The 248,954-nt window shown below is 32.0% G+C and overlaps 22 protein-coding genes across 25 annotated transcripts; 10 read left to right on the forward strand and 12 right to left on the reverse strand.

Annotated features, from left to right (window-relative positions):
* Positions 1–12,257: 12,257 nt before the first annotated feature.
* On the reverse strand, positions 12,258–13,528 carry LOC146528276 (cecropin-like). The gene is made up of 2 exons (XM_085203119.1): positions 13,341–13,528; positions 12,258–12,380 (listed from the first exon to the last, which is right to left on the reverse strand). Exons 1-2 carry the CDS (start codon positions 13,437–13,439, stop codon positions 12,294–12,296), a joined length of 186 nt encoding a protein of 61 aa, XP_085059245.1. The 5' UTR covers positions 13,440–13,528; the 3' UTR covers positions 12,258–12,293.
* A 4,877-nt stretch (positions 13,529–18,405) lies between these two features.
* LOC146528277 (cecropin-like) lies at positions 18,406–20,677 on the forward strand. The gene is made up of 2 exons (XM_085203116.1): positions 18,406–19,767; positions 20,108–20,677. Exons 1-2 carry the CDS (start codon positions 19,666–19,668, stop codon positions 20,198–20,200), a joined length of 195 nt encoding a protein of 64 aa, XP_085059242.1. The 5' UTR covers positions 18,406–19,665; the 3' UTR covers positions 20,201–20,677.
* Positions 20,678–24,427: 3,750 nt separating this feature from the next.
* LOC146528278 (cecropin-like) lies at positions 24,428–25,717 on the forward strand. The gene is made up of 2 exons (XM_085203118.1): positions 24,428–24,586; positions 25,542–25,717. Exons 1-2 carry the CDS (start codon positions 24,491–24,493, stop codon positions 25,632–25,634), a joined length of 189 nt encoding a protein of 62 aa, XP_085059244.1. The 5' UTR covers positions 24,428–24,490; the 3' UTR covers positions 25,635–25,717.
* Positions 25,718–27,793: 2,076 nt separating this feature from the next.
* On the reverse strand, positions 27,794–28,286 carry LOC146528279 (bactericidin B-3-like). The gene is made up of 2 exons (XM_085203117.1): positions 28,127–28,286; positions 27,794–27,960 (listed from the first exon to the last, which is right to left on the reverse strand). Exons 1-2 carry the CDS (start codon positions 28,217–28,219, stop codon positions 27,862–27,864), a joined length of 192 nt encoding a protein of 63 aa, XP_085059243.1. The 5' UTR covers positions 28,220–28,286; the 3' UTR covers positions 27,794–27,861.
* A 1,172-nt stretch (positions 28,287–29,458) lies between these two features.
* Positions 29,459–30,283, forward strand: LOC146528280 (bactericidin B-4-like). The gene is made up of 2 exons (XM_085202970.1): positions 29,459–29,618; positions 30,088–30,283. Exons 1-2 carry the CDS (start codon positions 29,526–29,528, stop codon positions 30,184–30,186), a joined length of 192 nt encoding a protein of 63 aa, XP_085059096.1. The 5' UTR covers positions 29,459–29,525; the 3' UTR covers positions 30,187–30,283.
* Positions 30,284–32,564: 2,281 nt separating this feature from the next.
* On the reverse strand, positions 32,565–33,239 carry LOC146528281 (bactericidin B-4-like). The gene is made up of 2 exons (XM_085203237.1): positions 33,061–33,239; positions 32,565–32,728 (listed from the first exon to the last, which is right to left on the reverse strand). The coding sequence occupies exons 1-2, from the start codon at positions 33,151–33,153 to the stop codon at positions 32,630–32,632; spliced, it is 192 nt and encodes a 63-aa protein (XP_085059363.1). The 5' UTR covers positions 33,154–33,239; the 3' UTR covers positions 32,565–32,629.
* Positions 33,240–34,562: 1,323 nt separating this feature from the next.
* LOC146528282 (bactericidin B-4-like) lies at positions 34,563–35,211 on the forward strand. The gene is made up of 2 exons (XM_085202969.1): positions 34,563–34,726; positions 35,013–35,211. Exons 1-2 carry the CDS (start codon positions 34,634–34,636, stop codon positions 35,109–35,111), a joined length of 192 nt encoding a protein of 63 aa, XP_085059095.1. The 5' UTR covers positions 34,563–34,633; the 3' UTR covers positions 35,112–35,211.
* A 1,551-nt stretch (positions 35,212–36,762) lies between these two features.
* LOC146528283 (uncharacterized) lies at positions 36,763–38,656 on the forward strand (the record flags this gene model as incomplete). The annotated part of the gene is made up of 3 exons (XM_085202601.1): positions 36,763–36,926; positions 38,299–38,393; positions 38,625–38,656. Coding segments are annotated over 3 exons (291 nt in total), but the record flags the coding sequence as incomplete, so codon positions are not given.
* Positions 38,657–40,249: 1,593 nt separating this feature from the next.
* On the reverse strand, positions 40,250–41,953 carry LOC146528284 (uncharacterized). Its single transcript, XM_085202798.1, has 3 exons — positions 41,911–41,953; positions 41,539–41,680; positions 40,250–40,399 (listed from the first exon to the last, which is right to left on the reverse strand). Exons 1-3 carry the CDS (start codon positions 41,951–41,953, stop codon positions 40,276–40,278), a joined length of 309 nt encoding a protein of 102 aa, XP_085058924.1. The 3' UTR covers positions 40,250–40,275.
* A 263-nt stretch (positions 41,954–42,216) lies between these two features.
* NPFR (Neuropeptide F receptor) lies at positions 42,217–84,145 on the reverse strand. The gene is made up of 4 exons (XM_085203290.1): positions 83,809–84,145; positions 49,774–49,980; positions 49,252–49,485; positions 42,217–43,213 (listed from the first exon to the last, which is right to left on the reverse strand). Exons 1-4 carry the CDS (start codon positions 83,827–83,829, stop codon positions 42,530–42,532), a joined length of 1,146 nt encoding a protein of 381 aa, XP_085059416.1. The 5' UTR covers positions 83,830–84,145; the 3' UTR covers positions 42,217–42,529.
* Positions 84,146–94,822: 10,677 nt separating this feature from the next.
* Positions 94,823–98,662, reverse strand: LOC146528286 (uncharacterized). The gene is made up of 4 exons (XM_085202799.1): positions 98,596–98,662; positions 98,081–98,237; positions 97,127–97,221; positions 94,823–94,854 (listed from the first exon to the last, which is right to left on the reverse strand). The coding sequence occupies exons 1-4, from the start codon at positions 98,660–98,662 to the stop codon at positions 94,823–94,825; spliced, it is 351 nt and encodes a 116-aa protein (XP_085058925.1).
* Positions 98,663–105,860: 7,198 nt separating this feature from the next.
* Osi1 (Osiris 1) lies at positions 105,861–116,916 on the forward strand. The gene is made up of 4 exons (XM_085203254.1): positions 105,861–105,966; positions 108,338–108,772; positions 113,072–113,247; positions 116,313–116,916. Exons 2-4 carry the CDS (start codon positions 108,349–108,351, stop codon positions 116,508–116,510), a joined length of 798 nt encoding a protein of 265 aa, XP_085059380.1. The 5' UTR covers positions 105,861–105,966; positions 108,338–108,348; the 3' UTR covers positions 116,511–116,916.
* A 14,310-nt stretch (positions 116,917–131,226) lies between these two features.
* On the forward strand, positions 131,227–147,578 carry Osi3 (Osiris 3). Of its 3 annotated transcripts, none has more exons than XM_085203595.1 (5): positions 131,227–131,392; positions 135,876–136,036; positions 138,621–138,820; positions 141,220–141,434; positions 147,450–147,578. In XM_085203595.1, exons 1-5 carry the CDS (start codon positions 131,327–131,329, stop codon positions 147,558–147,560), a joined length of 753 nt encoding a protein of 250 aa, XP_085059721.1. In that variant the 5' UTR covers positions 131,227–131,326; the 3' UTR covers positions 147,561–147,578. The 3 variants fall into 3 exon arrangements, with proteins under 3 accessions (XP_085059721.1, XP_085059722.1, XP_085059723.1); XM_085203596.1 differs by lacking the exon at positions 147,450–147,578 and adding an exon at positions 142,400–142,791 and having other exon boundaries at positions 131,228–131,392; XM_085203597.1 differs by lacking the exon at positions 147,450–147,578 and adding an exon at positions 142,415–142,791 and having other exon boundaries at positions 131,228–131,392.
* Positions 147,579–148,481: 903 nt separating this feature from the next.
* On the reverse strand, positions 148,482–161,039 carry Osi4 (Osiris 4). Of its 2 annotated transcripts, XM_085203475.1 has the most exons (5): positions 160,534–161,039; positions 154,550–154,642; positions 151,505–151,700; positions 150,386–150,630; positions 148,482–149,060 (listed from the first exon to the last, which is right to left on the reverse strand). In XM_085203475.1, the coding sequence occupies exons 1-5, from the start codon at positions 160,874–160,876 to the stop codon at positions 148,981–148,983; spliced, it is 957 nt and encodes a 318-aa protein (XP_085059601.1). In that variant the 5' UTR covers positions 160,877–161,039; the 3' UTR covers positions 148,482–148,980. The 2 variants fall into 2 exon arrangements, with proteins under 2 accessions (XP_085059601.1, XP_085059602.1); XM_085203476.1 differs by lacking the exon at positions 150,386–150,630 and having other exon boundaries at positions 160,534–161,030.
* Positions 161,040–168,612: 7,573 nt separating this feature from the next.
* Osi5 (Osiris 5) lies at positions 168,613–173,189 on the forward strand. The gene is made up of 3 exons (XM_085203435.1): positions 168,613–168,913; positions 170,598–170,713; positions 172,939–173,189. Exons 1-3 carry the CDS (start codon positions 168,628–168,630, stop codon positions 173,116–173,118), a joined length of 582 nt encoding a protein of 193 aa, XP_085059561.1. The 5' UTR covers positions 168,613–168,627; the 3' UTR covers positions 173,119–173,189.
* A 12,513-nt stretch (positions 173,190–185,702) lies between these two features.
* Osi7 (Osiris 7) lies at positions 185,703–186,903 on the forward strand. The gene has a single exon (XM_085203214.1). It carries the CDS (start codon positions 185,710–185,712, stop codon positions 186,505–186,507), a length of 798 nt encoding a protein of 265 aa, XP_085059340.1. The 5' UTR covers positions 185,703–185,709; the 3' UTR covers positions 186,508–186,903.
* Positions 186,904–191,577: 4,674 nt separating this feature from the next.
* Positions 191,578–195,618, reverse strand: LOC146528292 (uncharacterized). The gene is made up of 3 exons (XM_085203534.1): positions 195,476–195,618; positions 194,898–195,153; positions 191,578–192,506 (listed from the first exon to the last, which is right to left on the reverse strand). Exons 1-3 carry the CDS (start codon positions 195,602–195,604, stop codon positions 192,184–192,186), a joined length of 708 nt encoding a protein of 235 aa, XP_085059660.1. The 5' UTR covers positions 195,605–195,618; the 3' UTR covers positions 191,578–192,183.
* Positions 195,619–207,536: 11,918 nt separating this feature from the next.
* LOC146528293 (uncharacterized) lies at positions 207,537–208,971 on the forward strand. The gene is made up of 3 exons (XM_085203273.1): positions 207,537–207,772; positions 208,026–208,281; positions 208,489–208,971. Exons 1-3 carry the CDS (start codon positions 207,644–207,646, stop codon positions 208,851–208,853), a joined length of 750 nt encoding a protein of 249 aa, XP_085059399.1. The 5' UTR covers positions 207,537–207,643; the 3' UTR covers positions 208,854–208,971.
* Positions 208,972–213,338: 4,367 nt separating this feature from the next.
* Positions 213,339–215,750, reverse strand: LOC146528294 (uncharacterized). Its single transcript, XM_085203665.1, has 3 exons — positions 215,577–215,750; positions 214,900–215,158; positions 213,339–213,992 (listed from the first exon to the last, which is right to left on the reverse strand). Exons 1-3 carry the CDS (start codon positions 215,712–215,714, stop codon positions 213,649–213,651), a joined length of 741 nt encoding a protein of 246 aa, XP_085059791.1. The 5' UTR covers positions 215,715–215,750; the 3' UTR covers positions 213,339–213,648.
* Positions 215,751–216,224: 474 nt separating this feature from the next.
* Positions 216,225–218,019, reverse strand: LOC146528295 (uncharacterized). The gene is made up of 3 exons (XM_085203666.1): positions 217,696–218,019; positions 217,001–217,256; positions 216,225–216,682 (listed from the first exon to the last, which is right to left on the reverse strand). The coding sequence occupies exons 1-3, from the start codon at positions 217,825–217,827 to the stop codon at positions 216,345–216,347; spliced, it is 726 nt and encodes a 241-aa protein (XP_085059792.1). The 5' UTR covers positions 217,828–218,019; the 3' UTR covers positions 216,225–216,344.
* Positions 218,020–227,051: 9,032 nt separating this feature from the next.
* Positions 227,052–228,922, reverse strand: LOC146528296 (uncharacterized). Its single transcript, XM_085203761.1, has 3 exons — positions 228,762–228,922; positions 228,103–228,355; positions 227,052–227,933 (listed from the first exon to the last, which is right to left on the reverse strand). The coding sequence occupies exons 1-3, from the start codon at positions 228,888–228,890 to the stop codon at positions 227,614–227,616; spliced, it is 702 nt and encodes a 233-aa protein (XP_085059887.1). The 5' UTR covers positions 228,891–228,922; the 3' UTR covers positions 227,052–227,613.
* A 9,452-nt stretch (positions 228,923–238,374) lies between these two features.
* LOC146528297 (uncharacterized) lies at positions 238,375–242,896 on the reverse strand. The gene is made up of 3 exons (XM_085203368.1): positions 242,710–242,896; positions 242,376–242,631; positions 238,375–239,492 (listed from the first exon to the last, which is right to left on the reverse strand). Exons 1-3 carry the CDS (start codon positions 242,854–242,856, stop codon positions 239,170–239,172), a joined length of 726 nt encoding a protein of 241 aa, XP_085059494.1. The 5' UTR covers positions 242,857–242,896; the 3' UTR covers positions 238,375–239,169.
* Positions 242,897–248,954: the final 6,058 nt, after the last annotated feature.

The following is a 248,954-nucleotide window of genomic DNA, read 5'->3' on the forward strand; positions in this document are numbered from 1 at the left end:
TGTCACACTGCGATACGAAGGCCCCAATTTTTTAATAATTTCAAAACTTATATAGCATTCAAGCATTTCTTAAATTTATTAACTAAAAACAACTTTGTTATAACATGTCAATGTACTATCTGGTCTTTATTTTCCACTTATTTAGAACGAACCCAAGAAATGTATGTATATTATGTACACTACTTCCTATCCTTCCTATTTTGGGGGTTTTAAGCCCAAAACTATAAAGTTTTATCAGGCACGTTCTATTTCCGCTTCTATGAAGAATATGCATACAACAATTTCATACAAACCTTTGATAATATAATATAGCGGCCCGCCCGCGGCTTCGCCTGCGTGAACTACGTTATTGTAGGAATTTACATTTCGGCGAAAAGTGGAGAACGGAAACGGAAGTATCTCAATGAGAATAGAGTTTCTTAAACATTAGGTTTCCAGGTTCCCCTATTACCCTGATATGCGAGAGAGTGAAAAACATTTTCACTTTCCACGACAAACAAGTTTTCCTTTGTTTTCAGATTTTAGTATAACAGTTTTCAGATTTCTAAAATAATTTAAAATGATGCCAGAAACATCTATAAAACATAGATACATGTCTTTTATTACACATCAAAGTCACTTTACTGAAGCACCTATCGTAACATACTTGACTAATGAACGTATTGACACCACAATACCCACTTACTACCTAACCTATAGTAAAACAGTTAAAATCGCCTTACGTACGAAACTACTTTCACGTGGATACCGTATTTTGTGAACTTAACAGCCAAAACTTTCACCAGATGTTTTGGTGCGGGTTAAGGTCATTTAAGATAATTCATTATTTTAAAAATGCTAATTTTCTTAGAATATTGATGAGAGTGTGAGCTACCGTTAGAGATTATAATCTTTGTATTATATATAAGTATATTAAAGAGCTAGTTTTTTTTGGCATCCCGAATACAGCGGTTCTGTATATAGTAGGGAGGCAGAGGCAGAGGCAGAGGCAGAGGCAGAGGCAGAGGCAGAGGCAGAGGCAGAGGGAACCTAAACCTATTGCTAAGATTAAGATATTCCGTTTCTATTACGACAGGGGTTACAGCGTGAAAAAAAAATCCTTTCTTTAAATACATTAGAAAATAAAATGTTAACATATTAATAGTATAAAGCGCGACGTTAATTTCCGCCACTCAACTCGCAGTTCCGAAAATTGGACAGTGTGTGGCTAACAGAGAGTTTTAACACTATAAGTATTCATCGTGCCTACCGTCCGAGCTGCGGCAAGAAAATTAAAAACCTGCAATTCTTAGTAGAATTTGTATAAAAATGTATAAAATAAATCATCTCAATTATAAGTACTACAAAAATAAACTATTATTAGTGCATTGTTTTTAATTAACACTCCATATAGGTAATTACTAGTAAATAACATGTACGACAGGTATAATTTTTCAAATTATCTAATAATAAATATCGAAAACAATGTCAGTCTTATTCCATGGAAATAAGAGCTAATATCCTTTATTTTCCCACAGTTAATTCGCTTTTGGTAGTGGAAAGTAGAATCGTATTAAAGTAATTATTATGAAACAAATCACGCACAGAAAATAAAATTTAATGTTCACTTTCATAATACAATCTGTTAGGAGTGGGTTGTCCTTTATAAAGTTAGTTGTGTACGTGTTTGTTTTAGACTTTGAGGACAATCTATATATATAAAAGGACTTGTCCTCACTGACTGAGAAACGTGAAATTTGGACAGATGTTTACTATCGTAATCTGGACATCCACTAAGAAGGGATTTTGAAAAATTTTAACCCTAAAGGGGTGAAATAGGGGTTGAAAGTTTGTATGGAAAAAAATTTAAATCGGCACCGATTTTTATAAAATTTGAAATTTAGATTTTTAAAAGTATTTAATTGAATACGTGTTTCATCGTTTTCTTGAATTCTTCCCCTAAGGGTGCAAATAAAGGGTTAAAAGTTTGTATAGAAAAATCTTTAAAACGCCACCGATTATTATAAAAAATTAAATTTAGACTCTTAAAAATATTAATTTGAACATGTGTTTCATGGTTTTCTAGAATTCACCCCCTCAGGGTGCAAATAAGGGGTTGAAAGTTTGTATGGAAAAATCATTAAATCGCCACCGATTTTTATAAAATTTGAAATTTAGACTCTTAAAAATATTTTATTGAACACATGTTTCGTCGTTTTTTGGAATTCACCCCTAAATACGCAAGCGAAGCTGCGCGCGTCCGCTAGTTTAGTAATATCCCGCTTTTAGTAAGGTAGGCAGAGGGAACCTAGTGATAAGACATTACATCCTCTAAGCACTGTCCAATATTCAAGATAAAAAATCGCATTTAGTTGCGGAACTTAACGCCACTCTCTGTCATATATAAGCGATTAAATATTCATACTCCTGAGTGAGTGTTGATCGAAACCCACAACTTTCGAATATTGATTTGACTTTTTTTTTATTTTTTATAGTCGAGTTTTTGATTTTTTATTAATATTTCTTTTATTTAAAAACGTATAACTTCAATCAGTACTCGTATGTATAGGTCTTTAGCGTATCTTTTGTTATTCTCGTCACGGGACATACGAAGTGAGCTCCAGTGGAGTTCTTTACTTCTGAATAACTTTACGGCCTTTTGTTACGGTTTGCAGGAAATATATTTTTTATGTATTCATTCAGAACTATTCGCGAATTTTTTTATTGTTTATGGGAAAAAAAGGATTGGAAAACTAATATTTGAAAGCTGAAGAATTTATTTGTTACTGTTGTCGGTGTTTTCGAATAAAACAAAGATTTTAGTGATTAATACCACTAGTCAAACACGACGAAAAGTAAAATATTGTACACACAATGCTTTAAAAAATCCGGCGGAAGTTGGGAACAGAGTGTGTTAACACTATGTTCCTACACTCCTGGGATACAGCATGAATAAAAAATAAATATATGCCTATTTTAGTATGCATAGATAGTTCATGACTATAAAGTCTAGACCGTGATCCAGGCATTTAAATTGAATTGTAACAAGATTTTCTTCAATAACCAAAACAAAAGCATATATTAGGGGCTAAAATTTCTTTACGATATATCTCAGGTCAAAATTATAACCTTCAACTATCTCAAGTCGATTCAAACTGTTATTTATTCAAATAGACATTTAAATTAGTTTAAAATATTTAGAGAAGAACTTTGTTATTTGGTAAAGTTTATACATTTTAAACTCCTAATTTAAATATTTAAGTGGAGAGTTTATTAAAAAAGGGCACGGTCATTGATTTACATCTGGAGATACATTTTTTAAAACTTTTATAAGGTTTTTAATAATTTTCTAAGAGGGAATAAAGTGGCGTATTTCTTTTAATCTTCTCTGCCTTCTCTGCAATTTTCGTCCATTGGTTGTTAGATGCCACACTAACTACGTAACCTAATCATGTAATATATATTTTTTCCCACTAACTTATTTCTTTTAAATAGCAAATACGGATAGTGAATTTTGATTCAATTAATTTCAGTATTTCCATATTTATTTCAAAAGGATACCAATATAAATATAAACTGGATACGTGAAAACCTAAAAATGGAAATTTAAAAAAAAATTAAAATCTCCACTTTTCCCCCCCACCATTCCAGACAATGGTTATTGAGTGACGAATCTCAAAACCTTGCTTTGTCTTGTTACCAAAGCGACCGAGGATCGAGGGAATGATATCTTCAAGAAAAGAAAGAAGGATATCATTCCCTCGATCAGGAATCGAACCCACAATCGTCGCGTTTACAGCAGGTGTGTACCTGTAGCCACTACCACACAATAATGTCAACAACATAATTATTAAACTTTACTTATAACACACGTTCACAAGTATGTTGGCGTACATTACACAGCCAACGCGCGAAGATTCAAAGTTCAAACAAAGTTTGTTTGTTGCAATTCAGAGTGAATTTTCCTCCACACTAGGTTTTGAATAGTTAAGTTGAAGTAATTTTAAAATAATATTATAAGTATATTATAAGTTTCCTCCTTTTTGTTGAAAAAATTGCTTGCAATTTATAAAGTTAATTAAAAAAAACATCCAGTTTCAATTAGGCGTTATAACTTTAAATATGTACAAGTTGAAGAATATCCTATTCATTTAGTATTGTATTCTCGCAATACCACTACGCCACGACGGCTTTGAACGTAGGTTCAATAGATCAGTATTAAAATAAAAACGCTACTAAAAATTGATAGTGCTCTAACGAAATGACTATGTGAAAGTTTAATAATATTTAAGTTAAAACATCTTTAGTCTAATTGTTGTCTAGAGCATATTATATTAAGTTTTTAAAGAAAATAACAGTTTAATACTTTTCTACATAAACATGTTCTTATCACCCTACTGCGTAAGCAGAGACGTAATGTTTTTTTTTAAATTTTATGTATGTTTATCCGTTTCTATGAACGCTCTAATCACAGGAACTATTGGTTTCACATAAAAAAATACATATTTCAGCCAGTCTCTTAATCGATAAAATCTAAATGCTATTATACATGGTGTTAATTGTTTCAATATAGCCTACTGTACCCGCAGTTGAAGTTACATTGGGCACTTAGAATATGTCTTATGACGTATTTATTTTTATTTCCTTATTTATTTCCATTTTTCCACACAGACATAGTGGCAGTAAAATCTAGTATAATATTAAAACTATGAAATTCTTGCAAGAAGGTTATACTTCTGACAAGTTCAAGCGAAAACTATACAACGTGACATTAAAGCGATAGCTTTTCGTGTACAGCTTAAAACTTAAGGCAAACTTGTATTACTTTTGAACTTTAAAATTGCCTTAGCGTTGGATACAAATAAAGCATATTATTTTAACTCGTGTTTTAAGTAAGTTCTTTAATGCGATGCAAGAAAATGAAAATATTTCAATTAAATATTTCATTTCCCAAATTGGGAATCGAACTCACAAACGTCGCGTTTACACGCTTGTGCCTTTGCGCCATAACGGCCTCGACTTAAGCGATTCATATTGTCATACCAGTGCTGGGATAGCTAATAAGTTGAATTAATTCGTGACGTTAGTATAGAACTATAAACAATTTCAGTATATTTACATAGAATAAATATTACATTAATAAGTACATACTCGTACATACCAGAAAGATTGATGAATATCACATTTTTCAACTAAAATATTTTAAAATATATCACCATAAATAGAAAGCACCCGATACGTTTTCGTTCTAACACTAACAAAATATTGTATATCGATATGCTTCGGCGAATCTCTACGAAATTGCGGTAGCTGTCACACTAATCATTCGTTAGGAGTAGAAATAGGGCTGTGTGTTGAATCGATAAAATGCTATTATTGGAATTGTTAGAAGTCCAGATTTTTAATTCTAATTTCACACTGTAGACTTAGGTCTACAGTGTGAAATTAGAGATTCTGTCTGTCTATTCACTATCCGGTTATTGTTTTTTATCACTCCGTTTTCTACTCTACACTCAAATTTTAGAGACATTTTCAGAATAAACAACAGAAATTAAAAGTGCTCTTTTCAATATAAAATTTAGATTTATTTAACATCGCTTTTAAATGATTTTGAACTCACTATCTGCAACAGTTTAATAAAAAATTAAAATTAAAATTAATATGGTGTCAAATTAAACGTTTGATAACTACACAATTGTCTTACTGATTATTTGTTACGAATTTTCGCAAAGTTTATTAAGAAGCAAACATTGTTACGGAGTTCCCGTTTTCTTATTTAAACCTAATTAATATATCTATTAGCAACTTAATGAATTGATTTACTTTCTTCGTCAGGTTTAAGCTTAAGTTTTAAACACATATTAAAAAAAATATGTTTCTATCTAAATCTTTTTGCTTAAATTACTTTTGTTTACTGTTATACACTGCACCACCAACTGCAGTTTACAGTCATATTATTTTCAATTGAATTTCACGATATTAGAAGTACATGCAGATATACATAAAAAATATTTAATATTTTAAACACTCATATTAACATTACTCTTTTTACATCAGGAAAACTGGTTAAAACACGAAATCCCACTATAAACATCATTAATATGTATTAGTAAGGCACAGTAAACTTATTTCACAAACAAAAAACGCATTAGTATAAATCAAATATGCATATTAGCATATGGCACGAAAGTGGAACAGACGAACATACTTTCACATTTCATACTATCGATATCGACAAGGCACATCACTAGCTTGTTGATGACATTTCATTTAATAGTATATGTATGAAAACGACTTCCACATTCCTTTTGAAAGCACATCATGGCCGTCGAATGAAGCAAAATAATGATGAATTTACTTTTCCGCACCACTTTACTTGACATTATCGTTAGTGAATTTAGTAGTGCTTGACATTTTATCGCGATATAAATGAATAGTGATAGAGGCCGTTGTGGCGCAGAGGCAGAAACGTGCGACTGTATGCGACGGTTGTGGCTTCGATTTCCAGTCAAGAGAATTTTAATTTTTTCGCTCTGGTGTCGTTGAGTGGGAACGGAGTGTCTTGACACTATGTTACCAGGTTTCTCTCAGGGTACTCTGCTATGTACAGGATATAACCTGAAGCTACATAAACAAAAATAGAATTGTCACTATTATCTTAATTCAAAAAACAAAAAAATGTAACAACAACATATTTGTTGAAATTTACCATTCCTTTTAAAAGAAACTAATAGTTTTTATTTTTATCCGACTTCTGTAAGAAAAGGAGGTTATCAATTCGACTGTATTTTTTTTTTTTTTTTTATTTTTTTTTTTATGTTTGTTACCTCATAACTTTTAACTGGGTGGACTGATTTTGATAATTTTTTTTTTATTTGAAAGGTATAGCTTCCCGAATGGTCCCATTTTTTTTTGGCCCATGTCTGACAATGGTATCCATGAGAAAATCACATAAGTCTTAAATTTGCATTATGCATGTGCGCGACTAATAGCCGAATAACTCAATATCGCGCCAACCGATTTTGATGATTCTTTTTTTATTTGAAAGGATACACTTCAAGGATAAGTTGGTGAAAGTTTGGTTAGGTTTCGATTATGGAATCCGGAGAAAATTGAGAAAGTTTGTTTTTTTTGGTCAAAATTTAATTATACTGTAATAGTTACAAGCAAAAACTTTTTAAATTGATGTCAGAAGTGAGATTCCTGATCGTTGCATTTCTTTTCAACCAATCTCAAAAAAGAGGATGTTCATATTTTCAACCAACTTCAAAAAAAGGAGATTCCGAATTCACCCGATATCTTTTTATGTTTGTTCTTGTCAATATACCAAAATGTAACTTTGCACAAAAATAATAGCTAATTAAATGAAGTTTTACATAGAACAATCACAACCACTCGTTGACAACCACTACCACCACCATCACCACTCGTTCAAGAAGCATCATTTTAAGATCTACCCATCACTAAAAATCGTAAAATAAATTAATTTTTAACAAAAACAAAAACCGACTTCTAACAACGAACTAAAAAGTGAAAAATAATTATATAAAGATTTTATAATTTTGAAGTCGGTGTCAAGCTAATGCTACAACACCTTTACTACAATATCTAATTACTAAGCCTGTTTGTTTTACTTGGCACCGACTTCAAAATTATAAAATCTTTGTAAAATTATTTTTCACTTTTTAGTTCGTTGTTAGAAGTCGGTTTTTGTTTTTGTTAAAAATTAATTTATTTGATATAATATTTTAATAATTCTTATAAATTACAGATTAATAACGAGGCTTACGAAGGCTAAGTCGAAGTCGCACGATATTATATAACAAAGGAAATTAATACTGTATTACAATTGATTTACATTTTAAAGTCACGATACATAATCATAATTAAGAAATATATATTTTTCTTTTAAAGTCACTCGTCGTATTCATATTAATTATTATTTTATATAGCAAGCTGGCATGCAAAGTTTTTTTACAATTTTTACTTTATTAATTAAATAAACTTAAACGTTAACGTTTTTTATTGTTAGGTTTTACCTTCATCCATCAGCCTTTTAAGGTCTACTGCTGGACATCCTCCCCCAATGCTCGCCACTCCGTCGGGTCCTGCGCCCTTTGAATCCAGCGGGTTCCCGCTGTTTTCTTAGGTTTTACCTTAGGCTTCGCAAATATATGAGGGGCCTCCCATCCAACAAGTATGATCTTTTTCGTTTGTTTCGTTAAATAACACGGAACCCTTCTTGCGCAATCCCACTCTCACTTGGCTATTATCGAAATTTGAAACGAAAAACGTCTTTTAGGTTAGGCTTATATTAGTATCCATTTTATATTCTGTCCCTGTTATTATTTTAAGGCTGAGCCACCTGTGCCTTAGATAAGGGGACGTGATTATAATTTTAAATTTTATGTTCAATAATGCAATATTATATACATATAACATGAGGCAAGAAAGAAAGTTTCTGTATTCTATTTTTATGTAACACTAAAGTGTAGGTAGGCATAGGTGTAGGTGTGTGCCATACCCAGTGCTATGGCACATGACACTCTGCTCTCCACTTTCTATCCATGATTTATTGTTTTGGATTTTTTCCAAAATTTTCTGCCAAAGTGAAGAAATTACTATCATTCTCCGATTGGTTGAAAAGCTCGGAAAATGCCGATTATGACACTTCCCTCATTTTTCGCCAAATTCTGTAGCCTTTGCAAGCTGAGTGATGTAACTCTACGCCGCGTTTAGCGTCGTTACCAGAGCGATTAAATAAAAAATATTAAATATTTAATTTCCCCGAGTGATAATAAAAAAAGTACTTCCAAATTTTTTTACAGTAAATCCTTTGCGTGTCGCTAAAGCCTTTACGCCCTAACCAATTATATGTGAATTTTCATATTTCACTTCCCTTGTTAGTTTGATTACGCTTACTTAAATAACACACATAACCGTAACCTTCGCTGTAGGACAGATTGTGTCACGAAATATTTTCATATAAAATAATAATATTAAGCCTTTTATGTCGCCGAAATTTACTTAGATTGAATTTGAAATTATATTATTAGTAATTGTCCGCAACTTTGTTTGTGGAAAATATTTTTTATGTTTCCTTATCTCAAATGGAAAAGACCAAAGGCCCTCGTGGCCACGTGGAAATTAAATATTTAATATTTTAATTACTTCCCTCTAGTAACAAGACAAAGCGCGTCGTTGAGTACCACCAATCAACACGCAGTTCTCGAGCGGGCATCGAGCCCACACGTCTCGTTTACAGCCAGATCCTTAACCACTGCGCCAAGAAGGCCTGAGAGGCATACGTTCTTATTTAAATAACTATATGAAATGTGTATTATTTATTGTCTTACAGTGACCAAGTTTCAAGGTACAGTAGCCACGATTCCGTCATTATAGCCGATAGTCTATGTATACTACTTTCTAATATGAAACGTATATTGTCGTATAGTACTTGTTATGCTGCACTAGATAGTGAATAGTCACTACTGCTTTGAATATTACTTTTTTATTGGCTACCAGTGACTATGGTTTACTGCAAGTTGTTCGAAACGTCAGGTTTCCTTAAATGTAGAAAAAAATTGCAAAACATAAATGTATTATTAATTTTATTTCAGTCGGGTAAAGTCAGGTGATTCATTTAAACCAAAAAAAAACCTTAAGAAATATTTTTATATACTTACCAGATAGTGAGAAATAAAATATTAATAAAAAAGTCATTTAAAAAAGCTTATAAAATGTTTTTTTTTTTCATTATATTTTACAAATTAACCCCTTTTCATTTGATACCCATATTAGGTGGGTTGTTGTTGTTGCGGTGGCTATTTCAGATTAACAACAATATTGTTTGTATGTAATTTCAGTGTATTCAGAACTAAGGTCGTAATTCAAATTTCAGCTTAATCACAAACTGGGAAGTTAGCCAAATAGAGCTTGCAAGATTTCACATTCACTACCGCACTAACAAAGCTAGTAATAAAGAAATATAGAATATTACCACTAGTATAGTATAGTATAGAATACCTTTAAGCGCGACAGTTGTGAGTTCGATTCCCACTTGAGGTAATGAATTATTTTTCATTTTCTTGTTCTGGCTAACAATACAAAACCCGGCGTTGAGTTCCGCTAGTCGACACGCGAAAATTACTCCTAATGGGATTTGTACCAACCATTTGCAATGAATTTGCGTATAAACAAACAGCAGCGTCGTAAATAAAGTCGATTTATGTAAAATAACACATGGAGGCCATTATTTTCTCATATCAACTAAATCGATACGACGCTTTATACAACATAAATAAATGCATGTCTATATTATAGCTTAGAAGTGGTTTATTTATAGTATGGAGCAAAAAAAAACAAAAAACTAAATATTTGTCATGTCTGTCTGCCTATGGGGTGAAAAATAATAGCTTTTGATTAGGTTAAAAGTACGATGGTGTTTCATTATTGTCATTTCCAAATCCTTCATGGCTGAGTCGAATTGGTTTACTTATTCAAATTAGACCTTTAAGTACCGGAAGCCATTTTCGAATTTCATTTTGTAGAAATGAAAAAGCCATAGACAGAAATTAACTAGTTTAAACAAAACAATGCTTAGGTTTGTTTAACGTTAATTTAAATCAGATTTGTTTTTCTAATTCTGTCTTTTCTAAGTCATATCAATTTCATATATTTTGAATGTTTTTAAAAGCCTCTAATCAACCGCACGAATGATACTTTACCACATTTCTAGAAACACCTATTAATTATTTAAATTTAAGACTAAAAATCTAACCTTGTATTCAAAGATAACAATCGCTTACATAAAGTCATATCTCACGCAATCATTTGAGTAAGAAAAATTATACCTTTGCTGTATTTTACAAAAGAAATTATAGTTGACACGCAAGCAGGTTCATAAATCTTAAAGTGTTCATATTTTTCAATTTCCCTCTTTATCCTGCATATAGTGGAGGTAGGAAACGGAGAAAAAAACTTTTTTATTTTATGTCTATTTACATGATACTTTTTATCGAGAATTTATCTTAAACGTTTGGAATTATTAGTAAACTTTATCTATTTAGGTATAGCTAACGATACTACTAAGGAACGTCTTCATTTCAAGCACACCGATCGCGTACCGCTGGGAACACCGCGCCCTGCGGTCCTCGTAATATTTAATGTAATTTATCTGATGAAGGCGAACTTAGTATATATCTTATATTCGTATATATCTTATATTTAGAACTTAGTATATATCTTATATTCTTATTTATTAATATTCTTTTAAGGAAACCGTCGCGGCGCAGGTAAACAGCGTCTGGCTGAGGCTGATTGAAATCTGGTGGTTGTGGGTTTGAATGCCGGTTGGGAAATTATTGTTTTTATTTTTTGTTTTTTTGTGTTTCCATTTGAAAACGGATTGGAAAAAATGGAACATAAATATCATTTTTTTATTAACGCCTGAATGAAAAAATCCCGCCCACAGAAATAAAATTACAGTCGACGACGAGCTAAATGTGAAACCTTTAAAACAATATTCAAATCTGATGAAAACCCAAACTTCTACTAAATAAAGCTTCATATTTCCATATCTGTCAACCTTACAGTTTACTCAGTCCTATTAAAATCACATTTATTAATTTACAATCTCACGTCAGATTTGAATAAGAAAAGCAAATAAACATTATAAATACATTAAAATAATAGCTTGTATTATGATGGAGGAGCTGCTCCGTTACGATAAGGGTTTAGCATATTGCGGCGAGGATGATGTATCAAATGTATGTAGTATTAATTAAAGTATTAAATAATTAAGTTACAGTGTTTGATTATAACGCGACGGTAATGGGTTCGATTACCACCTGTGAAATTGAAATGGTACTTGCATGCATGAAGCTAAAGAAAAATTTACAAAGCAGCTTCACGCTTTTTCCCTTATAGGTTATTTTTCACTAACTTCGTTGAGTAACATAACTGGAATAATTTATTCTGTCCAATTATTAATTATGAAATTACAAATATTACTAGTATATTAATCATAAATAACTATATTGACTCTACAAGTAACTCGCAATGTAGAAAATTATTTTTTTTTTGTAATATGATCTAACGGATACTCAAAAAGAATAAATATAAACTTAAAAAAAATATATTCGAAGCAGCGTCTCTTATCAACCATCCAAAAGGTGGTTCAAGTCCCACTACGTCAAATTCTTTATACGATTTTTCTAAAAAAAAATTACAATTTTTAGTGGAATAACGCCTTAAAAAAGTAAAAAATAAAAGAAATATATGAAGAAAATAATTTATTGTACATTTATAATCTTTTATCCTAAATTCATAGCAGATCCCACCACGGCCACCGCTGGTCCTGCTTTAATTATACCATCACGTATGTTTTGACCGGCATGCTCCTGTAAAAAACACATTTAAATATTAAAATTTTAATTGTAATTATAATATTTAATGGGCATTAAATTCATGCAAATGTGGATTTGGTGATTTCCATGTAAGGGTTTAATTACAGTTAAGTGGTAAATGATGTCTTTTGTAGTATTATAATTAAACCTAGTAATGTTATCTATACGCTCTTCTTCTTCTATTCTAGATAGATTTTTTGAACAGTTATGAAATATTATTATTTGTAATAAGGACCATTATAAACGCGACAGCTTGTGGGTTCGATTCCCACTCGAGAAAGTGAAATATTTAATATTTTCATTTATGCGCTCTGATAACGAGACAGGACGGCATTGAGTTTTGCCACTCAATATACAATGCTTCCAATTCAGTGGTAACTGGGGAACGGAATGTCTTAATGGGAACAGAGTGTCTTAACACTAGTTTCCCAGGTTACGCTGCCTAACCGATGCAGCATAGAGCTTAAAAATATATATTATACAGATATTTCACAGTCGAAACGAATTTATCATATAAAACGCCTATTAAAATTCACTGAGCACCATGTGGAGATACGTTTGTGCTAACGACAGTTTCAAGGGGATATCAATCAAGAGTTGGTATTTCTATCTATTATCATTAAATTGAAATATAGAAAATGCTTATTTTCATTTTGATATAAAAGATTTAATAATACGCCTGTCTTACTATTAAAAGGTCTGTAATTTAAAGTAATTAGGTAACGTTTTTTACCCGTACTTGGGGTAAAATGGGACTCTGTTACTAAGACTCCTATATATGAACTTTGCCGGTTTTGTAGTTTTTTTTTTGCTCCACGCATAGCAGGCTAGATGTGAGAATTAGAGCCGAAGCCGACTTCAGATTCAATCCCCTGAAAGGTAGGTTCCTACTGAACTAATGGTGCCATCTAAATATATTTATTGCTTCACATATCTATTATTAAAATGACTTACAACTTTCTTCCAAAACTTCCATCTTGGAGCAGGCGCGGCTGACGTCATTGATACAATAAGCAACAGAGCCAACATGTAAAAAATCCCTTTAAAATTCATTTTGAATAATTGTTTTTTGATACCACTTCAGTATCTAACGATATTAGAAATACTGATTGAAATGTGAATATGATTGCCTTTTTATATTTCATTCTTTAAGTAGCCACTTAATAGAAGATTCAATACATAAAATAATAAAGATATGTATAATTTGTTGTATTCTTATATTTTTTTATTTTTATTTACACACTCTGGTAGACGAAGTGAGGCTTTGAAAATAACTAATTATATATGACACTTTTTTCCTAACTAACTTAACTTAAACAGATAATAAGATAAAACAATATGCATAAATTACTTCAAAAAGATAGCTCACGTACGGATTACGTGTGGATTATACCTATGTTAATATTATAGAGCTGAGATTTTGTTAAGTTCGACGAGTTAATCTCAGTAACTTTTTTAACAAGTTAAAAAAATATTTTGTGTAAGATGTGTTTTTATTAAGAAACAACAACAACAACAACAAGTGTTGTGTTATACATGAAAAATATTTTATATAAATATAAAATTAGCGAGGAAAAGTTACAACAAAAACATAAAGAAAATACGACACAAGTAATTCATATTATTATTTTTAAAAGCAACAATGGAATTTTTGCTATAAATATTAAATGTTATCGCACAAAAGTTATTCATTCCAATTTCTCTCTGAGTGCCAATATATGGAGGTATTCCTTTGAACATTTGTCATACAGTCCAAAAGCCACTTAAATGCCATTCTTCACATACCGTTTGCTATGTAAGTAAAGGTTCTACGTTATCATATAAAATACTTGTTTTAATAATTAGTACAAATTATTCCAATATGTATGTAAAATCTTATATTCGAATATTATTATGACAAATTTTCGTGCGCATTCGTCCTCCTCAATGAAGATGTTTATTTATTTTCTCTGCTTACCTTATGTAAAGAAAAATAAAAATTAAATAGTAGTATTTAATTTAGTTAAAAACAGTGTGTTAAATGCCACAATAAATTAAAAAGTTATAGCAATTAAAAATCTTTTTCAAAAATAAGTAAATAAAAATAATATATAAGTCTTATGAGCGGTATTTAGTTTTTTATTTATTACGTGTTAGACGTATATGTCTATGAAGACTGTGTGACGTCACAGATGAGGTCGGTGACCGTAGAATGTATAGACTTAAATCCAATATTTTCAATTCGTACGGATTTCTATGTATTTTTTTAATGGAAACCTATATTTTCATTATATCAAGTTAAAATTTATAATATCAATATATGATATTGATATAATTCTTATGATATGATATATAATTCTTATGATATGATATTGATTTAAATAATTGATAAAATTCCACGTTATTCGAAATCTCTAAAAGATGTGAAGAAAGTGAAGAACGGAGAGCCTTAACCTTTAACTATGGACGTGATTTTTTTATAACACAAATATGGACGTCGGGTCTGTCAGACCAGTGTATTTATTGGTCATATTCCGTCTGTTTTTTAAAGTAAGAAGATAATTTTATGTTTTAGTTTACATGAATAGCCTCAAATCAAGCAAAATCAATATAAATAAAATCGCTTTTTATTAAAGTTTACGCATCACAACGATTTAAGTAACTTAAAGTCACAATTTCAGTCTTTGGCCACATGGGACGACTCTTAAGAAAATAATACTATAAAAAAAGACAGATAATAAAATAAATATTTTTTTAACAAAATATAAAGTCTAACAAATAAAAAAAATTAAAAAATTACATCTTATGTTATAAAATAAAAATTTTGACAACACCTCAAGATAAGGTATTATTGAACATCGATACACAATGGCTTTCAACATTGTTGGCTAACAGGACGATTGCAGTCAACATAAGTATGTGTTGTCTTTTTATATATCTTATGGGGGCAAAGTATACATGTTTTCCCAAAACTATTTTTTTAGCTTCATGTTCAATAAATGATAGATCAGATCGCGAAACGCGAGTCAAAGTCATTCTCAATTCTTAGAGTAGTTTAGTATACGAAACGCGTCTTTTTATTTGATAAAGTGTTATTTTCTTTATAAAATGTCGTCGTCCAATTCTTTTGATTGATGTTGATTATAAAGTACCGATATATTTGTCCCTGACGTGCTTGGTCGATCATTTTTTTCCATTTTATCATAAAAACTAAAAAAATTGAATCTTTTTTTAGGTAAATAATATTTATATTACTAAAATATATGACAAACAATGCAAAATAATATATGATATATAACAATAAAAACATTTGAATACAAATAATACAATTAAAATATTAAAGTATATTTTGTAATATTATAAAAATATATGGTGTTTTCAAATCATTATGTATGGGAAACATGGACGTCGGGTCTGACAGACCCAGGCCCCGTTTAGAAAGTTAAATACTCACGTGTTTTGAACCCAGAGACACCACCACTGCTATCTACATTCATTTTGTCATTAATACGAAAGGTACTGAGCGACTCAGTGGCGGAGGTCACCGAGAAGTGGCCGATTTGTAGAATTCGTAGACCTAGATGGGTCTGTGAGACCCGACGTCCATACTTAAAGGTTAATACTTTTTTTCTCTGTTAAAAGCAGGAAATGATTAAAGGCATATTTTAATACGAAATATTTTTAAACGAATTAGCAGGCAACTACTAGTTATAAAATAATATCGATAATAAAAAGTATGAAATTAGGTTAAAATCAAGGAAAATACTCTACTTACTTGTACATACTATCGATTAAGTATTTGTTTTGTGTGGACTTTATTTACATATTTTGTAACAATAATGTTATTTTATACGATTTATTTACATTTTCTCGCTCTAGTAAGAAGACAAACCGCAGCGTTGAGCTCCACCACTCGACACGCAATATCTCTACAAATTAGACGGTACGTAAAGAACGGAGAGTCTTAACAGTAATACAGCAAAAAAACACAAAGGTCTATCTATATTTCTGTTTTTCATTTAAATAAAAAGAATAATTATGAACGATTACCATTTCAAACCAAAATTAGTCCGAAAATATCTGTTGGTTATTTATCCTCAATTAAGCTGTGATCCTCAATTAGGTGTGTCATGACTGTATACTTGTCATCTATAAATAATCCAATGTTTGAAAGTTTATAAGATTTGGTCGATATTTTTTTTTATGTTTCAATTTACTAATGGGAATTTTGAAAAGCATTTTCATTTCATTTTTGTTTCCTTTCAATTTATAGAAAGTGGAGAATCGACTATTTTGACTAGAGTCAAAAGTCAAGTCAAGAGAACCTAGAGGATCTCTCTGGAGGCCATGGAGAGAGATTCAGAGAGATTCAAATAAAGTTAAAATTATAACGTGATGTTGTAATGTTTGGAAGGATTTCAACCTTATTGCTTTTACTTCGTTTAAGCATGTTATTTTTTATCTTCACACTGTTCCCGCCGTTCCGCTGACAGGGAACGTAGAGTTAAGAAACTTCGTTTCTATCGAGACACATCCGTTCCCACTTTCCGAAGAAAAATCACTTTAAGAATTTTTAATTTTAATATTATGTAGTTTTACAAATAAATAAATACAGTCACGAGGTCTAATAATAAGAGCAATCTCTCCAAAAAGCTAAAACTAAAAATTTAATAATAATAATATATAAAAAAAGACGAAAAATTTACTTATTTCACATCGCTAAGCGACGCCTACTAAATCCAGCAAACATAATCACAAACGTTGCTACAAATAAGCTCCTCTTATTACTTGTTACATCTCACGAAGACAATATAATAAGAACGTGTTTCACAAAATCTCCCAAGATTGGCGTGAAAAGATTTTTCCATATAAGCCTTTTGGTAAATTGCTTTCTAAATAAAGCTTTTACTTACTTATTTCTGTTGGAATTTTTAAATAAATAAACTATAATATTATGGTTATGTCTGTATGTTTGTGAGTATATTTGAATGCCTATTTATGTATGTCTAATTGTTTATTTGTCTGTCTTTCTGGCTATTTGTTCGTATATCACAACCACTAACTATTTCGAAAGTACTAGGTAGCTGGATATATTTTGTTAATCGTTGTATGATTATTATATGATAGAAAAAAATGAATTGTATTGAAAGAAAATTTAAGTCTAAATTAACAACCACTGGTAGATTCTGGCTTCAAAATTCTAAATGGGAAACGGAAATACTAGGTTCTTACTACCTACTTACGTATGCAGAAAACATATAAAGTCAAAGAGTAAGTTTTATGTATTTTCTTTCAAAAAAAAGAAGTAATATCATATAATGTAATTTTGCTTAGTTTGTATGTCGTCATGATTCCTCGGTGAAGTACCGCTTATCGTGTATTTACATTTGCGGTAGTGACATCTGTTATATATAGGCTGTTTGTTGTATGACGCATAGGCTTGTTGTTTTTCTTTTCTTTTGTGTGCAAAATACGATCTGATTATACTAAAATAGTCTCTATGTTTTGAAAATTGGGCGGAAAGTGAAAAACGGAGTGTAAAGTGTGAAATGTTGAATGGCGGAACTCAACGCCGGGTTTTTGACCTGGTGCCAAGATAATGAAATAAAAATATTAAGATATATTAATTCATACTCTAATCTCTAGTGAGGATCAAATCCACAACCGTCGCATTACAGTCACACATGTATATATCAGTTCAGTTCTTAATTTATGGCGTTTATGTATATCTACTACTAATATTAGACAGACGGAAAATATATTAGAGTTTTTATATATTTTTCTAAAGAAATGAATTTGTCGTGTAAAAATTGCGGTAGGTTTAAAATAAATAATATTAAACAAAAAAATATTTTTAATTGAATTTCCTATTTTAGAACACACTGTAACTATTTCAACTAATCGTTGCATTTTTATGCAATCCTATATCGATATCAGTTTTTGTAAAGTTGTGAATAGAATACGACTCGTATTATTTCTACTGCGTAAGTTATTCTAATAACACTAGAAGTGTACATAAAAATAAATCACACTTTCATATATTAAACAGTAAATTACAAAGAAAATTTATTTCATAGCAAAATATATTATTTAACTGTACAATGTTCTTTTAAAAGGTTTCATATTCATATGTTATTCTAAATATTGAATTATAAAAGCTATTGTAGTAGAAATATAACTGTTTATTTTTTCACCTTCACGCTATATTCTTCTTCAGCCTGCATTTAGCAGTGTTAACAGAGAGAACTTAGTGTTAAGACACTCCGCTCCTCTCTTTCCGCCGAATGTGTGAGATATTGTTCAATGCTGCGTATTACCATGTTACTGAAGTGAAGAAATGAAAATATTAATAAATAATTATTATGGGAATCGAATTCACAAACATCGCGTTTTCAATCACACGCTTGTGTCACTACTCCGCAACGGCCTCGATTATAGGTTAATTGAATTAATTATAGTGTTAAAAATATTAGACACCATCGACACAATGTTTGACTGTAAGCACGACAGTAGCGAGTTCGATTTTCACTTGGAGAAATTAACTATTTTCATTACCACGCTCTGGTAACAAGACTTATTATTGACTTTATTCTATTTATATTATCACTGTACTCTAATGTCTTGAAAAATGGGCGAAATCTGGGGAAGGGATTGCCTTAATACAACGAAGCTTTGACTTCGATTCCTACTAGGTGGAATAAATTATTATCGTTTTCCAGCTTTGGTAAAATAACTTCGGCGTTGAGTTATGCTGTAGAACACGTAACGAATTCGTGTAGAACTGGGTGCCTTGACAATAGGATCTCTTTGCTTTTCCAGTTATTCGGGATAAAGCGTGAATTTGCAAAATAAAAGTAATTGATCACTAAGTCGTTCCCTGCCTTTAGTACAAAATGCATCGTGTCATATCAAAAAACATTTTCCATAATAATTTTCCTTAACATTTAAGCTATTAACTAAAATTCTTTAGAAAAGAAAAAAAAATAGTATCGATTAAAAAAAGGTCCCGCAGATAGAACGGTTTAAAGGAATCCCCGTATCTTGTAAACTCACCCCGAGTCTAACCGGAGATGACCTTACTATTATCAAATTGTTATGCGGTCAAAATAACTAAGAGAAACGAAAATGATTTTTATTTTCATAGCAATAAAGTTCAAATTTATATTATCAAGTTTCGTAATTGAACAAGTAAATTTGGCAACTTTAGTAACAGACTATATAAAGTAGTATAACTGAACGAATATCATAAGACAAGCATCATTCGCATTTTGTCGATTGTTTCGTAAACATAAAATTAAAAATGAATTTCTCAAAGATTATATTCTTTTTCTTCGCTTGTTTTTTGGCGTTAAGCGCCGTCACTGGAGCGCCCAGTCCAAAGTGGAAGATATTTAAGAGAATTGTAAGTATTATTTGTCAGTGCTTTACTAGATGGTAGTTGTAAGTTCGATTCGAAATCTTAGGACAGTAGGATAACGTACGACTGGAAATACGACATTTGTGGGTTCGATTTCCACTGCGGGGAATGAATTGTATTTTCATTTTCTCACTCTGTTAAGAAAATGACCACGCCATGTCTCACAAATTAGACAGTGCTAAATAAAAGCGTAAACCTAAAAAAAATATATGTAAATTGTACTTTAATCTTAATACTTCTTAATTATTCCTTTCTTTGAATTTTCTTTGATAAATTAGTTTAATTAAATTAAAAAAAATATATAATTTTCTTATTTCCCTTGCAGGAGAAAATCGGCAGGAACGTACGAGACGGCATTATAAAGGTCGGTCCAGCTGTGCAAGTTGTGGGCCAAGCAGCCACCATAGCTAGGGGATAAATACTAATTATTTATTATATAAGAATATTAACTTATGTTTATTTGAAGCATATCTACTCTATGTGAATAGCATTTATTAATATTATTAAATATATATAGATATAGTAACAAGACAACGCGCGGCGTTGAGTTCCGCCGCTCAAAACGTAATGTCTTGAAAATTGTGTGGAAAATAATGAAAAAATGTTAGTGTTTCTGTGAAGTGTTGTAAAATTTTCCTACGCAGGTGCATTTGGGTACAAGTTTTTGTACAGAATTTCAATATGTTTTTAAGTCATTAATATTTACTATATGAAAAATTAATTAACAATAACCAATCTCTTAGTACCTATCTAAGACAGAAAGCGGAGAGCGGAGTGTCTGCACACTAAATGTTCTCCTACCTATAAAGTTTGAATATAAAATAAATAAAAAAATATCAATTGTACTAGTCTTAATCTTAAGAAATAATATAATTATAAGGAAATAAACATTCAAAACCAATCTTTCTTGTTTATTCTTAACCTCAAAAACATTTAAATTATCCTCTGGTGTAATTAAAAATAAGAGAAATGTTTTTCTTTGTAAAATATTAATATTTTTAAAATAATACCGACTACAAGCAAAGGTTTTCCCACGGGAAAATTTAATTAATTTTTGTTTGGTTATTTTATGACAAAAATAAAAATTATGTGATTTAAAAACATAAAAATGTTTAATTGTTAAATGGCAGAAGTAAAGGGCGGACGTTTGCCTTGGTGGCAGTGCCAGGACGAAGAAATTAAAATATTAATAAATAGTAATTTTTTCCCTCATGAGGATCGAACCCGTAACCGGCGCGGCCCGGCTCCACGACGGCCTCAATGTATTACTAAAGAATTTGAACTAATATATTGTTAAGGAATTTCAATTAAAACACTATCTATTCGTTTACAAGTAAATGTGTATAAAACAATTTAATTTGATTTAAATACTTTCATATCTATATATATAAAATCGAAAGGTCACTCACTCATCACGAAATCTCAGAAACTACAAGTGCTAGAAATCTCAAATTTTGCATAGGAGTTACTTATAGGACGTAGATGCTCGCTAAGACGGGAATTTGCAATATTCGACTTCTAAGGGGTTGTTTTTGGGGTCGAAAGTTTGTATGAAACTTCGTTACTATAAATGCTAGGAGTCTCAAATTTTGCATAGACGTCACTAGGACGTAGTCATTGAGACAGAAATTAATAATAACATAGTTCACGCGGGTAAAACCGCGAGCGGGCCGCTAGTCTAACTATAAAGAAGAATGTCTGGAACTCGGTTGATGTATTTTCTAAAGACATTTCGATTAAAAATATTATTGAAATTTACAAGATTATAATTAATTTTGATTGATTTTTTTTCGTGTTTTTAATTGGTCATACAGTATATACCTACTACTATTTATGCCAAGAGAGCCTTTCACATATTAAATGTTGAACAACGGTAGTTAACACCGCGCTTTGTCTTGTTACCAGAGCAACGAAATGTAAGTAGTTCAATTACCGCAGTGGTAATCGAACCCACTGCGTGACGGCGGCCCCGAAATGTAATGCCTCAAAACCGGAAACCGCCCAAAAAGGAGGAAGAAGCGCAGGTTCAAATCCCGCTACGTTAAAATTTTTATACGTTTTCTTCTTTCCTAAGTGTGGAATAAATAAATATTTCCATATTTCGTGCCTAATCTCTTATGACGTAAAATTGGCATCTGACCTACATGTCATAATAAAGCGGATCGATAGCCCCTCAGGTTAATTGCCTGTATTCAAGATGATACGAGATTTATTTGTATCGATATTACATACTGTATATAATAGTAATTACTTTCGGTAAATTACCTTTAACTACCTTCTATTGAATAGAAGAGAATTAGGCGTTTTTAACTAGGGTCAGTACGAAAACCGATAATTTTAAGTTTGTAATATACGAGAATAATATACACTTTTAGATAGCATCTGCAATTACAGAGAAAATTGAATGACCAGTTACTCCGTTCTCCATAGGATCGAAATTCGACATACCACGTGTTGAGTGGTGTAACTCTACGCAGTAGTTTACTTAGCAGTGAGGAAATTAATTTTCGTTTACCATTTCCCATGAACTATTTAGTTCATTTCACCGAATGGGGATTGAATCAACAACCATTGCTGTTTAAAGTTAGAATTTGTCTTATTGGGCCACGGTGGTCGATGTTTATTAATAATACTAAGTAATTTTGTTATTTTCATTTATTATTTCTTTTTTAGTTGACTATAGGCGTTTAAAGCCGCGTGTAAAATCTAGTGATATAATATACCTACATACCGTATACAGTTAGACGCCATTGTAGCACACTTTAAATTTAATTGTTCGAACGTGATAGTCGTGGGTTGGTGGGTTTCATTTAAAAATTAAAAGGCAGTATTTATAGGTAAAAAAAAATCAAATTAAAACAAATCTTTATTTTTCTATTTTTTTCTTAGTGATGGTGAAATAAAGCTAGTAAAATTTTAATAAAGAATTTTAATAAAGGAATTTTATTTATTATTTTCTTAAAATAAATTTATTATTATTTATTTAAAAAAAAAAATAATAGTTAATTAATTCATTTCTTTTTTCGATATTGTGTACGTGAAAATTTTTTATAATTAATAAAAAGTAAGTCGTTCCATTTTTTCATGCAGATTGAAATGTGAAGTGTTTTATAAATATTCTTATTAAATTTAATTAAATTAAATCAACTTCACGCTGTATCCCGCACACAGCAGGGTAGGCAGAGGCAACCTCGTGTTAAGTCACTTCGACACTGCGCCAAATGTATTAATATTATTCACAAATATTAATATACTGACATAGTGATTGGTCACTTAACTTTCTACATAATAAGTGATCGTCTATGATTTTGCATTATAACATAATATAAATTTCATATCAATCTTATTCAATTTGAAAATAAATTCACTATAAAATATGTTTAAGTTAATATTAGAGTTCGTTGTTGTGTGTATGAATAATGGTGTATCGCGAGGGAGCGCAGCGGGGTATTTAATATAGTACCTACATATATATTTATACCTTGTATCATATTTGCAGTTTAAGCGATATTAAGGTAGGATATTGATGTATTTAATTTTTATATTAAATTCTGCAAATATATACAGGCTTTCGTGGCGTCCTGGCTGTGGTTGCGGTTGTGAGTTCGATTCCCATTCTGGGGATTAAAAGTTGTCAACATTTTCATTTCCTTGTAATAGTGTAGAGCGCGACGAATAGTTACGCCACTCAACACGCAATGCCTCAGAAAAGTTTAATGATAATAAATAAAATATACATTATATAATAATTGAAATAAATCTTAAGAATATGTTAATTGTCTTCCCTTTAATGAAATTATCTGGAATATAAACTTTATTTATTTAAAAAAACTTTTTACTACAGTATTAAGTTAGAGAAATTGACATTGATAAGAGCAACTGTTGAGTTTCTTGCCGGCTCTTCTTAGCAGAACTGCCTTCCGATGAAAAAATGTTTTTTATTTTTTTATTTTTTGTTAACGTTTTTATTTGAATGAAGAATATTTTGAATTTAAATTCAAATATATATTTGGGACATTGAAATGTTCAAAACTAATGTAGTAGTGTTAGTGTGAGCCGATTTCAACGATCGTTTACAATTAACAGTAAAAAACAACTTTTAATTTGTAGATCTATCTTTATATAGAATAATAATAGATATATATTTAAAACCGATTAAGCTTTTTGTATTATTGACGCAATAATGGTATCTCTATAATTAAACTTCTTATTTGTAAATTCTTGTTATAATAGTACCTACTTGTTAAAACAAATATATAATACATACAACATATTTAAAGATATTGTTCAATTTAGCTATAATATAACTATAAGCTTAATTAAGCGGGCGAAGCCGCGTGTGTGCCGCTAGTAAATCTAACGCGTTATTAATCTAACATACATTTATGATATCAATGCTTAACAAACACACTGGTCATAAATGCGGATCTTAATTATAATATAATTATTGAGAGAGGGATTCACTAGTATCTCGGATGCTGGGAGTTCCTCACGACCTCTTATCAAAACACATTACGCGTCACTCAATAACAACATTAGTATGAAATATGACCCTTATTTCTAATAACATACGGTCTATATAATTAATTGGGTGCTTAAACGATCAAAAGAGTAAAATTGTTGAAGTCATTTAATAATTTGTATATAAAGTTAGTATCGGAATTATTTAATTGTATTCTAAAGCGAATCTTCCTACATTTCAGTCAAAATGAACTTTGGCAAAATTTTCTTGTTTGTCTTCGCGTGTATAGTAGCGTTCAGTTCCGTGAACGCCGCGCCTAGATGGAAGTTTTTAAAGAAAATTGTAAGTAGCTACTTAAATTTTTTATATGTATATTATCTATGTTTTATTTTTTTTTATCTATTTCTAATTCTAATTCTTGAATCTTTGCGGATTGAGTGGTGAAACTCAACGCCGCGCTCTGTCTTTTTATGAGAGCCACAAAATGATAATAATATAATTCCCAGATTAGAATTGATCCCAAAGCCGTTAGATCAGATCACGCTATATCCCCCACACAGCAGAGTAGGCAGAGGGAATCTAGTGTAAAGACACTCCGTTCCCTACTTTCCGCCGAACTCTGGGGGCATTGTGTGTTGAGTCCCGGAACTCAACGCCGCGCGCTTCGCCTTGACACCCGAGTGAAGAAATGAAAATATAAATTTATATAAATATTTCTTTTCTTCGACTATGGATCGAACCCACAAACAGTCGATTTTGCAGCACATTTTGTGCTCCTGCGCCACGTCTGGCCTCAAAAATTAATTTCCTAATTAATTTTCTTAAGAATTTTAACTATCACAAATAAAAAGCTTATTATTACATTAACTTTATTTCCTTTGTATAAAACAGTATATTTTGATTTCTTTAACAGAAAATGTCAGTCTCAAAAACAAAAATGTGAAAGCTTCTTTGATCTCAGTACACTGGCGTACAGAGAACGGACATACCTTTCGTTATAGTAGTTTGAATGGCAGTTTACTAAAATAGTTTTAGGCGGCGCGGCGTGTTCGCCTACTTTTTTACTCAAATATTGGTTTAATATAATTTTCAAAGAATTACTAGGCTTTGTATAAATAAAAAAAAACTATCTACATTAATAAATATAAATTACGTATTCAGTAGTTACAAGAGCGAAGAAAATGAAAATAATTAATTTTCTTCGAATAGTAATCGAATCTACAACGGTTGCGGTACGGCTGCGCTCCGAAGGCCTTTTTTATCTCGATTATTTATATCATATATTATTACTTTCTAGGAAAAAGTGGGAAGAAACGTCCGAGATGGCCTCATCAAGGCTGGTCCAGCAGTACTTGTAGTGGGGCAAGCGGCAGCGATCGTTGGAAAATGAATCCTTATTTAATGATATTTGTATCCTGATAGTGTCATACCGTGTTTATAAAAGTATTATTTATTAAATTATTTTTAAGTAAATATGTAGTATTTTTAAGCCCATAAGACCCGAAAGTGTGGACATTTTTCTTTCAAATTTACGTTTGTTTTATTTCAATCGGTTTAAATATAAAAAAAATATTATAGTCCTAACATAAATTAATGTAGTCCTAAGTTCCATGTTTTCACGTGGAATGCTAAATACCAGTGTAAGCAGAGGGAACCTTGGAACCTACTGTTAAAATACTTATCTCCCATTAAGATATTGCTATACCTCCCTCTCCACCGAATTCTGGAAGCATTGCCTGTTGAGTTGAAAATATTAAATATTTCATTTTCTCACGTGGATATCGAAGCCACAATCTGTCGCATTTACAGGCACACGCTTGAGCCCCTACGCCACGACTGGCCCCAGCTAACTTAGGTGATAAATAGGTTTAATGCCTACCTCAATAAAATGAAATGTAAATAAATCGAAAAAACAATGCGGAAAATAAAAAATAAACTAATATTCCAAACCATTAAAATCAATTTATTCCAATAAATTTTTAAAATGTATAAAAATCTATAATATAAAATTATTACATTATAAAGTGACAGACAGACAACGCATTACCGCTATTACGAGCCGCAAGACGCTGAAATACATAATGTTACAGAAAAAAGCTGCTAAGGTGGTCCTTAAAGCAGCATCAGCTGCAGCAAAAGAAATGAACAGAAACTAAGATATTTTTTATTTTATGACATAACTATGTTTATTTATCTTTTATATAATAAAGTAATAATTAATTGTATGTATATATTATTTAGGCTTCTCTGAGGACTTTTGTGCTGGTTGGAACACAAAGAAAAAATTATTATCAAATATAGTAGGGTAAAGAAAACTTATAATATAGGTCATTGCAGTTCAGTCCGCAGTTGCTGCATTTCCTTCTTCTGTAAGACCGCCACTCAACACGCAACTTCTCAAAAATCTGGTGGTACGTGAGGAACAGTGTTATCACACCAGGATCACTCTGCTTGCTATGTGGAAAAAACTTATATTTCTATTTTATAAAATAAATACACTAACAGGTACAGGAATTGATAATAAAGTCTTCATATATAAAGCTATTTAACAAACATTTTAATTTCAAATGTCTAATTTGTTCGTTCAGCGAAATTTTGCTATAAATGCAAATTTAACAACTAGTATACACCTATTGAAACTCTGGTCAATTACGGCAGTTAGACCACCTTTGTGAACATTTACTGCTGTTGACAAAGGTGGTATGTACATTGATTGTAGCAGGTCAAAGTAGTCGTGCGATGGCTGACCGCGTGTTCATGGATAACTTCATACTATACCTACCTACTTTTAACGATGCTGTTTTGTATTCTAAGTTTGTAGGTAATGACAGGTTCTGGTAAACGTCCAAGCTACATTGTAGATGGTAAAACTATGAATAATATAAATAATATGTATATCATGGGAATTTAAACATTTTCGATATTGTAATATTATATAATCTGTAAAATTAGCTGACAGCCTACTCTTGTCTATGATATTTTTATCTATGTGTCACAGCGTCTGTCTGTCAAAAAGAGTAATGTAAAAAAGTACGGCGTGTAATGTAATTTGTGAGAGGGATGGATAAATCCATTTATAAAAAGGAATGTGGTTTATTATTAAAACGAAACATGTCTTTCACCTAAGAGCGCACCTCTCATCTAAAGGTTAACCCTCATATAGCAGTGTAGGTGGAGGGAACCCAGTGCTAATACACTCCGTTCCCCACTTCTTATTTTCGAGCCATTGCGTGTTAAGTGGTGAAACTCAACACCGCGCTTTGCCTCGTCACTAGAATGAGGGAATGAAAATCTTAAATATATAATTTCCGGGAGTGGTAATCCAACCCTCAACAGCCTTACGTAAAGGCGGTTGACGGTTCGATTCTGCCGCTCAACACATTGTGTCCCAAGAATTCGGTGAAAAGTGTGGAACGGAAGTGTTTTAATGCAGAATGGTTTTCCTTAACACTAAGTTTCCAAGTCCCCGCTGCCTGCCATGATAGTCTGGATAGATTGTGAAGCTAAAAGGAAAAAGATAGAAGAAAAGAAAATAAAATATATTTTATATTTCCTTAAAGACATTTATTTAAATCAATAACATTAATAATAATAATACACTCTTCCAATCAACTAAATTAATTTCCACCCTTAATAATAGAAGTTGCTTGACCAACTACTTGAACTGCTGGACCAGCTGAAATAATGGCGTCACGAACGCGTTGTCCTGCTTTCTCCTGCAAAGAAAGAATTGAACGGCGAGTGAGATACAGAGTGATTTAATACTAGGTTCTCAGAGGGAATTGTAATACTAAATCGATAAAATAAATATATAATTAAATGATTATTCCAAAAGATTATGTCAATAACAAATATAATACACAATAGGAAATAACAAGTTACCAATTCCTTGAACGGGTTCCACGGGGCGGCCGCGACGGTGCTCAGCGCCGTGAAGCAGGCGAACACGAAGAACAATATTTTGCTGAATTTCATTTTGAAAAATAATATATGTTGGGAAAATTAAGAAGTTGTCTCTGTGAAGTTCACTTCTGAATGAAGGTGCTAACCAACGTTCCTTTATATTGCAATAAGTAAACGACATGAGTAAGTTACTTTCAAATTATTAGTTAAGTAAATTTATCCTTTATTCTCATACATATAAAATAAATATTGCTTTTGAAAAATTTATACAGTCTACATATTTTTAATACGTACTGGTTTAGGGACTCCATGCTAAGAAGTGATTCCCCGTTTACTTTTTTTTTTTTTATGAGTTCTACTGACCACAGACTTAATTCGTCAGTGCCTTTTATTGTTCATTTATATTTTGTCGTAATTGTTTTTATCGTATTGTAATTACAATTAATGAAGTTTAGTCGATTACAGGAGATTATCAGCATTTCTAATAAAAAATTAGTCAATTATGTGACAACCAAAAAGTGCCTTATCTATAAAAATGAGCAAAAATCACGTTTGTTGTATGATAGCCTCCTTAAATGTTTGTTTTATTCGGTTTTGTAGCATTTATTACTATATCGGCAATAGAAATACATCATCTATAAAAGTTTCAACTGTCTAACTATTAAGGTTCATAAGCTACAGCCTGAAATCGGAGGGACAGACAAACGGGCAGACAGTGGTCATGAGGTCTTAGTAATAGGGTCCCGTTTTACCATTTGAGTATGGAATCTATGGTGTGGTTGTATTTACGAAGGTTGGAAGCCAGAACAAGAATTGATTTTTAAATTTATTCAAAATGGAAAAAGTTATAAAATTTATATTAGATATAATAAAAATGAAAAGTAAAGAAAAACTTTATTTTATGCCGAGGAAGTTAGTATATATTTAAACAAAAAAAAAATATAAATATACGCTATTATTCCGTCAATTGGAAAACACAACTAAACCATGTTATTTTTTAGCTTCTAGGTAGATCCTAGGATAGATAGACAAAGAAAACTTCTTTGTTCCCAAATTTTCAAGACATTGCATGTTGAATGGCGGAACAAAACGATGCTCATCAAACACCTTACTTTTACCACGGTAAGGGGAGTCACTTTTAGCGGGAGTTCCCTTTCCAAGTTGGACTTGACTAAGAATATTTAATGTGTTTAAAAATGTTATTTTATGTTTTAAATACATAAGAATAAAGATTATTTTTGCTTAACTCACAATTTTCAAGCTTCTTTCTTGACTCATTATTTACTGCAATATAAGCGATCGACTGTTAGCATCTTCATTCAGAAGTAAACTTCGCAGAGACAGCTTTGGAAGTTTAGCAACATATTGAATATTCAAAATGAAATTCACCAAAGTGTTGTTCTTCGTGTTCGCCTGCTTCATGGCGCTGAGCACCGTCGCGGCCGCCCCGTGGAACCCGTTCAAGGAATTGGTAATATACTCAGTTATTTTAGCTTAGAAATATCTTAGTGTTAAACCATTTATTTGTCCTTGTAGAATATTAGAATAGCGTTTGAATGTAATCACTATCGTTGGGGAATAAATGAGTTTCATTTCACCGCTCGTTAGCATTAAGTCCGGCGTTAAGATACGCCACACAATATGCAGTCTTAAATTCATACGAAAAACGGGGAACGTAATCTATCATAGTATTTTGACAGATTCTACCTACCTATGAGAGGAAAATGTAAAATGGAAGAGCAAATTTCTACCTTTGCTATTAAACATTTGCTATGGTCTACAATTTATTTCTTTATGTTATTCAAAATATTTATATATATTTTGGGTTCCAGTGTTGAGTTGCGCCACTTAACACATAATTGGGGAACGTCTACTTACACGAGGCTCCCTCTGCTAACCCTGGTGATATGCGTGAAACCAATTAATTATTTTTTTTGCAGGAAAAAGCGGGACAACGTGTACGTGATGCGATCATTTCCGCTAAGCCAGCTGTTGACGTAGTTGGTCAAGCAACTGCCATAATAAAGGGAGGAAACTAGTTAATTGAAGACAATGTATTTAAAAGCTTTTATTTTTACTTATTTTAAGTGTATATAAAGATGTATTAATTTATGAATAAATATTACTATAGCTTTATTATATTCGTTTAATTTAAATTTATGAGGCCCGTATGGTACCGTGGTGTAAGGTGTGACTGTAATCGTGGCGGTTGTGGGTTCGATTTCCACTTGAAAATTAAATAATTATTTAACATTTACTTTGCTTCGCTTTGGTAACGAGGCAAAGCACGGCGTTGAATTCCGCCATTCGACAAGCAAAGCTTTAGAATTTATAAAGTTTTTTAGTCTTAACGCTGTATTCCCAGGTTCCCTCTGTCTACCTTGCTATGCTGGAACTGCGGCATAGCTAAAAAATATTCTTTTATATAAATAAAAAAACCTTTATTGCAAAAATTAAAGATTTATAAACATGTTTTAGTAAATAATTAAATATTCTTATAATAAGAATCATCAAAATGTAGACCTACCATAGAGTACATTTGAAATGTGACTGTAACCCGCATATAGCAGGTTAGGTAAAGGGAATCTAATTTTAAGCCCCTCTGTTCCCCACGCACCGCTCCATTTTCGAGACATTGTGAGTTAAGCAGCGGAATTTAACACCGCGCTGAAGAAAGGAAATATAAATTAATTTTTAACAAAAAGAAAAACCGACTTCTAACAACGAACTAAAAAGTGAACTTTTTAGTTTGTTGTTAGAAGTTGGTTTTTCTTTTTGTTAAAAATTCATTTATTTTACGATTTTTAGTGATGGGATGCTTCTTGACCGAGTGGTGATGGTGGTGGTAGTGGTTGTGATTGTTATATGTAAAATTTCATTTAATTAGCTATTATTTTTGTGCAAAGTTACATTTTGGTATATTGACAAGAACATAGATAAAAAATATTCGGGTGAATTCGGAATCTCCCTTTTTTGAAGTTGTGTGAAAATGAGAACATCCTCTTTTTTGAGATTGATTGAAAAGAAATGCAACGATCAGAAATCTCACTTCTGACATCAATTTAAAAAGTTTTTGCTTGTAACTATTACAGTATAATTAATTTTTTACCAAAAAAAACAAACTTTCTAAATTTTCACCGGAGCCCATAATCGGAACCTAACCAAACTTTCACCAAATTATCCTTGAAGTGTATCCTTTCAAATAAAAAAAGAATCATCAAAATCGGTCAGCGCGACATTGAGTTATTCGTCTATTTGTCGCGCACATACCTAATGCAAATTTAAGACTTATGTGATTTTCTCATAGATACCATTGTCAGACATGGACCAAAAAAAAATGGGACCATTCGGGAAGCTTCACCTTTCAAACAAAAAAAAATTCAAAATCGGTTCACCCAGTCAAAAGTTATGAGGTAACAAACATAAAAAAAAATAATAATAATAAAAAAAAAAAATACAGTCGAATTGATAACCTCCTTTTCTTACAGAAGTCGGTTAAAAATAGTGCTTTCACCTGATTGACGATCGAACATACTACTATCGCGTGAACAGTCAGATGCTGAACCGCCGCACTGCGTCATGATGACATATTGTCAGAAGAGCAGATACCTAATTATAATTTAATTATTTTATAAAATAAATTTATGAATACTGGTAACATTAGAAGGAAATTGTAAAAGCCAAAAAATACAAAATCTACAATATATTTAAATCTTCTGTTTCTCATATTCCTGTTAATTATATTCTACCAATATTAAAATATGAAAGTTTTTGAGGATGGGTGCTTATTCCACTTTCACGCAAGAATTACTGAACGGATTTAGATGAAGCTCTACAATAATATAACTTATACGTAAGAATAATACTTACGTTACAATTTATGTAAAGATTTTGCATGATTTGGTTATAATATGACAATATTAATATTAATTCAGATCAGTCGTGGTGCAACGGCACAAATATGCGGCTGTAAACAAAACTGGTAGTGGTTTGGATTGCCACAAAAAAAAATATTTATTAAAAATTAAATTTTCGTTTATTAAGTTGGCGTTGAGTTCTGCCACTCAACACGCAATGCCTCCGGAATTCGGAGGAGCACTATAGTAAGATAATGAAAATAGTTAATTGCCTTGAGTGAGAATCGAATTCACACCCCGTCGAGTATACAGATGTACACTTCTGACCCGCGACTGGCGTCAAATGTATTTATTTAATAATATTTTGTCTCTCTTCTAACTAATAAAACTCCACTCTGACCACAAAGAATTTTTCCTCTTTTATTTCACTTTGCTTGAATAGACGCGTCGTCCACGAAAACATTGCATTCGTCCATATTTCTTATATTTTTTTTATAAAACTAAAAATGAAACAAATATTTTGGCATCGAAAACTTTGGTAATATTTATTTAAGAACAAATTAATTATAATAATACATGTTTTTATACAATTTAATATACATATTATAAGTATATTTATTTAAATCTAACGTCCGCCTCGTACTATGGCAGTCGCTTCCCCAACCACGTCAACAGCTGGTTTAGCTGAAATGATCGCATCACGTACGCGTTGTCCTGCTCTTTCCTGTAAACGAAAATGAAATATATTCCTTGTTGAGAGATTAATAAAATAATTTCTTTTGAGTAAAAAATAAATAAGAACTAAGTAATAAGTATTTTTCTTTTCTAAGTGTAAAAAAAAAACTTTAAATGTTAAAATAAACAAATTTTCCCCCATAGTAGGCAAGGCGAATTTAGTGTGAAGGCACTCGAGTAGAGTAGGTGGAACATAACGCCTCGCTTTACCACGTTACCAGAGCGACAAAATGAATATATTAAATATTTCATTAAGTCGAGTAAGAATCGAACCCACAACTGGCCTAATCTAAAACTATTTGGACAATAACAATATATTACCAATTCCTTGAACGGGTTCCACGGGGCGGCCGCGACGGTGCTCAGCGCCATGAAGCAGGCGAACACGAAGAACAACACTTTGGTGAATTTCATTTTGAATATTCAATATTAATTATTATATATATTTATTGGAAACCGTCTAAAGCTGTCTATGCGAAGCTTACTTCTGAATGAAGATGCTTAACAGACTATATTTATATTGCAATCAGCAAACAACATCGAAAAGTAACTGACTAACTAATATTTAAGCTAAAATATATCTTATTGCTATATTAATAAGCACTATATAAACTTTTGTTGAACGTATAAAGTGCAGATGGCCTCAGGTCAAACTTGTAAGGGACCTCACAGTTAAAGTGATTCCCCTTACATTGTGTCATATGTATATGTAAATATAAATAATAACTTTTACGATAATTGTAACATATTTATTATTATATAATTAATTAATTAATAATTTATAGCTTGAAAGTACTTAGTTATCTTTAACGAGAGCATTTAATAATTGTGACTTCAATTTCGTATAATTAACATGTTTATATTTCATAATGAAGGTGATTCCCCGGATTTCCGAATTAACCTCGTGTTCTTAATACTAGGTTCCCAGGTTCCCTTTGACTAACATATTGTGCGGGATATAGTGTGAAAATAAAAATATAGAAAGAGCATAGAGCTATAGTTTCTGTAGTAAACATGTGGTATCCTTCGCCAATATGTATTAAGATGATGATATTAAATTGATCTGTCTAAGGCCGTAGTGGCGCGGGGGCACAAGCGTAGGTTCGATTCCCAATCAAGTGAATGAAATATTAATATTTTCATTTCCTCGCTTTAATAACGAGGCAAAGCCCTAAGCCTAAAAATGTAAAGCCCGTTGTAGCGACACAGTGTCGGACTATAAACATAGCGGGTTATACATGGTTCGATTCTCATTCGCAGCAATGAATGCCGCCCCTCAACCCGCAATATTTCGAAAATTGGACGGAAAGGGAAGGAACGGAGAGCCTTAACACTAAGTTCCCTCTATATTTCCTACCATAAAATGCAAGTTACAATATAATCATTAAATATGTAACCGTAGCGTTTGATGCTACGTTATCTCTGACTATCCTGCTAAGGATAATTTGTGAAGCTAAAAAAATATGTTTTTTTTTAATATAAATAATATTTAATAATAAAGATTGTTTTTTTTTGAATTTATACAATCATATTGCTTAAGGAGATGCATCCTAGTGTTCTACAACTCTCCATGTCCAATTTTGCCAAATTGTCGAGACATGTTGAGTGGTGGAACTGAACGCCATGCGTCAAAAGTGTAGTCTTTCTCATGTCTAGGGAATCACTTTTAACGGGACGTCCCTTAACAAGATAGACTTAAGAATATTTAATATATTTTGTAAACGGCGTTTACTCTATATGTAAGGATATAAGAATCATATTTGCTTAGCTCATAAGATCTTTCTTATCTTCTTGTTTGCTGCAATATAAACGAACGTTAGTTAGCATCTTCATTCAGAAGTGAACTGCACTGGCATTGCTTTAGAAGTTTCCCAATTTATAAACAAGAGGCAAAATGAAATTCACCAAAGTACTGTTCTTCGTGTTCGCCTGCTTTATGGCGCTGAGCACCGTCGCGGCCGCCCCATGGAACCCATTCAAGGAATTGGTAATATATTGTTATTGTCCAAATAGTTTTAGATCAAAAATATCTTAATATTTTATGATAATGTTAACTTTTAGGATTTTATTTTAGGAATTTATAACTTATTTGGAAGGTCATTTACTTGTTGTGATAGTGGGCTAGTGTTTGACTGGTGGTTGTGGGTACTATTAACACTTTTCTGTTTTCTCTTTGGTATGGAAAAAAAAAGAAAAAGAAAGCTATTCATCTTTTTCTACCAAAAAAAAAGAATAGTTTGTTACCGAGAAATACATTTTTTTATTTTTTACAGGAAAGAGCAGGACAACGTGTACGTGATGCGATCATTTCAGCTAAACCAGCTGTTGACGTGGTTGGGGAAGCGACTGCCATAGTGCGAGGCGGACGTTAGATTTATATAAATATACTTATAATATATATTTTAAGTGTAAAAAAACATGTATTATTATAATTAATTTGCTTTTCAATAAATATTACCAAAGTTTTCGAAGCCAAAATATTAGTTTCATTTTTATTTATTTTCAATTATAAGAAGCATTTACGTCTGCAACATGTCCAATCGAGCCAAATAAATGAAAAGACTAAGAAAAACACCCTAAAACTCTTCTGGCGATCACATCATCAACCATCACTTTTACCATCAAACACTGTCCAATCTTCGAGGCAAGGCGTGTTGAGTGGTAAGACTTAACATTGTCTTCTTATCGGAGGAAAATAAAAATGATTAATTGCTACCAATGTGTCACGCATTCAGGACTCGTTCACAAAGAGAAAATAAAATCATGGGAGCCCCCTAAAATACTTATTTTTATTTTATTTTAGTCTGAGTTTTAATATTATTATATTTTTTATGCATACCTAGTCTGTAAAATTGTTTAACTATCTCAGTTAATGAAATACGATCTGATGACAGACAGACAGACAGTTGGACGGACTAGGGCTCTGTACAAAAGAGGCTATCCGCCCTCTTTTGAACAATGCCCTATTAAAAAATATAAAAACATTAAAAAATTAAAATGGTGTCGTGGGACACCAGATAGGAACGAAGGCTAATTTAGAATCGACACTCAACAAGGTCGTGCTCAATTTTATGTAGGTTTTCTTGATTTTTCTCTTAAATTTTGCTGATTAGTTTATATTTAAGTACAAGAAAGTATTTAGAAAATTCAGTATTTTAGGAAATAATAAATTACTTAAAATAAAAAACATCGTAATTCAAATTATCAACTAAAATAACAAAATATGTCTCTTTATTTTTGTTTGACAACATAAAATTACATAGAAATAGAATAGAAAAATAGAAATAAAAATAATTTTAACTCTCATCCCTCTCTTTCTATTACCCACTACCTCACTACCTCACTCCACCCCAAAAGAAAGAGGGAGAAAGAGAAAGGTATTATACACTACTCGTCTGTGTATGCGACTGTCGCGCCTGCGCACGTCTCATATAACGGTTTTATTCCACGCATTTTTCTTATGGTTTTACTATCACATTTTTTTCAGTTCGGTCACGCAGCGAAATCCCTATCCCTTCCAAGCCTGCCGTAAGGAACTTCATTCCAAAACATTAAAAAAATAATAATTTTCGAGTGCTTTATAGATTTTGATTTCAAGTTTTCATAAATAAAGCCAAAACGAAAATCCCATATTCTTTTTACCCTTTTCATAAATAATATAAAACAATAAAACGTGAAAATTTATGGTTTCGTTGTTTATTGATATTAAAAACAGTAGAGGAAATATAATGTCGCGTTATTCTATAGCGTTCGTTCTTTTAAGTAAGTTTTTGTTTGGCTGTTATATTATTCGCTGAAATATTGATTCTGTAGGAATAAATTTGCAGGAAATTATAGATATTAATATATATATATTTTAATATTATTAATTTTAATAATTAAATGTTGTTGTTGTGTTCTTGAGAAACAGTGTTTTGACAGACGGACAAACAGATAGAGAGAAATAAATAAGTGAAGTATACTTGTACTCTAAGCGTATAAAGAAGATGAACCTTTAAAAACAAAACTTTTTTATGTTATCTTTATATTTTTTTAGTTGCTACACAAATTAGAGCAAATTACGTAAATATAAACTCAACGAGACCTGGTCGAGTGCGATTTTATCCAAAAAATTCGGTATTTCGAAAATCTGATTTGATAGACAGGGGGTGTATTGTTTTCATTAAAGATTGCCCAGCTGCTTATAAGTAAGTTATTTTACATAAATACATTTATATTTAAATGAATAAATTATGGAATAGAACTGTAATTGTAGAGGCCGTTGTGCCACTAGTGTTGTATGTTCGATTCCGGCTCGTGTAAATAAAATATTTAATATTTTCATTTCTTCCCCATGGTGCTGAGATAAAGCGCGGCGTTGAATTCCGCCACTCAACACTCAATGCCTCCAAAATTCGGTGGAAAGCTGGGAATGGAATTGTCTTAATGGGGAACGGGGTCTTAACACTAGATGTCCAGGCCTTCTAATAAAGCTAAAAACAAATATTAAAGTTTACTTTACATATATAATTCAAAATTGTGTATATATCTACTCAGAATTTTACCTCATAATAATGTTTAACCAAACGTGAGGTTTTCGAGTTCACACATTAGTCTTGGACATATTTATTGATGTTTATAGTATACGTGTTTCCCCGTACTGGTTAAACAAAACTATTATTTTTAAATATGTTAATCGAATCAGGATAATAAGTTTTTAGTGATAATAGAAGTACAAAAAATTGTTGAAATTACAATGAAAAACCTTAATACATCAAAATATCGAGCTAAGTATATACATAAGTCTGGTAGTAAAGCCATAAAGTTATTATACATAGAGTAGGGGGGGGGGGGGGGCATAGGCAGGCCTGAGGGGGAGTTTCCTACAAATAATAATTAATAAATAGGATAATAATTGTAAGCGTGATGGTTAAATACATAATTTTTAAATAACATTTTCAGATATATAATTTAGGTTTTTTTTTCTTAATTTTTATCCTTTATCGCACATATAGCGGGATAGGCAAAAATAATAGTCACCGTTATTCTCTCTCCGTTGAGTAGGACTAACTAATAACTCATTGCTATATGATATAATTCCAATATTAATTTATCATTCCCCGTAAGACGAGTAACCTAAATTCTCTTGTAGTTAAAATTTATGATTGATCACTGATCGCGATCCATTACGAAATTTGAGATAACATCACATTTTGTTTCTAATAAATATTGTATAAATTTTCCTTAATATTTAAAACCCCATTAAAAAAAAACTAATTCAGCTTCACGCTGTATCCCGCACACCGCAGAGTAGATAGAGGGAATCTAGTGTTAAGACACTCCATTTCCCACTTTCCGCCGGATTCTGGAGGCATTGCATGTTAAATGGCGGAACTCAGGAGAATGATAGTCTTTTAATTACTTACATTTCCAAGTTATGGGCGACGAATAGCGATGTTAAATTCTGTCATTATATCTCAAAATCGGCGGAAAGTGGAGAAAGAAAAAGAGAAATCCGCTTCCTTTGAATTTTTACACGTTTCCAAAAAAAAACTATAAGATTATGAAAATGTTTTTAAGGCGCAATATCGTATGTGCGAGACACTATGATGGATACTACAGGACTTTCAACAATTACTGTGAAATGGAGTACGAAAATTGTAATAGTTGGCGACGTAAGTAAGACTTCTCTCATTTATCTCTTTTAGAAACTTTAAGCTTTGCATTTGTTTTCTTTAGTGTGAAAGATGAGATGGAAAATTTGGTGGGGAATTAGCGACCTTACCGCGATATTACAATTTTGTCTGTTAGTACCTACTTAAATTAATTTTTAAGGTGTTTTTTTGGGTATTTCCCGTTCTTTCATTTCTCACCTTCCTCAAATGTATCGAACTTTTTCGTTTCAGAATGGAGCATGATAAAACGCGAAAGGTGCTGATTGCTGTTTTTTATTTACAGGCGTTTTATATACATTCATATATATCGTATATTAGTGCCTATATGTTAAATAATACATACAATTTTAATTATATTTTATAACAATAAAAAGTAAAATATTTTCTATTTTTTGATATTACTATAATTACAATTGCGTTTGTGTTATTTTTGTTTGACTTTTTATCTAGAGATACAATCTTGCATCTCAAAAATTTTGCGTTTCATGGGTGATAACTGTGGGTACGATACGATCAATAGTATGAAATATTTTCATTTCCATGCTCTGGTAACTCTCAAAATTAAAGCACGGCAAAGCGCGGCAACGGAGTGTCATAACACTGTGTTGTCATAATACTCAGGTTAAAAGGGAAATACGTTATAAATATAAAAAAAAATTGTATTCAATAATTATAGATGCGATTACCACTATAGATAATAATTAAATAAAACATTTTATATACATTTTTCACTTCCACGCTCTGAGAAAACAAAGGTACCTCTCAGGTACCTCTCAACACGGAATCTTGAAATTGGAATGAAAATGCAAAAAGAAGTGTATTCTGATAATAAAATGATGTAGGTAATATGTAATATATCAATATATTTAGGTCAGGTTACTGTTTTGTTCTTATGTTCTTTCACAGCACCACAATTGTCATCGTGTAAATAATGCCATTTTTCTGAAACAATTAAATATATTTATTTAAATAATCTACAAAAAATATTTCAATTCTTAATATACTACTCGTATATATCTTTAAGTTGAAAAGGACGTCTACGAGTATACTATGAAAGTCTAACGTTTCTTAGTTATTTTAACTTAAATAACAAAGAAAAAGAACATTATTTCATTGTTTATTGAAATAGTTGTGATTTCTTGAAATCAAAGAGTTCATTGAAATACAACGATTTCTTATGTTACAAATGGAATGCTTTAAAAGGTTTCTCTGGGTACATTACAAAGGAAATTCCCAAATACAGATAGGACCTAGTATGAAAACATTAGATTTTGTTTTAGGTTAGATTTTTAAAAATTAAATCTGCTTCACACTATATCAGAGGAGGACCACTACAGGAGAGTAGGCAGAGGGAGCCAGTGTTAGGACACTCTGTTACCAGAGCGAGAAAACGTAAATATTAAATACCTTGTTTCCTCGAGTGGGAATCAAACCCACAATCTATCAACTTTACGACACACGCTAGTGCCTCTGCGTCACGACTGATATCATACAAACGTGGTTATTTGACCGCAAAATTTCGAGCTAATTTGTGGCATTTAACAGATATCAATATAAATTTCATTATAGTAAAATAGGTAAATATTAATATAAAATTATTTACTTACCACAATAAAACATATAAATATCAGAGCAGGATAGGAGAAATTACTGATCAAATCTATTATTTTATGAGCAGCTCATATTGTGAGTTGAGTGACGGAACTTAACGCCGCCTTCTTTCTTACGAGAACGAGGAAATGAAAATAATTTATTCTGCCACAGTGGTGACAATCATAGCGCTTATTTTCCACTGACGAAGGCCTCAACTATTTAAAATGAAAATTGTATGTATATTTATCCATTATACTTCCGAAGTAAGTTAAGGGAACCCAATAAAATGTTAATTACGGACCTTCACACAATACGCACCTTCTATATTACGACAATTTTCATATTCCATTTCACACAAATTGTAGAATTGTCTATGCTTCCCATTCTCATTTACGGCACAAAGGGTTTTCTTCCTGAAATTTCAATTACCCAAGCTCATGCAAAATTTCAACTCCGGAGAGGCTTTCAACTGGCAAATTTGAAAAGGTAGTGTGGAAAATTTAATATTCTCATTTTGCTAATTTTGAGGCCCTCGTGGAGTAAAGGCACAATGACGTGATTGTAACACGACGATGATGTGTTTGATTTCCACTTGGGGGAAAATGGGGGAAAACTAGGGACCTAGATTTTTTTTTTAATATAAAACATGAAAATGCATTCGTCACTTCATACCAGAAATACTAATATTTTTCATAAAGTCCACTACCATTTCGTTTCAGTCATTTTTTACGCGCCATTAAATATGAGAGCAATTGCTAACAACTGGTAAGTCGGGAATTTGGAGGCTTTTGTGGAAATGAAACATTTCTGTACTAGTAAAATGCGGGACCGCAATAAACTTATATCTATGTTGAAATATTACTGGAGAATTTTTACAACTTCCATCCTAGGGTTTTTTATTAAGGTTATTATAATCTATTCTAGTTTTACCGAATGCTTTTAGGTAATGCATGATGATGAATATAATTTAACAAATGAGTCTTAAAACCATATAATTTCTAACTTATAATATATTTTCATATTCCATTTGCATGATGAACAGAAACCAGTGTTAAACACTTGCCAACAAAATGGAGACATTACGTGTTGATTGAGAACTCTTTACTGTACTTTGGCAAATTTTTTTAGTTACACGCTGTATCTCGCATACCAGAGCACGGAAATGTTGTAATATTTTTTTTCCTTGAATGGGAATCGAACCCTCAATCTGTCGGGCTTATGGACAAGACTTTGCCTAAGTAGAGCAGACTTATGGCAAGACGGAGCAAGTGTATGATATGTTGCTAGCTTGTTGTAAACTTATATAAATATTTAAAACGGTTGGGCCAACTTAAAGGCGGTTTTCCAGAAAGTGCATGTAGCCTATTGGTGATTGCTTGCAGAGGTGTTATGAACCAAGAAAAGCTCTAAAAAACATATTTTTTGTTAAAAAAATTCCCCATTTTTCCCATTTCTTACGTAACTCTACATTTATTTTATCTTTCAAATCATCAACATCAAATAAAGTGTATGTAATCAAGTACGTATTCTACCTGCCCCAAAGGTAACTCACCGATCTACAATTATACATTCAATATATTCCTCCATACAATCTTCCATAGCCTGTTCACGTTCAGTTTTATTTTCAGTGAAACCAAAATCTGGTACTGTAGGAAAATCTTGCAATTCTTCACCAATACATGCTACAAATATTGCTGAAAATGTTATTATAAAAAAAATTGTGGAAGTTAGTTTATAATCACTTTTAGCCCACCAATAGAAGTGGATGAGCGCCAAACAGAGAAATAAGAACACAATGCAATTGTAAAAGCGAAAAACGTGCCGTGCACTCCTTGCACGCTCGCTTACGGTATGTATTCTGGTGAAAGTTAGGTTTAGTAGTTATATAACTGTGATAACACGTGTAATTTTGTTTTCAACTTACCAAATGAAATGAGAGGCTTAAATTTGTTTGAAAAAGTAAACATTTTCCATATTTTTAGAACTAAAGTGGAATTCAGTTAATTGATAACAGTTTATAATCATTTTATAGGCCATAATCGTAAAGATTAAACAGTGTTTAGTACTCAAATTTTGATAACAGGTTTGTTGTTTTCATATTTACAAGAAATGAAAAGAAAGTAAAGAATCTAGTGTTTTTTGTTTAATTTGAACTTTTACATTTAATACAATAAAAACAAAATTAAATTTTATTTTTATATCTGTACAATGAATGTATAAATAAAAATCATTCCATTAAAGTTAATTTATTTAGAAAAAACAAAATTACAATTAAGTCACTTAAATCACATATTCGTATCCGGCCATTCACGTTTTGGGCTCAAAAAAACGTGAATCGCCATTATATTAAGAAGATCTATAATATTTACACTACACACGCACTATACAAAATATAAACAAGAGACGAAACTATAGATACAGGAACTTTTTACACCGTTAACTGTACATTAGATTATATAACTAAACCCTAATAGTATTCGAATTGATAAAGTTCAAATGTTTTGCGTTTCATGGGCCTCCTGCTATTTGAAGCACGTCTTTAGTCAGAAAATCTGGGAACATTGAGAGGTTTTTGTGTTAGCTGTCACTGTGTGCTCGAGTTGCGCAAGCGCAGTCAGTTCCGTGTCCATTTTTCTATTCTTAATCCTCATGTTTTTGTTAATTTGGTTTTTTAGTCTACAACAGCATAAAATTTCTTCAAATTCCTTCCTGAAATTGTCATTCAGCCACCCGTACAGCAAGGGGTTGGAGACAGCGCTGGACATTCCAAACATATGGCATATAGCATATGTTATGGTCATGGAGTTTTCATCTAATAAGTCTTCTGTGCTAAAATCTGCGACCAAATTGAACACGTTCAACGGAAGCCAGCTTATCACGTAAGTGACAGCAATGGCTATCAATATTGCTGGAGTTTTCCTTGTGGTCCGTCTCCTTCCTCGCAATCTTTTATGGATTTGAACGTGTGCTATCACCACCACAAGTACCGGAACGAGGTATTGGAAGATCAAACTAAATACAGAATATATCGCCCTGCCGTTGTCTATTGGCCAGTCTTCTATACAGAAACTTATGGTTTCCATTCCTAGTAAACCAACTGTATGGGTTTTTAAATTTCTGAATACGTAGAGTGGAGATGCTAGGGCGAATGCTGTGACCCATATAAAGAACATTGTAATGAGGGCCCCCATTGTTTGCAATCCAGGCCGTGTCGGGTACACGATCAACTGTAAGGAAAAATATAATTTACTGCTTTTATAATAAAGTTGCTTTTGCTTATGCTAATTTTATTATAATTTGTCTAGGAAAAATAAAAATGACTATAAAAACGTACGACAATAATTTTATTAAGAAAGTCATTTTCATACTAAATCGGCTTTTATAAGATTTTAAGGAATTTATGTTAATAGTTTTTAATATATTTTTTTAATTATACGTCTTAAAAAAATATATTTATAGAATATTTTTTTATGTATATTTTTGTGAAATCGTTACATGATGATGAATATTTGTTTATAACATTATTTATTTTTATTTTTTGGTTTATAAGGTTAAAAAAGTTTCAAGCATGTCTCTTTGGTCTTACAAAGTATTAATGAAAATAAAGTTTCATTGCCTATATTATCCTATAGGGTATGTAAAATACTCGTCCATACAAGACAAGTTTACTCTAAACTTTGGTAGTTTAAACTTAGTGGTTTTCACTTAGGAAGATCAGATGTTAACAAATGTTGAGTGTCCTCAATAAGACACTTCCGTTCCCTTCATTCCTCTGAATTATAATATTAAAATAATACATTTTAACTACTATTTTATTAAAGCTGCACTTTTGCATATCAATATTTATATAAAACATATTGATTTTGTATGAACTCCATTATTTATCAGTTTATCATTCGAGAGTTACATGTAATGAACCGAATACCCAAACACTAGACACGAGATAACACCACTTAATAAAGCCGATAGCGCTACCTATATCAAATATAAACAAAATGATACAAAAATATTTATTTTAAATAATTTAAACTAATAAAGCCGTGGTGGTACGGGGGCACACGCTTGCGACCGTAACGGTTGTGGGTTCGATTTCCATTTACTATTTTGTTTTGCCACTAAAATTGGGCGGAAATTCCCTTAATGTCAAGTTTCCTCTGCCTACCCTCTAAATATAGGATACAACGTAAAGCTACAAGAAACATGCCAAGAAATACACATATAATATAGCGCCTTTATTGGAAAACACTTGAATAAATTACATAATAACACATGTATTATACAGTAATTAACTACTAACTAATAAATTAATTCGATATTATCTAAGCACTTACGTGCTTGAGAAACTATAGGCGCCATAGAACTACAATTTCCATGAAGTACATTGTCGTCTAATATGATGTATATCTTATATTATGTTATAAGGTTAGTAATAGGTTTTTGTTTTGTAGCTTGACACTGTATCCCGCACAGGAAGGCCCCTGAGAACTACTTTTAAGGCACTCCGTTCCCGTTAAGATACTTCCGTTCCCCACTTCCCGCCGAATGCTTTGAGGTTTGAGTTGAACTTATATATTTCATGTTGAGTAGCGTAACACAATGCCGCGATTTGTCTCTCTTGCAAAAGGGAAATACAATAATTTCATAAAAAGCCATCGAACCTACAACTACCGGACATTATTCCAATGGACCACAAAGGTTTCAATGTTGTTTATTTTATATAATACATTCACCTAAAGGTCACAAAGCCCTCCAGTAATATATGGACGATAAAAATTTGTGGCGTGGAAATTATGAGCAACAAGTGTGGAATAACATGGTAATGTATTAAAGGTGCTTAGAAGTCGAGAATAGTTGTTTTTTTTATGTATTTCTTGTTTTTTTTTTACATAAACGTATATAAGAATGAAAGAAAGAGTCCTACTTTGGTAACAAAATAAAGCGCAGCGTACAGTTCCGCCATTCAACGTGCAATATTTGAAAAATTGGGCTAAAGGTACAGGACGGTCTTGACACTAGAGCTAACTTAAGTTTTATTTTTATTTAGTTTCAGGATTTTGTCACATTTTGCGGAATAGGTTAATAAGAAAAGAATTACTTTGACATTTCGCAGCAATATATGGATATTCCATAAATTTCTCTCTGCAAGGAAAACTTGGTAACGGCTCAGATGAATTTCCAACCAACTTATAATATTTTCTGTCATTTTCATGTCGGAAGTTATTAGAAGTAAATCTGGCACAGTTTTTTTCGGTTAATGTAATAGGGTAATGGCACCAGTAACTGAAAAGCACCGATGTTTGAAACTTTTTTTTTAACTTCCGAAAATAAGGATATAAATATACATTTCTTTACGTCGAGCACAAGGTAATTTTCGTCCGTGAATTAAAATATAGATTTAAATTGTAATTGAATTCCATCAGTCAACATGCAATACCTAGACATTTCAACGCGAAACGGGGAAGGGTAGTCTTAATGGGAACAGAATGTCTTATCACTACAATTTAAATTATATTCATTTTCCCGCTCTCGTAAAATAAGCAGCGGAGAGTTCTGCCACTCAATACAATATATCAATGTCTGAGTGCCGTAATACTAAGCTTCCTTTGCGTGCTTTGCAAAAAACTGTACAGAAAAAGGATTTATAACAAAAGTCAAAATGTTTCATTATAACGATAAATAATACATGAGCCTTAGATTATGTTATCAGTCTTATATAATAAGCGATAAATTTGATAATTCGGAAGCAGCAATAGAATAACAATAGAACGATTGTATTTACTGATAATAATAATAGATTACACATGTTATTTTAGTAATAACATATGTACTCGTATATGTCAACAAAATTATCTAGAAGTTGTAACGCGACGGTTCTGGGTTCAATCCCCATTCGAGGGAATGAATTATTGTTTATTTATGTTTGCATTTTTTCTAGCAACAAGGCAAAACCCAAATTGAGTTCAGTAATTCAATTCGGCGGAAAGTGGGGAACGGAGTATCTTACCACAAGGTTCCCTCTGCCTACCCTGCTGTTTGCAGGATACAGCGTACAACTGATTTAATTTGTTTTAATTAATATTCACCAAAGAATATTTAATTAAAAGATAAATATTCAAAGTTCTATACCAAGATGCGTTTCAATTAAGTAAATATTCATTTACATCAAAGTCGCGCTAAATAAGATTCAGTGTAGACGATCTCGATCTATTTATTAGATTCACTGAATAAACTTCTCATGCATATAAATGAAGTTGCTTGTTGAATTTTGTTAGAGAAATTCAATTTTTGTAAACTTTTTTAAGGTAATAAAAGAAAAATATTTAGAAAATGTATAAAATTGGATATTAGCGAGACTCGAACTCGACTCGACTAGAATATTTGGACAATCTCCAAGAGCCGCAGTTTCTAATCCTGTTCAAATAGGATACGTTTTCTTAATAACGTTAAGTTCGTTCGTTGGTTCTTGTAGTTTCAGAAATAAGGCAAAGGGCAGCGTTTAGTTCCGCCGCTAAATTCGTAATGTCCCTGTCATGTCATTACACTATACGAAATATCTCCATATTATTTAAATATTTCGATGTTCCAGATACACAGAAACACGTACAATAACGATTTATAGGGCCTTAAGTCTTAGGCCACGCGGAATTAATGAGGAGGTAAACTTTTCATCAAAAGAAGTAATAAATTCTAATATAGGCAACAGTCTCTATCTGTAATATAAAAAATATTAGATCAGCTGATAGAAAGTCGAGGTTCAAATTCGTTGTGGCTCTCGCTCTGGAAAAGAAGTAAAACGCGGCGTTGAGTTTCGCTACTGGACTCGCGGAGAGTGGGGAAGGGACATGTCTTAAACGGAGTGTCCTAATACTAAGTTATCAGATACCCTCTATATAATGTACAATGACACAACGTGAAGCTAAAAAATATACTTACACATATTTACTTAAATTGATTTGGAAATTTAGATGGAATGCAATGAAAGAAAAGACTAAACAAAAGTTTTGACAACTTCTGTTTGTCTTACCGCTTGAGAAAGCATGAGAGAGAGAACAAAGGGACTGTACTGTAAGGGACAACTTTTCATTGCACATCTAACGTTGAGTTAGAACGATGTTTACTTAAAAGAAATGCTCCCCATTTTTTTTTCTTTTCAAAATAATTTAATCAAAGAAGTTTCAAATGAGGTCCGAACTGGAGCAGGGGCACAAGTGTGGGACTGTAAACGTGACTGTTTGTGGGTTTGATTCCCAATGCAGGAAATGAAATGCTTATTTAAATTTATATTTACATATATTCGTTCTGATGTCGGAGCAAATCGCGGCGTTGAGTTCCGCCACTCAAGATGCAATGCCTCCAGAATTTGGCGAAAAATTAGGAACGGAGTGTCTTAACACTAGGTTCCCTCTGTCTACCTTGCCATGTGCGGTATACATCGTGAAGATTTTTTTTAATTTAAATTATTTTCAAAATGGCTTAAGCAAATAAACCTATGTAGAGCGATTCAAGTTTAATGACATTCTGTTTTACACATAAGTCCATAATTTAGACCATACTCAATGTCGTAGAAAATAATATTATATTTCTATACTTATAATATTAGAAAAATACATTTTTATCGTTTGAATTTATTTCACAAAACAAATAATTCGAAGCTGTAATTCAAATCATATTCAAAGAAAATTCTTAGAAAGTTCAATATACTGTTTCTTTATATGAACTAACTAGCGGACGCGCGCAGCTTCGCTTGCGTATTTAAGAGTGAATTCTAATAACCCATGAAACATGTGTTCAATGAAATATTTTTAAGAGTCTAAATATCAAATTTTATAAAAATCGGTGGCGATTTAAGAATTTTCCCATACAAACTTTCAACCCCTTATTTGCACCCTTAGGGGGTGAATTCTAGAAAACCATGAAACATGTGTTTAATTATATACGTTTAAGAGTCTGAATTTCAAATTTTATAAAAATTGGTGACGATTTAAAAAAAACCTATACAAACTTTCAACCACTTATTTGCACCCTTAGGGAGAGAATTCTAGAAAACGATGAAACACGTGTTCAATTAAATACTTTTAAAAATCTAAATTTCAAATTTTATAAAAATCGGTGCCGATTTAATTTTTTTCCATACAAACTTTGAACCCCTATTTCACCCCTTTAGGGTTAAAATTTTTCAAAATCCCTTCTTAGTGGATGTCCAGTTTACGAAAGTAAACTTTTGTCCAAATTTAACGTTTCTACCATCAGCGGTTACGGCTGTGCGTGCGTCTTACCTCAGTCAGTGAGGACAAGTCCTTTTATATATATAGATAAGATCTATGCAAGGAGCTTTTGCTGCTTCGCGAGTTATTTAACTAAATAAGGTATAATATTCCAGTTTAGTAAACATCGTTGATGGTATGAAATATAAATAGATGAGATTGGAGTATTAAACATATGATAGAGCGATAAAGGAAACCTAAAAACCTAGTGTTCAAACACTCTGTTAACATTAAGAAACCCTCCGCCTACCACCCAATTTTAGAATCATTGCGTGTTGAAGACACACTGGTTGCAGTTAACACCGCTTTTCATCTTGTTATAAAAGCGGAAAAACAATTAGTTACCCTATCCGGGAATTGAATCCGCAATCACCACCTGTACAGTCCACTATAAATATCCTGTGCTACTACGAAATTACGGCTTCAGCCTTACTTACTTTTTCTTTCAAAAAACGAACGAAAGAAGTTAATAAACTGATTTTAATAAAATTACAACTAAACAAAAATTAAATATTATGCAGGAAAATAAATTGAATTTTATAGGAAATTCCTATTGAATTTTCCATATAAATTCGTGGAACATTTATATGTTACGTAGAAGCTGTACGGATTTAAAACAAGATTCCACACTCATTACTTAAATTATTCTAGAAACGATGAGCATGACGCATCGTATAATTAAGATCACTCAAGTTGTTTATAAATAAGGCTAATAAGATAAGACTTCATCTTACTTCTAATAAATACAAAGCATAGGTAAAGAGAAAACCTGGAGACATGCAATCACTCCTCCCCAATATCTGCATTTTCCATCTATCCAAAGAACTGCTTAATCTACAGATATCTATCTAACATACATATTAAACCTGGTACGTATCTCTCCCTCCTTCCATTCCCTCCCATTCTCTCAGTTAGATTTGAACTGAGACCTTTACGTCAGTACAATTGTATTAAGCAACATACGATAGCTAATATTACCTATTACACAAAATCAACCTTGCCTGATATCTGTCCAAAGCGATTGCCGTGATGGATATAGTGGATACAAATATTGATATAGCTTGTATAGCACCACAAGCTTTGCATAAGCTCGGCCAGTCTGGTAAAGGCCAATGTTTGGTGAGTAGTTCCATCAGTGTAAGCGGTGTCCCGACGCAGCAGACCAACGCGTCTGATACAGCCAGGTTGACTATGAACATGTTGCGGGCTGTTCTCATTACTGGTTTTCTTACTACCTGTAAAAGAAATTAAATTAAACTGTTTTCGTTGTGATAAGATAGTGTAATAGGATTAATTTTATATAATACTAGCGGCCTGCCAGCGGCTTCGCCCGCTTGAACTACATGATTATTCATTTAATGATAGAAATTTCAAATCAGGATTTTAAGCCGAAAATATAAAGATCCAACAATACTAACAAGGCACTAAAAATCAGACAGACAGAAAGATAACAAAACGTTATATATTTTCATTATTTTATCAAAGAATTGCAATAAAGATATAAAATATTCTAAGTTCCTTACCGAGATAACGACCAGTGCATTTCCAACAGCGCCTATGATGACTAGAATGCCATAGAAAGTGAGTACAAGGGCCCGAGTGGGATCGTCTACTTTTCTATTTAGAGAATATTTTTCTAATAGCGTGTTTGGATTTTGGACTCCCCGCGATGCCTCAATTACCCATTTTGCTGAAGCGTTCAGGGTAAGATTCATACTGGGGTCCTCCCTCTGGAACAAGGAAAATGATGATTTATTTTTACTTTATACTAATTAATATGATATATTTAATATTATACTTTTTATATTATCTTATCAGTTATTGTAAGATAAAATTATATTTTAATTTAGGACTAGGTGTGTCGACATCTTTGTATGTATAGTAAAGTACTATTTTATATATTTTATATATGAAACAGGTTGAAGTAAAGGAAACACTAATTATTATGAAACTTGCCACAATATAAAAGTGTAAACAGCATTAAAATCGTTCAAACCGCTTCTGATATTAGCGTGCGCAAACGCACACATATATAAACACGCACACAGTACAGATTAATTAATGCACAGATAAACAGAAAAAGAATAAAAAATACATTTTGATGGGGTCTATTGCATAAATTCCACTGCGCCACGAGGACCTCAGATTCCTAGTAATTTAGAAGTATGAAAAGTTTTAAAGTAAATTCTTAACTAAATAAAGCAAAAAAGAGTAAAACGTAGGAAAATGGTAGAAACTTAGTAATGTATTCAGTGAAATTGGGCTCACGATGTAACAGTTTCCAGTGAGCATAATGATAGCAAATATTGAGTTAGTAAAATGCTTTTCCTTTTCATTTTCTTCGAGCTCTGCTACTTTTCAGTCAGATCTTCGTGTTCCTCAAAATTTACTTTATAAATAAAACTTTTATATTTTCGTACTAACTTGTACTATACTGGAAGAAATGAATAATGGAATAAATGTAATATATTTTTTTGATATTACAAGCTATCTTTATACTTTATACTTAGAACAGTATGTTTAGCCGAGCTTTTTAATAATTCCTTCCTTTATTATATTTGAATAAATGCAAATCAGACCGTCGTTATGCAGTTGGACAGTGTGTGACTGTAAGTGTAATAGTTTTGGGTTCGATTCCCACTCAAGGGACTAAAATATTTTCGTTTCCTCTCTCAAATAACAAGGTAACGGCGCATTGTCGCGAAAACTGAGCTCTGGGTAGGTTACGGAGTGTCTATGCACTAGACACTGCGGGATACAGTGAGCATAACAATTTCCAACACTATTATCGAACCTACACCTATTACATTCAATTTTGTTTAAATATCCACAAAGGGACCATACACTAAAAGCAACAACATTTCCTGTTTTCACAAATTGACGAAATCTTTGAAGGCATAAACGTCAGTTAATTTGTATCGTAATTTAAAACCTACGCACATCGCTGACTGACTATTCAAAACATTAAGAAATCGAAGCACGTTGAGGAAAAATACTGATTCATTTAAAACTTTAACTGGAAATGAAATAAATCTGTTTGAGACTGAAATTATTTTTACTGATATACTACTTATAAGTAGAGGCCAGCTGTGACGCAGGGGAACAGGGTGTTACTGTCAGTGTGACAGGTCGTGGCTTCGATTCTCACTCGAAAAAGTGAAATATTTATTTACGTTTATATTTCCATTTCTTCGCTCTGGTGTCGAGGCAAAGCGCGGCGTTGAGTTATGCCACTCAACACGCAATGTCGCCAGAAACTGGGGAACCTGCTGTGCGCGGGATACAGGCGTGAAGCTGACATATAATCCAGTCTAATCTTTTTGTTAAACCAAAGGCCAAATTTCAGCCATATTTCAGCGTTCTACGCCGCGTTGTTTTGACTGACAATAACTAACATAATATTGACTTGAAAGTAACGTAAGAGTTTTGTATATTATATCAAGTATTATATAGATTTCAAATATGAGAACAACCGGAAATAGGCCCGCGTAAATATTTACTACGCAATCTCCGTTACGCATAAATGTTTCAGCACCTTTGTGCGTTTCATGTTTATCATGAAATTGACATTTTTAGCGTTCCCATTAAAAATGCGTATGAAACTACAGCTGGAATATTATTGAGAGAAAATATACAAACTAATATGATGCGTATCGTATGATTTTTAAAGCCTAAGTTCCCTTAAATTACAATATTAAAAGTGTTTACAGAATAACAGGATACTAAGCCCACCTGCTGTAAAATTTTAATAATAAATTTCTAAATATAACGAATTTTACCGACTGTAAGCGCGAAAGTTGTATGTTCAATCGCCACTCAGGAGAATGTATATCACAGCAAATATATATATATGGGTCATAATCAGAAAAGTGGACATTTTCGAATTCGTAACGTAACTGATAAGTAACAACACTGATAATCTTTGTTACGAAACTGATGTCATAAGGCATTATACACAACAAAGTAAGGATATTATACGAATAAAACTACTGTTGTTTTTATTTAATGAGACACAAATTAAAATTTTAAAGATTCAATCGTTGAATTAACAGATTATAAATGTAAGAAAACATAACAAAGTGACAATATTAACAATATAATAATGCTAGTTCGTAACGTAATAAACTTCTATTTCTAGTTAGAGATCACAAAGTTAATGATAAAATTAAATCCACTTTAAAATATATCAAAATTTGAGTCGTTATCACGGGAATTAAGTTTAATTCTTTGTAAGTGTTTATTCCGCATATCTTCATATTTAATAGGATTGGTCTTTTTAAGACGTTCTCTATATCTTTTATGTATTTCAGCATTTGACATAGGAGCCATGACGCTTACTGAAAATAAAAAAATATTTATCAATAGATATTTAATAATATTTTATGTTTATTGTTTAGATCTTTAACAACGCTAGTACAGAACGTATTTGTTTTTAAATAAAAGCTTCACCTACTTGAACTACATATTTATTAATTCACTATCTCCAGAGAAAAAAATAGTAATTACAAAATCACAACTAATTTCAGGAAGAATAAAAAAATGTTTTTAACTAAATCGGTTAAGCCGTTTCTGAGATAAGCGTGCACAAACACATTAGACAAACAAGCAAGCAGGCAAAAAACTTAAAAATCATTATTTTTGGTTACTTTACGTTATCAAAAGTCACCAATTATTTTTTTCATATGCCAGCAATTTTTTTTATATACATATCTTCCGATGGTAACGTAATTATGAACTAGGCTTCATATTTTCTCAGTTTCGTTACGTAACGAAATATAACACAATTGAGAATAAAGTCTGAGAAATTCTAACCTTTTTAAATATTTGCTCATAAGCCACGTGTTGCATGTGTAAGCACTGAAGTTCTTTTTTGAGATTTTGTAAAAAGAAGCAAATAACATAAACAAGAAAACGAAATTATAGAATACTTACCAAAATAAAAGCCGTTTATAACCCTGAGATGTAATTTTACATATTCCCTCTAAAACATTTGAACCCCTCTACTGCTGCGAGAACACTACTGGTTGTAGCTACGACAGCATTGACTTTTAGAATTATGGTGCCACAATAAAAACTAATATTAAACACCATCCAAAATAATTGCATTCATAATTTAATTGTACGTTACTAGCCCTGAGTAACAAAAAGACAATATTTTGGGACAAATTTACTTAATTCATATATATTATTTATTAAATAATATATCAATAAAAGTACTTTTGTTTAATATTTTGCATAAAGTAAAGTAATATAAACATATCTGAAATCAAATAAAACCATAAACATTCGTAACAAATCAATTTTTAAAAAGTAAAGTAGTGAATGGGACACGAAAAATTGTATGGAAGCATTTTGAAAAGTTTTTTGCAACTAACAAAAAATACTATTAATAGCTATAATACATTTAAAATATTACAAAAATCTTTAAGTTAATAAGTAAATTTATCGTAAATGGCAAAATATTTAAATTATCTTTAAAATTGTATTTTTAAAACGTATTCAAAGTAGCGGGACAAGAAAAGACACAAAATGTACACTTTTTCTGATTATGACCCATATATATTCCCACTCCATAGATATTTTTTTTGCACTAGTAACAATGTAAAGCGAGGCGTTAATTTCTGCCTCCAAGCAAGCAATATCTCGAAAAGAGAGTGGTACTTGGAGAATACAGTATTTTAACTCTTCTCTTCTCTTCTATATGCGGGATAGAGCGAGAAAACTATTAACTCTATTAAAATGTATGCTACCTGCAAGCGTGTAAAAAGTATTTAGATTCTATGAATAACATAGAGTAATTGCTTTTATATTAGTATACTTGTAGAAGAAATAAATTTTATATGAAGGTTAGTACCTTTTCCAATTTTCCGTTTTTCAAGAGATTTGCTGTAATATACATAAGAAATAATTTTAACTAAGCTCTTTAAAGGCTCATATGAATGAATTATTACTTATAATTGGTTATTTTCTAAAAGGAAATGAGTAAAATACATAAATAGAAGTATATTTCCAGGCTTCAATGTACTTTACAAGTACATTTAAGCCTGGAAATAGTATTATGTAAGAAATAGAAAAGGGTTATTTTTTTTTTCTTGAACTATCAAGACTCTGTGTGGCGTAGAGTTCCGCCACTAACACGTCTTTAATTCGTGGGGAATGGTTTCACACTAGTTTCTCTCTATCTACTCTATAATATTATATTTTTTACGTTTTATGCAATTTCTTGAAGTAGTATTAACCTGGTAAATCATTTATAACTTACTTCGCTTTTTTAACTATTGACATGGAAAAGAGTCATAAATTACTACCAGGTTTGTACAACTTCTATTGATTTATATTCGAGAAAGTACATAATAAATCTTTTAAACTTTTCTTTATGAACTGCTTTCAAAGAATTTTGGATGAGTTGCCTCTGAGAAGAAATCTATAAGTAGTATGTTTATGAAGTTCGTATTTTATCGTATATTGTAGCTACGGCTTCGCCTGCATGTTTAAATGGAAATAGGTAATAGTTGTATATGACACTTTCCAAGCGATAATCGAAATTGATATAATATTATATTCGTGCGACATAAACGCGGCGTTTAGTTCCGCCACTCAACAAGCAATGCTTCGAGAATACGGCGCAAATTGGGGAACAGATTATGAACACTATGTTCCCTATGTGCAGGATACAGCATGAAGCTATTTGTTTGTTTATAATCTTTAGTCCTTCTCAATAAATGGCTAAAACACAAAAAAAGAAACTCGAACCACTACCTCTGCAAATTAGCGCGTTCAACCGACCAAGTAGCAATAAAAATAATTATAATTATGCATTTTTTTTCTGCTTTGAGATAAATATATGCCTATATAAAAAGGTTAAGTCATTTGTCTTTGCCTCCCTCATATAAAAGAAGCATTTTAAATAAAATTCAATCAATAATGACAATAACATCACTATCAATCTTTTTACGTTCGACAATGAGATTTCTTATAGGATTTTTTATTTCTTTTTACTCGCGACAATCTGCAACTCTACGCTTAGTATCGATCATATTGAAAAACTGCCTTCGCTATATTGAAATTGTGACCTAATTGGAACGTAATCAATTATTGTATTTTATGTTTTCAATAGCAGTCCCCGTAAGGCTTCGCCCGCTTGAACTGTATGAATATGTATATAATATTATTTAAGTGTAGGTATTTTGGGAAAATGATTAATTATTTTTATTTATTAAATAGTATTTTACAAACAGAAATTCAGACAGATAGACCAAACTCTAAAATTGTTCATTTGTGTTTTGATATCTATAACTATAAAGCACTTGGAAAATAATTATTGGAGAGCGGAGTATTATAATACTAAATTAACCTAACAATACAAAAAAAATATGGAATTAAAAAGAAGTTTAATTTTTTTACTTATTAAATAACTTAACGAATTACCAAATTTAGGGGAACCGTTATATTAAAAGTGTAGAACAGAGTGTTCTAACACTAGGTTCTCTCTACATAATGCTATGTTTAAATGATGAAAATGATAATAAAATAAAATAATAAAAAAAAATTAAAGCAGTTACCTTCAGTCTTACTTATTAAATAACTCATTACATATATATAGGTAGTACCGTTGTAATTTATGCATGTTGTAATAACTGCGGCGTGCAATATATGCGATTAGAATTTATATGGTCAATATATAATGGCTATTGACGTCACCTAATGATAAAACTGAATAGGAGGGTTCTGCGAAACTTTCAGTTTTTTCCATATACGCAAATAGCAGAGTAGAAAGAGGGAACCTAGGAACCTAATGTTAAGACACTCCGTTCTCATTAAGACATTTCTGTTTCCACTTTCAGTCGAATTTGCAGAGATTGCGTATTTAGTGGTGTGGCCGCGCTTCGTTACCAGAGCGAAATATTAAATACTTCATTTCCTCGAGTGGGAAATGAACTTACAGCCTCCCTCCTTCATTCATTAAAAAACTAATTTAGTACAGCCTACCAACATATTCCAATCTCCCCAGGCATTAAAATGTATATGTATATTAGCTTAGAGGGTCGTCAGAGGTATTGGTGCCCTCAAAAGTTTTGTTTGTTCTACAGCCAATATGGAGAGGCTTTCGCAATTTCATTTACCATGTTGTTTAATGACATCGTTTTCGTATAATGAGGCTTTCTAAAGCTCCTTGAAATGTTTTAGAGAAAATATTGGTAATTTGATTTTAAGGTTGTTTTAATTATGGACTTGTATATGTTTTAGGTCGTTTAGCCACACAGCGTATATCCTATGAACTATAAATGTGTTTTTAATAGAAAAATACACATATCCACTTTAATTAAACCTTAGTTTGTTAAATAAACTCTAAAGTTGAATACTATAACAAAAATTAATTAAAACTTAACGTCTATATTGACATGAAATATCAATTTATAATAATAATATTAATTAAGTAACACAAGCATTGATTCCTTCAGAAACACAAATAATTTCTTAAAATAATTCCTGAAAAGTAAAAGTAAACTTTGACTGAGGTGAGATGACGCGGTCGTGGAGAAGCGGCACCTTATCTAACTTTAAACGCAACGGGTGTGGGTTCGATTCCTACTTGGAAGAATTATTTTACTGGTAAAAAGACAGAGCTAGAGTTGTGTGATGCCACTCAATACGCAATGTTTTGAAAATAAGACGGAAAGTAGGGAACGGAGTGTCTTATCACTTGGGCCCCACTAATGGAAACAACCTTTTATAAACTGGTTGGTAAAATTTAGTAGTTGTTTCTAGAAAGTACTTTGGGAGCAGCGCTAGAAGATCATTCTGAATTTGCTGAAATGTAAACTCGAGTTTTTGCATAACATTTTTTGAAGGGGAACTACACGTATGTAAGTCCCAGCCAACATTGGTATGGTAGTATAATGAGAATAAGAATAAGAAATATCTCTTCTTTAGCAGATTTTGGGCCCGTTATTTTTTAAACCCAGCTTTTTTTTAAAAAAAAGCACGGTAGATTAACTAACCTTATATTAACATACTCAATTCAAAGCCGTGTTTTATCTTTTAACGAGAGCGAGAAGATGAAAATACAATATATACAATATATATGTAACATATTCCAATGGAAATGGAATCCACAATCCCAAAATGAAAATAATATGAATATAATCATTCTCTCGAGTGTGCAGCCCGCCAACAACATCAAGATATATTTTGAAATATGTTTAAGCACATTTCACTATCGCTTCAAATAAAAAAAAATAACTAAAAAACCTATCGTATTACGAAACAACGTGCTATATTCCACTTAAATTCAAAAGTAGGTCGATCTTATTTAGGTATAACTGAGTTTCGTTCTTCATCTGTCATTGGTTGTGTTTCATTGTATAATATGGCGGATGAAAAAATACAAGTTTTTTAAAATATTTAGTGTCAATGTTTTGTGGGAGGTGTGAGGCGCCGGACCGTAAACGCGATGTCTGTGGGTTCATTACCTATTGGGGGAATTAATTATTTTCATTTCTTATTTCTGTGCAGCGGTAAGTTGCATTACTCATCCGGGTATTCCCTCCAATTTGGGTAGAAAGTGATGAATGGATTGTCTCGAAGCTATTGAAAGAGACTTCTCCTCACTGGGTAGATCAATTATAAACCTTCACTCTTTAAATCGCTTTATTATGAACACTTTCTACTTAGCACTGACACTTAAACACTTAGCACTTAAACTATCACTTAATTACGTTTGCTTAGAGCTTGCTGGCAGTATTACAACGTCGGGAAGACTGTGCTCATTTCTGTTTTTGGGGTGTTTTTATAGGTTACAATTTCCCTCCAAAACTAAGCTTACCGGATGTATCTCATATTCATAATTCACAATAAAGATAGTTTCAGTGCTGCCATCATTTATAACATATCATAGTAACTTCCTATAGTTTTAACAATATAATGTACAATCACTATCACAAAATATTTAATTGAAGTCATATTACTAAATCATATTGACAATATTTATTTTAAAATTATATATTAATAAAAGTGCTTCATTTATATTTTTATCTTCAGTCATAATAACATCATAACAACTTCTCTTTATTTAAATACACAACTTACACATTTCGTTTCATTCTAATTAATCATATTCACATTTTTACTATAAACTCATAATGAATTCTACCGCTAACATTATTATATATTAATAAAAGTACTTCATTTATATTTTTATCTGCAGTCATAATAATATCATAACAACTTCTCTTTATTTAAATACACAACTTACACATTTCGTTTCATTCTAATTAATCATATTCACATTTTTACTATAAACTCATAATGAATTCTACCGCTAACATTATTATATATTAATAAAAGTACTTCATTTATATTTTTATCTGCAGTCATAATAATATCATAACAACTTCTCTTTATTTAAATACACAACTTACACATTTCGTTTCATTCTAATTAATCATATTCACATTTTTACTATAAACTCATAATGAATACTACCGCTAACACTATCTTTCTCTAGTTGGGTGCTAAATATTTTCTTTAGCAAAAAAAACTTGGAGTTAAGAAACCTGGATCTTGGTTTTACACCAGAATTCGATATTGCTGTGGAACTGAACGCCACGTGTTGTCTTGCTAGAGTTTCAGAAGCTATCCTTTAACATCGGTCATCAGAATAATAAATTGTATGTTTAAGAACGTCATTGAGTTGTGTCACTCAATTCGCAATGTCTCCAAAATTCAACGGGAAGTGGGGAAGTCTTTTAATGGGAACGGAGTATCTTAAAACTAGGTTCCTTTTACCCATCCGACTATGTGCGAAAAGTTAAAAAAATATATTTAATAGCTTAAAACACAATAGCTGCTCGTTTATTAGTTTTTATTCCGAGATTTTCCTCACAAGAGCGACGTGATCCGCCCGGAGCCAATCTATTGATAGGAATTGAATATAGATGGAATATTCTTTAGAGAAATATTGCCTTATAACAAACCTATTCTTGATTTAATTTCTGATTTTATCTTAAAAATGGTTGACAATTAAAAGCCATTAGAACTACAGACAAAAGACTTCCCAACTACACAACAATACCATTGTTTGGTATTATTGTGTAATTGGGAAGTCTCTGAGTCTGAACGAGACGATCATAGGTTCAATTTCTTGGCGAAGAAAAGTCCGTAACAATCTTAATAATTGCAGGTCAACGAAAAGTACAATTTATAAAACGATAAAATTAAGTTTGTTTGTTTAAATTAATTAATTAATTTCTCATTTCTCGCCAAATTTCATACAAAATTTCAAAATAAAAATACGAAATTTATCATTTCCCAAATGGAATGAACCCACAATCATCACATTTACGTTCAATTTTGAAAATGAACTATTAATAAGAATGTATATATATAACAAGTTTTCCTCGCTTCTATCTATTTAATGGCACAATCGTAGCAAATTTCCGAAACAACGTTAGTTAAGCACAATAATACTAGTACAAGCGCTACAAGCGTGTAGAAACCATATTAAATCATAATTCTCATACAAATTCCACCATACAATGTCGGATTCGTGGAATGAACAAGGAATTACATTTTGCAACTGATGTGAATGTGAATATGAAATAGATATAATTTGTTTTGTTTACTGGAAATAAGTAATAAAAAATTGTAAAAAACAGAAAACCCGACTGCGGCAAAAGTAAAAAGTAAAAAAGTAATAAACATATTAGCCTCCTTTGAGTCGCGCAGTTGGTTAAAAAGAAAAAAATCGTCGCTTTGTAGATGAGAGAGTCAACCCACACAGTACGAGTTCAGAAACTGAATAGTAAAGTGGAACGGTTGAGCAAAAACAAAAATGTCGTCGTCGAGGCGTATGGCATAGCATCGGACTGTACAAGCGGCAGTTATGGGTTCAATTCACACACGGAGGAACAAATTATATATTTCACTCGCTTTTGTAATTAAAGAATTGAAGTAATGTAAATAATTAATTTTGCCTGCGAGATTCGAAGCCACAACTGTCATGTTTATAGCCGATTCTGTGCCGTTGCACCTCGACGGCACAAACTTTGAAACTAATATCTCAGTGAGTACCTAGTACGTAACTTCACTCAAGTAAATGTTTATATGAGAAATACGCCTACATTTGTATATAAATATAGATATGTTATAGTTAGGTTGGTAGCACTCTACCAGACGGCGGGCTTCACGCACGTGAGTATCTAAAATGGACGGAAATTGGAAACAGTTATGAATTACTTACTAACTTCCCTTTAACTCCCTCCAGAATGTTAGTGATGGTAGGTACGTAAAGGGTAAAATTATATTCTCATTATTATTTTTAAAACATCGTTTCAGCTGCACGCTTTGTCAAAAAAACCATTTTTTCTAAGAGACTAAATGTTCTAATGACATGAATAGACTACTGAAACTTAACCCCCAATGTCCGGAAAACGAAGTGTCTGGTCACTAGGTTCACTGCTATTTTTTTTTCTTGTTGTATCTTGCACATAATAGGGCAAGCAGAGAAAACCTGGCAACCGAGCGTTAAGACACTCCGGTCCTATTCTTTCAAGACACTTCTGTTTCCCACTTTCCGCCGACTTCTTTAGTGGGAATCAAACCCACGCCACGACTGCTCTCAAACGGTGCCATATTTGAAATTTACTACTGTATTTGGGATTAAATTGTAATATTTACTTTATATAAAAATATATATAACACTTAATCTATTAGGCAAAGTTGAGTCCTACCACTAGTCAATAAAAAGATAGGCCAATATAAATCCTTTTACAATTCAAACTAAAACAATCCACGAGTGTGTCCTAGCTGATAAAAATTGAATATTTGAAATTATTTTTTGTTAACGTAACGTCGAACAATAAGGATTTTTGCCGGATTATTTATTTGTTTAGTTTCTATACTTTTTAATAATTACGTTTTTGTTAGCTCACATAGTTTTATCGTGGTAAGAAGTAACGAACATTATCCAAATAATGTTTTCATTTTTTCTTTCCAGAGTAGGTATCAAACCCACAACCTCCGAGTTTACTGTCTCATTCCATGATGGCCTTACGTTCTTTTTTTATTAATTACTGTCTTACATTTAGAATTACATTCTAGTTGAAGCGGTAGAGTTCAGTCACTTAATACGAAATACCTCAAGAATTCAGCGGAAAATGGGGAACGGAGTGTCTTATCACTAGGGTCCCTGTGCCTACTCTGCAGTGTGCGGGATACATTTGTTTATATTGCTTCTCCATGCCTTTTAATAATCACAAATAAAATTCAATTGAATACAAAATAAATATTCGCGTTGTTAGAAAAGTGATTGTTGACGGCGTCGGGTCCAAGAGCGTTTGACCTAGTTCATACTTAATAGCTTTGAATGTAGACTTGAGCTTGAAAATACTGGTCTTAGAAAAAATATTTTCATATGTTATTGGAATGTAAATATTTTACTTTAAAATTTAATTGATTTATAATGTAAGTTAAGACTAAAATAGAGTAGGCAGAGAAAAACTAATACTAAGACATTGCATTTTCCGCTTTCTGTTCGACATTACGTGTTAAGTGGCGGAATTCAACGCTGCAAAAAAAAATTCTACATTATCTTATATTTGACGATCATCGCGGCATAGTTTGATTATACTAAAAAAGCTAATAATACTCATATCATATAAAAGTACACCAAGAGGACCATGTATATTCATAAATCAGTTATTTGAAATTGGCAAAATTTTGGTTCCATTTTCTAACGTAAAGAGTAATTTGCGAATTAAAGGAGTGGAGAACTAAATACATATGTTGACCCAAAATTTTCTCTAGCTTTTTTTAGCTTCACGCCGCTCGCGCATAGCAGAGTACGCAGGGGGAACCTGGGGAACCTAGTATTAAGATACGATTCGTTACTTCTCTTCCTTTGCGTATCCTACTATAAGAAAATGGGTTGCATAAATATTTGGCTATAAGAATAAAACAACCAAATATTAATCTGAAACTAAAACATCTGTCCATGACTTGGGTGATTAATCGCCTTCGTCCATACACATGTTGCTGTTTCATGCAAAAAAACGGAATTTCAGACTAGTTCATACAATAAATAAGCTATTGTGAACAATAAGGAAGTACATAATTTTGGGTCATGGAAGTTTTGAGTTTGAAATCCCTTCAAACAAAAACTTGCGGGTTAAAAACCCAAGGAATTTGTAAAATTATGATTGCCAAAAACAAAATTTATTTACATAGTTAGATATAGTGGCATACAATTTGATTGTAAACGCCATGGTTGTGGATTCGATTTCTAATCGGGGGATAGGATTAATTTAACTTCCTCCCCCAGCTCTGGTCAAAAAACAAAACGCGGGGAGTTCCGCCTCAACACGCTATATTTTGGAAATAGAATGGGAAGTGGGAAAAAGAGTGGCTTGACACTTAATTTCCTCTACTTATCCTGCTATTCAAAAGGCGTGAAGCTGCTACACATTCTTTAATTTCATTTCAAATTCTGCAAAGGGTTCAAAATTGAGTTATCTCTTATTAAGCCAAATAGAGATATGTATTATATATACAAGCTTCTCTTATCGGGCCCATACGGCATCCGGTTACATACTAACTAAATTTGTTATCTGTGAGGATACTCGGTACTTAACGCGGCCTAACTTTATGCCTACATTTAACATCCGCTTTTATTCGCACCATTTGGAAGCTTTTGAGCTCTGTTGACACTTTTAAACTGTAATTTACAGTTTCTACAGTTAAAGTTTATTTTATTTATATTGCCTCCTAAAAGCTACAATATATATACTTTTTCTAATGTTATATAGTTAATACTAAAATTTCGTATACTAATATGAACTTTGAGGCCAGTCGTGGCGCAGGCATGTGACTGTAAACGCGACAGGTTGTGGGTTCGATTCTCACTCAAAGAAATGAACTATTTAAAAATTTTCATTTATTTGCTCTGGTGTCGAGGCAAAACGTGGCGAGTTCTGCTACTCAGCACGTAATGCCTCCGGAATTATAGGGAATAGAGTGTCTTAAGACTAGGTTCCCTCTGTCTATCCTGTTGTGTGCGGGGTACAGCGTGAAGCTAAAAAAAAATTGAACGTATCAGTAATTAGTATTTGCATATACAATAGAAATATATCTTGAATGCACTATAATAATATATCGTAACTTCTCATAGCTTCATGTTTAATCCCTAGCGGGATAACCAAAGACATCAGAGTACCTAAAACTGCGGTCTCTGCATACCTCTTCCGCCTCGTCCACTGCCATCAACCTATCCATGCATATCCTACGGCATTCCTCCAGTTTTAATGTTCTCGTAGTTCATCTGATTATAGTTGAACTTTAAATTTATTTAAATGATTATCTAGATAGGTATATGAAGACACGATAATGTGTTTTCCAACGTAATTCTATCAACATGGCGTAAATGGGTAGCGTGCACTAGAAATAACTTTATTACTAGATCTTTGTTTGTTTAACAAACGATCGTCTGATCTTAATGACAGTTGAGATGTTTGCGTCTACAGATTGTGTAGACATCAGTGGTTCTGGATAGAAATATAGTCAAATAATTGGTTGGTTGAACGCGCTAATCTCAGGAACTATTGGGTTGAGTACGGAAAAATATTTGAGGAAAGAAAAATACTTTTTAGAAAACAAGTTGTAACAAGCATATAAGAATTTCGACGTAGCCCCATAAGAACATATGGCTTAGTTGGTCAGAGTGCTTGGACGGTTTCGAAGAGGCGCAGGTTCAAATTCCGCTACTTTAAAATTTTTATCTGATTTCTAAAAAGTATTTTTCTTTCCTAAGTCTTCAAAAATGTTAAAAATAATTCTTATTTCTAAAAATTGTTCTAACAATAAAAAAAATAACACCAACAATATAGAATTTTAATATTTTGTTAACATTTGGTTACTGTTATTCCATACTTGGGAAAGAACAATATTTTTTTAGAGAACGTATAAAAATTTAAACGTAGCAGCAATTGTACCTGAGCCTTTCGGAAACCATGGACGGTTTCCATGATTGTTATTAGTATAATTATTTTCAAAATAAAAAAAACAATTTAATATTAAACTTAAAATTGATGTATAGGGACGTCTTTCAAACAACCATCCATTCCTCTCTATAGCATGTTTTAATAATATAACAAAATAAATGAGAAACAATGAAAATTACCAGATTCTGGCTTTCGTCAGCGATTACCGAGCTCTTAGCGTAATCGAGATTCTCTTATGTATACTTTTTTGTGTGGTATTAATAAATTAATGTGCTATGGTGTGTTGTATAAGAATAGACTGCGAGACTATTAGTTATTGTAAAATTGATTGTTTTTAAAATTTACATAATGTAACTATAACTTTTTAAAAAATATATGTTTTACGTTGAGGCCAGTCGTGGCGCGGGTGCACAAACTGTTATAGTAAACGCGACTGTTTGTGGTTTCGATTGCCACTCGAGGAAATGAAATATTTTAAATGAAAATCTGGTGTTGAGATAAATCGTGGCGTTGGGTTCCGTCACTCAACATGCCTTCAGAATGCGGTGGTAAATTGGGAACGGGGTCTCTTAATAGTTATCTACTAGGTTCTGTCTACCCTGTTGTGTACAGCGTGAAGTTGAATAAGTTAATAATAAGTGGGTATACATATGTTATTAATATTAACTATTATTCAATACCTTTCTCAGTAATAAGTTCTTTTACAATGCTTGTTACTTTTATATCCTGAAGCCATATTCTGTTATATTATGTCCTATTATCACATCGCCTAAGGCGTAGAAGGAATGTCTTTTATTAGAAGGTATCCTTATTTTGTTAAAAGATACCGTTTATTTTATTTTTGAAATAAAACAAATATTAGTTATATATATTGTTTTTTTAAAATAAAATTGAGTAGATAAGGTTAACACCACATTTACCATATAAGATACTATATTGCAGTCAGTTAGATACAATTGTTAGGTCCTGAGATTGGATAATTAATTTCTGTTTGGAAACAAACATACATACACTTATGAAATTTAGCACACGTGCTTGGGAACCCAAATAGATCATCATACTGAAAATTATAATATCTTATTCTAACAATATCATGGCTCAAATTGATAACCCCTTTTTTAACAATAAGTTAATAAGAATTGAGTATGTAAATTACTTGTATCTTCACCAACCCACGAGAATACAAATCGATATAAAAAAATGTACATTAATTAACATACAAAAAGGCTTATTACGCCTGCTTACCCTGCAACATGCGGAATATGCTTAAAAATAAAAAATAAATAAAAAGAAAATTAACATAATGTAAATTTATCAGTCTTTGTAAACCAAATGGTGGGTTTTTATTGAAGTTCACTAAAATATTTTTTAACTAGATTCTTTTTTAGCTTTACGTTGTATGCCGTACATACAGCAGGGTAGGCTTAGAGAACCCGGGAACCTATTGTAAGATATTCTGTTCTGTTTAAACCACTTCCGTTAGCCACTTTCCGCCGAATTCAAGGCATTGCGGTTTGAGTGTTGGAAGTCGACACCGCGCTTGGACTCTACACCAGAGCGAAGAAATGAAAATATTGAATATTTTATTTACCCGAGTGAGAATCGAACCCACTACCTCTCCCGTTTACAGTCACACTTTGTGCTCCTGAGCTACGACTGGCTGTATACGTATTTATAAGAACATACATATTTATACATATTTACTTCGGTGGAAAGTGAAGAATGGAAAAGCCTTAATGGGGACGGAAAATCTCAATACGTAGTTCCCTCTGCTTCCGCTATTATATATGGAACACAGCGTGAATCTAAAAAATATAAAAATTTCGTATATCAACCAAGTTTATTCCACATATACGACCCGAATTCTTTGATATCAGAACTTAGAGATTAGGATAGGATCAAGATATATCTTACATTTACGAAAATGTAAAATCTACAAAATGGCTGCCTTTATAAATGTGTATGCAAAATATATTCACAAATATCTTCGTTCGTTTTTTCTTGAATAAATTATAATAAAGAATTATCATAAAATAATATGAGGCCAGTCCTGACACAGGGGCACAGGTGTGTGACTGTAAGCGCGACTAGTTGTGGATTCGTTCTCCTCTCAAGGAAATGAAATAATTATTTATATTTATATTATCATTTATTTGCTCCGGAGTTGAGGCAATAAGCGACGTGAAATTTCGCCACTCGACACGCAATGCACCTAGAATTCGGCAGAAAATAGAGAACGGGATATCTTAACACTAGGTTCCCTCTGCCTATCCTGCTGTGTGCTGGTGAAGCTAATTTTATTAACTAATATTGCAAAACATTTTTATTTTAACATTCTGGTTTTTCAAGTCAGATTCTCTGAGCACTGGTAAGCCAATTAATAATTTGTTACATTGCATGTTTCAATTTTTTAATTAACGATATAAAGATAGGCAGGTATAAAGTTACAGAAGTATAAGTTGTTAGCAATTTACTTTTTTTAATTCCATTAAACCAAAAAAATTGGCCGTCTTGGCGCAGGGGCGACACGATAATGCATCGGTTGTGGGTTAGATTCCCACTCGAGGGAATTAATTATTATTCCTCAATATTCTTCGGCACCAAGGAAAAAGCCTGGCGTTGAGTTGTTCCACTAAAAACGCAAAGCCTCGAATAATTCGGCGGAAAGTGGAGAAAGGAGTGTCTTAACGTTAGGTTCCCTCTGCCTGGCCTGCTATATGCGGTATAGAGCGTGAAACTGATTTATTTTTAATTTTTATTTAAAAGATAAAAGTTTCTAATATATAAAGAAATACTGCAGTAATCACTGTATAATTTCACGTGAATTTGAGAATTTTTTATAAGAAGTGGCGGAGCTCAACGCTTTTGTATTATAGACCCATGAAAATAAAAATATTGGATTAAAACAAAAACTACTGTATTTTACAGCTACGAAACTATAAATTATATAAAGAAATATATCTAAATATTATGTAAAGAAATAAAGAAAGCAAAAGAAGCCAAAGTTAAATATAGTAGGTATGTTCTGAAAAAACTCGTCAAAAAGTTTAAGCTGTTTATCATTGCTAAACAGGAGAACTTTTTGAGATTAAAAGTTTCTCTTATGCAGTATATGGAGTTCTGAAGAAAGATTTATACTTAAGAAATAAAATGCAAAATGTTTATTCTATTGAATTTCATACAAAGTAAGGTTAGCATCAATTTTAGTTAAATACCCATTCATGGAAAAAAAAAATCATGGAAATATGCTTCACGCTGTATAACGCATACAGCAGAATAGGCAGAGGGAACATAGTGTACACGTCGTTCATCACATCATCACTTTCCGCCGAATTTTTCAAGGCATTGTGTGTTGAGTGGCGAAATTCAACGCCGGGTTTGGTCGAGTGAAGAAACCAAAATATTCGACGAACTCGAGTGGGGCTCGAGCCCACAACCATCGCGTTACAGTCACACCCTTGTGCCCTTGTGCCCTGCGCTACGACGGCTATACAAAGTAGAAAAAAACATATTCAGTATTCTAATTTTCCTCGTCGTTCCACAAATGTAGGTTTTATCTCATTCGCTCTTATCAGGGAAGTGAAATTCGGCATTCATTGACTCCGTGTAATCCATTAGTTGGGAACTCTTATCTGGTGTGATTACCATTGAGAATTGAGAATAAAAAGCTTATATTTTCAATAGATGTGCCGTAGCGACACAGCGGCACAACGTCTGACTTTATAAGCAATGTTTGTGGGTTTGATTTCCATTTGGGAAAATTATTTTTTTCCATTTCCTTGCTTCAGCAATAAAACCAATCACGGCAGTTAGTTCTGCTACTTGACAGATTATTTTTTAATGATTGTACTGTGCGTGTATAGCAGGGTAGAGAGAATGTCTGCCTTTACTTTTATTTTTAAAGAACTGATTTGAATTGCGCATTGTTTTATGAAAACCAACACCGAGTTTATAATTAATGTTTATTTAAGTTTTTTACCTTCACACTGTACCCGCTCATAACCAAGTTAAGGAAAAAAAATAGAACCTGTATTATGGTGAACGTGTATTTTCTTTAGTCATTACGAATGAAAATTTAAAAAAGGGAGTTCTAAACAGCCTTCATTACTGAATCTTCACAATAGATTCATTTAAAACTAGAATTAGTTAGAAAATTTACTTCTACGCGTTTCTATTCTACGCTGTTACTAAACAGACTTGGTATATTTTTTTTGCTAGATGAAGATATTCAATAAATAAGTTTCTATTATTTTTGTTATTTTTTTTATTATGATTATTAACATTTTTAAAGAGTTATTCCATACTGAAGGAGAAAAAAAAACACTTAAGTTTTATCTTTTTGTTATAAAATAAGCAATACGGAAAGTTTTTAATCCCGCGCCTCTTAAACAGTTTCCTAGAGACATATAATATAATGTCATTATTTTTATAATCATTTTTAAATAAAGGGATATGTATACAATATTTTATTTTGTCAAAGACCTAGATGCAAATTTATTAACGTTTACTTAATATATAGATAATACGTCAGCATTTTACAAATAAGCCTGGTGCTCCATACAAAGTAATATAATGCAAAATTAAGCATAGTTGGAAAAGAACTGCTGTTACCTTGAGATAATGTGATGTTAAAAAGAAATAAATGATAAAAAAATAATGTTTGAATTTTTTAAAAACTGTATTTACAACTGTAAACGCAAATGATTGTAGGTTTGATTCCCACTATCCCTGGTAACGAGGCAAAGCGCGCCGTTGAATTCCGCTATGCAACACACAAGGTTTCCAGAATTCGGCGGAAAATGAGGAATAGTGTCTTAACGTGCGGGAAACAGCACGAAACTGATTTTAAATTTTGATTGATTTGTTTTTTATTACATCTATAATAGTTCAAATCATGAAGTCAGTTTATGGATCGTTTATTTTACTATTACCTAACTCGTGTAAATTTGATTAGTTATTAATATTGAATATTCAGGATCTTCATTTTCATTAAGCTCATTTGAATATGGGTAGAATTGGTTCAATATTCATACTGCATAACTACTTTATATTTTATCTAATATTTTGTGATCTTTAAGAAAAACATTAGAAAAATAGTTTCGTAGAAAAATAGAAAAACAGTTACGAGTAGTTCAAATAGGCAGAGGAAGAAAATATTCCGATTTCCACTTTCAGTCCAATTTTCATGATATTATCTATTGAGCAGAACAGAGTATATAAGAGTATAACGTTGCAATTTATTTGATTTCTAAAGTAAATAATTTAATATAATTAATTACTCCGAGTGGTAATCGAACTTACAACTGATGCTTCTACAATCAAACACTGTACTTCTAAGCCACGACGGTATCTAAATATATATAAAAAAAGAAAATCGACCCTCGTCCATTTCGTATATGGGAGATAAAACATGTGTTATAATTAACCATTAGCTGGCTTATTTATGAGTATGTGTTTACATTTCACGTACATGTATTTTATGAATTCCACCTGAGACTTGAAACACCATAATAAATTAAAAATGATTTAATGTAAGGCCATTATATTAAATTATTTTAATTTATATAAATAAAAAATATTTATTTTGAGGAAATTGTGGAATTCGTGGACCAGTGGCTCAAGGGTGTGACTCTAAATGAGCCGAAGTTGTAGATTCGATTCCCATTCGGGAGGATGATATATTAATTATTTTCATTTCTTCTGGCAACAGGTCAAAGAGCGGCATTAAATTCTGCCTCCCGATGAGACGGAAAGTGGGAAGTGGTGGGTTCTTCTGCCTATCTTGCTGTATGTGGGGTTCAGCGTGATGATGAAAAAAAAAACATGTATTTCTAATATAGCTATTGTCACGTGGCAGACTGAATAGGTGCAATTAGGCTGCCAAAGCAATATACTATACGTACATTGTACATATAAAGATCCATTAAACACAACAAATTGCTTTGCGGCTGCACAAAACAAATAATTATCAGCAAATACTGGTTTGTCACGATCAGAATTAGTATTTACTGTTTTCTATTTAAAGTATAAGAAATGCCTAATGACTGATCACTTCGTGGAATTATTGTCATCTGCTAGTAGCTATAATCCCTCCCTCTGCCTACTCAGCTATACAGCAGTAGTCAGGGGTATCCATCTCAGCTTTTGGACCAAAAGTTGCGGTGTGGTACACGGGTACGCGACCCCGGCTTCCCGAGCTTCTACTGTCTTTTCTTCTCAAACTTCCAGGCAGTAGTATCCTATTCCCCTTTACATCCCTTCCCACTCTTACCACATTCCTTTCCACCCCATCCCTACTTCCCTTCTCTAGGTCCAAGAAAAGCAGTTCCCTCCTGCTAAACACAAGAGTCTGTTTCGGCGTGGATGGCAGCCCAACGCAGATAATGCAAAAGGGCCTGGCGGAGATGGCGATCCAGCAAGGCAAAGTGGATGGCCCAGGGCGACGGTAGAGGGCGCGTGCAGTTACCGTCGGCCAGACACTGCATCCAATCGTTCCTCTGATTGTAGCGGTACTCCGTTCCATTGGAACAAGGAGCGGGCGGACGAGTGAGTGCGTCTGTGTTTGCGCACACACTTACGTACTATAACATATTCCCGCGCAGATGACACCTGGCAATAATTCGGACAGTGAGCAAAGTCCTACGGCGATGGAGACTGGTGGTGGGGTACTGATCTGGTGAGTTTGGTCCCTAGCTGGATCTCTGCACGTAGGCGGTTGAGCGGTGATGGTCGTTTCATGACTTGACTGAGACGGAAGTCTGGTTCGGCAGCTCGCCCATCGACAAAGCAGCCCTATTTAGGGATCGCACTGCTTTCCCCAATCCGGGGAGGGGCCTAGAAAAGGTGGCCTAAACAAAGTTCGTCTCACTTTTACCCGGTCGGCAAACCGCGGTCGCCCGGTCACCATCTTAATGCGGTCGAAAGAAACACAATTATAGGAAACCTTTTACTATAGCTGCTTGGAATGTAAGAACTTTGCTAGACAACGAGAACAACTTGTGTCCCGAGCGAAAAACAGCGCTCATTGCGCGTGAACTGTCCCGCTATAACATCGATATCGCTGCAATTAGTGAAACGCATCTAGCAGACAGTGGCGAGCTCTGTGAGAGACTGGGTGGGTTTACATACTACTGGATAGGTAAACCAGCAACGGAGCGATCCGCTAGTGGTGTAGGTTTTGCCATAAAAAATGAGATAGCTAGATCTCTAATTGAACCTCCAAAAGGCATCAGTGATAGAATCATGACTCTGAGACTCTATGTAAGACCTGGTAAATACCTGCATTTCATTAGCATTTACGCTCCTACCTTGACCTCATCAGATGAAGATAAATTCAAATTTTATGGAGACCTTCGTACAGTCCTATTCAACCTACCGCAGCAGGATAAGATTGTTCTTCTCGGAGATTTCAACTCGCGTGTTGGGACAGATCACATAGCTTGGAGAAACGTACTGGGCAAGCACGGTATCGGAAAGTGCAACACTAATGGTACTGCATTGTTAACTCTATGTGCGGAATTTGAGCTTAGTATCACAAATACGTTCTTCAGGCTACCTGATAAATACAAAACATCTTGGATGGATCCGCGCTCTGGCCATTGGCATCTTCTTGACTACATCATAGTTCGAAGGCGTGACCTGAAGGATGTACTTATCACAAGAGCGATGCGTGGTGCCCAGGGTTGGACAGATCACCGTCTCATTCGATGCAAAATGAGGCTTAACTACAAGCCCCCACGCAGAGCAGAACATAAAACTCCAGCGAAACTAGCTTTTACAAAGTTAATAAACGACGAGGACACTCGGCTCCTCCTTGACGCAGAATTTGATCACGCCATGTCCAGTGCTGATGGTGACTCAACCATTGATGGCAAATGGCGTTTGTACGCGGAGACCCTACATGAAGTATCACAAAGAGTTATTGGTAAATTGCAAAAGAAACACCAAGATTGGTTCGATAATTCTAATGAAGAGATACTAAAGCTTGTTGAGAACTTCAGAACTACTTTGAGAAGCACTGTTGACTCTGGACAACGAAAATCTATGCAGCAGGAACTTAAAATAAAAGTGCGCCAATTAAAAGATAACTGGTGGATCAGAAAATCCGAAGAATTACAGTGGCTGGCAGATACCAACCATACTGCTAAATTCTTCGAGGGACTTAAGTGCGTTTTTGGACCTCGGACTAGGAAGACAGCCCCAGTATACTGGCGAGATAAGACCAAGAGGCTGACTGATCCCGCAGAAGTTCTCCTTCGTTGGGCTGAGCATTTTGATGAAGTGCTCAATCCCGGTAGTCAAGGAGTGGATCTACAATATATCGATGCCCTTGAGAACTTGCCTGTCGCGTCTGAGTTGGATGAGCCACCGTCACTTGCAGAATTTGTTTCCGCGATAGATGGTTTGAAAGACAGCAAGTCACCAGGTGCAGATAGTCTTCCTTCAGAAGTTTTTAAATACGGAGGACCAAACATTAAATCCAGACTGTTTGCCCTAATTCAACAAATTTGGGTCAATGAGCTTGTTCCACAAAACTGGAAAGACGCTACTATTGTTAAGCTTTACAAAGGCAAAGGGGACCTCTCAGATTGCAGCTCATTTAGAGGAATTGCTTTGCTTTCAGTGGCTGGCAAGATCCTGGCGCATATCATCAACAAGCGCCTGTGTACGCTAGCTGAATACTTCCTTCCCGACACCCAGTGTGGTTTCAGGCCAAATCGAGGGACGGTTGATGCCATCTTTGTTGTCAAACAATTACAAGAAAAAAGCCTTGAGCAACACCGTGACCTCTACATGTGTTTTGTGGACCTGGAAAAGGCCTTTGATCGCGTACCAAGATCTGCCCTCTGGATAGTACTCGAGAAATATGGCTGTCCTGCGAAGTTCGTAAATTTAGTGCGTCAATTTCATGAAGGCATGATGGCCCGCGTACGCCACGGAAACGACTTTACAGAACAGTTTAATGTAACAAGCGGAGTGAAACAGGGCTGTGTAATGGCTCCAACCTTATTTGTTATATACTTTGCTGCGGTTATGAAGGATGCCCTTAGGAACTGCAATGATGGTGTTTCGCTAAATGTTCGTATGGACAAAAATGTACTTGACCTTACCCGTTTTAGAGCAAAACATAAAATCCAGCGGACATCTGTACTGGAAATTCTTTATGCAGACGATGTTTGCCTTATGGCTGACAGTATGGAGAATCTGCAAAGATACGTCGACAATCTAGACGACTCCTGTCGAAAATTCGGCCTTGTAATCAGCGCGTCAAAAACTCAGATTCTGAAACAGCCTGTAAGGGGAAAATCTGCTAGTGAAACTGCTGTCTACTTAGGTGGAAAAAAACTAGTCGAAGTCAATACCTTCCGGTATTTAGGGAGTCTAGTTCGTAACGACAATCGTCTCGAGTCTGATATATCTGCGCGAATCGCCAAAGCCGCTGCTGCTTTTGGTAAACTGAACCAAAGAGTATGGAAGTCTCACGACCTAAAGCTTCACACAAAACTTGCCGTCTATAGAGCAATCATAATACCCCTGCTTCTGTATGCCTCGGAGACCTGGTGTCTGTACAAGGGTGACATCAGACGTCTTGACGTCTTTCACATGAAGTGTCTCCGTACCATCCTTCGTTTGAAATGGCAGGATCGTGTCTCTAACTCTGAAGTTCTTCGTCGGACGAAAATTGCCGGTATGGAGAGTCTGCTAGCGAAGTGTCAACTACGCTGGTCTGGACACCTTGTGCGTATGGACTCCTCAAGGTTGCCAAAGTCAGTCTTTTATTCAGAGCTTAGCTCAGGAAAGCGCAAACCCGGAGGACAATTTCTACGCTACAAGGATGTTCTGAAACGCCACCTAACATCCTGTGGAATATCTTGCGATTCTTGGGAGGAGCTTGCTACTCAGAGACCGGAGTGGCGTAATGCTGTCAAAACGGGTATTATTAATTTTGAGCGCGCTCGCATCGAACATCTTGACGCCAAACGCCAGCTTCTGAAAACTCGACCCAAGCCGTCCTATAACTACACTTATAATGATAATGGGCAGCTTCACTGCGCTATCTGTGACCGAATATTTAAAAATAAATTTGGTTTTGCAAGTCACATTCGCGCTCACGAACGTCGAAATATAAATTAATCGAAATATAACAGTGTGTCGCCGTCGACGGATACGTCTGGGAGGACATCATATACAGCAGGATACAGCATTATTCTAAATAATTTTTAAAATTTTATTTATAAGAGATAGATATGGTGTCGCGGATTTTATTTACGAACTAATGAAATTGAATGTTTTTGTACTACAATGTATTTACATATACTTTACTATTTTTGCAGCGCACGCGGTTAAGGTAATATGATGGCGTTTATAATTACTTTTATTTCGTTACTTAAGACTAGCTAAGTACAGTACTTTCAGAGATCTTAGCACTTAACCATACAAACAAACTCTTCGTCCTTATTATATTAGTATAGATCTACCGCAGTCTCACATTGTTCTTTGAGTAAATATTTGATATTGTATTAAACCTCCCACTGCAGTAATTTATGGAGGGCCAAATCAAAAATTCAATAAGGAAGAACGTTGACAGCTTTTAAGGGACTTCGAAAAGTGATTTCTTAAACGATTTCCCTATAATAAAGTACCTACTTGTACCTTGCATAATTATTCTGGTATCAATTTGAATATTTTTTATTTATTTTATGCATTTAAAAGGTCAATATATAATATATAAATGTATATAAGGATAATATTTCATGTACAAATTATTCAACTTCTAAAGAACAGTTCAATTATAACCAGTAGTTCCTGAGTTTAGTGCGTTTAACCAAACAAATTATTTAGTTTTATCATATAAGTATAGACGTATAGATAGAAAATTTCATAAGCTGACGAGATACATTAATATCTATATATATAAAAGGACTTGTCCTCACTGACTGAGGTAAGACGCACGCACAGCCGTAACCGCTGATAGTAGAAACGTGAAATTTGGACAGATGTTTACTTTCATAATCTGGACTAGTGGATGTCCGAGAAGGGATTTTCTAAAATTGTAACCCTAAAGGGATGAGATAGGGGTTGAAAGTTTGTATGGAAAAAAAATTAAATCGGCACCTATTCTTATAAAACTTGAAATTTAGAATTTTAAAAGTATTTAATTGAATACGTGTTTCATAGTTTTCTAGAATTATCCCGCTAAGGGTGCAAATAACGGGTTGAAAGTTTGTATAGATTTTTTTTAATCGGCACCAATTTTTATAAAATTTGAAATTCAGACTCTTAAAAGTATTTAATTGAACGCATGTTTCATGGTTTTCTAGAATTCACCTCCTAAGGATGCAAATAAGGGGTTGAAAGTTTATATGGAAAAATCTTTAAATCGCCACCGATTTTTATAAAATTTGAAATTTAGACTCTTAAAAATATTTCATTGAACACATGTTTCGTGGTTTATTAGTATTCACCCGTAATTACGCAAGCGAAGCTGCGCGCGTCCGCTAGTATAATATATACAGTACCATTTTACTATTACCAAGATAAAACAAGATTTTTCTGGCAAAATATGAAAAAAATATAATAAATAATTTCAAGAGTGGGCGTTAACGACAAGTGTCGCTCATATCTCTTCAGTTATCAGACCACACAGTGAACGAATTAAATTATGTTTTTTTCACAGATTTAATTTGTCGCCCACGTCGCGTCGTCTACCAAAATAAGCTGTCAAAGCATATGCTGATAACCTTATGTATATATGAAATATTTTAATTTTAATTATGTTTATATTAATTATTTGGAGGATTGATTAAATTTATCTTGTGTCGAATGGTTCATATGGTTATAGTTAATGTAAATATTCAAAACATTCATTATGAAGATAATTTTAATACTCTTATATAGAAAGAAATAAATATAGTGATTTAGGACTCTGTTGTTTTTTTTTAATCGGTATTATTATAATCAACATTGAAACAGCAAATTTAATGACGTAATGCAAGATATGGACTTGAAATTTGGACTTACCCTGAACCACAAAGATATATGATTAATCCGCACGTTGTCACAAAGGAGAGAAACAGAATTATTAAATGCAGGATTGAAGAAGACTCTAGATTGGTTCTTTCAGCACTTGAAGTCTCTCATCTCTAGATGATGCTGAAGAGTTCAATAAATAATGAGCGTGAAGAGACTTCTAGCCTTCACTAATGCAACTAATATAAAATTCCAACTTTTCATCCAATGCAATGTCTCACGAATTCTAAGGTAAGTGAGAAACGGAAGTGTCTCAATAAGGATTAAAATGTCTTAACACTCCATTGCTATGTACGAAAAAAGAAAAAAAAAGACACCGTCTATTTCTTTGGTGTATCAAAAATTAAGATTTTATGAAAAATGTTTATATAGCTTTACGTATAACAAAAATATAAAGAAAAAAATACAACCTTTTAACACTAAGAAGCTAGGTCAAATTATTATCAATGAAACATAACAATAAGAATTCTGTGACCAATCCGTCAAATCTACAGCTAACACGATTATGTCTTTATATCTTATCTAGAATGCGAAATGTGTTGACGTGAACGTCTAACGTCGTATGTTATGTATTTGATATAATTTATCGCCTATAGTACCCCTCAGTAATAGCACGTATCAAATTGGGTTCCACCACTCAGCTTATAATGTTTTAAATTTAGACAAAACAGACGAGAATAGAGTCTTGACACTACAACTAGTTTCACAACGCCTGGCTGTAACCGAGGCTGTAGATTCGATTCCCACGCGCCAGTATGAGTTAATTTTCATTTCCTCGCTCTAGAACTGCACTAAGATAAACATTCTCAGTGTCTTACTTACATATTAATAAATACATATAAAAGTTTGAGTCCATCATAGCGCAGTGGCACTTACGAGATCGAATCGAATGAGGTGTTGAATTCCGTTCTCTACACGTAATTTTGCGAATTCGGGTGGAAAATGGCCGAAAATAGACCGTAATTAACTTAATGTAAACAGAACATAATGAAATTAAATGAGTTCTTGATTACTTTAAAATTTTCTTAATTAATAATGATAGATAATGATAGAACAAAATAAACATTTAACTATGTTAATCAACTAAGCGATTTTCATTGTACTGATTTACCGTAAAAACCTGCGCACAGTTGAAAATTGATTTAAATCTTTAATTAAATATATTTATTAGATATTTTAGTGGTAAACGAAAACATTGTCGTCTAATCAAAATTGTATAAGATCGTCAAGTCTTTCGACGTGAAACAAAGGATAGCCAATTATGTAAGTTAATTAAATTATGAAATATTTAGAGGCGACATATTTTAATTTCGATATAAATTTTGTGCTTTTAAGTTTAGTAATTACCCTTTTAAGCCCCTTTGATATTTAATTACTTCGTTAATAGAAATTCGAATAGACTTCAGTTCAGTGTTTATTTTTGGCGTATCGAGCGTGTCAGAGACGCTGGACGGAGCACCAAACCTCTTGCGCCTCATCCACTGTCATCCATATCATGAAGATGTGGATGATAGGCACGTGGCAGCGGACAGGCAGTGGAGCATGCCCTCCGTAGGGTTCTCATGCTTTTTACGTGTCCCTTTTCCAGTATCATCGATCTAGGTCTCCTCCTACCTTTCTTACCGCTCACTTTTCCATCATAAATTTTGCTATATATCTTTGCCACGTTGTATGGAAAATGCACGAAGGTCATATAAAAGTCGTGTTCCACGAAACTTTAAAATAACATTGTTGACTTAACTTTAACTTATTTAGTAAAAAGGGTAGCTATGTTTTTTTAAGAATATTTCATGGAGGTTGTTTTGGCGCACCAAGATAGTGGATGACAGTAAACGCGATGATTGAGGGCTCGATTTCCACTCGGGAAAATAAATTATGGACATTTCTCCTTTCTAGTAACAAAAGAACGCAGGCGTTGAAATCCACCAATATTCTTTAACACACGGGGTAAGCAGTCGGAGTTTTCCCCCGCTGGACTTGAACCCACAACCATCATTTATAGTCCGACGCTGTACTGCTACGCTACTATGGTCCCAATTTAATTATTCACAATGAGCTTATATAGACAAATGTAAGTATTTGCCAGGCTTTCACTTAACCCTTTATACCTTGAACAGCCTTATGACAAAATATCTTTAACACCGCCCACGGGAAAACTAAAATATGCTTTTGAAGTTTAGTATAAATAGAAATAATGATATTAATTATTTAACTTTGATTAAAATTTTGAGGCCGTCAAGACGCAGGGGCACACGGGGATGACTATAACGCGACGGTTGAGGATCGGTCCCCACTCAAAGGAATGTATTATTATTAATTCATATTTTAATTTCTTCAATCTGGCACCAAATGCGCGATGTTGAGTTCACTCAACAGTTAATGGCCTCGAAAATTCTGTGGAAAGTGAGAAAAGAAGAGAAGAGGAAGAGCAAAAAAAATTAAATATTTCATTCCCACCAATGGGAACTGCACCCACTAAGTCAGGTTTATATTCACACACTTTGGGTCCCTACGCCACGATGACCTCAAACAACAAACAAACAAACCTTTTCTAAGTTGTTTATCTAAATATGTGTTGTAAATTGCTCATTGTTTTTTATAGATGTTTGCGAAACATAAAAACGTGTGGCTTAGACCCTAAGCTATATTTTAACCCGATCTTTATAATAATTCTCGTGGCATAAGTGTCGATATTAGATTCCATGCTGACATCATCTTGGCGCTTGTGGTGTATCAGATTGTAAAGGAAATGATTACAGGTTCGATTCCAGTGTGAATAAATGTAGATACATATATATTTAAATCATCTTTTAGCAGCGGCTCGTGCAGTGAATTATCTTAAGAATATAAGAAACGAAATATTATATGAGAAATATATGCAGAAGATAGTTTACATCAGAATTGAAATATCAAAAACACAATTTTCATTTATAAAAGTTCATTAAAATATTTTAAGTACCTAATTAGTACTAGAAATTTAGTCCTAGTGCAAAGTGGAGTAGGTTGAGTAGGAAGGCAAACCCTCGCAATAGCCGGGATTAATGCCAGGAGGAAGAAGAAGAATTAGTACTAGAAATTTAGTCCTAGTCAAATTTGTGAATTTATAATTTTTCAGTTGTTTTATTTTATTACTTACAAAAGCCGAAGTGGCGCAGGGGTACAATCGTGTAACTGCACGCACAACGCGACGGTTGTGGGATCCATTTTTACTCGGGGAAATCTATGACAGTATATGAGAAAACAAAACCAAATATACATATTATTATATTTTGTGTATTAACCATATATAAATTTAATCATAATAATTATTGTTACGCGACGAAAAAATTAGACTGTAGTCACTGATATAAAATATATTATATTAGCTCTAAGCCTAGTGATGGGAATCCCATCAGACTTCCAAATAAGGTTTCCCCCGGGATTTATCCATATACGGACATATTCAATTTATCTTTCAGCAACCCTTCGCAAGGTTCCGTCGTTTTCATTATTTATTCCTTTTTATCTGAATAAAAAAGTTTGTGTCGCTAACTTTTTGGACATATCGCTTGTGTAGAGAACAAATTATTATTCTTATATACCATTTTTTTTAACTTAATGTCTAATCGTACATAGGGTTTATTTCATTTATTTTCAGTGGGAATCGAACCCACAACCGTCGCGTTTACAGTCAGACCCGGTTCTGTGCCACGACGTTATTTTTCAATATTTTTTAATAAATATAAATTTTAATGCATTTTAAATTTTTATTGATAGACGTACTGAAACGTCAACGTCACCTTATCGAGACATCAATCAATTCTACAAATTCTAATCGATTTACTACGATTTGAATTCAAATTGAGGCCGTATTCATCATTTATCTTTTTTTAGCCTTTTTTATCCTACGTTCCCAATTTTCGAGACATCGCGTGCTGAGTGGTGGAACTGAACACCGCGGTTTTGTCTTGTTATTAGAGCGAGGAAAAGAAAAATCATAATTAATACTACTCGTTAAACATGCATAGTTCTCTTAACGAATTCTAACCAGGAACTACTAAACGTACCTACTATAGCTGAGAGAAGGTCAGCGGGCCACCCATTAATATTTAAATGGGCCCAGCGCTGTTTAACTCAATTGATTAATGTCAAATCAACTAACGAACCTAATATGATATTGGTCATACATTATGCATACTAAACCATTATATTATTTTCCAGGTATATTATGAAAAAGATTTTATTTTATTATTTCTTTAGTTCACGCTGTATCCCGCACATAGCAGGGCAGGTAGAGGGAACCTGGAATCCTAGTGTTAAGACACTCCGTTCACATTAAGACATTTTCAGTTAATCACACTCCACCGAAATATACCTATTTATAAGAAAAATAAACGTAGAGCTAAAAAAAACAAAAAGCAAAAATAAGTTTTTCTTTACAGAAATACAAAGAAGTTGCTAGCAATATGGTATCAATATATAAAATGGTTTATTTCACACGCAGGTATAGTACGGGACCGACTACGAAGTACAATGGCGTCGTCGATATCAATTTTATTGTATACGTTATCGTTAGTGCCGCTATAAACAATCGACTGTTATATTAAAGGTCGCTGTACTATGATGTAATAATGCTTGGTATAGATATACCTACAATCTATATAACAAATATTTTTATTTTTGAAAATTTTTAACGTAGCGAGATTCGAACCCGCGCTTCTTGGTTTTGTACAACGTGCACTAAACATTTTTTAACATACCTGCAGGAAATTCAAAAAATCCTCTATTAGTACTTCCCTATGTAGGAAAGGAACCTCTACATGTGCACCAAATTTCAGTATTCTACCTCACGTAAATTCCGCTGTGAGCGGCTGTAAATAGTTGTTTATTTGAGACCAAAATCAATGGTAGTTACGTGGTTTTGCTATTCTCATAAGCTACTGTGTCAAATTTCAAAAAATGTTTAGATAAATGAAAATGATTTCTCGTGAATCGTCTGTAGACATTATGCTACGACTTATACGTGTTAATAGAATTCGAAACGAGAAATGAAAACTATTCGTAAAATGGAATAACAGCTTGTAGGCCTAGCTTCTTTGCATATTTTGCTTATTTTACGCGTTGATTATTTTTTCTTATTTTCGACTCATTCTATATATAATCTTAGGCTTATAACCTAGGCTTCCCGTGTCTACGCTTCACTATGCAGGTCACGATCTATGGAAAACATGTAGATTTTCTCAACGATCTAAAGAATTAAGGTTACATAAATATATTTACATATTTCAGATAGAATTTAGATTTTTGCTACAATCTAAGCATCAAAGACGCTCTATCGTTGCAAAGGCACGTACGCTGTCTCCAGTTTGCACTTTTATAATACGAGATCGGAATGAACAATCATATTGAGATCAAAAAACAAGAAAAAATATAAATGTTTAGTTTATCTTTCTGATGTTTTTTTTAGATTTTTACTTGTTATTCGTTACTTGTCGCACTTTTAGGAGATAAACCCAAAAAAGTGTGTATTTTACCTTCATGCTATATTTCCACAGATACCAGGATAGGTAGAGCAAACCTAGTAACGTAGTGTTAAAACACTCCGTTCCCATTAAAACACTTTTGTTCTCCACTTTCTATCGAATTCAGCGGCATTGTGTGCTTAGAGGATATGATATTATCAAATATTTAATTTCTTCGAATAGCAATCGAACCCACAACCTGTCGTAGTTAAATACGGCGTAGGGACGCCACGACTGGTCTCAATATATTTAATAGCTTTTTATTATTTTTCTTAATTAGTGCAGAATAAATCAATGTATCAACTTCATAATTGGACTATTTCTGTAATGTTTTCTAATTAACGAAATGAATCCCAACTAAAATACTACAAAAAATAAACGTTGATTTATTTTCTTTTAAAGAAAGAAAATACAAATATTTGTGAATGTCATCTTCTAAGATGTTAGAGAATAGCTTAGTGTTTATCTTTAACTAAGCCTTTAAGGATACTATGGACATATCTAATCGTAGATGTCGTTCGCTAGGATGTAACATAAATACTAAATATAATATATTGACTTGTTTGAAATTTTATATGCGAAATGATACTTCAAAGTAATATTTAACTTAATATACCCGCAGTTTCAAAAAATAAAGGTCATTTAATGCATTTTAAACTCAAATTTAAGAAATACCACATAAAATTTACCATATTAAAAAGTTTTTTAAATTATTTAAAAAAATAATTTTTAACAAAAACAAAAACCGACTTCTAACAATGAACTAAAAAGTGAAAAATAATAGTGAAGTGAAATATAAAGATTTTATAATTTTGAAGTCGGTGCCAAGTAAAACAAACAGGCTTAGTAATTAGATATTGTAGTAAAGGTGTTGTAGCATTAGCTTGACACCGACTTCAAAATTATAAAATCTTTATATAATTATTTTTCACTTTTTAGTTCGTTGTTAGAAGTCGGTTTTTGTTTTTGTTAAAAATTAATTTATTTTACGATTTTTAGTGATGGGTAGATCTTAAAATGATGCTTCTTGAACGAGTGGTGATGGTGGTGGTAGTGGTTGCCAACGAGTGGTTGTGATTGTTCTATGTAAAATTTCATTTAATTAGCTATTATTTTTGTGCAAAGTTACATTTTGGTATATTGACAAGAACAAACATAAAAAGTATTCGGGTGAATTCGGAATCTCCCTTTTTTGAAGTTGGTTGAAAATGAGAACATCCTCTTTTTTGAGATTGGTTGAAAAGAAATGCAACGATCAGGAATCTCACTTCTGACATCAATTTAACAAGTTTTTGCTTGTAACTATTACAGTATAATTAATTTTTGACCAAAAAAAACAAACTTTCTCAATTTTCTCCGGATTCCATAATCGAAACCTAACCAAACTTTCACTAAATTATCCTTGAAGTGTATCCTTTCAAATAAAAAAAGAATCATCAAATTCGGTTGGCGCGACATTGAGTTATTCAGCTATTAGTCGCGCACATGCATAATGCAAATTTAAGACTTATGTGATTTTCTCATGGATACCATTGTCAGACATGGACCAAAAAAAAATGGGACCATTCGGGAAGCTATACCTTTCAAATAAAAAAAAAATATCAAAATCGGTCCACCCAGTTAAAAGTTATGAGGTAACAAACATAAAAAAAAATAAAAATAAAAATAAAAAAAAAAAAAAAACAGTCGAATTGATAACCTCCTTTTCTTACAGAAGTCGGTTAAAAATAAAGAAGTGTATCAAATTAGTACATAAATAAAAAATATATATATTTATTAAATGAATGATTGACAACTAAATTTTGTATTTTTATTTAATCTTTTTTTATCTCCATGTAAGTGGAATAAAATCTGTCTGTAATCTGTACCAATATGTTCTATTGTATTTTTCATAACTTTTGTTACATTTCTTTTAAAGTGGCGAACGGAGTGTCTTAACACTAGGTTCCCTCTGCCTACCTTACTGTGTGCGGGATACAGCGTGAAGCAGATTTATTTCAACTATTCTTATGAGAAAGTTAAAAAACCTTACCATATCATCATAAAAAGGCATCAGTATGTTCAATATCCTCTTGACGTGAAAGTAACATAACGTCCAGTTTACTCTAACACCACTACAACTATTCCATTTTCCATGATTTTCATGAAAATTGTTCGCCAACTTGCCTGATTTGACATGCACTTAGAAAATAGCACGTATTCACAAATATTATTTATATACTATATTTATTACAAATAAAAATAAATAAAAGCAATAAAAATATATATTTTATATATAAATAATTTAAATATTTTATTTATATCGCGAAGTTTTACAGTATGCGGAGAAAAGAGACGTGCGCTCTACAGTACGTCTGAAGTACAACTGAGTTGCTGAATTTCATGAACGATTCATAGCCATTTTTTTTATAATGACCTTATAGTTTTCAATGTTAATTGTTTTATTTACTTAATTGAGTATAAGATAATGTTATTTTGTGTGAAATTTAGTTTTTTTTATATGTAACGTTATATAGCTAGTATATTGCAAGTTCGATCGGCGTTCAGGTATTTGATTATATTTAATATATTTTCATTTTCTCTTGCTGCTACACGGAGCGCAGCGTAAAGCCTTCTCAACATACAACATTTCTAAAATTGGGCGAAAAGTGAGGAACGGAGTGTTTTAACTCTAGGTTATTTCTGTCTACCGCTGAATGGATTTACGTAATTGAGGTATCGTTAGCTAACAAAAGTATTATGTATATTTAAAAAAAAACATATTTTTACCGACCTCTGTAAAAGCAACTGCAATTGCGTTCGCAATTCGCTCCACTTTTCTACTCAATTCGTAATGTCTCGAACTTTGGTGGAAATTGAATTACGGAGTGCCCTAACACTAAGCCTCTAGTACTAAACCAATATGAATTTAGAATACTTTCTACTCACTGAACATAAAGGCAAAAGTTCTAATATACGAAATGAACCAAGGCATCTATTTTTGTAGGATAAATCTATTATTGCAGTATTATATTGAGTTACCAGAAATGTGTGCGAGGTTAGACTCATAATTCTAACCTAACGATCAATTAGGGAGGGATCTATGGATATTGCAAAAGGAACTTTATTACAAGGAGATACGGTGTATAAGATTTTGTATGTTAATAATGTATGTACCTACTCGTATGTGAAAATAAACAAATTTGCAGTTTTGGTAGAAAAATAGGCAGATTTTTGGTTATTATATAACAAGGCTGAGGTATATCTGAGGCTTATAGCTTGCATTGGAAGGTTATAAGGTTATCACATATGGGCTCTTATGTGTTTGTTTTTCTTTTTTTCAGCTTCACGCCATATCTCCAGCATTGCAGGCAAAGGGAATCTGGGAACCTGGAATCGTTCTCGACTTTTCGTCGAATTAGAGGCATTGCGAGTTATGTGGCGTAACTCAACGCCGCGCTTTGCCTCGTTACCTGGAAATATTAAACATTTAATTTCTTCGCTAAGCTTTATGCTGTATCATGTCTATAGAAAGTTAGGCAGAGACAACTTAGAGGCAAGACACTCGTTTTTGGCTTTCCGTCTGTAATTACGAGAGCGAAAAAAAGAAAATGAGTAATTCCCTTATTTGGGTATCGAACCCATAGACAAACAAGATTATAATAAAACGCCTTTCAACTGCGCTATAATATTCTCTTAATACAATACAGACGACGAGTCAAGAAAACCATAAAAATAACTGTATGTTTTTTCCGTCCCTAGTGAATAATACACAAAACTTAAAAAAAACTAAATTTAAAGTGTTTATGTTATGTAATATAATAATTCATTTATACATAAAAGGAAAGCAAAACAAAAGTGACTTGCCACATTACAAATTTTCATTATCTTATTTGAATATACGTAAGAGCCATGACGATACAAACACTTATCTAAATCTTAGTCAATTTAAGTCTACGTCATTATCGACCAATCACCTTCCCGGCCATTCTTCTTTATTGGTCCTTAAAAAGTTACATCCTGTCCGATTTAACAATTTATATTTTGTTTATTATACGACTTATGATTTGAAAGTTTCTCTTTAAAAAAAGAAAAAAAATGGAGAACGAATTGAGAAAAGTCTTTTCTGTCATTTAAAAATTTTGATGATTTGTTTAATACGCATTTTTCCTCTAAAATGTGGCGTTAAGTTCCGTTGCTTGACAATAATAAATCAATTATTAATAATGCTATATCACTCTACTATTTTATTAATAATTTACTTCGAATTTCCGGCAACTTTTTTCAACTTAATACTCGTTAGGGATGCCGTTATGATTTCATCGTCAATATCGAAGGTTGTTTGGAGGGTTTGTTTGAACTATTTTAATATCAGTTAATGAAAAATCTTGAAAAGGGTCAGTATAAAGATGTATTCGCTTTTTTAGGGTTCCGTACATAAAAAGCTAAATGATGTAACGGTATCTAAATAAAAATTAATATTAAAAAAAATAAGTATATAGTTTGTTAACGCACAGAAAAAATATCAACCCTTTAAGTCAAAAGGCCCTTAGTGTTGGTACAAGGACGCCTTCAAATATAGTTTTATTTTATAGCATATGAAAGATAACCACGAACCAAATAGTTTAATTTTCAATATTTACGGGAACAGACTAGTATTAATATTCAAAACTCTCTATAGCAACGAACAGCAGATAAATAACATTTTAAAGGCACGCTGCCGGCCTTTATGCTTTGGCTATCTTAGTAATTTTTCGCTTTAATTGTCTTCTGTATTCACTCTATTGTACTTCATAATCGACAAATAAGTAATAATATTGAGGTAAATTCAATAGTAAATAAACATAAACATTTAGTTTATTTAAACTAGACGCTTTCAGTATTTACGTAATTTAAGAACGAGACATCCAACTTGCATAATGTGATGCGAATTGCGCTTATCTAAGAGAACAAGAAAGAAAAATAAGCTTATCTAAAATAAAATATATTTAATGTTGTTAAAATGTATAAAAAAATACATGAATTATCTACAGTGTTATATAAGAGATACATTCGTATATAATATACCAACTAGTAATATAAATATTTTAAAAATGTCGGATTGTCTTTGATATCTTTGTAAATTGATAATCAATGAATATTTGAAGATTTTTACTTATTTGGAAGAACGACTAAATAATTAAATGATTTCAATTTCCTTATTTGAGCAAGACTAAGCGCGCTGTTAAATACTGTAGGCAACAAGCAATGCCTCGAAATCGGGCGGAAAGTAGAGAAGGAATAACTTGCTACTAGCATCTCTACCTTGTCTCATAAGCTGGAATAAAAAAAATGAATAAAACAACGATTTACTTTATCTTAATCGTGGCGCAGTTGAAAAATATCTTAGTATTGTAATCGTGGATTCGATTCCCACTCAAAGCGAACAATATATTTCAACCGTTTTGACATTCTCGATCAGTACTGTTCTTTATATTAGAAAAAAATAATATTTTAATATTCCACACAGTAATACATATTAATTAAATTAGTAACATTCATCACTCCCATCGTCCATTTTGTTTTATTTTAAAATTATATTTTATAGCATTTTTTCTAAACTACTTTAATTTAAGCATGTTCCTACGTAGTTATAAAGATAATAAAATTATTAAACACTAGACATGGTGCGGCAGTATGGTTTTTGACACGACGGTTGTGAATTTGATTCCCTCTCGAGGGATTGAATTAATTTGCTTATCTGAGAGTCACTCTTCATACAATATCTTAAAATAAAGCGGAAAGAGAGTGTTTTAACACTAGGTTCCCTCTGCCTACCTCGCTATATGCAGGATAGACCATGCAGCTATTAACAAATACTTTTAACAACGTCATTTTAGTGCATATAGGAATAGTATTTGTAATAAAAATAGCATATTTCCCGAACAAGGAACAAGGGAATCCCCCAGCCGTCGCGTTCACAGCCCCAAAAGTTGTCAGTTAAAATTACAAACGGACAAACATAATAATTATATTTTTGCTTACATTAATACAATAGTTAACGTTTGTGGTGAATAAGCGTTTTAATTGCAATAGCCTCAGGAATTCAACATTCAGTGGTCTTTTGTGTGCCAACAAATTCTTCTAGATACGTTTCAAGCTATGTGAATTACTTATTTAATTTCCAACCGTCCAGTCTGAGTTATATTTTTTAAAATTAAGCATTTTATTAAAATTCCGGCTCGTTGCGTATGAAGATGGAAAATAAGATGATAAATATTCTATTTTTTAGTTTTATAGTTTAGTAGTTGGGAACCTAGTGTTAAAACACTCCGTTCCTATTAAGACATTTCCGTTCCATTTAACATTAAGTGTTTGTTTTATTTATATTGTTACATAAAAAAGTAATATCAATAAAAGTGTTTGGTTAATAGTAAAGTAAGAAAATTGCTACAAAACATTTTTAGCTGAGACTTTAGTTTTCGATATACAAATCTTGTCTTTAAAATAAAACGAAAGTAATTTAGATTAGTCAATAAATAATTATTAATCTCTAGCGGAAGAAGCCGCGAGCGGATCACTAGTACATAATATATTCATTCTCCCGATGGTTAATCGAACTCACAACTGTTGCATTTAAAATCAGTCAATAAACCACTGCGCTATGACGACCTTGGAATATCAATTGTTATTGAAACATATTTTACACTTATTTATTAAGAAATATTTAAGTTGAAAGACAGTCCCTAAGCAAAATAAGATTAGCCAAAGACGGTAGTTTATAAACTTTTATATTTCACTACCGTACGAGTTTTCCTTAGAAAGTTTAATATCTGTTTGAAGAGCACTCGCGAGGACCATTTTTGTGAGGATCGTTATTATGAAAATGCACCTTAAGTTTTGTGGCCGAGGTTTTTTAAATATGAATGCATTTTCAGAATTTTACATAGAAGGTAGGTAACAGTCTCTTTGTTTTATGTGCCAGCATGTAGCAGGGTGGGTGGGTAAATGGAACCTGCTGAAAGGGACAGTTAAACTAAACGAAATAAATAATTCCCCCGAATGGGCACCAAACTCACACTTGTCCTTTACACTCATATTTCATTTTGCCACTATCTCATATAATAACACTATATTTTAAAAAAATATATAAGCTACTAAGAAAAGCTCATTTAAATTAATCTTCGTCTGTGTACTCGTGTATACCTTATTATCATATAACTGTCTCGTCCAGTTCAATATTCATTTATTACAAAGAAGAAGAGGCTTCTTGAAATAGCTTTATAGGGTGAAATATAGCGTTGATATTTTTTATATTTTTGGAAAACATAAAAGAATTCACTTTAAAATATTAAAAAATATTTTAATCGACTTAAACTAAGAAGTGCCGACTTATATTTGCATTATATGGTAATTTTATGGGATTTCAAGCACGTGCGTTACTTATTTCTGGAAGATACGTGGTTAATTATTATACACATTTTTTTATTTATTTTTGAGTTAGACATTACAAATAAATAAGAACAGTCTTACTCACAACATTGCTCTAAAGTTACGCCGGCGCCATGTTTGCAGTATTATTATTTCCTTTTTTTTTCAGCTTCACGATGTATCCCGCTAGTAGCAGAAAGCTTAGTATTAAGATACTTCGCTCCTCACTTTCCCCCGAATTCTAAAGGCATTACGTGTTGAGTGGCGGCACTCAACGCCGCCCTCGGAAAATTGAAATATTAAATATTTCATTTCCCAGAGTTGGAATCGAACCCACAATCAGTCACGTTTTTAATCATTTGCTTGTGCCTCTGCACCATGACTGGCCTCTAATACTTCGCTAAATATTTATTTAAAATGGCAAACAGAGATAATTTAATGACTAACTACGTATGTGTGCAATAATGGAACTTAACGCTGCATTTTGCATAACAGCGGATTCAGCGGCGTGTGGGGAATGGAAATATCTTATTGGGAACGGAGAGTTTTAAAACTAGGTTCCTAGGTTCCCTCTGCAATGCGCATGATACAGCGTGAAAATAAAAAATAACTATAGGTTCTCTTGATCTCGTTTTTTCTCGTTCCTGATGTAAATTGGAGAGTTCATCTTTGAGCCCTTTCTTAATCCTCCTAAGGAACCTAAATTTCAGCGTTCTACACCGCGTTGTGCCGGCTGTAGAATTATATATCTATAAATATAAAGATATAACAGTAAATGCCCCTTAACTAATCTGCAAATGACGTTAAGACGTCCATGTTATCTCATTTTCGTTAATATGTTTCGGAGTTTGGATGTTGCTTGTAAATTCTATTATCTTATCAATCCAATAAACAAAAACTTTGAAAGATAAACTCTGATAGTAACTGTAATATGAAACGTAAATTATTTGGAAACTCATAATTAGCTATACTAAATACTAAAAGACCACTGTGGCCTAGTATCACAAGCGTGAGACTGTAAGCGCAAGTTTTGGGTTCAATTCCATCTCGTGGAAATAAAATATTTAATATTTTCACAACTTCGCTCTGATAACGAGGTGAAGTGCGGCGTTGAGTTCCGCCACCCACAGAATTGTGGAGAACGGGGGGATTGTTTTTACCTACTCTGGTAAGTGCATGTACATCGTGAAGTGAAAAAAATATATACAACAGTGGCACAGCGACTGACCTTACAACGGTAGTAAGTTCGACTCCTACTCGGGGGAATAAACCATTTTCAATAGGTACTCCATTAGGTATTTAACAAGACATCCTAACCTCGGCAACTAGGTTAGATTATGTAAAATAGGGAACGGAGTGTTGTGGCACTAGAAAGCTTACGTTAATATATATTTTCCATATACATATATTATAACATAACTAAATGAGATGGTGTGCTAATTACTATTAATCCTAAGCAATTAATGTTTATGTGGCGGGATTTAGCTAAATTGTTCGTGTGATTTGAGACCTGTCTAGATATTATAGTATGTAATATTTTGCATCTTGCACTTAGCTATTTAGTAACTGATTTTAATTTATATTTTTTTGTATCTATGAAATTTTAACTTTACTAAATTTCTGATATTAATCAACAGTCTGACTATAATGAGGGTTGTAAGTTAATTATCCTCATTTCTCCGCTCTCGCAAGCAAAGCGCGTACGTTGAGTTCCGTCACTTTGACGTGACACAAAGTCCGGAAAGTGGAGAAAAGATGGAAAGTGGAGAACGATGCATTTCCCTGGCTACCCCGCTAGTTATACAGTGTGAAAAAAATATTAAATTATATTAAATAAATATTTTTTTTTATTTTATTAATAAAATATTTTAATTTTATTAATAAAATATTTTAATTAAAAATAGGGAACGGTATGCGTTAACACTAGATCCTCTGCCTTCACTGTTCCCTTTGCGGGATACAGCGTGAAGCTGATTTATTTGTTTATTTTAAGTAAGAATCGAATCCACATCTTAAGTCGTTGCAACAGGGCTGAGCAACAAAGTAAATTGAGTTCTACACAGTATACCTACTAGCATTTTTATGACATTCGTTGCATTTAGATTTTGAACTTTGAGCCAATATTCTCTCGAGTACCTTTCAGATATCGCATTTACTATAAAGCGGAGGAAATGGCATATGTGTCTTTGAATTTAAAGCTGACTATATTTTTATTTCTTTTGAAAACTTAAATTTTAACTGAACCTAGATGCTCTAAAGTATCTTATATAATACTTATATTGAAGACTTGGCTTTATGAGTTATATAAGATTTTATATTAATATTTGTATAGAAATACATTTGGTAGATATTGCGTGAAGTGGTGACCATGATAGTGATGATTGTGAGTTCGATTCCCACTCGGAATTAACGAATTAACTATATTCACTTATTACTCGTTCGGTGGAATTTGAGACTCCACCATCTAATACCTAATGTCTCAAAAATAAAAAAAAAATGTTTATGTTTAACTGTTCAAAAATTGTATACAAAATTTAAAAAAATCTTTTCCAGTTGATACATTAGACATCATCATTTGACACCAACACATCTCATTCCAGACATTAACACAAACAAACATACACACATACATGTGAGCTAATCTCGGATTGTAATTTACAATCAATACAGACGGGTTTTGAACTTTTAGTTTGAAATGAATATAAACGTCTAGAAGCAATCAAAATCAAGTACACATTTTTGTTTAGTAAACAAGGAACAGATGGCGGCATAAATTTTAAATTTCTCTCGACTCTGGGAAGCACATGCTATTGATCCTCAATTTAAATTATAAACTAAGTTAATAATTATTTTTTAACTTCGCTTTTCGCTAGAATTTGAGACATTGTGTGTTAAGTGACGGTACTCAACGCCTTGTTTTGTCTTGCAAAGTGTAAGGAATAAAAAAAATATGTGCTTCTATATTTAGTAAAAATGAAACGTCAGGCACCAAGTTTCCTTTACAAGCTAAATGTTTATTTATTATTTATCTTTATGCTGTACCCCCACATAGCCAGAGTAAATCTGGAAACCTAGTATTAAGACTCTATATTCCCATAGAGACCCTTCCATTTTCTACTTTCCGCCGAATTCTGGAGACATATTGAGTGGCAGAACTCAACGCTGCACTTGGGCCCTTTTGGCTCTTCGGCCCACTAGAGAGAGGAAATGAAAATACTAAATTTTAAATGTCCTCGAGTAGGAATCAAATCCACAACCATCAGTTACAGTACAGCTGCCCCAGCATCAAGACCGCCTCAGGGTCTCTCTCTATACGAGTATTACAGGAATATTTAATAACAAATTGATTGGCACATCAATTAGTAGCCATCCTCGGAGCGACAGTTTAGACTAGACCTGACAGCCTGAGCCCCTTGTTTTACATTGAATAAATAAAGAGATGAAGTTTCAACGGATTCAATAAAACTATGTAAATTTAAGAAAAGTTTGTGTTTTGAGAAATAATAGGGAGATATGCTTGTGTAGATGCTTGTCTGTCTAACTGCAAATGTAACGATTGTAGGTTCGATTCCAATATGAGGGGATTTACTATTTTCATGTTTATTTTGCTTACCCTGTGCGTGAAACAAAAAACGTAAACTGTATCTGTTTCTTTTTGTTTACTTTCATTATTAAATATGTATTCCCGCGATTAGCGTGATGGATAAGACCAATCTCTACTTTTTCCCCTTTTTGGAGTCTTTAGTGGTAGTGGCAAAAAGATATGTTTTGATTTACTATATAAATTAAAATATTTACCCAGTGAAAATCAAACCCGCAACAGCGTGAACACGGCATTGTAAGTCTTAAGATATTTTAATTATAATATAATATATATATATATTTTTTTACATCTGTATAAATATAGCTTGTCCAAGAATCTGTTTTAACTAAATAGGCTAGAAAAAAAAATTAATTAAACTTTCATGAATCCCAGAAGCAAGAAATAATTTTCGTGTTTTTGCTCAATTTCAAAGAATAAAACTTTGGATATTTTTAAATACCATCGTTCCTAGAACGGTACTTAGAGGTGAAGAAAAGGTTGTGTTATCTATTTTATAATTAAAGAATCTAAGTTAATAAGCAATGTCATATTGAACTAACTTTTATATATCAAAGTGTTATTTTTTTCATTTTAAATAACACTAATTGAAATATCTATTAGCTATGAAATTAAAGTTATTAAAACGAAAGGTTCCCAACATTATAAAATAAATAAAATTAAATATTCTCTAGAATATTTTGATGTTTTATACTTTTTACCTTAAATATTATTTATCAATTTTACTCACTTAGTTTTCCATTAAAAATTAATTATCGAGCCTCATGCCATACTTCAAATTTCAGCTGACACAGCATTAAAGTCGATGAAGATTACCTAGTAGCCACCTACTACGTAGTAAAGAGTTATGGTAACTGCAGGTTATGGGTTTGGACCGTACACGTGGAACTTAAACCTAGTTTAAATTTAACAAGCAGCTTTACAAAACACAGAATTCCTCTTGAAAAACATGTTTTTTATTGAAATAGTTCTAGTATATATGATATAAAAAACTTGATTTCTTTCCTTTATTTGCATTATTATTATTTGCGTTTTAACTTACCTTCTTCTTTAAAAATTTTCGTATTAAAATAGTGATAAAACATTAAAAATTATAGAAAAAAAATTAATATAATACCTAACATGTGTGCAAATTGAGGCCGTCGTGCTGCACCTGTATCCATAAGATATGGAATATTTTCATTTCAGGGCAATACAATGTTTTTCGCTCACTCTCGTAATAAAATAAAACCCGGTGTTGAATTCAAAAATTGTCAGGATGTGTGGAACAAAGTGTCTTAACACTAGGTTCCCTCTGTTTACTCTGCTATACACGGGATACAGGGTAAAACTGAAAAAATAAGGAAATTTATTCGAAAATCAATTCCCCACTGAAAGAAAAATCACATAATGCCTAATCTCGTAAGTATATGTAAAAAGCCGTATTTGAAAATTTCGTTTCAATAAAACGTAGGTACTTGTATTTCTATCGTTCAATTGCTGTCACAATGTTTTTCTCAGATTTCTTCAAGTCGCGAAAGGCTTTGATATATATGGCTTTAGCTGTCATTCAAGTCGAGAATTTATTCCAGAATGTTTACATAAAATTTACTTAATAGGGAAAATTTCATATTATGTACCTAAGTAGAAAAGAAATAAATATTTAGACGCTATTGTGAAATTTTATAAAAAATGCAGTTAGAGAAGTAATTTTTATAGGCAATGCATTTCTCCATTATAAAACACGCTGAATACAAAGTAAGGCCGAAACGGAGAAGAGAGTTGTAAGGCTCTAATCAACTATTTTTTTATTTTATTAATTTTCCTTGAAAATAAGCAAAAAACTAAAATGTTTAATCATATACATAAAAAAACTACATTTAAATATCAACAGCAACAGTTGCAGTTACGGAGTAATTGTGGCTTTTCAAGAGTTCGAGTGAACAATGAATTTCTTCGTACGAAAGTTAAAAAATAATGTTACATGTGAAAATAATCTCTTTTTAATTTATTTAATGAAAAATCTTAACATTTAAGAATACAGAAAACTTATAATTCTCTTACTATTTGTTGTTATTTAACATTTTTCCCGCTTAAACACTCGCCAATCTGTGAAATGAAAATAAAATGAGTTCATTATTTATATTTTCTAATTTGCTATCCTAGAAATATGGTATGTCGAAACTTGCATAAGTTATGCACTTATAAATATATGAAATTAATTTCACTTCCTCGCTCTGGTAACAAATTAAAGTACGGCGTTAAGTTCCACTCTTTAACACGCAATGTTTTCAAAATTAAGTAGTACATGTACTGAGTGTATGAACACTACATTTTCTATGCCTACACTGCTACATGAAAGATATAGCGTAAAGCTAAAAAAATATATCTAAATGTAAATGATATAAAAAGCTGAAATTCCAAGTTCATTTTGAATTTAAATGAAACATGGAGACTCAGTTACAAAACATAATAAGAGCCTCTCAACAGTTATTTATAACACCCTCGAGCTTAGATGGAAGAAATCTCTAAACCTCTTGTGATTTTATTTATTTTCATACAAATGAAGGCGACTTACTTAGCATTTTAGTTTGCCGTTTTTTCGTTATTTATATATTATGTAGGTATATATGGATACTGAGAACCTAGTGTTGACACAATCCCTCAAATTTATTATATTATACAATTTAATTCTTAGCAATAAATAAAACAAAGTAATCCTATAGGGATTCCGTTTTTACCTTTTGATATACGGAACGCTTAAAACAAAACAAATATTCTAAGTAATAATTTCTTCCTGTTAGAAGTTTATTAGTTGCTTACCTTACATTGTATTTAATATCCCTAAGATAGCGAAGGTTCCTTATAGGGTCCATTATAATAATTATGGGCAACAATGAGGACAGCGTTTAATCAAAATGCCTACATTGAGTAAAAGGGTTATCTTATATTAATCCTTCTAATAAATATTCAAGGGTCATTCACTATACTGTAATTACGGATAATTGATATATTTGTGTATTTAATTTTGATATTTATTTTTTCTATAGAGCACCTACTTAGTAAATAATAAAAAATATGTATGTGTTTTACAGTTTTGTTATCTAATTGCTAATTCGAATTACCATACCAATGAGAGAAGCAAAGTTGAGAAAGAGAATATGAAAAATTCTTGTGGCTTGCGCGATCCATAATTATAATAATTAATACTTATAATTAATTAGTACTCTATTTTTATAAATATATCATATAATTCGCATATTTGATCTAATAACAACAAAAAAAAACAATGACATAATTGCCCTTTTTTTAAAAAAGTAGTTAAATGTAATAAATAAACTATTTGTAAAAAACGATTTTACCTTTTGCAATATTTTTAGAAGTATAAATTCGTTATCTTCCTCTACCGTTTAACTAATAAAAAGAAAAGCTCTATGTGAAAATTTCTAGAAATTTCTGTTAAATTTTCGTTCTATATATCTATATATATAAAAGGACTTGTCCTCACTGACTGAGGTAAGACGCACGCACAGCCATAACCGCTGTGCGTAGGAACGTGGAATTTGGACAGGTGTTTACTTTCGTAATCTGGACATCCACTAAGAAAGGATTTTGAAAAATTTTTGCCCTAAAGGGGTGAAATAGGGGTTCAAAGTTTGTATGGAAAAAAAAATAAATTGGCACCGATTTTTATAAAATTTAAAATTTAGATTTTTAAAAGTATTTAATTGAAACGTGTTTCATCGTTTTCTAGAATTCTCCCCCTAAGGGTGCAAATAAGGGGTTGAAAGTTTGTATGGGAAAATTCTTAATTCGCCACCGATTTTTATAAAATTTGAAATTTAGACTCTTAAAAATATTTAATTGAACACATGTTTCATGGGTTATTAGAATTCACCCCTAAATACGCAAGCAAAGCTGCGCGCGTCCGCTAGTCTACATATAAAAGAAATTGTTTAAATTTATGAGTATTGGAAGAAAAACTTTCAAATAACCATAAATAGAAGTAACAGTTTCGTTCTGTCAGACGACGACGTTACAAACTATGTTTTATGACTGTGGAGAACCGAAATATTGTATACGTTGTTTTCCAACGTATGAAGATAGAGTATATATTTTTATATTTTAAAAGACTTTTGTTAAATTGTATTTGATTTTACATTCTAATATAGGTTATCGTTTCAGATGAAAAAAAAACTCTGGTTTTTCTAAATTCCCAAGTAAATGATTTCAATATAAATCTTTTGTGAAAATAGAAACGTAGAGTTCCGTAACTCAACAGAGCAACAAAGTGTCAGAACACTAGATTGCTTATCCATATTACTTATCTGTTTTCCTCGCTACGTATAATCAATGTAAAAGCTTCAATCTTATCACTTACTTCGCCACGTATTACAATTTTCATATTGCATTTCACAATAATTGGGAAAGTTTTTATAGTCGCCGTTGTAATTTCTTGCGCAAATACGTTGGATTCTGAAAATTTTGTAATATTTAGTATTAGAAATAAAAACATATCGAGACAGTAGTGACGTAGCGGCACTGTGTTTAATTGTAAGCGTGACGGTCGTGGGTTCGATTTCCATTCGTAAAAATTAATTTCTTTCCATTTTCTCACTCTGGTAACAACACAACATAAAGTGCAGCGTTAAGTTTTGCTACTCACCAACATCAAACAACATATCAAAATTTGGGATTGTGCATGAGAAATGAACTGTCTTAACAATGCGAGGGTATGCAGAGTTCTACCCTCAAATATACTCTACTATATCTACTAGTAACTTTTTTAGCTTTATGAGTTCATCATAAAATCCCGTTATGTCCGTTCCCGTGCGAATTACGGGATATCACCTCTTTAGTTCCCCCTAAGACCCCCCCCCCATAAACCATGTGTAAATCACTATAATATTAGCTTTGTAGGCGCTCAGTTATAACTTTTGTGACTAATAAGGTAGATATCGAACGGTTTATTTTGGAAGTGATTTTTATATATTTGTATCATTTACTTTTATATATTTTTTAATATATGTAACAATATCTAATGACAATTAATTTAAACATGCGACAGCGTTTTCAGCCAAGTTAAAATAAAGAAAAATTTTTTTGTAAATCATTAAAAAGTACATACGTTTACGTTTACACATTTTAATACACAAAAGTAGTTTAATTGATTATAGTTTGAAATATGTAAACTGTACGTCGGAAGGAATAAAAGACGCAAATATTTCATTTTTATGCACGGTGTGCAGAATTACTATGTAAATATGTAACAGATATAAGAGATTCAGATAGCTAAGTTAGTAATAACAAATGTACAAAGATTCTTTTTACTTACTTATATGTGGTAGGACATTTTTGCAAGAAATTTCTACATCCTTTCACAAAAAAATCTGTTGCCCAAAAATTTGTGTCCTTAGGATATCTTATAATTGGTTTCCTATAGTTAGAGCATTTTGAACGTATAATTGAAAACACGAAGAATGTTATGATAACTGAAATATTAAAAAAAATAACTAATTAAGTATATTTATTATACTTTATATTTCTCTTTTATTAATAATTATTTCAAACTAAACGCCACACTTAAATAAATGGTCGATCCCCACACGAGGAGTAAATTGCTTTCATTTCCTCGATATGGTAGTACAGAACGCGGTGTTAAGTTCCGAAATGTTTCTCTCAGAATACTGAATTTAGACAGTAAGTATAGAATCGAGGCATATGACAGTAGGTTCTATTAATATAGGCTCATATACAGTCAACGGAATTTAAGCTTTCGTTTGTATCTGGAAAAAAAGACACACAAACAAAGCCGCATGTTTAAAGAAATCGAACGATCCATAACTGTACATCCTCTACAACCAAAATACGTCTGGAAGGCATCCCATTTTCCTTTTCTCAATATAAATTGATACATTATTGATAAAACAATAACAAGGGTATTTTGCTTTCTTGGCACAATTTCAAAGTACTCATCAGGAGGTTATATTATTTATTGCAATAAATACTTGATAGAATTTTTTGAGCCTTTTTTAGTTACACGCTGTATCTCGCACATAGCAGGATAAGTAGAGGGAACGTAGGCTACGTAAAGGGAACCTACCCTGCCATGTGCATGATAGAGCGTGAAGCTAAAAATATATAATTTTAAACAATAGAATATTTACTTTAATGAATGCACTTTAGAAAATTTTAATTTCTCAACTCAGCGTGGAAATAAAGTGATTTTCCAGTACCTACTATAAAGAAGTGATTAAATAAACACCTCACCTAGACTCCTACGCATAGCGCCAATCTGAATCGATATAAAAGTTTATTTCGAGACATGTTCTTGGAAACAGTTGTGGGAAACCATTTTGTTGCGTGTACCTTTTGTTGTTCAAGAAATATAATATTTGTAGTCTTATATAATAATTTGTTGTAGTTTTTATTTATTTAGTTTTTTTCATTTTCTTCTAATAAGGAATATAGAAACAATCCAGTTAAACTTAGATAAGGATCGTCATCCTATCTAGTCAGAGTCACTTCAACGGATTTTATTACACTTTTTAAATGAAACTCTTCAACCACTTTTAAATGTTTATAAAATTAAACGTGGTGGGATTCAAATCCACTTCTCTTGGAAACTGTCCAAGCGCTCCTACAATTAAGCCAATATTTAACATAAATAAGTTGTTACAAGCGTATAAAAAATCGAAGAAGCTTGATGAGTATTTCTCAGCGATCACAGCGATTGGTCGACTTCCAAGAGGTGCGGGTTCTCGTCGAAGTACGTCAAATTTTATATATGTTTTCTAAAAAAGTATTTTTTACTCTACAGTGACGAATAGCTTTAACTTTAAAAATGAGAGAGAATCGAATCTACAACCATCACATTTACTGTTAAATCGTTGCTAAAAATCATAGAAAGTTAATCTTATTACCAAGGTGTAGAGTTTTTAAAAGAGGGAAAAATATTATAAGATATTTATACCTAAATGGGTCACGTATCCAATTAATAGCTAATTAATGCTAGTTGGCTGGAAGGAAAGGGTCTCGCCAATGTAACTATTGATGTAATTTTACAACTAAAGAGGCATACGTGACGATAATATTAAGCATTTTAGATGTTGTGTGTGTTTGTTTTGAGGCTATTCATGGCGCAGGGATTGGTTATGGGTTCGATTTCCACTCGGGAAAATTAATTATTTAATATATTCATTTTCTCACCCTGGTAACGAAGAAAAGAGTGTTGTTAAATTCCGTTTCAATTGCCTCAACACGCATGTCTCCAGAATTCAGCGAAAAGTACGAAAAGTACGTAACGTAAATTCAGCGAGAAGTGTAAACGGAATATCTTAACACCAGGTATCCAGGTTCCCTTTGCGTGCAATGTGTAGCTATATAAAATATATTTAAAAGTACGTTTAGTTCTTACAGGATTGAATCCTGGATAGAATTGAGATAGAAATATAAAATTGATTGACGCTGATGGATTGATCTATAATGTAATAAATCTCAGCCCTTAATGATTCCTCGAGAAGCAGCGGAGTTTGTAAAATTAATGATATAATTTGCTTAAGTGTACATTAATATATTTTGTTGTTCTCTCACTCCCTGGGCTCTATATTTTTGGCACAAAATTTTAATTATTAGTGGAAACTTGTGAAAGTTAATATATTAACTAATATTTCAAAAACATACGATTATTAAAGTTAAATTGTATACTCAAAAATAGAATTTTCGCTTTACTATATATTTATATATTTGGAATTTTATTATTTCTTAATATTTTTTTTTCATCTGTCTGACATTGTTGTCCAGGAGAAAATCACATGAATATTAAATTTGCATCTTAATGCAAATTTAATATTCATATTTATATTATGTGCGCGACAAATGGACGAATTATTCAATATCACGCCAACCGATTTCGATAATACAATTCAAGGGTAGTTTGATGAGAGTTTAGTAAGGTTATAATTACGGGATCCGGTGGAATCGGTCTTTTTAGTTAAAAGTTGTAATTATTTAAATATATAATTCAAAACAAAATTATAATGAAAGTTAAAATCAACACTTTACAAAACATGACCTACCTATCTATTGGCCGCGACGCCAAATATTACGAAGTCCCACAGTATGCCAAACCTCGTTTATTTTTTGGCAAACACCAACTACTCGACTATTTTTCCTCATAAATACCAAAAAGCGCTTTCTATTACATAATTATATTTATCTTTTATGGGGGTGGAGCCGTCATATCAAAAGATTTATGGAGCAGTTACTTCGCTATCGAATACTTATAGTTTTGATAGCTGCTTCATGGACAGTTTTGGGTAAATAATATGTATGTTTTTTAATAAATCTTTGTAGCTTTAGTTTGGAGTTTTTGATTTATATAATAAAGAAAAAGATATTATTTAAATCAACATTTAATTTTATAAAGTAAGAGACTTTGTATAGATAAAATAATTGTAATATAAAAAAAATCCAAATGTTTTCTACCGCTGTCATGGATCAATAAATTTTTTGCGAAAACTTATTAGTTTTTACAATGCCGAATGTAATATTATTGTTATATTTTACAAGTTGACGCACTTTTCTTTATGACTGTACTAAAAATAAATATTCTTCTATGTTTCGTATGATATGGTATTCTGTTAAGATTTATTTATATATTTAAAATTACTTATCATGTAATTGCCAATGGGATTTGAAAATTTAAAAAAAATCACGTTTTTTTGGTTTTTTATTTGAAAAACAGAAATAATAATGAGACCGGTTAGTGTCTATACTCTCACTCACTCACTTCTTGTCAATTTTCATTATTATCCAGCCCAGGTCCCCGGCAAACACCATATACGCGATTTTGATTACGCGGCGAGAAGTGTAAATGCTCTTGACTCTTGACTCTTGACTTCTTTTGAGGTACGGAAGCCTAAAAATGTCTTGTTTATATATTATTATGATTGTATAAATACAGTATAGATTCAACATTATAACCCAATGTTTAAAATATAAAAATATATATAGTGTACATAAAAGACCATGTCATATTTTTCGTCTTACACTTATATCATTTGTCGAAAGTTTAGAAAATGAAATGAAAAAGCATATCTATGCAAATACGAAAATAGCAGTTTTCTCTGATTAGCTCGCTGGATGTTGGAAAATTACAGTTCGACGGTACACGTGCGTAATATTAGGTATATAATTTAGATCTTGGCTTGGAGAAAGAAATAATTATAGCAGTAATGTAAAAAAAATATATTAAAATAATTTTCAATTTCTATTTCTTTTACAACTGCTTTCTATTTGATTGTACACACGATGGTTGTGGGTTCAATTACCACTCGGGAAAATTAATTATTTTCAGTTTTTTTCTCACTCGCTAGTAAGAAGACAAAGCGCGGCGTTGAGTTCCATTTCTTCAACTTTTTCTATGTTTTCTTAAAAGAATTTTATAATGAAATATGCAAAAAAAATACGAAATAAACTAAAATATATTGTGAACCAATAATAATTGCCTAATAAGTTTCTAATATCAGTAGCTTGTTAGATTAATTTACGATAGCCTTTACCAGAACAAAATCGTTCAACGTATATAATAAATTTGGAGAACCCTTTGATGTGTCCATAAACATAACTAAAATAGAGTATTCGTGTTCAAAGGAAATTATCGAAATTTTCAATTAATGGGGGGTGTGCGAAGTAAATTTTGGGGAACTGATATTAAATCCACGATATTTGTAGATTCAAATCCTGAAAAGACCGAAATGCACTGACAATAAGTATACATTTTTCTGCTCAAAATTCGCGAACGCCTTAGAATAGAGAAAATTGATAATTTTAAAACACTCTATTCTCCTGTTGAGGCACTCGAGTATCTACTCTCTATCGTTTTCTACCCATTTTAAGAGACTTTTTTTAACTCAAACATGACGAATAAAACTGATATAAATAATCATTGCGCAGGGGAATGTGAAAAGTTGTGGGTTCGATTCCCATTTGAGAACATGAAATATTTAATATTTACATTTGATCGCTCTGGCAACAAAGTAAATTGCGGCGTTGAGTTTCACAAGTCAACACGCATTGCCTCCAGAATACGGCGGAAAATGGGGGACCGAAGTGTCTTAACAGTATGAAACCAAGTTCCCTCTGTCTAAAAATAATAATAAAAAATATATATACTTATATATTTTTATATTTTTACTTACTTTATATTTTGTATAACTCATCTTCTTTCAGTGAGATTTTCTAATGGAAACAGCAGTTTACATTCAATAAGATAATAAAAAAATGAAGTGCATTTCTTTAAGTACTTCTTTCAAAATTTACAAGATATTAAAGAAATATTATTTTTAAAAAGAATGAGTCATTGGAAATGTTTTTAGTTGTTTTATCAAACATTTTGCTATTCGCAAAAAGCAATATTTAAAATATTGCTTTTGGATTTAAGAGACTTAAGGCTAAAGAGGATTTTATTTATTTTGATTATTATTAACAAGCGTAAGGATTCCCTGAAAGATTTTCTTTTGTCTTTTAATCTTAAGGAAATTAATAACATTATGAGTTTTGACTATACTTATACGTATATTATATTTTTTTATTTTAGAAATAAAATAAAAATAATCACAATTTGCCAATGATATCCTGGATTTTTTATGAAGCTGGCCTCAATAAAATTCAGAGCATGTAGAATTGGTTTTGAAGATCCAGTGTTAGGACACGGATACACAAGTACCACTCAATTTTCAAGACATTTTGTGTTGAGTAGTGAAACTCAACGCTGGTCCTTGACTTTTTACCAAATCCACAACCATCGCATTTTTAATAAGAAGCTTCACCGATGCGCTACGACGGCCTAAAAGTCTTTATATAGTTTAAATTTTTATATTTACCACTAATTTGTTTATTAAGACTTATAAAATCCATATTGACACCTCATTAATAAAGGACATTTACCTTTTCCATACAACTGATATGAAACAGAGAGCGAAAGTGCTATAGGAATAGAAACTTAGGATAATATTACTACAGCGAGGGAAACTTCTACTGGTCAATATATCGTTTTGTCTGTATGTTACCTTGACTAATATAATTTTATAAATTAATCTTTCTTTAATATAAATAAATTTAGAGTGATTCTTATTAGTTAAATGCATGTGAAATTACTTAACACTAACGACCTAAACATGGTTTTGGCTGTATTAAAATTATTCTTATAGTATAGTCAAATTATATAAAATCTTTATAATCATTGTAGTTTATATTATTGCAAATTAACATCTTTGTCTATTGCTGTAGGTTTAGTACGATGAGGAAGCATTGTTCCTTCAAGGTATTCAGGTTGAGAGAGAGAGAGAGAGAGAAGATCAAAGTGTCATAGTACTACTATAAAATATCCATACCTATATTATAAATTCGAAAGTAACTCTGTCTGTCTGTCTGTCTGTCTGTCCTTTACGCAATCAGGGCCAAACCGCTAATTTAATTGTGATAAAATACTCATATAGAGATACTTGAGGGTCCCGGGATGAACATAGGATACTTTTTTTTTCTCATATTTGTAATATTTTCGTTATATAACAATATATTAAAATAATTAATTTGACAAGGAATTTATTCCGCCATGTTAATAACAATCGTCGCTACGCGTTGCTCAGCAACGGCTTGCAAAGTTTGTTGTTTTAAGAAAACGTAACCCAAAGTGAGTTTGCTTAATGCATACATGGCGCGCGCCGATATAGATTTGTATACATTAACAAAAATTAGATGATTTCTATAATTTGATATTCATCCTTATGAAAATAAATATAATAGTCACTTTTAGCATTTCATCTTGATGGAAATTATAGTGTAATGTGTAACATTCTAATAAATAATTAAGATGTCACTGATTCCAAATGACCTAGCCTACGAGTGGTATAGTATGATCTTGACTTTGATGATTTTGTAAATTTTTATATATTTTCGAATTACTATTATTTTTTATGTAATTATTTGCTGCTTATAATTAATTTATCTCAGTTCGGTTGTCTATACCGATGTTATACACTTAAAATATCGTAATTTTAATCATTTGGGATTTTATTTAATATTGTTCGCAAAAATTATTAATTATTTAATATAGAAAAATGTTTAGTACGCGCGCACGGCAAACTTTAGGTACTTTTTCTAATATTAAGAATTTCCTTTAGTTACTTTTACTTCTTTTGTTTGTTCATTTCGGTTACTCAGATATTTTTTTTAATAAATCTCCACTTATTATTATTTATTAACTTATTTTAATTATTTAGGCTTATAATTTCGCGGGCGTAGCCGCGTCCGGGCCCACTAGTAAATATATAAATAACAGTCTTTATCCTATGATTTAATTTATTCTTGCTTTTATATGTTCCCATTTAAATTTTAAACGAATTATTAATTGTAGTCAACAAGAATCATAAATATGAATCACTAGCAAAATACATGAATAAATTACTTTTTCATAGCGAGCCCTATACAAATTATTCAAAATTGTCTTAGTCGTTTTTATTTTATGTATAGAACCGTTACAAGGCATGCCTGATTGTTAATGTATTTAGTGCCGTGGATCACAGGTTCAAATCCGAAACATTTTTGTTAACTGTTGGCTTCTTTGTAACAGACAAATTGATAAAATGTAAAGTCAAAGAAAAATGAATTATTTTAAATATATACATACTATATATTTCTCAGCTTCAGTCTATGTTCCAAATAACAGGGTTGGAAGAGAGATCCTGGTACCAAGACACTCCATTCTCTACTTTTCTCGCGAATTCGAGACGATACGTATTAAGTAGCGGAACTCAACGCCGCGGTTGGTCTTGCTAGAGCAGGAAAATAAAAATAATCGGTTCCCCCAATTGGTGATCGAACCTACAGTCGTAGTATTTATAGCCACAATTTTATAATCAGACGTCCCACTGTGCCACAATGGCCTCGTCATCACTTTTACTCAGTTCATATTGAAATTATATATAATTATCAATAAAAGTAGACAACGCCGCGGTATATCGTATAGTTAGTTTTGAAACCAAGACCGTGTTATGTTCCAATGATTACGGATCATTTAAATAGCGTTTCAATTTCGATCTTGTCATTGAGTGGTGGACTCTTGACGGGTTAACTGTAGTTTTTTTTTATTTACTTATACTATTATTATTAGTTATTATATGAAAATTCAAAGTGTTTAGTGTATATTGTTTGAAAAATGTAAGTTTTAATTATATAAATTTAGTAAAATTTTAAGTAATGAAAGAAAATGCAGTGAAATTTCAATTTTGATACATCGCTTACTTGGAGCAACAATGACACATTTGCATGCAATTCTTTCAAAAGGTGCAAGAGACACATTTAAAGTGTGTAAATAGTTTTTTCCGCATATATTGATGTACTTAATTTGTTTTAAAATAAAGTGCAATTACGTCCATGGGTAGGCAGAGGGAACGAGAGAACCTTGTGTTAAGACACTCCGTTCCCTATTCGGGGAATTATTTATTTATAATTATTTGTTTTCTTGGCCTGGTAACATAACTAGCGCGGGATTGAGTTCCTGCATTAAACACGGAACGCCTTCAAAATTCGGCGGATAATGGAAAGCGGGCTGTCTTAGCACTAGGCACTCTCTGCCTGTCCGTATGTAGCAGGGCACTGTTACATACGGAATATAGAGTAAAATCTAAAATTAATTACTTACCTAAAATGGTCAATTTACTTTTCCAGTGTAACAATTTAATTTAATTTAGAGCATAATTGTTATATTAAATTGTTAAGATAAACCAAAATATTTGTGTTGGCCATTTAAAATGATTTTAATTGAAAATTAACTTGTTACAAAGTTTTATTTGTTCATGAAGAATGTTTATATCGAAGTTTTGGAGGCGCCATCTTCGCGAACAATGCCTTCAAAATACAAATTAATTTATTTTTCACTAAGTACTTTATGTTAAAGTTGTTATTGAGGTTTAATAGAGATAATCTAAGATCTAGTGCTAAGCCATTTTGCATTCCTCACTAATTTCAAAACATTGCATGTTGAGAGGCAAAACTCAACGCCGCGGTTAATCTTATTACCAGAGCGAAGAAAAAAATAATTAATTCCCCCAAAGAGAATCGAATCCACAACCGTCGTTTTTGTAGTCAAATTTATAGTTAATAATTTTTCTTTCCCCGATCTATCTTAAATAGCATTGATCGTATTCTATCTATATGTTTTCAGAAGTTTATTCTTCTTTATTAGAAATTTTAAATAAAGCTACAGTATAAGCATAAATTGAACTTAACTTACTTTTTTATTTCTAAAATTTTTATGGAATTTACCGTCCAATTTATAAAATACTGCGAGTTGAGTAGTGGAACTCAACGTCCTTTGTTTTATTACCAGAGCGCGAATATACCAATGATTTAATCCTCCGAGTGTGAACGAACCCCCGACCATCTCGCTTAAAGTCACACACTGTGCCACTGTATCACGACGGCCTGGTATATTTTAATATGAATTTGGACCTTCTTCTAATTTGAATTTAGAATTTTTGAATTTGAATTTTACAAAACCACTGAACTGAACTCAATTGAATACTTAATTCATACAAATAATAACCATTTGAAATTCACACTCCCGGAATTTCGTTTCACAGTATATTTAATTAGCAAAGTCCTTACCTGCCTCCTCTCTATGAAATTTATCCACAAATACAACTGTGTTACAGTCGATATTGAACTTTAGTTTGTAGATAGTAGAGTTTAGTTTAGCAAAAATAATATTTATCTTTCGATACTTCAAAAAGCAGTACATTGTTTTATTTCACCTTTACTGAAGATATTTGATTTGGCTTGTAAATAAAGCATTATACGTTATAATTTATATTTGAGTTTGTGTATTAGAGCGTTTTTTCTTTTATGTTTCATTTATTATGAAAAAAATATTATTTGATATCTATTTTCGTTAAGTAAGTTTTCTCATTGTTATAAGAATATAACAATGCTACAAATATCCATACCCTCAGAAGAGAATGGATATTTGTAGCATTATTTTAGACGCAAAAGAAAAATAACTAAAATATTTTTAAACATTATTTGCTATTTACAATGATTTGTATAATATTTACAATGATTTGTATATGTCATGACGCAGTGATACTGCGTGTGAATGAAAACTCGACGTGTGGGTTTGATTTTCACTCTGGCAAATAAATAATTTTCATTTTCTCACTCTGGTAACAACGCAGATCAGCTCGTAATGTCTCCAAAATTGTGTGCTGCATAGGAAACGGAGGATCTTCACACTAACTCTCTCTGCCTTTCTTCCTATATGCGGGACATAGCTTGGAACCATAAAAATGGGTAATGTTAAATGGGTAATGGGTAATGGGTAATTAATGGGTAATGTCGGATAAACACTTCAAATTTGAGAAATTTTTCATTTGCCTCTGATCTGGTTAAGTAGGATACGGCACAGATCTTGGCTATAAACGGGATAGTTGCGGCTTCGATGCCCATTCAGGGGTAATGAATTATTCCCATTATCCCATTTTAGCAATCAAATAAAATATCTTATTATTTCAAATTCATGTGATTCTTTCAGAAAACAGCAAAATGCATGTTCAAACTGCCATACTCATCGTAATCGTGCTATCTGTAAATTCAACATTTAGTACAGAAGATAGATATATACGGCAAGTAAAAGATGGCTGTTTCTTGAAAGGCGAAGCTTTCTCCTGTATTAAGTACAAAGCCTTAAAAATAGCAAAAAAGACTTTCTTTGGTGATGTAAATAATGAGACGCTATCAGCGAATTCAATGATAAGTCTAGTGCCTCTTGATGATGATACTATCAAGAATTTAACAGTACAAGACGAGCTGGACTTGTTACCAAATGAGCATAGGAGTTTTATATCAGAATGGACTGAAATCGCAAAATATTTTGTGCATTTAGTCAAAGAGTTTTTCGCTATGAAAGGACTGAAAATCAATTTGCCTGAAGGTGCGAGAACTATTGAGGATCAAGAAGCAGATGATGGTGAGTAGTGATCATTATATATACAAATCTTAGTGTAAATATGTGCTGTAGATATTAAAATATAAAACAAGTTCTAAAAGAGTGAATTGACAAGTTTAATTATTTTGATTAAAAAATATACTCGTCTTTGATCTTATTGTCGAATGAATTTGTCATTTAAACCAATTGCCTTTAATTAAAAAATATATATATACTAAGCTGTGTAAGCAAACCACTTTGAAGAATATAACACGAATTTGACCGAGAAAGATTTGAACAGGATTTCAACCAGAGGAAAGGAGGAGGAGTTCTTGGAAACTAAATATCAGGTTCTTACCAAGACTACTACTTCGACATTTTTGATGCTTGTGAAAAGTTAATAATATTGTACATTTATTTTCTAAGTGTGGAGTAACACTTTAAAAACATTAAAAATGAATAATAAAATTTAATGTTCAGACAAATCCATTTGACCACTGAAAAATTGCATTATACTAAAAAATAAAAGAAATATAATATAACATAAGGCATGCTCGGCCTCTACACAATAGAGATGGTTTCAATCCTCACTCTGGGGAATGATTAAACATTTTAATTTCCCCGTTCTGGTAGACAAGGCATGGCTATGAGTTTAGCCATCTTATAAAGTTGGACGGAGTGTCCTATCTTAACTCTCGATTATCTCTGCCTATCCTGCTTTATGCGGGATATAACGAGAACCTAAAAAATACCTAAAGCCTAAAACGTTCACGTTAAATCCCGCCGTTTATTCTGGATGAAAGTTATTAGCGCCATTTATAAATCTCCTGAAACGATAAACCCTTTTCATTTATAAGCCTCTTGATGTTTACTCGAGATGGTATTACCTTCAGATTTGTTACGACAAATTTCTACGAATTTCTTTTAAAATTCACTGTATATCCCCATTTTTCATAAAATCTTCTAGGAATTATCTCTTAAATGTTTATTACTTAAGTACTTAATATATTTTTTATGACAACTTAATAACAAGATTAACTTGTTTATCTTCTAATGGAAAGTTTTTTATTTCTTTAAGAGTTAGTAGTAAATAATTAAAATATAATAATGAGACACTAAGAAATTAAAAAAAAAAGTATATAATTTATGTTTTATGTGGTCGAATGTTTATTTTAATACGTAGTAGTGGTACAATTGTTTTGGTTTCTTCTTTATAGGTGTATAAAAATGCTTTCTAGGTTTAAGAAAAAACTTCCTTTACTGAGTGACTCGAACCTAATCGAACCCACAACCTATCACGTTTACAGTCACATGCTTGTGCACCTGCGCCGCTGCTGATAAGCACTAAGAGAGCACTAAGAGATGAATTAACGAAATTCCGGCGAAAAACGGAAAAAACGGGATTTTTTCGACGCAAGCAAAGTGTGGGCAACACCTAGTCATTTATATATGAAGCCCTATTACGTTTAAGTCTTAATTAGTTTGCTTACTTTAATTAATTCGATCATAGATTGAAGTTTAGAAATGGAACTTAATATTAGACTTACCTATCACAACGCTGGAAAGTTTTGCTGCGGTTAATTAAATAATACTTGAGAGTTATTAACCACGCAATAAGTTCTAACATAGGCTTTTGATTTAAAGTTTTTTTAATTTATATAAAATTATGTTAAATGATATAAAACTGGAAACGCTGTCATGGCAGAGAAAACCTATAGTCTATTCATTTGGACTTGAGACAACAATAATAATAAGAATTAAATGAAAATATCTAAAAATAGTTCTCTCGTATCAACAAGTTGATCGATGGTAAAACTCGCGGATATAAGCCAAACGATGACAAAACGTCACATTTTATTGTCAAATGCTTGCAGTATCTGTGCTTTTTAATTTATCCGTATTGAAATCTGGTTTATTTACCTTTTATCTCACAGCTGCCTGAATAGGGTAAAGTGTTAAAACAACCACGTGTCCCACCATCCAGTTAATATTCGGAATATTAAGTGTTGAGTGACGGAATTTAACGCCGCGTTTTCACAACGAGGAAATGAAAATAAATCATTCCTCAAATGGGAATCGAACTCACAACCATCGCTTTTATAATTAGTTGCTATGCCGATAAGCCATGATGGCATCAATTTTTATGTACTGTACGCAGTATTTTTTGTTATCACCTCACTCTATTATTCGTAGCACGTATGGAAAAAGGTCAATTGTATGATATCGGTCATTCAGGGGATGTCCTCTTTGATTGAATGATACCTATATACAAGATTGTTTTACGACTATTTTTTGCAAATTTTTCTTTGGAAATTATTCTTTATGTCTTCGTTCTTCTTTCGATTTAAAGTACAGTGACTTAATTAATGTATAAATAAAATTCACATTTTAGCCTAACCGCTATATCTTGAAAGTAAAATATCTTATAAATACAAAAACTCTTTCTCTAATAAAAATCCCTGCCAAAGTTTCTACCTTTATCTAACATTAGGGTAGGCGAAGTGATTCCAGTGTTATGACACTCCGTTCCCCACAAACTGTTAACTTTTCGAGACATGACGTTTCGAATGGCGGAAAGCAAGACGTCGTTTTGTTTAACAGAGAGGGTAAATGATAATAATTAAAATAACCATTTCCTTGAGTGGGTAGCAAATCTATAATAATCATGTCAATAATCTGAAGCTACTTCTCCACGACGGCGTCTATTGACGGTAAAAAAAACATAATAAATATAAATATACTAAGAAGAAATTAACATTGTAAATAACCATTTTACTTTCATTACATCACCAAAGTAATAAAGTTGAATCCATTTTAGAGTGTCATTCTCTGATTTATTACCTTAGACGCGAGGAATTATTCAAATGACATTAAATTTTCGGATAAGCGTTGTTTCTCTATCGTTTTACACTGAGATAAATTACTATTTACATAGTATAAATAGAAAAAAAAATGTATATAGCATAAAACGATACATAGAATATTAAATTGCATATACCTTGTGGCGCCATTTAATACTCGATCCCTCCAGAATTCGGCGGAAAGGATAGGACTACTAGGATTCGGAGGAAGGAAGGAAAGGACAGGATCTCATTCTCATAATTCTCTCAATAAACTCTCATTCTCTAAATAAACTATAAATATGCCAAAATTTATTCTCCTGTACAATTATCGTAAAATACATACAAAATGTTTCTTTCAACTATTAATATATAGACATGGACTGGGCACCGAACCCACACCCATCGCTGACAGTCCTAACTGACCACCAATAGCTACCATCATCAGACCACAGGCACTCACAGCACTCTCTATGTAAACACCATTAAATCGACCGCAAAATTTTTGATTAAAAAAAAACACGGTCACAAACAATCTAGTAAATTTATAATGCTGTGACCAAAATAATTGGATCGTAACGTGGGACTAGACCGCAGGAGAGACGTGTCAAATGTAAATTATGGAACTAATGCCCATAATTCTGTTTTTACCATTGTTTTTGGGTTAACTTTGTTTAGGAATGCTCTCGATGTTTTTATTTTGAGGTCGTTGGTTAGACTCAATGGTTTTGAGTTCCTGTATTTATTTAATCGTGTTTTTGTTTACTCTGAAATATATTCAAAAATCAAAATATATAATAGGCAAAGGAACCCTTACAGAGGTTTACAGGCACACACTTGTGCCCCTGGGTCAAGACTGGCCACTAAATATATTAAATTCATATAATCTATATATATAAAAGGACTTGTCCTCACTGACTGAGGTAAGACGCACGCACAGCCGTAACCGCTGTGCGTAGAAACGTGAAATTTGGACAGATGTTTACTTTTGTAATCTGGACATCCACTAAGAAGGGATTTTGAAAAATTTTAACCCTAAAGGGGTGAAATAGGGGTTCAAAGTTTATATGGAAAAAAATTTAAATCGGCACTGATTTTTATAAAATTTGAAATTTAGATTTTTAAAAGTATTTAATTGAACACGTGTTTCATCGTTTTCTAGAATTCTCCCCCTAAGAGTGCAAATAAGGAGTTGAAAGTTTGTATAGGTTTTTTTTAAATCGTCACCAATTTTTATAAAATTTGAAATTCAGACTCTTAAACGTATATAATTAAACACATGTTTCATGGTTTTCTAGAATTCACCCCCTAAGGGTGCAAATAAGGGGTTGAAAGTTTGTATGGAAGAATCTTTAAATCGCCACCGATTTTTGTAAAATTTGAAATTTAGACTCTTAAAAATATTTCATTGAACACATGTTTCATGAGTTATTAGAATTCACCCTTAAATACGCAAGCGAAGCTGCGCGCGTCCGCTAGTAATTAATATTTTCAATTACAGGACGTGGAAAAAAGAAGAAGCTGGCTATAATGATACCACTCCTGAACCTCTTAGCTACGATGAAGACCAAGATGCTCCTCATTCCAATTCTATTAGCAGTAATGTTGATCAAAAAACTTCTTTTGATTGCCGCTTTGCTTGTACCAAGTTTACTTAGCACTTTGAAGGCTTGTAAGGTAAAAAAATATTTTAATATTTTTTTAATATAAATGTTGAATTAAAGCTATTGTTTGCGATGGTTGTAGGTTCGATTAACACTCGGGGATAAAGCGCAACCGTAATCTACGCCACTCAATGTCTTCAATTCGGACGAAAACTGGACAATAGAATGTCTTAATGTCTTGATATTTACATTCCCATAACTGAACCTATAACTATTGAGTTTGCTCTTGATAAGCTCACGCCTTGATGAAGTATAAGAATTTTGTAAAGAAAAAAATTCCATAAAATCTATAAATAAATTAAAATTGAAAATTAATAACTTTTCAAAATTCATATTGCATGTGAAAGATATACAAAAATGTATTCATTTATTTATTTATTTATTTAAATATAAATTATATTTTATTAAAATTCATACCTTTCATAATATCTTTATAAAGTGTAGACAAAAACTATAATTTTCCACGAGATAAGAATGTTGTAAATGCACGAAAGAACAACTTGATTGCAACTACAAGGAATTTAATTAAAGTAAATATTCTAAGATGGCGGATAGCGAACAACGGTCAAGCGTTAATCGTTTAATTTTCTTGCTAATTGACTCGGTTCTGTAAATTAAATTGAAAATAGTAGTCTGGCTGTAACTTTTTCTTTTATGTCTTGGGAATTAAAATGTAGTGACTCATGAATTATATAAAAAACTCATAAAAAAACGTTCACGTTGTGTTTTTTACATATGCTACCATGCAGAGGGAACGTAGTGTGTTAACACTCTGTTCTCTTTGTCCATTGGCCATTTCTCAAATCATACTTAATGTACATTTATTCTGACAGAAAATAAAATTACTTATATCGACACATCATCTAATACAATACAATACAAGACAAGGATATTCACAATTATAGTAAACACGTCGTCCCCAACGCAATTAGCTTTTTGCTCGACATACAAATGAACGAACATCTTTCGGTCCCTTTCCTTGGGATCTTAAGGGACCACGTGGCAAGTTAATTAATCTTGTTTGTACTATTTAGAATTATTGGTTAAGTTATGTATTAAGGATGGTTGTGGGTTCGAATATCATTAGTGGAGTGAAGGAAGGTACAGTCAATATATTACTTTGTTCCCCAGTTTCCACCTGTATCCCACCACTCAATACACAATAGCTTGAATTAGGTCGTTAAGCTGAGAACAGAGTGTCATGACGCATTCTTTTTGTCTATCCTGCTATATGCGGGATAAAGCGTGAAAGTAAAAAAAATACGTCATTAATAAATAAGTGTTAATTGTATCAGCATCGATTACGTTCAGTCAAATACTTACGAATTGAGTTTGTATCGCAGATGTTATTTAAGACAAATATTATGAAATAGCTGCCGCTTATATTTCAAAACTTTCAATGAGATAACTTAAGAAAAACCAAACTCTTTCAAAGACTTAAAACTCACAAAATTGAGTTAAAGTTTTAAAGTAACTTTGAAAGGATTAAGAAAGAAATTTAACTTTAAACATAAAATTAAATGAAACGAGCGTTAATAAAAATTTATATGCAAGAAAAGTTACTTAAATTATTTTTATCTATCTTTCTATCTATCCGGATTTTTTTCTGAAACAGCTGAGCCGATTTTTATGGGATTTTCACTAAAATATACAGGAGATAATAAAATAATCAACCAATTTTCCCTATATTTTTGTTCAGCTTCATGATTTGATTCATTCAACCTAGTGTTAAAACACTCCATTCCGTACCTTCCGCCAAACTGCATATTGAGTGGTGGAACTTAACGCCACGCTTATGCCTTGTTAACAGAACGAAAAACCGAAAATATTAATAAATAATATTTCATTCACTCGAGTGGGGATCGAACCTACAACCGTCGTTCTACAGTACACATACATAAATTTCAAAATTAGTATGGCCAATGATTTCAACGTAAAGCTACCTTACAAAACTTGAACTTGCCACGACCCGTTACACTCATTACCCTCCAGTTAGTTACTTTTAATACAATAGGAAATTTCAGATCGGTAATCTAATTCTCATTGTTACAAGGAAGTAAACTTTAGCCTTAATCAGCCAGCACAGATAATGGATTAGACTTAGAAGGGATGAACGAAAGTTTAGATTGAAAAGCTTTTCTGAATATTGTCGACGTTCGTTAGTTAGGAAGGGAGCTTTGGAAACCACATTTCATTTTATTCTCTCATGTTGAAAATTTAATTTTAAAATTGTTTAAATATAACTTTTGATTGAAGTTTTACTTAGTGTGACATTAAATAGAATCGTATTTTCTTTAGTAAATTTAGTGATACAGAGTGAAACTGAAAAACAGTACCTAATTTAATATATTATCAAACTCGGGAATTGAACTTACTACAGTCGCGTTTAAAGTCACACCCTTGTCCTCCGCTACGACCACCTACAGTTAACATATTTTTGCTTACATTAAAAAATCTAATATATTCCTTGTTTTTTATATTTACAATCTGAACAATTTTTCATATAAATAACTAAGCACACTTGAAAGGCTATTCTACTTGTTATACCAACACTATATAAATCAATATAATAATCCTAAAGTCTTATCGAGCCACTCGAAAGAGCACGGCTTTTACTGATAATGATAATGTTTCTAGTAGCGTTTGACATTAAAATACTCTATAAGTGGTATTGGTAATGAAAGTTATTGACACTAGAATCAACCTGTATATATTTATGAAAAGTTACCTTGTTAGATTTTTTCAATTGGAAATATTTTCCAATATTTGTTTTTTTAAGCTTCACGCACTATCCCGCTCATAGCTCAGAGTAGGTAGAGGGACGCTGGGAAACTAGTGCTATCATATTCTGTTCCTATTAAGCCATATCGTTCCCTATTTTCCGCCAAATACTGGAGGCATTGCGTGTTGAGTGGCAGAACTAAACGGCGTTCTTTTACTATGGTACCAAAGCAAAGAAATGAAAATATTTTTTTTTTTCTTCCGGGAGGGAATCGAACCTACAACCATACACCACCACAGCCACAGACCTGATAATTATAGTTTTAACTAATAAATAAATATTTTATTACATTTCAGCATCACCACCCTATGACCCATTACTCTTACTTCGGCAGCGATTCATCTGATTTTAACTCCGACTATGGAAGCAATTATGCTTATTCCTCTGGAGGAGGATATGGAAAAGACTGGCCCTCTAACCGGGCGTACACTCTACCTAAGAATAGGGGTACCGCTTCACCAGTTTACATTACAGCTCCTGGGACCGCCAAATAGTAATTTGATTTCTCTAGAAATAATAAATAATAGGTATTAAAAATGTATTTATTATTTTTAAAAAATATTATACTAAATATTATCCATGACTCTTGGAAGCTGCGAAACCGGGGCACGGGTTCAAATGCCGCTAAGCAACATTTCATACGTTTTCATAATTTAAGTATTTTTTATTTATTTTTAATATAAATTGTAATAGTTTTAAAGTACATATATAAAAAAGTTATGTCTATTATAATATTATATGCTCTACAATAATTATTAGGATTGTTAACATTAATAAAAACTTAAAACTTATATATATTTGATATAAAAATATATACTTTTTAATATGTGTTAAAGCTATAATATGGTTTATGCACATAATGATGCGCATATCAAAAATGTAAATCTTTTTATTCTTTTAAATCGTTACAAGTCTTTTATAATATAATATTTTATTATTATGTATTATGTAAAATTTAATAAAAAGTACAATTTATTTTTTTTACTAATGACTTTTATATATTTATTACTTTAAAATAGTTGCTTAGATTAGAATTATTTAATTCATATAATAATAATCTAGACTGATATTTATTTAATCATAAATTAAGTTTTAAGTTATTTATTTGAACTATTTATTTTAGTTTAAGAACCTAAAATAATAAATAAATAATAAATAAATTACTATTATATTGCAGTTTTATTATCAAAAATATTTAAATTCGGGGCGCAGTTTTCTGGTTATTCTTGTCATAATTAGGAATGATTATATTTATGTTAATTTCATCACTCTGGTAAACGTAACGCGACGTTGAGTTTCACCACTCAAACTTTTTTTAAAAGATGAGCGAAAAATTTGGAACGGAGTGCTTTGCTATGCGGAGAAAGGTCTTGAGAATGAAGAGAAAACAAAAGATTTTAAATAATAAATTTTCAAGTCAAATGTTTAGTTTTTTTCGGCCATTGTTCACACAGACAGGTAAAATATTGTAAAACCATAATATAGTAAATTCTTTATATATTTTAAATTATCACAAATTTTGTACACTATTTAGAATTAACACTGATGTCATTAACTGAAGTAGGTGTCTAGTTAATCTAGAGAAGGCAAGCTAAGAAACTTAGCTATAGTGAACACAATAACGTTGTTTCATTCAGTGTGGCTCCAAAGGTATGATCACATTACTAGTTCTGTAAAGGAATGTGTGTGTGGTTGGATTAAGAGAGTCTGCTTATTTCTCATAAACTAATATAAATTTCTTTCTGAATGTATTGGGTGGTAAAAATTAATTCAAAAGCAAAGAAAGTCGAATCTAAACAATTAAGTTCTTCCGATTAGAAATCGAACCCACAAATATCGCGTTGTACAGTAAAATCCTGTTCTTTGTACCACGATGAGCAGTTGGGCACAACTAACAAAATGGAAACTGCAAATACTATTGCACTAAATATGTTTACACTCCTAACTTTGTAACACAATTCCATTGAAACCGTCGTGAAAAGCAATTTACAGTTTTTAAATGTAATAAATTTCAGGAAAAGCAAACAACTTTAGAAAACAACTTATGTGATATATCAAAAAATTCGGTCACTTCCAGCATAAAACAGTGGGAAGCTTCCATATTTAATCCTTTTATAAAGTTTATGACTGCTGAAAGAATTCACAAAGTTACTTGGAGCTTAAAATTTGTGATTTCCCCGAGTATTAAAACTTTTCCCTAGAGTCAAATATGTTTCCAAGTTGTGGCTATTTTTGTATAGATTTCTTGTTTAAGCTAACAAGACGGACGTCTATTTTAGTTGTAGGACAAATAAAGAGAATCTAGTGACTTAATATTCCATTTTTTAATATTCCTCTTTATCTGTAAACACTTTGTAGTGGATGTTACTGGCAGATGCTCAGAATCATTGACTATTAGCAAAATATGTATAGGTTAGGTATAGGTTTAAGATACTTATAGGTATATATAAAAATCCCATTTTTTGTATAAAAAACCGAGGTTTCTCCTTGACGTGCCCTTACCACCAGAGCAAAATCGTCTACCTTCACACAATGACGAGCCATTTATCTCTTCATTACGGATTCGGTCAACTGAACTGACTCTGCATATCCTACGAATATATAGCATCTCCATAGCATCCATCATTCTTTCATTCTTCCTTATAATTTTGTTAGCCTCAACGATTACAAGGTAACCTCTAACTGAAAATATTGAGTTAATTTAGTTAGTAAGTTTATTTAGTTCACTAAGGTCAATAAAATGAAGACATTACACTTAGTGAAATCAAAATCACGTCATATTGTTTTTATATAAAAACTAAAAATAGCTTTGAGTCACTATATAGTGACCAGGTAGGTTCTTTAAAAGCGGAAATGAACCACTTTCGCCATAAAAATGTATCTATTGTACTATACTGGAGTGTGTAAGATAATTGCAAGGTCACGTCCATTATTCCGGGCAGTTGAGTTCATATGAGAGTGTTTCAATACAATTACGAGTAGTTTTAACTCGAAAGAATAGAAGTATAAATTGTTTGTTGTTTTCTTCAAAAAAATAGAAGTTAGGTAAATTGTTGTGGGAGTACTGAGTGACGATAATACTCGTACAATCCGTATCCCGCATTTAGCAAAGTATGCGAAGTGAATTTAGTGTTAAGATGGGAACGAAGTGCGTTCCCAATTTTCTGCCTATTTTTCGAGACATTGCATATTGACTAGCGGAATTCAACGTCACATCTTGTTTCTTTAAGACAGTGAAGCCATGAAAATAATTTATTCCCCCATAGTGGGATTAAACCCATAACCGTTGCGTTACAATCACGTTGTGCCACTGTGCCGTAACGGCTTAAATTATAAATTGTTTGTATTAATCGTTTATACGTATATAGCAAGTTAAGCACTATGGACTATGAAATTAGAGCTATTTTCCCATTTTTCACACTACTTTATCTAACCAAAACGAAGATATGAATAGAGAATATTAATTGTAACCGTACATTGTTAAGGTATTGTATAGAATACTGAATTATACAGATTTCTGGTAATATATAAATAAAATAGATGTTTAGTCAGTCTGTAAAACAACGTGGATAGCTAGACTTCTTTTACAAAGTTTCTCAGAGTCATCGTATCAATTATTAAATTATTAATATTAATAAAACCGGAAGCCAATCCAATATATCACTAATTATGTCGAAGTGCCGTCATGTATATTATTTGTTGAATTTACATATCAAGTTAGGTAGTAAGGTTTCATAACTTTTAATGAATGCCGTAATTCAAGAGTTTCATAATTAAGGTAATTATTATGATATTACTTATGTCGATCATTATAATATAAATCATATTTTATCATAAAAAATATTATAATTATAAGTATAAATGTTTTATATTTAACACAATATATTGTACCCAAAGCAATCAATGAAAATAAGTAATTGCTATTTTTTAACATCAGGCGTCATTATCTTTATGTCATTCCGCCTTAGATCAATTATTGATCGAAGCATTCCGCTCTTTAGATCCAACATAAAACAATTAACTCTACAAAAATGGTATAAAGGTATAAAGAACCCGAGAGTTATTTATAGACATATAAACATACAAATCAAAGAAATTTGAATTTGGAATCCACTTAAAAATATATAATATACTATTGGACCCGAACGCGGCTACGCCCGCTTGAACTATACGAATATTTATTAAATATATTTATGAAAATTAGCGGTTTGAGCCTGATTGCGTAAAAGACAGACAGACAGACAGATTTACTTTCAAATTTATAATATAGGTATGGATAATATATTAAAAAAATTAAAAATCACTTTATTTTCTCTTATTTTACTTGAAAGTCATTAAAGTAATAGATTCTATTGTGCAATAACGTTTTACTGCTATCGTAAAGACTAACGAACCACTCGAGTAATCGATTAAAAGAAAATTTCACATTCGTTCTAACAAAGTGTTATCTTCGATTATTTGAATAATGCTTTAAGTAAAATGTATTTTATTTATACATATAAATAAAATAGAAGGGTACGTCTGTGATTTCAAAAGAATTGTATGCTTTTAAGCGCATATAATTATTTACTCAGTATTAAAACACAAAGAATATATTTAAGTAACCATTTCTGCTTAAAATTATTATAATATTATTATTTTTTATAACAATTGCCTACAATTTCCACTAAATAACTTGTTATGTATAAGTAACTAAGTAAAACGTGATGTTATCATAATTATTCAAACACAAGAATATTGGTACTTAAGCCAAGCTTCCTTGTCTACGAATCAAATAGAGTAAATAGTCTTTATTAGCCACACTGTTTGTGTTTCAGAGGCAAAATACACCCAATCTAATATTTGCTATATAATTTATAGGAGGCGCTTAATTTAGAAATTTCTGTTTTTCTAGTAGACGTTTAAAATAGGAATATCGTTTCTTCTGTTTTTAGTTTTCTTTAGTTTTTCATGAACTTCAGTTTATTTTTCCAACCTTCAGATGAAATTTTCCCTATTAAATACTTACAATATTTTTAAAGCTCAATTTCAAATTTTTATTAATTTTAACTTCACTCTTATACAATCCCACTTATAGCAAAAGAGGCTTAGGGAACCTAGAGGCAAGGCATTCTTTGAGCTTTCTTTGAGCTCCTTATTGTATTATACTCCAGCTTCTGGCTTTATATTTTATGTACATTTTTAATATTATAAGTATAAATATAAGCTTAGCAAATATTCTAATCTATATTACCAGAGCGAGGAACGAACACAATTTATTCCCTGGAGTGGGAATTGGACCTGCAAACGTTTACAGTTAGACATTACGTCGCTGCGATACGATGGCCTCATTTTTTTTAACTTCATGTCGTACCCAGGGGGACATACCTAGCAGGGTAGGCAGTGGAAACCTAGTGCTAAGACACTCTGTTCACATTAATCCATTACGTTCCTAACTTCCTGCCCAATTTTAGAGGCTTTGCGTGTTGACTGGAACTTAGCCCCGCCTTTTTAACCGTTACCAGAGGGAAGAAATAAAAATATTATATGTTTCATTTCACCAAGTAGGAATCGATCCCACAACCCTCACGTTTACAGTCGCACGCACAACGATAACTTCATATTTTATATATAATGATATTATTATTAATAATAATATTGTTACAAAATAAATCTAAATAAGTATAAAGTACAATTAGTGAAAAAGTTGTAATTAAAAATGTCTACAGTTAACAATTACAGCGAATCAGTCACGCTAAAGCTTTGTACTTTGTCCCGGTGCTCATTGTGCAGGCATCGTGTTGAAGACTCGTTAGGTTGGTAATAAAGTATGTCTTCCCGATTGCAATGAAAGAATATCAAAAGTAATTTATTCGTATGCTTTGTTTTTTTATATTTTTTATTATGTTGGGCATAGAGGCGCGGAGGAGTTACAAAAGAAACATTTTTTTTGTTAAATAATAATAAAATATTTAAGTGCGTAAATGTATGGTCTTATATGTGAATGTGTCATCATAATATGTATTAATATTGTGAATATTTATATTTAAATATTTTCCGAAAAATACTTTCATAATTACTTTCAATTCGTTCTTTAATAGATTTTTTCTAAACAAATTTTCTAACACCCTTGTTGGTGCGTTCTCGAACCAATATCTCGAAACTTAGACAGTGCAGGGTAGACAAACGATTCTTAAAACTAGACTACAGCTACAAAAAAACAATGCTAAAAAAAGAAAGACAATAATATAGTTCTAACATTTATTACAATAAACAAAGAATAGTCAACTCGCAAATGCCTCCAGAATTCGGCAGTTATATTTCTACGAATTAGTTAAAAAAATGCATTCATTCAACTCTTACAGATATCCACTAGCTTCTGTATACATAATATATAGATAATTACCAGCATGATCGCGTGTCCTCGCGTCTTACTTTCCACTTATAGTTTATAAGCAGAGTGGCTCGAAAGTAATTTTTTATTCGTCATTTTCACTCATGTTATGCTTTGAATTATGTATGATTGTATTGAATACAGTTTTAGTTTTTAATTGTTTTATAATGTTTTGTTTAGTCTCTTTGTTGGCTTTGATCCAAGAGAAAGATCCCTTTGTCTATCCTGCTACATGCGGGATAGAGCGTGTAGCTAATAAAAAAGAAATGATTGTAAAGAATTATATCAATTGTTATTTGGAGGAATTAATTGTTTTTATTTACTTGCTCAGGTAACTACGACAAAGCGCGTTGTTGAGCTCCACCACGAAATATCGAATGTCTCCTAAATTGGGCAACATGGGGGGAACAACAGTGCCTACCCTACCCAAGCAGAAAAAGTATAGCTGTATTTCATAAATACATAATATTATATTTTTTCATAGTACCTAGTAAGTTTTAGGGCATTTCTTTTAAGACAGTTATTAAAATTTCATAACAGCAAGACAGTGTATTACGTTAATAAAATGGTTTCTTGTGCTCTAAGTTATAAATGAAATGTTTTAATGCCACATCAAAGACATTATTCAGAGTTACACAGTTAAATGTTATAGTACATAAAGAATGCGATAACAAAGTAATTTATGTATTCTTATATTCCCTATTAAGTCCAGGGTGCAGGTTCCCTGCTAAAGAGAAGAGAGAAGCTAAAACCATATTGGAAAAATTGAGTTCGTCGTGGCAGCACAGCGTCTGACTGGAAGCGCAATGATTGTGGGTTTGACTCCCACTCGAGAAAATGGTGTATTTTCATTTCCTAATAATATAAGCAATAGCGCGGCGTTGAGATCCACATCCAAAAGTGTTGATATGGAGTGTTTTAACATTAGTTTCACTCTGCAATACTACACGAGTATGCGAGATATACATCGTAAGGCTAAGAAAAACTAAAAAACTATATTATTACTCAAAGATTTGTTAATAAGCTTCTTAATATGATTATAAATTCTATCAAAGTACCAATTCTCATCTCCATTTGTTATCTTATTAGTTGTTTTCTTTATCGTTAAAAATCTAAATTATTAAGTGTTGACCGACCAAAACCGCGAAATCTGTATTTTATCAAAAAATTTGGTTTGTATCTATTAAAAGTCGGTACTTATAAAATTATTTTGTAAAAAAGTTCAAAGCTAGACCAGGTGTCGTTGCATTTAGTACTTTGCGCTCAGATATAAAATGTCAAATAAAAGTGAATTTAAATGCTATTTTCACAATTGCACCTGCTGTAAAAGACGGTAATAGAGATACGATATCCGAATAGAAAACAAGAACTGATAAAAATTACGTGCTTAAAAGTTCAATTTTTTTCTTTAAATTGGTGTAAATTTGTTAATCATATTGATTTATTATTTTTATCTCCTTAGCTCAACATTGTCTACCAGAGTAATAATATAGAAGTAATTCATTCCCCGAATGGGAATCAAACTCACAACCTCGTGCTGTTCCACTTCGACATAATAGCTTCATGTATATTTAAATTTTCATGTCTAAAATAGTATTTTATGTATATACATAGTTATCATACTAAAAGAGTCTATAACGATAATAAAAACAATATTTGCAACTATCCCGCCTGAAGCTACGTGTAAGTAAAGCGAGCCATCGCCCCCGGCCTCAGAATAAAAGGTAAGGCAAATGTTTACTAGAAAATTTTAGCAAACTAAAAAGTAAAAGAACAATATTTTAATAAGTTACTGATGCATAACGCAAGTTAAAACAAATAAATTACTATACTCCTAAATATATTTTTTTTAGAAGTAACTGACGACTCTTTGATGCTACTTTGATAAAGTTTGAATTATTCCACATAGTAAAATACTAAATATATTCATATAATTTACATTGTATTAAAGTAATTTATATTTAACTCTTACCTGTTTAGCAAAGTAAAGAGAAGAGGATGATCCCACGTCCAATAGTGAACGAGAGAGGTTAATGATGAAAACTCTAATACCAAATAATAACATTCTAATAATCTTCTACTAAGTCAAATCAATTAGTACAAATTAAGAACACTAGCTACACTAGAGAAAAATCACTGGTAAATGTTAATTTGTTACTTACAATTTCATTTCACAATTTGTATTGAGATTCAAGAAGATATTATATAAATTAACTACGATATAAATTCAGTACAAATTCTATTAGCTTAATTGCGAAGACGAACACCAGGTGATTGTCACTGACAATATTATGTCATTTTCTTAAATTATGAGATAGACGATACGGAGGCACATGTGTGTGACGGTTGTGGGTTCGATCCCAACTCGGTGGAATTAATTATTATTTACTAATGTTTTCATTTCATTCGTTTCATTCGTTTCATTCGTTTCATTCGCTCTGGCGCTAAGGCAAAATCCCTCATGCTTTGAAAAAACCGGCGAACGCACGCGTGGGGAACGCAGTGTAATAATTAACACTAGGTTATCTCTGCCTACCCTGCTGCATATGCGGTATACAGCGTGAAGTTGTTTTTTAATTTAAATTTGAATTTGATGTTGAATTTGCGGTTCTAGAACAGTTTCCAAGTTAAAACCCGCTACGTTTAGATTCTTAGATAATTTGTAAAAATGTTTATTTCATTATTCACCTGGTAAGTAATAAAAACGACGACCTTAAAAAGACAGCGGGAATCCGCTGGATTCAAAGGGCGCAGGACCAGACGGAGTGGCGAGAATTATGGGAGGCCTATGTCCAACAGTGGACGTTGAAAGGCTGATGGATGGATGGATGGATGTAATAAAAATATGTTTTTAAGATATCACATTACATTTATTGAATTATTAGGTTAAATGAGATTTATGAACATAAAATAGATATTACGTTCATTTATTCGTATAATAACCGTTAATCTAATTAATGACACCATTCAATAATAATTAATAATACAATATAATAATACAAATTGATAAATAGAGATAATCCTATACAAATTAATAGCGTTTTAATTGAATTGATTCATCTGCCTCGTAATATATATTAGCATCGTCCACTAAAGTATTAAATCAAGCGAAACGTCAGAATGTTTGGAGGAAAGCAATAAAGTTCTCTACAAATATTAGCTTGGGCTACTCCTTAATTTTCTTTTTATTAATAGTCTGGACTTTCTGGAGTTTTGGAAAGTATAATACGTTAAGGCAATAGCCGCAGTTGGATAAAGCCTTTGTGACGGCGTTCAGTTCCGCGAGTAAAATATATTAACACTAATAAACAATTACGGATTTATCAGCATGCTAAGTAGGCCTCGATTTTAGAGAGCGATTTTTTTTTGCAAATGTCTGTCTACTGCTATATATGTACTTATGTAAGACAAAAGTAGGTGAGAGAAGTGTAATTTCTCTTTAGTTTGCTTAAAGATCCCAGCGTATCTAAATCTATTATAATATATTACATATAATTTCACAATGGCACTGTTCTTACAGAAAGAATTTCAATAAATCTTAATAAAGTTAGTTAACCATATCTGAAGAATCAGTACTATAACACGATAAACAAATTTCAGTAATAAATTTATAAACAAACACAACACAATTTCCATTTCCAAGCGAAAAGCGATTTACCTACTTTCCTAACTTGATCTAATAATGGGATTGCCTCAATTGTGACGTAAAATTTTATTTTCTTCTTCCTAATAAACATAAAGCAGGATATTCAATAACCTTTGAGTTGTAAATCTATACAACTATAATTTTTTTCGATATTATTATTATGGAAAAATATTATATACAGCCTCTCGCTTTTTACAAGGCTTTTTTAACTTGCTGTTTTAGTTGATATGTGTCAAATCTTACAAGGGGAATTTGACCCATGTCTCAGTTTCCGATTAAGCTGAAATGTCGATTATGATTTCAACCCTGATAATAATACAATTATATATAATCAATATTATTGTTTATCTGAAATGGCCGCCTTCAAAAAATGGTAGATTGTAATTTTTTAAGCGAGGATATGAACTTACTTCATTCCCTCAAGTAAAAATCGAACCCACAACTGTGACGCTTTCAGCCAAACGCTGCACCACTGCGCCATAGCGGCATCTATTCTAAATCGATCAATAATACTATAAAGGATGTTATTATACATTTGTTCCTTAAGTTATATGAAATTTTATTATTCATGAGTCATGAATTTAAATCACTTGTATCACGTAAACAAATAAACTCACATTCTGGTGGAGTTATCGATGTCATTCCCTTGATTGAGTTTTGGGACCATTTTTGTGCTTATTTTTTAGATATGAAATTGGTTGTAGAGAATATTTGAATGGAGCAAAAGATTCCCTCTACTTATGTACAAAAAATAAATCTTAAATCGTATAGTAATCGTAGGGTAGACAGAGGAATTATAGCGTAAAATTAGAACAATTGAACGTTTAAATGCTGACATTTTTGTGACTCGCTCACTCACAGATTAAAAATCTAACCTACTTCTAGATGATCTAGAAACTTGATATTTAACAAATATCTCAATATATAATATAATAAATAATGGTAAATATATCAAATGCCAGTTTTTACACTTGAATATATTAATCAATAACCGTTTTAGTTAAATTGTTGAAATTTTATATGTATCATTAGCTAGAGAAGTTTTAACAAATACGCTAATTTCATGCATTTAGACACTTGCAAACAAGCTAACGAATTCTTAAGAGCTCAAAAGTGGCTTTTTAACTTGACTGGACCCGCTGGTGCGTGTCTCGATAGACGCTTAAAATTGTTTATTTTATAGCACACTTAAAATTTTCTCTTAATTAATACCTTAGTAAAGGGCTTAAATAGTAATTTCGTTTGCAAACTCTGTTATAATTTAGTTCACTGTGGAAAGTAATCAAATCCGTTTGACCCCTTTATTGGACTTTCATCTCAGGTAATATAAGATGTTGTAGAAGTATGTATTAAGTTTCCTCGATTTTCCTTTTATTTCTTGAATGTTATCTATGTTCAGTGGTTAGCAAGTGCAATTAAAGTTACTTTGTCGAGTAGGCTGCGGCTTCAAATTTTGGCATCAGTACCTAATAGATTAATGAAATGTCATATTTATTCATCCCGCTTTTAGGCAAAACCCCGTCCGTATATAAGAAAAACAAGTGTATTGTTTTAAAAAGCATATTTTTACATATTATTAATAAATAACATTACCCCCTAAGTGAGGATGGAACCCATGATCGTCACGTTTACAGTATACGCTTTTACTCCTACGCCACGGCTGCCTCTTCAAAAAAGAAAATTTACCCCACCATTTTCTAATTTAAGCCTTAATTTTAGCTCAAGGACGTAAATTCAAACTATCGTAATCACATTCGAGGACAAAGTACCGACTTTATTGAACCATTGGATCTTCGGTTTTAATTAGAGCTTTGAGATGTAGATATCGTGAGATCCTATAACGTCGACTATAAAGGGTAATATCTTACATAAGTGACGTTGTATATTAGAGGAATAAATAGTTTATTTATTTATGTTAATCTGGAGGATTCCGTTAGTAGAGTATGTTTTTATATTTAGAAACCATTTAAACTGGAAAAAAGAATGCGCCAAGCATGTATCTTATCACCTTTCCTTCTTAACATCTATGGGGAGTATATGATGAAAAAAATACAGGAAGAGTGGAATGATGGCATCTCAATTGGTGGCAGAAAAGTTAGCAATGTTAGATATGCAGATATGACATTGTTCGAAGCGATAAGGAAATTCGATGATTCCAATGCAGATGGCCAAAGGTGCAATGCAACTCCCAAAGATATGACAGAGTCGAAACGTCTCCAATGCTACCAAAATGAGATTCATACTAACCCTATTCTTCTCGGTTTTCTTGTACGCATCAGAGTCTTGGTCGATCCGTGCCGTAAATGGGAGAAACATTGATGTCTTTGAGATGTAGTGTTAGGGGAGGATGCTGTAAATTTCAAGGACAGCCAAAAGGACCAATGGGTCAATCCTCAGGCAGCTTAAAATCCAAATCAGATTCTCGACTAGCTATTACCTACGAATACCTATAATAACTTTGCCGGTATAGCTTGAAGACAGACGGTAGAAGACCTAGAGGCCGAACACCTTGTCTGACGCCGTCGAAGAGTTTACTGGACTACCTATAATTAATACGCCACTGTGGCGCAGCGACATACCGTTTGACTGCAACCGCGACGTTTGTGAGTTCAATTCCCGTTCGGGGAATAAGCTCATTCTTTTCACTCTGGGAAGTACTTTTGAACCTAAAAAACGTAGTATTCTATTTTATTATAATATCTCGTAAAATGCTTTTCTAATAAATGAACTGGGATAGCGTCACCTTCTTACAATATAAAATAAAAAAAGTGAAAATCTTAGTATTATCCGCGTGAGGAATCATTCGTTTTTATACACATTTGAAATGCCTTGATAAGTGACTGCTTTATTAATGTTAGAATTATCGCACACTACACTTTACTTTAAAATTATATTTATAATTTAAAAAATAAGGCTTGGAAACGGGGCAGTCGTTGGTTGAACATCTACCATGCAAGCATTATACACCTCACGCAAGACATACTGCGATGTTGAGGTCCGTAACTACCCGCAAAGTGTCGATTTGAGGAGGAAAATGGAAAAAAGAGTTTCACATTAGTAGGTTCTATCTTATTCTTGCTATACCTAACGTCTCTTCTTCTTCGTTCAATAAATTGATGTTATTAGCCAAATTGTAGAAATAAATATTACTTATATATCTTTTCCTTTCTTTTTTAGTTCTTGCAAACAAAATTGCATTTACCTCTAATTTTTTTATATTTGCCTTAAGTAGACAGTGTAAGTTATCTCTAACGCGTCACGTCGACCACATTCATGAACGAACCAATTATTGCGACTTGCATAATTGTTATAATTAATGATTATTACTGTATTTTATAATTTTATTTTTAGGGTTCCGTAACCAAAGAGTAAAATGGGACCCTGTTACTAGGCTCTGCTGTCGTTCTCTCTTTGTCTGTCTGTCTGTCACCAAGCTGTGTCTCACTGTCGCTGTGTTTGACATTTGAAATTTTCACAGATACAATTACATTTATTTCTATTGCTGAATACATTTATTTATATTGCTGCTGTAACAACTCATAGAAAATAAAAATATAATTGATCTTTTGCTTGATATTAATAATGAGGACGGGTAGCTGCTTAATATATTCACAAAAATTTTAGTTACATATTTATTTTGAAAATATTTTACTGAATTAAAATAAAACATTTATTTTTATTTCTATGTGAGCCCCTCGCTCACATACAAAGAACGTGAATGTTTTTGCGGTTTTAATAATCAATAGTACGGAACCCGTGTCCGTCAGTCTGACTCGCACTTGGCCGGTGTTTTATATTTGAATATAAGTATCTGTAGACCAGGCACCAACACATAAATAGTGGTGATTTAACTTTATTTCTTTGTTGTTTTTTATTTCTGAATCGGCTGAAAAAATATTTTTATATACTACAACTAACTGCCGCGGAATTGTAGGATAATAAATAGAGTTGCGTCACTTAACTAGCATCGAACTAAGACTAAACTAGACGAACAAAGTTTTCTTACATAATGCTCTCGGCCTGCCCTGCTATGCGGGATGAAGCATAAACTCAAAAATAGAAAATTAATTGAATCCAAATAGTTTGCGAATTCACGACTATCATACATATTATAGTCATAGAGAGGTAAGTATCGAGTACGCCACGATAGCTTCACGCTGTATCCCGATAATGCAAAGCCGAGTAGGCAGAGGGAACCTAGTGTCAAGAGATTCCGCTTCTCATGCACCATTCGATTTTCAGGACATTATATATTGCGTGGCGAAACTCAACGCCGTGTTCTGCCTTGTCTCCAGATTGAAATAATAATTCCCCCAAGTGGAAATTGAACATATAACCATCACGTTTATAGACAGCACTGTGTCCCTCTGCTACGACCTCATCTCGATAACGTTTAACTGAAATAAAATATATGAAAAATAAGAACTTAAACTGAAGTTTATGAAAATAAGCTAACCATTTCTATGTTAAGTAAATTGTATAGTTCGTGCAGGACAGCTTGAACGAAAATAATTTTAAGTTTTAATACATGAAATCTTTTCTACTTCAATATTTTCTGGAACTTTATTTTCCGCATTTCTAAAGTGTCTTAAATAATAAAAAATGTAAAATATTTAAATAATGAGATTGACGTTTAAAAAATGCACGATGGGAAAATTACTAAACGTGCTTTTGAAGAATACATATTTATGTAGTCTTTGTAAATATAATGTGAATAAAGCTCGATAAACTGTTTGACAATAATAAAATGCAATAATAAAATGTATGGGTGTATTTGTACCTCGTCTTATAAGCTTCAAGATATTTCCCTCCTAATGTTAAGGCCGTCGTGGTGCACAAGTTCTGGTAACCTGGGAAACGCAGCGTTCAGTTCCACCTCTTAACAGGCAATCCCTTAAAAAAATCGGTGAAAACTTGGGTATGCAAGTGTCTTAATGGGGAAAAATAAATGAATAAGCAACACTATCAAAATAGTTTCAGAGTTCCTGAGATTATCGCGTTTATCTTCTTCAATAATATTAGTTTAGATATGAATAACATAAAATTTCAAATATACCAAATCCAAATGACATTACAGTCAAGAACTAATATTATGGCATTTAGTAGTCTTTCAACTAGAAATTATCTTGTTATAATATCGTACCCCACTTAACTACTCCATACATGCGTGCATCTATAAAACAGTTTTCCTTCACGCATTTCTGCATTTGCCGTCGAAGCAACGGCCGTTAATATAATAAATAGAGTATCTAATACAGTGTCAAGTGAAGTGTATTGATATAACATTTAAAATGAAAAGTTTCCTTTTGTTAGTACTGTTTGTCGGGATAGCGAGGTCTGATGAAATTGACGATGTGGTGAGCTTTTTAAGATTTTCTGAAGTTGTTAATGCAGATGGTGACTGAAATAAACAGAAGGCTCTGATTATATAAGGGAACGCGGAACTTAACACCGTTAGGCTATATATTAAAGCTTAAACTATATTACCTGTACCTACCTGTCTGTGTTATACAGAACCCTTAGTTGTCCCCCAAATTTTTCTATTTTCCCAGTTTTTGAGAATCGAATATAATATAATAAATTATAATAAAATCTTAAAATTCATATTTTACTTCATAAAAGCCACTGAGAATGTGGCTGAAATGAAAATATGGAATGACAATTTTAGTGCCTATAGGCACTAAAATTTTCTAAAAATACATTCTCTTCTTTTCATGGAGAAGGCACAGCACTTAATCTCTCCCTTCAATATTCTTATAATATTCTTTATTCACGAATTATATTGCATAGTTTAAGTAGATTATAAAGTCTTGCGGCCAGTAGTGGCGCAGCGTGCGACTATAAACGCGATCGATTGTGGGTTCGATTCCCACTCTTGAAAATTAAATATTTAATATTTTTACTTTCTCCCTCTAGTAACAAAGCAAAGCGCGGGGTTGAGCTCCGCCTCCCAATACCCAATGCCTCCAGAAATCATAATGAGAACGAAGTATGTTAACACTAAGTTCCCAGACTTTCTCTGCCTACAGCGTAAAGCTAAACAAATTATATACCAAATAGAATAGTAGTATAATTTTATACATTTAAAATGGTATAATAAATATATAAAATTATACTTAAAAGGGTCTTTCGATAAATCGAACTATTTTTTAAAATTATACTATAATAAGAAATAAGAAGATCTGTGTGCAAATACAATTTAGCGTGTTGGTAGCCACTTAAAGGTCTAACTTTTGACGATATTATTTATTATCTAAAGGAGATAAGCCTTAAGAAAAAGAACTGGGAAAAAGAAAAAAAATATTTTTAGGGTTTATCGAATATAAATGGGAGAAATATATTTTTAAAGTAAATTCAAGAACTTTTCCATCACAGTATGTGTAACTGTTGAATAATCTTTTAATGGATGGATTTATTGGAATGGATTTTCATTTCCCCTCCCCGATGCCTACATAAAATGTGAAACTAAAAATAATAAAAAAAAATACAATAATTACGTATGACTTTTTTTGTTTTAAAACCAGGCAGTAGATAAAAGAGTGTAAGCGACATTTTCTCATTTACCCTCCTAATTAAAGCTTTTCTACCACAGAGAAAACATATTAAAAAGACAATATAATTATGAAATATTGTCTGTTGAGCCGCGGACGCGCGCTTAACGCTGCGCACCAAAACAGGAATAAAAATAGCTATCACAATTTCGTCAATCAACATAATCTCAATAGACATCGATTATGCAATACCGCATGTACGTTCAGAAACTGACCCTCAACGCCACCATGCATAATGAGCACACTGGATTAATACATAATTAATATAATAAATTAAAGATATAAATATTTATTACCAGAATTAAAAATCTAATTTACTCTTCTTCTTCTTCCTCCTGACATTAATCCTGTATGTTGCCAGAGTCTGTCTTCCTGCTTAACCTGTCCTGTGTGGTAAGACCACTGGCTCTCATGTCCTGCATCACGACATCCAACCAGCGCTTCCTTGGGCGTCCGGGAGGGCTAACTCCAGAGACACACATAGCAAGGCACTTGCATCCGACATAATTCCTAGGCTAATAAAATAAATAAATTAATTAATTAAATATCCAATTTACTATTAATAAGTAACCTATTATAGATTATCATTATCATAGATTATTAATAAAACACTGACAGCATATAAAATTTGGATTAAAATAAAAAAAAACATTATTAAGCAAAAACGCAATATTGAATTTATTTATGCGTAGAGTAAAAACAATGAGTGATTTACAACGCATGCTTGAACACGAGTTATCTTTCTCAGATTTCTATTCGACTAGATATCGATGAACTAATAAATAGATAGTTTTGTTTTTTACTATTTCCTTATTTCATTTTGTTGTAATTCTTTAAACAAATTATAGTTTATTTTGGTCATGTAAATTTAAATATATATAGAAAAATATTTCATTACGAAGTGACCTGTGAAGAAGAGGAATTTCTTATTACTGACAGAAAATTACAATACGTAGAACGATGAAATTTGATATGTTAGTCCGTGGGAGGAACTTAAGAGAAGATTTTCCGAAATTTGAATGGAAATGGGGAAAAATATTTTTTAAATAGGAAAAAAAAAATTTCAAGTTATTTTTCTAGTCACTCAGTAACGAAGAATTTTAAAGACATTTGAATAGAAGGCAGAATGAAGGCAGAGCAAAAGGAAAACGTACTTACCATTTCATAGACTCACCGTGCTGACACCTTCGCGTTGCACGCAGAAGCAAAAGCTCAGAGCAGTTCCTAAGATTTGCGATTCAAGTCTAAGTATAAGGGCCTTAAGCTCATTAAAACTCGCCTCCACTATCCGAACTTCGCTCTATACTAGATTGGAAATAATAATGAAACATCTTATTTATATGGAAATATGAAAAAAATGACAATTTGAAATCACAGTCATTATTTGTAGTCCTACATAAATATGCCAACATTGTTTTACAAGTGAGGAAACGAGAGGGAATGGAGCCCACAACGCGACAGATTGAGGGTTCGATTCCCTCTCGAGAAAATGAAATACGTAATCTAATTAATCTACGTAATCTAATCTAATACGTTCTGTAGTTCAGTTTTAAACAGTTATTAATGCAAAGTTTACTTTGAGCAATAGTGACTTTAGAATTTAAATTAAGCAAGTTAAATTTAAAGCTTTATACAATTTACACCTCTCTGTAAAATATACGGATCTAAATGATACGAAAAATGTAATTAGTGAGGCCGTTGTATCGCAGTGCCACAGACTGTAAACGGGACGGTCATTGATTCGATTCCTACTCAGGGAAATGAATCATTTCCATTTCCTCACTAAGATAGACTAGAGTTCAGTCACTCATCACACAATGAGAGTAGTGTTTTAACAATAACTTCTGTTTGCTTTCCTTAACCTTTGCTATCTACAGGATACAGCGTGAAATAAAAAAAATCAGTCTACTAAAACCGAATACAATACTAGTCATAATAAAAGAACATACATTTACACGATTACTTCTTTATGAATGTCATCAAACGACATTAAATAATTAGAGAAAATGGCTGAGGACACTAGGCTTTTATGAAATTATTACTTTTGTGTATAATAAAGTTCATTGAAGGTAGTATATAAAGTAATATACTTAAATGATTTATTTAATGTGTAATAGCTATAAAAGCTAAATTGTAATTGGTATAAAAGTTATAGTTGTTAACAAAAGTTGATTAAATCTCGTAAGCAATTATTGCTCCTTCTATAATTAATCTTAGACAGAGGGAACCTGATGTAAAGACGCTCCATTCTCCATTTTCGGTTGAATTGTTTAGGCATTGAGTGTCGAGTGGCGGAGCTGAACGCCGCACTTTGCGTCGACACCGGTGAGCGAGTTCTTGAAATTTGAACCTCTTGGAAACCTACGAAATCCGTTACGATCTTTTTTTTAGTTTTCTAATAAAGTATTAATATTAAATGTTATTTTTATATTTATTTTGCTTTCCTTAAAATAATTAGTAAAAACTGTATATACTTATATATTTTTTACCCGTTTCTTGTCTAACACCAATATAATCAATTTTCTCTCTAAATAAGACCTTAAGCGTTGCACTAGATACGGTTGAAAGGCGATACACACGCTTTTACCGACCCAATTTGTATTAATCACTTGTTACTTTTAATTAGAATGTATGCCCGAGTGGTGATTATAGAGCTTAAATGCAAAGAAGAAGTAGTCAAGAAAACCAGAGAACCTAGTGATAAGGCACTCCGTACCCATTAACACACTTTCGTTATATACATTCTGCCGAATTCTGGAGACATTGCTTGTTGTGAGGTTAAACTGCGGCCAGCTGCACTTTGCTTCGCAACCAGAGCGAGGAGATGAAAATATTGAATATTTCATTCCACCGGTGGGAATCAAACCCACACCGCGTTTATATATACTGTGGTAATGATTCGAATCACTATTACAATACAATAATAATCTCATTCACACTATTCCATGTACTTACAAGAATTTTCTTGTATTCCTCCAAAGAAAGTTCACAATTCCTACAAAGAATGTAATGTTCATACTTTCTTCAGAAAATAATCGAGAGTTGTATTGTCATAGAGAAACACATTTTTTATAAGCGGATAAATAGTTAATTAATTAAGTGAATTATTCTTATATTTAGAAATTACAGCTAAATTTTGGAGAAAAAGCCTTTTTCTTTATAAAACTTGGAGTGAGGATCGAACCCACAACCGTTGCGTTTACAGTCGCTTGCTTATGGCCTTGTGCCACGAGGGCAAATAAAAAATTATAGATTAAAATATAAATATTCCTTAATATTTGAATTTCAGATGTCAACATCAGAAGAAACCCTAAAACGCGGCCTTACAAAGAAATGTATATCACGAGAAACTTCATCCTGCATCGCCGTCGAGCTGGTGGGCTATGTGGACAGGATGCTTAGGACCGCTGCTGTTCAGCTTTCAGATGATCTTATGATTGTTGATGAGAGGTCAGTGTTTTGTAGTAATTTAGTTATTATTTAGCTGTATAATATTAAGAACGTAATGGTTATAGGTTCGATTCTCAATAGTAGAGTGTCACGCGTAGTAGGGTAAGCAGAGTGACCTTTCCGCCCAAAAGTCCAAACACTTGATAAATGAACAATTCTGTAGTTAAAGTGAGTAAAGCCACGAGCGGGTCGCTCGTTAATATTAACATATTACGACAATAAATATAAATAAAACATATAAAATCGCTCTGAAATTTCAATTCAACTCTTCCACATTCACTGAATAAACTAAACTAAAATAACTACTTAGAAAAACTGGCTTCTAAGTTCACTTCAGCAGTTCTCTCAATAAGACCTACTTTTTTGTTAGAATCTAGTTTATATTTGGACTGAATAAAATAAATCTTTGATTTTTGCCTTTCAGTAGAATTAAAGAATTATATAGGTTTATTCCATTACGTAAATTTTCGTAGCAAATGCCTCCAATTTTTCACGACGTAAACGTGAATTGACTTAAGTGCTACTTTATATTTTCTGTTATATAAAATGAATTATTAAATCTATACTAATATAATAAAGCGGAAGAGTTTGTTTGTTTGTTTGTTTGTTTGTTTGTTTGAACGCTAAGATCTCTGGATCTACTGGTCCGATTTTCATTGTTTTTGTTTTGTATGAAAGCTGCATTCTTCAGAAGTGCTATAGGCTATATAACATTACATTACACATATATACTAATATATTTTAAAGTAAATTCTAATTTGATATGCAATTTATTCTGCCATGTTAATAACAACCGTCGTTGCTACGCGACCGCTACCGCGACGTTTTGATATTCATCCTTATGAAAATAAATATAATAGTCACTTTTAGAATTTTATCTAGATTGAAATTATAGTTTACTGTATAACATACTAATAAATAATTAAGGAGATGTCACTGATTCCAAATGACCTAGCCACCTAGCGGGCGTCACAGTATGACCGACGCGAACGGGGAGATGACGTTGACGGTTTTATAAATTTTCATACATTTTCGAACTTTATTTGTTGTTTATAATTAATTTAAAATACACTTTGATTCTCTTCTTATTTTATTTGATATTGCCCGCTAAAATTATCCTACTTAATAGAGAGAAATGTTTAGTTATTTCGTAGAGTCGATATCTATGTACGCACGTACGGAAAACTTTAGGTACTTTTTCTAATATAAAGAATACCTATCCTTTAGTTACTTTTAATCCTTTTGTTAGTTCATTTCAATAACTCAGATAATTTTTTCTAACAATGTGTATCTACTTTTTATTATTTTTGATTATTTGGGCTTATATTTTCTTACTAATTCTATTGAGAATTGAAAATAATTTCATGAATATATTTAATAAATATTCTTATAGTTGAAGCAGGCGTAGCCGCGTCCGGGTCCACTAGTAATAAATAACACTGTATCAGTTGTAGGAAAAAAACAAGGTAATTTTAGGTTGAAAATCGTATATAAAGAATATTGTCTGAAAGATAATCAAGAGATTTGTACATACGAGTATGTCTTAGATGACAAAATCTTTGTGGTGTATTGGAACTGAATCTGACTGTCAATACTGTGGTTGTGAGTTCAATCCTCGCTTGAAGGATTATATTTATTTTTTATTTTCTGAATGTTGTAAGACAAGACATGAGGATAGGTTTCAGTGCTAAATATTTCAGTGGGTTAGGACAACTGATATCATCTACTTATCCTGCTATGCGGGATAAAGCATGAGAAGAAAACTGTTCGAAAGCCAGAAATTTAATTAAACTTTTTTGTTTTATATTTATAACACGCAACTTCATTTGCGTTGATTACAAAATGTAAAATCCCATTTTGTTCCGTTCCCGAAGAATTTTTTATATACAGATTGCTCATATATTATTTCTAGTCTGTAACGTTTGCCTACCTAATTTTTTTTTTCATACTTAAATTTTATTCTATTAAAATAATAAAATTGAAAAATTTGTATATTTATTTAACTTACTGAGAATAACGAATCGTGCCATTGGATCGTTAAAACAGTAGAATTCGTAAAGAACCAGTAAGTTAATTCAATTATAGCGTCATGTCAATCTGTCGAAAGACTCGCTAATTCTGATATTCGAATAAAGTTTTAGTTGAATTGGCAGTGAAATGCTAATTATAAATCAATGTTGCTTAAATAATTCTATCAAAATATTAATAAGCAGTTACCTTGGGGCACTAGAACAATTTTAATAAACAAGATAGGGGTGGGTTCGACCCCTAATCGACGAAATAAATGTTTTCCGTTTCCCCTCTCTGGCACACATACAACATATTTGCTCCTATTGTTTTAAAGTGGGGAAACTTAATGTCTCTGTTTCCCTATTTCTACTAAATTTTCGAGACATTGCTTGTAGAGTAGCGGAGGTTTGTCTTGTTATTAGTGAAAGTGAAAATAATTCATTACTGCAATTGATAATCGAACCCTGAAAATTGGTGTTCACATTCAGACGTTTAATTCATTTTTATTCCTCGGATATGCCTTATATAGTAACAGTTAAAAGAAAATAACAATATACCTTTTTATACATTCTAGCAATGGAGCTGCAGCAGAAATACCAATCAGATCAGAGTCCTTAGCTAGATCTGCCACTTCCTTGGAGGACCAAGCACAAAATCTAATCTTCGAGAAACTATGGAACTTCGCCACCACGCGGTCTATTAGGTACAGATTGTTAGACACCGCAGATGTAGTCATCGCGGGCAAGAAGGAGAAGGATGGAAGCTTAGGAGTGGGTAAGTGAATATATTTGACTTAATTATTTATCATTTTGGATTCATTTGGTCAATATAGGTATAAATTAAATTATTTTTATGTATTACTAATATATAATTATGTATATGTTATGACGATAAAGATATTGTCACAAGCGAAACTAATATTAAGTTTAACATTCCGTTCTCCTCTCTCCGCCGGAATTCGAGACTGCTAGACTGCGCGAGACTACGCGCTTAGTCTTTGACAGGAAGAGGATATTAAAATAATGTTTCATTACCTCAAATGGGAATCGAACTCACAAACATTGCGTTTACTTAGTTATCCATTCCTCCGCGATATAATCTCTATTTGTAAGTTCTATATTAACGCTTCATTGCATTAATATGTCCTTACAAGTAAACTACAAGTTACGATAACAGGAAACGAGCAAAGACTTTGAGACCGAGCCTTGTGAGTTGAGAAGTGTAATCCGCATTATCACCTTATAATTATTATAGCTTAAGAGTTGAACAGTTGTCCTTACACTATTAAGCCTTTATATAACTTCATACAAAATATAAGTAATTATACGTATATTTTATAGTGATAGATATTATAGTGTTAAGACACTACATAATATAAGATATTATAAAGTGCCTTAGCACTAGGTTCCCTCTGCCTACCCTGCTATGTGCGGGATACCGTGTAAAGCTTCAGTTTACTTTCAATTTTTTTTACGTTTCCTAAAAATATTTTTTTTTTCCTACGTATGGAATACCATTAAAAATGTTTTTCACATTTTCTGAGATAGCCATATAGAAAGAATATAGTGATATGAAACTATCACCTCTTTGCACTCATAAAATTTTCCCCACCTTCACTGAAACAATTCTCAAAGCTATACTTTATTTAATTGGGCCTACTTTACAAATATAAACGCATCCCTCGAGTGTAATTTGATTCCAAAGTATTAGTCTTAAGTAGACAAATCCCCCGGGATTCATATTGGCGTAAATTGACAGAAAATATAGTAAAATTGCTCTATATTTAAATAAAAAAATCGGTATTTTAAGTATTAACACATATATTTTGATGCCATAGTTTGCCAGATAAACGCTATGGTTATGGGTTCAATGCCTTCTAAGGGGAGCGTGGCGTTGAGTTCTCTCCCGTAACATTTCGAATCAAGCCTGGAAATAGAGATTTTCTCCCTGCCTACTAAAAATAAAAATAGCAGATATACATAATTATATAATAACTATTCTGTTTCCATCGTAATGGCCATAATATGTGAAATATTCGCAAGCATTTTTCCATATTTTTTTGATTGAAATTCATTGTCCCTTGAATTAAAGAAATTTATCAGAATTGCAATTTTTCCTCAATTCTTACTTTACCTGTCTTTTAAGGAAAATTATATTGAAAATTATGCCCAATAAAAAATTACGACGGTGACCAATAGATCATATTTTTAAATAATATGGAAATTTTCATCGAGAAACGTGTACATTTCGAACTTAATAAATCACATTTTTGAAGAAAAAGTGGGCGAGGGTGTCGTTTATCATTATAATGATAAGGCGTCGATGAAATAATTTAATAATTTATATTTACCTGCATTTTTATTTTCCTTCCTTTGGAAATTTGTTATTAAAAAGTATTCTCGTTAATGGTCGTAATATTATTCATATACTTTTTTAATTATAAGTAATTTACTGATGACTTTTCAATATTTTTTCATTCAATATACGTTAATTATAAAATATACTACACAACATAAACGAATTATTAATAACGAGGTCCAAGAGTGTGACTGTATACATGACTGCTGTGGGTTCGATTCCCACTATTTTTATTACCTTGCCCTGGTAAAAAATCAAAGCACGGCGTTCAGTTTCGCCACTCATCAGGCAATACCTCGAAAATAAGGCGGATGTAATTCGGCGGCAGGCAATAAACCTTTTCCGCGTAACTTAAATAATTAACCATCTTGAGCTATATAAAAATAATTGAATGAAAAATATTACTTAATTTAGTTTTAACGTTCACGAATTATATTTAAGGATTAGCAGAGTTTAGACAGAAACAAATGGGCTTACTAATTAGAATAGACATTATCGTCTCGACAGTTGTTAATTTAGGACAACAAATTGGTCTGCAACGAGATACTTGTTTGGAAAAACATTTAATTCAAGGAATTGCCCTTTAAGCTAAATAGTTATGGGTTTGATCTGGATATAAAAGAAAAAAAGAGTCTTAACCAAGTAACCTTTAAGTATGGAGAAATGTTAAGCTTCCTTCAATTTTGACGTAAATACTAAATACTGTCTTCAGTAAAATATACGTTCCACATATGGCGAAATGATCAGAGCTTTCCAAAATATTTTTCAATCTTTCATGTGAATGAATACTTTAATTTGTATTTTTCTTCTAACAGGTGTTTCAATGAAAGCCCACAAGGATATAGAGAGCGGTAGAGCGAGAAACAAGAACATGGGGCCATTCCTAGCTGCCGCAGCCATGAAGTTGGGACTTCTAGGAGCTCTGACCTTCAAAGGTCTATACCTGATGGTCGGAAAGGCCCTCCTGATATCCAAAATCGCGCTCTTACTAGCCACAATCATCGGACTTAAGAAGTTATTCTCTCCTCAGGTGACCGATTAAATGTGCATGTTTTAGGCATGACTTGCATCTGCATGTTGTTACATATTAAGAAACTTGGCCATAGATAATCATATATTGAATCTTTATATCTGTCTTTTAGGTATTTAATTTTCTTTTATTTTAAGACTTAATTAAGTGCAATGAATTTCTTGTTTCTATTGTTTTATTTTCATTATTTTTTCTTTAATTCTAGTTATTATCTAATTATGAATGGAAGCGACTGATTATTTAATTTCTTCCCTCACTTAATCGCTATCCTTTTCTTATTATATTAATAAGAAAGAGATGGTTGTTCAGTTATATAGTTTGTAGATATTGCATGTTTTACTAACAACAAGTTAGTATTTACATGATAATTATTCTAGTGTTGTAGATAGAGGTATACCTTCATATCTAAATATATCAGTCGATTCCATGAATCTTATTTATTATTGCATGGAAGCATGAATAAATACAATACAATATACAAATCACTGTCTTTCATTTTCTTTTTCATTTTATTTCGAAGCTATGGCGTTAGTAGATTCGAATTTAATTTTAAAAGTAATATTATAATTTAAACAATTTCAGCACCTTAATGTAGTAAAATATACTTACTAAAATTGTAAGTCATGAGCCTTCTTCGTTTTTATATAAAAACACACACACAGATGTGTATGTGTATGTAAGCTATCCAAGTATAATTATAATTGGAGATTCTGAATAATATATCTAAAATAATAATTTATTTGGAAAACTAATGAATGAACTAACCAAATATTGTATATTATTTACCAATTATATAACAACAATTGCTACTGCTCATTATTATCTACTAATAAACACAACAATAAATCTACATTTTTAAAATTAAAAAAAATAAATCAAGAAAACTAATGTAACCTTATTAATATCCTTATATAGTGTTATGTTTAACTCGTTATAATAAGAACTAATATACGAATACTTTTCAGGCGATCATCAAAAAGGACTAAATCATATTGGTGAATGGGACTTGACGGAGATTTTGAGCTGTAAAGTTCAACATAACAAAATAAACAGCATAAAATGACTAAGTTAATTATAACATAGCAAAAAATCCATTGCAAGAAATTCATTATTTGCAATAAATTTAGCAAGAATTTCATTATTTACAATAATTTTAGCATGAAGTTCATTATTTTACATTCAGAAATATCCATTAGCATCTAACTTAGAAGCTTAATATCAGTTAACCGCTAATTGACGTCTATGGGTGAAAATCCAAGTAATATTTAAAAAAATACCTATGTTATTATTAACTCAGTCTTAGTACACGTTTTGGTATCGATCGTATTGTAAATATTAATATATACATACATATTTATTTGATCTATTTCCTTACTAACTTGTACAGCTGTTGTCGCATTTATAAGCGTTTGCTTGATTATTAATATTATTAATTTATTTTAGTACTAATAATTATTTATTTGTGGATTAAACGAAATGTTCACTAACATTTATTTTATTATTTTATATTTTTTTAACTCTTCTATTCGCTTATATGAAGCTTAGTATTCCATATATGTATACTGTATATATAATACTAAATTTCATGCAAATGAAAAACTTAACCTAACAGCTTATGTTAAATATATTATTGTTTCATTTACCGAGGAACAACAGGCTATTAATTTTGAAGTAACTTAGTAATATCCAATGGACCATGTGGGCAAAAGGTATAAAGTAACTACGTAGAATTAGATTCATAATTGGACTCAGAAGGTATCCAATTATAACCTAAGCCTAAGCTTTATTATTAACAATAATCTATATATATAAAAGGACTTGTCCTCACTGACTGAGGTAAGACGAGCGCACAGTCGTAACCGCTGATGGTAGAAATGTGGAATTTGGACAGATGTTTACTTTCGTAATCTGGACATCCACTAAGAAGGGATTTTGAAAAATTTTAATTCTAAAGGGGTGAAATAGGGGTTGAAAGTTTGTATGAAAAAAAAATTAAATCGGCACCGATTCTTATAAAATTTGAAATTCAGACTCTTAAAAGTATTTAATTGAACACATGTTTCAAGGTTTTCTAGAATTCTTCCCCTAAGGGTGCAAATAAGGGGTTGAAAATGTGTATGGAAAAATTCTTAAATGGCCATCGATTTTTATAAAATTTTAAATTTAGACTCTTAAAAATATTTAATTGAACATGTGTTTCATGGTTTTCTAGAATTCACCCCCTAAGAGTGCAAATAAGGGGTTGAAAGTTTGTATGGAAAAATCTATAAATCGCCACCAATTTTTATAAAATTGTAAATTCGGACTCTTATAAATATTTAATTGAGCACGTGTTTCACGGTTTTTTAGAATGTACCCCCTAAGGGTGCCAATAAAGGGTTGAAAGTTTGTATGGAAAAATCTTTAAATCGCCATCGATTTTTATAAAATTTGAAACTTAGACTCTTAAAAATATTTCATTGAATACATGTTTCGTGGTTCATTTTAATTCATCCCCTAGGGGTGCAAATAAGGGGTTGAAAGTTTTTATGGAAAATCTTTGAATCGCCACCGATTTTTATAAAATTCGAAACTTACACTTTTAAAAATATTTCATTGAACACATGTTTCGTGATTTATTTTAATTCATCCCCTAGGGGTGCAAATAAGGGGTTGAAAGTTCGTATAGAAAAGTGTCTAAATCGCCACTGATTTTTATAAGATTTTAAATTAAGACTCTTAAAAATATTTCATTGAACACGTGTTTCATAGTTTATTAGAATTTACCCCTAAGAGTATTATTACCCTGTTACCCGCAGGCGAAGCTGCGCGCGTCCGCTAGTCTATATATATAAAAGGACTTGTCCTCACTGACTGAGGTAAGACGCACGCACAGCCTTAACCGCTGATGGTAGAAACGTTAAATTTAGACAAAAGTTTACTTTCGTAATCTAGACATCCACTAAGAAGGGATTTTGAAAAATTTTAACCCTAAAGGGGTGAAATAGGGGTTTAAAGTTTGTATGGAAAAAAATTGAAATCGGCACCTATTCTTATAAATTTTGAAATTCAGACTCTTAAAAGTATTTAATTGAACACATATTTCATGATTTTCTGAAATTCTTCCCCTAAAGGTGCAAATAAGGGGTTGAAAGTTTGTATAGGTTTTTTTTAAATCGTCACCAATTTTTATAAAATTTGAAATTCAGACTCTTAAACGTATACAATTAAACACATGTTTCATGGTTTTCTAGAATTCACCCCCTAAGGGTGCAAATAAGGGGTTAAAAGTTTGTATGGGAAAATTCTTGAATCGCCACCGATTTTTATAAAATTTGATATTTAGACTCTTAAAAATATTTAATTGAACATATGTTTCATGGTTTTTTAGAATTCACCCCCTAAGGGTGCAAATAAGGGGTTGAAAGTTTGTATGGAAAAATCTTTAAATCGCCACCGATTTTTATAAAATTTGAAATTTAGACTCTTAAAAATATTTCATTGAACATATGTTTCATGGTTTATTAGAATTCACCCCTAAATAAGCGAAAGCGAAGCTGCGCGCATCCGCTAGTATGTTATATAAATTATCGACAATTGAAGGCAGCTATGAGATTTATTTCTCATTATTTTTAAAAATATACAGAGTAATTAGAAGTAAGTATGTTTGTAATAATAAAATGTTAACATAGTAAATAACCTGCTTGGGTATTTAATGGTATGACCTACGTAGGTAAGATTCACATCTGCCGTGCCGCTGGGATGCTGAATCTGTCTGTAAATAGCGATGGCCGTGGGTTTGATTCCTACTTGGGGGAATGAATTATTTCCACGCTCTAATACTACCTTACTACCTTACCTACTTATGATTATAAAGTAATATTTAAAATAATTTTAAATTTTCCATCTTTTGTTAAATTAAATATGGATGATGGATGGCTGATTGCAAGCGTGATGGTTGATGGTGGGTTCGATTCCGACTCAGCGGAATTATTTAAATGATTTTAATTTTCCCGTTCTCATGAACAAAACCTTGTGCTTAGTTGCGCCAGGCCATGGATTCGTTTAACAAATATAAATGGTTCATTCAGAAAAATAATATTCTTATATATTTTAAATTTTGATTTAGAAACATATAAAATGTTTAATGTAGTGGATGCAGTTGAAAGTATTCCATGAGGCGTAGGTTCGAGTTCCATTTAAATTTTCATACGTGCAAATTTTAATAACGCATGAAATATAGTGAAACGAAGAAAATAAATATCTATATTACTAAAACAATTTATATAATAAGTAATACCACAAAAAAAGCTTGTATAAAGAATAAATAGAATATAAAAAACCTGTCATATTCATATGAAATATTCGTCTTTATTAAACAACAATGAAAAAGTTCTTAGAACTCTTAACGATATCGCAATAATAGACTTGAAACGACTCTATACGATTCAACCGAACAATCGGAATATTCAATTGTTCTTCTACGAAATAAAATTGAAAAGGAAATTATATGATAACTTCTAGACATGTTTTTATTAGCTTAAATATTTATGAAGAGGTATATCGTGGCTGACTGACTGAAAAAATCTGTTAACGCAACAGCTGTGGATTCGATTCCCTCTCTTGTCACAACAAAGTGCAGCGTGGAGTATGTAGCACATAGCAGGGCAGGCAGGATAGGCAGAGAACCTTGGGGTCCTAACATTAAGACATTATGTTTTCCATAAAGGAACTTCTGGTCCCCACTTTCTACCGAATTCTTGAGGCATTGCGTGTTAAGAGCAGAACTCAGCGCTGCGTTTTGCCTAAATACCGAAGCTAAGATAGTATATATTTAATTCCCCCGATAGTAAATCGAACCTGCGCCTCGATGGCCTCAGCAATATCTCAAATTCCAGCGGAAAGAGGATTGTCTTGACACTCAGATCTCTCTGCCAACCCTATATGCGGTAAAGTGTGAAGCTAAAAATATATATACATACTGCCATATAATCTCATATATTATGTGAAATATTTATTACTAATATCACCAGAATATTCTGTGAATTGCATATTACGTTTTCCCGCAACCCGCCCACAATTCTATGAATTGCATATTAAATAGCGGAGCTTAATGCCGCTCTTCATCACAAGGTAGCACGAAAAAAATTTAAAAAATCTGTTCCCTGAGTGGGAATTGAACCCACGACCATCACATTAACACTAAAATTTTTCGATCTCAATAACTTCTAAGTAAAACTAAAAAGAACATATTCTGATAATAGTAAAAATATTGTAATGTACTAAAGTTTACGACTTAAAAAGTAGTTCAAAGTTACTTTAGAAGTATCAAGGGACGTTTAAAGTTTCCTTAGAATATACAAAAAATGGCTTCTCAGTCGTAAAATAGGATATTTCTCGTAAAGCCTAGATAACAGTTGTTATAATAGCAATTCACAATTGTACTAAAATGTAATGGACTTCTTTGTGTATAGAGTGAAACCTTTTTATTTTATTCATATTATTTATTTTTCTAGTTGCCATAATATAAAAGTCGTTGCTAAATTAAATTAAATAAATTATTTGAAAAAAATGTAAAGATTTTAACGTAGGGGGACTCAAACGTTATATGTTTCTTAATACAATTTTAAATTTTTATGAATGAACCTATTATATTTTTTTTAAGTGAGTCACTAGGTGGAACTAAACTCAGCATTTTTGTATAAGAGTGGGAATTTAAAATAATATAAAATATATTTATTCCTTATGTTCCACTGCGCAACAACGCCTGTTTGTACATAGAAGATTTAATATGAGAAAATATATTATTGGATCTATAAATATATTAGGACTCTTAATAATAATTTTTTACATTTTTGTTACACGCTATTCTCAGAACTCCCCCAAAAAATGTTGATTTATTTCAATCGTTTCATAAATAAAAAAGTTCAAAAAATAAAAAGTATTTTAAACCACATTAGTTCAAGCAGGCGAAGCCTCGAGAGTAACACTAGTTAATAATATTAGTAATAATAATATGAATATTTTAATGAACAGCAAAAAAATGTTAAGTACGAGGTGTTCACGGATCCACACCATAACGATTGGACGACATGGGACGATCGCGATAGCGACATCGAGAAGATAAATGATAATTACTACACTTAATAAATATGATAGAATTGCTTTTTAGTTTTATTTCTCCCCTTTTGAGCTTCACACAGTATCCCACAAATAGCAGGATAAGCAGACAGAACCTGGGAACCTAGAGTTAGACGCTTGTGCCCCTACGCCACGACGTCTTCTAACGATATTGATTTTAAATCTGTTATTATAGAGAACATGGTGTTTCGACACTAGGCACTAAACACGCTCTCTGCTTGCCCTGCTATGAAAACTGAATAATAAAAAAGGATAACCAAAAATAAACCTTTTTCACTTTTATGCTGACGAAAAAGCAAGGTTCCTTAAGCTCTTACAAAATCTTGCCAAATGGTATAATATACAAAGCCATATTTCTAAGCCTAGTCTCTTCAACGCGTTTTCAGAATAATATAATACTCCGCCTTTTCATTTTCTTTGTGTAATCGGTTCGGGAAATTGGTGTTGTTTCTAGAGAAAAATTTTATAGAGTTGTTGACTATTATGTATTCATATTTTATAGAGATTCTGTTCTATATATATTTGTTTTAATATGACATGACATTGAATATTATTTTGTGGATTCACATTGTCACGCATAAGAGGGTAAGCAGAAAAAAATTCCACACTTTCCGCACAATTTTCAAGACATTGCTTATTGAATCGCGGAAAACACATCATCACGTTTTGTCTACCAGAGCAGAAAAATGAAAATAAATAAAAAACAATCACATTGAATGGACGGCCTCCATTGAATAATTTTCATAATTTATTTTAACGCTCAAGTACTTTATTTAAGTTATTATTAAATTGAAAAATAAAAATATTTAATACAATATTTGAAAGGTACCTTTTGTAAATATAAACAACGTAAAATTATAGATATTAGATATTATATTTTTTTCAATTTTTTTTTATTTTCAACATAAACAAAAATAAAACAACAAATATCTTTTACCTTTTAATTCTTTTTCCACATAGTGCTGAATAAATAAAACTTAAACTAAAATAAATTATCGTAACTAATAGTCGACGGGCTCGCGTAACCTCAGAATCAGTCAGTCTTGAAGCGAAATCATAATGCCTTAAACCTCGAAGACAAGGGGCAAGCTTAAGGCATTACGATATGCTAAATGTCAGATCACCACCAAAGGCATTTCGTAAATTACGTAAGTTCAATATTTAAAATCGTAATTTTGATCCAAATTTAATTAAAAATTGGAGTTTTTTTTCATAAATCTTACGTAAAAAACGAACGTGCCGTAAAGGATCAAGAACTTCGCGTGGTGATCTGACATTTAGCTATTAGAAATTTGATCCTTAATTATTAAATCCTTGTTTTAATTCGTCGGCATTGTTGGGGCGAACATTTGGTTTTGCATTGTTGGGGCAAACATTTGATTTTGCATTTGAGGTAAAGTATACATAGGCATTGCCATTGATTCACTTAATGCGGGTTCCGGAAGGCCGAATAGTATTCTGAAGTAGCGCGCGAGGTTCCATAAAAGATTGGACGTCGCCGGTACCCTGCGTAACAATAAATAGTTTAAACGATGCAAATATCAATACAAATGGTCGAAGGTCACTCAATAACTTTCCTGGTAGATTCGCTTAATAAGATTTAAATTGTTAAACCAATGTTAAAAAAATTTACTTAAGTGATGGATCTTTAAAATTAAGCAAAGTTATTGAGTCACTTATAAAACAAAATACAAAAAAATACATTTTAATTGATATTTACAAAACGCAAATCAATTAAATGTTTACATATTATACAATAACTAAAATATTTTATGACCCTTCACCTTTATATATTTTAGACTCTAAAATCATAAGGTATTTAAATCATATATATCTATAAAATTTTGCCTTAGACGTAACATTCCTCGCTAATATCTTATGAGGCTTTTTTTTCTTATTTTTTTTCCTTGATTTCTTTATTTGCTTTACATCATCATTAAAGTAATTATAAATTACTTCGTGGACTTCAAAGATACCATCTATCATATCTAAACAGGACATTAACAGATTGTATGTGATTGTATAATATGCTGGTTTTTTTGTGGGGGCGAAATATTCTACAACTTTTTGATATATGAAATCGTCTGTCTTGTTCATAGTAAGCGACGAGATACTTAGTTCATCATGATGTTTACGAGAATTTGTATTTGTTTTACTCCCTTTTAAATAAGCATCTTTAGTGTCGCTTAAAACAACACTCCTCCTAACTCTCTTCCTTCTTTTTTTGCTAAGTTTCTTCCTACGTTTTTTGTCCTTTTTATTAATGCGTTTAGGTGATTCAGTTTTGTTAACCATAATAATTGGCTTCCAATCACTAGGTTCTAAAGAAATTACGTTACTAGGAGTCGTTACAGTTAAATTATTATGAATCGGAATTATGTTCCGCCATAAAATTGGCTTTGGGTACGGTAACAATCTATTATTGTTTGGTATTGGAGCAAATGTATTAGGATTTATAAAATATTTTATACGAGGATAATAATAAGTTTGCGGATAATTATGTTTATATTTCTTAGTTTTTATATAATCTAAAAAATCCTTATTATATTTCAACTTGTCTAAATCAACTTTGAATTCTACAAATTTCTTTGGCCTATGTCTCGGTGATTTCCTATATGTCATCTTCCTTTGGGCAATATTTCTGGGTTGTGGTATTAATATTTCCCGCGGTCGTTTAGGTTTCTCAATTTCTGTTTCTACAACGGCCGTAGATACGTCAGAATTGAGGCCTCTGAACGTGGGCATGGTGTAAAAAACATTGGCGATCGGATCGACGACGCTTCTTATTTTGTCAACAACTGGTTCAAGATATTTGAGCAGTTTCGACTTACCATCCCACCTTTCTGCTGCTTGCGTTGTATTTACAACTGAAGGCGCCGGTTGCGACTGCTGAGCACTCGCGTCGTTTGCTATCAAATCATTTGAGTGTGCATTAGCGCTTATTGCTGTAGGACTGTACATCTCTGGTGATGCGAACTGCTGGCTCGCTCCGCTAACGGAGTATGCGTGCGACGACGCGCTCGGAAAATCGATGGGATACTGCGAGTAAAGGTATGGATGGTTTTGCAATCCAACGCTGGAATGAACAAATTTAGTGTAAGTAATGAAGTTGAGCTACCGATGTATTCCAATCCTGTCAAAGGTTTCCTTTCAGTCAAAAGTCCAGTCCTTATTGGTTCTTCAGTGATCCTGGCATTTTAGTCCTCGTAGTCATTAGTCAAAGAAGATAAGTTTAGTTGTAATTGAAAGTTTAAACTGATATTGCTATATCAGAGTATTAGTTTTTTTTTGCTATTAATACCTACCAAGAAAAATCTACTCTAATGGTTGTAGTGATTTTTTTATAAAAAACCGTCACGTCAACAAGTCCGGTGAAAACTCATAAATTAAATATGAACGTGGCTACAGTGCGTGTCAGTAAATAGTCCGTATAGTAAAAACATCGGTACAGTCATGCGAGTAAATTATTAACATTCTTAGAAGACATCGATGCAAATTTTTTTTTTCACCGCTTTCTCGGTTTCCGATTCATTTCGGATGATTATTGGTAATTTCCAATTAGTTTTCCAATATACACGCAAGTTTTAAGTAAGTAAGGAATATTTACAGTGTTGCGTGCTAAGAACATGTCCACAATTTAATAGTGTAAATTAGCATCGTTGTCTTTTTAATGTTATCAATTAGTTTCATACATATTATGAATTATATATAGAATATGTTATAAAATATATAAATATGAATAGTGCTGATATAAAATTAAAATTAATTTTGATCTTCATTTTCTAGGTTTTCTAATTTTCTAGGTCTAGGCAACAACTAATCTTCCATACACATATTTTTCAGCCAATATTTGTTTTTCTAACATTTTAAGTGTTTTATCTACAAATATCTACAGCACATGCATAATTCAACTATAACAATTCTGAATACAATTTCAAAGCCAAACTTACCCGCTACCATAGCTTTCGTACAGCCTCTTCATCGCCATGCCTATCGTGACCAGGAGTGCCATCTTGCTGGCCAGGAACGCCTTGATCGTTATAACTGACACCATGAACATGGCGAATATGACAACTCCAGCGGACTTCATGCCGAAAATGAGAGGGATTACTGCTTGCATCATCTTGTGCCTAGTCCGTCTTCGCTCTGAAAAAAAGGTAGATTTTTTATATATATAGGATCCCACATGGTAGAGTAGGCAGAGGGAACCTGGGAACCTAGTGTTAAGACACTGCATTTCCCACTTTCCACCGAAGTTTTGTGTTGAGTGACGGTCAACATCGCCCATATTCTTGTTACCAGAGCGAACAAGTTGTAAAATAGAAAGTAAGAAAATTTGATAATGGTTGTGGCTTTGAATCGTTTTTCTTTTTTCCGCCTATGGTTAGACAAAGAGTGACATTGGTAATTTGTCGCTCAACACGTAAAAAATATTTTTTCTTTTGTTAAAAATTAAAGATATATATATACGGAGGAGAGCGTACTATAAATTAAATCTATTCAAAGCAAACTTTTTAATTTTCTTTTATTCCATAAAAATAATTGTAGGTTGGAAAATTAGATGTATATAAAATTATAATACATTTTTTTGCGCTTTATCTTTCAGAAAAGAAAATCTGTTCCTTATTTTTCGGCGTCTTAAGACGTGTACATGTGACGTGCTACCAGAGCGAAGAAAATTAATTCCTTCTATTGGGAATCGAATCCAGAACCGTCACGTTTACTAATAACGCCGCTGAGCCACTACGGCCCCAATAAAATTTAAAGTGGTCGTACACGTCATACATTATTACACAAACTAACGGACACTAATGACAGTGGTTAGCGCTAATTACTGTTTACTAAACATATGTTTACATAATAAACAACAGTTTGAATGTGTTGATATGTTTATTAATATTGTTAAATATTCGTATTTAATATTATATAACACAAGGCTTTATTTTTTTCAGTTTTATGCCTTTTCCCGCAAAACGTGTTGAGAGACAATACGTGTTGAGTGGTAAAACTTACTACGTAGCTTTGTCTACAAGAACAAAATAAAAGGAATTCATTCGACATTTCGAGTAATGAAATCACCATACAGAATTCTGTGATGATATCTTTATAATAAGAGAAAAATTTATAACTATAGCAACTAAACTTTTCGTAAAAAAACAAAATGTAATAAATATTATTTGTTTTTCCCACTTCAAGGCAAAAATTAAATAGTAAAAAAAATATTAAATGGAAAATAAGAGTGTTTACGAGAATAATTTATAGGCTACTAAAGTCCCTACCTACATTTGAATTGTTGCTTTATAGCGATCGTATAATGATTTACGGTAATTATTTTATTATAGAAAAAGCGAAATGGTTGAAAACTTACGTGCTAAGAAACTTATTTACTATTATCTTATTTAAGCTTAGCTTTTACAAGCAATGAAAACCTAGTAGTTACTTTAGGTCTTGATTGAACCTCAGAAATAAAATTAATTAAATAAAAAGTCAAACGAGGTGAAACCCATAACCGCTAAAAGAAAATAATATTAGGAGTATATGTTAAAATAATAATACGTTAATATAGAAAGAATAATAAAAAAATAAGAAACTAGCCTATCAGACAATATAAAGAAAAATCTCTAAAAGGAAAAGAGTCACTTTCAATTCAAATGTAATATTTCTTATTTATAAAATAAAATAAAATATGATAAATAACCATACTGCAACTCTTAGGCAATGAATTCTCATATGAAACTTACATATTTAAACAATTTTTCAAAATAATATCGCTCTCGGGTGCATTTATATCAAATAAATTTGAACTTTATCAGTATAAAATAAGGTATATTTTATATTATCATTGTTTATTTGTATGAGAATTTGCTACACTTCAAGTAACATGGAAACTCACTCAGTCACTATAGGGTTTATGAAAATCAAATTGTTTATAAACATTCTATAAGTGATTGTATGCATGTAAAAGCCATTATGCTATGAGAAACTCGTTAATTGTTCTTTAAAAGAATATTACTACCTATATGATTAATAGATGCCAGTCGTGGCGAAGGTTGTGAGTTCCAAGTCGAGGAAATGAAATATTTATATTGTCATTTCTTCCCTCTGGTGTTGAGGCGAAGCGCGGCATTAAGACCCACTATTTAACACGCAATCCCTTAATTTTAACCCCTTATCTCCACTTTGACCTTTATGATAATTTAACATCAACTTAACGTTTATTTTTTTATTAACTTAGAAGATAAATATAAAAAAAACATCTTATTTGTATAAAATATTGCTGTTTAAGCTCTAAAGCCATAGCGTAGGCCGTTTTATTACAAAAAGTATTTTTCTATGCAAGATTTTTTTTTAAGCCTGTTATTTTTTAATACTTATTTCGGTTCATTAACTTCACTTATATTGGTAAAAAAAAAATCTAGCGTTATTTTGACGTTAAAGAATTAGGTACTTCAAAATATATCCGCGTGTCTGAAATCAGAATTGAAATATTTTTATACTAATAATGCAGCTTCTTGCAGAGCCAGCCAGAGTGTTAAAACACATCGTTTTCCATTTACCGCTATTTCTCTAAAATATTATGCGTTGAGTGGACGACTCTGTGCTAGCACCGCAGACAGAAGGAATCTGGCAACCTAGTATAAATTCATTCCGTTCAAAACATTTCCATTCCACTGAATTCTTAAGGTACTACGCGTCGAGTGGCAAAACTCAACACGTCTGCCTCGTTACCAAATAAAATAATAATTTGAAAGTGTTGAAATGTAAAATAATATATAATGAGGCGTTCTTTTAATTTACACGCTTTTCCTCTAATTAAATTGGACAGCTGCGGATGATTAATGTGTTGTAATAAATTAAATTTTAACTCTATAGTGCTATTGCGAAGATATAAAACATTTTCATTTAAAATAAATGTATATACTTCCAATAATAAATAAGTCCACAATTATATCTATATATAAAATATTACATTACAGTAGTACATTAATACTCACTAATTGGACGATTGTTGATTCCTTTAACTTTTTTATTCTCAATAACCTCTTCATCCTTGCTTTTCGATTTCTTCGGATTCTCATCCGAAACATCTGGAATAAATATACTTATATATTAATATATTGTGTGTTCAACAACTCTATGTTTAGAATAATATAGGAAAAAATATAAGAACCCCAGACAGAGAGAACCTAGTGGAGAGTACTCCTTTCTTCACTTTTCATTCAAGTTCAAGGCTTCGCTTAGAGTGAGATTCAAACCGACCGATAACGCTACTAAGATCTTTCACGCTGTATCCGCGCGACGACGGCCTCAAATCTTTAAATAAAAAATTAAATTAAATTATTTATAGAATAATCTCTGAAGGCGTTTTGCCAAAATTATATAATTATTTTCCATTAAGTGTCCATTGTCTTGTCTCCAAAGACGTTTATCTAATTCAGAGATCCGAGGGCTGCAATCTTATGAAATTTCAACGATAAATGATTGACAATGGCTTCGTTTTGAATAATGAATAATATAGAAATTTGACTTTGATAATTATAAGAGGTTGATTTCACATTATAAAGGGCCAAGTATAGCAGCAAGTAGTTTAGCTTACTTAATTTAATTTAACGCTATAAAAATATTATCAGTTTAATTTGATTTTAACTATAAAAAATCTTTCTAAGGGTATGTTTTAAAAGTATATATCAGGTTTTTATAAGGGCGGAGAATATTTTTCCCACCTGGTGTCGTTAAAAAAGCCTTAGCTAATTAGAATTTCGTTATAGTTTTATTTTATGTATTTAGAAATAGATATCTATATATATAAAATCGAAAGGTCACTCACTCATCACGAAATCTCAGAAACTACATGTGCTAGGAATCTCTAATTTTGCATAGGAGTTATTTATAGGACGTAGGTGCTCGCTAAGACGGGAATTTGCAATATTCGACTTCTAAGGGGTTGGTTTTGGGGTTGAAAATTTGTATGAAACTTCGTTACTACAAATGCTAGGAGTCTCAAACTTTGCATGGACGTCATAAATAATAATAAATAAATAAATTAACAATAACGTAGTTCACGCAGGCGAAGCCGCGGGCGGGCCGCTAGTAATTTATATAATTTAATTTTTGAATTTGCAGTTCAAAAATTGAGTAATTAAAACTACAAAAATAAAAACTTAGCAATTCTATTACCGTTCGTGGCTTATTTTATCTAAAAAATATTTAAAATATACCCACTATTTTCAGTATTATTCAAGTAAATAAATTTTAATTTGTGAATTTTATGAAATTTCGGCATAAAAGAGCCTTGAGTCTTTTGTTTATTTCAACGAAATTACATTTTATTTCTACAGTAATTTTTAATATATTTCTTCTTATCATATTATTTGGTTATCTCGAAGTTGCCAAAATTATTTACAATTTTATACCTCTTTAACTGTTAGGTACCAGTTAGTTTTCTACTGCTAGTATTTAATAAAATCAGCTTCACGCAATATTCCGCACACAGCAGGGTATGCAAAGGAAACCTAGTGTTAAGACACTCTGTTACCCATTTTCCGCGGAATTCTGCAGTGGTAGAACTCAACGCCGCGCTTTGACTCGACACCAGAGCGAAGAAATAAATGTATCTAAATATAATATAAGTTTCGTTTTCCATTAAGTATATTGCATACATAACATTCCTTCTGGTAATTTAATATATCGAAAGTTAGTAGCTTTTGATAGATGAAACGAAAATATTTGGGATAAGCCTTCGAAGTTTTGAAAACCGCAACACACAAGTATGTATAGATGTTGATAGTACACAAATACTTGTTACGATATATGGATCATTTAGGATCTGAACTCCTTGCAAAGTTTAAGGAAGTTGGTCATTAAGGAGGCTTTAATGAATGAAGAAATAATTAAAGTTTTTTAGTTTCGGTAGTTTAGTAAGTAAAAGCGTGGTGTTGAGTATCCCTACTTAACACATGTTGACTCGAACTCAGGCGTCCAGAATTTAATTCTTGTCAAGTTCTTAGTTCTGGACGTTATTTCTTCTAGACTTCTCTAACCACTTATGTGGGAAAAGAAAAAAAAAACCTATTACATCCTGTGCTAGGCTATGCTTTAATAATTAGTAACAAAATCTCAAATCAAAAAATAAACTCAATTATCCTCTCAAAAGATTTTAATGAATAATGATTTTTGCGAAATAACAAAAACGTCGCCTTTATGGCAAGACCTATAAAATTTCAATTTTATCTCCCATTAACATCTCATTCAAATCTTCGTTTTAGAGGTTATAAAATGAAGTGCCTCTTTATACAAATTATCTTATGTATACTTTATCCTTGAAGAATACAAATTTCACTCAAAAATGGTTTTAAGTGTTATCTAAAAATCGTTTTTTTAAATATTATTAGTAAAATGGGGGAGATCGTCGTGACGTAGGGAAACAGTGTGACTGTAAGCTCTTTGTGGGTTCGATTGCCACTGGAAACAAATAATTACTTTAATTTCGTCGCGCTGGTAAAAAGACCTCATGGTGTTGAATTCTGCCACTCAACTCGCACTCTCCAAAATCAGAAAATTAAGTAACGGAATGGAGACTTTATGTTATTTTAATTCTCCTAATGCCATAGAGTATAAATTGAAAAATTAAAAAAAAAAACATTCGTATTCACTTTTAATACATACATCACTATTTTTTCAAGGACCTTCTCATAATGTTATAATTAAGAAAATAAAAATATGTTATTGAATATTTTCATGTCTTTTTATTTTCATGTACTTATAGCTGGAAACCATTTTCTTTTCATATCATCCCAGTGTTGTCTTGAGAGACAATGAGCAAATATAAATGTTTAACCTTTCTTTGATAAAAGAAAGATAATAGTAACATTTTATGTTAATAATTCAATTTAGAAACATATTATAGTAAAATGTAATGGTATTTAAATTGTTCACAAACTTTGCAATTCAAAGACTTCCATACAATAAATACAAGAAACAATAATAGCAAGAAATTTGTGCTTCCATAGCTATATATGTCAGCAAATTGTATTTGAATTCTTTAATGAAGGGTTTTTTTCACTCATAACTTAAACTCAAACGAATAAACGAAAACATGTCAAGGCTACGCTATCACAATTCAAAAGTCTGCAAAAAAATGTAATTTTAACGTTTGGCAATCGAACCCACAACTATCGCGTTACGATTGGACACTGTGTCTCTCAGTCACGAAAGTTAGGAAAATCGAAATAAAAATAGCTTTAATTATTTCAATCTCCCTATTACTATAATATTCCCTGTTTAAATAGTTAAATGTTTAAATTCAATTTCGGTTTGTTAAATATATATCTTCTAAGTCAGATATTTTCTCAGATCAAGTAAGATTATATTTAATGAAATATTATTATTAATCCCTTTAGGCGAACTCAATTTATCTTAAAGTATTTGCTTATACAAGATATTATAAGATATCAATTTATACAAGATGTTATCAATTATTGATGAAGTTTTCAGTAAACCAATATTAAATGTAGAACAAGAGGCCTGTTGTGACGTAGAAGCACAAGCGTGTGAATGTAAACGCAACAAGTTATGGGTTCGATTCCCACTCAAGGAAATAAAATATTAAATATTTTCATATCCTCGCTCTGATAACGAGGCAAACCACAACGTTGGGTCCCGCCACTCAACTCGCAGTGACTCCAGAAGTCGTCAGAAAATGAAGAACAGAAAGAAGTGTTTTAATTATAACGGATGTCCTAACACTAGATTTTCAGGTTCCCTATGCTCACCTTGATATATGCGGGATACAGCGAGACGCTGAAATAATATGTAGAAAAAGCTTTTACGACCAACTCTGAGGTTATTTTTCTTTATAGATTCATCCCTTATCAAGCACACTAAATGTAGTATTTGTCTATATGTTAAAAACTAGCTATTTTGGGGGGGCTCTTTGTTTTTTATAAATTCCAAATGAATGTTGTTTCAGAATAATATGACCTATGAATTTATGATTTTTTGTGTACCTTTACTTCTTTTACTCTTTTCATAACCACACGATTGTTCAATATTGTACAAAAGGCCCCCACAAAGAGAGGATAAAAATAGAGTAAGTGTAGTAATAGACGAGCTAAAATATTTGTTACCAGGTTCTCTGCCAAATTAAAAGAATATCATATTAAACTAGTGGCCGCCCGTAACTTTGTAAAACGACTAATTTTTTCCCGTTCCCGCAAAAAATTCGAAAATTCACAGTCTAAAATTCAGTATTCTACGCCGCGTAGTTTACTAACAATAATTAATCTAAACAAGCAAAAATGAATAGAATTGAAATAAATTTTCACAAAAGTAGAATATTATTGTCATAAATCGCAAAGATTTCACCCGCACGAGATGGGAATAGCTGAAGCGGAATTCTTTCTGATGAAAGTCGGAAACTTGGAGCTAATTACGAGAATCACGATATGAACAGATATTATACAGAATTATATATAGATGAAGATAGTAGGATGTTGTGAAACGGTTAGGAGTTAAGATAACTATTATGCAAACTGAACATGCTAATATCTTTTTTTATCTTATCTTTATCTATTATAATACATAGGTAGAGGTGAGTGAACTCCAAGTGAGCTCAGGCAAAGTCAAAGGAAAATTTAATATTTTTTTTACTTTAAGTTTTTTTTTAATTATTTTATTATAAGTATAAGTAAAAAAGCAAATTTGCAACTTAGCTCATGTTTTTCAAATAATTCCCAAACATAATGTACTTTTATAAGCTTTTATTTTTATAGTTAGGGTAAATTCCTTTTCTTCTCTGTTTACCCTGCTAAACGCGAGATACTTAAACGTGAGGTTAAAGAAAGTAACAGGAATTTATATTACTTAATTTAAATTTCCGGTAATCTAACTGCTACACTTTTAATTTTGAATAAAGTAATTGCGTGTAAACTGGCGAAACTCAACGCCGCGCTTTGTTCATGTTACTAGAGAGAAAAAATGAAAATAATTTATTTCCACGAGTGGACATCGATCCCTTAACTACCACATATAGACGTTATACAGATTCACTGAACCCTATTTTTTACATTTTTAAAATGTTTATCTGCACTTAATAAAAAAAAATTTTTAGAAACATGAACGTAGCGGGATTTGGACAATAGGAAACCTTCCAACTATTAGACGGTTTCTAAGAGGCGCGGGCTACCATTGAACCCTGTTATCAACAACATCATGTACTCTGCTAATAGCCGTAATGAACTATCATTACAGCAAACTGTCATGATACTGATCGTAATTGTATCTTATTTACCTTTTACTTTTAACAACTTATCTTATGTTTGTCTATTCTATCGTGAAAAATCTTCACGCTTTTCTTTGTAAAAATATTATTATTATATATAATATATTATTTCTTGTTCTTATGGTTATTATATAGATTAGTTTCACTAAGTTAGTTTCACTTACTAGCGTCTTCACAGCTACTTCAAATTATAAATTTTATCTATTTTATGAAATTTATGGACATACAATACGTTTACATACACTTACATTATGTTTCAATAAATGAAATATGTAATATCAAAATCTTTTTTTTATCTTAAAAGTGTATAATATGTCTGCAGAGCTTAATTTTTCTAATCGCAAAAAAATTTAAGATAAGCATATCGAAAAATATTACTAATATATATTTTATGCATATTTCGTCTTTTTGATTTCTCCTTTCTTTCTTCTACTGTTATCAAAAATAGAACTCTCAATATATCTAGATTTTAAAGATTTGAAAAATCTAAGTCTAATATAACATGTGACACATAACTTAGTCAGTAAAATATTTCTTTTTCCTGCACGCTTGGAACGCCATAATCAAAGACATTTAATTTTAATATATGTAAGATATAATTTATGTGTGAAAACAAATGAATTTGAGTTCCATTCTTCAATAATTTAGTCTCTTTTACGTAACCTTAACGTAGGATCTAAATTACTAACATAAACTTACCTTTAGCACTTCTGTTTTCAAATACTTCTAAATCCATAGCGTCACTCCTGTCTTCCGGATTGGAAAATCTGAACGTAAAGTCGTTCCAGTCGAAACTGATCGCGTGCGTGGTTATCAGCCTTGTCAACGGATCCTGGCCAGACCTCGCCTGTCTATTACTACCAATAGGTTCTATAGTGATTAAATCGAAAAGCCTCACAGCTTTATTCTCTTTTATACTCCTAGCAAACTCTCTGGCCATATCATCAATGCACGTTGCGTTATCAGCACATTTCAGTTCAACAAACCTCGCCTGTCCCGTCTGTAAAAGCGCGAACGCTACGAAAGAAATTAAGGATATCATATTTGTTCACTATGTCCCTGTCACCAGCACTTGTTCAATCCATTTGTGGGTCACACCACCAAACCACCCGCATCGGTGGTTACTTCGTCAATAAGTTCTTCGTTCATCCGCCTATGATTTTTATTCTTGGTCACGCTACGCTTCCATCCATATACCGTGTGCTGAGTTTTTTTTTTCATGAGTTTACGTGTGTGTTCCTTTATATGTGAAACGGTTTTTCTGTGCTTATTATTGTGTAGATTTTATGTGTGTTCGTTTAAGGTGTATTGTCGATCGCTGGAAAACTAATAATATGCATTTAATAGTAACATTTAGTGAGTATCAATTGGTATTTTACTTTCTTGAGTAGCGTTTGCAAATTAATACTCTTACTTAAAATTTTAATAACAAATAGGTATATTTAATTAAATCAGTACCACCGCTCATTTTACTGGTCAATGCGTAGTATTAAAAATTTTCATAATATAAAAAAATATAATTTCATAACAAAATTCAGTGTTTTTTTCTTTCAAACTCGGTATTTGAAATAAAGCGTAAAGATGAATTTAGTGCCAAGACACTCTGTTCACCCCATTCTATCCGGAATATTACATAATTCATTACATGTGCTAGGTATAATAAAAAAATCTTTTTTTTATATCTCATATATAAATACATATTATACCTAGCAGAAGATTCATAATATAAATTATAACATGAATAAAGGAAAATAAAATACAAGGGCGCAATTACGAAATACTAAAATTAGACATACACAGTAAATCGGCTGTTCGAGAGAGCCCACACATGCTTAACACGTGATTGTACCAATTTGCTTAGAACATTTCATTTCCTGAGGAAGCTCCAGCGTGTAATCTAGTTCTACAATATAGCGTGTGGGATTCAGTACTTCAATAGTAATGCCTCTCGAAATGCTTTGCCTAATACTAATGAATTGTAGAGCATTTTGGACATAGCAGTCTCGTTAGGTTTTCGATCCAGAATTAGGATTTCAAATCTCAGAAAATATTAAATGAAAATATAATTAACTTTGTTTAAGTTTTTCAATCACAGTAGGAAACACACAAAATAAACATACATTTTTTTCAGTAGTATTTACTGAGGTATTCAATATGGGAAATTATTTCTTTATGCGATAGGTAAAAATAATTTATTGACATATTTCTCAATTCTAGAGACGTTCTAGAGGACGTCTTTTTGTAGCCTTTTCGTGAAAATATTATTTTTTATATGTACTTTTTTTAATACGAATACAGAGAAAAACTCCATAAGCTTAATATTAAATGGAATTCGTACCATTACGTGGAAATTCATTATTTGCAATATGAAATAAAAACAGTTTATATTTATCATTTTTGATGTTTTCTTAGAAACAAATAGATAAAATAATATTTCTGTTTTCTTTTCTACTTCATACACAAATATAATAAAAATAATATTATCAATTCTAGAAATTATTTTCAATTTTCAGTCGAATGAAAGTTTCACAGATTATAACTTATTCGACATTTATTTGCAGACGCTACACGTGATTAAACAAATGAACCATTTCTATTTGATAACCACGCAAATAAGTTATCAAAAAATTATAAGAGCATTAACGTGTCGCTGTGATTTGAGGTGGAATTCTGAGTATATTTTTAATTTGAATGGAGTTTTTTTTTAGCTTCACGCTGTATCCCGCACATAGCGATCGAGCTTAGTGTTAAGACACTCCGCTTCGCACTGTCCGCTGAATTTTGGAGGCATTGCGTCTTGGGTAGCGGAACTCAACACCGCACTTTGGCTCGACACCAGCGAATAAATTAAAATATTAAATATTTAATTTCTGAATAGAGTTTTTGTATTGTTTTATTAGAATGATTTATATTTTCCAATTTTAATTATTTATATAGTAGTTCTATTAATCTTTAAAAAATAAAAGTCCAGTCAAAGTAAATACTAATAGCAGTAGCTTCTTACTAATACTTACTTCGAGCAAGAATTGAACCTGCTATTATAATTGTAGATTTAATATTGTGTATCTCGTATAGTACGACAGACAGAGAAATCTATTGTCAAAACATTCCATTCTGCACTCTCCATAAGAATTTGAGGCATTGCGTGATAAGCGCCGATAAACTTGACGTCTTACCGGAGCAAGAAATGAAAAGAATAGATTCCCTCGTATGAGGTTTGAACTTATTACCATCGCGATAACAGTCCACAACGTTCTATTGCGCCACGATAGCCTAAACATCATAATTAATTGTCGTATACAAAGTCATGACGGAAGTACAGCTCCTATTCCACTGCAGCACGAAGTGCTACAAGGGGATGTAATATCTCCGAAACTACTTAACGCTGCACTGTAAAAAGTGTTAAAGCTGATGGAGTGGAACGTGCATGGTATTAAGATCAACAGCGAACACCTAAAACGCCTTTGATTTGCCGATGACTAGCATAGGAGAAGAAAGGTCCTCGAATGGTGACAGCGTCTCAAACCGACGGCTTAAGGAAGAGAGCGGGAATCTGATGGATCCAAAGGGCATAGGACTGGACGGAGTGGCGAGCATTAGGGGAGGCCTATGTCCAGCAGTAAATTTTAAAAGGCTGATGCTGCTAATATTTAAATATCATTCTTTAGACAGATAGCTATCATTAAGAAAACTAGGTATTTAAGTCACATTGTAAATCATACTCGTCACTAACGAGTATGATTTACATAGAAGATTAATTTAAATCTATTAAACACAGTAATTAGGCGCTGAGTGATTAATTAGGAAGTGTAAATAGTGCAGGAACAAATGTTGGCACGACAACTCTATACTAATGGACGATTTCCTAGCTCAAAGAATAAAAATGTAATAGATACTATTTTTTTTAATATGGCATCTTTTTGTAAATCTTAGTGTGAATATTTTGAATATTGTTTGAATTTTTTCTTTTGTTTTTATAACATAATGTAGAGTGTTAATAAAGTTAATTTCGTTATTTGTTATTTCCACTAGTCGTTTCCACTAAATTTGTGGAGAAAATCTAAAAATACCACTCAAACACCTCATTCTGTACTATCCCTCAATTACGACGATTAGCGATTTAGATATGTCATAATAGGTATTAGAACTAAATAGCACACTTTTTCAAATAAAACTATAAGAAAACAATATAAATCAATATAAAAATCTATTATATACATAAGTATAGTATATTGTAGTGGCATTTCTATAATAACTAGTAATCTTTGATACCTCTCAAGTGATGCGTAACCACGCTCGTGCGTACTTCTGTTACTTTTCCGTTACCTTACGGAAACTAAAAAAATAGTTCATTTGTTTACTTTTTGACAAAAAATATCTGTTTTTAGTTTGTTTTGTTTTCGAACATACGATTTGACTTAGTAACCTATATGGCTTTACGGGAGCAACTAGCTAGAATATATCTAACCTTGGTATAATCGATGTCAGTATATACAGGGTGTCCCAGGAGTCAACGATAAAACGAAAACAGGTGATAGACCAAGTCGTGACAGTTATGAGAAAAATATAAAAAAAAATCTGTGTCATGTAATTTTCATATTATAACTATTATGACTTGAAAAATCATCACAGGGTGTCGGTTTTTCCGATATTTTTTTAAATCAATATAATATGAAAATTACATGACACAGATTTTTTTTTATATTTTTCTCATAACTGTCACTACTTGGTCTATCACGTTTTCGTTTTATCGTTGTCTCCTGGGACACCTGTATATTCATAGTTTTAAGCTGTAAGATATTTACTTAATATTTTAAACAAAATATTGTTTATTGCTTAGTCACGCTGTAATAGTAGTGTTAAGACACTCCGCTCCCCACTTTCCGTCTAATTCTGGAGACATTGCTTGTTCAGTGGCGGAACTCAACACCACGCTTACGCCTCTGCACCACGACTGGCCTCAAATTTTTATTGATTGCAGTTACCAAAACTTAAATAAATATACTTATATATCCTTTATTTTACTAAGTAATAAAGATTGATGGATGAGGATCAGGAAGTGGGTGTAATCAGAAGCGGAGATAAGAAAGATATAAGTATTATTATGTATCTCGACGAAGTAAGATTGGCAGCCAAATAAGCTAAGCTATGAAATACCTACTTAATATTTTTTTATATTAGAAATATGTCTATTCATTTAAAAGTTATGTTTTAAATGTGAATGATAAGCTTTTTTTATTTTAAATATTAACTTAACTTAGTGATTATTAGAATTTAGAAATTAAAATATATATATATATATAACAATATCATAAATCGCCCAATTTAAACAAAAAAATAACTTAATGTAATTATTATATATCTTTAATAACATTTTTCGTAACTGAATTGTATAACAACTCAACAATAATAAATTCTCTATCTATACTCTCTAATACAACAATTTATTGGAGAGAGAAAGAGCTATTATGAACTTATTATTCTTTAAATACGAGTGAAAGAGACAAATATTGGTTTATCTGTGTCAATTTTGATAGTGAAAGTGTAACGTAGAAAGCCAAATTGAGTTTTCAGGTTTTTTTTCCCTTTATTTTCATTTCATTCAATGGTATCGAGTATCGACAGACAGTTTGTTTTTTAATCGAAAGTTAAAGTTAAATTTATTAGTTTAACCAATATATTTGGAGTTACACTATTTAAACATATAAGGAGAACGGAGAGTCTGGAAAGTCTAGAGAGAGAGAGAGAGAGAGAGAACTTAATTTAATATGTAAATGTATACTTCAAACTAATAATATAAGGTTGTAGACTTTGTCTTTGAAAAAATCTTACTACGTTACGTCCATAGCTTTGAGCTATTTAACCACGCCGATGAAGCCGGAAGGAACTTGGAACGTAGTTTCAATACACTCAGTTTCCAACATTCCGTCATATTTTCAAGGCATTGGCGGAACTAAACGCCGCGCTTTGGTTTGATTACTAGAACGAACAAATAAAACTTTTTTTTTTCTGTAACTGTTTTTAAAACTGTTTTAGCTTTCAAGTCAAACGCTATACAGCTGTGCTACGACATTCTCATACTTGTTCATATATATTAAATAAAGCGTATCTATATACTAGTAAAATTGTTAATCCACAGCTAAAATACATAATCTACATAATCAAATGACAGAATTCACACAAAACAGCCGTTAAGACGGTTAGGCAGGCTTTTACAAAGGATCACTCCATGTCATCCGAGACAAGACAAGACAAGACGAGGCAAGGCAAGACAAGACAATGAGGGTACTACAAGTGGAACGAGGGTGTCAACTTTGTTTTGTTGTAGGTGCCTTTATTATGTTTTTGGATGTATAGTATTTAATATTTGAGTATGGTTAGGTTGTTTTTTACTTCAGTACTCACCATGCGATTACTAGATATTGGGCGGCGAGTGGCGGCAAGCGTGAAGCGTACAATGATTTATTAGAAATATATATATAGGTAGGTTTGTTATATAAACATATGTAGGGGTTTAGGTAATATTACCTACATACGAGTAAATGAAAATATTAATTCATTTCTCCAAGTGGGAATCGAACCTCAAACGTTTACAGTCTCACGCTTTTGCCACTGTATCACGACAAGCATGGTGCAAATAATTAAATAAAACACAATTTCTTAATAATATTTTTTATATTATAATAAAAACAGTCTTTTACTTATAATAATAATTAATTCTTGAAGTAATCATTTATTTATAAAAATAATCATAGCCAATCAAAAACATAAATGAAAAAAACAATTTTCCTATTCAAAGCAGTGGTTCCTAAGATCAACGCTTTTAAACAAACAGACTTATCTTCATTACAATATTGGAATAAATAAATAATAACAGATAATATCTGATTTATAGTGTCTACAAAAAAAGTAATAACAAGAAGAATTTTAAGCCTCAATCATCGGACGTTGTAACATCTATCTTCCAGGTATACATAATTTATTATAAGGAAACACATTTCCCTTTTGATTTACTCGAGTAAAGATCCTCGCCTTTATCTTTTCTTTAATAAATTCGCCTTTTATGGACGTTTGTGTTCCATGTCGAAGAAAATCAAAACAAATGTTTCCTTAATTTTGAAGTTTGATGCCAGTTCCTACGGCCTGTATTTCGTAATCGCTCTCAACTCTGAGATCGAACTTGAGATGCCGTTTCTATGTATAGAAATAATTTAAGAATGAAAACAGCATCTCAGTAGTGCCTTGTGTATAGGACTAGCTTATTGTTCTTATTGTAGTTAATGACCAATATCAGGCACATAGCAGGGTAGAAGCCTGAGAGCATAGTGTTAAGAGACTCCGATACAATTGAGACACTTCCGTTCTTCCCTTTCCACTGCATTCTCGAAGTACTACGTGTTGAGTGGCGGAACTCATCGAGGAAATGAAAATATTAAACATTCCTCTCTCCCAATTGGGAATCGAACTCACAACCATCACGTTTACAGTTGTTGTAAAATGTTCCTATTAAATTATAAAAAAACTTAATAAAGTAAATCTATCCCTTCCATTTATAAGTATCCCTTGTCTACACTCTCACTTATTACAAAAAGAATAGAAATACCCATGCGTATACTTAGTGCCGGCGGCGAAAACTTTAATCATTTAAAATGGACATAACGCTTTCTAGATGTGAACGTATACAATATATTTTTTCTTTTCTAATGTACGGGTGTAGGGATTAAAAACAATTATAAATTATAAAAAAATATGAAGCTGATAATATTAAAAATATTAAGCTGAAAAAAGCAATTAACTTTTAAAATATTTACTGTAATAGCTAAGTTATCAAACCCACAAACGTCGTGCTTACTATCAGATTCTACTTAAAGGTGTTTTTTTTAACTTCACGCAGTATTCGGTACATAGCAGGGTAGACAGAGGGCACCTGGGAAGTTAGTGCTAAGATACTTCGTTCCTCACTTTTTCTCAATATCTCTATAAATAATCCATAAAGATTTTAACCACCAAAAAAATGAAGCCACTTCTAGATTTATTCTCTAGTATTATCTACAAGTGTAAGGAATTGTTTTAGTTTTATTTCATCGGATTCAATGTCGTGCGCTCGTCAGGCGTTATTCTGCAATTTTTGGAAAGTAAATTATATAATGATTTATATTCGAGAATTTTCCGTATTTAGTGAGGTAGTACTAGATTAAAATAATACAATTTCCATGTTCGGAGAGTTTTAGGCAACTTCTGTTTTGAATGTTGGTACCCAACGTTGTATTATCTGAATATAGATATGGGCATAATTAAAATATATTTACGCAGTATTTCCTATTTAGCAGGATAGGCAAAGGGAACTTAGAGGTAACATACTTCATTTCTGACTTCCGCCTAAATTTCCGCTGTTTCTTGTCAGGAAAGCGAGAAAGTTTAAATAATAAATCTCACTGAGTGGGAATCAAACCTGTGAAAATTTGCTGCGCCAGGACAATTTTTTTTGCACAAGCGTCAAATTTTCACTTTTCTCACATACTCATTAAATATAGATACCATAAAAATATAATCTTTTTTATTACAAATAACTGTGTTTTCAACACCTAATAAGTGTGCGTATTAATAAAAGTGACATTCAATTATGAAAATAAACAGAGTGTGAATATCAAACGATCGCGGAATCGCGCCGCCGTTTTTTATTTATCTTATCGCCATTCGAAGCAACGATTCTTGTTCATTTTTTTGAAAGCTCCACTATAAAAGCATTTTATCTCCCTTTCTTGCTTAATTCTTGACGAACCTCTAACGAAAATGTATCGAGTTCTTATCACACTTGCTGTTATCAATTTGGTTACAGCATCCTTATGGGATGGAGATCTTAGTATAGCTGATGGTGTCAAACTGGTTTCAATCCACGACAATAGTATAGAAGATGAAAGCAGATCCCTTGGAAGCTCGCCACTTTTGAGGATAGCGAAATTCCTACAAAATCATGAATTACATGTCAAATTGCCAAATTTGATTGAAAAGGATAAACTTGGTCAGATCCTCTCGGAATCGCTTAAAGCGATAGATGATTCGAACAAAGAGAAGACGGGTGAGTGATATAATATCAATAAAATAAAGTCAAATTGTTATAACATTTTGAATTATTTAAGTAAATGAATACTGACAGAAGTTTTACAGTTTATGTGCTTTAGGTTGGTAGGCTTATTTTTTTTAGTTTAATTAAGGAATTCACATTTAGTGAATAAATATAAAAGTTTTAAGTTAATAATTTTAAGTTTTTAAGTTAACAAATGAACAAATATAATTATATTTATACCTAATATTTTCTAAATAATTAAATGATTCTCATGCGCCGCTCTTAATTTATTTAAATATCTATTTATTTAAATATGTATTTTTAATACATTATGTGATAATATTACGTATTTTTACTTATCACCTTAGTAGACAACGGAGTGATATAACTCTAATTAGCTGCCTGCTTAGTAAAACGAGAGAAAGTACATGAAGATATAATAAAAAAAAAACAGTAAACCGATAAGGAATGTGTAGAAAGGCGGGCCACTAGGTCTGTAGGCCTAGCGGATGTGACGTGTCCGCGTGGAAATAGACACAATACATAATTTACACCGTTGTAGTGCAGTGGAATCATGGCTTTTACTCTGATGAGTGCAGATTCATTGATTTCTTTAACCTAAAGCAATCTCCTGGGCACAGTAAATTTTAGCGCCCATTTGAAAAGAAAATAAGATAATTTTGGGGCATTATGTCCTTACATATCGTACTGTATCTTACGATAAAAAATTAACTCTGTTTTATATTATGTAAGTTCAAATCCAGAATTGGTTAAACTAGTCTAGCTTAGCAAAAATGTACGTAATTTAATCGAAAAGAATTAAAAATATATCCGACAACAAATAGTAAGTATAGAAAAAACCTAAGTGTAAAGACACTCAAGATTTTTTGTGCACTAAATAATGATAATTATAAGCATGTATGTATGTGCAAACAATATTTAGTTTAATTAAGTTGCTTGTATTGTTCAATTAGGTGAGATTTTAATACCAATTTTGTTTCTGACTATAAGCGCAACAGTTGGGTTCGATCCTCACTCGTTGAATGATAATATTCTTTACACATAAGGTTAAGGTTTCTTCAGCCTACTCTGCTTTACGAAAAGATGCGTGAAGCCGGTTTTTTTACTTTGTTTTTTTTTGTCTTCGTTCTTATTTGATTCGATTTCAATATGTTAAAAAAATGTGTAAATGTTAAATAAGAACTTGACTATTACAGCTTTTCGTCCGACTAAATTTCGTAGTAACTGCAAATGAAGGTAGAAAGAAGCTACTTTACTAAAAATGTCATATTTTTCAACTATAATAATAGTAGTAAAGAATCACATTATTTCACAACAATAGAATAGAATAGGAAGTATTTGTTGAAATTATTAAATATTCGACATGCGATTGTGTACAACTAGTGTTCCGGTAAAACACATTTCCTTGATATACTAATTTGTAAGGAATATGATTATTTGCTTTAATAAGCTTAAAAGCAGTCGTGGCACGCGGGTAGAAGTGTGCGTGGGTTCGATTCCCATTCGGAGGAATGGAATATTTAATAATTTCATTTAAAAAAAATTATATCTTTTCCAAAAAATTTGAGGGATATTGTAGCGCAGTGGGATAACGCGGTGGTGGGGGATTATATTCCTGGTGGGGGAAAAAAGAACAACGTCTACCTGAATTATAATTAATTAATATTTTTTTCAGCAACGGGCAGAGGAAAAGGAGATGGTGGCACGTCATCGCTAGCAATGTTGGGGTTGATGTTTGCCAAAACCTTAGGTGCTGTAGGTATAGGTGGATTAGGCCTCCTTACTATGAAAGTAAGTATTTAACACTTATATATGCGTACTCTGAAACATATATCAAGTTTTAAGTGCATTTAAATGTAATTATTTAAAAAAACATTAGCTGTCTATGAATGTAAGAAATTTTCATTAGATTTAGTTCAGTTATTATAACTCAATTTTAATTCGGATATACATATATGTCACGTGTAGTTTTGGACTCTAATATCTTAAAAATAACCTATAATAATGAACCTGGTTAGTAAAATAAATTTATTCATTTTTCGATACATTTAAAAATATATATATGTATTATAAATACATAAAAGAAAACCCAAATAACATAAACATTATACAAAGTGTCTTTCGACTAATATTTAATATTGCGTATTTTATTTTATTTTTACTGGAAAATCAAATTATTAATTAATGCTTAATTATTAATTAATCGATGGATACAGCGTAAAGCTGAAAAAGAAAATATTATAATATATTCGATTTACAAAAACTGTATTAAATTAATCATAAATTCATTTACGAATGAATTATTTATATAAAATTACTGTTGAACAAAAAAGAGCAATGTTTTACACATTACAATCTGCTTTATTAATATTTAATAACATAAGAAATAGAAATCTTTATTAAAAATGTTAGTGTAAATTAACACTAAAAGAGGTGTAACGATTATAAAGTTGATAGCCGGATTTGAACTCGAACGCGCGCCTTGTGGAAACCGTCTAAACGTTCTGACCACTAAACCATACGTTCTTAATTAGCAACGTTAAAATTTTGTTAAGTAATATAAAAATTTGAACACCCCTTCATTTGGGGTGTATTTATACCAAGTATTTTATTTCTGTAACATTTCTCAAACAATTTTGAATGGTTTCAGGCTCGCCTCATGCACAGTCAAGGATCGTTTGCTATTAGGGTCTTCCATCTCTTAATGATAGTGATTTATTACTTATAGAGTGAGTAACACCGTATAAAAGAGTATGATAATCGTATTAACCGATATAAAAAGCTTTAAAATTTTATTAAGTGCCAGGATTTTAATTAAGGTGGCGTATTAAACAGAAAATTGTACTAAACGTGTTCGTAATAACCCAGTTCTACTACAATTAGTTACCCCGAGTCGGAATTGAATATTCAAATCAATTAGGTACGGTAGGTAGACCTTTTTTAACTTTAAGCTGTTATAGTTTACTATAAAAATGCATACAAAAATTCTAATCCTATGTAGTTTTCTTCAAAACATCTAAAAAGACTGGACTAAGAGCAAACTTTCTTTTCTTAAAGAACTAGCCGTCACGGCGCGCGCGCATTCCGCATTAGCTCTTACCAATTACAATACAATTGTTGTATTGAAAAGTGAATCGTAGACAAATGTAAAGTTGAATTATTAATATTTTATGAGATGTAAACAGGTTTAAATTTTACGTAACATTACTTATATTCATATTTAAAAATGTTTACAATTTATTTTTATTCATATTTCGCTTGAAACATTTAATTTCATTTTTTTCTTCGAGTTAGACATTATTATGTTACTACGAAAAAGTGGTCCGTTTGTTATTTTTTTCTAAATTATTAACTATATTTGTTTATTTACTCTAACTTACTTAAACTAGGCTTAGGACTAATACATAATTATCTTGACATGTAATAAAAGAGAGTTCACTCTATTTAACTTAAAGTTAGGAATACACAATTTCCATTTTATTTTACCTTGTGAAATATTTAATAATTGTATTGAAAACAGCTACATATATCACATACATATATAAATAGATATAGAAATATTTCTCCAAAAGGAAATTGAACTAACTCAACTGCCTACTACAGTGTCACAATGATAAATTACGTTTGTATGGGAAAGCTTGTCATCGACCTTATTCATGAAGGGAACGAAAATAACGTGGTTTTATGTTCTTTATATCTTCTTTATATACGTATAATTTATTAATCCTCTCCGATCTACAACTTAACTCGTAATGTATTTAACAAAAAATAGAAAACAGAGTGTCTTATCACTAGCCTCTACATCTACCATGTTGATTATAAGAAATGTGTAAATATATGATTTTATCTTCTATAGTTAATATATTTTAAAATATATATGACTGTAAACTCCATGGTCATTAGTTCAATTCCCACTCGGGAAATGAATATATGCGGGATACAGCGTGAAGCTATAAAAAAATTAAATATCAATTTTCTATACTTATAAATATAAATTTCTAAATTTAAATTTGCAGGCACTAGCTGTATCGGCATTAGCCCTCATGCTTTCCGGTATAGTCGGTGTGAAGAAACTGACTTCCCACGACGACCACGATGACCACCAAGTCATATATGCTGGACACCACGGGCATCATCGACGAAGGAGGGATTTAGATACGCCGCTACCTTACCAAGGCTGGACCGAGTACCAGTAGTTTATTTGTTATTTGTTTAATTTAATTTATTGTTATTTTAATGTAATATAATGTTATTTATTTTCATTGAATCATTTGTTTTATTTCTATATGTTCATATTATAAATCTTGAATCAGAAAAGGATGTAGAAGTGTACATAGTGCACATAATACACATAGTACATAGTACATAGTAGTGCACATTAAGATTATACTAAGATCTGCCACATCCTGTGCACGGCAAATGAAGCTGAGGGAAGCTATGTTGCGCAAAATTTTGCGAAATTATTACAAAAATTTTATGAAATTTTCGGTTTTGTCTGCACACGCTGGGTTAGATTAGTCAAAGTTCAATCTGTGCGCGTGAATTTCAAAACGTTCCACAGCTTAACTCTATGGGACACATTATGACCATTGAAACTGAAAAATTATAATAACAATTATCACCTGACTACTTCGCTGGGATCACCGTTTCGTCCACAACGTTCCTGCAAAATTTCAGAGCTGTAACATCTATGTAACAGTCTAGGAGGAGTAGCATTACGACGAAACACACTTTTGACCACTAAGATCTTCACTTCGCTCAGTTCAACGAAAAATGTAAACTGTCAAAACATTAATATAATAAGGCACCTACTTATTCGAAAAATTCTGAAAAGTAAAAAAGTCTGAGAAGAAGAAAGGTAAAAACTTTTGACACAATAAATAATAATAAATTATTTAAAAAAATAAAGCAGCGCCATCTAGTGATGATTGGTAAAATGTCTTATATAAAAGAATTGCTTTTGTGACATAACACTTCACGCCACTAAATATAGGTGGCGCTCAAAATATTTTTAATCGTATCGTAAGATAACAGTGCTGTGTTAATTTCTGTCACTCAACAGAGGGACTTATGTTATATAAAAAAAATAATGTTGAAAACTTATTATTGCATTTTGAGTGGCGGAACACAACGCCGGGCTTTTGCCTTAGTGGCAGAGCGAAGAGAATGAAAATATTAACAAATAATAATTAATTTCATGGAGTGGGGATCGAACCCACAACCGCCGCGTTACAGTCACATCCTTGTGCACGTTTGTAATATATTATGTAGGTATATAATAAATATATTTTATCAAAGTAAGTATGTTTGTAAAATATCAGATACATACTTTTTCCTGTTGATAAAATACCTTATACTGTGATGGTACTCACTGAGTGGGCATGGAAATAGCTAAAAAGTGGTAAGCAGCGACGACATGTACCTATAGTTTCTAATAAGGCCAACTGTAAATAGGGTACTGTTCGCATAAAAATATATGATTTTTGTTTTTTGTGTCTCCAGTGGTTTATTAGTGAATATCGTTTGTTTATATAATCTGTCAATTTATATAATCTGTAGAAACAAGAGACTGTAAATGTAAAATTCAAGAAATATGTATGAAATGTTATGTAAAGAAATATTGTGTATAAATAATGGTTGCTTGCTTTGTGAGTTCGTACTAGTGTAATGTTCGAGCCTCAAACAATGGCACACATTGATGACCTCTTGGTCTCTGGTTTGTAAGTCTAGTTTATGATTAAAAAATATTTCTGTAAATTGACGAATTGAAATAAATGAATAACATATTTATCCATCACGTTCATTAAATATTGAAGTTAACAATATCTTATTTTTATATTAAAATGAATAGTAGGTACATATATAAAATCATTTAAACCAAACAAATCATATATAATGGTAATGGTAAGTACCTATGGTTTCAAATATCCCAGTACAATTTTGCTGTCAACTGTACAATTTATAGGTCCGGTTGTAGTTAGAAACCGTCGCCGTATTCCATAATTGCAGCAACGCTTAGGATATCCGACTCTTAAGAAGCTCATCTCTGAAGACTAAATACTTCATATTTAAACTATAATTACGTGCTTACGGACGTAGTCTACTCATATACACTTAACTTATTCTGTATACTTGTTTTCAGTTTCAACTTAGTGTTTAGACACTCCGTTTCCCGTTTTCGCCCAATTTCAAGATGCTTTGTCGTATTACCTACCAGCAAGGAAATGAATGAAATGAAAAAGAAATGGGAATCAAACCCACAAACGTCATTAATACCGTCAAGCCTTAATCAGGAATCTTGTTAAAATGGACGGAGCCATTCCGCACTACCAAGGCAAATGTCTTGTTACCAGAGTAAGAAAAATAATTTTCTCACCCGGTTGTGGGTTGACGGTTGTGAGTTCGATTCTCATACGTTCCCGAGTGTGCGTTTTCAGTCACACCGAGGGTTCACCATGTCGGCCACAATGTTTAGATCTTATAATCTCGCTGTCAATTACTATTTGATTGTCCAATTCTTGAAGTATCATCAATGAGACCATTAAGAATATAAAAAAATAATTGATAATAACACAATTCATATATTTATTTGTACTCACGAACAGGTGTTTAAAGCTCAATGTTATAGAGTAATGTGTGTTCAGAGTAAGTAACATATTGTTATTATCGCTCATTTGGAGCAACATTGACGTATTTACACACAAATCTAAGTTTATAATTAGTCTCCTCATATTATAAACCTACTAATATTTGTTTTTTTTTTAAAATGCAATTGCTTCATGATTGCATCAAATGAGCGAATTTTAGTATTATTTATATGTGAATTTTAGTATTTGTATGTAGGTACTTACAAATATCTCAACTTTTTTTTTATTTTTGCCTCAGATGAATGCAGTATTTTTTTATGTTTTATTGTTAAAATAATGATAACTATAATTATCAGGCTATATCATATATTTAAATGAATAAGCTCGGAAGAGGATGTTGATGTAATTGGCAACAATTTTAAAATTGGTTGGTTGTATAAGAAAATGTATTTAACAATCTTAAAAAAAAAAAGGTTTAATTATGTTTGTGGCCAGTCGTAGCATGGAGGCACAAGCGTGTGACGATAGGTTGTGGGTTCGATTCCCACTTGAAGGAATAAAATATTTAATATTTGTTATTCCTCGCTCTGTTAAAAAGCGCGATGTTGAGTCAACACGCAATGCTTCAAGAATTCAATGGAAAATGAGAATGTGTTTTTAATGGAAACGGAGTATCTAAGCACTAGGTCCCCAGATTCCCTCTGCTGTATCCAGTGTAGGGTAGCCTACACTGGATACAGCGTGAAGCATGAAGATATACAAATTTTATATATAAAAAAACTTGTTGTTATTGTTCAAAAAATATATTCTATGAATTCGATTAATCTCTAGTTAAACCTACACTGTGCAAACGATCTTGTTGAATCGTGTTTCGAGGTAAAGAGAGGTACACCGTACAGTACGAGAACATTACTTTCTACATGACTATCCGCTATCAAGCTCTTATGAAACATAATTATTTATTGTACTTACTTTATTCGTTGGAAGGTGAAAGTTTATTTTGTCTTCGGTTGACTTCTATGCGGAGAGAACGGAGAAGATTTTATAATAAATCTATATCAAGTACAGTCAAGTACAAAGCAGCGCTATTAGCAGCAGCATCACGATTTTTACGGCATAGCAGGGTAGGCAGAAGGAACCTAGAGCTAAGACATTGTTTTCCAGATTCCGCCCATTTTTAAGACATTTAGATATTAGTAGTGGAACTCAACACCGTGCGATATATTCCACCACTTTTAACTATAACTCAACAGAACTATGACTTTTTACAAAATTTTTCCTTTTGAGATATTTGAACCCAAAACCATCTATGCTAAATATGGAAATTTCAATACAATCCCAACTTAACGATAGTATAAGAAGAGAAAGCACCAAATGGCTTTATGAGACTTATCTACAATTATAATTAAATTTGACGATGTACGTGCTTATTACGCTGAAGTTCATAGGTTCGATATTTATTTGTGGTTAATATATATAATGCTTAAAGCTATCTCCTATCGTAAGTGAAACTAATTTCACCTATGTTTATTTCATTTATTAGTTTGTTTGTCTGTCTGCCACAAGTATTCACACGCTAGGCACCACCAACGCCAAATGTCTTAAAATTGAACTGAAACTGCATAACGAATTGTTTTAACACTCTTTAGGCTCTTCTTCCCAATCTATTTTAAGAGTTTCTTTGGTTCAACTCGATAATCTCAGGAACTGCTGCTTCAATTGGAGAAATTATTTTTGTATGGGATAGTCCATTTATTGAGGAAGGCATATTACACCTTACTAAGACCAATAGGAATAGAGTAACAACAAAAAACGCCACAAAAATGACCGAACTTCAGCGCTTCAGTGCGTGAGCTATGTACGCGGTTAAAATTAGTTAAAAATTATTAAAATTGGAACTTTAAAGGTTGTAAAAATAGTCCGCGACACATGTCTATCTTCTAAGGATAACCATTTTAATGATTTCTAAATAATAAAAATATAATTAAATTTTTTCTTCACTTACTAATCTTATAGATTGTCAGTCACCATAATTCATAGCTTATACTACAGTGTTTAGTTGTTAATATAAACTTTAAACTTTGAATGAAAGTAGCCAACCTTCCTAGTAGAACAATGTAATGGGAAAAATCATATAAACAACAATAATAATTTACATATAAACATGAATACGTATAATAGACTCCATTTGCGTGGGATAGCGAACGAGACTGCACTAGTTTTGTATACATCTCCTCATATTGTTATTACTTATATAGTACTATAGGTTTAAAGAAAGTCGGTTTAAGTATAACGTCATTTTCATAATGAAAATACTAACATCAGTTTTATTATCACTGACTTAAAGGTCTAAAAAATAAAAAAAAATCATCATTTTAGCTTAAAATCATTTTTCTAATAGAGTAAATTCAAATTTGAAATATAAGTTTTTACAAATAAATTGGGAAGCGATATAAAGCTACCTTAAATATGGACGTATTTACGTATATTTTTGAGGGGTTTAATGACAATGTAAGTTGTGTAGGTATTTATTAATTATTTTTCAAACATAAAATCTAATAGAATTTAATAAAAAATAACATAACATACTTCACATTAGTATTTATAAACTTTTTAATATAAAAATTCTTTTTTAATTTATAGCCTCATTACTAAAAATTTGGAGCATGCATTAGACTATTCAGAGATGGACCGGGACCAAAATTCCTAAGCCCATGCCTCCAGGCCCATGATTCACCAAGAAATTCAAAAACAGACAGCACAGACAGACAAACAGAACCTGTTAAGTTATCTGACATTATAATGCATAATTGTCACTTTATATTAACGTCTTCATAACCCAATGAACTTGATATACTCGTACACCCATTTCCCATACAAACAAAAAAACAATGACATATTGACACAATAAAGATTACCATCATTAGTAGTACTTACCACGATCTCTGTGCTAATTGTGTGAATGAGCTTTGCATTTTACGGAAATTACCTACTTGAAAGGTTTTTACCTATAACTATTTATTATTCATATGTGCAATATACCTATAATAATAACAATAAAGAAAACAAAAAACCTGACTTCTTAAATAAAATAAATACATCCATTAACACACCGTTAACACACTCCGTTCTCCACTTTTCGCCGAATTTTGAGAATTGCGTGTTGAGTTGCGCAACTCAACGCCGCGCAACACCAGAAAGAAGAAATAGAAATATAAATTCTAAAAAATATTTTATTTCCTCCAGTGGGGATTGAACCCTCAACCAGTCGCGTTTACAGTCACACTTTATGCCCCTCCGTTGAATTCCAAGACTAAGGACACAATGTCACGAAGTCGGCAAGAAAACACAAAACGTAGTGTCTTTACACTACGTTCTCACTGCCTAACCTGTTCTACGAAAGATAAAGTAGCAAGCTGAGCAAGCTACAGTACGTACAGTATAATCGATAACCTATTATTATCCAAGCTTAATCAAGAGAAAGTTAAGGTCAAAGTTGATTGCAATGTAAAGGGAATGCAACAATTTCATTGTTTATGATAAAAATCGTGTGCGCAGACAGACAGACGTGTGAAACTCGAACTTTCTATGCTTCACGAAAATATGTTGTTAGAGCGTGAATAATTTTATAATGATTTTTATAGTTTCTTAGCACATTACATGCTATATTTTTGCTTTTGGTTTTTAATTAAGGTTAACAGTTTTAAACACTACTTCTTGATGTTCACTTAAATGGAAGATTATATTGAAATTAAGTATTTTTCTAGTGTTTATACTATATGTATTCTAGTGCAATATACATGTCATATGTTGAGTGGCGGAATTTAACGCCGCGTTTCCCTTAGTAATGATCTTTCAATGTCACTAAAGATATTAACAAGTACATTATAATAACAACAAACAGAGTGTAAACATAATATCATGTAACCATCGACCCGAGGCAAACGAAAGTGGCGAAAGCTGACCGTGACACCTTACCCTTGGATCCAGTTACCCTTAAGTGCAGTGGTTAGGTTCTTTGAAGGGACCAAAATTCAATTTAGTTTTAGCAACTACTTGTTAGAAATAAAGTAGAGGAGAGTGGTTATATATATATTTGTAGGTAGATGATAGAAATGCAGATTTTTTTATACAAAATGTAGTGACGTGATGGAAGTGCCTAATATCCACAAAATATATTAAATATTTGATTTAACACCATTTTTAGATAATGCAGATTACATTACTTTTCAAAATCGAAAAGTTCTGTGTTATATTATAAAATAATTATTAAGATTAAATGATTATTAGACTGAGGTTGCCGTGGCTCGGTGGTTGTGGGTTCAATTTTCTCTGGAGAGAATGACTCATTTTCATTCTCTGTCTCTCTACGTATGATATTGAATTTGAATTTGTTCCTAGGAACGAATTCGATTCCGCTACCTGATACGCCACGAAAATTGAGAGGTGTGATGTATGTTAACATTAGGTACCCTCTGCCTACCGTCCTATATGCGGGGGTGAAGCTTAAAAAATTAAAAATAATATCGTATTTATAAAATGAAAGAGTTCAAATAAAATGCACGCTTAAATTTCTTTCGTACAGTTGACTTACTTTTAGTGTTAATTTGGCTTTAAAAATGTAATTATGTGAAATAATTTTATATATTGTTTGTATAATTACAATAACATTAACCTATAAACATCATTTAAATATTCATAAGAATAACTAATAAAATTATATAATTATTCTAAGCTTTGCTTCACACAAACTGGTTTTTAAAGCTCCGATTCTGTTCATTTTACTTGCTTGCTTCTTTAGTTTTTTTTTAGTTTAGTTTTTCATATTCAGATCAAACCCTCAGCATCTGTGCAATCTTCCATCTGTACCACCGCATAACCTCAGTCTCTTTTGTTCTTCTTCATACCGTATCCCGTATGTGGCAGGGTAGGGAGATGGGGGCCTAGTGTTAAAACATTCCGCTCACCACTTTCCGCCGCATTTTTTAAACATGGCGTGTTTAATGGCAGAATTCAACGCCATGTTTTGTCTCGACACTAGAGTGAAGAAATGAAAATATAAAATATTTCATTTTCTTAAGTGGAAAGAGAACCCACAAAATATCGTTTACAGCTTGTGTCCCTGCGACACCTCTGGCTTCAACTAATTGCCCCAATAACCCTTGATTAAACTCAAAATAGCCTTCGAGGAAGAAGAAGCGGACGGAATCCTCAATCAACTGAAAAAAATGTTTGGTTGAACGTTTCTATCTCAGGAAGTAATGGCTCGAATTGAAAATTTATTTTTGTTTTGGAATATATAGAATTTATTGGGAAAGACTGTACTATAAGGCTTATATTAATTACATAAAATTAATGTTTCCTTTATAACTTACTTACCTCCATTTAACCACAGGGAACCTGTAAAAGCAGGTTACATATAAAGCCCACATTTCTGCTTACACAGTATCAGGTGAATACAATAAGCGACAGAGAAAGTAAAAAAAAATCGTCCGTAACGTCGTCAATTTTCAATTAATTAAATGTTATTTTGAAGATACTTATATTGTGAATGAATTGTAACTTTCTAATTGAAACACGTGTGCGACTCATGACTTTACTCGATATTATAAATATACATTATGTTTATGAAGTTGGAAAATCTTTTATATTAATATTGTATATAGTTGGAGAATTTGTTAGGTTCATCGGGAATAAAAAATAATAATCTAATGTAGATAATTAGACAATATGTATATTGAGTGATGGAACTTAACGTCGCGCTTGAAATAAAATATAAATTAAACAAATCCACAATTATTAATAAATTATGGAAAAAAAAATCCAATTTTTTCATGCCGCTTGAAAGCCATATAGGCTAACGACCGCGAGTAATTTTTTGCATAGTTAGCTTCTCACGGTTGAACCTCATCAAGGGCAAATTAACAGTAATAAAAAGATAAAAAATATTGTCATTTTCCCGCTCTGGTACCTACCTAATAAAAGACGCGACGTCAACTTCTGCAATATTTAAATTCGAGAGTTCAGAGTGTCTTGATATTCTCATTCTAACTTCTCTCTGTCTGATTTAGCTATCATGATGACCTCAACTCAGCCACAATGGTGCTTAATTATTTTTTTTTTTCGTTTTCTGGAGGTTTTGTGTTGAATGGTGGAACTTAACGTCGCGCTTTACCTCGACACCAGAGCGAGGAAAATGGAAATATTAAATATTTTGTTTCCTCCGTAATTGGATGGTTTTATAATTCATACATTATTATCTGAACAATTCGCTTGCCTCCAGCATCCGCGCATCCGACACTGACCATGTCAATGAACCTCACAATGAAAAGTGAAAGGAATAAGAATACCTTATGAAAAGGTAACGTAACACGTACATTATATGTTTAGTATTCATAATTTTCATATTAATATTTCAGCTTTCAAAACATTTAATAGATTCTTAAGAAAATAATAAAAATAAACTTACCATATAGTTAAAAATACCTAATAACAATGTAGGGCCGTCATGGTATGGTATAGGGGCACAACCTCTGTGTGACTGCATTGCGACATTCGTAAGTTCGATTCCCACTCGGGAATTATTGATATTAGTAAAAAAGTGCGGCGTTGTGTTTAGCCACTCAACACTCACTTCCTCGAAAATTCAGCGGAAAGTGGGGAACGAAGTAACTTAAAGTGAGAGGTTTTAAAGTATTAGGTTCTCTCTGCCTGCTGTATAAGGTATACAACATAAAGCTGAAAAAAACTAGTTAAAAATATCTGAAAAAACTAATTATAATAAAATAAACAACCTGCTTGCATAAAACTAAAAAGAAAAAATCAAGCCCAATATTTCACCAGGATTAGCAGTCGTGACCTATTTACAGGACTCCCTGGGAAGAAGAATTGGTCGAGGAATAGGTTCCGACTGTTACACTAAGTTCCCTATATCTATCCTGCTATGCGGGATGTAATATAAAAAAGTATATAGGTACCTAAGACAATAATATATCAATGATTGTTATATAAAACAATAGTTAGCCCATCGTGAAAATCTCTCATAAAACGTATGTAGAATAATAGAACAGTTAACTGGATCAATGGGACTAGGTTAGCTACCTCTCGTTATTTTTCATATCAAAATTTTTCTGAACACAGGAGAGTTAAAACACTGCGTTCTTCGCTTTCTGTCCAATTTTAGAGGTATTGCGTGTAATGTAATTTTTAATGAATTAGTACAGTAGTAACTATTCTGCAAGAAATTTAAAACATAGTAATTTTGCGTTTCTTATTAACTGCAGTTCATAAAAAATACCTTTCTGTTAATCGAGGCGCATGGATACAGTGTGACGGTAAAGGCAAATAGATTTTGGGTTCGATTCCCACTTGAGTAAATGAAATATTGAATTTTTCAGTTTCCTCGTTCTGGTGTGTAGCTAAAGCACGGTATTGAGGTCCGCCACTCAATATGTAAAGCCTCCAGAGCCTTTCAACTAATTATTCCACTGCCAAACAATAAATGAATTAAAAATCTATCAAATATACAAGGAGACAAGAGTCCCATAAATTGACATGTACATACATAAATAATGTATTTTCTACCAGCGGGCCCCATGTTTACGATCAGAACAATGTCCTACTGACCTTGTAATCTAGGTAAGGTTATATGAAAATTTTGCTATTTGTTACACCCTGAGGTCGAACTCGTCAAATACATTATGGGAATTTTATATATTTCTAGTAAATTAAGTAAATATTTGTACATCACCTCTAGTAATATACAAAACTTAAAATATAAATAGTATTAAATTTTTTTGATGTTTGATAAATACATTAAACAAAGCTACTAAAGAAAGAAATAAAGTAATGAGACATGAATATAATATAATCTCTATATATAATATCGAAAGGTCACTCACTCATCACGAAATCTCCGAAACTACATGTACTAGGAATTTGAAATTTTGCATAGGAGTTACTTATAGGACGTAGGTGCTCGCTAAGACGGGAATTTGCAATATTCGACTGCTAAGGGGTTGTTTTTGGGGTTGAAAGTTTGTATGAAACTTCGTTACTACAAATGCTAAGAGTCTCAAATTTTGCATAGACGTCACTAGGACGTAGCCATGGAGACAGAAATTAATAATAACGTAGTTCACGCGGGTGAAACCGCGAGCGGGCCGCTAGTTTAAGATAAACGCGTAAGTCAAAAAAAAAAAGTGTTTTCAATAAGATACTATTAATTTAGATATGTTGACTGCCATCATATTAGTATTCTCTATTTCAAGAGGAAAGAATGATTTTGTTTTGATAAGACAATAATTCAAATTCAGGTATAAAAAAAGAAGAACGGAGTATATTAACTCTTAGTTACATTTATCTATCCTGCTGCGGGCTAATGCGTGAAATAAAAAAAAAGAAAGAAATTCTAATAAGAACAGACCACAAGTTCAATGGAAAGCTTCACCTATAGCATATATATATTTTACCGTGATTAGAATCTATACTTTAAATTGACACATCAATCGAAGGAGACATGCGCGTGCGCAGAATAAAAGGCATTGCCGGATGCGTGACTAAGAGAGGGCTTAACTCTTACTTTTGTTTTAGTTTAACCAAAATGGTTTAACGCTTTCTCGGTTAAGGAAGTTAAATTTGGAAATAATTAGGTAGAGTAAGATAAAAAAAATGATTTTGATTATATTCTATAATTTATTTGTTTTGGGTTTGTCTTGTTATTTAGATTATTTATGTAAAGTGTAAGGCTTAATTGTAACTTTATATAATGTTGATCTTTACAGAATAAAATAAAAAAAATAAGATGAGCAGAAAATTTTTGAACTCTTTTTTTTCATTTTCATACAATGACAACAACAAGAACTTCAACAACACAAAAAAAAGTACGTTGCACTTTGCTTTTCTGATTAGAAAAAGAAAACTTTTTAACGTTTAAGGTAATAATTACCGAAACTATAGATAAAAAAATAAGAAGCACAACCTAGCTAGCCTACCAAAGATGGAGAGGGAAAAGAAAATGTGCCCTTTATCGTCGTATCATCATCGTCTATTAATATTTAAAATATATTAATATAACTGTAAAATATATATTTAATACATACATATATTTATCGTTCATAATTATTTATGTCAACAAATAAAATTAATTTTATGCTAGTCACAGCACTGACAGCCACTTGACAACTTTACTAGCTAAACACGTCGTTTCAACTTCTTACCTATTTTGAATATAATAACTTTTTGATTAAATAATAGAAGTATAATTGCTAGCACTTAACTTTTATATTTAAGTTATATTTTTATTTTAGCTTCACGCTGTATCCCGCACATAGGTAGGTAGGCAGAGGGAATATGGGAATCTCGTGTAAGAACACTTCCGTACCCCATTTTATAACAAATTCTTGAGGCCTTACGTGTTGAGAGTTCAACGCCGCGTGTTTATTTTATCGTTAATTATCAGTACGAGGAAATGAAAATATTATATATTTGGTTCCTCCGAGTTCGAATCGAACCCACAACCGTCACGTTTACAGAAGATCGTGTGGACCTCTGTGCTACGTTGGCCTGGTTATATTTGTATAGTACTTTTATATCATTACTTAACCTGAATATTATAAATAAAATAGACTGAGAATTTTTCTACAAAAAATCTATATATTAAGCACTCTGTTGTAAACTGATAATCAGTCAATTTTCTAAATACAAATATCGTTTAAGTGGGTGAGTTATCTTATTAAAAGTAATAAAAATCTCAGAATGAATGGACTGTACGTATAAGTAAGTAAAATTTAAAACAAAAATTTTACATTGTTTTTATTTTAATTTCAATTTGCTTCTGTCCACAAACGTGTCGTCGTGGTGCAGGGGCACAGTAAACGCGAAATAACGGCTTCAAATACTACAGACAAATAATGAAATAAGATATGACGCATGTAACTAAACTAATAAATACAATGTTAATTACTTCTTGCTTATATTTACTTCAAGAATGAAAATTATTATATAAATAATTACACATAAGTTCACGGCCTTTGCACAGGTCGTAGGCTTTCGCGAAACGTTATGAAACCTGGACGTCACTTTTACTCCCAGACTGAGAAAGTCCAAGTTATCTCAATTTTTTCCACCGAGCGAGGGGTGCGGAGTGGTATTTAAAGTAAGCTCCGCTGCGCCGGCGCACAGTCTATTTCTAACGCTACCATGCTAAAGACGGTCGCTATCATCGCACTCGTGGCGTCGTGCTACGCCCTTCCCGCTCAAGACACCAGCCACTCGGAAAATGATATAGAGACATTCAGTGACTGCCTCAAAAAAGATTCCACATCATGTCTAAAATACAAGTTTTTCTCGTTCGTCGACAAAATGATCGGACAAAAGGAAAGCTTTGCCTTAACGGACGGGGTGACTGTAGTTCGAGCGAGCGACGTTCCACCGGAAACTGGCGCGCCCAGAGCTTTGGATGCTGTTACGAAGATGAAGAATTATTTAGAAACGCATTCTTTAAGAGTTGAAGTTAAAGGTTCTGATGTCATCGATACCGTATCAAGTGTGGGACGAGCTTTAGAAGATACTGTGTCATCCTTCACAGATGACAGCGATTTATCAGAAGAAAGCAGGGGCAAAAAGAAGAAGGCCTCCAAAATTCTTGGACCTTTGATCGCTGCAGTTGTTCTTAAAATGGCGGCGTTGCTACCTTTGGCTATCGGCGCGATCGCTTTGATAGCCGGAAAAGCGTTATTAATTGGAAAACTGGCGCTAGTACTATCTGCTATAATAGGATTGAAGAAACTGTTGTCTCAGCAGAAGCATGTAACATACGAAGTGGTTGCTCATCCTCACCACACATCAAGTCACACTTCCAGCCATGACTACGCTGGTGCCAGTGGATATGGTGGAGACGCAGGGGGCTACAGCAGCAGCGGGGCCGGCCACAGCAGCGGGGGCTGGGGGCGATCTCTAGACGCCCAGAATCTAGCTTACGCCGCGCAAAAGTCCTAGAAACCTAGTTAAACGACCTTTTTATAAGACGATTTCACTATTTATTCTCGATTGTGATGTGTAATGATTCTAACGATCAATTGTTTGTAAGCCTTATAGGTATTTTAGTATTTATTATGTTTATAGAATTGCCGCTAAGATAGATATGTATGGTTCTCTACATGTACCTGGCTTTAATTAATTTATTTAAGTATAATGTAAGTTTATTTTATTTTTGTTTGTTTTTTTGTTTTGTTTTGTTTTTTTTTCTAAGTCATCCTCACGGGTTTTCTTCGTTATTTATTTTTTTCTCATAATTCTATTATAAATTATTTTTATTGTTAGTAAAATGCTTTATATTAATTTATTGAAAACAAAGAGATTATTTTGATAATTAAATAATATAAAATATGTGAAGTTTTATTTACACTAATTACGATTAAAATATTATAAAAAAAAATACTTTTATAGCTTTACAATACCAATGTACATACTCTATAGTTATTTACCTCCACTTTTACTTATTCTAAGGGATAGATACTTGAAAGGAACTGAGAACAGAATGCCAAATACGTATGTATATAGAAAACAGGATTTCAAGCTACGATCATGGCACAATTTCTGTTTTTCTTTTATAGAAATGAGAGGTGCAAGCGCGACAGGTTGTGGATTCGGTTCGACTAGAGGAATTGAAATATTTGACATTTACATTTTGTCGCTATGGTAACGAGGCATAAGCACGGCGTTGAGTTTCGTCATTTAAGTGCCTCTAGACGCAACGCCTGTAGAATTCGGCGAAAAGGGGGGAAACAGAATTGTCTTAATTTGTACGAAATATCTTGTCACTGGGTTCCATCTCTCTACCCTTCTATATTATAGATACTATAATAATTTAGTTTGAAACATTAAAAAAGCTAATTAAAATCAACAATCAACGAAGCAATTTTCTTTTATTCCTACAGAAAAGATTATACACGATGAATGGATAAAGGTTACAGTAAAAGCTGTGGGAAAAGAGGACGCTACTATCTTCAATGATTTATTTAGACACCGACTTTAGTACGTTGGTCTAAGGTTCAAATTTGTAAAACTTTATAGATATATAACGAATACTAAACCTTAAAGTTTTAACTATAGAGACTATAGTAATACGTTAGTATATTAAGTTAAACTTACTTCTATAATGATAGAGTTGCAATTATACTTAATTTTTCTTATTACGAGAGATACCAGTACTTGTTTGTAATATTCGAGGCGTAAAGATTTTTGTGATTATAATAAGATAATCCGAGTAAAAGTTAAGTTACTTTAGTTCCGTCTTCATGAATATGTATATAAAGTGTTAATTTTGTAAAGAAAATTTTTGCGGATGTTCCTTTTTAAAGTGGTGTTTTTTGGAAATTTCAGCTTCCCACAAGCAGGGTAGCCAGAAGGAAAATAATAATGAGACAAGCCGTTCTCCGTTTTCCGTCGAATTTTCGAACTGTTGATGTTGACTGGAAATGACTGACTGAAAATGTTGAGTGGCGGAACCCAACGCTGCACTTTTGCTTTGGTACCAGATTGAAGAAATAAAAATAATAATAAATAATATTTTCCCGAGTGGGAAATGAATCCAGTCCCTTTACAGTTATTTATTTGTGCCCCTACGCCACGGATGCCTCTTCTAACGAGGTATCGTTAATTATATATATGCAACAGTTTTTGCATTCGAATATCTCTGTCAAAAATATGTATATTTGTTTTGATTTGTCAGGTAATGTATAGTATTGCTTTTTTGTATATAGTTTTATTTTATGACCTTGACGCTGTATAAAGCGTATTTGAGAGAAAAATAAAACATAGTGTAAAGAAAGTCCATTGCCATTGCCTTTTTCGGATACGAAACGTAGCGTTCTCCCTTGCAGAGCGGGGACATAAGAGAGAGACTCCCTACAATCGCATTTACCATGAGACACTATAAATAATCTTTATATTCAGTCATTATATCACAAACAAATCTTTACTTAATGAAATGAAGACAGTAAATAGAAGACAGCTTGCAATTTTAACTAATTTATGTATTTTTTTCAAATATTACAATAATATATACTTTAAAGGAGTAAACGTCTTTATAATTAACTCAAATATATACAGAATGAACCCTTATGAACTTCACTAAATCTTTTCATTTATATAAAATGTATGTAAATCTTTGTATGTTAGATTTATTCCATAGAAGGCTGGTTCCGCTTATCAGCAATTTATCTCAAGATGCGCATTGATCGTTAGTAGGGTACTACTATAGAGCGTTTCTCCTATGGTCGATACCATAAAGAGATTTGCTGCATCCGCACTCTTCCGACCTCCTTCGGCTGTGATGCATAGTTTGTGTATGTATATGTAAATACTTTAATATATATTATGTTAATAAAGCCGTCGTGGTGCAGCGGCAGGGCTACCTCCAAGGAAAAATGGGGAACAGAGTGTCTTAACTCTCGATCCCCAAGTTCCCACTGTAGGATACAGCGCAAAACTAAAAGAAAAACATACGAATCGAGCATCAAACTCGTAACCATTATGAATAGAGTCAGTCAGTTCCTCTATGCTACAATGATGTAATAGAATAATTCACTGAGCGAGTTGTAAAAAAAAGACGCCATCTCTCGACACGTAATAGAACCAAAACAAGCAAAACAAAAGTAGACTTAGCCTTGACCGAGAATAACCGAATGCCGCCTTTTTATACGTTTTAGCTACAAGTTATTTCATTGATGTATTATTATTTATATTAAAGATTTTAACTGACTGGGATAATATTTGTTTTTCCTGACTGGGACTGGATGTACACATTAAGGTTGTGAGTTCGATTCTCCTTCAGACTATGTCAGTGCATAAAGTACGGTGTTGTATTCCGCCACTCAATTAGCACTGTCTCGATTTCCTTACCGTATAATAAGCATTTATTAAATAATTATATTTAATGCAATCAGAACGACGTTTCAAAACAAGTAAAACGTTGGGATATAACATTTAAGTCTTTTTGACGGTCGATATAATTTACAAAAATGATACAAGATGGCAGTAGAAATTTATTTATAAGAAACTATTTGTTTTTCGTCCATTTTACACTATATCTTGAAAGCAGCAAGATATGCAGAGCAAACATAATTTTAAGACACCCACATCATGTATTCCGCAATTTTCAAGACTCTCCATGTTACGTGGCGGAACTCACCACCGCACTTTTTCCTGTCACCAGTGTGAGAAAATACAAATAAACCGTTCCCCTGAATGGTAATTGAATACATAACGATCGTGCTTACAGCTGACGCTGTACCACTGCGCTACTAGAGCCTCATCTATTAAAAAATAATGAATTCATATACGACAATAGAACAATAACATAAAAGTACAAAAAGTCTTAAAATATAAAAGGAAAACGGTAGATAATAATATTGAATATATCACCTCGAACTTTTCACATTTCCTTATAAAATGTAAACAAGTTACGTACTAGAGTTCACTGTACTATTAGTGCCCGCGGTTAAAGCCTTGAACTTACTACTCATTCATCATATAGTAAAAACGGCCGTGATCGTAGTTTTACACTGTATGTATAGATGGCGCTATATAAAAATATTCTAGTTTATAATTGTTAAAGCCTTAGTGGTGCAGTAGAACAGTTAATATATCTAAGGAACCCTTAATAAAAAACTATACATTTTCAAAGCTTTCCCTTTTTACAAGAATAATTAATGAATTTTCATAATAAAAATTAAAATTCTTAGCGACTGTCTCACGCTATGTTAAGTTTTGATGAGTGTGTGAGGAATAATGTATAAACAACCTATTGTTTTGTTGTAAGCGAGTCACTTTGTGGGATCTAGATATAACCTATAGTAGCGAAACAGCTATATTATATTAAAAGAGAAGTTTCAGTTGAGAATTCGGTTTAAAATGGGGAGCGGAGTGCCTTAACACTAAGCTCTCCCTGGCTACCCTGCTACATGCGGGATAAATCGTGAAGAAGAAAAAAACGGCTAAGCTTTCATTGTACCCAACCTATGAGAAACATATAATATTTACTGTAGGTACATTATACTAAAATGGGAACGAAGACAGGAAAAACTAATTTCTAATAATTAACGTGAGGAGGCTTGCCGCAGGCTATGTAATTTGCATGTTACACTTTTTCTGTGTTAGTAATCCGATTCTAATACCGCCGACCAGCTAATACCAGCAATTTCATTCACTTAGTCAAATTGATGGTTAGATAAGTTTTCTTTTTTATTAAGCTTGTAACGTGAGAAAAAATCCACGGCAGCGGCGTAGAACTGCGTTAGCAGGTTCGATTGTCACTAGGAAGAATTCATTATCTTAAATATCTCTAATACAGGAAGAAAGGAGAGCAGGAATTTTATTTCCTTACCCCGCTATAAACGGTATAAAGCGTGAAGCTGATAAAAATAAACATGGAAAAAAATAAGTTAATAGGTTTCATTGCCATATAGTGTAAGCATTTCATTTCTTACTCTGGGAACAGACAAAGCGCGGCAATGAGTTCAGCCAGCTGCCATTCAGGAACTCGGAGACGAAGTGTTTTAACATTAGGTTTCCTCTGCCTAACCTGCTTATATTAAACATTCCATTTTTAACTAATTATAAAACAGGACATGTACTGATCGACACATCGATGGTCCCTCAAATAAATTTGCATACATCGATTCTGTGTTCCAAATAGCTTTGCTGTAACGTAAGCAAAGTAAGCTGTGTAGAATAGCTTTACATTTTTACTTTCTCCACCACAGCAGGGCTCTCTCTGACTAGAGAGAACCTAGTGTCAAGACACTACTTTCTGAAGGAAAAAATGTATATTTTAAAATTAACGTTTGAATAGAAAAATAAATGGGTATAACGTTTTAATAATGGACCCTACAGAATGTAATAGTTTACTATTAGTAAAATTTTAAGGGCATAAAAAGCACGAAAAATTTATCATATTTTACATTCCCTAGCTTGGTCATGAAGATAAAGCACATCGTCGTCGTCATAGTAGCATACAACGTAGAGCTAAAAAGGACAATAAATATAAATAATAAAACAAAAGTATAGTTAAAAAACAATTTATTAATAAAATGTTATTACGATTAATGACTATGAGTGTTAGGTTCAAATAAAATGCAATCATTTATAATGTTTCATGTATTAAATAAATAACATTTGACATGCGTAAGGTGGGAAGCCGAAGTGATTTTAAAGAAGGGCATCACCATATACGTAATATAAAAATAATGATATATATTAAACTCTACTTAATAATAAAGTATATAAAATAATAATAAAATATATAAAATTATATAAAAAATGAAGATGCAAAAAATAATATTTTACATAAATATTTCAATAAGAAATATATTTACAAAAGATATATGTTTATAAATAAGATATATGTAAATAGCAAAATACATAAAAATAATAATAGTAAAAAAAATAAGTGTGACTCAAAATATTAAAGCTATTGCACTTAAAATAATATTTGTACTATAATAACTATATAACAAAAAATATAACAAATAACTGAACAGGTACTAAATAAAATACTGGTGACGCATAGACCATAGCTAAGTTTGAAGAAACCTTTAAATAATTTAAATAAATTATTAAATAACAATAAATTAATGTGAGGTCCGAGAGACTACGTGGTAAATCTTAGGTTTAGTCAGCATAAGCGCTGTACGCCAGGTTTTGGGCGTCCTGGGACCTGCCCCAGCCGGCGCCATGGCCTCCACCGTGGCTGAAGTGTTCATCATGATGAGGATGGGCAACTACTTCATAACTTTCATGGTGTTCATGTTTGGATAGTAATTTCTTCAGCAGAACCAAGGCTGATGCAAGAAGAGCGGCCTTGGCTAACAGTAGACCCTTGATAGCAGCGAAGGCGATGATACCCAGGAATACGGGGATGAGCGACTGGATTTTCAGTTGGAGGAGAGCGAAGATTGGGAGGAGTTGCTTCAACTTCTTCTTTTTACCACGACCTGTTGGATAAGAAAAAGGGAAAGAAAAATAAATTAACAAAAATTTGGATATTAATTGAAAAAAAAACTTAAATATTTTAAAAATTATGGCAATATTACGTAAAACATTGAATCAATTAACATCTCATTTCATCATGTATAATAAGTACACAATAAAATAAAATAAAATATCATGAGTAGAGATCAGAGTTGTCTTAATGGGACTCTGACTTAACGCTCTCTACCTACCCTGCTGTGTGTAGAACAAAGCGAAAAAGTAAGAAAAAAAATAAAGAAATATCGCAAAATCTAAACAACCACAAAATAATATAAACAATCTTAAAAGTTAAAATTGAAGTCCACAATGAGCAAGTAGCAAGCAGCTTATGTTTTGAAAGCTGTTTTATAACTTAAGTATACACCATTACTCGGCCCATTAACACAGCGTGATGTAAATGACTATACTATTTTACTTGAAGTAAGAGACACATCCTAGAAAGCTAAGAATTTTCTAAAATCATTAATAAACATCGAAGGTCCTAAGTTCTTATTCGTATTCAATATAGACCACTGACCACAAAGGTACAATAAAAGTCGTGTACTTAAAATTCACTGTGTTACATCGAGTTTGCATAACAACCTCGTTTATCTAGAAAGTCCATCTTTTGATACAATTCGAAAGCATCGAACCTACTTCCTATTGGAACTAAAATTCACGAACCAGACTTTTACTTGGTTTTAGTATCTGTACCTAAAACTAGTTGCAGGCATTCCTTCCTTAGAAAAACTTGACTCTACGCCAGCTTTCCACCTGGCCTTCTTAATAGGTGAAACTCATCTGACTTGTTCCTTTATAAAAATTCTCTATTTTTCATTAGGACGTGCGAAACTAGAAAGTGACCATATTGCACCTACATTTATGTATCTTTTTAATTACTTATACATAAATTGAATATTAAAGCGATTTTGATGCAGTTCTTTCTATAAGAACTGCATCAAAATCGCTTTAATATTCACATTATAAGAAACTTTAAGTGTTTAATCAATTCTTAAGTTAATCTTACACGATCACTATCAAAAATTAAGCTTAAACCTACTTACACACATATCTAACTAATATTCTTAATATATAATTAAGGCTTCCCATATAAGGACTTTCTATTTTAGTACCACTTGTAGCGGCTACTTTTTAATTGACTTTAGGTGAGCGGAGTGATTGGCAGACTTTGATTACGTAACAGAGTTATTTAATCTGCCTCCAGTTATAAGTTATTACGATTAAACTACCTCCACCTCCACAATCGGTCGAGGCTGTAGGCGATTCTCACGGGATTTGAGAGGAGAAATTTAAATTGTCGAATTGTGCTTGCGTGATGTTAGATTTGTTGTTTCCTTAGTTAATGACTGGTGGTTTTTTATTGTTACATCATTTTCCTTGAGGGAATTTAAAGAGAATCTAGTTGTAGTTTTTATATATATTTTTTAAAGAGAATCTAGTGATATTATCCTCTATTTTCCCTTTTTACTATTTATAAGACTTTTAAGAAAATAGAAGTATAAAATTTAAACTTTTAAACATAATTAAATGTAAATTTAGTCACAGATGCATAATAATTTGATAGTAATATTATACTGTATTATGTAATGCGTTTCATATTTGCCCGTTCCGAATTCGTTCATTTGGATTAAAATTTACAATTAATATAAATATTTTCTTAAATATTAAATAAGGAACGGAGTGTCCCAGCACTAGGTTCCCTCTGCCCTGTGTGTGCGGGATTTAATAATATTAGTTTTAAACTCTATGTCATCAATTTTTTTTCTAGCTAAAATAACACATAACAATAATAAGCCAAACTAATTAGTACGAAAACTTTCAAATTGAATATTTTAGAAATTGTATGTTTAAAGTTAATTATATTTTATACATATATGTATATGATTTCACAGATCCTAAGTGTGAAAGCGTTGAGATTAAGAAAATGATAAACGCGTTTAAAATTAAATTTATTACTGACTATATATTTTGCATGTGATAATTGCGTTTGCTATTTAAATGCTTCGTAAAGCTTAGTGCTTAATTAGTACCGGTTTTTCGTTTTCTATGTGGTATGAGAAATTTTTGAATTTTAGTTTATTTTTTTTTATAATATAATATTTATTTTTATTGGTAATGTGATTAATTTTTATTTTTAATATTATTTTAATAAAAAGTATTAAATCCTACAACTTTAATTTGTAAAATTTTAACCACCTATTTTGTGGGTTAGTGTATAAAAAATATCAGTTAAATTACACATTTGACTGACATTTAAAAAAAAAATACAATACTATAAATATATTCTATAAAATACTCAAATATGTTCATTTTACGGTAAAAAACTCAAAGATAACTTAAAATGGTCTACTAACCTTCTTCAAGGGATCGTTTCACGTCATCCACAGCACTTTTGGGCACACGCAGTTGAATCACATGGTTCTCTAAGAAGTCAGCTGCCGCGTCCACCAGTCTCGTTTCGACCTCATTTTCTCTTGCTCTTGGCTCTGCTGACAGAGGCTCGAAGGACCTAGCACCACGAGAGGATCCACTACCAACTAGGGTTATTCCGTCTGTAAGATTGATTTCGCGTGCTGATGCCAGATTTTCTGCGTATTTGAGTGCTTTTTCCTGTAAATAGATTAAAAAATATAGAAATCAATATATTATATATTCATGTTATTAATCCTAAGTAGAGGCAATTGTACTATAACTATATACTACTATATACTACTAGTCATGTTCCCCAATTTTAACTATAAACTTTACTCTGAGTGAGAATCGAATCCACAACATTCGTTTATATAATATTTTTTTTCCCGTTTAAAAAATATTTTAAAATTTAGGAAATAAAAATAAATAAATGAATAAATAATTATCACAACTTAAAAAAACACTATTTACTAAAAAAAAACACTAAAAACAATCAAATAACACAATCTTGGACACACACCTTCAAACACAAAGTGACATCTTGATCAGAACAGCTCCTGACCACGCCGATGACTGAACCCAGCATATCATCCTCTACCGGCTTGGCCACCGCCACTGCCACACAACCTAACAGCACTAACAGCTTCATTGTCGATGGAAGCACGTGTTATGTGTCCCCCTAGGCTTGGCATGTCATATTTATCCGTACATCCCCCCCTATAGCCAAAACAAAATGTGTGCGACGCGTAGTAATTTGCGTTAGGATTTTGCGTATGCACTTCGCTCTTTTTTTCATTGAAAGTCGATAATTATTGAAGGATGTGTAGTTTTTTTTAATAGTAAATAATAATTATATTTTAATTGAAATTTTGATTTTTGAAAAATATTTAATTAATAATAATAATAAAAGAATATTATAATTTTAAATATCTTAGTCATAAAATAATTATACATACAAAAATAAGCTAAAGTATACCCCAATAATCTATTAAAAGTGTCATAACAAATACGTAATAAATGACTACAATTTTACTTCCTTACACTTCACGTTGTATCCAGCATGGTGCAGAGGTTTCCTAGTATTCAAATGGCGTAATTCAACGCCGCGCTTCGTCTTGCTACCAGAACGAGAAAAAAAATCATTCCCCGTTTAAGAATTGAACTCCCCTCAACTCTCTCTCAACTCACTCACACATTTAACAATAACTCACGTTTTCAGTTAGAAACTTAAAACAATAATCACAGCCAGAATAATATTCAAATTTTTTAAATATATTTTTACTTTAAAATTTTACTTTTACGATGAAACAAAACAATCCATTTCATTCATTCACAAAATTCATGAGAACAACTTTACTACGGTAGTAATGTCGTTGCCAAACAGATATTTAAATACACACAGGGTTTGAATTTCGGGCTGTTACTTAAAAAAATAGATTATCTCCTCTTATATTCTTTATTTCTTCTCTATCTCTTCTTATATAGAAAAGTAAGCAGAGAGAGTCCAGTGTTAAGATACTGTATTCTCCAGTTTTGAGAGACATTATGGTAATACCCATCTAAATATTACTTTAATGAGAACTTACAAAATGCATTTATTTTAAAAGTTCTCCTTTCAATATGAATAGTATTTAAATATTTATAAATTTTTATATTCTCGAAATGTAATTATGTAATATACTACATCCTAATAAAGAAGCAAGACAAACACCTCCCTAGAACACTTCTCATCATATATTCAGTAGAGAATACACATCAAGGAAACATCTCTAGCCAACAATTATTGGGATTATTATTGTCTCTTAGATTATTCCCCAACGATTTAAGCGGCTCAGATCGGATGCAGATCCAGGAGTCCCTGGACAGAGATGAGAACCTGGGTCTTTGATAGGCCCAATAGGTGGTTTACCGCGAAGTATTGTTTCGCTCTGCTTATGACACTGTGTTTTTTCGACGCCAACTTGGCCTTGGTCTAATTTCAGGAGCTACTATATATGTACCTCTGGGGTATAATACATAAGTCCTAGTTATTTCTATTTGACCATGGAGGCGAACTGGTAAAAGCTTCTACTAGCATCCATAGGAATCTTAATTAATTAAAATCAGTATCAAACGCTATACCTACCTATAGCATCTACACTAATTAAATTTTCTGACGAGACGTTCGGACGGACGGTCAGTTTCTTTTAATTATATAAGCGTGCGTGTATGAAATTGTGATGACTTTTTGAATCCACCCATTTTGACGGTGCATGTGTTACTAATTATATCACGATTGTTTGCGTGATCGTTTTGTATGCACTTCCAAAACTGAGAAATATAAGGAAATGGTTCAAATGAGTTTGAAAAGTGATCTGAACTTAAAATTGTATGTGATATTATGTAATTATTGCTATTTCTCTTGGTTTGGTGGTAGCATCTAATGGTAATGGTTGTAGGTTCAATACTAATAGGGGAATAATCATTCCCCTAATATTTAAATTATTTTCATTTTCCCATTCGTGTCAACTAAGCACGGCGTTAACTTTTGCAGCACGCAAAGTATGGTGAAAATGGGAAACGGAGAGTCATCTTTCCTTCTTCTCCGCCTCCTTATGCCTATACGGCGAAAAGCATCAAGCTATTTCTTTTGATAGATGAATTATTGCCATTGAGGTGTTTAAAGCTCAAGCTTGAGCAAGTGTTCATCTTCACACCTTTTATAATTTTATAACAGAATATCTACAGTATAATATTTTTACAGGCATTATTTATACTTATTAGTTATACTGTTTGTTCCGATGAGAACATGAGAGTGAAAGTTGTATCTGAAAATCGAAAATCGTCGTTATTCATTATAGAGCCATGAGCCTAGTGATACGATGAGAAAAGAAAATCTATCTAATAATGTTAAAAACATATTTTTAACAAAGGTGTCGATGAAGATATGTCGGTTTTCTTGTGTTGATATATTGATACCATTCCCATGGTACATACCTATATATGTATAACAATGTATTGAAATTGATAAAAAAGAGACAGAGACATTGTAGAGAAATGAAGATTAAAATACGAGTTTGAGTCCGTTATAGCGCAGTGGCACAGTGTCTGACTGTAAGCTTGACGGTTGTCGGTTTAGTTTCCACTCTGGGATTTTTTTTTCATTTTCTCGCTCTGATAACAAAATGAAAGAAGGAAATGAGGATGAGTTGACAGAGTGTCTTAACTCTAGGTTCTAGCGGTATAAGGCATGAAATTGCAATATATACTCATATGTATAATACAAATCATAAATTAATTAAGCTATATTCATAAGCTAAGCTTTATTAGTTAGTTTCTATTATGATGGTAAATGCTTTTAAGTAAGGAAATTAACATATACTTGTTAACTATTTTCACATTTATCACAACCAATAATATAGGAATTTCTTATATATTCTATAAAAATTATAGAAAGAAATGATAAAACGAATTTGAAACAGCTTTACTTTCCTCCCGCATAGCAGGGTAGTCCATAGCAGGGTAGGATAAGACACTTCATTCCCCACTTTTCGCCCGATTTTGCAGATATTAAGTGGGGGAACTCAACTTTATCCTTTATCCAGACCATGAATATAAAAATAATTAAAATATGATAATTATTTCTTGAAGTGAGAATCGAACTCACAGTCATTGTGTTTACAGTGAGACTCTTGTCACGCTCTTGGCACGGCGGTGGTACTGTAAATATTTAATTTCCTCAAATGGGCATCAAACCCACAACCAGTCGCGTTTACAGTCAGACTATGTGCCGCACCACGAGTTATATGCATTTAAAATAAACCCACATACCACTAGTATTGGTAACACCATAGACTTAAATTGGAGCTTCACTTTCCATCAATAGTTTAGCATTAAAAGGCAATAAGATTTGCGGTCACGATCTATAGGTCATACGACAATGCCGTGATATGTATTCCTGTGGAAGTAGGTACTCGTGCCTGAAGGTGGGGAGAAAGACTTGGGTGGTATTTAGGAGAAATTTTGTATTGATGTAATATTGATTTTATTGTTTTGTTGTTAGATTTTTGTTGACTGTTTGTTTTGTTTATTTGTAATTATATCACAGTGATATTGATTTATAGAAAATACCAAGGTAGTGGGTTCGATTTTAATTAGGTATATAATTTTAGAAGCATTAAATATAAAAGCGGCTTCACGTTTTTCACACATAACAACCTGCCTATCGGCAGAGAAAAACGATCGTTGTGTTTTGATTCGTATCTTAGTTGGATATTTAACGTAGTTATATAATTTATTCTATATTCTATACTATTAATTATAATAGCTTGGAGAGTGTCTTTACACTCTCGCTTTTGCTCGCCACCGCGTGCTACAGAGTTTCTCGGGTTCCTAGTGTAACTAATTCAAAAATATATGACAACGATTTTTCTTTAATTTTTGTTTTACAATAAAATATACTACCGTTAAAATACTTCTGTTCCCCATCTTCCGCTGTGTCTTCCGAGTGGCGGAACTTAACGCCGCGATTTGCCTCAATACATATGTAATATCACAGTTATTCTATAATATTTTTTGATAAAATCTTAACGAACGAGCGTCGTTAAAATTATTAAGATGAAATTTTAGCATGCTGTTACATATAGAGGTAACAAAAAATAGAAAGTATCGCACGTTTACACAAATTCACGGTGAATGAACAAATCATAGAACAGTGATTTGAGTAAAGTTAATATTTTTTACCTTTACGCTGTATCCCGCACATAGCATTGTAGGCAGACGGGATAGGCAGAGGGAACTAGGGAACCTAATATAAAGAAATGCTGTCATTAAAGCACTTCCGTTCTCCACTTTCCGTTGTTCATTCCGCAATTCTGAGAGCATTCCATTTTGAGTGGCGGAACTCAACGGCGCTTTAATTAATTTTATTATATTCGTATATACATAAAAATTGTATCTATAGGTACTCATTTCTTCTCAACGACGACGAAAATATATCATATTTTTTTCTTGTAAACGTGACGTAGTGACGAACGGTGGCGTGGTGTGGGTTCAAATCCTAGTACGTTTCCAAAAAAAAAAATCAATTATCCTTTAGTATTAGTTATTCCAATTTTATTACAGAGGCAAGTCACAGATATAAGTTAGTACGTATAATAAAATAACGAACTTCTATTTACCTGACTGTTCTTAGGACGTATAAAATTCAACCGTACGAAATGAACATAATAATTATTATATAAAAATCATTCGAGTCGGAGAAATTACATATGACAAGCCTTATGTTAATTGTTATTGCAGTATCCGTGTTATTTTAACATAGTTTATTGATATATTCAGTATATTATTTCGTTTTAAACTTTATGTATTTATGTAGCCGTCGGGGCGCAGCGGCACGAGAGCGTGACTGCAACGCGACGGTTGTGGGTTCGATCCCCACTCGAGGAAGAGAAATATTTATTTATGTTTATATTTCCGTTTCTTCCTCTGGTGCCGAGGCAAAGCGCGGCGTTGTGTTCTGCCAGAAAGTGTTTTGAATTTGGCAGAAAGTGGGGAATGGAGTGTCTTAACACTAGGTTCCCTTTGCCTACCCTGCTGTGTGCGGTATACAGCGTGATGCTGAATGTATTTATAAGTATAAATCATTCAATTATATCTCATATTTGAACATTAATTGAATTTGAGTAGGCAAAGTTTGGTAAAAAATATACTTAGGGACTATTTACAGTAATTTGAGGCCGTGGCGCAGTGGCACAAGCGTGACACGCGTTAGGTTGTGGGTTTGATTCCCACTCGAGGAAATAAAATATTTAATGTTTTCATTTCTTAGCTCTGGTGTCGAGGCAAAGCACGGTATCGAGTTCCGCCAGTCAACACGCAATGCTTACAGATTTCGGCGGGTCGACTCACTTCCTCGAGTGGGAATCGAACCCATAAGTCGCGTTTACAGTTACACTTTGTAACCCTATGGTATGACTGGTGTCAAACATAGACTATAATAACACGAAACTTAAAGCCTGTAAGAATTATGATAAATTTATATTTTTTCGTAATTTCATTATTTATTTAAAAACTAACCTCTTACTAGAATAATGACCTCTTACTAAGGAAAATAAAGAAATTCTACCTAATACTCAGTAATTTAGTTTATTACAGAAAATCTTCACAATGACGTCGAACAATGGCCTAAAATTAGCTAATTTATGGGATACTCACATACTTACAGCATTGTAAACTTGTAAATTAACTTTCTTTGTAAAATTACATTTTACTTTCAAGATTATAGATTCACTAGGGACTTGACCTCTCGTGGACAAAGAATTAAATTGAAAGATTTCCTTTGTTTTTTATTCCTATTTAATATTTTGAATAATTAAAATAATTAATTTTAAGAAAGTATGAAAGTTTGCTTATAATAATTTATTTAATAAAATTTCGTTGATTTTGTCACCTGTGTTTTAATTACATACTTAAATACCTGGAAATTTACTTAATATTTTTATTTACTTTATTTAGACCTAAGTGGATAAAATTTTGTCGTAAGTACTCTCTCTTAGTGTACTTAGGACCGCGATTTGCTTTACCAGGATAAGTCCGAGGACTGAATCGATCATCATCCCGTATACTCCCGGACAGTTGGCAAATACACCATGTTCCAAGAATATTTTATCAATAATACTGCTTATTAAATTTTATGTTTCAAATAACAGCAAGTTATTATTTTATGACCAAAGCCAAAAATATTTATGTTACGTCAGACTGTAAATCCAGGCCATGTGTGATTCCTACTCGGAATTTTTTTTTTTTTCTTTTTTCTGCTCTTGTAATAAGACAAAGCGAAACGTTGTAACCCAGTGAAATGTTTAAAAACTAGGTCTCATCTAGGCAGTTGAGACCTAGTGGTAGACATAAAATAGGTATCTTGCTTTATGCGAAATAAAGAATGCAGCTACAAAATACAAGAAAAAAAAACTAACAAAATTTATCAATTGTATATTACTATAAATTACAAATTTCCTATAAAAATTCAAATCGTAGGCATCACGACAAGTCTTTTATTCGAAGACTTTGAGTCCCACCACAAAAATATAAAAATTTCGAGGAACGGGAATCTAGTGGCTAACTCTAGCATCATTGGCATTGTATTGTTTTTATGGAAAAGATAAGCCGAACGACTCCATGTAACACCAAAGGTCCTTCAGGTGCGTTGCCGTCGTTTAAAGTGGAGACAGACGTTCCTCCTAGTGTCTCTCTCAATGCCGGTGTCAACCGGAACCAGGTATTATCTAATACAAAACGTAGTAGTGAAAAACCACGCCGTACATTATGAAAGAAAGCCTTTTAAAGCAATGTTTCTTCTTGACGTTTTTACTATTTAAAATGAGTAGGCGCTTTACTTTTTTTTTTCTACAATTTACACTTTATAAATGTGCCTTGATATTTTTTTTACACAATTGCTTAAGTTTAATTACATTGTTATTTACCTATATGTTTATAGTTTATATCAAATCCCGCTATGTTAACATTTGTATACGTTTTATAAGAAAGTGTTTGAGGAATGAATTCTGGAGGCATTGCGTGTTGAGTGGCAGAACTCAACGCCGCACTTTGCCTCGACACCACAGCGAAGAAATTGAAATACAAACATTAATAAATATTTCACTTCCTCGAGTGGGGATCGAACCCACAACCGTCGCGTTACAGTCACTGTTGTGCCGCTGCGCCACGACGGAATCTACCTAAGTGCAAATTTTCTTTAAATAAAATAGGTAATATGTAAACATATTATTTCAGAAAGATAAGTTTAGTAGGTAACTTTTCGATCGAAAGTGTACATTACAAAAATAAGAAATTTTGTTTTGATTTCAAATTTAAACAGACTGTAAATATTTTGGATAATTAAATCAAAACATTACTCAAAAATTAAACTATTAATTACATATAATGAGTACAGTCTAGTCTAGCTTCATCATTCGTTAGAAAACATTGCTTGTTGAACATTAGAATAAAATTAAAAGTATCGTTCTTTATATTTTTGTTCTGATTTTTTAAATGTTTGATACATACTCGGCGTCTATTTTATCTCAGCTTCACGCTATGTCCCGCAAGTAGCAGGACAGGCAGAAAAGGCCTAGTGCTCAAACACTCCGCTTTACCCTTTTCGCTGGCACAAAGTGGAGAACGGAGTGTCATAACACTAGGTTTCCTCTGCCTACCCTGCTGTGTGCGGGATATAGTGTGAAGCTTTATTTTGATTTAGTACTTTTATGCCACCACATAAAAATATTCTCATAATTAGTTACTTAAATAACAGTTCAAATACTTAACTATATATTTTATAGTTATGCAACTGCCTCGATATAGGCAACGAGAGTTAAAGAATAACCTTTTTTATTAAGTTAAGTTTAGTTCCTAAGTTTTCTAAGCTTATTTACATAATAAGCTTAGAAAACTTAGGAATGGAATGTCTCTACATTATACATGATTAAAGCTTATTTATTGATCACTATTAATAAACAAAATCCCAATTATTGCATCATTCCATTAAATTGTAACTTTTTCATTTCCTCTTTATATTATTTTAATATATTTTTTTATATAAATAAAATTATAATATAACCCAATATACCATAAAAGCGATGAATCGAAAGTAAAAATTAAGAAAATGAAAGTTCGGTCTCGTTCCGTGGACATGTCGTGAGGATGAGTCTTAAAAATTTAAGTATATGGTTTAGTAGTGCTTATACAGCCCGATACGATAAATCGTGTTGTTAATATTTTAATTAATTATGTAAAAAAATTGTTTAAGTCAAATTTATAAGAGAAACGTAAAATCAACACATCTTGATTACTAATTGTTATTTGTAAGTGCACTTACTAAAAACAGTTTTATGATCGTTTTCCAAAAATAGTGCTCCAAAAATTTATTTTAATCATTACTACGAGCGATGGTTAGCGAGCGAAGCAAATAAGAGGCTAATGTAGTTAGTTATCAAGATACCCAAGCGTGTCTAGTCAAGGACATAAGGCTAAAAATATGCAATGTGTATTTTAATAATTATCTTCAGCTACTCTTGAAACCATCACAACTTATTTTACCAATATGAAATTTTGCACATTTATTAAAACGAGCTATATTTGGACGAGCTAGATTTATTTTCAATCATATTGTTCAAAATATTATTGATTGATATTGATATAGGTATAAGCGTTTAAAAATCTGTATTATTGTGACTGACTAACTCACTCTTTAAAAACCTTCTAAAAAGCCTAGAATTTTGATACTTAGTATCAAGGTTGACTATACTTTGCTTTTATTAACCTTATATAAATAACCTATAATCTAAATAACCAAAATTTTGTAAAACAACATTTCTTTATGTTTTATTTTAACCAAAATTAACAAATAAATGTTTGAATATTAGAAATAAGACATTCTTTTTCACTTTACTGAAATATGACATATCGAATTTTGGATTCTTGTTGAAATGACGGTGAGTGTTGAGTAGCATATCTACCAAAACAAAGAAATATGTTAATTACTAAAAATAAATTTAATATAATAAATCTGCCGATTTAATCCTCATTAATTATGTTGGCAGTCAGGCGCTGTCCAAGACTAAATAAAAAAAATAAAAAATCTTATACAAAATCGTATCGCACAGTTAAAGTGCGTGTAACGTTTAAGTAAATCTCCCATATCGACAAACTCGTCTATCGACACTTGTGAGTATGACCAAGCGACCATTGCACTTGGATGGAGGAATTACTCTTATATGACTTTCATAAAAACCATAGTAATATATCACTTGGTATATTATTTGTTTTCATGCATTGCGTAGTTATTATGTAACTAACATTTTCTTGTAAAAAGGAGTTTTTTATTAATATTATTCTGTTTATGTTGTGTACTGGTTGTATTTAATCTGGGACTATTTTAAGTATTTTTAACCGACTTCAGTAATAGGAGGAAGTTATCAATTCAACTGTATTTTTTAATATTTGTTACAGAATTTTTGACTAGGTGAACCGATTTTGATGATTCTTCTTTTATTTGAAAGCAAGTGCACAGAAGTTTTCTCTTATACAGCAAACTTGCTGTATACGAGAAAACTTCTCGAAGAAAGGACTTTGTTTTACTAGAATATTGCTACGAAATGCAGCAAAAACGTAGTACAAAAGCTTGTGTCTTTTGGTAGCGTTGATTTAAAAATTTAAATTTTTCAAAGTATATGAATATATGATATTAACATCAGCTTAATTTCTTCACAAACTTATACATTTAGTTATGTTGACGTTTTTACATTATTTTCATTTTTTGACTATAATCTACGAATAGCATAGCCCAGTTGTAATAATAACAGTACACACTTTCACTGTCTATGACAGAGATCACAGGTTTGAATCCTGTATTGGCAGAATATTTGTATAAACCACATTCTTTGTGTAAAATAATTTACATATTTTACCTGGTTAAATTTTTATTTCGTTATTTACTTTTCTCTGTTATATACATACTTATATTTAAATAATCCGTTAAATATTTTGTTATTATAGTACATTTATGAAGTACTTATGATTATTATTTTTGGTTTCTTAGAGGGCTTCGCACTCTACTTGTTTCTTGCTTCCAACCACAGTTCGTTACGCTCCTTGTAATATTTAAAAAAAACCTTTAAAGTACACACAGATTTTTTAGGCTATTCTTGATTTTTCAAAGTCAAGATATTATATTTTATTATTACTATATTACTGGTATGAAATTGTAAATGATGATAAATCTTTCTTTAGCATTATTTACCATCAAAACGCGTATTTCTGTTTAACACTAGAATTAGATGCAAGGGCGTACATCCCTAGATACGCCCATGGTCAGAGGAATAGATATAAACTATGATGGAAATTGTAGATGACTAGAATCACTCTTTAGCTTCAGTTGAAAAAATATTTAACGGAAGAATAAATATTAATATAATATATGTATTATAATTAATAATTATTTTAATCGCATGCTTCACTAATGTCGATGTAAACTTGAACTTTCTCAATCCGGTACTTTGGCCTAAGACGTAGGTATTTATAGAGCGTAATACAATTACTATATATCTCTATAATATGTGAAAGTGATTTCTATTCATTCATGTATTAGTTATTAAAAAAATATTAGAATTTTAAATGTTTGTATGAATATTAAATAATTATTTATATGTCTGTGTATATAGAGGTCGTAGTGGCGCAATGGTAAAAGCGTGAAGTGACTAAAAGTGTGAGAGTTGTGGCTTCGATTTCCAGTCGCGGTAATGAACACGTAAAATGAACCTTGTAACGCGGCGTTGTGTTCCGCCACTCAACACGCAATGCCTCGAGAGTTTGGTAGAAACGGCAGTATCTTAATTTGAACGGAGTGTCTTTACACTAGGTTCCCAGGTTCACTCTGCCTACCCTGCACTGCAGGGAAGCTAAATAAGATGTATGAAAAGTTCTAACTATGAGACCATAAATCCACAGTGGGATAGGATCGCAAAAACATATTTTTTTTGAAAGTGAGGAACGAAGTGTTTCTTGAAATTAGGCCAGCTTTGCCTTCCTTTTTGACAAAAACAAGAATAAGGAGATATCGAAGAAATATTTACTTTAGAATTTTTATGAAACCAAAATCTTTCTACTTGAATATTTTTCCTTGTTATATTTAAATCTAAAACCGCAGCGCTCTGTGATGCGGTACAATTGTTTATATTTATTTTGTTGTGGTATTGTTGTTTTGTTTCATAATAATAAATACATACATATACTTGCAATTTTTATATTCACCTTATGTTTTATTATGAAATGAAAACTAAACTATGTTTTTTTTCAGTTTTACGTTGTATGAGGCGTACATATAGCAGGATAGGCAGAGGAAAGTGTGAAGACACTCCGTTGGCGGAACTCAACGCCGTGCTTTTATCTTCATATCAAAATGAAGGAATGAAAATATTCATAAATATAATTAAGCGGGGGCACAAGCGTGTGCACTCGGTTCCCCCGACCTCGCCACAATGGTCTCAAACTATGTATATTTAATAGAAATCTAATCCTCAAACTATTATATATATTTATTATAATTAAAAGTGTAGAAGATTATTAATTTTACTATACACAATGAAGCGTCTATTATACTGAAGAAATGACTACATAGTAACTATGCCGCCATATGAACAGGTTTATATACTTTAAGCACCGTAATTCACTGCTCTATCTAAGATAATAAGGATAGTTCTGAAAGTTGTTGCAATGGCATTAAAAATATTTTCTAATATAGAAATGATTATAAAGACAATACACTTAAATAAATCAAGAAATATTTCACGTTAAGTATATGCATCGCCGTTAAACATCTAATCGTATATAAATAATATTTAATTTTAATAATTGCTTAGGCTTTCACCGTTTCCGTCTGACATAACACCGCATTTTTGTCAACGAAACTCCCCAAAATCAACAAACGTCTACAAAGTAAACTAATTTGCATAAAACATTAGGGTCTAAACTGAATCCAATATCTTCTTAACCCAGATGAGAGTTTGTATGGAGTAGATAGATTACTGAGGAGAGGGAGGGGCCAGATAAAACTCTAAGACGGCGGCCGTATAACGCCAAACATAGCTTGACATCTGTCGATGTCAGAAAATTAGAAGCAACTCGCATAATAAAATAATATTAAAAAAAAATGAAGACTATCCTGATCGTACTTTTGGCCCTTGGCGCTTGTATCTCAGCAGAAGAAAGTGACAGATCCGTAGAAACAGCCCTAAATTTCATCAAGGACTGCAAAGGAGATTACATTTTATGTGTTAAGGTCTATAATTTTATTATTAAAGTGAAAGTGATAAGTGAGAATGTAACGTGCTATAGTGTCCGGTCAAGTTACACGCGGGTTTATTGCTGGCTAATTTCATGTAATTTCACTCGCCAGGTGGACTTAAATTACCGGCCGTCATGGAACACCATCGTTTTGCTGTAGAATTCCTTTGAGATTGTACCGACTGCGAAAGTAGGGTTTCCGTTTAAATTATTGTAAATTATATTAAAATTTCTAATTTGTTTTGCAGGAAAAGCTGTTGAGGATTGTCGATAATGTGAGAAGCGCCAGGAATATTGTGATTGCTGAAGGAGTGGTGCTAAAAGGCGAACCTGATGTGAGGTCAGGGAAAAAATTGGACGCACTTCCTGTTGATCCTACAGCAAGAGATGCCGAAGTTAATTACAGACTCCTGGATGGTGTTGTTAGTTTATTTGAAACTCATGCCCTTGAGGTTAAAATGAATCAAGCTGATAAAGAAGAAGTGCAACGATCCCTAGAAGAAGGTACTCTTTAATTTATTTTTATGACATTAGTGGTAAATATTATAAAAAATATAGTGACATTATTCATACTATTTTTTATGAAATAATGAAAAAGCTTATCATATTTTTTTAAGCATTAATAGTCCAAAATTTTTGTATTGTTTTATTAGCTTACAAAAGTACATTACAATCATAAAAACAATATTAAAATATTGATTTTTCTTTCAGGTCGTGGAAAGAAGAAGGGTGGCAGCGGACTTGGAGGCATTATTGGTTTAATAGGAGCCAAAGTTCTTCTTGGAAAACTTTTCATTGTGAAACTGATCGCCCTTAAGGCTTTGGCCACCGCGAAGATCGCTTTAGTTTTAGCCGTTGTTCTATTCGTAGCTTGGTGTTTCAAAGGGGAACATACAAAAACTACTTACGAAGTCGTACCCCATGCTCATCACCATGAGTCTCATCACCCTGTCCATGTTGAACATCTTTCCCATGACGCCGGTCATGGACATGGTTTCTCAGGATACGGTTCCGACTGGAACAAAAACATCGATGATGCCCAAAACTTGGCTTACAGCGCATACTCACCACACTAGAGAATTAAGCCAAATTAATGTGTGTTGTAACCAACTAGTAACCAATGTACAAAGATTATGTTATTTATTTATTTAAATTATTATTATTAATTTATTGCTCAATAAAATATTACTCTTATATGTGCTGTTTCTTTCTAAACCAACGAAAGCAAAATTAATACGAGTGTTCCATGACGTTGAAACATATAGATTAGTTTCTCCGTGAGAAAGCATTTTAACTATTTCGTTACTATATCCGATTATTTTACTATCAAGAAAAGCTATAGAATAACCTACTAATTCATTAAGATAATTATCAAAGGCCTGTTTGAAATCGGGACACAACGGAATGGCCGTTGCTTAGAAAATGGTCAATCTGTAGGCTGTAAAATGATAAACAAGATTTTACTTTTAAGCGAGAGTAGAAGCAATTTATAACGTCCGGTATTTTATTAAATTGATCGACTCTGAATACGTATCAATCATTTAACATGTGTCATTGGACAATGAACGATGCGTTCTAGAGAAAAGTGAAAATCAAAACTATTAAAATGTTAACCGTTTCATTTTTAATAGCGGTATTTAAAAATGTGTGTATTCATATTTCTTGAGCTATTTATTTATAAGTATTGAAACAGATTGCATTTTATTCATGGAGAAAATAAAAAAAAATCTTATTTAACTAAAATAATCTCATTTTTTTTTTGTATGACCCATACACTTCCCAAATTCCACTACTATGAGGAAAAAATATAAATCTATACTATATTCCCCATAAAGAAGAGTAAGCAGAGGCAACATAGTAATAAGACGCTGCTTTCTCTATTTTTTACCCAATTTTCGAAATATTACGTGTTCAGTGGCGAAATACAACTAGCAATCGAACCTATCACCGTCTCCTTTAAGTTTTACGCTTTATGGCTATGCCACGATGGACTCTACAAGATAAACAAGCTCTACTATAATCTTCTAATAACAAATATTATATAGATTCTTGACAAAGTTTCACTCAAATACATAATGACCTTAAACCCTACTATTTCCAATAGCTAATATTATAAGATTCGAACACTCTCTCTTCATTTTATTTATGTATGTTCCACATTTTTTATTAGTCGATTATTAGGCAGTTAGTGAAATCTACATGCCATGCGGGTAACTTAGTTTACAACTTGTTTTTAAGATGAGACGGGCGTAGGAGTTTCTTGACTAGCCTTTTGGTGTCCCAATGTGACTTTGATGGCTTAGCAAGTAGTCGTGGATTCGATTACCATCTAAGAAATTATCATCTATTTTAGAGTGTATTATTGTTTTATGTATTGTCATCATCATATCAGACTTTTGATGCCTTTCATGTATTATACGTAAAAAAAATGTAAGTTTGTTGTTGTTCATAAATGTAAGTCAATGTAAAAATGTAAGTTCTCAGGTTCCCTCTGCTATCATATTTTTTTTGGTGTCACAACACTGTCTAAATTCACAAACATTTGGATAAAATAAAAAACTGGTCCCATCTTCTCCAAATGCAAGGGCAAACTGGTTTAGAGCATAAAAAATCTTTACTTTCTACCATTTCACGTTGTTTTATCCAATGTCATGTATATTGTATAGCGAGGTAATGTGTGATGAGCCTTGACATTGGATTGTATGGCACTAGAACAATAATAACTATGAAATGTTTCAAATAGGCAGAGAAAGAAGCATTTCGCAAGCAAGACTGAGAAATAAAAGAAACTTCTTACATTGAAATATTTCCATTGCAACTTATATCTATCTATATTTATCTTATATTTTAATTTGTCTTCAATAAAATATAAATTTGTACTAAATCTAATTTCTACTAAATTTAGTTTTTTCTGGTGTCAAGGTAAAGAGAGAGTGGAACCGAAGGGTCTTAAAGGTAACGGAGTGTCTTTAGGCTGGGATTCCGGGTTCCCTCTACCCTCCTTCTGTGGGTACAGCGTGAAGCTAAAAAAAGAGAAATATGCCCGATTGCTCGAGCTCCAATTGCATCCTAGAAGTATTTCAATAAATACAAATGCGTTATTGTTCCAAAAAAATATGGCAAATTACCATCAAAATTCTCCTAATTTATTAAATTTCCTATAAAAAGAAGATTAAAAGAAGAGGATAAAATATGAACTTACCTGGAAATCTTCATATTTAGCAGTTTTTGCCCACTATCAATTACTTGTATATTTTTTAGTAATGAAAAAGAAAATACTAAATTTCTTAATAACGAATAACCGTTTGAAAGATAAGATGTTATATTAATGTTGATCTTAAATTGAGACGACATCTGAGGTCGCAGCTTCCGCTGTAACAGATGTTTTGGGTCTTGGGTTTTGGAACGATACGCTTTTATTTTCTTCTATTTAGGTACTGTTAGTAAATGAAAACAGCTTCATACTTTTCCAAAGGAAATCTAATTTTACTACACTCTGTACTCCACTTTCTGCCCAATTATGTAGGATGGTGAATGGTGGAACTCAAGGTTGCACGTCATCAATGAGAGTGGAGAAATGAAAATAATTATTAACTCGACTGTCATTGATACCACATCAAGCGCTTATACACTCAAACCCTGTCCCCTTGCACATGGCCTCATATTGAAATATACTATAATAGTTGTTTTACTTTCATTTTTTTTGCTTCACACAATATAAACCGCTCAAAGCTCTGGCCGCTGTGCCTACACCAGGCAGAAGGAACCTGAGAACCTTCAGATACTTCGTCCTCTTAAGACAATTCCGTTCCCCATGTTACGCAAAATTTTCAAAAAGTCTTCGAATAAAATGAAAACTACATATTTAATTTCCCTGAGTGGGACTCAAACCCACAATCATCACGTTGACAGTCGATTGTGCCACCGCACCGCTACGATGGGCACAAACTAGATAATACTACTTATAAGTACAAAAACACTAATATAAAATATTATGGCTTTAGCTTTATTACTACGCCTCCAAAGAGTTTTTGAAGGTACATAATATAAAGAAAATAGAATTTTAAAAGATTTATAAAAGATATACTTCAGTCATGAAAAATACGATAGTATAAAATAAAGCGCCTGTGATATTTGAATAGTAAATTGAGCAATATGAAAGTATGCAGTGAAAGTAAGTAAGTAAAAGCCTTTCTTCGGCCTTCGTGTAGTTTTGCTCGTATATTTCGTAAGGCAAGGAAATGAGGCCGTCATGGCGCAGCGGTACAAGCGTGCGACTGTAAGCGCAACGGTTGTGTGTTGGATTTCATATCGGCGTTATGAAATATTTTATATTTCATATCCTCGCTCCGGTAACCCTGAATTAATCGCCACACAATACGCAATGACTCGATAAGCCCGCTGGAAGTGGGGAACGGAGTGTCTTAACACTAGGTTCTCTCTGCCTACCCTGCTGTATGCGGGATACAGCGTGAAGCTGATTTGATTTGATTTTTTTTGTTATATATTAATAAATACTTTATATCCTTGCTCTGAAGAAAAAGTACGCGGTAGGGCTCCGCCAATCAATACGTATCTTATGACTCAAAAATTTCGCATATCAGTATCTTAACACTAGGTTTCCTCTGCCTATGCTGGTATATGCGGGTTACAGCGTAAACCTGAGTTTGAATAATGCGTATATTTTTTCCGCAGAGAGCAGAGTAGGAAGAGGCAACCTGGGAACATAATGATAAGACACTCCGTTCCCAATAAGAGACTTCCGTTCCTCACTTACCGCCGAATACTGAAGGAATTACGTGTCAAGTGGCGGAACTCAACGCTGCAATTTGTCAGGTTTTTTTAATATTTATATTCCGTTATCCTTTACATATAGTGACCACCACCGAAAAGGCTGTATTTTTTAGTTTATTTTCCATGTCGCATATATACCAATGTGCATAATAATCAAATATACTCCGTATTTTATGCTAAAATCTAGTTTCATACATAATTCATTTTCACATTATTTATTCTTATTTTTTATTTTGGTAAATAATAGTTCTAACACTTTTTTATTATTTTAGTTTTAGAATGAAGTACATAATCATGTCGATTAATTGTAAAAAATGTACCTATTCATTGTTTTAGTCAATAGTTCCATAGCAAAATTAAAATATAATGTTTTTTTAATATGGGAGTGTGGGTATTTATAAGTGAGGTAAAAAAATAAAATTTCAATTTACATTTGCGTTTTTATTTAATCTATGACTATTAAATTATATGCAAACACATACACTCATATAAATAAGTCACTTGCGATTCGTGATACACGATACAATACAAAATAAGAAAGTAAAAATAAAAATGAACTAATAATAAAACATAAAAAGAGATCATAAAAGGTAACGATATTAAATAAATATTTTTTTAAAATAATAATAAATGAATTATAATAAATATACAAAAATATATATAAGCAATAAAAAATATTAATAAATATTTATAAAAATATAAACAAAATAATTGATCATTTTATAAAATTATAATTATAAAAGATATACATACACATAATAAGTAAATTTAAGTAGTAAAATGTTTAATAATCATATTTTATATAAAAAATAAAAGAATGATAAAAAATAAGTTAAATATCACATAGTAATACATACATTAATGAAATATAATTTTATATCCGTATACATAATAATATATTATAAAAATAACAAAAAAAATCCTTTTCAGTCAAATTAAAGAAAAGAGAGCAACAAATAAAATAAATAAAATGACCGAAAAGAAATGTCGTATCAAAATCGTATCACACATTCACACAAATAAATTAATCATTCAAAAATAAATTAATATTTAACCTTTTATGAATAAATAACTCAATTACTGTTGAGTATAGGCTGAATAAGCTAAATTATTCGCTTCGTTCCTAGAACGGGACCATCCACCTTCCCAGCCAGGGCTTGGATGTACATGTTCTTCATGAGATACCCATCCGTGGTCTTCTTGGGCGTTCTTCTTTGCCAGAAGTGCCTTAATTATGGCTATAACCTTAGCAATAAATGCAATTTTAGCTAAAATGGCTATCTTGAAGACAGAAACGGCGATGATTAAGAGAGAAATGACGACCAGTGCGACAGCTTTGGCTTTTGCTAAGATAGCCAGAGGAATGAGCATCTTCAGTTTCTTCTTGAGCTGCTTCTTCTTTTTGCCGCGGCTTTCGTCAACTATAATGAAATTAATGTTATGAAGAAATTAATGCTAAAACTGATAATATCCTATAATACTCGTATATTCTTATAATTATTGCCAATTGCATATGTTACTGAATGTTACTTTATTTTCTTCATTTAGATACAAATTTAGTAATAATTAAAGATTGTTGGTGTACCATATAAAATGAAAAAAAATATATATTATGCATGTATGAGAATAAAATGATAATTAGTGGGAACTCGTTGAGAAAAAAATATGGGAGAGATTTTTAAAATTCGAAACCAGTATTTTTGACATACTTTACAACCTTTCCACGTCGCATTTCACTCTTATTACCTTACTATAAAAATACTTGAATGAATTACAAATTTACTCTTTTATATATAAAGATTCTTAGTTAAATGTTATATTTTTAGGTTCAAATCCCACATAAGGGAATTTAAAATAAGTATATTATGAACATATCTACATTGATCAGTATCAATTCATAACTTAAGAATATCTAAATATGCAGAAAACGGAGAAATTTGAATTTAAATTCACTAGACACTCTTTTAAAGGCGGTAAATGCACAAATATTTGTATAATGTATATTATTATGATATTTTTGAATTATTTGCAGAAATTTCTTTATTATCATCAGACAACTATAAGCAGTCGTAAAACTTTAAATTATGAGGTAAACGGAGTTACGGTAAATGTGTCTCGAATGGAAACAGGTTTTTTGACTTTCTCATTGATATTTTGATGTAGCTCCTTAAAAGTTGTAAATAATTTATTGAATTCATCAAAAAGTATTAAAAAATAATATTAATAACTGAATGACTATTTTCGTAGTTTACCGAATATTGATAATAATATTTATTTTTAAGTTTATAAATTAGTTATTTAAATATATTATTTTATATTATAACTTACCATCGCCAATAGCTCTAGAACTTTCTTCTTCTTCTTCTTCTCCTCCATTGAAGCTCAGCTCCAAGTCGCTCTTCTGCAGCAGATCACCGGTACTTTCCCATAATCTCTCAGTTAACTGCTTATTTCTAAGTTCTGGTTCAGTAGAAAGAGGTTCATAGCTCCTGCTTTCTTTTGGTACATTGTTGTATAGAGTGACCCCTTCGATGATGTTCAGCTTGCGAACAGTTCCTAATCTTTCAGCCGCTTTGAGTGCGTGTTCCTGAGAAAATAGAATTTTTAATTAAATTATTTTTTGATATAATATGTAGCATGACAAATTGTTTTAAAATACTTTTGTAATTTGTTGCTTAAACCAAATGCTTTAAAATATTATGAGTATTTAGTAGACTTTACAGATTATTAAAAATCATAAAAAAATAATATTGCTACATTTAATCATTTAAATTCTTAGATGAAGAACATAAATTAATAATATTTTCAATAATATTGCAGTGTCAATATTATATTTTATTTTGACTGTCCTCATAATTTTATTTCACTACAGTATTTTTCAACACTCTTTAAACATTATTTTCTCTAAAATTTTACTAGATTTTATATCACTGACAATATCACACTTATATCACAACAATATCATCGTCCACAACGTAAAATCCATGTTATAACACTCTATTTACCTTTAAGCACAAACTCAAATCACTATTCATGCAATTCACAAAATTTCCGACCACCAATTTCATCACTGAATCTTCTTGGGCCACAGGACTGCTGCAGGCCACGGCCACTGCACTCAGAAATATAACGAGGGACCTCATATCTTTTTTTTGGACCACGTACTCAAGCGAAACGAATTCGACTGTGTTGACCGCTTGATTGGTAACAGTATTTTATCTAAATTGCCCCACTCTTATGTTTCCGCGTATTAACATTTTAAAGTAATCGATGCCTTTTAGAGTCACAGAAGATATTATGCCATAGCGAGTGACATAGTTATCCGTTTCATTAATATTAATTTTATAGGATACTCGTAGCGCACGAGTCGTCTTCGTGTTGGTTTTATGCCGATAGTAGCCAATCAATAAAATAATGCTATCAATTCTTTTTCTATACGATATTCTCATGTGAATTATAACTTTTTTTTCTTGTGGCTTTTTTTATCGCAAGTATCATAATATTTAAGTGCAAGATTAGGATTTGATTCTAAAGTTCATTATGATTATGAATAACTGACATAAATCATGTTTAACAGCATTTTTTAATATTACTAACCTAGATATTTATCAATATGGACTATTTATATAAACGAGAAAATAAAAGAAAATAGATACTATTCAATAATTTATTTTTCATAAATTAAATAAATTAGACTGAGGTACTCTTATGGCAACACAAACACACAATAATAAATATTTCACACACACATTCATACTAAAGTAAGTCTAACATCAATGAGCTATTTGGCCGGAGTAGGCCAGGCTTTGTGCATCGTTGACTTTTCTGCTCCAACCTTGAGCTGGTTCGTAAGAGTATCCAGGGTGTTCCTCCGCGTGATGGGGAGAATAGCTGATTGTAGCTCCAGAGGATCCTGAACTATTTTTGGATAGAAGCCGCCTGATTAGGCCAAAGGCATTAATGGCAAAGGCAATCTTGCCAAGGAACACAGCCTTGATGGCTGCGAATGCGATGATACCAAGGAAAAGAGGAATTAGAGCAGCAAGCTTGAGCTTCAAGAGCAGGAGAAGGGGAAGGATCTTCTTGATCTTCTTCTTCTTTTTGCCACGACCTAAAATAAGACGAATTTTAGTTAAGATAATTTCTAATTAAAGCATATAAATAGTTAGTTAAAAATTACTTAGGTTTTACTAAAATAAATTAATTGAAAAATAAAGTACTGTTTTCATTTTTCAGAAAGCCTTTCGAAAACATCATTTGTATTTAAATTGCCTCGTTTAAAGGGCACGCACTTAAAGTGTTGATTTACATCCATTAGGAAGCGGGGGAAAGTCTGCATAGTAAATAAGCGAATTTCTAAATATAGACAATGACTTCAAATATTTACTTTAGTAGATTGAAAGTATAGAAATTACTGTTTGTAATTTACCTTCTTCATCATCTAAGGCCCTAGATTCATTTGAGTCTTCAGACAAGCGCAATTGTAGTACATGGTTGTCTAGAAAATCTCCCACATTGCTGGCTATCCTTTCTTCAATTTGAGATTCTCTGGTCTTCGGGTCCTCAGACAGTTGTTCGTAACTGCGAGATGAACGGGCTGATCCAGTATTGATAAGACTCATGCCCTCGAAGATACTGATATCTTTGGCGAATGCCAATCTGTCGGTGTACTTTAAAGCTTTTTCCTAAAAAATGTTATGAAATATTTAATTTATAATATAAAAAACTAAACATTTATAGAACACCCTATATTCAAAATATAGCATGTAATTTTGTAAAGCGTATATATCGATTATTTATTTAAAACCACTTAATTACTTGTTTATGAAAGTACTCCGTTAAGAACAAGTCTGAAAATGTTATAAATGCTCTGCTATACGTATGATATAATTTACGTAAGTATGTTTTTGTATAATTTACTACTATCTCACTGGCTTGATAAAATTTCGGAAAATAAAAAAAATATTAATTTTTTTTCACGTTAATTAACAGCTATAAGACGGATTCTTGGAAAGACATCCGCTATAGATTATATATCCGCTCCAAGGTTTACGCTTGGAAATTTCGCGTTTTCTTATTTGGCTTATTAGAGTGTCACAACACTATCACAAAAACACTATTCACCTTCAAACATAGTGACGTATCCTTATCAATGCACTCCGACACTGCACCCACTAAATTCTCTTCCAAGCCACGATCCACTGGATTACAATGAACGGCCGCCAAAACGGCAAGTAAACCAAGGTATTTCCACATTTTTACAAACTTTGCTATCACCAGCTGTGGTACTTCAACCGATGCTTGGTTCGTTATGATATCTTTCCAAAAATGTGATGGAATTTATCCTTTGGACCCCCACTACAAAATTGTCAATGTGACGTAAAAAATGTATGAATCGTTTGACGACATACGCTAAATGATGGCATCGTAAGCGTCTTACACAGGGATAAGTGGATAAATAAATATTGGTTGTTAGAAAGCGAAGTTTGTTCGCAACCATGTGTCCACGCACTCTTACGTTGGTGCAAATGAAACGAAAGAAAGAGTGTGATTATTTGAATTTTCATATACACATACTAAACAACATAAAGAGGCCAGTGGTGGCGCAGGCCACAAGCGGGCAACTGTCAACGCGACAGGTTATGGGTTTGATGCACACTGGAAGAAATGAAACATAAAGAAGAAAATATAAGTTGAGTCAATCGTCATGTCGCTAATCAACATGCAAAGCCTCCAGAATTAGGCGGAAAGTGGAAGACCGAAGTATCTTAATGGGAACGGAGTGTCTTAACAATAGGTTCCCAGGTCCTCTCTATCTACCCTACCAAGTATGGCGTACAGTACAGTACAGTTTGAAGGTAAAATAAAATAAACACCATAAATGATTTTCATGCGATATTGTTTCGTACCCGCTACTCTTGAGATACTTGAATGGCTTGCATAACGTACTTTACGTACACAACTTTGGGCCACTTTTATGAATTCAATGTCTTATCTACATCATGCGATTTTGACACCTACGTTACTACTATATGGTATATTTTACCATAAAAAACGATTTAAAATATCTATTTTTTAAATTATTTGAAATTTTAAGAAAAATGACTAGATATTTTTATTAAAATAGATTAAAAAGTGAAATTTTATTGTTCACTCTTGCATGATGCCTGTCTTATTTGATATGTAGCTATTTTTTTAATTCCACGGTTTGAGGTCACGCTTGTCTATGACAAAACCGGTAAGGACAGTAGTAAAATGAAAACTTTCTGTCGCTCTGACATCAGCCATTTCTTTGTAATATTCTGTGGAAAATGTGGGCATCAAATGTGACAACACATTTTAATAAAATTTTAGGAGCCTATATGGTATTCAATTAAAATATATTTAATTTGACTAACTTTTTAATTAAATTTAACTTTAATCGGTAATACTATATTATAATCAATATTTACTGAATACTAATATTAATCAATAAATAATTATCATACTATAATATATTAGAAATTAGGTAAGTAATATAGGTTCCGCAGCGTAATATCACACGTTGGACGAAAAAAACATAACGTGATTTATCGTTAGATTTTTTAAAAAGTAAAATTTAATAAAGTACAATTAATGAATATTTAAGACAAAAAACATTAAATTTAATTAAAATATAAAAATTAATTAATTATGTAGATCATAGTCAGAAATAAAACTTTCAACTTAAATAATGTGTCTGTTATTATTATAATAATGAAACTAATTACGCACATACATACATATATTACCATAAAGAAGGGTATATAAATAGAATAAATTTCTATTTATTTAAATCATTTTTGATATTTTGCGAATTGAGTGGAGAATGCCAGGATTAGAATTCTAGATCAGATTAGACCAGTTAAATAAAAATAAATATTTCCTCAAATTGGAATCGAACCCACTACCGTCACCTTCACAGTCACATCTTTAGTACTGTCAACCATGACGATATCTAGTAAATAATAACGGAAGTAATAGGAGAAAGTTATAAAAATTCTTTAAAAATTAATAATTAATAAATGTTTCATTTTTTTATTACACTTCAATTAAATTAGGCCTTCGCCGTTTCATAATTTAGAAAAAAAATCTAATCATGTTGTCGTTATATAAAAAGGCATATAATTTAGAAAACATTCATATATTTTATAGAGCTAATGATCGATCTTACTTCCGAATCATATTTATTTTTGTTAATTTGTGAGGCGAAAGTGGTATTACGGGATTTAGAACTCGTCGCGTAATTTAACTTGGTGCTTTTAATCTTATTACAAAATGTGAAATAAAAAGAAAAATTTTTTTTTAAAGGTAATATTACTATACTAAAATAAAAAAAAATACTAAAAATATTTTCGTTCGGACTTAATAAAAATGTAATATGTTCCTATGAAACAGAACTAACGAAGCACTTGTCTAATTTACATATCCCTTTTATATAGCAGGGTAGGCCCCAACCTTTGCCCATTTCTCGCCCAAATTTTCAAAATTTAAATAAAAATAATTCATTATCCCGAATGCACAATCAGCACTTCTTCTTCTTCTTCTTAAAGTGCCTCTCCAACTAGTGAAGGTTGCATCTTCGCATACTTAGTCCTGTCCCTAGCCAAATGAATCAGCACTGCTGTACTACGGTGGCCAAGTATAGTTTAAATTTCAATTTATAACATTTATTGTTAAAAGATCAAGTTTTGTGGCCTACGGTGTTATAAGTACTGGGAAATTCATATACATACGCACAACGTCTAGACTAGGTCTAGACTAAACGGGTCACTAGTAATATACTCGAATATAGTTTTTTTTTGCTTCACGCTTGATCTCGCACACATTAGGATAGGCAGATGGAACCCAGTGCTAAAACACTCCGTTCTCCGTTGAGTGCCTTTTTTTTAAATTTTTAAATAAAATATAAAATTTAGCATTTCTTAAAGTGGTAATCGAATCCACAAACTGTCGCGTTTTCAGTAATATTTGTGCCCTTACGCTACGTATGGCCTGCACCTGCCCTCAAGGTATACCTAAAAGTGATTAAATTATGAAAATCAACACAAATCTTTTCTATATAATAGAAAGACAAATTATATTTCATGAAATTACACATTTACCTTAAAGCACGATGAAAGAATTCAATATTTTATATGAAAAAATTACGCCCTCACGAACATGTACGCAACTTTCACTCTTGATTGCGTTGAGATCAGATGACATTAAAAATATAAGAAAAACTTTTCCAATATTTCGAAAAAAAAGTTTCCCACTACTTAAGTTTGTAAGTAATATTAATATATTTTTCTCTTGGGTTGAAGTTCTTGATTATCTTTATTAATATAAATGTATCATATATGTAAGCCTCATCTTTTACTGGGAGACGAAGCAAGTGGATAATAAGGAGTTTAAATTTGGAATGCTGGTAGGTTAATAAGTGTATTTACTAGGAATTTTATGAAATTTCTCCCAGTGGGGAAATAAGAGAAATTTCTTGAAATTCTTACGAGAAAAGGATAAAAAGGATTTTTCCTCTTCTGTCTTAAAGTACAAAAAAACAAAGTTACAGGCGATAACTAGATAATGAATGGTTCACTTATTAACAGAGATTGGAGTTTGATCTGAGTCTTCTTAGCCAGGATAAGATAGGCTATATTAATGAAATGTTCATCTTTACGATATATATATCATACATAATGATGATTGAGGCCAGTGGTGGTGCAGGGGCAAAAACGTGCGACTTCAAGCGCGGCAGGTCGAGTTCGATTCCCACTTGAGGAAATGAAATATTTAAGTTTTTTGAGAGTTTTTCTCTACCTAGAGAGACAAGGGACCTGGGAACATCCCCAGGTTCCCTCTGCCTACCGTGATATATGCGGGATAAAGCATGAAGCTAAAAAAATCATATACCTACAAATCTTAGTAATTCTCACATAACCATAGGGGCCCCAGATAAATTATAGTAAAGAATAATAATATAATATTTAGTTAGTTATTTCAAATGAACTAAACTAAAAATAATACAAATAATAACAAAATCAAATAGATATTTAGTTCATCAGTCAAGTTCATAGAGCGGCATAAATATTATAAAACTATTAAGTAATATAACAAGTGTACTGCAAGCGTACGCCCGCCGTGAAAGTACGCCGCGCCGGCTGCCGGCAGTTTTTGGAAATTACATAATATGGACCGTACGTTTACAGAATGTGGAAATAATATTTCAAAATGCATGCACTCGTATGTATGAATATATGATTCGGAAAGTTGGTAAAAGTATTTTAATTATCGCTATTTCGGTATTTTTGGTTATGTAAATTTTTTTTTGCTTTTTCAATGTTATAATGTTTTTTCATTGCTATTATATAGAAAAAAACGTATTTCGTAGAAATTATGTCTATGTAGTCTATTACTATTAATATCAATATAAAAAAAAAAAGTAATTTATTTGTAAACAAATGGTAATAACTCAAATGAAATTCACAACCAGAAAAGCTTTAATTTACTTTCTTACTTAATAGCCTAAGTCTTATTTTATCATTAAGAGATGGGAAGCTGTTTTAATCTTATAAATCCACAACATCATTTTTTCAGCATTCTTTTCTATATCAGAGTAGTAATAAAAAACCTAGTGTCACCGTTCATCACCTGTCATCCAATTCGAGACATTGCGTATGGAGTGGTGAAACTCAACGCTAGATTTTTACTTAATAGAGCGGAACTATCCAAAAATATCTCTTGAATGAGGATCGAACCTACAAACATGTATTCTATAGTGAGATACAATCCCACTGCGTCACTACGGCTTATATTACTTCTTAATTAGTTTCTTTTTTAAAAACTTAATAAAACAAGTTAAAAATAATTTTCTAACCAAATATGTACATATATAAAAAAAAAGAAATTCTATTAGACTTTAGGACGGTCTTCTAATTGATTTATGACTGACTCTGCCAACATCAGAAGGAAGTCGGTGTTCTTTTGAAAATTATATTTAGAAAATCATTAGAAAAGAGGGTCATTGGGTTCGTCTACCTTCGCTTTCTATTTAAAGGGATTCTTGAGAGTTATTTCTCACGTGCCTTTAGCTACGTGTTATATGATATGTAGAAAAGATAAACTAATATTTATTTATTTATAGGGATTTAAATACATTATTGTGCCAATAGACGTGTAGTTTTGGGTTTGATTTTCTCTCGAGGAAACCATTTTTTTAATAAAACCTCCTTCTGGTTAGAAAACGAAAATTGGGCGGAAAGCTTCCCTGCTATATATATATTGTATATAGTATAAGGCAAAAAAATAAATGTATTAAATCTAATGTATGCTACTTAAACTAGCTTTGGACCTAAACATAATTATCTCTAGGTAATTAATTCCTAAAGTCTAGTTAAGGTTACATTATTTAAATAACTATTACAATTATAAAAAAAACGTTTTTAACTTGACACTGTGCGTCGCACATAGCAGGATAGGCAAAAAGAACATGGGAACCTGGGATAAGACACTTGCTTTCTCCACTCCGCAGAATTCTGGAGGCATTGCGGTGAGTGGCGGAACTCAACGCCGCGTTTTGCCTTGTTGCCAAAGCGAGTTAATGAAAATATTAAATATTACATTTATTAGAGTGGGAATCGTACCCACAACCTGTCACGCTTAAGTCGCACGCTTGTGCTTCTTTATACATTCACATAATATATTCTCTTTTTTGTAGTTTTTTTGTCAACTGTACCGTAAATATATTCAAAGTCGCGCCTACCACGTAACTTTTGTGGCATTCCATTGAGAGGAAAGTGGGATGAGTCACAAGCACTTGGCGATATCTGACCTTGAAGACAACGGGACTTCGCGTCGGCTCACACGAAACGGCTTGTAGGTTTAGGTTATTAGATGCTTTGAAATAAAAATATATTATACTAGCGGACCCGCGCAGCTTTTCTTGCTTATTTAGGGGTGAATTCTAATAAACCACGAAACATGCGTTCAATGAAATATTTTTATGAGGCTAAATATCAAATTTTATAAAAATCGGTGCCGATTTAAATTTTTTTCCATACAAACTTTGAACCCCTATTTCACCCCTTTAGGGTTAAAATTTTTCAAAATCACTTCTTAGTGGATGTCCAGATTACGAAAGTAAACTTTTGTCCAAATTTCACGTTTCTACTACATTACATTCTACTGTATTAGCGGTTACGGCTGTGCGTGCGTCTTACCTCAGTCAGTGAGGACAAGGCCTTTTATATATATAGATTACTTGTGTTATTAATAGTGGGGAACGGAGTGTCTTAACACTGGGTTCAACTTCGCCTACCGTGCTGTGTGCGGGATAAAGCGTGAAGTTGATTTTTTGAAATTTATTATTAATGATTTACGTAGATACCTGTAATATTAAATTAGTATTAATACTATAGGAGTCTGTTGTTATAACGTGGTGATAATGTATATCTAATTTATTACATCTATATGTTCAAGTTCAACCTATGTTTAAGTACAGGTTTAGAGGTTTATTACTGGTTTAAATACTGTAACAATAAAAATTCTATAAGAAACTATTTTATATTAAAATGCATAACATTATTCATTAGTTAAAAAAACATTAAATATCGCCTAGACAGCCATCGATTCAATGCGACAGTTTACGAAAACGCGATTGTTATTGATTCGATTCCAGCTCAGAAGAATCATTATAAGTATAAATTATTTTCCTTTCCCTGTTCTGTTAAAATTGGATAAAAAGTAATTAGTCTTCCCTCTTCCGAAAAAGTGTGAAAAAGTGTGAACGTGGTAAAAATTAAATATATTTATAATTTAGTTTAAAAATCGCCTAATGTATAACACTTTAAAACACCATGGGTGCGGCTTTGGGAACTTTCGCGTATATTTAGCGGTACCTCAGTACTGTGGACCACTCACAGTTACAAAATATATACACGCTATTACAACCTCTATTTCGTAGGTATTAGTACTATTTTAGCCTAGATTTTAAAGTTAGTAATAAATATAAAAATATGTATATGCTAATATAAACTTTATTTGCAAATGTATTAGAGAACATATTAGATTGTCAATTAAATAAGCTTTTTCAATTACACACTAGAATTTTAACAACTATTGTAACTTAGACTTTAACACCGTGTATTAGAATTGAAAATTACGTGTAAAAATATTTTTCTTAGGTTCCTTTAAAATAGTTAGGTATGCCACAATCGGATACGGAAATACTTAGCGGATATTACGATAGATGATACATTGGCTTTCTTATTACATGATATCGTTGCGTCTAACGTGTCGGTTTACATCGTTAACTGTATTTGCACGTGGTATGGAATATTGCAGTATTGCAGTATTATAGCACATATAGATTGGTTGTCTGGCCTACAATTGATGGTCGTAGGTTCGATTACCAATCGATAATAGGTTGAAGATATGTGTATATTCTTTTTAATTTAAAATCTGAGAGCTCTTCAGACATTTCCGTACTGCTTTTTCCACAATATATACGTTTATTACGTAAGAGCAATAATTTTCATATTTTTAAATATAAATTGTTGTAAAATATACATTTAAAAATATAAAAAAAACACTCTTCTGAGGGTGGGACAAGGGTCCAAGCTCCATATTTTTATTATTAATTTATTTTATTTTTTTAAAACTATAAATATCCCGAGATTCCCTCTGCCTACCCTGATATATGCGGGATACATTGCAAAAATATAAAACAGATAGAGTTACCAAGATTATCAATTGAATTCCCAATTAATTGAACATTTTTATATTTCACCTAAAAGCTATAAACAACAAATTCCAATCAAAATTAGACAAAAATCACGTATTACTAGCAATATATGTCTATCTCTAAACCTATTTCCTACCTTTCACTAAAGGAAATACTTTAGTATGTACATACTGTAATATCTCAACGAGACGTCGACGGCAGTAAAAAGCTCGTAAAGACTCTACCAGTATATTAACATCAATGTATTTGAATGGGCTTCGTGTGAAACAGGTGGGTTTCTGTGTTAAATACTTTCCTGAGGTTTGCACAGGTCTTACTATTCTAGTTTCATCCATTGTCAATCTATTTTAATGTGAAATATATGTGCATATGATACGTATTCTCTTACTTCATTGGTTTTTGGTAGAAGCAGTTTTTAGAACATTATTTAGATTAAATCCACTTTTAACAACAAAAAACCATTTTTAATGATATTAAAACACATCTACTATCTTCACATTCTAAATAAATTACTTTCACAATTTTTTAATTAAGAAATTGTACATAATTTTCACTCAACCTTCGTACAAAGTAGTGCGGTATTCATTAATTTTACACGTTTTAAAACGAATTAAAAACTATCTAATTTTATGGGCAATCGATATGCAAATATTCTAACCATTTCTGTCCCCAATATAATTTATCGAGATACTGAATCGCTCAAAATCGCTTTTCAATTTTAATTCGGTTTTCACTAAAAAACTCAGTAATTTAAGAGGAAGACTTGTATGTATATTATGTAAAAGAACAGCCAAAATAAAAGTACATTTTTTATACGTTAACTCGCTAAAATGAGAAATAATTACATATATGGTATATGTATAATCATATAGTCCACACAAGCGAAGACGCGAGCGGGGCACTACTGTTGTATAAGATACCAATTTCTTTTTAAATCGAAAGTTTTCTTACTTATTGAATACGTATGGGATTATGATCGTAATTACTCAAAATTAAAGTTCAAAATTCTATAACACAATATTGATTGAGATTCGATGAAAAAAATATCGAAATCAAGTTTTTTTAACAGATTTTAAGAAATTATATTTAAAATATTCTTTTTGGGTTCTTGATTATATAAATGACAGCTTGTTTTTTTTATAGAATTAAATATTTTCATACAGCCAAATTTCATATTAATTCTTAATTACATTACACCTTTTACAAACCATTTAGTGTAAATTCATGAGTTCAAATCTGGCAAGGAGATTAGTATTTTAGGAACAGGTATTCTTACTACCAGCTGACTGAAAACGATTGTGGAATAGAACAACAAAAAGAGAAAGATCATTCATTATATAACACCGCATATTTTAGAAATTCTTCTAACTAACGTGAAATTTTAAAGTATAATAAACACACAGTAAATGTTAGTTTATACGAATATGAAGAGGTTAATTGCTTTGGTACTCTTTAAGAAATTTAATTAGGTAAAAGAGTGACATCACTTTCTCTGACACGTGATGCTCGAGTATTTCACACACACATTTCTTGATGTATTGTCTTGTTTTGACCTACATTTTTTAGTGGTTATGACAATAGAGATATTAGGCCCCCGTTAGCAAGCAGTTCCCAGAAGAGCAAAATGTTAAAAGAACTCGCTATATAGTAATTAGAATTACTGGGAGTAAAAAATGATAATTAAATTCACAGTTTTTTTTATATACAGCCGTGGTAGCAGTGAAAGAAAAAATAACAGTGTTTTTGTAAAAAAAGTGTTTTTATTTTACTCAAATGCATCGTATAATAATATTACAGCAACGCAATCTTCGAAAAATAAACAGATTCGATAATAAATATGACTCGTTTTACTCGCACACGCAACTAGAAATTAATAAACAATAAAATATATTATAATATACTATAGTACTATATGAAAATATATACTAAAATGAACTAAAAAGATAAACTATCTTTGGAACAAAAATCTTAAAATATTTGGTAAGCATAAATTTCATATATCTATATAAAATACACTACATATGATAAGACACTTATATAGAATGAAATACTTTACATAAATATGAATATAGCATAACTGAAAATATATGTATATAATGAACTAATACATATAAATATAAACAAATAAATAGCAGTTTTAAATAAATGTCAAAGTTTTCATAAAGAATAAAAAAGAAGAATAGAAATGAATAAATAACAAATAAACATTACGTGAAACAACGGTGGTCAACATTCAATAAATAACCTTACTCGTCAAACTTAATAAGTTAGAATAAATTAATTATTTCTAGACCCTAAGGTTATATTTGCTTGATGTGGGCGGCGTATGCCATGTTTTGCCCATCCTGTGACCGTCCCCAGCCACCGCCGCTCTCCCAGCCATGTTCTTCATGAGCTGGTTCTGACCATCCACCTCCACCGCTCTTGGATTTGGATTCCAAAAGTTTCTTCAAAGCTCCGATAGCGGCAGCGATGAAAGCAACTTTACCAAGGAGGTAAGCCTTGAATACAGCGAAGGCGATGATACCAAGGAACAGGGGAACTAAGGCAGCCAACTTCAATTTGATGAGAGCAAGGATGGGAAGGAGTTTCTTCAGCTTCTTCTTCTTCTTGCCACGGCCTATAAATAATGTTTCGTTTAGATTTATATCCAGTGTTTTTCAAAACAAAATTTATAGTTGAAAGCTTTTTGTTTTATACTTTGAATTTTTTATATATAAATTAGCGTTACACTTAATATTAAAAAAAAAAAAAAAAAAAAAAAAATTATAAATATTTAAATAAAGTACCTTCTTCTTCTACTGAATTATCTTCAGTGAAGGACTTGGGCATCCTCAGTTGCAAAGTGTGGCTGTCTAAGAAGTCCACGACATTGTCCATAATTCTTTCTTCAACCTGAAGCTCTCGTGCTTTAGGGTCGTCAAGTAAAGGCTCGTAGCTGCGCGCTGACCTCGGGGAGCCGGTTCTCGCGAAGGTAATGCCATCCATTACGCTAAAGTCCTTCGCGAAGGCCAAGTTTTCAGTAACTTTCATTGCTTTTTCCTGAAATATAGATTGTTGTTATTTTTTGAACTTCAAATGTGCACTTTGTTTTAGATTCTACATGTATAGTCTATTTATTTTCTTTATCTAAAAGTAAAATTAATTACTCAGGAAATGTGCCAAATTATAGTAAAAAATAATAATAATTTATTTAGTAGTTTTAACAGTCACTATAACGACCTACTTGCAACATAGAATAAAAATATATAAGAATTTACGCGAAAATATTTTAAAAGATCCAATTAAAAAAGTATTAACGATTCACCACAATTAGCACATATTCCTTCACCAAAAATATAACCCCGAAAAAAAATCCCTAGCATCAACCAAAAAAAATTGGAAGAACCATCCCCAAATCCTCCCATCACATATCACATCACATCACGATCACATCACATCACTGCACCTTTAAACACAGCATCGTATCCGTTTCCACGCAATCTCTCAAGTTCGAGATGAACTTATCCATGACACCGTCTTCCTTCGCCGGCATGGCGGTCGCCGCAGCGAGGAACAGCACGTAGAACGCTTTCATCTTAACTCTCAATGTTCAATTGTCAAAGCTACAGACAGACCGTCAGTTATATTTTGTTGCCCCCCACCATATGTCACGGTGATGAAATAATAATGTCTTAATGGATGGATTTCAATATTTGTTGTACCTACTTGTTTAGACATTTTGTTGGTTCTACTAATTTTTTGGGTTTGGTATTGAGGTCGTTTATTTCGGATTTTGAGTGTATACGTTAATTTTTTTTTAAGATTTGTGTGTTAAATGTGATATATCGGTAAATGTTATGAGAATCGGAAATATAGTTTTTTTATAGTATTTAATCGATGTTTGTTAATTGTTTTATTTCAGGTTAATTATCGTTTGAAAGTTATCGTTTAAAGGTCAATATCTCTCGGTAAACCATGACTATTATAGTAATTACAATTGTTATATATTATAATAAATTATTTTCTGGTAGATTTATTTTAATATAATTTAATATTTCTGTATATATGTTAATGTACTTTGGTTATATAAAAGTTAAGAATTGTTGGTAAGTTGCTGCTGTTTATTATGAAAAATGTAATATAAAATAGAATATTATTTTGCTCAACCTATATATTTTTATTAATATTAATGTATCTACCTCTATAAAACAAGTAATTTCTACAAATAAAAAAAAATATTTCATAATAGTGCTAATTTTACAGTTGTTTGTAGAAATAGGAATATTAAAATAAAGAAATGTATCTTATTTGTTCATAATTTATATTTTTTTAGATATTTTTACGTATTTTCGTAATTCACACAGAAGACCTAGTGATATAATTGAGCTCTTTTTAAAAAACAATACATTTTGAATAACAAGTTGAAATTTTTTATGAAAAATTTGAATAGCTTTTATAAAGTTGCCATATCATAATTATCATTCACATTCTAAGAACATCCAGGCCGCATTGCTAGTATTACTTAGTCGCCTTTTGTTAAAGACCGAGTGTATGTCAAGTATAATATGAAAGTTTCTTTTAAGATGACTGTCTAGCGGTCACCACGTTTTTTGTGCTCAAAGGTCAGAAGTTCAAGCTTCATTCATGAGTGCTTGTACGAGAAATTTATGCAATTTTCTTTGAAATTAAAAGAAAAAGCAATTATTTTTTTGTTTCGTAAGAATATGTTTTTTTTTTTTAGTTTGAACGTAGTCTAATGATTATATTAATAATCTTTTGTATTATTTCTAAATCAATTATTCGTTATTTTTAGCTTGTTTATAATGGTTGTTTCTTTATTCTTTTAGTTTATAAATATAATTTTTGGTAGGATAATTTTGAGGCCATTATTTACAATTAACAATTATTGTAACATTTAGACTTATAACGATATCCTTTTTTTACGTATAAAAAAATAATGTTTCATTTATATTTTAGCTTATATTGTATTTAATCTGTATAATTATAATTATTCTTCTATTCTTTTATTCAATTATTCTATATCACAGCAATAAAAATAAATTTTCTATTCTCATGCCGTACTCTGAAACAGTTCTCAAGCGTTCATCATATAATTAAAAAGTGACTATGGAATATTTCGCAAAATTAATTTCTAATTTAATCAACACAAAATTTTACTTCCTACTAATATAAAAAAAATGGTGAAAGTTTAAATGCTCAATAAGTCGACTGAATTCTTTATAAAAATTTTATGTAATAAAAAGTGTACTAAAAATGTTATGTTATGTTAATATTACTTGAAATTTCTAAAAAGTTGGTAAATAAAATTTGGCTAGAACAATTGAGAGAATGACATATCTTTTCTTCATATGTACCTCTTGGTGTTTTCACTATTAATATAAGTGATTTTGATCACTCAGCAATAAAAAATAACTTGATGTAACCTTTAAATATATTACTGTTTTATTAATTATTATTATAAGGATATTAAAAACATGGGCTTTGAAAACTTATCTTATTTCATTTTTTATGTTTTTTTAAGCTTCACCCTGTAGCCTGCGCAAAGTAGATGGTAGCTAGAGAGAAATTAGGCACTCAGTGTGACAATATTCCGTTTTACATTTAGATGCTACCGTTCGCTACTTTCCGCTACAGTCTTGAGGCTTACCTGTTTAGTGGTGGAGCTCAACGAAGCGCTTTACCTCCTTACCCGAGTGAAGAAATGAAATAAATCATTCCCCCATGTAGCAATCGAACCCAGGACGTTGAGTTTATAGTCGTACACTTGTGTCTCTGCGCCACGACGGCCTCAAAATTTTTTATATATCATTCTTTTCTATATAATCTTATCGGTCATCGTGAGAATCAATTTTAATGTAGGTACCATTTCGTCTATTTTTATTCTTTCTTTTTGGGTAGTAATATAATACCTTAGGTAATTTCTTTTAAATGGCATTACAGTTTACGAAACCCAGTGACCAACTCCCAGTCTCATTTTTACGTATTTATTTAAATCTATGTAATAGATAAAACTCTATCGATTTACAAGCGTGTGACTATATACGCGATGGATTGTGAGTTCGATTGTCACTCGAGGAAATGAAATATTAACTATTTTTATTTCTTCATTCTGGTAACGACGCAGAGGGCGGATTTGATTTTCTCTGGAATCCGGCGGAAGTGTCTTAATGAGAGGAGAGTGCCTTCATCCTAGATTCCCAACTTCTCTTTTAGGCGGAGAAACATAAACTGGCGAGGCTATATTCGTAAAACTCTTCGAAATTTCTACGGAAACGGGAATAAATGTGATTCTTCATTGTACATCTCAAACTCCACGGAAACAAAATTGCGGGCGACTACTAGTGTAGAAACCCTCTTTAAAAATATAAAACAACAATAACAATAACTAATTATAAAATTGAACAGTTAAATAACGTATACATTATTTAAAGCATCAATTCAAAACTTTCATACATATATTTAATATTAATTCGACAAATTTCTAATATTACGGAATTACATTTATGACTTTCCAAAGGCATTAATAAATTGGCAATATAAGCTATTTATTTGGTGTTTTGTATGCAAGTGTAATTTTGTATGGAGTTATGAGACTATTTGGAGGCAGAGCGTAGTTAGCGAAAGTGTGCTCGTAGTGTGAGTGTGAGTGTGTGTACGATGCCGTATAGAACATGAATCCAAACTGCCCAATTATGTAATTTTTGCCTTCTTGACCATCAGAGGGCAGTGCAGACTTACGATTATTTAGTTTTATTATATTTGAATGTATTTCTTTTAGAATTATTTGTTTACCTTCACGCTGTATCCCGCATAAGACATTAGATTCCCTCTGCCTAACCTGATAAACAGAGGGAATCTAGTGTCCAGACACTTTGTTCTCTACTGTTTGTTCAATTTTGTGGACTTCGCGTATTGAGTTGCAGATGTTAGTGCCGTGCTTTGTCGTGTTCCCAGAGTATGGAAATGAATATAATGAAATACGAACCACAACGGTCATGTTTGCAGGTACTCGCAACTGCCTACAGGTCTGTTCGTTTGAACTATGAAACGTAAAGTTATTTTTATCCTGTTACCGTATATATTTTGAGAAATCGTCTTAGTGCACACTTTCCAAAGAACCTATGTTTATAATAAAATTTCCCAGGTATTCCCAACTGTGTTGTCCATCAGTCATTCAATAATTGAAATTTTTTATATATATTTTATATATAGAGATGTATCAAATACTAAAATTTTATTTGATTTTTATTATTTAATGATTTATTTATTTAGGAAAAAGATAAATTAGTCGCCAGTATACATTTCACGAGTTGGCTTTAACCAAGCGTAGGTAACTTTTGTTTTCACTTAACATCTCTCTTTGTTCAAACGGATGGCCGTGTAAGCGTTATCTTATTTATAATTATTATATTCTATGTTTATTTATGAAGCTTTTACTTTTTTTATATGTGCATTTACTTGTGCTGTGCTCGTACCGTGACTTGGCTTTGTCTTACAATTTAATATTAAAATTATAATATTTTTATTTTTAGAAGCAAATTTATATAGAAAATGCGATGTTAATTATCCTATTAGAATCGACATAAATATAACTCTTTAGTTACTGAGTGACTGACGTACAGACGAAGTATCTGGGCTTTCAAATTTGGTATTTGGCATGTAGGTACGGAAAAGAGAGGAGAAGATCACTAAAAGAGAGTTTCTTAAAATACAAGGGGTATTTTACAGAAAAGGAAAAAACGGAACATGTTTTTCACTTTACCTCTTTAATACCATAAAAAATAAGTTGCAGAAGTATATTATATATTTTTATTAAAATGTTTAGATGTCAATTATTTTCTAAAGAACTTAGATTTTTTTAAAGTTATCGGGGAATATTAAACTTCCTTATTAGAGATTATTAAATATGCCATTTTTATTTGCTTAGTGTTTTATCTTCAAAATGCTGATTAAGGTTAATTTTTATGTAGAAAAGCTAGCAGATTTTTAAATAAGTTGACAATATAATACAAAATCTAAAAATGGAGAAAGTGCCGCCAATTTTTATCTAATACAGTGTCTTTCACACAAAGATTAACCTATAACAATACGTATTGATATTGAGGGATTAATGAAAGCTTTGTTTACAAATACAATGACAACAATTATTCACGGCTTTCTTTGAATATGCTGTTTTTGTATTATTTATTTTATTTCGTATGGCATAAGGTTTAATCTTGTATTCTTTTTTGGTATTCTAACTTTTGAATTGTGTGACAAAGTTTACATGAGCTTTTAGTAAGTTTCAAATATGTTTGTTTTTTCAGAAAGTACTTGGGAATCTAGTGTTCAGATATTCCGTTCCCTCCACTTTACGCAGAGTTCTTGAGGGACTGAGTGTCGCGTGGCAAAGTCATGAGATTTTGGATGTTTAGTGTAGGAACTAAACGCAAAGCCTTGTCTGGTTATTAGAGAATCGAAATGAAATTAGTTCATTCTTCGTTACTGGGAATTGTTCCCACAGTCTGTTCAGCTGTGGCACAACTGCCTCTATGATATTTTTTCTATATTACTCTAAATTTCAATCATCGCTCAAAATTTTCTGAATGAAAATAGAAACCCGGACTTGTGGCATTTATTCGAAGTCTCACACTCTACGCCTAAGACAAATATTATTAATTTTTCATTTTTCGAAACACTACACGGAGAAAATGAGAATAATAGATAACTCATTCCCCGACTAGGAATTGAATCCACAACCGTCTCGTTTAAAGTCCTTCCACAATGGCCCAATTTAATTGTATAACGCAATCTCTTACACATATCTAAGTCAAAACACAGCTTGCATATATCGATACTTGTTAAATAATGTCGCTCTTTCGGTGAGAGTGTGTTATGCATATTCAAAGTTTCAATGATAAAGGAAATTAAATTTTAAATTTACTAACTAAGGTTGAAACTTAAGTGCAGTCGAAACAAAAGTAGTAAATCGGAAGATGCTTCAAAGGATTCGTCTTGAATGGTCGTCATTGGAATATCCAAGTGATTTTCACAAATGAATCATTTACAGAACGTACTAAGTTTCCCTTAGGGCTACAGTTAGAATAAAGAAGTGGTTTACTCCATTTACGAGAATAGGGAAACACGGTGTTTTTTTTAGCTTCACGCTGTATCCCGCACATAGCAGGGTACCTTGGAAACTTGGAACCTAGTGTTAGGACACTGAAATTCTAAAGGCATTGCGTGTTAAACAAATCTACTTATTAATATTTTTTTCTCTTTTTTATAAGCCGGTCCCCTTTTAGCTTTTGGTATACCCATCAGGGATAAATAAGTAACCCTTTTTCTTAGTTTTACCCTGAGACAACCTCATCATATAAATTAATTAATAAGCAACATACCCAAAAATGTCACTAAACACATTTTACAATCCAAACTCAAGCAGCAGGTGAAAAATCCATTGACCCACAAGTCTCTATAACGCGACCATAAAATTAGAAAGCCATATATAAATGCCGATGCGATTGTTCATAGCCCAGCATAGCATAGGTTAAATTGAATAATCTTGTGCAGGCTCAGGCCCAGGTATTAGGTCATTGCTTGTATGACAAAATCTTGTCGATGCTTCGAATTCCGGTTACGGGCGTACAGTCGTGACCGAACAAAGAAAGTGTCGTGACTCGTGGGGCAGGTTGTTCTAAATATACATGTTTGGAATACTGGTGATGCTTGTTTGTGTTTTTTATTATTCTTTTTGTTTAGGTGAATAATTTTTAGGGTTCCGTACCTCAAAACGAAAAACAGAACCTTCATTGTCCATCAGTCAATCAATGCCCGTTTTCGAATATTTGTATTCCAATCAAAATATATTTATAAAAATTTAAAACTTATAGTTACAAAAATTTAAAATGTAGTATCATTAAAACACAAAGAACATACAGACCAACTTATATATATTTATATGGCAGAATTACTATGGGTAGGTAGTTGTCATACAATAGCAACTTACAAGTACTTGACGATAACGGTTATGATAATGCCAGTGTCTATTTAAATGCTTCTATCCCCAGAGGACTGCGGCATATAGCAGCAGCGTAGCAAGGCACAAGCTAAGGGAACCTAGTGTTAAGACACTCCGTTCCCATTAAGACACTTGCTTTCCTAATTTTCCGCTGAATTCTAGAGGCATTGCTTAAAAGCATATTTACAGTATAATACATAATCATTTAAGTTTCAAGAAGTTCAAAGCTAATCAGTGCAAACTGCTTACCCTGTAATAAACGGGATAATGCGTGAAGAGTCGAAACACCAGTGGTTTAAACTGGTAAAACAAAGCATTGTGTTCTTTCATACAACAGACATTGTATCAAACGGATTGTAAAATAAAGAACGAACCCTCCGTTCTCTATTTTCCACTCCAATTACTTACCTATACTTACGACATAGTTTGAACTAAGAAATATTTGAACACAAGCTTACCTCGCCTAGTATGAACCTAATATTTAGATTAGAATCAAAGCGTGAAGTTTTAAAAAAAATCTACAGAAAATATTTGTATTTATTGGGAAATTGTAAATATTTGGATATTATACTGAGTTTGCATGAGATATTACTTATACTGAATTGGCTATAGTAAATTGTATGTCACTTTATACACAATATATTGTCAAAAAAGCTTTAAAAAAATTTTTATGTGTTACATTTAATTCATCAATGTACTCGTAATATATTTAAACGTATTATTTTAAAATATGTATGTCTATATTTTGCAAGGCAATGCACGGCGTTAAATTTCGCCACTCAACACACACTGCCTCTATTCCAGCAGAAAGAGGGTAAGGGAAGTGTTTTAACTCCAAGTTCCCTCTAGCTACCCTCCTATGTACGGAATAATAAAACAAACTAAAAAAAGTATTAATATATACCTCATAAATGATACAGGAGCTGTGTATGAAGTAAAAAAATATATATGCCATTACTATAATTTCAATAGATTTTTTATTGGTCAACAGTTCCCAGCTTGTCCTACATTTTTTCATAAAATAATCTTCCTTTAACATATTTAAGTCAGTCTTCCTTGAAATGATATTTTTTATATTAAGAGGAAAACTCTATGGATATAAAACAAGAGAGCTCGTAGAAATAGCAATTAGTCTTAGGCGCCGTTTGTTTTACAGTTTTAATTAGTAATAAACTGTCTCTATCAGCAAAAACATTGTAATTGTATCGTCTATTTCTTCTATATATAATTATTAAATTAGATTTATTAGAAATTAGTAGGTACTAGATGTCGCAAAGAAAATACATAATAGATATTATGTTCCATTGCCATAGATGATGAAGTTGAAAAATATTTGATGTATTCTTTTGTAATTAAGAACATAGTTGCTAATTTAATCAAAATTTTAATGCCACCGAGGCCCTAGAAGGACTGCGTAGCTCAAAACGGTTTTGATTATGGGTTCGATTCTTCTATTTGAGGAATAAATCGTTCTCATTTCTCCATATTTATATGCATATTTGTTATGCTAGAACGGAGAAATGTGAATGGTGGGTGATGCTAAGTTCTGCCGCGCATATCATATCAATTGATTTTTGAATCGTATTCGAAGAAAATTGGAAAACAGAGTATCTGGACACTAGGTTACTTTAACTACTCTTACACATGTGGCAAAAAACGTGAAAATAAAAAATATGAAATACAAGCGATTTCTTTAACTGTTTTTTGCGTTTTTAGTACACTAACGATGCTGACTGACAGACAACACACACCCAAAACTTCACGTAGTAGAACGCCGAAATTTGGCATTTTGGCATATTAAGTTCGTTTCACGAAAAAAGTCGCATCGTAGAATACGACTGTGACTAACTTGAAAGAATAGGAACATTTCATAATTTTATAAATCTATATATTTCATAAATGTCAACAACTTCCATTTCTAAAACAATGAAGTCGAAAGCCAAGATATATGTGGAGTCTAAATCTACAAGTTTAGAATACAGAATCACAAAGCTCACTGTAAATGTAAATTTATTGCGAAAGTGAAAGTTCGAGCGTATATATATATATATAGACTTTTAAGAAACGTGTCCGTAGCCAGTGAATAAATCAGAATTTTAATTAAATTTTAATAAGATTTATATAACAATCTATATTTATATATCTACAGCTGTAAATTGTAAAAGCGAGGTTGTGGGTTCTGTTCCCCCTTGTAGACGTCTTGTATCTTTTATGCTCAGCTCTGGTAACAAGACAAAACGCGGCGTTGAGTTCTGCCATTCACTGCCTGCCTTAGATTCCTTAACTACATACACGAAATTTCTTTTAGCATCTCACATACTACACAAGTACGTAAATCGTTAATCAAAAGTTAATTGACACTTGTGAGTGTGGTTAATACTGCTTATATTTAAGCATACTTAATTAATATTATGTATTTGTAGATATTATATATTGGAGTTAATTCAGATGAAATAAACTTTATATGTTTATATTTTATTAGATTTACATACTTCCCACATACAGCAAAGAGAACGGAGAGATTATAGTGTTCAGATATTTTGTCTCCTATGTAAAAAAACATTAATTAAGAAGTGTAATTTTATAAAAATTTACAATGCTTCACATACTAAGCAACTCATTCGCAATTTTGAAAATGTAATCGAACATCATTGAATAAGAAAAAGAGAAATTGACAGAAAATAAATAAAAATTATATTCGACTTTCATCAATCAACATACTTTATTTCATTTTAGTTATAAAACTAATTTCCAGAGGAAACATATAAACCATAATTTTCGTTAATAAAATATTCAATATAATTATTGAATTGCAAGTCACCAATTATAACTTAGTAAAATATAATTAACTAGAAACTTTCTAACGGAACATTTACGGGACGCAACGGTTTATAAAGTAGTTGCATCCTTTCTGTTCAGTCCGTGAGGAATAACGAATATCAGTTAGTCATATGCATACTAAAATTGATTTTTGCTACTATTTCACATATTAAACTTGAAACGGTCTTATTAATATTCATAATATTTTTTATGAATAAACTGTCAAATAAAACAATAATTATATTTAATGTTCTTTATTTGTACGAGTCATGTGTCAGACTATAAATAGGAAATATAATTCTACATATTATATACATACATACATATAATATAAGTGTGATGATAAATAAATATGATGAATACCAACATACAAAAAAAAGTACGTAAACATAATACATAAAAAAAATATATTAAATTAAAATGATTATGAAAATAAGAAAAAAATAAACAAAATGATTATATGACTTGATACGAGTATATAAAATGATTCATACATAATATATTAGATGAGGCACAATATACAGCAAATATTGAATGAAAATCTAAATATAAAAAATATTTATATACATTATTTACAATATATACATAACAACTATACATTAAAATAAAATAAGAACAAGAAATATTGAATAGTATCAGTAATTATATAGAACATCATGAAAATAAGTATATACTATAAGGACTTACAAGACAGGACTAGGACTAAATCACATAATAGCAACACTAAGTAAAAATATCAAAGAAAATAATAAAATATTTGTATAAAACAAAGTACACAAATACGGATACCGTATAGGGGTGTGAAAAATATACTAATATAGTACAACGAGAGGGATCATACAAATTCAGAACACACTTTATGGGAAAACAAAACAACGGTAATACTTTACCATCCCTTACAAAGGGGTACAATAAATATTCAATAAATATTCTTACACCTACTAATAAATAAGTCGCATGCTTAATTTCATTTCGTTCGTATATCTAAGGAATACTTTGGGTCATAAAATCGAGCCTTGTAAAGACCCTTTCCTTAATCAGATTTAGCATGGCCAGAGTAGGCTAGATTTTGTGCTTCGTCGATTGATCTTCCCCATCCATGGCCACTGCTGGCATAATGTTCTTCATGGTGAGGATGGGCAACGACTTCATAGCTTGTTTCATGATGCTTGCTTGCAAGAAGCTTCTTCAGAGCAATGATACCAGCGACCAGGAGTGAAATCTTGGCTAGGAGGACAGCCTTGGCGGCAGCGAATGCAATGATACCCAAGAACAGAGGAATAAGAGCCATGATCTTAAGTTTAGCGATGGCCAACAGAGGGATGAGCTGCTTGAGCTTCTTCTTTTTGCCACGAGCTGTAAATAATATGGGGCGTCAATTTTCATTTCTATTATAATAAATTAAAATTCTTATATTAATAAAAAATATCAACTAAAATACGGCTTTTAATATTGTTTACGCATTCTAACAGCTTTCTTGCTTAAATCGAAAGTGGTTTTTGTGTATTCAACATTCTATTCCAAATTCCTTCAACCAGTTTTTCGCATAACTGTTTTTCTAATAATATTTGTCGTATTCAATTAAATGACTTTGCTCATAACTTTATTCCATTTACAAAGTTAATTTATTTTTTAATTTAGTTCAAAGAAAATTATTTATTCGAACACAAACAATAAAGTATTATAAGATGAACAGTAGCAGCAGGCCAAAATTTATTATAAATAATTTTTAATCCAATAAAATCTCATAATCAATTATTAGTAGGTATGTCAAAATATATGAATTGTTTCAGTGATGATTAATGATTGTGTAATTAGATTACCTTATATTTAGTTGATTCTGATTATAAGAATGGTATGTCCTTTAATGTTGCGAGACAAGACTCAAATTCTTCTACAGAAGTATAAATTTACAAATAAATGTACAAAAACATAAAAAAATCAATTAATCTAAGATTTAATTGCACAAACTGTATCGTAATTGTACATCGTAGTGGCAGATCAACTTTCTTTAAAGAAGAGTTGGGAGCGGCCTGTTATGGGTCGATTTCTCGATGACTCGCCAACAAAACTGGTTTGCTCATGAAAGCTTGAAGGACTTGAGCGGAAATGTCTAATGACCGTAGGAGGAATGTACCCACTTTCATGGCCTAGTGCGAATATAATGTTGATCACGTAGAAGGACGTGGCGCGATTGCTATGTAAATACTGGACGCATTCCGTCTCCGCTATGAATGGGCGATACGGCGTTTAATATTTTATTAATATGCTTCTTTATAAGGAATTGCGCTTATTTAGTATAATACGTGTGCTATAACTGTATTGATTTATGTATATATAAAACGGGACAATTTATCGGTTGCGTTAATAATAATTGTTTGATAGTTATTTCATATAGGGCACTACTCTCCACTCTCTACTGTAGAATTAGAAAAAAAAGTTATATTTCTCTATATTGTACTAATGAATAGTGATAAAGTTTATTTAAAAAATATTTCCTTAAAATCATGATTTACCACATCCAGCCGAGCTGAATGCGTATTCCATGTTTTCTAATGAGCCATTGAAAAACCGCTAAGTGGAATGAGAGCACTTGCTAACAAGCTCTAGACATGAGTGGGTTCAATGTTAACTTCACTTGTCTATTTGCTACCTGTTTCTTATATTATGTATGTATTTATTTTTTCTTTCATATCTTATACATACAAATCAAAAGCTTGTACTACTCTACTTAAGATATGGATGGTAATGATTATTGTATTTGCAAGTATATGTAAGCTAGAAGTAATTTGTTTTAATATTATATTGCTTATGTTTTCTCTTATAAAATTTACATATTGAAACTTAATTTAAAATGTACATTTCAACATTTAAAGGATGTTACGCAACGCAATAAAGGCATCACTTTACAGAACGTGAAAGTGAAAGGAGCTAATTAATATAACCATATAAGCAGGAAATTTTAATAAAATATGCTCAGATTTACTAATTTAGTTTTTTTTAATTTTATTTTCTCGACATTTATTTTGTGAGGTTTTTTGTTATTAAATATCAATGTATTTTAGTTATTTTCGATATAATAATAATATTAATAATATAATGCATGAAATGAAAATTAATTCGACTATCTTTACTCTACATTTACGTAATAACACATAATATGGTTCTTCTATTACCAATTTTCAAGTCAACGATAAAACAACAAAAGCTCTACAACAAAGTGTACCAAAAGAAAAGTAAAAGTACAATTGATCTACAAATTACATTGTCATTGAACTTCAAATCGTGACGAAGCATCAAATGCACTTTAGAGATCCTTAGCTTGATAACCTTTCTCTATCCAACGATTACTATAATAGTGTTATTACGTAAAATTAAAGATTGTTTTTTCTGGAATCTAATATTGTTATATCATATTTCAAAATGAACGACTATTCAGTTTATTTTCGACTCTTTTGCGCAGAATCCGCCTTCGTGGCCAGCAAGCTTCCTGCTAGTGACATATTTATGTACGACGCGACTCGTTTGCGCGAATTTGATCAGGGAATATTTTGACGTTGATATACTTATAGAACTCTAAGAATGGTCTCTATTTATGGCTTTTTGTATTAATTTTCACAATATTTCAATTATCCTAGGGCATATTTATTTATAATACAGAAATAAAATATGTGAAAAATTTCCTATTTTTTTTCCTCAAATTGGCTTTGGTTTTGCATTACATAATAGTGAAGTATTGAATAATAACTTTTATAAATTTAATATTATTAATTATTTAATATATACTCCGTGTAGTTCAAAGGGAAGTATACAAATTTATAATAAAATTACATCGCGCTTGACCACGACCATTGTTTTGCTCCATTTGTTCAACATTGAAATAAAGTAAACCGTAAATTAAGTCGTTTATTTAGTCTCGCGGTGACCCACTTCAGTTTTTTTGCACCTTTTACGTGCTGTAATACTTTCTTTTGTTATAATATACTTTAATATATTCTTTTTTCTGTATTTCATAACATTGCGTAAGTCTTTCGTGATAAAAAATGAAAGTAGAGTTCAATTCATGCTTTTATCGTTTTGTTACTAGCTACATGAATAATGAATTAGTTTCGCGTTTGAGCTTTTTAAATTAGTTGTTTGTTTTGCAAATATATTTGTCAATTAATTTATAAATATTATCAAAAGTATAACAAATATAATTAATAATGAATTGATTTGTGATTTTTTAATTAGGCTTACCTTCTTCGAGAGATCGTTTCATGCCTTCTACAGCTGATGATGGCAGACGGAACTGGATCACGTGATTCTCCAGGAAGTCAGCAGCGGAGTCCACAAGCCTTGACTCTACCTGGGCCTCCCTAGCTTTGGGCTCATCAGCCAAGGGCTCGAACGCTCTCGCAGACCTGGGAGAACCAGTACCCAGGAGGGTGACACCCTCGGTGATACTCATCTCCCTCGCCGACGACAGGCTGTCCACATATTTCAGAGCTTTTTCCTGCAACCAAAAGCAATATTGAGTTCAAATGAACTTAGAAAACACTGTCACATCACAAAGGACACTTCCGGGACACACCTTTAGGCACAAGGACACATCTCCATCAGCGCACTCCTTGACTACTCCTATGACGCTGGTCACCAGCCCAGGGTCGTTGTCTTTCTCCAGGGCGGGCATGCCCTGGGCGGCTGCCACCAGAAATAGGACAAATGTGGCACGCATCATGTTTGTTCACCCTTGCGCTAAGCTAACTCAAAGTGGTGCTACGCTGTATAGACGGACTGTTTTAAGGCTCTCACCCCACCACTAGTAGTCGCATCAAAAGTGAACTTAAAGGCCGCATAAACTAGTGCGTCAGAATTGTTTCATGCTAATAAATTGGACGTGCATGGATTTTGTTATCAATTAATGATTTGTTTTTTTTTGCCAATTATTTTAGTAATATGATTTTAGGGTCCAAATTATTTTTTTGAATAGATTGACATTGACTTAGATTTGTTTATTTATAAAGACATACTCAAAAATAACCATGGACATTGTTTCCTGAAATTTTTAATCGGCAGCAAAAAAATATCAACAAGATAATATGTAGGGAATATCCGTTTACAAATTCGTAATTTGTAGAAAGTTTATATAAATTTCTTATTTATATGTCATAGAGTATGCAGTAATGTGAAATGGTTGCTAATTAAAATATTTATGCTTAGAGAAACTGCAAACATCAATGATAAATATTTGTTTTGGTTATTAATTTACTTTATGTAATTTAGCAATGTTTATATTTAAGTAGTAAATATTACCGTGTTATTTTCGTACCTTTATAGCAAAGTTGAAAGTTAATTGTTGTTATGATTATGAAATTTAGTCTTATCCAGAAAAATGATCAAGTTTAATTTTGACGAAAAGAGTGGAAACGTCGGTTTACACTTCAGTTCCCTCTGGCTGCTTTTTTAAACTTCACACATAGAAATCAGAAAAATAAAAAATTACTTTATTTCTTCAAGAGGGAACCGAACCCACAACTTGTCACGTTTACAGGACTGGCCTGATATATCATGTATTATTATTATTACACTAAGAAACGTATTAAGTTTTTAACGTAGAGTGATTAGAACCCGAGCCTCTTGGAAATAATCCAGGAACTTAGTTCATACGCTTTTATCAACATACCTAAAAATCTACAGTTTTTATATATTCCCTCACAATCCATTTCTTTTTACAAGGAGAATTGATAAATATGGGAAAAAATAACGTAATTTAGGTTGAGGTTGAATATATTTAAAGTGCATGTTAATCTTAATAACATATTAGATTGTTTGTTTTTTTCTTTCTCACGAAAAGGAACAATGATCACCGAGAACGAGGAAACCTTTTATTAACACTTTCTAATCATGCTATACATGTTGCTCTAATTAAACCTTATAAGAAATGCCTATGGTAATTACTGTTGTTTAATATAAAAATAATATATTATACTATAAAATTTATTTATTTTTCAACTTCACTCTATCCTATGTCCTCCACATAGGAGAGGCCTCAGAGGGTACCTGGGAACCTAGTGTTAAGGCACTCCGCTTCCATTATGACACTTTCTTTATAATGCAAAACATCCCTTACCTAAGATGCAAAACGTTTAGCAATATTTAAATAAACACGACAATACATGAGGTCATTGGAGCGAAGTGTGTGGGTACGTTTTCCACTTAAAGCTGCAATATTTTTATTTCTTCGCTCTGAAAAATAGAGTGCGGCGTTAAATTCCGCCACTAAGCAAGTAACGCCTCAATTGTAGCGGAAAGTAGAGAAGCGAATACTCGCTTCGGGATTAGTACATATACTCATGTAGGTATATTCAAAAGCTTATTTTATTTCCCAAATTACATTTAAAGGTTAGTTATATGTTATTTATATTTTACTATGACAACTGTGCAGAAAAATTATGTGACTGACTGTCACATAATTTTTTTTATAAGTTTTATAATTTGTTATAAACCTTTCATTCACGCTATAAGATTGCTTTCTTTTTACTTCTTTTAAAACGTCCACAATATTAAAAATCTGTAGTAAATATTAAATATGTATTTCCATTACTTTTGGAGAAAGGTGAAAATCGTTACGACCCAGTTACTATGTATAAATAATAATTATAACAATTAAGTTCATTAACTTTGTTTGTATGTTAAAATAGCTGCCTTAGTTGTGTTTGAACTAAATACATAAAGACAGTTGTAATTGTTTAATAAATAATTCAAATATAGTTTTTTAAGAACCTTTTTTTTCGGCGTTAAAGTACGGCGGTAGACCCTTCAATAATCACAGTCTTTGTCAAAATTGGGTTGTGCGTGGGAAATGGATTGTCATGACACGGAGATCCCTCTGCCAATCCTGCTAGATGATGTAAGGGATACAGCGTGAAAACGATTCTTGATATAATGCGTATATTTTGAATATCAGTGTTTCTAATGTCTGTTTCTGATGTCTGTCTGATTCGCAGCGTTCAATTCCGCTAGTTAAACAATGAGCTTCATAATTACATGGTCAGCGAGTACATGAAATTTTTGATCGACAATTATTAACACTAAACAGTAATCTATCGTTACAGTAATAAACGAGTATAGTAAATTTTAATTGTTTTGAATAGAAAACCTCAGAAAGTTAATTTTTAAGTTATTGTATGTATATAAGTATGTACATATTTTTCTTTTCCGTTATAGGATAAGTATGGCATGTGACCAAAGCAGTTGCAATTTGAAAGTGGTATAAACAAGTGTACTTTCGCATTATCATTCTATTTATATAATATGAGATACTTTATAGTAAAATTCTAACAATCAAGATAAACTCGTTTCATGTAGACACTTCATAAAATAATTATATTTTCTATGTGTGTACGTATATAAACCAGATAAAGAGATTTTCTTTTGTACATTTGAAAATATATGAATTAAATGTACTTTTGATGCCAGTCTTGGCGCAGGGACACAAATATGTGACTATAAACATTGTGGGTTCGATTCCCCATTTTCATTTCTTCACTCTTGTGTCGCGGCGAGGCTCGGTGATGAGTTCCGCCACTCAACAAGCAACGCCCCCAAAACTTAGTGAAAAACGAAGTGTCTTAATACTAGGTTCCCTCTGCTAAAGAAGAAGAAGGACTTTTTGTTGCAATAGATAACTTTTTTTATTATCATTCTGTTATCATAAACTTCACGGTGAATTAAAGCGAAATTCGAAGCTAAAAGACATATAATACGCATGTATGTAGGTACATACATCAACCACTAGACTATAGAGGAAACTTCCAATTCGTCACAACAATTTTGCCTACAGGCATTGAATCTGAATAAGTAATCCATCATTTTATTTGCTATTCCAACTTTCATATACATATGTATATGAAGAATGTAGATTCATTTATATTTCTACAAAGCTTAGCCATAGCTTGTTTATTTTGTAAGATTGTCCTGGACTTACAGAACTGATTACTTTGCATTATTAATTAAGTTAAAATTAATTTAATGAATCTTTAATTTTAATTAACTTTAACTTTTAATTATGAAATATATATTCATGTTTGTATTTCCATTTCTTCGCTCTGGTGTCGAGGTAAAGCTCGGCGTTGAGTTCTGCCACTCAACACGCAATGCCTTCAGAATTAAGCGGAAAGTGGTAAGCGGAAATGTCTTAATGGGAACGGAGTGTCGTAACACTAGGTTCACTCTGCCTTCTCTGCTTATGTCCTTAGAAAACATATAAACCCGAAATACGGAAACGGGAAAAAATAATTTTAAGTAAAAAAAGTTTAGAACAACTTATCTATATATACAGGGTGAGTCATATTGAACTTTCCGATTTCAATAAGGTGTGTATTAAAAACAAAGCGACATGCAGTAAAAATTATTTTATTGTTTGAAAGCACATAACATGCAGTTTTAATTTAGTTGGTTTTAAAAATGATATCCTGTAAATGTCTACCTCCATTGACCACACACTGCTGAAGCCTTTCCCGGAAGTTGTCCATTACTCGTCGAGTCATATTCAGCGGAATAGCATTGATTTCTTCCGTGATTGCAGCCTTCAGTTCATCGATGGTTCGGGGACGATGCGTGTACACCTTTTCCTTCAGGTAACCCCAGAGAAAGAAATCGCAGGGGGTTAAATCAGGTGATCTCGGCGGCCACCCAACGTCACCTCGCAAAGAAATGAGATGACCGGGAAACATTTGTCGCCGGATTTCCATTGAACGCCTGGATGTATGGGCTGTAGCACCATCTTGTTGGAACCAGATGTTATCGTTGTCATGATTCTGCGTTAATTCCTCCAATTTCGGTTTCAGAAAAGTTTCAAGCATGTCGCAATACCGAGCAGAGGTAACTGTGACGACTTGACCATCTTCTTCAAAAAAATAGGGACCCCACACACCAAACTCTGCAATAGCGCACCACACTGTCACTCGAGGGCTGTGAAGTGGTCGTTCGTGTAGGTTTCGTGGGTTATTCTCAGCCCAGTATCGAAAATTCTGTTTGTTGACAGTTCCGGCGAGGTGAAAATGTGCCTCATCACTGAAGATCAAAACAGCAGTGCGGGGGATCCGCTGAATGTCGCGGCATAAATTTGTTCGTGTGTCTAAGTCTCTAACTGTTAATTCTTGCACTACCTGAATCTTGTATGGGTGAAATTTAAGGTCTCTATGCAGTATTCTGCGGACACTACTGAAAGATAATCCTAGTGAAGCAGCATGTTTCCGAACAGAACGCCGAGGGGATTGTTGAATTGAAGCCCGCACTCTATCCACGTTTTCCGCTGACGTTGACGTCCTAATTCGGCCTTGTGGTCTTGTTTTTAATGCTGATGATGTTGCTCTAAAATTTGATACCCAATTTCTGATTGTTGGTCCAGTGGGAATGGGATCACGTCGACCAATAGCAAAATGTAAACGGAACGCACGCTGTGTTGTGATCACGGAGCCGCCATTTTTAATAAACTCTTCAACTACGAACGCACGATGTTGTCCCGACCAAGCCATTGCTCACACTAAAACTGCATGTCATGGCGCGTCTAATGACACCATCCCCACCCTTCTACTCCTTCCCTTCTTCGTGCAACGTCCTTCCAAAACCGGAAAGTTCAATATGACTCACCCTGTATAAAATCGAAAGGTCACTCACTCATCACGAAATCTGAGAAACTACAAGTGCTAGGAATCTCAAATTTTGCATAGGAGTTATTTATAGGACGTAGGTGCTCGCTAAGACGGAAATTTACAATATTCGACTTCTAAAGGGTTGTTTTTGGGGTCGAAAGTTTGTATGAAATTTCGTTACTACAAATGCTAGGAGCCTCAAATTTTGCATATACGTCACTAGGACGTAGTCGTGGAGACAGAAATTAATAATAACATAGTTTACGCGGGTGAAACCGCGAGCGGGCCGCTAGTAATATATAAAAGCCCATGATAGACGGCCGTTATGCAAAATCAAGAATTAGGTATAATGTGATGACCTCTTGATTCACTTTCCCACTCTCACTGTACGCATTTTTGCGTACGCGTGTCTCGATTTTAAATTATATTGACTTATCCTAATAATTTATTTTGACTAAATATTTTCTTATACTAAAAGAGTATTTATTAGACAGAAACTAATTATATTTCGTAGCAAAAAAAAATCGTAGCAAAGAATTCTCCCGATCTGATAAAATAGCGGAACTTGGGCGGAGAACCGAAAATGAATTGCCTTGTCAGTAGGTTCTCTCTTAAAAATATATGCCATTTAAGGAATTTGGAATTATAGGTTTTGTTTTTTTTTTTTAACTTCATTGTGTATCGAACTTATAACTGGGTAGGCAGAGGAAAATTAGTGTTAAGAAACTCAACCCACCCAGTTTTTGAGACATTGCATATTTGTTTCCTTGATAGAGCGAGCAAATTTTTTTTTTATTCCCTCGAGTAGAAATTGAACCAACAATCATCAGTATACAGTCATTTACTATGCCACTGCGTCACTACGGCCTCTAACAATATCCTTATTTATAATACAAATAAAAATATGAATCACTAAAAAATATTACGATTACATTCGTAGTAGAGTAACAGATTACATTAAAAAAACAACAAGTGGCACAGTTAGAGTAAAAAGTAATGAGGTTACATCACGAAAGTCACGACGGTCAAGTTTTTTCTAAAAAGAAAGCTATGACCAGCAAACGTGTAATACTTTACAGTACGGATGATATAGTATAGAAAAGCTTAAAGGAAATTTTAAATTTCAATTGAAAATTTAATAAATTGTGGTTTAAATTCCTCTTGAAAAAATATTTGTATT

The sequence above is a fragment of the Heliconius melpomene genome, chromosome 19 (genome assembly GCF_056956725.1).
Source record: "Heliconius melpomene rosina isolate 202511_hmr_F chromosome 19, ASM5695672v1, whole genome shotgun sequence".
In the NCBI taxonomy this organism is placed as follows: Eukaryota; Metazoa; Arthropoda; class Insecta; order Lepidoptera; family Nymphalidae; genus Heliconius; species Heliconius melpomene.

Bases quoted from the DNA above. Each gene is read 5' to 3' on its own strand.
- LOC146528297 (XM_085203368.1), bottom strand. From the start codon at position 242,856: ATGATGCGTGCCACATTTGTCCTATTTCTGGTGGCAGCCGCCCAGGGC. The intron at 242,632-242,709 runs GTGTGTCCCGGA...TTTTGGTTGCAG, and splicing joins ATGTGTCCTTGTGCCTAAAG to GAAAAAGCTCTGAAATATGT. The intron at 239,493-242,375 runs GTAAGCCTAATT...TATTATTTACAG, and splicing joins GAAACGATCTCTCGAAGAAG to CTCGTGGCAAAAAGAAGAAG.
- LOC146528294 (XM_085203665.1), bottom strand. From the start codon at position 215,714: ATGAGGTCCCTCGTTATATTTCTGAGTGCAGTGGCCGTGGCCTGCAGC. The intron at 215,159-215,576 runs GTAAATAGAGTG...CTATTTTCTCAG, and splicing joins ATTTGAGTTTGTGCTTAAAG to GAACACGCACTCAAAGCGGC. The intron at 213,993-214,899 runs GTAAGTTATAAT...ATTTCATTATAG, and splicing joins TTCTAGAGCTATTGGCGATG to TTGACGAAAGCCGCGGCAAA.
- LOC146528276 (XM_085203119.1), bottom strand. From the start codon at position 13,439: ATGAATTTTAAAGGGATTTTTTACATGTTGGCTCTGTTGCTTATTGTA. The intron at 12,381-13,340 runs GTAAGTCATTTT...TGTTTTTTACAG, and splicing joins GGAAGTTTTGGAAGAAAGTT to GAGCATGCCGGTCAAAACAT.
- LOC146528279 (XM_085203117.1), bottom strand. From the start codon at position 28,219: ATGAAATTCAGCAAAATATTGTTCTTCGTGTTCGCCTGCTTCACGGCG. The intron at 27,961-28,126 runs GTAACTTGTTAT...CTTTCTTTGCAG, and splicing joins GGAACCCGTTCAAGGAATTG to GAGAAAGCAGGACAACGCGT.
- LOC146528296 (XM_085203761.1), bottom strand. From the start codon at position 228,890: ATGAAAGCGTTCTACGTGCTGTTCCTCGCTGCGGCGACCGCCATGCCG. The intron at 228,356-228,761 runs GTGCAGTGATGT...TCTATATTTCAG, and splicing joins ATACGATGCTGTGTTTAAAG to GAAAAAGCAATGAAAGTTAC. The intron at 227,934-228,102 runs GTACTTTATTTA...CATTATTTATAG, and splicing joins TAATTCAGTAGAAGAAGAAG to GCCGTGGCAAGAAGAAGAAG.
- LOC146528286 (XM_085202799.1), bottom strand. From the start codon at position 98,662: ATGTATCAATTTATATTGAGAAAAGGAAAATGGGATGCCTTCCAGACG. The intron at 98,238-98,595 runs GTACAGTTATGG...TTAATATTTCAG, and splicing joins GTATTTTGGTTGTAGAGGAT to TTATCATAACATTCTTCGTG. The intron at 97,222-98,080 runs GTAAGTAAAAAG...CAAAATTTTCAG, and splicing joins AAATGTCCTACCACATATAA to AATCCAACGTATTTGCGCAA.
- LOC146528277 (XM_085203116.1), top strand. From the start codon at position 19,666: ATGAATTTCTCAAAGATTATATTCTTTTTCTTCGCTTGTTTTTTGGCG. The intron at 19,768-20,107 runs GTAAGTATTATT...TTTCCCTTGCAG, and splicing joins GGAAGATATTTAAGAGAATT to GAGAAAATCGGCAGGAACGT.
- Osi4 (XM_085203475.1), bottom strand. From the start codon at position 160,876: ATGATATCCTTAATTTCTTTCGTAGCGTTCGCGCTTTTACAGACGGGA. The intron at 151,701-154,549 runs GTGAGTATTAAT...CCTTTTTTTCAG, and splicing joins AATCAACAATCGTCCAATTA to AGCGAAGACGGACTAGGCAC. The intron at 150,631-151,504 runs GTAAGTTTGGCT...TGTTCATTCCAG, and splicing joins TACGAAAGCTATGGTAGCGG to CGTTGGATTGCAAAACCATC.
- LOC146528292 (XM_085203534.1), bottom strand. From the start codon at position 195,604: ATGAAGCTGTTAGTGCTGTTAGGTTGTGTGGCAGTGGCGGTGGCCAAG. The intron at 195,154-195,475 runs GTGTGTGTCCAA...ATCTATTTACAG, and splicing joins ATGTCACTTTGTGTTTGAAG to GAAAAAGCACTCAAATACGC. The intron at 192,507-194,897 runs GTTAGTAGACCA...CTTATCCAACAG, and splicing joins GAAACGATCCCTTGAAGAAG to GTCGTGGTAAAAAGAAGAAG.
- NPFR (XM_085203290.1), bottom strand. From the start codon at position 83,829: ATGCCTTTTTATGATGATATG. The intron at 49,981-83,808 runs GTAAGGTTTTTT...TCCTTGTTCCAG, and splicing joins TGCCTTTTTATGATGATATG to AGGGAGGACCCCAGTATGAA. The intron at 49,486-49,773 runs GTAAGGAACTTA...TTTCTTTTACAG, and splicing joins ATGCACTGGTCGTTATCTCG to GTAGTAAGAAAACCAGTAAT.
- Osi5 (XM_085203435.1), top strand. From the start codon at position 168,628: ATGTATCGAGTTCTTATCACACTTGCTGTTATCAATTTGGTTACAGCA. The intron at 168,914-170,597 runs GTGAGTGATATA...TATTTTTTTCAG, and splicing joins TTCGAACAAAGAGAAGACGG to CAACGGGCAGAGGAAAAGGA. The intron at 170,714-172,938 runs GTAAGTATTTAA...TTAAATTTGCAG, and splicing joins TAGGCCTCCTTACTATGAAA to GCACTAGCTGTATCGGCATT.
- LOC146528284 (XM_085202798.1), bottom strand. From the start codon at position 41,953: ATGTTTACTTTTTCAAACAAATTTAAGCCTCTCATTTCATTTG. The intron at 41,681-41,910 runs GTAAGTTGAAAA...TAACATTTTCAG, and splicing joins TAAGCCTCTCATTTCATTTG to CAATATTTGTAGCATGTATT. The intron at 40,400-41,538 runs GTGAGTTACCTT...TTGAAATTTCAG, and splicing joins GAATGTATAATTGTAGATCG to GAAGAAAACCCTTTGTGCCG.
- LOC146528295 (XM_085203666.1), bottom strand. From the start codon at position 217,827: ATGTGGAAATACCTTGGTTTACTTGCCGTTTTGGCGGCCGTTCATTGT. The intron at 217,257-217,695 runs GTGAATAGTGTT...AACATTTTTTAG, and splicing joins ATACGTCACTATGTTTGAAG to GAAAAAGCTTTAAAGTACAC. The intron at 216,683-217,000 runs GTAAATTACAAA...GTCTTATTTTAG, and splicing joins GGCCTTAGATGATGAAGAAG to GTCGTGGCAAAAAGAAGAAG.
- Osi1 (XM_085203254.1), top strand. From the start codon at position 108,349: ATGCATGTTCAAACTGCCATACTCATCGTAATCGTGCTATCTGTAAAT. The intron at 108,773-113,071 runs GTGAGTAGTGAT...TTTCAATTACAG, and splicing joins GGATCAAGAAGCAGATGATG to GACGTGGAAAAAAGAAGAAG. The intron at 113,248-116,312 runs GTAAAAAAATAT...ATTACATTTCAG, and splicing joins GCACTTTGAAGGCTTGTAAG to CATCACCACCCTATGACCCA.
- Osi3 (XM_085203595.1), top strand. From the start codon at position 131,327: ATGAAAAGTTTCCTTTTGTTAGTACTGTTTGTCGGGATAGCGAGGTCT. The intron at 131,393-135,875 runs GTGAGCTTTTTA...TTTGAATTTCAG, and splicing joins CTGATGAAATTGACGATGTG to ATGTCAACATCAGAAGAAAC. The intron at 141,435-147,449 runs GTGACCGATTAA...TTTAATGAACAG, and splicing joins AGAAGTTATTCTCTCCTCAG to CAAAAAAATGTTAAGTACGA.
- LOC146528281 (XM_085203237.1), bottom strand. From the start codon at position 33,153: ATGAAATTCACCAAAGTGTTGTTCTTCGTGTTCGCCTGCTTCATGGCG. The intron at 32,729-33,060 runs GTAATATATTGT...TTTCGTTTACAG, and splicing joins GGAACCCGTTCAAGGAATTG to GAAAGAGCAGGACAACGCGT.
- Osi7 (XM_085203214.1), top strand. From the start codon at position 185,710: ATGCTAAAGACGGTCGCTATCATCGCACTCGTGGCGTCGTGCTACGCC.
- LOC146528282 (XM_085202969.1), top strand. From the start codon at position 34,634: ATGAAATTCACCAAAGTACTGTTCTTCGTGTTCGCCTGCTTTATGGCG. The intron at 34,727-35,012 runs GTAATATATTGT...TATTTTTTACAG, and splicing joins GGAACCCATTCAAGGAATTG to GAAAGAGCAGGACAACGTGT.
- LOC146528280 (XM_085202970.1), top strand. From the start codon at position 29,526: ATGAAATTCACCAAAGTGTTGTTCTTCGTGTTCGCCTGCTTCATGGCG. The intron at 29,619-30,087 runs GTAATATACTCA...TTTTTTTTGCAG, and splicing joins GGAACCCGTTCAAGGAATTG to GAAAAAGCGGGACAACGTGT.
- LOC146528278 (XM_085203118.1), top strand. From the start codon at position 24,491: ATGAACTTTGGCAAAATTTTCTTGTTTGTCTTCGCGTGTATAGTAGCG. The intron at 24,587-25,541 runs GTAAGTAGCTAC...ATTACTTTCTAG, and splicing joins GGAAGTTTTTAAAGAAAATT to GAAAAAGTGGGAAGAAACGT.
- LOC146528293 (XM_085203273.1), top strand. From the start codon at position 207,644: ATGAAGACTATCCTGATCGTACTTTTGGCCCTTGGCGCTTGTATCTCA. The intron at 207,773-208,025 runs GTCTATAATTTT...TTTGTTTTGCAG, and splicing joins ATTACATTTTATGTGTTAAG to GAAAAGCTGTTGAGGATTGT. The intron at 208,282-208,488 runs GTACTCTTTAAT...TTTTTCTTTCAG, and splicing joins GCAACGATCCCTAGAAGAAG to GTCGTGGAAAGAAGAAGGGT.